General features: G+C 41.1%; 1 protein-coding gene and 2 long non-coding RNA genes across 15 annotated transcripts; 1 reads left to right on the top strand and 2 right to left on the bottom strand.

Annotated features, from left to right (window-relative positions):
• The first annotated feature begins 429 nt into the window (after positions 1-429).
• On the top strand, positions 430-16635 carry LOC138060965 (uncharacterized). Of its 2 annotated transcripts, XR_011134478.1 has the most exons (4): positions 430-1396; positions 2320-2438; positions 13715-13773; positions 15925-16635. It is a non-coding gene; the product is annotated as an uncharacterized lncRNA (long non-coding RNA). The 2 variants fall into 2 exon arrangements; XR_011134477.1 differs by lacking the exons at positions 13715-13773; positions 15925-16635 and adding an exon at positions 4890-11454.
• Positions 16636-16704: 69 nt separating this feature from the next.
• On the bottom strand, positions 16705-24738 carry LOC138060966 (uncharacterized). Its single transcript, XR_011134479.1, has 3 exons — positions 23831-24738; positions 21536-21835; positions 16705-16865 (listed from the first exon to the last, which is right to left on the bottom strand). It is a non-coding gene; the product is annotated as an uncharacterized lncRNA (long non-coding RNA).
• Positions 24739-37314: 12576 nt separating this feature from the next.
• Positions 37315-161789, bottom strand: WNK2 (WNK lysine deficient protein kinase 2). 12 transcript variants are annotated; one of them, XR_011144021.1, is made up of 31 exons: positions 161622-161789; positions 160363-161162; positions 115925-116097; positions 114742-114962; positions 110710-110867; positions 99487-99575; positions 98361-98580; positions 94996-95284; positions 91297-91493; positions 88444-88596; positions 84410-84601; positions 82841-83380; positions 79978-80292; positions 76835-76884; positions 73944-74109; positions 73743-73859; positions 73419-73586; positions 73160-73205; positions 71886-72002; positions 69728-70821; positions 67884-67956; positions 65892-65947; positions 65132-65814; positions 63883-64097; positions 61477-61689; positions 60496-60594; positions 55302-55346; positions 53498-53751; positions 45349-45718; positions 44717-44771; positions 44110-44244 (listed from the first exon to the last, which is right to left on the bottom strand). XR_011144021.1 is itself a non-coding variant. In XM_068960261.1 (29 exons), the coding sequence occupies exons 2-29, from the start codon at positions 161074-161076 to the stop codon at positions 37445-37447; spliced, it is 6765 nt and encodes a 2254-aa protein (XP_068816362.1). In that variant the 5' UTR covers positions 161077-161162; positions 161622-161789; the 3' UTR covers positions 37331-37444. The 12 variants fall into 12 exon arrangements, 11 of the variants coding, with proteins under 11 accessions (XP_068816365.1, XP_068816366.1, XP_068816362.1 ...); XM_068960261.1 differs by lacking the exons at positions 44110-44244; positions 44717-44771; positions 45349-45718 and adding an exon at positions 37331-37552; XM_068960255.1 differs by lacking the exons at positions 44110-44244; positions 44717-44771 and having other exon boundaries at positions 45252-45718.
• Positions 161790-205385: the final 43596 nt, after the last annotated feature.

The following is a 205385-nucleotide window of genomic DNA, read 5'->3' as shown; positions in this document are numbered from 1 at the left end:
CCAGGCCTGCGCTCAGTGTCCTGACTGCCCTAGGACTAAACACCACGAATTAGCATAAGTTCTTGGTCTAGTTCTGAGAAAGAAAGAAAGAAAGGGAGGGGAAAAAAAAAAAAAGTCACGGGAAATGTAAGTATCACGCAGCTCTCAGTAAGGACGGCGTTCCCACTTGCCGGAAGAGCCGAGCCGAGCCAGGCCCGGGGCCCCGCGGTGGCCGCGCCGCGCCCGCGCGTGTCCGCCGCGGCGCACTCCCCGCCCGGCGCGGGCCGTGGGTGTCGCGCAGCCGCTGCCGGCTGCCCGCGTACGGCGGCCAGCGCCGTTGCCAGGCAACGCGGGGGCGCGGGCCCTGCCGCGAGCCGCGGGTGGGGGAGGGCCGCGGCCGGGCCCGGGGCCGGGGCCGCTCCGCCGTGACGGCGGGGGGCGGGGGGGGCACCGGGCAGCGCAGGAGCAATAACGTTATCTTTCCCTAAAACGAGGCAAACAAATAAACAAGCACGAGCGTTTGCACAGCTGGGGGAGCTCCCTCCGTGGCTGCTGTTAATAGGGGTGGTACACCGAAATGGGAGAAGGCGGCAGGGGCTAGGCGACGCTGGCTTCGGGAGCCGCGGAGCCGGCTTGCAGGAGAAGGGAGCCCGAAGTTTTATTTTTAAACCATTTTTAAATGGAATTGGCGTTGTCAGGATGAATCGTGACTGATTCCGGACGGCAGGTTGCATCCGAAGGCTGCCAACGGACTTCGTGCGGAGCCTCATCCTAGTTTGCAGCGAGCGGGACGCCACGCCGTAGGTGTCCCTCGGCTGACAGAGCCTCAGGGCCGCCGAGCTAGCCGAAAATAAAAATCCGGGCTTTGTCTAAGTGGTAACCTTGGAAAAAATTAAGGAAACGGCTTTGCGCTGGAGCAGGTGAGCAGCACGGAGGCCCGCTCTGCCCCCGCCCGTATCCGTGGCCAGGCCTCTTCCAGACGAGCCATCCTTCACGCGTCCCTTGGGCCGCGAGGCGACACGCCGCCCCGGCGGCCCTGGCACCGTGCCCTCCTTTCGGGCGCCATCTTCTCCTGCCTCCTCGCCGGAGGCGGCCCCGCGGGCCTGGCGCGACGCCCTTCTTGGCAGGGCACGGCCGCCCCGCCGCGCTTCGCCCCGAAGGCGACCGCCGCGGAAACGGCGGGGGGCACGAAAAGGCAGCGCTCGCCTAACCCCTGCCCGCTTCCGCGTGCGCCCCACGTGGGCGACGAATAGCCCGTAACCCAGCAAGGCAAATCGTTCAGCCGAGATCTCAGCCTAACGATGGTGAAGATTATTTAACATTTTCTTAGTTTGCGTGCTGCTTTCGTGCGCTGTTCACCTGCAGCTTAGCGCTGAACTTACCGCTGTGCGGTCAAGAGGCTCCCTAAATGCTAGTGGTAAGTACTTCTCCCAGAGCTTTGTCCAGGCGGTTCTGGGGTGCAGTTCTGTGACAAAATTGCCGTTGCTGAGAGCGTTTGCCAGCTTCAGTCCACAGGCTAGAAGCTCATCTAAACCTGAATCGGTTGCATATTCCAGCAATTACAAACTTATTTGAAACGAGACGTTACTCAACTCCAAAGTAATACTTATTTTTATCTAGTAACAGACATAATGAATGATTGTGTGGAATTCATTAAAATATAAGCATATTGGAATAATGCACCTACTAATTCAATATGTAGGTAACGGGATAATTTTTTATTACCCACATATAAGAAAAAACTTCAGAGCAAAATCCTGGCCCCAGTGAAGTCAACCAGAATTTTAGTAGTGACTTCAGGGGCACCTGGATTTTGCCCGGCATCTTTGAGAGACTCTTGTTTTATAGTGGAACACGTTATGTAATACGATTTGGAGCAATTTAATTAAAGAGAAATGTGTAACGCACTTTGCATTAAGTGGCTTAGCTTTGGGAACACAACACTAGAGTGAAGCCTGAATTAGAAACAAATAATGCAGGCTCGGCTGTAAGCTTTACGATAAAAATCGCTATGGAGAAACTCGTATAGATGTTCTGTGCTTTCTTTTTAATAAATATTTTCTGTAGACTTTTGACTGGATCATTTTTATCATCCAAACAAAATTAGAGGCCTTATTTGAAGTATTGCAAGCTGAGGCAAACTCCATTGACTTGACTTTATCATAGCTCTCAGATACACCAGGGTCAACAATTCTTACCTGTAATTTAATATTGAATAAGTATTTTTGCTGACTGCTGAGATCTAGTGGGAGGAGGAGTCCGGTAACATTAGAAATCTTTTCTACTTCTGCTTGTATTTGCAGTACCAGTTCATATACTTAGTGGTTTTTTATTTTTTAGGCAAGAGAAATATATAATATTCATGAGGCTAAGATTGTCATGTTTGGAGATCCTTGTAGTTACAAAAAAGTTACATGAGTCCTCTGAAAGAGACTGAACATCGCTGGCTTTTCAAACAGGTAAGCAGACATTATGAGGCTGATCATTTTGAAGCATGTGTGTTGGACTGCACTAACTTAAAAACGTTCACTTAACATAGCTTTCTGGTTATGGCATTCAGGTTACCATTATTCAGGATGGTACATGAAAAAAACATGTAGATAAGGCATCATTTGCCCAAACATGTCATCAGAAACTGACTTTGTAAAGGTATGTCTCAAGCTGGAGAATGAAAATACAGATACATGCTATGTTTCCATTTCAGAGCAATGGTTAGGGTATCACTATGATTCCGACCATCTTCATGCCTTCTTAATTCCACAACTGACAGGGGGAGACTAATCTAAATTCTCAGAAGCATCATCTCCACTGCACCGGATAACTCTCAGTTTAGCAAACAATTCTTAAAAATATGTTTGGTGGAGAACTGGACCCAACGGGCAATACTGGGGAAAAAAGTTTTCTTTGGCATGAATTAGAGCACTACGCAGTGCCAACCTGTTTTCTTAGGGAAGAGTTTCTAGACTAATCTAAAATATATCAGACTATTTCTCTCTATTATAAACTCATCCTGAAAATAGAGTTACTCAGCATTCTTTACAACATGTAGAAAAGTTTGGAGTTGAAAATAAAACTAAGTTCTTTCTTAGTACATGGACGTTCACTGGCTATCTTTTCTCTTTAGGAAAAAAAGCACATTGGGCCCATGTACACTCTTCACAAAAATCAGTCATCACAGAAAAGTTTTTTGATATTTGAGGATCAGTTTCCACAATGGTTGCCACGTACGGCGATGAGAACTGCAGCAGTTATAAAGAAGCTGGACATCTTTACTGCTTGCAGTACTACCATAACATGTCTGGCTCTATCACCAGAGAGCTGGCACATAAATGGAATGAAGAATTTCACAGAAATGCTTTGATGTTGCATATATGCTGAATTTGAAAGGAATAGGAGGGTTTACTTTTAAAAGGAACTTAATAAAAAGCATTATAAAGCTATGCAAAATAGTAGGTGGTAGAAAGAAAGGTCAGGAAATTCTTGTTGTTTTTCTTGCAGTGTAAGAAGCATTGCCCTCTCACAAAGGAAAGTATATTCTACTCAAAAACCAAAGAAAACCCATTCCCTGTTAGATTTCATAATGTGACATTGCTGCCAAGCCTGTCACCTGATCAACCATAGCCGAGTCAGAGATTGTTGGACAGCCTGCCCCAAATCAGTATCACTCACTGTGGTCTCTCACTGGAGTTACCAAGAGTAACATCCATAAGGTGTTGCAACGCTGGAAATCTGTGAGTCAAAGTGAAGGGTTTTTGCAGGAGCAAAAAAAGAAAGGTGCAGAGAGGCCTTTATCCTGGGAAAGTGTGCTGGAATGATACCTCTTCCCTTGGAGGAAGTAATGTTTACATGGGGAATTTACATGTATCAATGACTGCGGTAGAATATTTCTGAGGAAGCCCCTTGTTAATATTTTGGCAGCATACGAGTGTTTTTTCGCAATTGCAAATGTCACTCCATCTGCCACAAAACCATTGGTTCCAACATTCTGTCCTTTCTCCTGTTAAAGGGGCGTCACAGAAACATTATGTTTGCCGTTGGAATAGCAGGAGAGGAAAGCAATATGAATGTGTAGCCGTGTAGCATGCCCTGTTGTTTAAGAGCTCACCATGAGAAAACTGGCCAACTGAGGGGGTATATCTTCCTTCCTAGCGGCTAATGAACAAACTTTTAATTTAGCTGTGTTTAACATCATTTAGATGAGATTTTGATAATGCCACTGGCTAGAATCTGAGTCGCAACAGAAACGTTGGTTGGAAGGGACCCCTGGATCTAGTCCCAACCTTCCACTCAAAGCTGGACTGTCACCAACACTAGATCAGGTCAGCTGTGATTTTACCTAGCCAAATGTTGAATGTCCCTAAGGTTACCCTTCTCTGAGTTACCTCTATCCAGTACTATCCTCCTACTGAAGCAGTTCTTCCTAATGTCCAGTGTGACCTTCCCAAGCTACATATTTGTGGCCATTGCCCCTTGTTAAACCATCTGTCACTGCCAAAAAAAAGTTTGGCTCCATTTTCTTTGTAACTGACCTTCAAGTAGTTGTAATCTGCTATTAGATCATCCCTTAGCCTCCTCTTCTCCAGACTGAACAAGCCCCAGCTCTCTCAATCTCTCCTGATAAGATGTGCGCTCTGTGTCCCTGGCCATCTCGGTAGCCCTCTGCTACCTTCCTTTCCCATTTCTCAATGCAATCTTGAACTGTAGACCCCAAAACTGGACACAGTATTCCAAGCGTGGCCTCACTGACACTAAGAACACAGGGATAATAAGTTCCCCCAGTCTGCTGGCTATGCTTCTCCTAATGTAGGCCAGTATGCAGTTTGCCCTGTTTGCAATAAGCGCACCATTGGCTCACACTTAACCTGACATCCACTGCAACTTCCACATTCTTTCCAGTTTTTTCTTTTCAGGCTTACTCAGTCAGTCAACTCCCAGCCTATCCTGAAGCCTGAGGTTATTCTACTCAAGATGCGGAAATCTGCACTTCTTGTTAAACTTCATGAGATTTCTGTTGGCCAAATCCTAAGTTTCTGAAGATGCCTCCAAGAAAGTTACCGTCTGACATGTCAGCAACTCACCTGTAATTTAGTATCATCTTCAAATTTACTGTGGCTGCATTCTGTATCATCATCCACGTCACTGATAACGATACTGAACAATGCCAGCCCTGGTATTGACCCTGGGGTACGCTTCTTACCGTCCACCAAACAGATGCTGACATACTGATTACTATCTTTCAGCCTAGAGTCTGAGTGAGCTTTTTGACTGTGGCACATAAGAATTGAAGGAAGACCTAATTTTTTGTTTGGTAGGTTAATAGATAAACTATTCTTGAGACAGTTTCAGCAGATGGTGGCAGGCTGCATAATGTGCAGTAGCACCAAAGGTGAAACATTGTTTACATCCTGTACTATTCTGTAAATACATATCTCAAAATCACAGTACACAAGAAACAGTTCTTAAAAGGTAGACTGTCTACATTTCTCAATACCCAGTTAGTTATGCGCTGTCTAGCCTTTTAGAGTGTACAATAGTTCTTTTGCAATTTAAAAAAAAAGTTTGTCTTTTATTCCATGTTGGAGCACAAGACATCTCACCGTTCCTGGGAGAGGAGGAGGAAGAGTCCTCCATTCCAGAACAGCCAAAGGCGTTCTGAGGCACGCTAGAAATCTACATTCCCATCCCTCCCCCAGATCAGAGCCTGATCTTCTAAACCTCAGATGCATGTCCCAACCACTGCATTACTGGCTTACCTGAGGTACGTGGATGGCACTCTCTGTCTCTTCTCGCTCCCAAAAATGTTCACCAAAAGATTAGCATCAGGACAGATCCATCCCCACAAAGCACTTTGTTTTTGGCAAAATGTCACATTTCCATAAAGATACCTTGCTGATTATTTTTTGATGGCGAAATCTGAATTTTAACAGGGGAAAAACATACTTGAGTCCTTAAACCCTAAAGAGGCATCCAACAGAAAATACAAAACTCTATTCTAAAATGACTATTTCAACAACGACTTGTAATTTGTGCAGTTTCATCTACTTGATAATACCCAGCTTAGTGTTAGATCTAAAAAAAGACTGAAATGAGAAAATCATTCCTTTGATATGCATTAAATTATTCAGTCAGTAAATTAGTGAATCTTATTCCGAGTGTTATTAGCTATTAGCATGTTACACTTCTTGATGTTGCTCATGAAGAATGCATATGAAAATGAGGAAAAGATTTCCCCTTTGAAGTTGCTGCCACTTCAGTTGTTGACATTTCTTTTAATTGGTGGCTGTCCTCCTGAATGCAATATTCTACTGTCTGTTTTTATGAGAGAGTCTCAGCTTTTAATTTGTTATCTCATTGATTGGATTTTTTTTTTTTGAATGGGTAACTCTCAAAATAATTAGCCTTTCAATGGAACTATCTTCTTCTAAAGTAGTCATTAATGAGTACCTCCTCCATGCAGTATATTTAAGCCTTTTTGCATTAGAATTTTAAGCTCCAGGCTGGTAGAACTGGGGCCTGGTACCACTGAAGACAGCAGGAATCTTGTTGCAGATTTCAGGAAGAGCAAGATCAGACCCTAGGAATGAAGAAAGATCATTTGCATTCAGTTTGTGTTAGAAGGATGTTTATTATCTAGGAAAACTCCCCAGCATTTCTTTGGGCTTCTGAGTCAAAATGAGGAGAAAGCAAAAATGCATGAATGAGAACACCATAATTGCATCTGAACGAGGATACCACCTTTAAAGAAGCTATCAGCTTCAGCAGCTGGGCTAACGTGCCTCAATGATACTACCAGTTTTACAGTACTGGAAATATACGACTCCCTTTTATTTGAAGTCAAGTTACACACACAAAATTTCCTTTAAAAATAACAGTCATTCTGCATATGAAGTCATTTTCCCACTAAAGAGCTGAGGAACTTTAAAAAGGACATACTTTGTCTCAGAAATTATTGCCTGTATTACACTTAAAATAAAAGAACACGCTGGATAATAAAATACTATGATATTATTCATTGCTGCGATGATCTAATCCCTTTCTATTTCCTATATGGCATCTATAGGCCAATTCTTATCCCTTTCCTTACTCTTGTCTTTAACCTTAGTATCTACCTTGAGCATTGCCCACTATTCTCTTCCCCCTGAAATACCGTCTTACTTTTGCTTGTAAGACCCTCTCCTTTCTATTTGCTCTTTCAAAGGAGACTGGACTGTCATCCTCATTCTTTCTCTGCCTCTGTGTAACCTCTGTTCCTTCTGTTAAGCAACCTCTGCCACAAACGTGAATTTGACTATCATTCCCAAGCAGACTTGTCTTCTACCTAAGCTAAAACCTCGGTCCACGTCTCTGGCATTTCTTCATGAAGGTCTAGACACCTGTTCAAGGTCAGTATCCTAAAGCAGAGGTTTTAGCGTTTCTTCCAAATTTGTTCCATCAGTTTATTTCTCGGTTTCTACAAAAAGTATTGTTCAGATTGCTGATTTCTCATTTCCGTACACTATTTCATCTTCAGGTTACTCTGTGGTCATCTCATACACACTGTATTAAACTTGCCAGCTATTTCTTCATAATGGAAATGGCATTTAAGATATTTCCTTTTCTATCCCAACTAAAAGTTAAAACTTTGATCTAGGCTCTCATTATCTTGCACCTCACATATGGAACATTCCTTTTCCCCTGGTCTTGACAGACGCCGCACTCTCAAGCCCTAATCCGCTTAGAATGCTGGCCTAAAATAATGTTATCGTCTCATTCATCACTTGGCGTCCTTATTAGTCTGTTTGGCCTTCTTTTGACTTTTGCTTCTCTGTCATTTCAAACAAGTTACTGGTCTTTGCTTTCAATACCTTTCTTGGGCAATCTCCTCAAACTGTCCCAGTCACTATGAGATTACGGATTATTGCCTCTGGTTGGTAATAATTCCAAAATTTCCTCTATGCTTGAGAACTCACTTCATCCACAAAGCTCTCGCAGAACCTTCTTCAAAATGCTATCAGAAGATGCTTGTTGTACTGTCTTGCACACAAAAATACTCTGGCAGTGGCTGAGGGTACTACCTGTCAGTGTGACCAATACTGTCTCATTTTTTCCGTTTTCTCTGACTTGTCTGCACTCATCTGTTACCTTGCCCCATACTGTAAACTCTTTAGACTAGGACTGCCTTTTTAGTCTGCATGTATGCAGTGCCAATTACCGTTGGATTTTAGTCATAGCTAGATTTTTATAATAGTAGCTAGCCTTTTGTTTCTACTGGTACTAAATCTGAAACATATATATCCTAAAATTTGCAATTCTTTGCGATAAATTTTTAGGAGAAATGTTCCAACAGCTACAACAGAAAAAAACAGTCAGAAAAAGATATCACCACTTTCAGGTTGAAAAGCTATGTGAAAGTAATGAAATAGAAAAAAAAAATCAAGGTGATCAAATACTCGTTGCAAAAGTTGATAACAACAGCTGATCAAACCATTATAGAGTCATAACTTAAAGGGAAGCTTCACCTTGGAGAAGAGCAATGTTTATAGAAAGGCAATTTTTTTCAAATACTGTTAATATACCTATTAAAACTTATAAGGTATTGTCTAAAATACTGCAGTGCAGCTCACAGAAGAGATAGCATGTCATATGAGGTGGATTATAAACTGATATATTCCTGACATAATAAAATATAAGGTATTTCAAGCATCCATTTCCAGGTGGGACGCTGTCTTCACTGAAATCAGTGATGTCAGTTTTGCTAGTGATGTCAGCGGAATGAGGTTTTCCTTTCGTTTCAGCCTGCGCAAGATTAAATCTTAAGTCAGATAAGAGCATTCATCTATTGCACACAAATACCACTGAATTTCAATACAGCGTTTTCTTAGGAGAATTACTAAATTGAATTTGTAAAGCCATTTATTAATGGAAATGATTTGTTTAAATTTATGTAGATTTCCTTAACGGTAGATGTTTCATGTTACTTTGTATTTTGACCTGCTCTCTACACCAATACAAAACAGGCACTTAATCTATGGGCCTTTGGGCGTAAGATGTGGTCTGTTTCCCTTCCCCATTCCAATGGAAATTCAACAAAAGCAACCGTTTAACTGTGTGAGTGCCGTTATTATACAGCTTAGGAACTCTGCAAGCAGCTAGATGCTGCAAGTGCTATAATAATTTATCTTTGAAATAGTTAGTAACAATGCATAATTAACGAGTAAGCTGTAAGAACATGCAATTGCTATGTATTTACATGGTGTTTGCCGTGCAAGTTGTGGTATAATTACAGAGATTATACCTGCTCTGTAGAATAAGAGTACATGGTGTACGGCATACTTCATTTTGTGTTATTTCACATCACTTGGTCCAGTGAAGCAGAGCACAGCGCAATGGAGTTTAACAAAGTATTTCAATGTTGTAGGTGGAAGTGAGGCACAGGTATGAAACTGCACGTGAATCTGCACACGGCGCTGTTATTTAAATGATCTCTGTGGCTTCTGGCTATTCAAGGTGGCAACATTGCTCTTTGGGCTGAAGTTATTTATATTTTGGAGTGCTGCTCTTTCAGTAATATAAACGAAGTTGAACATGCAGATTCAAAAAAGAAAAGACAGGTTGGTACTTTTTTTAGAGCAGTAATTTTTCCTCTCTTGTTTAAGAAAGGAAATAGAAAAAAAATCTCTTATCCTTTTGTACTCATGATATATTCACTTTGCTCTGTTCTTATTTGCCTATGTCCTTTGACTTTTACTTGACTTTTTGACTGTAATAACTATAGGTTAAAAAAAATGAAAAGAATTAATTTTAAAAAACTGTATGCTACCACACCACAATTTTTTTCCCCTAAAATTCATAAGTATCAGAGTACCAAATGTGGTATTGCATAACTTAGGCACTGTAAAAAAAAATTTCAGCTGATGGTGAAAAGTATAAGGAAATATTCTGCACATTTAAGTTAATGACATTTTATATGATTAAGCATAAACTGTAAGTAAAGCTAAATTACAAGATTCTATTATGTTGAGATTCACTTCTAGGAGAAAGAGGAATATTGTATATATCCTTTTGTACAAGCATTTCTATGTCATTTTTCTAAAATGGTGGCACAACCTTTAAGCTTATACTTGTAGTGTTACCCCTTCTGATGAGAAAATACAGAGCTTTTTAGAAAGGGGGTGCAATACTGCTCTGGACGTTTAAGTAACTTCATAGAAAATTTGATTTATTTGCTATTGCTGAAGATGTAAAATTTAACTTTAGCATACAGGGAAACAGTCGGAGAGCTGCCTGATTTACTCAGTGTGGAGGAAAAAGTAGGTAGTTCTCAGCGTAAGTTATTATTGTTCAGCTTCACAATAATTTTCTTGTCTTGAGGGACTTGATTTATGAGAAAAGCGTTAAAGCGTTTGAGCAGCCTCAAAAGGCCAGCACTGTGACATGACAAGGCATGAATTGTGTTGTATTAATTTCCACTTGCTATGTTGCCTGTGCACTGTTACATCACAAAAAATGAGATGCAAATGAAGCCAGTATAATTATCTTGTTGGACTGTCTCCTTGCGATCGTACGCGCTGCGTTACAGCCAGCGCAGCGCGCTCCCGGTACCTGTCAGCCGTTCACATGACCTGGTTGTGCTCATGGCATGAAAATGGATGTGGCTGCACGCTGGAGCTGCTGTGAATTGTGCTGCCCTGCTGTCCCAGCAGCGGGAATTACTGTTGTCGAATAATGAAATTCACAACCCAGCTATGAACGCGTGGTGTTTGTGAGGGCTAAGTACTGCCTGTTAACTCTTACTGGACTACTTACCACAGACCTTTTATAGATTGAGAGCCATTTTCCATCTGGTTGTTCAATTATGTGCACATCATAGCTGGAAAAGAGAAACATGACTTGACATTTGAAGTGGAGCTGATATGCGGACTTTTGAATTTCTGGCTATGCATACTTCTCGTGCACCACTTCATGTTTTTACAAAAGATTAGGCGCTCAGGTTGGTAGACATGCCTAAATTTGTTGTTTGAAACTTGGGTTCAGGGAATATTTATGATTAGCATCAACAGCTTATTCATGTGGCGGATTACATGGGCTATGAATCCCAACAGTTGTTTATAAACACCAAGACTTAAGATTTCAGTCCATCTCAGATGATACTGTTCAGGAACATTAGTAAAAAGCACTGAGTCCGTTCTGAACTGGCTAATTTAAAAATAATTTCAGAAGAAGTTGTTTTGAAAGTAAAATGTAACTTCCTTTTAACAAATTCATATTTGAAAAAATGGTAATCGGCTTATGACTTGCATTCTTCAGTATTTCAATGTGAAATTTGTTTATTTTTCAAAATGTTTGTATTTTTGTAAGGTGGATCCTTTGTAAGGGACAAGAAAAAAGACTCATATGCATGTTCTAGTCATGACAGCAGAAATTATTATCCATAAGTTTCATGACTTTTTAATTCACATTTCTCCTAATTAAAGTCATAAAGTGTCTGTATGCCAGTGGCAGCAATTATTTACATTAACTAAAACATCAGCAAAATATTTTCTCTGCGTACCAACAAGGGCAAATATTTTATGAATATTTTTAAAGCAAACATGTAAGGTAAACTGAACGTTCTAGATTTGAAATTCTCACTCTAGATTATGATTGCACTCGGTATTTGAGTTGACTTTTAACCATATTTTAATATAGCATATTCATTCTAGTACCCTCTCTTTAAGAGGACATGTGGTAAAGTTCCCAACTCCCTCTGAATATTCCAATCACTCTTTTAAACTTTGAAAGGATGATATATCAGAATCTAAAAAGACAGGCATTTTCCTCAGTCTGTTCAGTTTAGAATGGGAAGCTTTCCACTGACTTCAATAGGGCCTGGATCAAACTGTTAAGCTAGTATTTTGATGCAGTCTTATTTTTTATTAAGATGTGGCAATGACCAAGACAATCTGGGAATTATTTATGGGAATTAAATAATTTTTTAATGGTGAAATTATGTGTAATTTCATTCATAATTTTGAACAAAACCACTTTATGTGCCTTGGAAGCCTCATCTCCCACAAGGGATGTTTTATGAGCCAGAAAATGTAATGAATTGGGATGAGACAAGAGCTCTGGCTAGGAACAGATTCAAGTTGTGAAGTGTGTAAATAACATTCTCTTTAGGGTTGGAACAACTAGTTAGTATGAAAATTACAGATGCATGTGAACTGTTAATATCTTAGTGGCTATACATTCCTAAGGCTTAAATAATTTCCAGTAATGTGTGCTATCCATGAGTTTTCCTGGAAGGAATTTTAATAGTGGGATTGTTCTCTGAAAGAATACTCAAATGGAAACTGGGTCTTTGGATATTCTATTCATACAACTAAGAAACAGATACCATGTGATGCAAATTCATATAGAACTAGCAGTACTGGAACAAAACTCTTAAGTCTCACAACAAATTGCTCACAAATGATTTACAGAGTGAACTATTTGCAGAATAATTACAGTAAATGTTTTCAAAAAAAAAAATCAAGAAAACCAATCCGCTCATGGACAAATAATGAAAAAAAGAAGAGGAAAAAATTTCTCAAACAAATATGAAACTGCAAATTATTCACTCAGATTAGTTGGCAACAACCAGTTTTTACGGTAGTAGAAGCTTGTAGAGTAGGAGGTAACTGTATGAAGAATGGTTGATTCAGTATCTTGTCTTGCAATTCTGGAAGGGATTCAACACCTAATTTAAGAGCTATTTTCTTTCTTTTGCCCAGTAAAGAAAACAAAATTATAGCCTAATGACCGTGAGCTTTTTTTGGGCAGATAGATTCTATTTTGTGTCCATATACTCCTGCAGTCACTGACAAAGGCTAGTTCATAATAAATAAGAGTTATTTGTTGTGGAAGACCTCTCTTGTCAGAGAAAAAAAAACTGCCTGAGGAAGGGAATTGCCATCACAATCCTCTTTGCATCTTCCTTTTAAAGAGTAAAGGATTTTCCCTTCCAGAAAAGACACATAATTGGTCTTAAACTTGCTATTCTTCTCAGCCTTTGAGTTGTGGAGATATATTCAAACTGCTTCTTCACTAGCCCATCTTTCAGTCCCTTCACTAAAAGAGGGACGGCTCATAGTAATAAAATTAACAGCAATTTACTTTCCTCTTGGAAGAACACAAAATACACTTTGAGACTTTCTCTCTTAAGACCACCTTTTGTCTCTTCTTCCCAAACCCCAAAAGGAAGCCACCTTATTCTGGTCAAAAGACCCCATGATGCCAGCAGAGTTATTTTCTGCTTGGGAGGGTGACTACAGCATGGTCTGTTCATGCCTATGGCGTGCTGGATGTGAATTCAGTATTCAGGTCTCTTTGACTCCTTACACCTGTATGCTTGATTCAAGTTTTAATTCCTGAACTGGACAGGCACGTGCTATCATTCAAAAGGGTAGCAGCTCCAAGGGATCTACTTTATCGCTACTGCTTTACTGCACAAGAACCTTAAAACGCTAATGCTGTAAATAAGCATTACAGCACAATCTTTGGATGAATGATATCCAACATTACTTAAAATTTTAGTCATAATAAAAGATTTTGCAAGCTACTTTGACCTAATGAAGGAATAGTTTTCATTTTAAATAGTGATGTGTTAATTCCCGTAAACGCTGATTGCTGTGAATCTATTGTGTGCTTTTGGCTTAAGAAACTGAGCCAAGTTAGCTCATTATGACCTAGCACTAACCATTGACTATGAATTAACTCACGATTACTATGTTTTCAGAGAGAATGTTACCAGGACTGATGCATTTCCACATCCACTGAAGGGAACATGAGAAAAAGGTACATGTCTCTAAGGAGACTGTTACAGGCAACCATTTCAAGAAAGGAAGGGCATGCAGCAAGAGAAGATGTTTAGGAGCTGTTTCATTAGTCCATTGGAATGCAGGATTAGGATATCTGCATCCAGTTGAGCTGTGCTGAAACCGCCTTTAGCTCGTGTCCTTTATGCCTTTTCTCCCTTTTTGCAAATTTCAGTTACTTCAAGACTGCTTTAAATTGTTTTGGCTGATAATGCCAGTGCCAGAGAGGCACAGCTGCAGTGCTGGTTCTGCTCGGCTAATCGCTGCTGCTTTAGGAGCACTTTCTTCGTGACCTGCCTGGTCTTGGGGTAGGAGTTTGGGCACGCTGTAGCTCATCACCTGCAAAGTACCTGTTGTCAGAATAGAGCTAATGCCTTTCAAAATGCTTTAGTAACTAATCTACTGTGAGGTTTATGGATCATGGAACAAGTTAACCATAAAGAGCTTTCATTCTGACAATAATCTGAATGTAGTCAGATTTCTCAGCCTGCCTCACTTTACATTTTACTAACTGCATATACATATATATATATATAATATATATATATGTATGTATGTATGTATATATGTAGATCGTTTGATCCATGTAAAAAACCATCACTGTCCTTTGCATTTACCCTTCCCCAGAATTCCCCCAAGCCATATGCAGAAAAGATTGATTTAGAACCGGTAACAAAATACACAGCTGCTGCAGGCCCCAATCCTGCAAGCCTTTTTGCTGTTGTTTTATGTGATACATATGATTAGCTCTGCTGTGTTTCTGCCTAGCAGTCTGTGACTAAAAATATGCTGTGAGTGTATATAGTATGTTACAACACTGACACAGAGTAAATAAGACCATAGTCTTCATAATCACTGTTTTCCAAAGAACTATTTCTCCCAGCAGACAAGCTATTTTAGGCTGCAAATGGAAATCAGAAAATGACATCTTCTCTCCCTGCTAGTTCTTCTCCTGGGAATCCTAGTGCTCTCCTCGGTGCTTCTCCTTCGGGTGGTGATGGTAGCGTATTGATTATACCAGTCTCTTCAAGGGCTGGTCACTGCAGCCTATTCTGAAATACACCAGTGAGCGTGGAAAATAATCATCTCCACTACTGTCAACATATTATTTGCTGATGTAAAATTGAGTGTTAGATATAGATCTGGATATTCTGATTTACTCCATGATTCAGGTGATAGTTCACTCAAAATTCAGATTTTCAAAGTTAGAAAATGTTTTTCTTGGCTGGCTGCACCTTCTGCTCTAATATTGGTAATATACTGGCTGTTTTTAGATTCTCTCTTAATTTTGAAGATCACCTTTTTCTTCCTATTTGATGATTTAAGTCTGGTCACAGAAGAAGATGTCTTGATTTGCAGTGTCATCATTATGATGGATGACTGGCCTTGTCTCCATTATATAGCACAGACACTACCAGCTAGATCATATGGATCAAATGAAAGATCTCTGCACAGTGTTTAAATCTGAAATCTAATTGTCATTCTTAGACTTCATGTATCATGTATTTTTGGCTGGAAAAAGCTTTGTGTTATTAGGAATTTAAAAGATTAGTTTTTGCTACAGTAATATGCAAATCTAAGAATCTGATAACAAATCGTACTCTTTAGCATTAGCTGCATCTTTTCTGATGCCACAAATGGTGTTTAGAAGGATTTTCTGTGCCAGGAAATACCTTCGTTGTTTCATGGCACGGATACTGCTGTGATTCTAGGTCTGTATCCCCCACAGAGGATCGAGTACTCCTCGCAAGCCCCTTTGACCTGCTGAGTAGCTGTATTTATTTCAATCAATTGTAGTACTACTGTGAAGTGCTCTCTTTCTGTGTGTGTAAATAAGAAACTTCTAACCTTGGAAAAACATTAATCACACTATTTACTTCACTGAGGAGGGAGGGATGGGCTTTTGGGGGAGTAAATAGAATGCCTCAGGCAACAAGGGTCAGCTCTGGCACCGAGAGCAGATGGAAACATTTCAGAGAATATAGGAAAAGACCAGATGGCTTTAAATAAATAAATAGAAAAACTACTTTGTGTAGTATCCAGATATCCCATGTGATAATCCAGACATCACAAACTGTTGTCAAAATTGCTGTTGTTCTCATACTGTTCCACATCGGTTTGTCATTTACAGCAATCATGCGCTTGACTTGAAGCAGTCCGATGCTGTCCAGTGGCTGGGTAGTTTGACCTCAATAATATCATAAAGATTGCAAAAAAGTTTGGAATTTGAAAACCGTTATCCAAGAGAAATTCTCAAAGCACAATGAAAGATGTTAACTGACTGAACAATCTGCTCTTTGATCTACTCTAACTGAATAGGTCTTGTCCCTCTCTTCATCTCCTTATACAGTACAGACTTCAATTGCCCTTTTTAATGCCGCTTCTTCAGTACTTTTAGTGGCAGCCTCTCTTCCTCTCACACAGTTTATTAATGAGTTTTCTTCATCCTCATCTCTTTCTAGTCCTCTTTCTCTTCCGAAACATCACAACATCCAAGTACTACTTGTCCACCTCCTTACTCTGTTATCAACTCCAATTGGTAAGTCTGGACTTTCGTCCTTAGTCCTAGTCACTTATCTGAAATTTTTTTGCCTGTCCTTCGCTCCTTTAATTACAGTTTTCTATGTATTCTCCCCAGTCCCAAGACTCCCTTTTACTTCTTAAACCACTACTTCTCCTCAAAATTAGAGAGGCAACAGGCAGAAGATTATATAGCTTATTAAAAACATAGCACATAACCACAATATGGTTAACCATCACTGGAACTACTCTTAATTTTGTAGCCTTTTCTCCGAGGAGATCCCTTGGCCTTTTTTGCACAGTAAGCCACTTGGAACATTGGAGTTTTTTACTTCCATTTGTTTAGCACCTAGCAACATAGAGGACATTATCAGAAAAAGAAATACCTTTTATGGTTCCAAGGATGTTTAAGGCCCTGTACTCAAGGCACTGCTCTTCCATTTTTCAGGTCCTTATATCCTGTGCTGCAGACTTTCCATCTTTGCCTTCCTCATTTGTAGCCCTTCAGCGTCCAAATCCTTGATTTTCCCTGTGCCATTCAATAGCAGGAATCTAGACAGGATAGATTTGACTATTACGATGTATTTGCTACTTGATTACTGCTGCTCAGTCACATCCCACAGTCTGATTATCTTGCTGATGAGATATTAAGCAAACAGGTGTACCCAGTAGCCTCAATGGGAATGCTTTAACTTCATACTCAAAAGGTTAGTTATCCTGGGAATTTAAAACACACAATACTCAGATAATGTACATAGGCTTTTTTTTCTGTAAAAGGGGTCATGTAAGTCCTGAAAGGAAGAGCATGAAAGCCAAAGCACATGATTTTGTAGGCAGGTCAAATTGCTTTTAAAGTAACGTGATCTCTTTACTTCTAACTCTGAAAGATCAGTCAGAAGAAAGAGGAGGAGTGGGGAATAATATCACTGCTCTTGCCAATTTTGATATAAATCCTATTGAAATAAAAGGGGTTTAGAAGAGATATTCACAAAATGAAATAGAAAGGAGTCCATTTCCTAGGAAAAAAAACAACTTAAGTGATACAAAGGGCTTATTTTTACTGATGAAAATTATGTAAGAAAAAGAAAAAGCAGAATTTGAGAAAAACATGTCTATGAGAAACTACCAAATTCAAGAATGTATAGAAAATAGAGATTATGAGGCGTTTCAATTACATTTTAGAATATTCATGAAATTTATCATTTGCACACTAATGCCAAACATCAAAGAGCATCTCCGATGGTAAAGTGAAATCAACAGGCTGAGCTTCTGCAAAATCAAGCAACTGCTTTTTGTGGAATTTTTATGGACAATATTATAAGACCAAAATAATAAAATATTTCATTAAAGGATTTCCAAAAGGTTTTTAAGTGGAAATGGTGCAGTTTGTAACAGGTTCGCAGAACGCATTCACCTTCAAGTTTACTGTTTTCTGAGCCAATAAAGAAACACTCTCAAACAGACATTTTTTTCCCCCAATGAGCAGAAACTGATTTGCAACTGGAAGATGAAATTAAGTAGTTTGATATATTGCCCTAGATTCCTCCAAGTATTTCAAGATTTTCTAACCACCTACCTCTTATCTGGTTAGTACATTTCATTTTTACTTAGATTATATAGACATGAGTAAAGAAATCATGTTCCATGCTGTGAGCCTTACAGGTAACTGATGCTCAGCTAGGCACATCTTAAAGAAAACTGACTTTTTGGAGGACACATGCAGAGCAAAAATTAAAAACTGACCCTTGAGCACCCTAAAACTGTGGCATCCAAAAACCACTAATGTTTTTGGAAACTGTTAGGCTGATGTTTATTACTTTTGTTCTGTTTGTTCTTGTGGTATTACTCACTGCAATATGATATAAGCACATGGACTTTGAGTACCATGCAGCTATTAGCCGTCAGCATCCTGACGTACAATAAAGTCTGCTATTCTAATAACCACTGGAACTTTTCAAAATGATGCCTAAATAGAGGCAATTTTATGCCCATACCTGTACTTACAGCATTCTTCAAATGTTTTATATTTGTTTAAGTTCCTAAGTGCCCTTGACTCTGTCATTAAGGGGAATGTATATCAGAATATATATTAGAAATGCATCTTTTCTCAGAATAGAAATAAAGATCAGTAGGCAGAAATAATACCACTTAAACAAGGCTCAAGTAGTATGGATAAGTGTGGGCTAACTCATCTGTTGGTCTTCTGCTGTAGTTGTTCTGGTTGAACAAGAGTTGCTGTATTTTTGTTAATTATGCTTACTACACTTGACCCTATACAATGGGGACCCAGCGTGCTGGGCACAGTACAGGCAAAAAGGAATAGGCAATCCTTGTCCTGAAGGTCTTCAACTCTAAATAATGTATATTCATCTCCTGTTATCTCTGCTTTCAGCTATAGCTTATTTTCCATCACTGACCTACAGAGTAGTAAAAGAGCTCTGAAGAAAGCTGTATCTTTGGTTTAAGTAATTAACGTTGACCTGAGTATCTTCAGAGCACCACTAATCTCAGCCTTCCCAGCAGTTTGTAAAAAAACAAACAAACAAGCAAAAAAAAATTAGTCTAACTCACAGTCAGTTTTATGACCAAGCTTCTCTACCACATTCACCTCCTACCACCTGGGAGCAGATTTGCAGCTGATCTCGCATGGCAGGTACGCATGGAAGACAATGGCAAGATACCAGTTTATTACAGCTGAGAATTTGATGCCCAGCTATTTTGGGACTGAGTGAAACTTGTCCTCCATAATTACTTTATAATCAGAAAACAGGGCTTTCTAGAGCAGCTTGATATAATACAAAATCAAGCTTTAAATAGTCTTGGCTTATGCTACATAACAGCAAGAAAGGTAGGAGACCTAGAGAGCGCAGAATGTTCACTTGACAGAGCCCACAAAATACTGCGCCTGTGGTAGAACGGAGAGAAATAGCTTAACCAGCACTGAAGTTGCTAGCAGTGGACTAAGTAGCTCAGTAAAGCAAATGGGAGAGTTGGACAGTTTATGATGTGTCAGCTTTTCTGTAATGCCACATGGACTTTCATTTATTAGGAAACCTGTCTTAAAGAATGAAAAATCAACCTGTGATTCTGTCTTCTGTGCTGCAGAAAGAAGGATAATATATTTGGATTTTCAAGGGATTTTCCATTTGTCCATGCACTATGTCCAATGTTTTCAATCAATCAGAAATATGAGGTGCACTCTAGCCTCCCTCAACAGACATGAAGCTATGCTTCTCAAGCCAGGGAGTAAAACACTAGACTGCATTCACATAATGCCACCTAGGAATGAAGTGCATGTCCTAACAACTTCTTCATCTACACTTTAGGGAATGAAAATTTTACAAACCTGTTTTCCACTGAAAGAGCACTGAACATTGGGATGGCCTGTCTTTAGAAGGTCTGTACATACTGTGGGGTACTGCTATGTATTTGTATAATATAAAAACATAAGGTTGGCAAGGAAGCTGGGGTTATATAGCTGAGACCCCGACAATTGCATGCCACTGTGCTAGATGTCTTGGTCAAAACGGTACAAAGAATATCTGCTTACATGAGACAGGTATGACAACACCATAACCTATAGGAAAAGACCAAGCTCACACCCTTAACAGACATCAGGAAGAGAGTTAGAAGATGTTATCAGCAGCCTACGTTCCCAGAAGAGCAAGTTATTCGTTAAGTGCAAATTACTGATAAACTCAGGGAGTGAACCACATCCCGTACTGCACGGGAGTGCAAAGACAACAGTCTCAATGGCTCTTCCTCTGACCGAGGCAAGAACTTCCTTCTGAACCTAAACTAGTGAGTAATCTTTGAGAATATAAATGGGGGACACCAGTCAGACCCCTAAGATTTTAAGGCTACTTATTCAGCAAATCTCACTTGTACCCTGTTTCTGGCTGTGGCTGATCTTCATTGGTTCAGATGATAGGGAAAAAAATAACAACCCAAGCTCCCAGAAGTGAGGTAATATGTCAATGGAATTTGTTTTCTTATCCTCACAGATGATCAGCAGAAACCCTAGGATTAATACAGTATAGATCTAGAGAAAAAAAAAACCAGCAATCCCTCCCTTTTCAGCCTCCTTTGACTACATCAGCACACCAAATACTCTAGGATTCACATCAAAATGGGATTTTCGATCTTCAGGAATTCTATTTAGTTACACAACCCTTTCCACAAGCTTATCAGACTACATCTCTGTTCAGAGGGTCATTCCAGAATTTTGCTTCTTATGCCACTATTCACTGTCTTCTAATTTCCAGTCTACATTTTTTAATGACTGAATTATATCCGCTTGATCTCAGGCTAATATTAACCTTGAACTTACACAATTCTTCCTGCTTGATATTTACCCCTAAGGGTATTTATAAATAAAGTCATCTTCTCTCATTCTTAATTTGGTGAAGTTAAAAAAGATAAACTGATGTTTATTAGTAATGAAAGTTCTTTCTGCATGGGCCCCTTCATCTTGTAGATTAGCCCAAAACAGGCCCCTACTTTACAAAAATACAACATTCTCAGTTACGTTTAAAAGATGATTTTTGTTTTTTGTTTTTAGTTAAAACTATCAAGTCCCAGGCATTATTTAATCGAAATAATGCTATTTATTGCACTTTTCATCTAGGATCTTGCTCTGCAGGCCACTGTGCTGTGCTCATTCCTGACAGCTACACTTGTAATGCCTCGCAAGCCAGGCAAATCTTTTCAGTTACCTTCAGATGGGTTTACAGCAAAACACAAGCAAACCAGCTCGTAAACTGCTGTAATTCTTTCTATTGCCAGGCTCGCTTGGCCTGCTGAGCACAAGGACCACAGTAACGATGTTCACCAGGAGATTAATTAAGCTGAGGGGAAGGTGCCACGTTCACGTGTTCTGACATCTGGCAACCCTGTTGTGCTTGGCGTTTTGGCTTTTTTAGAGTGTTAACTTCTCCCCCTTAAAAATAAACACTGAAAAATCTCTTTCACGCTTCCGAAACCTCTTTCCAATTCTTTTTCCTCCACTAAAATCATTCTAGCTTTGCACAGATCAGCTGGCAGCCTCAAAAATATGTAAAACTGATGGGAAAGGTTCAGGGAGTTCCAGCACTGCGGTAAAGCAGCATTGACAGCAGCATATAGACTTTCCATTTTTCTGAAAGAATCTTGTTTATAAAGCAAATCTGAATGTTAGAGTGAATATTTTGTAATAATTCTCCTTTGCTGATGGTGACACTTACTTGTCACCACCCATACAAAGTTGTCTCTGCTCGTCCTGCTACTTATAAAAACTTATCCTGGCAGAATTCAACTGTCAAAGAGAAGAGCGATGCATCCTCCTCCTTTTGATCCTAGAAACTGCAACATGGACAGTCTCTCGTTAACCCTCCTGCCTGCGTGCGGCAGTCCTTGCCCCACCACGGAGCTCTTCTGGGGTTGCAGGCTCTTCGGCAAAGGCGCCGTCTGCCTTTGCACGGCGCCGCCGCAGCGATGCCCCTTCGCAGCTGGTCCTCAGCCACCGGAGTAAATCTCATCTGGAACTAAAAAAAAGTTGGTTAACAGCACGAACGAAGGAGGGACAGTCCTGCACCGCAGCAGCCACTGCAGAAACCAGACAAGGATTCTTCACTGCGCTGCCGTTTTCTCCCTATCCCGCTCTCCTGCTTCAGCCATGCCCAAGGAGGACAGTGCTCAGCCTCTGCCACCGAAGAAGGACAGTGCTCACCGTCTACCGCCCAAGGAGGACAGTGCTCAGCCTCTACCACCCAAGGAGGACAGTGCTCAGCCTCTGCCACCCAAGGAGGACAGTGCTCACCGCCCACCGCCCAAGGAGGACAGTGCTCAGCCTCTGCCGCCCAAGGAGGACAGTGCTCAGCCTCTGCCGCCCAAGGAGGACAGTGCTCAGCCTCTGCCGCCCAAGGAGGACAGTGCTCAGCCTCTGCCGCCCAAGGAGGACGGTGCTCAGCCTCTGCCGCCCAAGGAGGACGGTGCTCAGCCTCTGCCGCCCAAGGAGGACGGTGCTCAGCCTCTGCCGCCCAAGGAGGACGGTGCTCAGCCTCTGCCGCCCAAGGAGGACGGTGCTCAGCCTCTGCCGCCCAAGGAGGACGGTGCTCAGCCTCTGCCGCCCAAGGAGGACGGTGCTCAGCCTCTACCGCCAAAGGAGGACAGTGCTCAGCCTCTACTGTCAAAGGAGGACAGTGCTCAGCCTCTACTGTCAAAGGAGGACAGTGCTCAGCCTCTACCGCCAAGGGAGGACAGTGCTCAGCCTCTACCGCCAAGGGAGGACAGTGCTCAGCCTCTACTGCCAAAGGAGGACAGTGCTCACCGTCTACCGCCCAAGGAGGACAGTGCTCAGCCTCTACCGCCCAAGGAGGACAGTGCTCAGCCTCTACCGGGGATAAAGACCTTACGCCACCCACTGCAGCACCAGAAATTGCAGCTTATGAAAAAAGTGGCGATCATCACTGTGGGTAAAGCGCAGCCCAGACTGACTGCTGGAAGCACGAAGCCCACAGGAGCACCCTGAAGGGATTCGGGACGCCCCCCGCTTCGCCCTGCGAGGGGCAGGGCGGCAGTGGGGACAGGGCATCCGCACAGAGCTGTAACGAGCTCTACGCCGCCCTGGGCCGCGAAGCTGTCGTCGCTGGAAGAGGGAAAACCCGCGGTGGGATGAGAGGCAGCATGGCAGATGAGACGCCGCAGATCCTAACACTTGTTCTCAGTGCGGTTTTTCCCTCTTACGTTCGCCCCTGACGTGCAGGGAGGCTCTATAACTGGTCTGAAACAGAGCAACAGCAAAGCCACTTAGCTCAGAAACTGATGTACAGTCAAGTTTAAATCCGAAGTCATTTCACATCCAAGTGCAATACTCTCTGTGCTTTCTCGTTCTGCTGACAGGCAAACATCGAATGTTAGTTCTTTGCTGCGTAGTCGAGTATTCAGAGACACCCAGCCAAGGAAATGGCTCTCCTATGTAGCTGTTTTTAATGATTACTTTGTATTCCTAAATGTTTTGCCCTGACAAATGAGTTATGTTGAGCAGGACAGAGTCTCTCATTGTGGCCGTTGCGCTGCATAGGCCTTCGCTGTGCTTTATGGGCCAGACGCTGGCAGCGCAAGCCCTAACAGACCCTATATAACGGCACAGAGCAACAATGCTGCTACTATCAGTGTGGTGTCCAAGAGGGCTCCTTTTGGTATTCACAGTCCTCCCCATTCAAAATACAAAATCATGTTTTCCCTGTGTAAATACACTAAATATCATGTCAGTTATGGAACAATTAGAATTTTGGAAACTAAGTGTTTCAGGGCAGGAAGAAAGCACAGTCAAAATACCGAGGTGCCTAGCCGCACAAATGAAGTGTCATGTGAGTGCAGAAACGGTTATATTTTCCAAACAGGATTACATACATCTCCTGAAGAGAAGCAGCTTAGCTGAACAGCCCAGATCCATGCACTTAAAATCCCAGGTGATTCATTCCTCCCTCTGCTCCCCTTCTCCCCGCGGTCACAAATATCCCTAGACAGCGCTGTACCGTGACGCTGGCCGAGGTGGACCTGGAGACATCTGGAAATGCCGAAGCTTGAGCTGATGTATGAAGTCCCAGAAGAAGAACCGCACATGCGCTGGGGTTATGTTTGTGTCCTCCATTGTCTTTACTTCCCACAAGTATTCTGGCAAATAAGTTTAACAGTAAAAATATTTGCTAGGAAAGCAACCAAAGCAATTATTCCCGAATGGTTCAGAGCAGCAAGTAGTGACTCCAGGAGCCCCATTCTGGGAGCTAACACGCTTCCCTCAGAAAGAAGAAACGTAGCAATGTCCCTTCCGTTTTTCTATTCCTAGCTAATCCTAGTTAATAAACTTTTCTAAAAAGCAAACCAAAACTGCTGTGAACATGTTCAGCAAATAATTTTAAAGACTACTAGAAAAAAAATGCTTCTGTACCAAAATGCATTTGCTTTGATATATTTGACTTAGCTTTACTTTCCTTCTACTCAGGCATATTAGAGGCTTCACTCATGTTCGTGGTGTTATTTACAGTGCCTGGACAAAAAATTTCTATGTGCAGAACATCATCATCTGCAGAAAATATTTGTACAGAATACCTCCTTACCCAAACTTGTTACGCCCATAAAATGGTGATACAGTTCTTCCATTTTCAGTTGTTTTGCGTTTTGCAATACAATTTAATACACCGAACACTGAAAAGGTCTGGACCTGGTGTTTTTATGCTGACAATGAATCACAGGGTTAAAAATGTCCCTGAAAAGCTGAAGGTTGCATTTTTAAAGTTAAGGTCCATATTTCATAGAATTATTTTTCTTCTAAACATGCAAAGTTGCAAAGTTGAATGTAAACAGACTCCACCAAAAGAAATATGTACTCAAACTTAAGGAAAACCAAATATTGAACTCTTTTCAGGAATGGCGAAGCTAAATATCCAAAAACTCTTGACATATCTTCAAAGTAAATTCCTTTTATATGTTACAGAATTGCTTTGTAGATCATCATGCAGAAACTGGTAGCAATGAAAAATTTTCCTAGCCATCAAGTAAAGAAAAGAAAAAGAATCCCTTTGCTCTCTGTAAGACGTCTATAACAGCTTATTCGAGTACAGGAAACTTAGTTAAAATGCTTGATGCTTATTGAGAACTGACTTTACATAGATGAAGTTACGTTGGATCATTTCACTGTCTGGTTTTGAAAATTAATTTATTTAAAAGGCAGCACTGAACATTTTACTACCTAGAGATAAAATATTTTATATTTTAATTACTATCAACAAACAACAGTCAATTTGGTGGTCAGAGGTTATGAACTGCCTTTTTAGAAAACATCGCCCAGCAAATAGCATGTAAATGTGAAAGTAAGCAGTCACACACACTTGACTGATTTACTGTTATGGTTATGGCCTGGTTCCTGTCAAAAGAGAGGAAATTAATCTCTCTGCTAACAAAAAAGGAAAAGGCGGCATTTTGCAGAACGAGACGGCATGTTCAGGAAATAAGAGGAGCTGCGGGAACAAGGCACTGAAATACGGTGTTGCTAAATTAAACAACAAAAAAGTTACAGTGGAAACTAATGTTATTTTTCCTAACGTTAACCTAAGTAAGCCTCCTCTGAACTGCACTTAGTTAAAAGCTGTCAAATTAAGAGCTGTCAAGTCACAGCGGTTTAGCAGGGCTTGCAGCAGATGAGAGCTGCCTTCCAGCCTCCGCGGTGCTGGAGCCTGCCGGATAAGAAAGCAGCTCCAGGACGGCAGCCTCACGACCCCGCGCGACGGGCAACCACTTTCGCCACGTGCAGCGCCGCAGGCCAGAATGGAACCTGCGTGGACAGAAAGTGCTACCTGCTACGGCAGGATGATCCAGCAGTAAACAGTTAATATTTATGTGGTTACCATGTTTTAACGCAGGTGAACGTGTATTCCCATTAACTCGGCTTTGGCTGTTAGCCGTGGCGTTCACAGTGTCCCAGCTTCCCAGGCAGGTTGCTCCACGAGGCTGAGAGCCTCCAGCGCCGGCTGAGGGCTGCGGCAGCCCATGTAAATGAGTTGCCCCGGGGAGGCAGGATTTGGAAAAGGAGGGCACAGCCCTTCCCGGGCATCCCGTTGCTCCAGCGGCTGATGTCAGCATCGATTAGCGCTCGGCATGGCCAGGCGTTCCCGCGCGGCCCCATCGCGTATTCTGGTCACTGCCCTCGCAGCAACAAAGACATCTCCTGTCGCACTCCCAGCAGGACAGTCCCACGCTGCTCGCTAAGCCTTGTGTCCTGGAGCACCCGGCGCAGGGCACGTTCAAGTTGCTGACATTAAATACGACACCGCATTTTCAGCCGTAGTTCCAGTGACCTTATTTTCACTCCAGCATTACAGAAGAACCTGCTAAATGCACTTACCTGAGCCAGAGAGGACAACGCGGAAGAGGGGGAAAAAGGGATTTTTTTAACTTTGGTTTGGTTTTAATTCACGGTTTTAATTCACAGATTGCAAGCATCAGTACTGCATGGCCTGCAGCTGTAGGAAACACTGAATGTGACTGCAAGTCATTGCGTTTAAACACAGAGAGGAAAGCTAAAAACCCACCCAGAGACATTAGGCTGCAGTAGCGGCAGCCCAGACGTGCCGGCCACGGCACGCTGCCCGTGAGGACGAAGGGGAGCACAGAGAGAAGGAGGCCAGGGCAACGTCCCCAGCACCGCGCGGCGAGCTCCAGAGGAGCTCTGCCTCTCACACGGCGAGCAGGGAGCGCTGAGGAAGTTATTTTTCCTTTCTATTTCAGAAGACCACACCACTTCCTGTGTTAACAGAGAAGGAGCCCTCAGTTGTCAGGGCAAATGGTTTCCCTTTAAGCACAGCCAAGATTCCCCATTTATTTGGCAGAAAATCAAATAACACTTTCTCCTCAGCAGTTTCTTAATGAAAGTGGCTCTGGGCCTCAGCACCCACAGACTAACCGGCCTCTGCCTCCCGTTTCGCCTCACCGGCTGTTTCAGGAGCGGGTTATTCTGCAGGTATGTCATGAGCAGAAGTTTTAGTGAAACCAGCTGATGAATTACAAACATCGCCATAGATCCACTATCTCTCCTGAGCTAATTCTCCTTAGAGGGACCCTGGTTTTTTTTAATATGGTGAAGAAAGTTAGAAAAAAGTTCTAAATGAGTGGTGAACAAGGTAACAACGCAAAATACTGAAAGCCAATTTTAAGTATTAGCTAGAGAGCATAAAACTTGCTTTTGAATCACCATGGTCCTGGGAGTACCACCACCTATGATCCTCTGGTCGCATATCCAAGAGAAAGGAGAAAAGAGAGAAGGACAACCAGTAGGTGAGAGAGATTGCTCTGTGAGGCCAGTTTCCTGTGAGAACCAGTAAGTTTTAGTCTTATGTGAATAAAGGAAGAAATGAAATGGGAATACAAGTTAACGTGCTTCTAAGAGAAGATAGGAGAGGGCCTCCTCCCAGGGCGAGGGAGCATGCACAGGAATGGAAAGACAGACACTTCACAAGTGACAAAACTGCAGGCTCTGGGGTTTGTTTGATCTAATTCTTTAAATTACATTACATTAAATTATGTTTAATTCTTATATGGACTCATTGTCAAAAAGCATCACTCTGTCAGGGACACAGCAGGATTCAGAGAGGATTAGATATTCATAGACATATTTAGACCCAGCATGTCATATAGCAGCACATCCAGGCAATGCCCTCAGCAGAGCTCTCCGAAGCACGGCAGGAACTGGAGCTCCTACCCAGCTCAGCCTGTCTTTAGACGCTTTTTTTTAGAGTGGTGCATTAAACACACAGACACATTAGCTCCACAAACATACCGGATTCAAGCCCAACTCCGACACTGCAAATATATATCCTTTATTTATATGCGCTACTGAGGTATTTAGGTTTATTTTCGAAGGTGCACACATGAAGCAAAAGCCTGATTCTCATCCTCAGAAGTGGTGTAGGAGCCACACGATTCAGGAGCTGAATCCCAGTTCTCCTTCCAAAACAGACACATAAGCCAGCTAGGACAAGAGCAGGTAGTGGTAGAAGGCTTTTCCTCTGTGCCACACTAAGGGTCAATCCAGCTGGGTCACTGACACGATTAAATTTGGCTCCTGGCCTCTACTGAGCCTACATGCAACTTGTCTAAGAGCCCAGTATGCCCAGTGCTCGAAGATGGGTCTCCAGCAGATCCCTTTGTCCCCACTTTTCAACACGACGGGCAGGTCCCAACGAGCTCTGTGTCCACCACCCTCTCAAGAGCAGCCAAAAAAAGCAGAAGCCTCTTTAGCTGCCCTACCCAATCCAAAATAGCACTAACAAGTGGGAGCAGGAGGATATCTGACACCGCAGGACAAGTAGCAAGCCTCAAGGCCCTTCCAGCATTCCCCTCTACAGCAGAAATAGATGAGCCCCTCAGGTCACTGCTTGTCCTGGTACATCTCTGGAGCAGTGGCATGGCAGAAGACCAACCATGGAGGTGATACAGTCACTGGTGATACCAGCTGAGAGGGGAGGCCAGGCTCCCTGACTTCTGTGATATCCAAAACAAACGGCTCTATGTGGGGAGAGAGGAAAAAAATTCAAGCTCCCCTTGTGCTTCTATATGAGCGGATCCACAACTGCATCCTTAGCACAGCTTAACCGAGGGGCAGAAAGCGTCTCCTGTGCGTTCCCACCCCTTTGTCTGGGGCTGTTTGCAAGAGCAGGACGAAGGCTGGGAGGAAAAGAGAGGGACTGACCCCGCAGAGCACCGTGCACCTCTGGTCTGGCTTCCCGAGGAACTGCACCACCATGGGAAGACACCAAGGCGAACACTAATACACAGCTGATTTTAGGGGGAAATAGCTTTTACTTGGCTTCAGTTTCTCCTTAGATTCCACGTTGTCCATAACACACAAGAATGATTGCCAAGGGCACAGAAGCAGCTGATCAGCAAACAGGACACCCATTCAGGAAACTAAACCTTCTAAACCAAAGGCAAATGCCAGAGCTACTGTTCCCGTCTCATGCAAAAACTACTGGGTTCCTCTCGGTGCTCTCAGGGCTTGCAAATAGATCCCACGCTTATACTGAGTTTTTAATAAAAAATGAGCTTGCGTGTCATTGCAAAACTGACCTTCTCAGAGTTGAGGAGAACATTTTGTTCACTGGTTGCAGCTGGTATCACTGTCTATTTGAGTCTTCATCCCTCCTGCACTCTCAGACTTCTGTGCCTGCTGAAGGAGCGAGAAGCTTTGGATAAATCACTCTCCTTATACCATTTTGCCACGACTGGTACAGAGCAAGGCATGAACTCAGAAACTAAACATTTTAATTGGGTTTCTGCCATGAGTAAAGCAGCGATAAGGAATGCAACTTGGTTGAAACACACTGGCTTGCAGCTTGATTTTAGCTGTTCAGAAGAGATTTTCCAGAGACCTATTCAATTTTGAGATGACGTTTCTGGGCAGTTAAATGATTAGTGAACTTAGCCCAGTTTTAAGATGCTAAGCTCATCCAAGGAGAGGAAGCATAGGCAAGTTTTGATATTGAAAGTGACTGCAAAAATAGAGTCTATGTAGAATCAAGTATTATAAAAACAAGGCCCAGAAAGCAGGCTGCTGCTTTCAGTTTACTTAATTAGTTTATGCACTGAAACTATGAATAAAAGGGCCGTGCAATTGCTTTGGCTTTAGTAGTAACCCTGCAACCATGACAACGGTAAAGCATTACTGAATCACCATGACAAAGAACTGGAGACAACTGCTGCTGCTGCTGCTACATAAAAGCTAACTTGGGCCAATCAAAAATTATGCACACACAAAACAATATATACTGCAGTCCTTGTTTTACTTTAATACTCAGTTTTCAGCCCTGTATAAAAATAAATATTTTTACGCAGGCCTGTTGGGCAGCTTACTCATGTCCATGTCATTTCACAGTGATCGTTACTGATTGTTAACTGCTTGGTAAGAATAACATCTTGGGAAGATGTGATGTTGTCCAGTTATTTTTATCTCCTTAAAAAAAAAAAAAGACTTGAAAACCCGCAGAGCAGAGCTGCTTCCTCTGTGAGCAACACGCTGGGGGACGCCGAGGTTCCTTGCAGCACTTGCAGCCCGCGCCCATGCCTGTTTGTGCCCCGCAGTACCTGCAGATCCCAGTTTCAGGACCTCTGCGCACAAAACCAGCTTGTGCGTTAAGAGGCTGGAGGGCTGGCGTTGCCCTGGCAATTCCCTCGCAAGAGCGGCGCGCTCCAGGGTGACGGCCGGCTGCTTTTCCCCGCGGCCAGGGGCTGGCAGCGCTGCCCTCCGCCTCGCCAGGCGCCTAGCATCCACGCTGAGGATTTTGCTCTAGGTCCGACTAAAAAGACAACCCAAAAACCGGCAAGTTTACTCCCAGCGCTTCCCCCCAGTTTCCACAGTGGGACGGGAACCAGGCTGCAGCCAGGCGAAGGGGTTTAACCTCACGGCATGCAGGCCACCCCGGCTCACGGCGCACCGGCCGCACCGCTTTCTTCCCCCGGCTGCTCCCTGCCTCCGCCGAGCAGCCCCGCGTTTTGCTGAGACCCGACTCCTCCGGGCCGGGGGCAGCCGGGGGGGCGCCGGGGAGCGAGTCCCACCCAGCAAAGCGAACGTGTCCCCCGGGCGGCTGCCGCGGGCAGCGCTCCCCCTCCGGCCCCGAAGGCACGGAGGGCAGCCATGCTCCAGCTGCACATACGTGCAACAGCGGGATGGAGAACGGGTGCTTTTCTTTTTGCTCTGTAAAATAAAATCTCAGTCTAAGCTTTCCTGTGCCCGGCGCGAGGGCTTGGCCCCGCTCGGCAGCGCTGCGCCGGCAGCGGGAAGCTGCACAAGTTCGGGGCTCGGCCTCGCTGCCAAAACCCTGCCGAAACCCCGCACGAGAGAGCGACGTCCCGCCTGGCGCGGCGCGGGTTCGGGGAAGCGAGCCGTCTCCGGCGCCGCCTCCGAGGCGCGAGGCCCGGCCGCCTGCCCGCCAGAAAGGAGGCGGCGAGCCTGCGAAGGCGCCTGAGCGCCCGCGTCCGAGGAGGTGGCGAAGAAGCGCCTCGGAGCTTAGCCAAACCGGGGCGGAGAGCGAAGCCTGCGTCTGCAAGGGTCTGCTCCTCCAGGGCTAAAAACCGCACCAGCCCAAAGGACCCGCTTTCACCCGTGCTTTAAAACGCTGCAGGTCCGAGGAGGCGGAGTTTCTCCTGCGTTTCTGCTTCTCCCTCGCACCTTTTTCACGCTTGCAAGCGCAGTCAAAGGAAGACTTATTACCCCTGAGGTGTTTCTAATTCAGCTGGGCTGGAGGTGGGAAATCTGTTAAATAGCGTCAATTCAAACAAATAGAGTATTTTGCTTTGATTTTCCAGCAACCACATTTTCCATTGAAGAACCATCCAGGCAGGTAACTTTTGAACACTTTTACTTGTCTATTTTTATAATAATAGCTGTAATAAAATAGTAAAGAATACAGGATGGAAAGAGCCTGAATAAAAGCCTCTGAGTGCTTAACCGCAAGATGTGCGTCTCTTGACTCATCTTCACTGGTCAGTGAAGGAAATATTTTTCCTTCTATATGACTAATTGCCATCTTTCTTGCATATCATATCTCAGGATGAATATTCAATAGAGGGGGAAAAAAATAAAAGGAAATAAGCCCCTAGAGTCCTACTGCAAGAGCAAGTGCAACGTTACCTCCAGTCTTTAGGAGCTGTTCGCTGCTTCACATTGACAAGAGCAAAACCACAGAGCTGCTCTTAACCGCGGCGCGGACATGTCAGGAGAAGGAGGCCTCCCCCCTCTGCCTCCCGCCGGCCCCTTGCCCGCTCCCCGCAGCACCGGGGAGCTATATCATCCTGCCACCAATAGGCAGGCACAGCAAAGCTGATGTTTATTGACTCCAGTTTTTGTTTTCTGAACCAATACACATTTCAAGCAAAAAGGACAAAAAATTCAGGTTATGTTCTCAAACAGACCCTAAATCTAATGTTTAGGGCTGCAAAGTCCTGCCAGGTCTCCATACGCACCTATTTTCAAAAGCACCCACGACAGTGACCACTGTAAGGAGCTGATCGACATGTTCAACTGTCTTGGTAGTCCAGACTCTCATATGCAAATATTTGAGAATTATTTTGCTATGTTTGACATTTTTAACTGACTTCCAATTTCCATGACTATGCTAACAAGTGGTGTTAAACGTCTAACAGCCTTAAATATTTTCATATGCCCCCAGCATCAAATCAGCATCTCCCCAAATGTATTCCTCCCTTTCTTTCCAGAAATTCTCCTGCTGAGAGTGCTGAAGCACCAAGACACCAAAAACAGAAAATAAACCACTTAAAATTGCCCTCAAGTCTCACAGAAACTGTACAAATCCAGAGGGGATTTGAAGCCTTTTTGACTTTTTTTCCTAAATCAGTAGCAGTTAAATAACTACTAAAATACTTTGCTGCCTCAAGCGCCTGTTGCAGGAAGCTAAGCTGCATTTTTAATGTCTGCAATGACTTTCTTTTATTGCCACAAAAACATTTGCTTTTATCAAATTAAAATGAGTTTTTCCAAATACAGGACTGCTCCGTCTAAAACACCAAGTGGGTTCACTCATCGTTTCGGTAGTAAAAAGAACTACTCAGGTCAGAGAGAAAAGCAGAACTGTTCCATAGTGTTTAAACACACCTGAATCCTGTGTATTATAGTCCTTGCCCAATGGAGCCCTGTGCACCCCCGTTTTTCTTTGCTCTTCTTTGCCCTTCCCTTGGAGACCTGCCACCGCTGACCGCCAACGTGGACGTCTTGGCTGCCCTGACCACGAGGGCCAGGAGGAGCTGGCGCACGTAGCCCGGGGTGGAGGAATCAATTTAAGAAACTTAAGCCCTTTTCCTAACTACACTTATCAGCCCGTTTCAGGAAGGCATCCAATGCTTTCTTGGGGCTCGCTTCGCTGGAGCTCAGGCACCGCTGTGCCCTGGCCGCGCAGCTGGCAGCGGAGCGCGGCGACGGGGCGGCGTTATCGCGCCCCTCCATCCACAGCCTCCTCACCTGCTGCTCCAGGCAACGCGCCGCAGACCGACCGCCTCGGCCCCTGCAAGTCCCTCAGAATCCGGATCTCGCGTAGACCTGAAGTCTGGTGTTGCTTTCCCCCGTGCCGCGTTGGTGCCAGGGCTGGGCTCCGTTTGCAGGGTACAAACAGGGACATGCTACAGCCTGAGTAGCTCTATCCCCAAACGTTGCAACTGAAATATCAAGAAACATCTGAGTACTTACTCTGTGTTTTAGGAGCAGATTTCACAGAATAATTTGTCGGACAAACCTCATCTTTCTCCTGGATTCCTTTGTTACGGCAAACAAAATACCCGGGTATTATTCAAACATACCTGTTTTGTTAGGTTTGGAAAGCCTCAGCTCTCGAGCCACTCAGCCACCAGCGCTGGGGTACCAGTGAGCTTGGGAGCCATCCTCTCGGCTCAGCTGACAGCTAAAAGTGCACCACATTCGCTGTGCTTTAAAATACGCTTGAGCAGCAGTGTGGCTGCCTATTCGTACACAGGCAAAGGCTTTACGAAGTAGCTATTCCTCTGGCATTTCTAAAAGCTAGAGGGAGCAGCCAATAATTCTAGCCCCTTTTTCCTGAAGGACTAACTAATTTACAGGTCATAGAAAATCTTGAAGCTAAGAGCTGTATCTGAAGAGAGCCCCAAGGACCGTTTGAATATGTAAAGATGCCCATACACGTAACCCAGAATGATCTTTATTGAAAATTGCCCCGAGACTGGAGTGGTTTCACAGCTGGGTCTTGGGGATGTATTAGCTGGAAGAAACAGGGAGAACAACCTTGTGAAGTTGGTCTAAAATACAGCTAAATACAAATGGTTTTTTATTTTAGTTTTGCACAGTTCTGTCTGGGCTTAATAACTATGCTGTCAATAGTTAGATTACAACAAACTATTCCTTTATTTTTTCCGTAAACACTGTTTCATGTTCAAAGTCACTTCAGCAAACACCAAGGAGTACCGTTCTCGCGGGCATGGTTATGCTTAAATTGAATGCACTGGATTGCTTTCATAGCACCCAGCATCCAAGCTTAAAGACTTTTTTTTTAGAGGTGTTTTTTCAGGGAGCGGCACACACCAGTATGAACTGTAGTGACTCACAGCTAGCGTGGAAGAATATCTTCTGCATTAGTCAGACCTCCTGACATGCAGCGAGATGGCAGAGGACCCTCCAGGGCTTCCCAGCAAGTCGAGTTGTGACAGCCCATGCAAAAGCAGCAGTACCAAGTCTGAGCTCCAAAGCAGCATTTTCAGAGACACTGTCCAGGAAAACCACAGCAGCTTCAATAGACAGTTAATAACGTTAGCATGGACAATATGTATCAGGTATTCAGAGGCATTGTCTGGTCCCAGGAGATGGTGACACCGGCTGCAGCTCTGAGCAGACAAATGGGGTTGGAGACATCACCAGTCTTTGAAATATTCATGGGTGCCATGAACTCAGCACAGATCTGCTTTAGGTGTCCCATCTGCTGGGTGCTGCTATTCCAGTGAGGGAGCAGGTAAGAGGAAAGACACAGACAGTTAATCTAGCTCATCGACTTCAGTAAAGAAATCAGTTTGCACGTCAAAGGAGGCTGCAATCTGCCCCCAACATCCCTTGCTAGCCAAGTTGGGAGCAATGGGTCAAACCTGGCAGGCTGGAGGGCAGAAGAGACCCCAGAGCCTGCCGGCTCACAGCTGGCCCTGCACCGGCTGTCTACGCCACGTCCAAGCACCATCCTGCAGTTCCCAACAGCTGCTGCCCAGCAGCAGGTTGCTCAGCACAGGTACACGCTGGAACAAGCACTTCCAGCCTCTGCGGGAGAAACCACGCCGGTGCCGTCACACAAGCAGGGACTGAGCATTGCGTTTTGGAGCCGAGTTAAAACTCAGGTCATCTTAGCATTTCTCCTTTTCACGTTTATGTGTTACCTTAAACCTTGGTCATACTCATCTGCACAGGTTCTGATTAGACTTGAACTTTAGTAAGCATTACTCACAGGAAAAGTATGAAAATGCACATTTTGCACATTACTGAAATGCGCATGGGGAAAACACCGAGCTATGGGAAAGTAGCAACTGCTGGCAGCAGCCAAACAAAAACCACATGCTCAGTCAAGGCCCAGCTACTGGCACCTGGGAGAGCGCTGCATTATCAAATGCCTGGTTGGTACTACACAGGTCACAGAGCTGTTGAAAGATGATGGGTCTTGGATGACACCCTCTGCCAAACCCCGCTGTTGAGGTGGAACGTTGCATCGCCTGAGGGTCACTTGCAGCTCTGAAGGCATCTGCTGAAGTTCAACATTGCAGTGTGCTCAGCAGGAAATATTTATGATCAAACTCTAAATCAGAGCATTAACTTTGTGTCTAATAGATAGAACAACGTTTGTTTTTGCTCTGAGAGGAACAGAGAAACTCGAGATACCAGGTACAGAGAAATTCCACCAGAGCTCAACTCTTCTTCCTTAGAGAACCTCATTCCGTGGTCCAGACTTGAGGAGCTCAGCCACCCTCAGCACCTCTTAGGGCTTTCACTTCAAACCATAATGCTAGCAGAAAACCATGTGAGCTACACCCCAAAACTGAGCAGCCTTTTGCAGAAGAGATTAACTAAAGTCAGGAGGACTTGGCAGAGCAGGGAACAACAACCATCCAGGGTTAGCCAGAGTTTCTAGTCCTGATGTTTAAGCCTGATAATATATTTAATCTGAATATTAATGGATTGTTTTCAAAATGCTCATCTGGAGATGGAGGCCCATCAGCTTTTAGGAGCCTTAACCAGGGCCACGAAGGAGCCTAAGGGTTTACATAGGGAACAGAGACGTCAGAAAAACTGTAACAGTGGCCCCAAAAGCTGCCAGATCAAGAGGAAGACCTGGACGTTGGGAGCTCCACCATGGGATTTCCCTGGAGAAAGGAGCCTTTTAAACTTTCAGGGAACAAAAATACCAGGTGACTGCACTGTGCTTTGTTGCTATGATCACCAGAGCAGTGATTCATCGCTGGTGAAGCGCAGCAGGGACACAACATCGGTCCCCCATACAGAGCGGAGCAGGCTGGTGACTCCCACAGAGACGTGCGGCAACTGCGGGAGAGGGGGAGGTGCCAGACACCAAAATAGAAAACGAAAGGTGTCACGCACAGTTGGACCCCCTCTCTGCCATCCATAGGAAAGGGACATTAATCTGGCCCTTCCTACAAGCAGGAAAGCCAAAAGCAAGCAAGAATTTAGCAGCAGCTTCAACCCCTTCAGGAGTGCCTGCTTTCGTGCGGGAGGTTATTCCCACCTCCCCACATGCGGGCAGGGCAGGGGGCACAACAGACCGGCAGCAAGTTAACCCGTGCGTCCATTTTGGCCCCGGTGTTTCACCTCTGAGTCCACTAAATGTTTTGAAGGCTCTTTAGTTCAGAGATGCCAGCAACACATGGAAACCGATCTGCATTCCCATCCTAGCTCATGAGGCAAAATAACCTAACAAGTTAAGAGCTTAGGTGGTAATGAAATAGTGAACAATGGCATCAAAATAAGATTTATTATGTAAAGCTGAGATCTGGAAGAGACAGACATAGCAGATAACAGTGAAACAAAATGCCAGGCTCCAGATGCGAGAAAGGAAAAAGACAACGATACTGAAAGGCTTATGGGGAAATATAAATTCCTATTTCTCTGGTATCAAAAACAGAGAGTGAAAAGGTCAGAACATCATAGTCTGAAAGTGCCTAAGGGGGAAGCAAATGAGGTCTTTGGGTGCATAGCAGCAGAAGGCTGGAAGAGTTTAGGGCCAAAATATAACAGCAAGACCAGCACTCTTTCCTAGTCCTTAGGAAAAGTGCTAAAAACCCCCATCTTTCTAAAAAAAAAAAAAAAAAAAGTTGAGTATAACTTTATAATGAATGATTACTCACGAAATTATTGCTACAAACTACTTCGTACGTGACCTCAACCCAGGAGACAGCTGAAACCTATCTTCAGTGAATCAAGAAAAAAAAAAAATCTTCCACTACATAATTTTAACTTGTTGAAGGCACTTTAAAGTCTTTTAAAAATTGCTCCAATTACTGACTCGTCTGTAGAAGAATTTTAGTCTTACATTTAAAATTAGAAGTGACTTGAGAACTGTATTTAATTCTGGCAAGAAAATGTGTCCAGTCTATAAGAAAAAGAAAGAGGAAAAAAAGGAAGTGACAAGAACAAACTTGCTCTCCAGTGAACTCTCTGCAGGTTTTTTTTAACTTGATTTAACCAGATCTAAAATAGAGTATTATCTTTACAAAAGAACTATTCTGACTGAGAAATTTAAATGGAATTAGAATTTATCTTCTACTAGAATCTGAATACCTGTGCCTAGCTTATCTTTTCGATAACTACTTAAATTACAATTAACTGTGTGAAACAAACCGTATTTGAAAGAACGCCTCCTAGTCCCTCTGCTCGAGAAGCTGCTCGCAGGAACCTGGCTCACAACAGAAGGGAACAATCTGGAACAAAATCCTTTTTCCCCCAAAATATTTTTCCTTTATTTTTGCATAACATTTTTGTATTTCCAACTATAAATAAAAAGGATTAGAAAGTTACAAAATTGTGTAGAATGGACCAGCACGGCACAGAATGTCTCACACACGATAAATCATTTCCCATCTTGCTCTTCCTCCTCCCCGGCTGCGGCGGGACCTGGCGCTCGGCACGGCAGCTGCGGTGGCCACGAGTCAGTCGCCGGCGTTCGCGTTTTCAGAATCTATAAAACAAAACGGCCACGTGAGATGGCAGACCCGGCGCGCGCGGAAAACCCTCCCACGAGGAGGCAGCGGCTGGTGCCGGCATCTCGGATACCTCATGAAAGCAAAAGCAGGAATCCTCGATAAACAACATTGGGGTGTCACACTGAAAACCTAGCAGCATTGACGTTTTACAAGCTCTTTCTCGAGGGCCTGCTGCCCCCGGGGAAGCGCTGCTCTGCTGGAGGCAGCTGCGGATGCCGGTGGCCATCTCCGAGCTGGCCTCGCTTCTCCCGAGGGAGATGCCCGTGCCAGAAGGAAGCCCAGCGCGAGTGCGTGGAGCACAGCACGAGGCTGAAGCAGCCACAGCGCCGGGGCTGTCGTGGGTCCACGTGTCCTGCGCGAGCCACAGGTCAGGCGTGCCGGCAGCTTAGCGACATGCACTTAAGTCCTTTAGGCCCCATCACAGCAACATGCATGCTCACTGTTGGGTCTGCAAGCATGTATGGCTTATACCATGGACAGTTTGCTGGATTTTTTTGGAAAAAACACAACGAACCCTTTCGAAGGTCAGCTCTTGGGAGTGGGGGACACAAAGGGCATCCAGAAAAAGCGCGTTGTGCAAAGGGACACTGTTTGCTACAGCTCTTGGTGGGTTTCCATGTTTTATGCTTTGTTTTTATTAAATGTAGTTCCAATTTCTTCCCTCCTGTCTTTCCTGCTCTGTCTGTTCGTAGGAATAAGTGCTTTCAACAGAAGCAAAACATGTTTTCACTGTATATCTCCCATGAGCTTCTGAGCAATGTCACTTCTGCAAAGACTTGAATCCACCCCAGCTCTCAACAGCCGCTCACTACTACCTACCACCACTTGGCACAGAAACTCATCCCGGAAAACAAAACAAAGCAAAATTAGTGACCTCCAGGTAACAGGAGAAAAGCTTGAGAGAGCAATGGGACTGGCTCCTGGTTACACAACAGCTTAGCCACAAAGTCAAAGGCAGAGTGCGCTTTTCCGGTGGCCGGCCCCTTGCAGGTACTCGCCCACATGCCAAGGGCAACCTCGTGTTTGGACTGCAGTCTGAACTTTTGACCAAAAACTGGAAGGGCCTCATCAACAGCACTGCAGAGATCACTGAACTCAACTATGTTAAAGTCTCCTCTGTGTTGGGCAGCACAACCATGGAAAAAATTGCAGTTATTGCACAAAATATCTTGTAGCTGCTGACTAGAGAAGGAAATAAACACTGGAAGAGGTATCAGAGGTAGTTTGTCTAATCAGATTAGATAAACAAACCTGAATGCTGAAAAATAAGTTTCTATCTTTTTTTCAGAGTAATTCCAAACAAAAACCACAAGTCAATACTTTTTGGGGTATTTATGTCAGGCCCAAAGAACATCTGTTTGAGAAGGACTGGCAGCCAGTTATTTCTTTTAAAATTCCTAAGCTTTTGAAAGATGTCAAAGCTCCTGAATATCTAAGCAAAAATTATGATAGGTCCAAAAAATCCCCAGCACAGTGGCTCAAGGGGCTCTTGCCACATCCCCTCCAGTTACTCAGAGCTCCTGGAGCGCGAAACCTGCCTTAGTCGCACTCGGTGGTAACGGAAGACAAAGTATGGAGATCTGCTCTTTTCCAAAGGAAAAAAAAATCCTAACTTCCTTCTGCCTTATATGACAACTTGTTAACGTGCGACTTCAACAACATGCTAAATATATGCTGTGAATCCATCCAGCGGCACTACGTTGAAAGAAATTCATCTAAGTTTTTCCTGCTCATCAGACTTTGAAAAAACAAAAAACTCCTCACAGGAACTTCACTGTTATAACAGATTTAATCAATCTACAAGGTCTTATTCTATGCATAGTGCTTGCATACTTAGCAAGGGAAACCCAAAACTTAATGAGACTTTGCCTGTAAGAGTGCATACTTAAATTATGCAGCCTCTAGACTTCTTGGGAGGAGGTTATTTCAAGGGAGAAGTTTTATAATCCAAGTATATTTAGATCCAAGTGTATCTAGCAGCAACCTTGATAGTACACTTCAGCTACCACTTTGAGAAAATGCAGAGGGGACCACATAATTAAAAAAAGTCACTGTCTGCTTGTATAAGCCTGTCTTCCAGATGAATCAGTTACAAGCAATCTATTTACTAACACAGCTAAAATCGGCACCACAGCCCATGCAAATCCCTCTGAGCAACAGATTCTTTCATAATGCAGAATTTGTAACCCAACAGCTCCTAAAAATCCATTTCATTAGGTTGCACTTCTGCAACTGATCTGCGTGAACAACAGAGAGAGCGTGATGAGGGCTCAGAAGCTCGCCTGCCTGCCCCCTCTGAAGGGCACGGCTCAGGAAGCGGACTTACCTGAAAAAAGAAATATCAGTCCAATCAAAAGTCACTGACACGTAGAAGTCACAACACAATCCATGACTGATTAGCTTGGGGAATATAGACGGGGAAATAACTGTATTTTCCATGTTCATTCACAAGAAACAACACAAGCATCAGCACACCAGATGCCTTGCACAAATACTCAACTGAGGCTCAGATCGGCACTGGCCTAGCTGTGTAATTGTAGCTAGAGCCTAACACCACAAAAAACAAAACGTTACTCAAAGATTCAATAAATAATAAGTAACTATGGCAAAAAATGCATGTGATTGAATTTATTGAACAGCAAAAATATAATGTCATAGCAAGTTATTCATCTGTCTACGATAACGAAGAGTGCCAGAGCCTCCCGTTGGCATACCCTGCAGGGATCTCGCCCCTACGCCGCAAACACGCTCCACTCCAGCACGACCACCCTTTCCCACAAACCTTGTCAAAAATCAGGGGCTGAGGAGGGCAGACGAGGAGACTGCAAAAAACCTTACTAGGTCATTATCAGAAGTAGTCTTGAACTATTTCATTTGCAGCTTCGGCCTCCAAGCCAACTCCTTCAACAAGATCTGTCTGAACTGACCGGAGGGGGTAGCTAGTTGGCAGCAAGCCAGAAAACTGCAGGTTTTTGCCATCTTAGTTAACATTTGAGATATCAGTCTTGCTTAACATGACCTGAAATCTTTGTTTACTGTGGAGGTGGGGGGAAAGCAATACTTAGGTCAAATAATTTCGAAAAGGAGACTACTTATTATGACTCTCCAAAGCCTACTTCCAATCAGTGCAGAAGGTTGAATGTTTTTCCTGCTCAGACAATACCCATAAGAACACGCGCGCTAACGGAGCGATACAAACACACTAAATTCTAAGCGCAGGGCTCGTTCTGAAAAATTGTGAATGTTTTCTGAATTGAAAATAAGAGCGCTGGGACCACAAAAACTACTTTAAGAGAAAGAGCAACTATTGAAAAAGCCAAATTAAACTAATGACTAACTCAAATGTATTAGTGATTTCCCTCCACAAATAACAAATGGCAAAACCTGAAATTTGATTAAGAACTTCGTTTGGGAAACACTGGCATTCACCATTAGAGACATATTTCCAACACAAATATTTTTGTAGGAGTGAGGAGACTGCCATATTTGGCCAGATGAGTGGCCAATTTAATCCCTCATCTTGTCTTTGATACCAGCTAATATCAAACATTACAGAAAAAAAATGCAAGAAGCTACACAGCAGACAGTGAAGGAATAGGAGAAAATGGAGCACTTTAAAGTTACATAAAAAGTAACAGTTAAATAATAGTATCTACTCTTTAAAGTTATAGGAAGAGGACCAGAGTTAATTATACAAAGAAACTGCAAGGGATAGTTTTTGCATCATTTGTTTAAAGTGAACTTGGTGTAAGGGAGGTTGGATTGAGATTTGCAGGAGAGCGTTAAGTATTTAAAGTTATCCCCCTGCGATGTCCTGCGCCGTTCCCTGCCACTTGCCAGCCCTGCAGCGCACGAGCAGGCTGCCGGGCAGCGGCTCGCGCGCCGAGCAAGCCCCGTCACCCACAGAGCAAGCCAGGGACGCTGCAGAAAAATGGGATTGGATTATGCGTTTATATATTCTGTCATGATATATAGCAATTGGAAAGCCAAATTAAGGGCAGATGGGCAAACTTAATTTGGCATTTCCTAAGTACTGGATGCATGACTTGGCAGCTTAAAATATTCTTTCAATATTTGTTTTAATTTTCTATAAATGTTTAAAGTTAAAAAACTGGGGACCTCCCAACTCCCCGGCCCTCCAGCCCCATCGAAACCTCAAATTTAATCATAAGGATCCATCCCGGCTCCACACGGGTCCTTATGGAGCTGCTCTGGGAACATCAAAATGAGAAAGCTAAAGGACGTGGCTGTAGGCTTGCCGTTAAGGAAAGGGGAAATGTTATCCAGGGTGCTTCATACCTGCTTGCTAGACTTCAGAGGAACATTCAGAGTCAGGAGCAAAATCAGTTCGGTTCTGGGATCTGCAGGGGAATGGTTTCTTGTGTACAGACCCGTGTGGCTGTGGCCCCACCTGCAGTGCTGCAGCACAGAGCCTGCTTACGCCTCTCACCCTTTGTCTGAGCTACGTAGAAAGGTCTGGGCCTGAGCTGTTTAAATCTGGCAAAATTTATAGGCCACGGAAACCGGTGTCACACACTGCAACGTGCCAGGCAATCTCACTGCTAGAGCAAGTACTGGTACCTGCGATACGTATGCTTTTCTCTCTGAAGACTCTATATAAAACACATGCATGCAGCTAAATAAAATATCTTAGTTTCACTCACCAGTCCTGTTTAAGTGGACTTAATAGATATACAGAATGATTTTTAAGAAACAAAAATTGCCTCTAAGCATGAGGAGGATGTTCATGACAAACAGGACTTTGGAGCAAGATTTTTTTACTGTTAAAAGATGTGGGCAGAGCAATATGGCCAGCACCTTTGGTCAAACTCTGCTCAGAAAGTCCCATTTGTTTCATCTCGTGTCGTTGGCTTAATTGCTAAGAGTCAAAGCAGCCTTCAGCATGATCAAGGATAAGAAAATACAGCTTAAAGTTAATAGACGGAAGACTTGCAGCCAAGATGGCTATCAGGGAATTAAAATGATGAATACTGCAATGAAGACATCAGCCTCTGAGCCTTTCTTTGGCCCCAACTCTAGCTAAAGATACAACAGTGAGGAACATAGAGACTAGAAACGTGAAAGCTTCCTTTTAGGAGAGTAAATGAGTACGTATGTGCCTCAGAATCAAGACCGGCTTCGGAGGGCCCTGGTCCCGAACACCGGGCGCACCTGCGTACACCAGCACGTACCGGCCGCGAACCGCGCCGGGGCGCTGCAGCAGGCTGCCTTTGAGCGGAAAGAAGAGACTGAGGATTTCTAGGGAACTGCAGCACAGATACTGAAGTGTAAAACGCGTGCAGCACATACAGCAGCACCGCACAGGCGGGATGTACAGACACAGGGAAGCATCAAACCTCCTCCCACACTCCCTTTCCTTTCTTAACTTCTGCTGCAAGCTATCATAACTGAAGGAGACTTCCAAGGGTGCGCAGGTAGCACAAGGTTACGTCAGGGCTGATTTTCATGTCTTCCCTTCGTCACGTTTAACTTTTGTCAGGACCAAGTTAAAAGGGTTTCCACAGTACCTTCCAGCGCGGGAGACGCACCGTCCAAGCGCCTCCTTCCCCACCTACCTAGCACCCTAACTCTAGCATCCTAGCTCGTACCAGCAGCAGTACTAAGGACACCGCCTGGGTCTGGGTAAAACAGCCCCTTTAACGTCCCAGCCCGGCCTGCTTCGTAGCAGCGTAACAGCAGCCGCCCCGCAGAAGGCCGGAGGCTTCGAGCAGCCCAGCCGGCGAGGCCGGCGGCACACGGCCGCCGCAGCACCGTTCTGCAGCTGCAAGAGGTGGGACAGCGGCATTACAGGCAGAAACCGGGAAGCAGTGAGGGCATCGCGTCCACTCCTTAAACACAAGGCAAGGGCCAAGAGTCTGGAAAACAAATGACGAGTTACCCGGAACAGCTACAAATTGACACATTTCTAAGTTTTAGAAAAACACTGGGTTTTTCACACAGTTTTCAAGCACAAAATGTTTATTTTTCTTCTTTCCAATCTATACAGTTTCTTGGGGTTTTTAGTGCCACTGACTCTGTCAGTATACAAGGGATGGACTATACAACAGGCGATAGCAACATAAACTGTACGATTCAGTGCAAGCTGAAGGAAAACTGGTGTGAGAACATATTTTCCATGGTTGCTCATGAAGCATACAGACATGAATCTAAAAAACCCAAACAAATTAAAGATACATGTTACAGAGAACAGAAATCTCTTACTACAGTAAGTATTTTGCCCAGGCAGAAGACTCTGCATAATTGTCTATAAAATTCAATTCTAACTGAATTGATGGAATAATATAGTCAAACGTTACAAACAAAATAATTTAGACAGAGAGGATGCTCGAAGTACAATAGAACTACACAATTCACAGCTTGGCAGCACAAGACATCTCTGCCCTTCAGCAGACAGTATCAAATGTCATTGCAGTAGAGATACAGAGCAACGTGCCTTCAAATTTGTCTGCGTGTTTTGTCACCGGTGCCTGTAACGATCTCCCTAAGCGCTTTCTATGAAAATGAAACTTACCATCAGCAAACCAGTTTTAGTGGTTATCTTGTGCCTTTAGACTGCGAGGTGCAGATGCAGACTCTACGCACAGTAAAATGGGCAAAAAGCAACTTTCAAACAGGAGAGAGGAGTCCATGACACCTACAGAGCAAACTTAATTAAAAAAAAAAATTCAAACAAGAGGTGGTCAGACTCCAAAACGCAAGTATTCACTGGTCATATATGAAAAAGTAAAACAACAGCTTCACATTTTTATTCCGTTTCAGTGTGAATACTGCTAGCACTTCAGTGACAAAACACCACTCTTAACTGAGATTGCTGAGCTGAAGACAGAAGACATGCAAGTACTGTACTTACATGGTTCTTACAGTAACCCGGAGATACTTTCTCCTATAATCAAGATTTCAGTTAGACTTTTCACTTATGAAACATGCATGGATTTGTAATTTAACTAAGATATAAAAGCCCAGTAAAGGACAGAAAATGTAATCAAATTTGCTGCAGATCTAGAAGAAAACTGTATTTGCCCACCAGCTAGCTCCCTCTTACAGAAATAAGTTGCCACCTGCAACAGCTTTAGCAAGGACTGCATAACAGAATGAATTGCACTGCCCAAAGCTATTACCTGTTCGTATGCGCAGCTTACTTGGATCGCTCTGTAAAGGTGCACTTCACTGCTCCTTGTACAAACACAAATAAATTTAGGTCATTGTCTCAAACCTCACCTCACTATTTAAAAACCCGCAGAAATGACAATTCAATCTATGCATTAAAATAACAGCATTTACAGTGGAACAAAACCAATGAAGAATTTCAGCTGTAAACCTTCAATATCTTTGCAAATAAAAAGGAAAATTTAACTCACAAGCAGATTGTAAATAAAATACACCTTCCAAATTTTTTTACATCTCTTTCCAGCTGGAACTGAAAAGCTTAAATTCAAGGCACTGTACTCCTGCAGGGGTTAGTACACTTTTCTAATCATCAATTCAAGTACATTAACTTTAAGGAGTGCAAGTGTAAAACACCAGAACACAACATAATAAAGTGTCTTTAGCAATGAAAGATAAGCAAATATTGCCATAACAAATGAACTATCTTTTGTGGGAACGTTTCACAGTGGTTACTGGACGCAGCGCGTGGCTGCGCGCGCTCGGAGGCCTGGCCGGGCGCCCGCAGCGGACCTGCGCTGCTTCCCACGCGCGCGGCAGCTACGCAGCCAAACGCGCCGCCTTACAGTTTCAAAATCATCGTTACCTATCGCAAGGCAACTGAGCTACGTCATCCTCAGGTTAGGGCCAGGCGGACCAGCAGCGGGCTGCTGCAGCGGCGCTGGGTGCGTCTGCGAGCAACCTTCCCCGAGAGCCGAGAAGGAGGCAACGCTCTGACCTCCTACAATCCTGGGTTGCGCCGTCACGCCCGACCACGGCACGCCGTAAAGCGGTGCAGGGAAAACTCCTCCGTACGGACAGAGAGGCATCACATAAGGTGTTACTGTGCCAGAAAGAGCAGTACCTGGCATAGGCACTGGCACGGGTGGCGAAACTCCCGCAGTTAACACAGCGGACATAGGACAAGACACTGGAGCAATGCACTGATTCCCCAATCCTGTTCTTACTGAATTAACCTACAAAAAGAGAAATAAAAAAGCATAGCTATTAAGCTTCGATTTTCCTGACTGATGAATGCAGTGTCATGCTGTTGAGCTCGGAGGGCATTTGCAGGATCAGTCATTTTTCAACCGAGCTGCGGCGGGGACGGGGTCCCACGTCAGCCGCGCTCCCTCCAGCGGCCAGGGCTCGGCATGAGCAACGCTGCGCGAGACGCCCGCGCAACGCTGGCACCGAACTGCTCTGCCCCCGCGCTCGCAAGCAGCTCTGCGCACTGCTGGTGAGCTGCAGAGCGTTTGCAACAGTCCCGCAGCCTGAGGACGCATCACTGAACACATGAGACCTTAGCACTGTAAAGAAAGCCACAAAACCCTTTTGAATCTTGCGTCCAAAGCATGCAGGTATCCCTCATTACTGCTGGATCTTGTACTTAAAAGATAAATGAAGCCAAATGCAGACTTAAACCAAATCGCATACTGTACTGTACTTCTTGCTACCCTATGCACAGAAAAAGGGACAACTTTTAAAATGAGCAGGTTCACTGTCTCCAACTCTAATCTGAAACCTGAAGCTTTTGATAAGCATCAAGCTACGAAAAATATCCCCTTTAGTGCAATGAATTTGAAGCCATTAATGTATAAGCATCCACCCAAATTAACAGCAGAAGCCAAAAAACAAACAGAGGAACGGAGAACCTATTCATAAGACAATTATTTCTTTAAGCTGTTATTACACCCATATTCTCTCATCCTCGAAATGATGTTTTTCACCAACCTAGACAACTGTAAGTGGTTAACATGGATCCCCTGCCAACGTACCTCACTGAAATACGTCACTTCCTATACAAGCGATAGATTATAGCAGCAGTTAAAATTGTAAGGTGACATTTTAGCAAGTAGTTCTGTAGAAAAATTATAATTGAGAAAAAAGTTCATTGTCAATTATTTTAAAGTGCTGAGGAACTGACGTCACCTGTATTTTTCTACCTCTTTGTTCTTAACTCAGGCACTCCATAAAGAAGCAGCTGTATTCAAAGCTATCTATGTGCAGCCAGGAATAAAATTACATCATGCCCCAAAACCAAACATCACAGACATAATACAACTTATTAAAGCTGTGAAAAGTGCACACTAGTGTTTCAAGGTTGCTTCTCCTACCTTTGCTGCATGCTTCAAGTGAACAAATAAACATACACTTTAAGAGGCAACACGATTCCTAGCTCTTGCATTCCCCCCATGTATAGAAGTTTCTCAGTCAAGCCACTTTTTTAACCATGAACTTTTGACCAGCTACAATGGACCACTGACAGAGGCTGAAACATCCTATTCCTTCCTGCATGTAAACACAGAATGAAATGTCAAAATCAACGTGCACTGCCATGGTCCTCAAAATCGGGCATAAGTAGCTACGGATTTCATAGGTTCGGAAAGCCATCAAGTCACTTTGTTCATAAAATTCAAAGCAAAACACACAGACATTCATGCAGCGATGAATAACGTGCACACCTAGAGTAGGGTCAAAGTGAAGGCTGTCATCAAAGGTGGCCTGGCCCTCGCCAGAGCTGCCTGGCACTGCAAGCCGGGGCACTCGGGGGAGATGCAGCAAAGCTCCTCCTCAGCTGCACAGGCACTCACGCGAGTCTGCCAGGGTGTCGAGCTCGCCAGGAAGCTGTGACCCTGCTCGCTCTCCCAGCACTCATGGCCCGTCCAGTTCGGTGGCAGCAGGACCCCCAAGTCCGCTTTAGCACCCTGCTTGGCCGGATGCCCTCTCCCCTTAACTCTTATGCTGTCACTTCTGCAGGTTTATTCTAAGGCACGAGCTGATGATTGCAGCACCTTCGTCAATTATACTATGGTGTGTCTTGGTCATGGAAAGCCTTCAATTACCACAGTGCTGCCTGGATTTTGGTATTCTACCCATGGCTTGAAGGTAGGTACGACTTGCATATTTTATACTAAGTTATCCTGGGAATTGAAAGCAAGTGGTGCAACATCAGACTCCTGAACCCAGCTCAAGCAATCAAGGCTTACAGATGAGTAAAACTCCAAAAGATTTATAACAATAGCTTTCAGTCTTATAGGACATACACATACAGATACACACACACACACATTTTATTTTTTATTTATATAAATATATGTATATACACACACACATATATATCTCCTCCAATTCTCCTGCAAGAGGGTAAAGCAGAAGCCTTGTTTTTCCTTCCTAATTTCCTTTCTAATTTAACCAAGGTGATGCAACACTATCAACAAGGAACGAGACCGATATCTGACTTTGCTAACTATGGATGACGTTACTTCATTTTTAATATTTCGATATTAATTTACTTCTGCTTGTTCTGCTCCTTGTCTAAACCTTTACACAGCCAGCTCACACGACCTTAAGCAGGCTGAAGAAATAGTCACGGATTCAAACTTAATGAATTTACCAAACGCACTGCAAAATTCACGCTTGTCTTCACTACGCAAGCAAGTCTGTCTGCTGGAGACGTCTACTAGGGACTTCTTCAGGAGCCGACGTTCTAAAACACACCAGTATTGCAAGGGAGAGAAGTGGAAAAAAAATTTCCCCTTTCCCTCTCCACCTCAGTTAGCCTTTCCTAGAGAAAGGCAACACTCGCCTCACCTAACCCGCTCGCGCTGTCTGTAAGGGAAAACCCTGGAGATGGAGCCAGCACAGACTACACGTACAGGGAACGCGCCCGCCCGCCTGACCGAAACGTAACCAAACCGACACACAATAACCAGGAAAACACCGCTATGAGCGCCGCTACCGGCTTAGGGAGAGCCGAGCACAAGCTGCGGTGCCGGCGGGAGATGGCCCCGGCCCCCCATGCCGAGCCCCCCCGACACCCGGGAGATCCCAGCCCGCGGCATTGAGTAACTCCCTGAGGACAGGGGCCACATCTTGCCCCTGCTTCCCCCAGGGCCGCACTTCTACTGCCAGGCTTCTTCCTGCTGCCGTTACTCCTCCTCCCCCCGAAACCTCATACGCAGACATTTAGATAAGCATAATACACGCACAAACAGGAACATGCACAAACATGCAGAAATGAACCCAAACCAGACTGGACAGAAGCTATGGCTGTTCAGAAACAAGTTATCTGCTCTTTGGACTCCGTTTTTAATTCTCTGCCTGTCACCTTGCTCTGCCACGCTAGCTCTAACGTGCCACTTCAGTATTACTCACAGCCCCAGCACTGTGCAAGTATATAGCTAACAGTTATATATTATTTATATAGGTTATAAATATTTATTTATGGTTTTTATTAGAACGGAACAAACTGTGCAATTCTGCTGTGACAGCTGACGGTAACTATTATAATCAGCTCCAAAAATTCAGGATTTAGATAATTTTTCATTTGGCTACATATTGATGGCTATGTATTCCTGTTCCACCTTTGCCTAGTACAACTATCACTGCAAGAGAACTGGGTTAGTGCTGGCTTCCAACAGGAGCCGGGCAAGGATGCTAAAGCATCCCTCATCTTCCCCATCGCTCATTTTCAGTTTACTAAAACCACAAAGTTATTAGGCGCTACTGAAGAGCTGTATACATACTCTTCCAGATTCCTGGAGAGCTATCCTGATATTCGGAGTGAGAAGGCGATACTGAATACCTTCAAGCATAGGCTCGCCATATTTGCTTTATTCTTCCAATCCAATGGAAATGGAGGGCACAGTAAAGGGTGTTAATAGTTCTTCTGCTCCACTTCCCTGTCCGTAGCTAGTCCTAGACCAGCTGCTTCCCAGGTGGCCAGCTCATTAAAACCAAGATGGATCAAATGCAAATAGAGGTGTAGCTATTACTAACAGTGTCAAAGCCACAACACAGACCTGCATGTTTCACAGAAACTGTCCTATTATGGACTCAGAACATGTCTGTAGCTTTTTGGGTTTTTTGGTAGTAGTTTTTCTTTAAAAACCATGGAGCAATATAACAATATGAAGGAGAGAAAGTGTCTTGTTGGTACACGCTTTATTTCCAAACATCTCAAAATAATACCTGCAGCCACAGAACTGCCAGTACACTTGCACACAAAGCAGCTCACATTCCTAGACGTATGCCTTTACCGGTGGCACCCATCATTACCTGTAAGAAAGGGTTATTTTATCATATTTTCAGTAATTTCTCTCATGCTTATCCATGCTATTTTCAGGAAGTTTGGCTTCAATTCTTCCTAATATCTCCCTTTACATTTCAAACTACTGATGCTCAGAACCAATTCATACTTCCAAGTTTAAATAGAATCGTTGAGAAGGAACTTTTCAGTGCTCCGTTAATGTCAACTGGAAACCTAAAGGTGCCTCCAAACCCCCAAACGTGTATCAATCAATTTGCAGCCAAACTGACACGCAATGTAATTTCTTTTTTCCTGAAGGAATTCTCACTTCCACAAAAACAAAGTAGTTTAAAAACTCTTCCTCTGTATTCCAGTTACATTTATTGCTTCCTAGATTCTGGGTTATAAAGAGGAAGAAAATAAAATCACTACAACTTTTTAGGCGGCTTATTAAGCACATCACCAAGTTCTCTTCTGAGCTGATTTCCACCTCAGAGTAGCTGTCCCCCTCCTCTCCAAAAGTTACTGAGAATACATATTGCATTCATACAGCAAACAATTTACTGACGGTGGTAGAAGTATCTCAGAAAAAAATGCAAGCTCAGAAAAGTTAGTTCTCTATATTCTAGAATGAAAGAGAAGACTTAAAATGGGTCACGTAACTACCCTGAATATTGATAGCAGTGCCTGAACAGTAAGAGAAAATAAAAAAATCAGTTCTAAAAAAACATAATTAGACCGCAAAACTCTCCCCTACCAATAAGGATTTGTTGAAATTTTACATTGGCTAGGAGGCAGGGGAGGGAGAAGAAAAAAAAAAAAAAGAGAAAAAAAGCGCAAGAGAAGAAAGAATGTATGAGCATGAACCCAGAGTAGAAAACAGCCGCTTGGTTTGCTGCCTCCTGTCTTGTAGCTTGGCTAACCGCAGAGCTAGCCTCTCCCCGCAGGAGGACATTCGTCGCCGACGGGACCTCTACGTCATATACAAGAATCCTGTGCAGTGACAGCTCTATGGGGCCTTCTCTGTGGTCAAAAGAGTATTGTGGGATGATTCCCATAAACTCTTTCCCCATTCAGTAGCACTCTTTGAGCATCTTCCCTTCTAATAACCTACAGAGGCAGCCTAGGAAGCAATGGTATGAATATTGCCTCCTGCCCCTTATTTTTGATTATCCACAGGGGATCAGCACTAGCATCTCCTAAAACAAAGGCAGTTTGAAAACACGAGACAACCTGTCCTACCAATTTCCTGTTAGTTTGTTCCAACGTTTAATCATTTGCACAGTTACAAAAATAAAAAAAGGTAGGAGAGGAACCCATCATACTTCCAATTTGTCTGGCCTCTATTTCAAATATAAAACATTTTTACAACTTTCTTTGATGGGCTGAGATTCTGCTTAGTGCTCCTTATTCCTTTCTTGCAAAGGTATTTTTATATTTATATCAAAAAGATTAAAAGATGGACTGAACAAGAACAGCCAAAGCTTTATGTGCTCCCTACTGGAAAGCTATTTTTTCCACCCTTTAGGTGATTTCCATTTTTTTTTTTAATTTTTTTTTTTAAATCTTTCTTTCAATACCTTTTTAAAATCTGGACTCAACACTGATTTAGTGCAAGTATAACATCCTCCCATATAAACTCATTCCTCCAAGACCTGGTGTTATTGGGCCACTTCTCTGCCTGTCCAGACCGAGTCTCCTCTCACACAACTCCCTCGCTCGCAGCGGCGGCTCTGAAACCATCTGCAGCAAACACCGCACCAGCTTCGCGGCCAAACATCCCCACATGAAGAGGCCTAGGAGGACTCACTGTCGACCGTTACTCCACTCCTGCAGCCCACACGCCCCCACGAGAAGTTTTTGCACCAACCCATCAACGGCAAACTGGCACAGCCCTGGCACTGGGGAGTCTTTGTCTGACGGTGCAACTTGGCCAAGCACCACATAGTGGCATCAGCTGAAGAGCAGGGAACCCCAATCCTTTCAAGCTCTTTGAAAATAATCTCTATGATGTTTCAGTCAGCTTTGTTAATTCCTTGGAACAACAGTCGTATTTTAGGAAAAAAACAAAGCCTCTCAAAATCATTATATTAACACAAGGGCATTCCTGTTCCTCTCAGAGGGATATTCTGCCTTCTCCATTGGCCTTGAAAAAGCACACAATAGAGAAACCATGACAAGAGGAAGTAAAACTTATCCCTGAAGTGATGCTACGAGCTGATTTAGACAAGCAAAATGACCACACTTTTTTGCAGAGTGGTAAGTAGGCACTACATCCCCACCAAACACTTCCAACTACTGCAGGAGTCTCAGGGAGGAGAAATCCAGCTGCAAAAAGCACACAAGAAAAGGGTAAGAACTGACTTAAAAGGAACAAAATTTGTGCCCTCACTATCACTTTCTCCAGCGCCTCCAGAAATCTTCCCAATCTGCATTTACTAGCACCTTCTTTGACTTATTCTGTGAGAACTACTAGGGTCTTAAGTAGATGTCTCTATTTCTGTAGAACATGTTTATACCAATTGGACCATCGTTATGTAAAAGGACTATTTACTCCCAGTTTTTGTTAATTTATGGCTACCTAAGAGTTGACATAAAATCACTTAATTGAATTGCAAATGCTTTTCCCTGCAAAGTCAGCAATCCTACTAACACAGAAACCAGCAGGTACCAGGGCAGACACATTAGCATAATACCTGCTTCAGTAGGTCTCACCTCATGATCAACTGCAGAGCTATCACTTAGCTTTCTTCCCTTCTACATGCTAAAAAGGGCAATATTTTTTTAATCCAGGTCCCGTTATCTCTATTTTTAAGGGATTACCAAACAGGTCCTTACTAATTTTATCTTCACTAGTTCTTTGCTTTTAAAATTCAACTTATTTTCCTCTACTTTGGCTCAATTTTCATTCTTCGCAAAAATGAATCCAGTAAAAATGATCAGTCAAGGAACGTGACTCCATCTGTGAGGAAGAGGTCTGGGAAGCGGCAGGGCAGGAGAGAATTGTAAAACCGGGATTTGGGACATATCTTTACTCATTTTTCTGCCTGCCTCCATATCATTACTTGGCCAAAAAGATAATCTCAAATGCAGACACAAATGCACGTCACAACGTTTTTTTCTACCATTGAAAATAAAAGGGGATAAACGGGGGCATTTCTAATTTCCACTTTGTATCAGTTCATTTTCACAGCATTTCTGAAGCGGGTGTTTTCATGAGGCAGATAGTCTTAAAGGTGCACGGGATTAGTACTGCACAGCCCAGTATAACAAGCAAGAGTAAGAGAAACATCCAGCTGTCCCCTAAGCTGCTTTGAAGCCTATGCTAGAACAACAGCTTGCTGCCACCAAGCCACCAGCCCTGCCATTGCTCTGCCTGAGGAAGACTAAACATCAGAAAGAAGAAAATTTTAGCAATAATAAAACCTTAAAAGTCAAACAATGTATGGTTACTAGTATGTGTCTCGCTGCATATTACTGTTAATGAGCACTTTGCAATTTAAAAATATATATATTTTACATATATATATTTCAGTCTATATATCTGTCAAGATAAATTCCAAAAGACAAATTTTTTTGGTTTAGTACTTAATGAAAAGAGATGGATAGAAATATGAAGCATCTATCTGAAGCAATTTTAATTTATGTCCTCCTCCAAATCTGAGTTCTGCAATGGCTTTCAGATACATAGCAAAATGTATGTTCTTCAAGGAGTGCCACTTACTCCACATGTCTCATTCTGGGTTTGCATGGGATTAGCCTTTGGCTCCATGTCTTGCCTTTTTTGGTTCTGCTTCAGTTGGTTTAAAGAAGGTTTTGTCTGTGCAGCTCCAACAGTTTTGCTTGTCCACTGATCAACCAGCTTGTGAAGGTCATCGGTGAAGGTGCCTTTCTTGTTGTTACTGTTGTTGGCCTGGGCATGCTGAGTGGATTGCGGGAGGGGCTCCGGGCACGGCACAAGACTGTTTGTAGAGGATCCTGAAAAATCACACACACACAGAAAGCTGACGATAGCATCCCTGCTTCACCATTTTGCTGCGTGAATATTTTTTCACGCCCTGCAATTCAAATGGTGGCTTTTCTGACTTTTACTCCTCCCACTTCTTTCTACAGAACACCTTTGCTTAAAGAAATGGTCCAAGTCCAACGTATTCGTATTTTCCGTCATTATATCACCTGAGCCGCTAGCTGTCATGCCCACAACCTCTCTCTAGGTGAAATTAACGGCTAAGAGGGAAGGAAAGACCGTACTCCCACTGACACCCTCGGCATCAGACTTGCAAAGTCTCTTCACAGAAGACTGCCTCAAGAGAGTGTGAGGCAGTACATGTTATTTGCTTAGAATTTCACTTGATCAAGTCACATGCATTTTAAAAACAAACGTTAGCATTTGTTTTACTTGCATGAGTTTATTGTCCTCCTGGAAAAACTGAAGGGTCACATCGGTTACAAGTATGGTTGGCCTATTATGCCGCAAAGGCTACAGAAACTTACAGTCTCGCTCTATGCGTTAAGAGCGTTTACTCTGCCTTCTTCACATTACTGAGAAAAAATCAGGCCCATGAATGTACAGAAGAAAGAGGAGAGAGGAGGACATGAGTGGGTGTGCTAGTTTCTGACACAAAGATACAGAACTTCTGGTATAGATAAGCAGAGAGAAAGGGTATTGACAGAGATTTAGTTTTATAGGCCCACATATTTTTAGAACAACTAGAAAAATACCTGTCCTATTCATGCATTGGGACCTACAAGTCTGACACAGCAAGATTAGCAATGAGCAGCAACTGGAGGTGCATGAATTTGACCTCAGCAGAAAGTACAAAGCAATTTACTTTTAACAAACAACACGTTTGATATATCTAAATATTTTAAATAAAGACCATTTCTCCAAGCAAAAAGTTCATAGAACTGTAGTCAAATTATTTGTATAAGCAAACAACACCAACATTCAAGTCTTTTTTCTGTTAATCGGTTTCCAGCCAAGAAACTCAAGTAAATTAATTAGTCCTACAGTTATACAAAAACCTTTAAATGATCATGCATTCAATCTGCAATGTGACTGCTAGTGAATCCTGCTCATTTCCTTTTCCTTTTTAGGGGGGAAAGGGTCCTATAAGAAGATAGGTATTTTGACAAAAAAGCTCTTCAATTAGTGTTTAATGTTTCATGCATCTCAACTGGAACAAGGCTGTTTTAAGTTATGAATTCCTTCAGCAACAAAATTGCAGTCATGTAAAGCTGTGTATTTAACACCAGACATAACACTTAATCCAGTTTTCTCACCGCATGCGTGCACAGTTCACACACAAAGAATACCACAACTGTCTTGCAGCATGCGTGGTTCCCAAAACATCACAGCACATGCATTATTATGAAGGAATCTTAATTTGTACAGTCTAATTTCATATCTGTGCAAGTGCACCAGCTCTAAGTATTAAACAACTAGCTTTGAGTAAAAATAAAAAACAACCCCCCAGAAACATCCCATGCCATGAGGAAATACTGAGAAACAAAAAAGGGATAGTTACTACTACTGTGATCTTTGCCTAGACATAGTCGTTTCAAGGTGGACCCTACAAGGTAAAACAATACAAGACACACAGAGTTAGGTAAGACTAAGCATGACAAATCTGATGGACAAGCTTCTGTACTTTTAAGCAATCAAAAGGTAGTTATTATGCAAGAAAGGACAGACAAAGTCAGCAGTTCAGGTGAGAAAAGGAAGTCTAAATAACTGGACAGCTCAAACCTTTATTAATGTGCAGCCATTCAGAAGCTTTAAAAAGTACAATAGCATGCCAAAAGCAAGGTCCCATGACTTGAAGGTGCTTTTTAAATTTTTTTTAAATTGCCTTGGCTTCCTAATAGGAGATTTTGATTCCTACTCTATTTATGCAGGAAATGATGTCAATTCAGTTTGTGATAGGAGGCCAAAAATGCTTTCAGGAACAAGTAAAGCTAGTCTGGCTGCAAAGACAAACTGTAAAACAACCTCAAAAGTCCTGTTTTACAAGTCCAAAAAGATACATTGTTCTGCAGGTCTGAGGCCAATTTTTTTCAAATATTTTGTTAGTAGGATCTGTGTCTAGATGTGAGACTCTGAAGTTAAATTAATAGTAACCGTGAACGAGTTTCCCCTATATCTTGTTCAAGTGCAGAAGGATAATCCAGCAGAGCAGCTGAGTTTTCATTTAACCAAACTATGTTTTTTCATTATCTTGTTACATCTTTCATCATTCATTTATGTATTCAGTTGGACAGACAGTATCTACAGTGCCAGCAGTGTACAGAGAGCCCTATTTGACTGTCAGATCTTGCCAGACATGAGCAGCATTTGCTATTTGAGTGCCAAATTTCCTGAAAGGTATTTTGGACTTGAGTAAGAAGAATATCATTATGGTATGAGAGGAGATGAATATCTGGTATGGGGCATGGCAAGTTTATTGTGAAGAAGTGCTTGAACACATGAGCAAAATCAGAGGGCTGGGCAAAAAATAAAATACAAAATATATGTGCTGTTCCTGTATGGTAAACTGGTGTTAATATACTATGCAACTGCGCCAGAAACGCAGCTTGAAACTCAGATTTCAGGCCCATGTTGACAGAGGCTCTGAATGAGTCTTCAAAGCAGAAAGGAGACATCACTCAGAGACTGGAGAAGAGAAAACAGAGGAAAGAGGGGAAGAGAAGGAGAAAAAATGTTTGTGTTTTGATATGGGTGGCATGAGGAGGAAGAGAAAGATTGCTTTGAAAAATTTTCTTATTATTTCATAAATATTTTAACGAAGTTGTCTATTCTGTGAAAATCAAAAGGACACGACTACAGTAATGTCTTATGCAAGTACGACTAAAAGTTCAGTCTCAACTCAAAGCCTACATGACAAATACAAGTCACATTCACAAGTGAACAATTTGTGTTGCCTTTTTAAACTAGTTTTCTTGCTTCTTTTCCCCTCAGACATACCTTACTTTGCCTGTTTCTTAAAGAAAGCTAGCAACTCCCGTTATAAATACATCAGGGTAGTAATACTAGAATGCTTTTTTCTTAATTGCCCTGCAGCAGTCTGCATACACCACTAGGTAGTTTTGGCACCACACGCATGCAAATGAAAAGCAACTGCCTACAAAAAATAAAAGCAGGCAGCCGACTGCTGTACATCCTCAAATGCATATAGAAAACCTTAATCACCAACCCCTCCCCTTCCTGAAAACCAAGTCAAAAACTTATATGCACCTTGGATGCCAAATCCTAGCTAGGGCCCCAGATAACAGCAATGCCGGTCACCTTCACAAAGCAGCCACACGAAGGGAACCTACTTTAATACAATTATTACGGAGGGGTCAGTCGCCAGCAAGAGCGCTGTTTTTTCTAAACTGCATCACTCCAGCACTTTGCTTGGGAAATGAGAAACATTATCTATGTGGTGATATTGCCTCAAGCAGAGGCGGACAATCATCAGCCGAGTATTTGGTTTGTTGTTGTTGTTTTTTTAAATTCAAATCCAATTTAAAAGTGCACTTTACCATAAAGGTAAACCGAATCACTACGTTACCTATATTGCTTCTAAATAAAGGTGTTTAATAGCTGAAAGGCTAAAGAGATGGACCATAGGCAATTAAGATTTGAAATCTAAGCTTGTAACAGTTCAGCAGAGTGTTTCCCCTCCGATTCCATGTTTCACGTCTGAGAAATTATGTAGCTATTGCATCCTACAGGACAAATCCACTGTCCCGTATTTGCACCCTCACAGCTGCCAAAAAGCTTGAAAGCTAAAATAAAACTGAAATTGCAACAAATTTAGACCATTTCCATAATCACATATTCACATACAATAAATTAACTACTTCAGAACAGACAGAAATGGCCTGACATCGGATTACAAGTCTAAGCCAAATGGAGCTTCTGAAAATTTCACTTGTAACTGGTGTAAAACCTTCCCTAAGGCACCCTTGCAGTTTAGCCGGTTGAAGGAGCTCAGGCTAAAATGATGCCGGAGCCCATCAAAACCTTTTTATTCCATGAAAAATGCAAAGGCAAAATCAGCCGTGGACCTGGGGGTTGTCAAAAACCAGTTCCGGGAGACCACTGCGAAGCATTCAGCTCGATGGGTATCGTAAACCAGGAAAGATACAGGGAAATCTCTGTTTAAAGCATCTGATTTATTTATTTATTTGCTTTTTTTAAAAAAAAGGAAGGCTGCTAATTTGTCTGCTAAGACCTACATGCCTCACTGCGATTTCCAGCCTCCCCAAAGCGCTGTTTGTCCTTAACCAACCGCGTGGATTCGGAGCATTTCTGACAACGGAGCTCAGCTTTTCCCACAGCTCCGCAAAGGAAACCGTGACTCCTGCGATAGACTCGGGACCCGAACTGGCAAGAGCCATCGGAGAGCTGCCTGCGCGGGAAAGGCCGGTCCCGTGCCCGGCGCCCAGCCTCCAGCGCCGCCTGGCCCCGCAACACCCCTCTTGCAACGGGCACGACGACGCCTGTAGCGCCGGAGCAACCTGCGCCCCACCGCTGCTCCTGGCCCCGGCGGACATCCCCGAGGAGCGAGCCCGCCGGCCTTCCCGTCCTCGCCGCGGCTAGCACCGCCGCTCTGCGCGCCCCAGCCGCTCGGCACGCGCCGGCTCCGCTTACGGACCGCGGCGGCGATGCCGGCGGCCCCGGGCACGGCCAGGCAGCCTCTCCGACCTACTGGGAACGCGAGTTAAAACAACCTGCAAGCCCCATCAGAGCCTCCCTAGCAGTTCAGCCGTGGAAGAGTCTAGCGGCTGGAGCGACGGGCGCCGCTTTGAGCGACGTGCCGCGATTTGGGACGGCGGCCTCAGGATGAGGGGCCTGCCGTCCTGTCCCTGCCCTCGGGTGACCCGGCGACGGGGGACTGCAGATCTCATCCCCAAACACTTTGCTCAAGAGCACACGGCCTGAGAACGGACATCAGTCAGTCGTGCCGAGTTATTTAGGCACTGGCAAACATTATGTTCTGAAGTATTTACTTCTTCCCTTGCTTTCATTCACAATATCCGTGCACCCAAACATCTTTCTTTATTTAATACTTATCTATTTAAACTCCCATCTCCCTGTCTTTTTACATCCTACCGAATAGTAATTTTGTGAAAGATGAATGAAATCACTTCTGGGAATTATATGTGCAGAAGAAGCAACTACTGTGTCCACTATAACATCAAATGGAAAAATTTGTGCACTGAGAATTCCTCTCAGGTTCTTAGAAAAACACCTGAATGCAAAATTGTCTCAGGACTTCAGTGGCTGTTAAAAACTTGAAAACTTGCATGATAATAAGTTCAGTATGCTGAGCAGTAAAAACAAAACAAAAAAAAAAAACCTCAAGATTTCATGAATCTGGGTGTCTTGACTTTTAGGGACCTCAAAACAAAAATCAACTTTTTAAAAACATTGTTTATTTATAAAATAGAAGGAATATATTTGAGTGGTCTTGTGCCTTTGATCTGTACCACTTGGATAATGATGAGCAATGTATAACTCCAATGGGAGATCTGATATTAATGCAAATGAACATTTAATTAACCAAACATTTCCTCAAGAACATTAGCCTCACTAACATTATATGTAAGTGGCCTATAGTACCTGTTCAGCACAACATATCTTTATTGTACAAGCAAAATCTGTTTGCCTAAAAAGCAGCATATAGGATTAGAAAAAAAAGGTCTACATGTTTCAATTAAATAGCCTTATATAGTTTGGTTGAATTGCCAATTACTTCAAAAATCATAGAAATAAGGTACAAATAGCAGGTGCACAATTATTTAAAATAAAAAATACTGGACCCTAGCAATCCATTTCAAAGTATCATACAAAAATCTGATATCACTTTTTACTTCTTTATGCTTTGATGAACTGCTAATTGACTTCATCTCTGAGGTCACATAAGGTCATAAGAAAATAAACTGAGTGTAGTACTTCAGCCAGATCAATTTACATTACAAAGTTGAGGGCACTCTCCTTTGGAGTAACCAGATCTTCCCACTACTCACAAGTGCATTAAAAAGAGCTCACTTAAACTAATTAAAATAAATGAATGGGGAAAAGCCCACCTAGAAAACAGATTTTGAAAGAACTAGCTGGAGCACTATCGTCTCAGCATTTCCACATGCAAAGAGTAGGAAAAAAATTAAAGAAAATAGAGTGGATATAAACAGTACTGTATAGTGGGTTAATACAGCCCTTGTATGGAAGTTATACCCTTCAGTGACCTTCTAGTACTGTATCAGCTTGCTACATGCATGTCTTCATAGTCCAAACATGTGTGAAAGAGACCATTCGTCTACAGAAGGATGGATTTCTTTTTGTTGTCGCTGGAACCGGGACAGCAGACATGTATATTTGCCACATTGCAAATAAAAAAATTACTTCAACATAAATCACATAAAGTACAAAAGCTTTGATAAGTCTAGGGTAAAATTTACCATAAGGCTATATAATAAATGATGAGATCTTCCACACATGCTTTTGATGCCCAGCATGAGCCAAAAGCAGTGCAAAAAAAGCTTTCATATGAAAAATTAATATAAGGCGTGTTCATGATGATTACTTAAAAGAAAGAAATATAAAAAGAAAGAAAAGATGGTTCAGAAAAAGGGGCATCCTGCCAAACATATTAGAGATATAAAAGATGAACTTGGAAAAAGGTGGTAAAAGAAAGATGGACTGTGATAAAATACAAAAGAACAAATACAAACAGATGGACAAAGACACAGGTCCACTGAGGAATCTGGTACGAGGTTTGCTACTAGATTTATAGGTCACTCTCTCAGACGTTTGGTGGAAAACCGTCCAGCCTGCAAATGAATATAAAGGGAAGAAAACAAAGACACTTATAAAGTACAGGTAGCTGTGATCAGATGTCCTATACCATCAGTCAAATCAGCTTTGTTAGTTAAACATCCAAATCTCCATTTTAACTTTGCCAAAGAGGAGTAAGTTAATTGACCATAGACAAAGGATGCAATAACAGCAGAAGAGGACAGATAGGTATTTTGCAGATTAGTTTGGCAGGATGTGCAATGAAAGGAAGGTATTTTAATCATCATTATAACTTCCAATACGTGTGGCAACAAGATCAGTCAAAGCCTGTGGAGGTGTGCACTGCACAGAAGTATCAAAAGTCAGGCCTAGGGCACGCAGCCCATCTATCGCTCTACAGGCATTTACCTGGGATACCAAGGTCATGCATGACCTTAACCCCTTAGATAATGCAAACATAACTTGGTCCTCAGCAATTTTCCATACCCAAGATGGACTGATACTTTAAAATGAGGAACGCTGAGTCTACCGATATCAAGGGGCTAAGAAAAAAAACAAAAGGAACTAAAGGAAACAATCTCCTGTCCTTCTACACTTCCCCCCCCTCAAATCAAGAAGGCAGACTCCAGAAAAGATGTCAGTCACTGCTGGTAAAAGTAAAGCGTATTTCCTTCCTAAAAACTAGTATGCCTTCGTAAGTGTTGACTCTTAACATTTTGTAAGATACTTTATTTTGTTTTTCTGACAGTACTGCAATGATATTTTTAAAGATAAGCCAATCCTTTGGGTTGCCAAAGGTTCATATTTTTATATCGCTAGAAGTGAAAACCACTCCTGAAAGTTTAAGCATAAGGGAAGCAAACTAATTTTAGCATGTGCTGGAAGACATGCTGAACAGTTGGTATGAAAAAAATCACCTTGGGCAGAGCTCGTATTCACATCGCCTCCTTCGGGGCCTACGCCGGAGCAGATGTCAGAAGACAAAGAGGCTTTGACAGAGCACGGCTGCTGTGTCTGAACCGACTTTCCAAACGTGGCTGAAGAAGAAGTTACTGCTGTTGTTTCAGGAGATCCAGACTGAGTTTTAGTAGCTTCTTTGTGAGGAGAGTCTTTAGAGTCTGACAGATTATCTGAAAGAAAAAAAACAAAAAACATGCGTGCAATGGCTAATACTAGGAAGCTATTGAAGAAAAACAATGCCTAAAAACAATCACTAATTTTCCACGAAGAGGAACAGCAGTTGAATCGTAGACTTTAAGGGTAACCTACATCAGAAAATAATGTACACGTATCATTGATCCAGATTCTCCAAGAAGCTTATGGAGTAAATTTAATATTTTATAGTTTATTTTCTGCTTTTTTTTCAGAAAGACTGAGTTGGAAGCTCAGAAAGAACACTGTTTAAAAAGACTGAGATTTGCAGAAGTGCCTTACTAGGAGAATGAAGGTACAGAACGGCTGAGCAGAATAAGTAGGGTTGCACTCAGACATGAAATGTGAATGGAAATAAATAAAAAGTTGCTGCAAAGACTAGAAGAAATTTTTTATCTGTACCTATCTATATAGTTATATATAGATATATAAGTATCTATATAAAAATATCTATATGTCTCAAACTAAGAGGTTTCAACACCAAAATAAATTTGGAATTTATTTGGGATATGGATTATCAGCAAAAATTAACTAACAATGAGAATGACAATTAGTGTACATGAATAATCATATCAGAGACTCTCTGTCCTTAACCCCTGAGAAAGGGCCTAGAAAAGCCAGAACTAGAAAAATCTAAGCAGTCAAGGATGAGCAAGACTCAGGCATGAATACAGACTTAACGCAATAGCGCGATAGCACAAACTTTACACAATGCCTCAACAAATTCAGAAATAATACAGAGGAAACATATGAAGGAAAGCATGCCCCAATGAAGCATTCTGACCAAGCAGATTTCTGGTCTCTAACTGAAGGCGATGATGGAAATAAAGCAGAGAGGCAGGTCACTTTATGCAGGGACAAGCTTGATCTGTTCAGGAAGGAAGGAAGCACACAGGTATGAGCTAAGGCAGATGCATGAGCGGAGACAGTGATGCGAGTGTTGTGAGTTGACAGAAGGGAAAAGGCTAGAAACAACCTGAGAACCAACTGGAAAATAGATGGACATCGCATTAGAGACATTCAGAGCATTTCATCACAAGGAAAGGAGGTAAAACTGGTGCAAGACAGCCAAGCCACAGCTAAAAACATATGAAACGGAAGTAAAATCTGCTGTCTTATTCACTTTTAAGAGAGAATGACATCACCCAAAATAAAATCACACTCAGTGAATTAATTTGTATGGTATCACTTATTAGGTTAGTTATACATTCAAAACTTACTATTCCAGTGCCATTCTGAGTTTTCATTTAATTGACTGAATATTGCTTCAGTTTCTACATGAAAGAACCTTGAGATTCAAGGTGTACCACAAAATATCTTGCCTCTCAATATCTTTGTTTTCCTATTTTAATTGAAATCTGTAAAAGCAAAACCTCTTAAACCTCTCTGTCTATAATTAAGACTAGCGTAATGAAATTTTAAGTGGCTCTATAATACAGTGGCTTTGAAAACAAGACCTACCAGATTTGAAATACAAGGTTAATGTTAGAAATGTTTCTAAATAACAGAATGAACTACGGTGAAGAAAAATAGTCATATCTATTCTACATTCTGCTGAAGAACTAGGCACTAGGGTTTATCAGGGTTTCCCATGTGAATTTTATCTTCATATTTTCCAAACAGATAATGACTCAAGACTGTCGTGCTGTTTGAGTGTATTTGAAAAATCTCAAAAGTACTTCTGATAGTCAAAGTATCCATCACTGCTTTGGAACTGCTTTCACTCCCATCCTCTGGGGGAGGACACAGAGCAAATCCAATCCAATCTTATTTATAGGCCTTCTTTTAAGAATAATAAACAACAATAACAAGATACAGCACATGATCAATGTGGAATTGCAGTACCTACGAAGAGATACAAACATCAATAAATTGCATTTGGAAGAAGAATGAGAAATTGTAAGCAGGCTGTATTCCAAATTAAAGTGGGATGCTGTTTTCCTGCCAAGCATTATAACTGATGCAGAGAAGATATGGATCAGCACTAGGCAGCTGTAATAGGACAGTGTCATAGGAAGCCCACTTCAGAAATGGTCCACAATATGCGAACTTGAGTCACAGGAATAAAAACAATAAAGATTCAGTACCTTTCCCGCAGTCCTTGCAGTTACACAGCAGACCCATAACAGATATAAGCAACAGGGGGAGGGAAAGCAACCTAATGTACCTACTTGTGCTTGATGTTCCACTCCTGAGCTGCTGAACCAGAGGGTTTAATAGTTTTCCACCTTTCAATTTATTTTTGCTGGTTCTTCGGCGACGGCCACTTGGTGGGGCGGAGTGCAGAAAGCCCATGTTGGGAGGAAGGGGTTTCCCTAACCGAAGGTACAGCGCCTCTATCTCATTCTTCTGCTGAGTCTGAAGTTCGGCAATTTCTTTCATATGCCTAAATTAAAAAAAAAAAAAAAAACAGAAACAAAAACACAAAAAACCCTCTGCTAGCAGTGTATTTGATAAAGCACCATATCTTGACGGTATAGTTAGTTATAAAAAGAAACAATACATTATTTGGCTATACAGTAAGTCACTGCTCACCCAAGAGCATGCACAATTTATAACAATCAGTTTGGAGGAGTTCAACACGAGGAAAACCAAAAGAGCTTCCACAGAATGACACTAGAACATGGATCATCACCTTATCTATAATGCAGAGTGAACAGTGCCATAAAGTCGGTTTAAAATCAGACCTACAATAGTGCAAAGAGATGCATCTTCTGTTTTCAGTAAAATCATTATCCAAAGTTTGACATTTTGGCAAGACTGCAGTCTAATGCTAGTTTCTGCTCATCACATGAGAGGAAAGAACGAACTATTCAAATCTGTAAAAACCTAGCTCTTGGGACCAGCAGCAGATCAGGCTCCTGTCAGGCTCACTCAGCCTACCTCTGAGGCTGGGCAGAGGAGTTAATATTTAAGCACCCTGAGAGCTGGTGTGAGGTGAAGTGAGGGTTTTAATCTAGCATCTGCAGGTCTGACAGTCTAAAGCACTCCTGCAGATAAGGACAAGAAAGGACACTAGTACAGCTGTCTACGCACGTGTAAACACCCAGATTATTTTTATGCAGACTTAAATAGCATCCAGATTGGAACCTAATACTATATATGAACATATAACAAGAGTTAAGGCTTGCTACCAAGTTAACATACTTTTCAGTAAGGAAACTGAATATGAGAGTGCAACTGACTTGGTTGTCAAAAAAAGTTATTTTTGATTCTACTTATAAAAGGAATCAAGGAACAAAACGATGCATAAAATAACGCAGTGTGACCGTTAGGGGAAAGTCCTAGTGATGCTTAATTTTCCCAGCACCTGTTTACTCAGTATTGCTATTAAAACATGCATTCCACTAGCATATGCAGAGATGCTGCCTAGGTATCTTAACACAAGCTATCCTAACACTGTCCACCAATCCAACATACTTTTCTCTCAGGTTCTGCAATTCTTTCTTCATATCTGCATCTTCAAATTCTGAATCATTGTCACTGCTCATGTATGACGACTGCGAGTGGAAAGATGTTATGTTGATGGTAGGAATTTTTGTTCCCTGACCATTAAGTGAATCAAGGCCTTGTGAATTAGGTTTTCCAGATCTCTGCAGAAAAGCAGCTGCTTTTTTAATTAAGTCAGTGGCTGCACTACTGCTTGGTGGGGATGGCTGAGCAGCAACAGGCTGCCTGCGGAAAGACTCATCAGCAGAATCACTTGAACCCTGGTCACAGAGGACATCGACAGAAGAGGCTGTCTGCACGCGTCGGACAGCTGTCTTCAGGTCAGGGCTGGAAGGTAGCTCATCCAAATAGACGTCTGGGGGTGCGGAGAACCTTAAGCAGTGTGGCGATGCTAAAGTTAATTCATCTTGTGTGCTGATTACTGAAAACCTGCCAATAGTTTTGGCTGGTGTACTGCTGTCATGAGTTTCAGCCTGTTTTCCATAGGAACCGGAGTCTAGAGAGTCATCCCTTTGAAGGTTATTTATCACCCCATCTGCTGTAGATATCTGCATTAAATTATCTGTGTGTGCAGACGAAGTTGTGGTCTTTGCCTTCTCATTCATTTTAGAAGTTTCCATCTGTTTAGCTATGCTTGATGATGTAGGTGCAACCTGAAGAAAACAATGGAGATTAATTTTGAGCGTAACTATACCAATCAAATATAAAACTGTTTGTAGTTTCTACTTACCTGAAGGAGACCTTTCACTGTAGCAGCAGGAGCTGAAGTGATGCTTGCAGCTGAACCTGTTTTATAAGTTGGGGGGGGGGGGGGGAAAAAGCGTGTGGATGCTTTAGCATAATAAAAGCCAATGTTACCAATATGGTAAACTGTAGTGCAATAAAGTGCAGCACTGAAGATTGATTTAAATATCAAGTCCCTGTAATATAGGATCTAGAAAACTGGACTTTTAAAATGCAGTAGGCAATAGTGATAACAACACAAAATATCCACAGGAAGGTAGTCCGTTCAGCCTATTAATTCTGTTGATTTGGGCAATTCAGATAATAGTAGGAACGTGGAATTTCATTAGCAGATAGGAAAATTTTAGGGAGAAAAATGGAAGGAGAATGATTTCTGCATGGTACATTGGGCTCACATTAGTAAGTTATTCTTGATATCTGGGGAAAAAAAATTGCACTAAGATACTCATGCACATAAAATGCTGCAGTTGACCACAAATGGACCATTGCTTCGTGCCTTTCATTTGACAAATACCTACACCAACAGTTTAAAGTACCTGGAACGAAGCTAAACACCACACTGCTAAAAGTGGAAATTATAACCTGAAAAGATGATCACTTGGACTACAAAAGCACAGGAGAAGCAAAACATTGCTGGCAGTGTTCAAGATGTTATTTAACAACCTGGACACTGTTTTTGAAGTCAAACCAATAAATGCAAGCTTTTCGGAAAGCTGTTTTCTTATGGCACATTACACAGTGAACATAAGGCAAAAATCTGTTACTTCATAGTTCTGAAATGGTGAGATATGTTAACTGCTTTATGGTATCTAAGCTACATTAATTTTAATACACAGTGCTACGTTTTACTTGCATATTTTCTTCTTTTAGTGAGACAAACAAATGTGAAAAACCCAGGCAGAGTTTTCTTCTCATATTGGCTTAAAAGCAGTGGACTCCAACGGCACAAAGGGCTTTTTGACAATTTACCTCATTTAAGGCCCCTTACTTATCCTGCAAAAACTATATTTCTGTGCAGCTTGAAGGAGGCAGAGAATTAGTTTCAGCTCTGTAAGGCCAGTCAGATTCTGCAAGCTGCCCTGATTGCCAGGAAGTCAGGTTGAGACCTGCGGGAAAAGCAGGTTTTCCCAAAAGAAAGCAGGACATCATGTGCCCTTGACAAGGGGCAGACAAAATTTCCTTGTTCAGCCTTGGACAACCAGCAAAGACAAAATTCCGCTTTGTGAGTGAGCCCACTGCATGCTCCTGGCAACTCTGCTTTTGGGACAGAACAGTTTGATGTATACATGCTCAAGAACAATCTGCGTTATCACGGAAACCTGGTATCCAGCTGCCGTGACAGTCTTAAAGAAATGATAACCTCCCACATGACAGCAGCAGCAGAGAGTTGCAGGTTCCTCAACTCTTAAAACTTTGATGACTTACATGACAGGTGGGGGATTAATTACCCATCCTAAACAGTTTCTTGTGATGGCTCCAACTACGCTACTGTGGAAAGTGCCACTGTATCCAGGAGCACCATGAGGAAAGTACTGTTCACTAGTTCTCCTTGGGACTCTCTTGAAAATCCTGCAGGCTTGCAGTGGAGGGGCTACCCTTGATCACATCACTTTTGTCAACTCCTTTCTATGAAATCCGGGAAATCCAAGTGTTTTTCTGCTCAGGCTTTTTAATGGCATTGAAATTTACTCTTCAAAGTGCAGCAGTCCATGTGACTACCCTGTACCTAAGGCCATGGAAACACACTTATTACTTATTCATGGTTTAAAATAAATCTGCCTGTGAGGTAGTCTATTTCTGGTAAGCTTGACCAAAACGAGATATTTAATGTTTGTTATATTACAACAGGTTCAGCAACGCACTGTGCTGAGCACTGTTCTGCAGTTAACCAGAAGGATGAGCAGAAAGAGGGCACAGGAGAAGAGGTGCATGCGCTAGTAGACATATCATTACAGTTAATCACTAAAACTAGTGTTACCTTTTCTGCTTGTTGACCCACCTCTTGCTTCTGAGGAATCAACACCGGTGCCAGCGACCCCAGATTTTTCGAACTTTCAGTAAAAGGAAACAAGAAAATGAATTTCAGTCTCACATGCACAAAGCAGGAAGCCAATGCATTCTCTCCTTCTCTTTCTGCAATCACACTATGTGGGATATGAAACCCTTTTACAGTGTTTGTGGAGTTTGCTTCTTAGCTTTTCCTTCAGCTCCTCCATTTTTTTCTCCCTTGGAGCGCCAAGAGGGGCAGTGTCACAGAGGGGACGACTGCAGCCTAAGCTATCGAAAACCAGGTCCTAAATTACATATTCCACTTTTGATTTTTGTTTTGTTTTGCTTTTCCAGCCAGACTGTACACGCTAATGCTCATTTCTTCAGAAATTCTGTGCGTCTTTCTTCTTCTTGGCACAAATTTTAACAGGACAAATTCAAACTGCTGCAAAAACATAACACCTTTCATAGAGAAGGAATTTTAACTGTTCTAGAAGGTCATTTATCATTATAAGCAACATGCTCTAATCATTTACTTAAGTGCTGCCACCTCTCCAGTGAAATACAGCATCTTTCAAGTAGTTTATACAGCTGACACTACATGCAACACCCTCATCCTTGGCAGTGCTGATGTAACTATCTTTAGAAATGCTACTTTTCAAGTAAGATATACACTGGTCTTCTGGCAGAAAGTGCTGCAAAATTTCATAAAGTCAGCATTTTCTCTAAAAGACTGCAACACAGGTTGGCAGTATCTTGAGTCAATAATGACCTAAACCACCTGCTCCAGGAAAAAAACTCAGCTTTCCTTAGACGCTTCCCAGTGAAGTCTTACTCTGTTAAGTTCACGGGAAGACAAAAGAAATCATTCCTAGAAGCAGAACAAGCTTCTACCTATAGAGCGTCTCATTTTAGCTGCAGCACTTGAACAGAGCAAAGGCTCTCAATGTGTTTATTGTATTCAGACTGACTTGGAACTAGGTATTATGACCTGTGCCATTCATTTATATAGAAAATTCCTATGGAAGCACAGAAATCTCATGTTCTTTACTACTATAGCTCACTTCCAAAGTGAGAATACAGGCCATGTTTGGAGCCTAAAATATTCCAACAACCTTCTACATATTCTAAAATTAGTGATAAATGCACAATAGGCAAATTAGACACCATCACTAATAATGTGATAATCAGTACTAAGCACGACTATTTATAGGTTATAATCTGTCTGTAATGGAGTTCTGTATAACTACTGTATTCCACTTCACCTATAAAATGTGGCACGTTTTTACAGCTTGACTGCTGCTATTTGAATTTGCTGCAGCGCGAGGAAGGGGTGAACTGTGATATCCCAATCTAGCCAGCTACACACAGGAACAAGCAACAGAAGATACAATGTCAGAACCAGCTGCCCAGCCCAACGCTACCTTCTTCATCAAAACTTGGAATGAATACACCCCCTGAAGCCTTCTACATTATTCACCTATTAAAGAATTTTCACATCTCTGCCTTCTCTATAAACAGAAGAGAAGGAGAAAGAATTAAAATATTATACCACTTTTAAACTCAAAGGCAAAATTTAGCTTTCATTCATAAGTATTTATGCAAAATGAGTTAGGATGCATCTGGCAAGGTAAGAATTAGGAAAACTTTCATGCTGCAAAGCAGTCAACAGACACAAGGTAATATACCAGGCAGCAGCAAAGTAGACTGTCTAGGGATGCAAGTAATCTATACATCTCCTATCACAGCCTCTCTGATTCTCAACTCTGCTCTGGTGCTGTCCAGACCGGCTGCACCTAGCGGTGTAAGGGGCAGAGTCATTGCAAGACTAACCAGAATAGGACAAGGTGAGATCTCTGATGGCATAAGTGACACAAATTGGCTCTCAGTGGCTTTTGCTTCCTGGCAGGTATCTGCATCTTTATGGGCTTGCTCTCTTAAACCCAACACCAGCGCAGGAATTTGATCTTCAGTAAGAGGTGGCAAGTTAAATTCATTGTCCCCCTGTTCTAATGGGACAAAACTGTCTGGAGTCCCTGCTGATGCAGAAGAAGTTGGAACATATTCCTGGTAAAGTAAATTGCGTAATTTCTCATCGAGGCTTTTTATCGTGTTGTCAACAAAGTCCACCCTGGGCGGTCCTTCTCCATCCGACTCCACGGTGCAGGGCAGCTGCTGCGGCAGCAGGCCGATGCCCACGCTAGCGCTGGTGACTGGCTGGCTCTGAGACAGCAGCACGTGCTGCTGAGATGCCACCACGGACGCCTGAGTGGGACTTTGCAGCTGAGACCCTGCCAGGTTGAAGGAGTCAGCTGCAAGAGCTGTGGGGAACACATGGTTCATGAAGGAGGGCTGCACTGCCCCAGGCTGGCCGGCCTCCGGCAAGTGGGGGACTTGCGCCGCAGGTTGCCGCTCCAGAACGACATTGTCCGGGAGTGCGGGGAGTGGGCAGAGCTCTGCTGCCTTCGCAGGAACCGGGGGGGCCGGTTTGGGTGGTCCGACACTGCAGCATGCTATCTCCACATCGGGCACGCACAGGCCCTCGTCCGCCTGCGGCTGCGCGTGCTGTGGGGGCTGAGCGGGGAGCGGGGCATCGGGAGGCTCCTCCAGCAGAGCCACGCGGAGGACCGAAGCACCGGGCTGAGCAGGCACTGCTGCTTTGAGCGGGGAATACTCCAGCTGACCTCCGGTAGCAGCCACCTGCTCTAGGATATTGGGAGCAGGTGCTGGTAGTGCCAGAGCAGGAAAATCTGCCTGGCTCTGTAAGGCGGCTGAGGATGCTGCAGCAGGAACCTGCGCCAGGGACGGAGCAGCTCCAACAGGGCTGTCACATACACTCGCTTGGAGAGGAAGCTGCTGACAAGGTAAGACACCAGGCGTATCTGTCATCGCAGGCTTCACTGGTTGATCTTCTGACTGCTCCAGGTCTAGAAGGCATATGAGCATCAGCTTAACTTTTTGCAAGCCAGAGTGAAGCACAGTGAAACACAGTGCAAAACTTCCTGCCTCGTTTTAACCACAGTGAGACCTACATCTAGCCTTAACTGATAAGGGTTTCCTCTCAGAGGATCATCAATATATAGCTAAGATAGAACTATGCAAAAATATTTAATAAGCAATGTCCTTTCAATGAAAACAGCAGTGACTACATCTTGAGCTGCCTGATAGTGTAGGGTACAGTTTTAAAATACAGGGACTTCCCTGTAACTCAAATAAACATTCCTAATTTTGTTCAATATCATACACTCACTTAAACTTCCTGACTCAAATTTGACACGAAAGATATCTGTACTCATTTTGAGTAGTGACTGTTATATAATGAAGTGGAATTTTACTTATAAATTACTCTGTTTCAACACTTCAGCAAAAACAGCAAGGCCTGGATTCTTCAAATCACGTGAAGTCCGTGGCATGTTTTCACTTGCAAAATAAATACTATAAGGTCTAGGCTTCATAAAGCATATTGTTTTTTAGGAGAAGGAGAAGGTACTTTTCCAGATCTCAGGAGCTTTTCCTCATCATTTTCAAGTCAGTGGCTGTTAAGTGCAGCCTTAAGCCAAGGTAGACACACGTAGGACTTCTTCCTGCCCTTTCCTGCCTTCCCCAGCCCATCACAGCTTTGTAAGGCAATGATGGTAGTGAAGAGGATTTTTTTCCTTTTCACTAGCTTATTAAGCAATCACCTGAGAACTACAAAAGAATTTTTAGATAAGAAAAGTTATTGCATTTACTGCAGCAGTATGTTTTGCCATATAGCACAGAACTGGTAGATTGCAGCCCTCTAAAATAACACTGAAGTGCCACTATATGCAAGTTTTCCTGTCATTATTAGGTAACTTATTGAATATTGCTACCCCAAGATAGGCAGAGGAAGAGAATGAAGGCTAACTGAACAGTCACAATGAAATCATGGGAGAATTGAAGAGAGATGACAGAGCAACTTCTGAGAAGAAGATATTTTCTGAAAAATGTAAAGTTTAAAGTTAAATACCTGGGCCTTCAGAGTGCTGTGTACTCTGAGGAACTGGTGGAGAAAATTCTGGTGCATCAGTAGTAGGATTTTCCACAACAGGACATATAATAAACCACCTTTTTCCAGTATGCAAAACTAGAGATGAAAATAAAACGTTAACACAATAGTTTATATTCATTCCAGATCACCTGGCAAAACATAGTCTTAATTCCTACATTCAGAAAGAAAAATCAGAACTTCCACAGTATTAACAGAAATTAAAACATTGGCTCCTATTTGAGTGTCACCCCAGAGAAGCTGCCTTCTGGAAGGGGGATAGTGATGCATTCTGGGTCTGCCACACATTTTGAGTAAGTTTCTGGAAAATTTATTTTCAAGTGCTTAAACTTTTAGAAGGATAATAGTTACATATATGAAAATTCTATTGTGGGTACTGTAAGCAGTTTTCTCACAATGGAAAAATTCTTTAATTTTGTAAAGTTTATCCTGCTTAACTTTCCTATGTCGGAAGTGTTCTAGCTACTATTTCCTTCCAAGTCCTATCTCAAAGCCTGACATATGCAATTGGCAAAACAGAGCTATATACACTTTGCAACTTCCATTAGTATAAATATCAATGGTATGTTAAAAATGGTGCGCTGAGAAAATTATATGACTTTTATAGGCAAACCCCCCCAGGTCTTTTGAGCTGATAATGGAGTTCATGCAGGATCATGCAGTTTCTGCACCTGTCAAAGAAGTTTTGAATTTTCCTTCTTCCCCTATAAACATGGAGAAAAATACAGCACTATGCTCAGTAACATGAGTTTTCAAACAATGCTTTCTCCAGCAGAAGTTTAATTTTTTCCAGCAGCATACTAACAGAAAGAATAAGCCCCTATTCCATTCCCTTCCACTTATCTGTAAAACTAGTGGACACACTTGGGTTCAGAAAGCCAAAACTCGTTCTGAAAATTCAATGAGATTACCAACAGAAACACAATCTTTCAGCTCCTTTTTGCAAACGCAGTTATTGTTGTGAAAAGAGCATGCTTGCTTACACCTTTTTGGCTTTTCCACCTTCTATTATCAGCTTGTGTGATTCAGGAGGTCCCTACACATCCCCAGACGATAGTTTTATCTAAGTTAGGCCTGCACTCCTGAAGGTTGCTAACAGCAACAGAGACTGCGGTTACACCTATAATTTCCAGATGTGTTTCCAGTCACTGGTAATTGGTGGATGCCTTCCTCCATATAGCAAACTTCTGCCTTAGGAGCTCAAAATTAAGTTTGTATTCAAAAGGCATTTTTACCATTTTGTTGATACACAGGCGTCTTCACTTGAGACTGCCGCTTCTCCTATTAAAAGACAAAAACAAGACAGAAGAACTAGCTGTCTTGGTATCAATGCAAAAGTAGCGTCATTCCAAGGAACAGTCTTATCGTAAGCCTCAAATGAGGAAAAGCATTACTTTTCTGGCTAAAAAACTTTTTATAACACAGGACATAAAGCTAACCTGCAGTAACTATATATTACGAAAAAGGATTCAAACTCTGTTTCACATTTCTTACCTCATTCATTTCCAGTCTATCGGTATCTTGTTGGGGACTTATCCCCTGATCTGAACTTCGTTCTCCTTCTGTATCTTCGCTGAGCATATCTTCTGCTTTATCAATAATATCTTTCATTTGTTCAATAAATGTCTCTTTTTCACTCTGCAATATGAATTCATTCTCTACCTATAAGAATACATAAAGAGCAAAACAATAATGTTCTGGTTAATGCCTAGTTCCACAGTTACCTGAAAGCTTGCAACAAGCGTGCATTGAGGACGAGTTGGCCGAAGCGATTCGTTACATTAATAGACTTCGGGGAGCTGCATCACCAAGTCTTACCATGTAAGTAGCAATTTCCTCTGGTGCATCACCATCCAAATCAAACTTAAAAGTAACCATTTTGTGATTATGTGTTTCAAGCTGACACTCCACCATCTTATCCCCTGTGTTACAGACCTGCAGGCAAAGATTAACAATGGTTATTTCTGGTACCACCAAGCTACCTCGGATGTCACCCTCAGTCAAAGAGGCTGTACTTGCATTTAATATGGTCAGTTTTGGTCTGCTGGACTTTTCCTGGCGTGAACGAGCACGTGTAGATTTCTTATGTTTCTTTGAAGGCTTTCCTTCTTGTTTTCCACTTCCTATCACTCCTTCAAAGCTGTCACTCATCTCTTTACCTGAAGCAACATCTGGACTCATGTAGCTTTGTAAGGAAAAGGGAAAAAAACAAAAAACAAAAAACCCCCCCACCACACAGCACAGAGTTATACAAAGATAAGATACAGAAAAACAGAGACTGCAAAAAAATTGCATGCCTGTACTTCTGGCCTAAATTTGAGCAGCTCCAGAAAGATGCTTAGTAAGTGAATGGAACTACTCCAAGTCAGGCACGTACTTTGGCTATCACATCTAATCAGAAAAGACCTATTAAAGTTTCTGTCAACAGCAGTGAAAGTCCCACCACTTAATACATCGCTTCATTCCCTAATCCCGTTTCCTCAGGGATCCTTAGAGTCCCTCTCTGAACTGCAAGGATCCCTTCCGGTTTTTCTAAGCTTCAGTTTTACCAATTCCTGTCTGTTCACACTCACAGCAGAAAGTTTAAACGTGGTCAGTTTATCTTAGTCGGAGAGGTAGGAAAAGAGCGAGGAGTCGGTACAGCCCCGAATAAGTTGCCATGGCTGCCATCTCTGCGGTTCTCAAGAATCCGAAAGAAGGTATTATGCCACAATATCGCCGATGACCAATGTCCCCAGCTAGTAACAGCATATTATTTTTAGCAACCAAAACACTAACTGCTAACCTTATTGCAATATGACATGTACAGAAAACAAGCTTGTAAGTCATTTGTGAAGCTGCAGGAAACATTCAGAGATTCACAGAAAACATGGCAGGAAGAAACCCTGTAAGGTCGTCTAGTCCATTTATTACCCCAAGGCATGATCAGCTCTGTCTAAACCACTCCTGACAGACATTTGTTTAAACTGATCTTAAAAAACTCCCATGAGATTTCATAACCGCCCTGGACAACGTATTCCAGTGTTTATCTACCTGTACAGGCATAAATTTTTTTCCAAGTGTGACCTACAGATCCCTTACTTGAATTCAAGGCCTTTACTTCTTGTTCTAACTGCACTAATCATAAAGAACAGCTCATTTCTACCCACTCTGTAGCTGTTTTGTACGTGCAGCTGTTATGGTAGCAGAGCGAGCATAGTTTGTGCATAGAACATATTCTAGCTCATTTCTTCGCTGCAGCTGCCAGCCATTTTACTTAAATGCCTTAACCCTCCGCTCCGTGAAAGTGCAATCCAACTCAAATGCAAACGGTTATATGCGCACCCAGAAAGCGGAGGCCTCCCTTTACGACTATGGGACATGCTCTGACACGGACTCTTCGTGTTGCCACAGTCATGACAGTGAGCTTCTCAAGCACGCTTCTGGAATAGGGATGTACGAATTCAATAGATCATTGAACGTCTGACATGCCTTTTGACAGCAGAGTAGATAGCAGTCTTCTCACTGGGTGAGAGTGAACTCATTCTAACTTACACTTATAGCCAGAGCTAACCTATAGCCAAGAAAAATTAGGTTTCACTTTCCAAGAAAAAAGCATAGAGGTTCATTGAAAGTCCAAATTGAAAACAATTTTCCTCTACCTTTCCTCGGAGTCATAGTATTTTTCCTTCACTAGGATTCTACTTTTTCTCCAGCAGCATTTAAAAGCAGGGAATCCTTAGGAAAAAAGGTTTAATTTTAAGGTTGCGGGGTTATATTCACTTGTGCCTGACTGACTTTTTTGGTGGGGCAGAAGGAAAATCAGTAAGAGCTAGAAGCCTTCAAGTGCATAAACTTAGTTCGTCTTGTCTATTCAGGAAAATAGGAAAGGGTCACTAAAGTCTTAGCACCAGGCACAGAATCCTGTAGCTTTACAGTCAGGAAAGATGAATGTGGTGCAAGTGCCTGCAGCAGGCAAAGCACTCGGGTGCTTCTGGATGCACACTTTCATGTCTACTTTAACCATACGTGAGTGCTGACAAGGCTGGCTCACTGCTGCCACGAGGTGGGAGTTGTGGGGTGGGGGGCGCAGCGTGTCTGGGGAGGAGAGTCCTGCCCCACGAACAGGTGCCTCTGCCCCTGTTCATCTCACGTGCCTGTCAAGCAGCCAAAGCAGTGAGCCTTCCTGCCCAGGGCTCTTCCTCACCTCTTCATCCCATCCTTGCTCGGTTCCCTTCTACTTTTCAGTATGGAAGTTGGCAGATCAGGGCTGGCAAAAACTGAAACTTGCTTATATTTCTGATGAGTCTTGAGCTGGCTCTGAGTGTTACCATTTGTCATTACTTCCGTAACAGGCGTTATTTGGGCACAGAGCTGGCTTTGGCCACATGTCCTAACTCTTGTTACAATGATATCTTTAAAGGCGTTCAGTGCACCACTCTCATCCATACACACCGTGCCCCATAGCACACCTGGGGATAGATCATTACAGAAGAAACTGGTACAGACCTCACCGTTAGAGACAGAATAAACTATATACCCAACTGTACTAGCGTAGGATGTCTTTCTACAGATTCAACATCATCAAAATCTGGAACTGTACCACTTCAGTTATTTTAACAAAAAGAAAAATCACATGCTGAAATGAAAGTAAGCCAGTCGTCATACATACACGAGGGTTAGGATACAGCACCCAAACTAAAGAATTAACAGAGCTGAGGATAGAGGTGAGCTGAAACAGACACACTTTGTACATAATAGTTATTTTCTCCCTAGACTTGCACCCTCTGTCTCCCTCCTTTTCATCAGCTCCTGCTCTTCTCCTCTCACCAAAGCCAAAGACCAGGCTTCTGGCTTAGCGTTGTAAAGAGAAAGAGAAGAACAGCCTTCAGAAAGGAAAATTTTTTGTGCCAAAGAGATTATAATGATACCTTTCACAGCTCTGTGACAGCGTCTGAAGTTTGTCCTGTATTGCCTGCTCCTAAAATATAAGGAAAAGTCATGTAGGTAAACACATTATATATGCATTTGAAAAACACTTTTAAGCAAGCTTTTTGTTACCGAGGCTCCAGTAATCCTAAACCGTTCCACTTAGCCAATTTTCAGAACATGAAAATATCCCATTTTACCCTCCCCAACATCACTTCTGTCCACAGCATGAGCATCTATGCGTAACCACTCTTAAGACAGAGCTCCCTGACCTGTCAGTTCTCTTCTGCTGTCCCTAAAGTAGAAGAGGTGGTGAAAGAAAACGAACAGGTCTTCACCATGATGGAACAACATATTGCATGGCAAAACCACACATTGGCACCTACCTGATCTTTTTTCTTTTTCTGAATGCATGTAGAGTATAATCTAATTTGCTTTATCATTTTGCATCATTTCCTGAAATATGGTAAGTATTTTCGGTGTGTTTGGGTTATTGAGAAAATCTCTTGCGAAGTTACAAATAAAAGATGTCTCTATTAACAAATACAGCCCTCATACCATCTTCTTTCTCTTGCTTTCTACACAGTAGAAATTTTCCACAAAAGCTTCCTTCTTCACTGACTGCAATGCTAGGACAGACATCAATGTACTAACTTTCTCATTGTGTAGACCTGTTCTCACAGAATTTGAGATGATGCTACTGGCCCTACTATAACCATCCTACCACATATGTAGGTAACATACACAGACAGAAGCATACCTGTATACGTATATATACACACAAACACAAACCTATTCATAAATACACTCACACACATATATATACACACACACAAACATGTATATAAATCCTACCATAGACTCATAGTTAGAAACAAGCCCCTTGACTATTATCACTACACATTAATACCAGAACAATTTGCAGACTGGAGTAAAAAGCTTAGAGATTAACAAGTCAACACCACTTAGTGTTTATAACACCGTACATATGCCATGCTGAACTTGACTGCGATTTCAACAGAACTGCAAAATTAATGAACACTGAGAACACAGACATAATGTATCTAGATTTTAGTAATGCACTTGATCAAGTGTCTTACAAAATCTCATTTGCCTAATCAGTTCAAATTGATTTGCATATGAGCATTGCCACAAGTTCAAAGAAAATACAGAGATGAAAACGGTATGGCAGAGTGGCAATGAAATGCAATGTTTTGAAAATGTACAGACATGAAACTCTTCTTACACCCAAGAAAACCTCAGCAATATATGTCATAAAATCAACACAGGGGAGCACTTGGATCAGTTTGACCTTTATATGGAGAGTCACAGTTTAACAGTTACGCTTTTTGCGCAAAAAACAGCTGTAATGAATTTTAAGTGTTGACTGTTACAGCTACAGGATTCCTGTGTCTCTCGTAACAGCGGGGCAGCAGAGGACACCACCTGCGCTCCCCAGGGGTTTGGCTCTCACTAGAGATTTTGCAGGTGTGAGTAGAGGAAAGAGAGGCTTCAAAAACATTCGGCCACCTTGCTCAAAATCATCAGGCTTTTTCCACTAAACACCTTTTCTACATTACTCTGGAAAAAGAGGATCAAAGAATGATTTTGGATTGTTTTCATAAATTGAATGAGAGAAAGGAGTTAACCTACAGATGAAATAGGAGAATGACGTTAACACAGCTGTTAAATGTTTCTAGACACTTGATAAAATGACAAGGACAGACATGTGCCTCAGAGAGCACTGATTTCTTGGGTAACATATGACAGCTTATATCCTCCATATCACACTGCACTAGAGCAATGAAGTTTATTCATATTTCTAGAAACTCCTAATGGGCTGGGCTCTCCATCACAGGCTGCAGGTTTGGCACCAGCATCGATTCTGACCCTGGAGCTTGTGCACACAAAAAAGGCAGGTCAAAGGAGAAATACCTTGAGTAAGGGATACGTTTGATGCAGCGAGGTTTTACCCAGGGATGCTGTAAGTGAAGCACCACAGGCTACTTCTACTGTTTCTGCTACCTATATCTAGCCTATAGGACAGAAATTCACCAGGCTGAAGGAAATATCCTAAATCCCAGCGTGACAAGAACTAGGCTGCCACTTGGTAGGAGGACAGGCAAAACGGGGACGCAGAATCTAGTCTGGTGCCAGTACTGTTACTTACCATCTCTGCAAGAGGAGTTAAGCTGTACGTCTAATGAGATTCACAGGTTCTACTGTGTAGGAAAGGGATGCTACAAGTGCGTGAAAATACGGGCAAAAAGAGATTTAGTTTGAAAAGACGGAACCTGTTATTTTGGGAGGAAAGGTACTTCAGAGCAAAGAGGCTCAAGAGGAAGCAAGAAATCTGACAGCAGCGTTGCCGAGGGACATTTCCATACAGAAGTGGAGAGGAAATCAGACTTATTCACTAAAATCTGGTACAAATGCCAAAACCTTTGTTTTGCTTTGTTTATGAGTATCTAGGAAAGAAGTGAAGAGAAGGAAACATTCTGTAACATCTCTCAAGACTGATGTTTAGATAATTATGAGAGTGGAAAGAAAAGTCAAAATGGCAAACAGGAGGAGCCAACTATTTTATAAAGAAATGCAGTAAAAGGCATCTTGCTTATATGACCACTATGAATTGGTAATGGCTACAAATATTTGAAGAAACAAAAATCCCAGGGCTAGTACAGGGATACAATGCCAAATGAAATGGGAATAAGGCTTAAGCTGAAGAGCATGAAGAGCTTTTACATATGAAATACTTTGTAAGGCAAATGATGGTTGTGCAATTGCTCGAGACATTTAAAACAAGACTGGACAAAACGTGGATGAAGCTCCATAGAAAATTCTTTACTGACCCACGGCACTTAAAGAATGTAATTTCTATTTCTTCTCTTATCTGTGCTCAAGTATGGACAAAGATGTGTTTAGTAGCTGACTTGTCCTGCTGCCTCATTACTTCAAAGGGACATTTCTCAAGTGGTCAAGGTACAACTTATAGTTTCTAGTTTCATCGGAAATAGCCAATTATTTGCTGACCCAGAGTTATTAGCATCTAGGACAAGCTGCTCTATACCATGAGCATGGATAATCTACCTTGTGAAATAAGCCTGTGACCATAAGAAGGTTACTTAGGAGGAAATGGCTCTACCTCTTGAGATGACTCTGTAATTGCCTGGGCTGCTGAGCAGGGCACTGGGAGCTGCTGACCCAGAGGCTGGGACAGGTCTGACTGAAGCTGCAGAAGACCAGAAGGCTGAGGAGGCAGACAGTGATCTATGGGCACGGGTGGACTAGCTGTAGCAAGGCTGCCATGAACCTGTGAAATACTTTCTGGTGCGACGCAGGGAGGCAGTAGCTCAGGCTGCAACTGCAAAGGTGGTGACATTACTATCGAAGGCTGCACAGGCAGTACAGGCACCTGGGCTCCAGTTTCCAAAGCATACTGAGTGTGTCCAGTAATCTGCTGTAACACAATAGACACCTATTAAAACAAATCTCTGCTTAGAATGCTTGTGATTTATATTGATGACAAGGCACTAAAGTCACTGTAGTTCACAGAAAACCAATTATCATTGTGTAGGGAAAATATATTTGTGTGGTCTCTGCTTGAAAAGGAAGCTACTCAGAGTTTAAATTTGCTTTAAAACAACCAAATAAAAGACAAAGTAGTCTTTCTGCACAGTTTTGAAAACGTGTGCATTGCTGAAGTGTTATTTAATTGGGAGAAACAAAACCAAATTTTGCCTAGAAATTAAAATCTTAGATTATGAACTCATTGTCTTGAATACTTTGCTCTATTTTCAATGAGCATATACCAGTGTGCATGCAGAGAAAAGTATACTCTCTACCTGTAATCTAAATTAGGATTTTTTTTACTGTAATATATATAATGTAGAACCATTAGCTAGTATAGACTACGTGACTGAGTCTTTTTTTTTTTTAACTGAATATATACAAGCATCTTACAGAACACACTGTTTTCCATTTAGTTAAAGCACTTAAGATACAACTGTCCTCTTGAAATACTACACACTAAGGCCCGTAATCCTACAAACACTTCCTCAAGCGATTTTAAACAGGTGAAGTTCCGTTTATCTCCGTGGATTTCTTTAACATATTGAAACAACTTGCATGCTTAAGCACTTTGTGGGAACTGGACTGATACGACTGGATTCCAGCTACCTTAGAGACTATGTTGTTACTGCCTAACAGCTGAGTTGCACATTTAAGGACAGAACATTCTCCTTTTAGCCACATTAAGTACTTTTCTGAGGGCACTTAACTTGTGGGAAAGGGAAAAAGGGAAGAAAGGAAAATATGGAAGAAAATAGGCTTTTAGTACTAGTTTAAACTCTGCATAATTTTTACTTGTCTTTCAAAGTATTTATCAGCACCTAGAGATTTAGAATATATGGGAAATATAAAAAAAAGGACTCATGAGAGTGGGGCCATAAAATTTCACTACTGCATGCTCTGTGCACATTCTGGATGTGAGCCTAAATTATTACTCCAGGATTTAATGTGGATGCAGCGCGGCTTGCAACATGTAACATAGTTACAAGGCTGCCTAAGTGGGCTGCTTATAATAACCATTATAGTGTATGTTGCAGAAGAGCAGTGAAATAATTTCTTTCATCTTGCATAACTAAAATAATTCACAAAATAATATTTAAATGTATAATTTACCTGAGCAAGACTCAACACGCAGGTGCAAGATATCAACTGTAAAAATAACGCTGTACTATAATTCCTTTATCTACAGGAATACTTCTCAATTAAAAGTATTTCAAAAGACAGAAAACACATTTCTGAATATTCTTTCACACTTCTCCATTTTGTTTGTATTAGCCATCTTTCATCCTAAAAATATTATGGGAGTCTTCCATAAATATTTGTTAAATAACGGCTGTGTCACCACCATTTGAGAATACCAGTTCTTCAGTTCTGGCATTTGCCATGCATGCTACACGTAACGGACCCGATTCGATTCCCTCTGAAGCCACTGGGAACACTATGACTAATTAGCCCAATGGTAACTGTATCAGGCTCCAACTTGGCTCTGTTTTTGCAAACAACATTTCTGTACCAAATATACAGCTGAAGTCACAAATTTAAATACGATGTACCACGTTAAAGATACCATGATATGGCAGGTTGAAATGGGATGTTATGAATTTCAATCCACAGGTTATAGCAAAGCAATGTAGTAAAATACAAATTCAGCTCTCTCTCCTGTTTGGCTCAGACTTCACTTCACAGTGTTGTCATATCTCAAATGTGGCAATAGAAGTATTTACAGACTGCATTAACAAGTCCTGAATCATTTATCTTGTAAACAGTGCTAATATTAGAAGCTTCATTTTATGCTTCATTTCTTTTAAGGGGGAGAAAAGATCTGCATCTAGTGTTTATTCTTGTCTGATAGATATCTTCCAAGCAGCTTTCTGGAGTCATTATCGAAGGGTGATTTCCCTTTGCTTTTCAAAGCACGTTGTTTTTAAGCAGTTCTATATCAATACAACTGTATCATTTCACTCACTCCTGCCAGTCATCCATATTTTGCCATCTGCATTTAACAATCTATGCATCAGGAACGTACTGTAACACAAATACCTGTATCAGCATGAACTAACTGTTTTGGCCAAGCCTCTTTTCCTGCCACTGGAAGATGAGAGCTCACCCTTCCTGCAGGGCCATCCTCTTGCGCTTGAGACAGGAGAAGGCAGAGGAAATTCAAGAAGCATGCTTTATTTGCTCACTTTTCAAAGTCCATTAGATCATCGCGCACATCCACGACGTTCCCTTGACAGGGGATTAAGGCATCTGCTTTACCTGAGCTCAGCCCTAGCAACCACCTCCAAAACTGAGGTCGAGAAGTTACAGGACAATCTCAAGAGCCAGAAACACAACTCCCAGTTGCGTGTCCACCACGGAAAGAGCCCCAGGAACACCTGCGTGCAACAACCACCCTACCATCTAGCATCAATACAGCCGAACGTCAAGTGGATTACCTGGTTACCAGCCCCAGGCGCAGACAAGGCCTGTTCAGAAGGATGAATTAGGCTCGGCTGGAGTGACTGAGGAGGTGGAGGCTGCTGCTGCTGGGAAACTGCTTGCGTGCTCTGCGTGTGGTGGGGAGAGGGAGCTTCGCTCTGCACGATCTGCTGGAAGGTGGCTGGGTACATCTGCTGCTGAGAGAGCTGGGACACTGCGTGGTGTGCTGGCAAAGCCGACACTCCCGGCGGAGCCACAGCAAGTAACGGTATTGTAGCAGCCGACATATTTGGCACTATTGTTTGGCAGGGCAAGACCAAAGAAGCCACAGTTGTATGAGGAAGATTCACTGCCTGCATGGGGAGGGCAGGGGAATTTGGTGCCAGAGGCAGAGCGGGGTTCATGGGGAGGCTTGGTAAAATCACAGCTGGAGTAAAATATGGAGAAGGAGCAGGTATAGGGGGCACATTTGCAGCAGGTATATCAGAGAGGTTTGGAGGAAGGTTGTCAAGTCCTGCCAGAGGAGTAATTGCAGGAATGACAGGAAACTGAGGAATCTGAAAAAAATATAATATCACATAAATTGCAAGTGCTTTCATTGATGGTACAAAGTAGTTTCAATTGCCATACAAGTATGTAAAAATCACCTGTGTAATGATGATAATTATGTCTGTTTGTTCATTTCCTGAGGTTTATAAACAGTAATACAAATTGATTTATGCTGAAAACATCAGTAAAAAGAGAAAGAATTTCATTTTGGGGGACATTTTTATACCTTAGGACCTTAGAACTCTTTCTAGCACTACTTAAGAGCCATCAAGCAACATACTAACAAAAAAGTTGCTTTCCTTTTGACGGAAAAGAATAAGAATCCTATATGAGAATATAAAGTAAAAGGTAAAATTCTTTCATTAAAAATTCAATATGTCGATTTAAACCCCCTGTCATTAAACAGGCTGGCTGCAACCCAGGCAGCACAAGAGATTCCATAAAGTTGTTTTTAAAAGCAAAACCGCCCCATAAGACAGCAGACTATAACTACGCTGCTATCACAGAAGCAGCTTGTTTCTTCCCTTTTGCAAAAGCTGCTTCACATCGTGAAGACTGTCACCAGGAAACTAACAGCATCATCAAACGGGTTCAGACCACAGAAAGGTCCGTCCCTGCTACTGAAAATAGAAACAGGGCTGAGAGCTAGGAAGCGGGATGGGTGGGTAGCAGGGAAGGTGGTGAAGTTAAGAGCTCAAGAACATAAAAAAAATGGGCAACTGCTCATGCTCTTAAGCCTGGGATGGGGAAGAGAGTATGGGGAAGGTGCAAAAAAATGCAGTTACTGCAATTTTGTAGCTGCCATTACAGGATTATCTAGGCATAACACAGGATTATTCACAAAGGATACTTTTGATTCACTGAACAAAAACAAATTCAAGAAAAATACAGTTAATATGAAAAAGCTATATTCTTAGGGACTAATTAAATTGATGTGCATTTAACACAGCCACACAAAAACTGCAAATCATACTAATTATTAGCTGGAAAGCTTTACATAACTGTATGTATTTCTACACAGTTGTCAAAGGTATTACCTGGGAGGGGGCAACTGGTGGAAGCTGTGGTACAGTTGAGATCTGAAGCGGTTTTAATGGCGTACTGCTAGCTGCCACCTGAGAAGTTTGGGGCTGATACTGGGGCAAGAGGTGGGTTGCAGGCGGGACTGGGCAAACGGGCTGGCTGGCAAGCACCTGCTGCAGAGAGGCTTGCTGTGATATGGGTTGCTGCTGGAAAGAACAAAAGAACAGAAAAAGGTTAAGGCATGTCTACTACAGAAGGGTCAGCTCACCTGGGCATAGCATCCTTTTAACTTTCAGCTGAAGTCAGCACACAACTGTCGCTTGGATCAGAACTGGTTTAGAAGAGAGAAGGGTGCTCCTAATTTAAACACTACAAGAGTCTATGCTTAAAGCTCATTTAAACGTAAGATACATTACCTGAAAAGACAAATGCTAACTGTCTTGGAGAAGTTATTCATAATAATTCATCAGACTCTTCAAATCCCAGAGATTGTTCTAGCTGGCCCTGTAAAATCCCTATACTATTGACTTCAAAGATTCCTCCTATGCAGATTATACCCAGGCTAATCTTGGCATTCAAAAGCTGACTACATAATATAGTAGGTGTTGAAATATACAACACTTTCATTACATAGTTTTTATCTAATCTGGAAACAAAATACAACAATTATATTAAAAGTTCTAGCTGGATCCCAGTCATATCTGAGATGCTATAGGTACAATGTGGCAGCTGAAAAGGCAGTTTCACCATTACAAGGGAAACGGTGCTCTGCTGGCCTGCCAGGTTCTGTTCAATAGAAACGAAATAACAGGAAAAAAACGGCAAAAAAGCTGACAATAATCAGTAAAAGAAAGTTTCACATTTTCTGTGCTACTGATACATCCTTCTTTGGTTCCTTTAATTAATGCTAAAAGCAGTTTTAAAAAAATATCAGTTTCAGAGGTGTGGCATTGGGACACCAAGCTAGCTCTGGATTGACCTACTTGGGATCACAGGATTTATTAGTTAGCTCAGGCTCTGTAGCACATAACATCTAATACCTTGCCTGAGGTTCCAAAGGTGTTTTTTGATTTTGGGTTTTTTTTTTTTCCTTCATCTTTTCCACTTCACAAGTATCATAATGTTTTGCTCTGCACTTTCTCAGGAGCAGAATTCTTCAACTGGAATTTTTAGGTATTAATACAATAAAACTGTAGAAGGTGAGTCAAGGAAGCAAGACATGCCATCCGCTCTTAAAGAGCTAAAACTCAACAGTGATTAGTAACAGCTTCTAACAGAAGAATCCGTGAATAAAGAAGTATTTGGCTACCAGCATCTAGTGTCTAGGGCTGAACACAGTGGACTGCACAAGCAGTACAAGGCATGCCGGACAGGGCACTGGGCACGGACCTGAGCAGCATCAGCTCAGCTCCTGCAGGATTTATTAGTCCTGGCAGGGTGATCATCTTGCCACGTTGAAGAGGAGACACTAAGCTGCCTCTGTACTGCGAAACAGCACGCAGCCCCGGCCCCCGCGGGAGCAGAGCGGCCAGGCTCGCGCGGGCCTGTGCTCCAGCCGCCCTCGCCGGCGCACCAAGCCAGCTCGGGACCTCAGCGCCTGCGCCACACTTAATCTGCGGCTCAGACAGGCTGTCAGCAGATAACTGGGAATTGAGCAGGTCGACACAGGCTGATCAGCCGGCCCGCAGCTCAGAGGACGTTGCATTAAAAGTACAAAGATTGCATTCATGGAGCTAAAGCAGTTCCCTAAAACTCCCATTTTCAACTCAACTTACATTTTACAAAATGTTTGTGAACTGGATGACATATAAGGAGGGGAAAACACTCAGATAAGTTATGCTAATGTAGCTGTATTATAACCTTGACATTATAAACAGTCACCAGATAGATGCCCAAATTTAGGGGGAGATGGGGGCAAAAAACTGAGGCGATGCAGTACTTGATCCCTAGTGTCTGAGCCACCAATGCGTAATCATAAAAGATTGTTGCATTTCATCATTTTACAGACAATTTCTCATCCTGATTTAACATCTTTTTGTTTACATCCCCTACCATTTGTAGGCAAAAGACTGAGGTTTTTCACTTCTTTTGGTATCACACCTAGAAATCCTGGGGACACAAGCTCCCCTGGGTCCAGAGACACGTTTGTCTCTAAGGCACACAGGCGCTCCAGAAAACTCCACACAGAACTATTACCATTTTATCTATTTATGTTATTTATGTCTACAATATTATTAAAAAAATTGTCTTCTAGCTTGCTGCCAATTAAAATCCTAATTTTGTAACGATCATAAATATATACTTAATGCTAGACAAGCTACCTAGTGTTTTACTGAATTTTCCCTCAGAGAATATGTTCTGAGATACTGCAAAAGTACAGTGACCATTTATATAACTTTTCATCCAACTCAAAGTAGCTCTTCTTAAAGGGTATCAAACAGGGACAAAAAAAATTTTAAAGTTCCTAAAATTTGTAAATGCCAGTTGTAAAAAGCTAAACTACCACTAAAATACATCTCCCACCAGTACTGTGTGATCGACTCAGGTGTTTTTACATTGAAAACTATAGTATAACAAAAACTGCAAGCTGGATGCATTTTCTTCACACTCCACTATGTTTTTGAACTATCTAGAGAAATTTAAGAATAAAAGTATGAAAAGTCTAGTTTTGATCTGGGATTGCATCCTGGGGGCAGATTTATCCTTGGGGCGATTCCATTTAAATGAAAGAAGTTGCCCCAGGCATGAATTTTGTTATAGAGCTTACATCACATAATACATCCTAAAACAATGCCCAAAGGAAGTTGCAAACGTATGTACGGGTATGCAGACAGAAAGGGAACTACATGCTTTGATTCATCAGAAAACAAAGACAGACTAATTATTAATCCCAGTTACTACCAGGGATGGAATTATTTCAAGAAATAGCCATGCTATGAGGAAAGGGTGTGGAAAAAAATTGTGAAAGTTAGGGAAAGATCCTTTTCCAAAACAGTTTTTACACTTGGGGGAAAAAAAAACCAGTAGATTTTGAATTGTCAGCACAAAGCTGTGAAAGCTCCAGAGGCCTCTATTGATGTCTCTGCAACGGCAGCAGTCCTATATTTGTCTAAAAATATGTAACATTTTTGACTGAGAGAATATGATGTGACATATCTTTGCCCATTAGAGGAAAAAAAAGGGATGCAAGACAAGACTTCAGAAGCACATCTTTTCAAGAAGACCAAATTACATGGTTTCTATGAAAATGCTTTCAGAAGAATAACGCATGTTAAAAAACATTTGAGTGTTTCATCTATGAGATAAATTGGGATAACTAAAAAGGTATGGAGAGGTATGTATGTGCTAGTCACAAAGCATACAAACATTCCCCAGCCTTGTCTACAGTTTCTACAGAAAGAAGCCAAGCTTTTGGTAAAATCACAGAAATAAGCCACAAATTAATACACTACATGGGTCTGCAGCTATGTTTCTTACAGGCCAACATCACCTTCATGCAAGGAAGCAATGTAGCCTTCACAGCTGACCCTGTTTGAAAGAGGTGTTTTGTAAATAGCTTTAAAGAACAAACTTTTGGAGGGAATATGATAATCCAAAACACACACAGAATTTTTATTTGGAAACAGTTCAGATAGAGTCAGAAAAGCCAAAATAACCCCAGTGAAAAATAAAGTAGATTAAATGTGATAGAAACTCAAGAGGGAACATGTTTCAGCTCCTCTCTCTGGACAGACCTGGCAGCGAGTGGTCGAGAGCATGGTGCTGCAGGCACCTGCTCCTTCCCCGGCACTCGCACGTGGCAGCCCCATGCCTCCCTGGGGACACACTGCTCCACCCTCCAAGACCTGCTGCTGCATGCTGGGACCCCCTCCCTCCCTTCCGGCTGCTGCTCTTGTCCCCTAAACCCTTGCCCCAACCCATCCGACTCTCTAAAATGAAAGTTCAATAGTTTCAAACGCATCGAACTGGTCACAAGCACTGGCTTGAGCAGGGCACCGGCAAGGAAGGGGATGGGGGAAGTGCATTTCTGCAGCAGCCAGCTCCTCACCTGCTGGCTGGCGAGCACCGGTGGCGACTGCCCCATCGGCAGGGACGCCACCGTGGTCGGCTGCACCACCGGGAACGTCATTGCTGGCTCTTGGTACTGCTGGGGCCTCTGGGACACGGCAGCAGGTGGAGCCTGGACCACCGGCAGGCCAGGCTGCAAGGAGGGAAACACACAGTTTCAGAGACAAGAGCAACCCTCACGTTGAGAAGAGTCTCTACAATTGTTGCTCATGAATATGCTTCCCATCAGTCTATTCAATATTTAGTTCAAAGCGGAGGAAAAAGACATAATGAAAAGTTATCTGCATGGAATAGAAAGTTAATTATAAGCTAAAAATGTGCAAAAAGGTCAGCATTTTAATGGCAAGTAAGATAACCAGACTGCATTGTGTTTCTTTCTGGAAGCAAGCCCACAAACCAGCAAAACCACAGAAAGCACATACTTTTATAGAATATATTAACAACAACAAGTTATTAATTGAGTAAAACAGAACTTTTATCTTCAAAAGTTTTTTTTTTAATAACTTCATAAAGATTCTTCATCTTCAAAAGAAATAGGTAATTTACTTGAATTGGAGGCCATGAAAATGAATATAGAAATGAGAAACAAAAACAGAGTAGAAGTGAAAACAAAACAAAATAAAAACATTCAAAGGAAATTCAGATAAGGCTTGTAACAAGAGAGGGTCTCTAAAACTTCAGCTCAAAGTAGATAAATAGATTAAAAATAAACAGCATGCCAGCCTGAGCTACATAAGCCTAAAACAAAAAATGACTACAGCTCCAGTTACGTGCTGGTGTGTAACCCTGGTAAATGATTTCCCAGATAAATATGTTGATATTTATTTTTTCCTGTAAAACAGGTAGTTTTGGATGAGATTTTTCTTTGCTATGTTTGTTGGGATTTTCAAACCTTGGAACTGTTTACCTTTGATTCACAGAAAGAAAAAAATATTGAAAATCCATCAGAAAACAAAAAGCTATGAGGAATCTCTTGCTTATGAAGAAAAAGTCATCTTTCCAAACCCCCAATAAAGAAAGAAGAATGAATTTAAGCTTAATTACTGAGAATCTGTCAATGGAAAGAGCGAGTCTGCTCTCAGGCAATGTGTTGCACAACTCAATCTAATACGAATTTCCTACCAAAAATGTGCTTTTTGAGTTCTATATGTAGAATTCCGTTAGTGCTTCATGTGGACAAGAAAAGAGGAAGGACGCATCCTAGCAGAAGTATGCACACAGGAAAGGATAAATCTCAGCAGGGGAGGGAGCTGGCTACAGATGCCAAGGATGAATTTTTTCCTTCAGGTAAACGGAGCCACAGTTCAATGCATTCACAAAATACAGTTTAATTTATTGCAGGCCTTTTGTGAAGATGTAAGGGAAAACCAGGGAAAATGAAGCACTTCCAGAGTACCTAGGGTAAATCTGGATCACACAATGAAACAACCATTCGTCCTGGATTTGATTTTTCTTCTTTTAAGTCAAATAGGATGAAACAAAAAAATTAACCTACCACACCATTACTGTCATTTTTACTAGACAGGTTGCTTCCACCACTCTGGGAAGCTGCAGTCAGTTTGTTCTTCTCTCTCAGTGGTGTTTTGCCAGGGCCAATTTTACCGGAGGGCTGGAACGGTCCGGGCACGTTGGCTTCTCCACAATCAAAGGATTTGAAATGCAGGATTTTTTCTGCAGCTCTTGCAGATCTCATGGGAAGAGAACTGGTCTTTTGGCTAACTATGTTCTGTAAAGATTCCCGTAACAAAGGCAGGTCTAAACTCCTTCCGCATGGCCTGCTTGTTTGGGGAAGAGGCTGAGACGCTGAGTTTTTTGGAAGTTGATTAGATGCAGAATGAGCATATTTAACAGGCATTGAAACCTTCAACATTTTTTGATCTTCTCCAGAGTGAAATAAATGAACTAAACATGTCTGATGACACCATCTGAGGAACATTAACTCAGTAGGGTTTGCAGAGGTCCCCAATGCCACGAGATGCAATGCGCCTGCTTCCCCTTCAGCGGTCTGTGGCACCATGCCTTCCTCTCCGGGCCCTCCTGGAAGGGACGGACGACGTGGAGCCAGAGCCGCTCCTGAGTCACTGTGGCGACGGCAGGCACAGCGGGCACTGCCCGTCATGTGTAAACTGCGCGGGGTAAACCAGGAGCACTGTGCTGCTCCCATTTCTGAAGGATGCACCAGGCTTATATCGTGCCCCTCACTAGAATCGCCTGAAGATCTGCGTGTGTTTGCCTGTGCTTGCCCTTGCACCAGCAGTTGCGTTAATTGGCTTTGGTCAAAGTTGCAACAACACGTGAACGGGAGCAAGCGTGAATGTATGACTGGGCTACCAGTGCTCGATTCTGGAGCCTCAATAACGGAAGTACTTTGTCGTCTCTGTGCAATATCAAATTCAAACCAAGGGCCAGAAAGGCGGTGAATGGAAGTTTGGCCTTTATCATGACTGGAAGAAATATCTGCCCCAAGAGGCTCTCGAACAAATGAAGGAACAACAATGTGTGGCTACATTGACAATAAACAACAACAAAAAAGAGTAGTTCTCAAATATGTGCATGAGTTAAACATTTTGTAATTATTAGTTTTAAACTAAAAGTATGATAGCTGCCAGTGAAGCATTTCTTAAGAATAGCAACTATAACTAGAAACGTATGATCCGTTAAACGCACATTTTAGATCAACTAGAAATACATATACTAAGCAAGTCATTGGTAGAAACAGAGGAAGGAAAACAGGAAGCAAGCCCCAGAATCCGCACCTACTAAAAATAGCATATAAAGGAGATATTAAATATGATGTAGGACACAAAATGGTTTCAAAAAGTTTTAAACTTACTCCTGAGGGCTGCTGGTAGTGCCCCAGCTGCTGAAGGCTATGGGGCAAGGCCTGGCTCTCACTTAAAGGTGGACTATAAACCCGTTGAATAGCAGGAGGTATTGAATCAGGCAGAGAGGAGTAGATGACACTTTGCTGGCTGCTTTGGGAGTCTGAATAAACAGTGGACCCCTGACCACTGTCAAATGTGCTGTCAGCTGAAAGAACAATATTTTTTATTAAGAGCTCAACAACTCAAAACATTCAAGCAATGATTTTACACCAAGGTCAACACCGGTTTATGTAATTGGCATTTTTACTACCCTAGCCATTCCTATTATATAAATAAATTATACAACACAAATGTTATTTTCTACAAAAGGCACATACTGCTCTTCCTAAGCCAAAACCAAGAGTAGTTCCCAAGGGTTTATATGCAGAATGATATTTTAGGCACATCAATATTTCCTTTAAAGGACATAAGGTTGACATTAGGAATTGAAGACATTTTATGGATTTTGCAGGATGAAAGGATAGCAAATCTCACTTGTAATGTTCAGAGCAGAGCATGAGGTCTCCTAGAGTTAGCTCTTCTGGAAATGCATTCATTTTAACATTGATTAGTGGTGCTGCAAATTTCTACTTAAAGTTCCAAAATTCCTCACAGTATATGCTTTGCTAGTTCATCAGATTCTAATCATCTCAAGTGTACAGCATTATGTCAGATGAAGAGTAATTAACAAAATAGTTCCACTGGTTTATTCAAAGGCATACAGTGGAGAAACCACAGAAAAATATGTTATGGATTTTTTGACTGTCTTAAGTCCATTGCTGTGATACACAAGCTACAAGAACAATATTTAAACATGCCTGCAAACAAAGGCCCTGTATTAGAAAGTTGCAGGTTTAGGACAGCGTCTGCTGTAAGCAGACTATGCAGCAGCACAAAAATAGGTCCTGTAGGAATTACAACTGAAATGCACTCTCATTTTGTTATTTGTAAGCCGGAAGTTTAAAGCTACCTGAACTTAACAGCAAAATAACAGAATGAAAAAAACTGCTTTACATAAGCAGCTACCTCAGTCCAGGATTTTTGGTGATTTAGGAGTGCAATTGAGAGCTCTGTCAGCATTTATCACGCAGAGTGTTAGCCCAACTAATCTGCAGAGCTGCACAGCTACGGGCAAGCATGCCATTTCTTATTGAATGGAAATAAATATTATAATTGTTTAATTGAAGATCATAGGTTTATAAAGGTCTTTTCAAGGCTTTTGAAGCCTGTGAAGTTCAGGCACGCTGTTCTTGTACATAAGCTGTTGCTTTTTCGTTTCAGATGGTCAAGATCGTAGCTACAAAGTACATGAAAGCTTGTAAGAGAGACTTAAAACTCATGACTCAACTGTAATACAGTAAGATAGTTAGGAAAAAATGGCTTTAAGTACAGATGAACTTAAACTATATTTGTTCTTCTGACTTTCCAGCTTCTCTATTTTTCCATCTCCTAAATAAGATTTTATTTATTTGGGTTTAAAATAACAAATATATTTTTAATAGCACCAGCGATGAAACTTCAGTGTATTCATAAACTAATCTCTCAGCTATGTTTTGCAAAACTAAACTCACTTCTATATTTATTCAGTTGATTTATATAAAGGGCCACCATGGCCTTAATAAGAAGGTACGGATTTCTGTAGCATACGCACTTCTATTTTATTACAAATAATTATTGAAGACCTCAAAGGAAAAAAAGAGTATGAGTTAAGAGCACTACAGCGAAAGAGGTGAGTCAACCTTAAAACTTTATAGAACATCATGCATTACACAGGTAATAAACTATTAGTTTATATTTCTACATTTGATCTCAGAATATTATATTAATTGATAGAGAAGTAATTTATAGAGGCCTTATGCTCAAAAGCTCTAAGCAAATGTTGAAAGATATGAGATAGCGAATTGTCAAATAATAGCAAGTATAGATTACAGCTGAAGAGTAGGAAGGAAATTGGGACTTTTATATTTAGTATAATATAAAATTCAGCCAACTCATTAGCAACAGAATCGTGGGAAGCAAAAGTAGTCTTCTTCCCTGGAAGCAAAAAGAGTCATAATCACAGGGTTTCTCAAGGAAATAGAAGGTATGAACTAAGTACACGATCTAAAAAAAAAAAAAATCCTGTAGTATTCTGACACTTACGCAAATATGGCCATTTCTTATATCTTGTAAAGCTGTACTTCCTGCTAGAGGTGTGCTTGGTTATTTTAGTATTTAAAGTGGCGCTCTGTACAGCAATTTATACAACACCTGAACTAAAACTGTAGTTGTCTCTGTGCTAAAGATAATGTCTATTTAATTTAAATATGCTTACGTAAAAGTCCTGAGCAGTAAAAGGGAAACACTATGATAATATTTTATTATCAAAATATGTGCATCATGTTTTGTCAGAAAAAACTGACTAGAAAACAGCTCTCACTAAATTTCAAATTTTCCAAGCTAAGAAATATCTGCCAGCATTACCTTGAAGATGTTTAGACTTTGCCTTACACCAACCCAAGCATAAACAGATTAAAATTTCAATAGCACAGTGGAGCTCGACTTGCTAACAAAGGTTGATTTGAGGGGACAGAGATAGAGTTAAGTTATTTTAGATTAAGAAAAATACTACTTCCTCCTGCTCTCCCGTTTGCTGGAGACAGTCCTGATTCTCAGAAATAAAATCAGGAACAGCTCTGCAAGCAAAGCTAGGTAGGGTCTTATTCAGAGATGGACCAAAGTCAGTGCTGGGACTGTAAATCAACTTGTCTTGAAACAGCCCAGTGATCACTCCTGAATCAACAATTACTCCACTGTAAAGAGTTGACAGATCATAGGCACGTAGCTATCAGGGCCTGAGGAAAGGAGAGCGAACACCTGCTCCCACCCCAATGACGCAGGTTAAGCGACTTCCCTGCTTTGAGTCCACCAGCCAAGGCTGAGAAAGAGAGCGCACAGGAAGGGGGAGAGCACAGGTACCGGGTCCCAGGAACCCCAAATATAAATAAAGGGACAACCCACAAACTCTGACATTCCCAACACATGGCCAAACCAGGTTATTATTTCCCAGAAAACAGGGAAATCTTGAAGTATATTATGCAACATTCAGAGATTGCTCTCTTCTGCTGTAGATCTTTGCACAACTTCACAAAAACAAGCTGTCAAGGGTAGCTCACAAAATGCAGGAAACTCCAACACCTGGGTTTCAGCAAAGACTGCTCTTGGCTAAACATCTCCACATTGCCAACACCTTTTCAGAAGGTGAACGATAAGAAAAAATCTGTCACTGTGATCAGTTTGGAGCCAGTTCTGAAATCACATCTTACGAAGAAGCTTAGTGGTGATCCCACTGCCTGGCACATAGAAGTGAAATGTAACGACTGTCTTTTTAAATAAGTACTTTTGTGGCCAGAAGTAGGTCTCCTTTTTGTTCTACTTATAGACTATGTTTATGGTTTTTGTATTTATTCATTTTATACTTCAGTAATGTTACTATTTTGAAAGGAGGAGCTTTCCCTATATAATGTGAATTTATTTCTCTCAAAACTATTCTACAACCTTCTGAGACACTTGTGGCCTTTCAGTTATTGTGCAAAGACATGAATAGTCTCTTGCTGCTGAACTCAGGTTATTACTGATTTTTAAACTAGGACATTCATCACTGCACACTAAACAAACACGGGACTTACATGCAACAGATGTGACGCTGGTGGGCAGGTTTTGCTGAAAAGGGTGCTGGTCCGCTTCGGGCTCCTCTGATTCCGACAGGATTTGGTGACCGGTGTGAGAAAGGTAGGCGACTTGAACCTGTTGTGCCTGTGGTGCCTTCAGTTTCTCCAAACATTCAGAATCTCGACGTTCCTCTGACTGCATCCTAGGCCAAATTCTCTCTCTTCTCCATAGTATTAACGCTACTCTGTCACGTATTGACTTTGCAACTATCTTGAGATCATTTTCATGAAAAAATCCAGAGTCAATCTACAGAGGAGGCACAAACTTAGCAAGATCACATGTGCATGGATGTGCATGCATGGATGTGCATGCACATGTGCGTACACACATATTACTTGAATCATCTATTACTCAAATCTTGTCTTAACAGAGAAAATATCAGTTTGAAGTAACATGAATTACATACTTGTTCCTCACAAGTACAGGAATTCAAGACAGGGCTTGATGGAGTTTGTGGGGGGAAAAAAAAAATCTGTCACTAATACATTTGAAAAAAATAGTAATTATTAAGACCTGAATATATTTTCGGTCAATTTATTGACTAGTTAACATCCCATAAGAAGAGAGTAAATTTAATTGCAAATGGGTTCCATTTCTTTTTACAAAGACTAATGAAATAGTGGAAAAAAGGAAAGAAGCATCTTTGGATAACGGTCTTCGAGCAATACAACTGGAGTAAACCACGCTACCCTTCGTCAGACTTTATTGCCTTACCCTTTCCAGTATCCACAGCTCCCCAAATTGTGGTGCTTGTTTATCACAGTAAGTCATGAATTTTGTCTCAGACTAAATTCTCTTAAAAAGTAAAGTCAACGAGTTATAGATGGGCTTTTAAAAAGAAAGTCTATCACTGAGCCAAATGCAGACATACAGACTGTTCACATTTGGCTGAAAAGGGGGCCAAGTTTTCTCAGAATTCAACCACACAGCAGACAAAATGGGAGTTTGTCTTTGTGCTCCTTGTTTGCATGAGTCTCCTAGTCATGCCCTTACAATGAGGGCTCCTTGGACATCAGTAACAACCTCCCACGGATTTGCCTACTCTCCCTACGTTACTACTCTCCCTACGTTACTACTCTCCCTACGTTACTACTCTCCCTACGTTACTACTCTCCCTACGTTACTACTCTCCCTACGTTACTACTCTCCCTACGTTACTACTCTCCCTACGTTACTACTCTCCCTACGTTACTACTCTCCCTACGTTACTACTCTCCCTACGTTACTACTCTCCCTACGTTACTACTCTCCCTACAAGTGGGTTTTACAGATTCAGAAGCACTTATCTTCAATGCAGGAAATCCAGAAGTTCTTTGCTCTTGCCCAAATACAAGATAGTTTTAGAGCTTTTTTTTGTGTTGTTGTAAAAGCAAATAGAAAGGCACAAAGCAGCTGAAAATGCAGCTACAGATGGATGCCAGTATTTTCCACTGCCTATGCCCCCAGACCATGCTGACAATCTGGCAAGGGCTAACAGCAGAAGTGAGCGCCTGGCACAATGGAGCTCACAGGGTCAGAGGACTTTGCATGGCAGTCACCAACATGGCAAGGAGCTGCTGCTTTGCAAAACAAAGTTCAGCTTGGAGGGAAGGCACTGAAAACCTGTCATATTAACAAGTTTTTAAACATTCTCATTCCTACATCTCTGTTTAGAGAACGGTAAATTTTTAATGAGGACATGCTATCTTACAATACAGCTGGTTGTGAAACAACTTCAGCTTGCTAATCCACCAGAACATTTCAAGTCCTTTTCTTTTTGACAACATGCATCACGTGGACACGTTTGAACACCTGACTACTGAAAACCTATTAATAACGAAAAATAATTCCCTCTGTCCAAAATATGTCTTGCATTATTCTCTTCCACAGCTCCTAACACAACATAAATTTATAAAGCGCATGGCTTTGGCTTCATAATTCATAATGGCTAGAAAAAGTCATTTAGGGATAAATGTCCCCTTTCTTCCCCCTAAAGGCCTCAGATTTGAAAGAATTTCATGTCAGTCAATTAGATAACTGTTAATCCAATAGTCAAACACAAGTTTTACAATTATTTGGGTAAGGTCAAAGTATCACAGTACTTTGGGTGCAATCCTTTTGCGTATACTTTTTATGAAAATTCTTTCCCATTAAAAACAAAACTTCATAAGTACAGGCCAAGAAAACTGCAGAACTTCAAAACTCCAAATACTTTCATAAACATTGAACTATAAATGTAAAATATAACAGAAGGTTATACAACAATATATTACTGAAAAAATGTTGGATCTACTGCAAAGTAGTGACAAGACGACAGAGAAGCCTGAATTTCTCCCATTAGTTTTTGGGGTACATATTGATGAGTCCAAGCATAGAGAAGCAGCTTTACCAAAATGTCCCTTTCCTAAGCCGGACAGGAGTGGTGATGACAGCATCATTAAATAGGACCCCTTGTGATTTAGGATACACAACAATAGGGACATTTCTGCAAGCACAAGAAAATTCAGGTCCTGGACTGAGAGTTTACTGGTTCTTTGTTTCTGTGACATTAGAAAACCTCAACAATTACAGTAAAGAAAATCTTTAAAATATGAGATCAAAGACTCTCTAGCGAAACTGGAAGACAAAATTGTTTTGCTAATAAACCCCTCAAGTTATGAAGATACAGAAATTCACCAGGTTAAATATATCTGTTAAAAAAAATCCAAAAGCTTATTCCTAAATATTTGCAGTGCGCTTAAATTTAGCTTCCTACGTGTGTTTAGTGATTCAGTGACTGATCAAACTTTCTTCATCTGCATTCTTCCTAATTTTCCATGAGTAACACTAATAGAAAAATGGAAAAAAGTGTTTTGAGGAATTCAGTGCAGAATATTCCTGATTGAACTTCTGAACTCTTCTAATTCATTTGAAATTGCTCTATGAAATTAAACAGATTCCAAACAAATTTAAAGACATTCAACAGCTAACAGAAACTGGCAACAGATTTTTCAAAGTGTAGTACTAGAAGAGACATCCATGGTCCCTAAGTGACTTGCTGTTTTGAAATGTCATGTCCTGTATCTGTTTCAATATTTGATAACCACTTTTTACAATTATTAGTTCTTCCCCATTTACCTTTCAACTTTTGATAAACCACTTTTTCAGCTATTAGGTTGTCTCCATTTACCCCGTTCTTCTCGCATCCATGCTAAATCATGCAACCTGCTTAAATTAGACACAGGGAATCTTTTAAAGGGAAAGTACTTTACCAGACTTGCTCCTGCTGTCCTTTGAGATTTATGCACTAATTATATCTATGTATGTATATATTTTTTTTTTTGCCAGGAGGAGTTTATTTTACCATTTCTTGTGCAACATCATCAGGAGTTTCCTTCTCCAGATCAAAAGTAAACTCAATGGCTCCATTATCTTTGGGTTTTCCTTTCAGTTTCTTAGGATCTTCTACCCAGAGTCTTAAGGCAATAGAGGATTTCCTACCATGGTCTTCTTCTGCAAGTTCCACTCTTACCCCAGTATCTTCAGCAAAAAAGGCATGGCTTAATAAATCTTTTATTTCATATCTGCAATGGATATAAAGAATATTCAAATACTGCAAGCTTCAAGCACTTTCAAATAAGTTTGTGACAAGAAATTCCTATTAAAGGCAAAAATATTTACAGTATGTCTGGTGTTCATCCATACAAAATTTGCGATTGTAGTGAAAAGTAGTAGTATTGCTAGCGTTACTGCTGAAAACCAGACGTTTCCTATTTCACAAAGTTTCAGCAATATTCATACACCTTAAGCATGTACAGAAGCAAAGATTAATGCTTTGTTCAACTTTTCTTGAGTATCTGAGTTTAGTGAGTACTAAAAAGAAGGTTCCCGTTAGGTAGTCTGTTGAGGGCCCTAAGAACCTTCTTTATGAAAGGTAGGAACTACTAAACACAAGGCACACTAATCTAGAAGAGACTGGTGTAAGATGATTAGGTTTTAAAGCCAAAGCTAGAAACAAGACACAATTTGTCTTCATATACGGAGGCTAGTTATCAATGGAATCTGCTATGAAGGCATAGAGTGAATCCTCTGCCGCATGAAACATTTACGTGAAAAAAAAAAATCTAATTTAGAGTCAGTTCCATCACAAGTTGTGCTCCAAGCAGGACTTCACAAGTGAGATCTTTCAGACTGGTATGCTACAACCTGCTCTCAGGTCCACAGCAATGCTTTCTGACTTCATTCTTTGAAGTTGAGAGACACACAACAATTACGCTTACTCTATTATCCTGACATTTTATGGCAAGAAAGTAAGCAATCATTTATATTTGTATTTCCAGGTGGTGGACGAAGTTACTACCTATTATGTAGGTGAAGTGTGTTTTCTCCTGAACAGGGAAGACTCAGAGGCTGGAATAGAAATCCACAAAGAGATTCAATATCTGTGTATAAAAACTGTTTAATAGAAAATGTGATTGTTTGAAACAAACCTTTCTTCTTTATTTTTGCAAATGCACTCCCCAATTATCTCCTTAATTTCAGGATCAGTAACTTTCTCAAAGCTTGCTGGCTTTATACCCTAAAAGGGTAGAGAAAAATAATTCAGTTTGAGAGCAAATTACATTATATCTCTTAGTTAAAGATAATGTTAGTACATTTTACAGAGAATTCAACCCTTGGAATAATCAATACTTCAAAGTTGTTAGTCTTAACTTAAAACTGAATTGAGGTTTTAGGGCTATTACATTTCTAAGTACCTTTGTACTTTGAAATAAGTGCATTAGTTTGTACATGCAACTCAGCAATACACCATGCAAATCTCCCTTTTCTTTACTGCTAACATTTTCAAGTCTTACTTTCATACCCTGTGGACTCTGAAGTCAATATTCAAGAAACAGACACATCTAAATTCTCAAAAGGAGAATTTTTCTTCGGAAGTATTCTTTTTTAATTTTTGCATTTCTTGCATTAGCTCTCAAAGTATTAAATAAAGAAAATAATCATATTTTTCTTCTAATAGCCAGTTTCAGGAATGAGTCAAAAATACCTTGGAAGACCGGACCAATGCAATATTCTATATTTCTGCTCCCCATAAATATTTTGCTTTTCTATGTCCCCCAACACTGCCCAAAAAACCCAAAACAAAGCAAAAGAGAAGGAGAATATGCCTACCAGCCCTACATTCCACTTACATTTCCCCACTATATTGTTCGAATCTTAACAGGAACACGTGACAAAGCAGGTGTCACCTATAAACTGAAACAAATTAAGCTACATTCTCAAAAGTCAACATTTTTTCTGGGAATACTGTTCACTCCCAGGTTTGAATAGCTAACCTAAGAGCACAGCCTTTCCAGAAGAAACCCATCTGTTCAATGCAGAAGAAAAGTTACAGAAACAGAATCCGCTTCCCCACACAGGGAGCTCTGGCTCTACGCAGATATAACAGAAATCATTTGTATTTCTTCAAGCTTAGGTGGGGTAGTTTCAAGAAGAGAGAGGGGATGTAAAACAAATCCACGCATACATCCTATGGCAGTTACAGGTCATCTCTCTCTACTGGCTAATATTTCAGGTCCAAGTTCTTAACTCAGCACAGTCAAGGTATACAGCCCCTTAATTACACAAACGTATGTCCTGCCAGCATGAGAAGTAGTATGCAAGTTCTCAGGCTAAGGAATAGTTTATATATGTCATCTTTCAGTATATATAATCAAAAAAAAAATTTTGTTAGAAAAATAACCCCAGGAAAGTCTGAAGAGTGTACAAACGATGTGCAGCTGTGCATTTTCAATGCCTAGATTGACAAATTTTTCTGATGTGAAGTTGGGGAGAGGAAAGAAGGGATGTTCACTGAGAAAATAGGCCGCCCTACCATGATCCTTGTCAAATGGGGTAGGAGGAACAAATACACACTCAACATCGCTAACACTTAACTTATCCCATGTAGTTCAGTAACTCTTTTCCTGTAAGTACTTTTCAAGTGTATATTCAGCTGTAGAAGACAAAAGCTTCAACACAAAAAGTTATCCTTTTCTTTTTGAGGTTCAGCTTAAATTAAAACCATGTTAATTCATTCCTAAAAGTACATATATCTTTACCTACTAAAACAAGGTGTATATGAGTAAAAATTTGACAAAAAGGATTCTGAAATAGATTCTGCAGTTAAACCCTGTCACTTAAGGACGTAAGTGAAGTCAATAAAGGAAATCAGGTTTGCTTTTTTGCTCATCTAGAAAACAAAATCTAATTAAGCACAAAATTGAATGGGATTTGGATTTAACTCCATTCAGATCCTTTTAAAGTTTCACCCTGAAAGAATAATAATAATGGCCTCCTTATCTGCTACTATATGGTCTGCAGTCCTGAAGGGTGGACTTTCAGCTCACCTGATGCTACACTGCTTTGGATAAGAAGTAAAATATTGCAGAAAATGTCTCTAAGTCTTCAAGCACTTCACTGACTTTGGTCTTGAATAAATTTTATAGGCAAACTTCAGTAAGGGTTTGCATCTCTAAGAACTTCTGAATATTCCAAGATCAGATTATACTTCTATCTTTTTATTAAAATTCTATTGCCACTTAGATCCTGTATTTAGACTTTAAACTTGGCTCCCTCCCTGCTTCATCTCATGTTAACCACTTCACTTTTGCCTTACAACTAAAAAGAGTAAAATATGTAATTCATAAACATTTGGGGGGAGGGAGAAAAAACACAGAACAGTCATATAAAGTCGGTTTTCCAGTTTTGTCTAGGCAGAAGGCTACCAAGATTAAAGAAAAACACTGCAGAGGGAACAAAACAGAATAATACACACATGCAACGAGCTGACTGTTGGCAAAAAGAATTCTTTGATTAAGGAAAACTAAATTTTAATTTATTAGAAAAATGTGTCAAAATGAGAGGGAATATCTGGTCTACCACAGCCCATCCTAATTAAAAACTAGGAAAAAAAACCCAAAAAAACACACCACAGTATATCTTTTCAAGACTGCTCCTTAAACAAACTCTGATACCTTTCATTTAGAAATGAAAGAAAACAAAAAAGTACCAAAAGATATTTTTAGTATTAATCCTCTACCTATTAAAATCCTTAAATAAAGCCATCATCAGCTCTTATTTCAAAGGCTAAGTTTCTAGCTGCCCTCATGATGACAACCTTGAAAAAAATAAGTCAACATAAAATAACTACGAATTCACCAACCTTGAACTGCTTCTCTTCCCTCATGTCACAGGGTCCTCCTACTCTCACCTCAGAAGGATGGCCTTTGAGGATTCAATGCCACAATAAGCTTACTGAATTTTGGAAAGACCCAAAACTGCTTTGCTGCCAAAGAGCTGCTCTGCCCATGCTGCTGTGATGGGGAACTGTGTCCCCCTTGCAAGCCAGCTGCCTATAGCCGATGCCTCCCTTCAGAAGGGCCACAGGTTCCCACCAGAGGACCATCTGGGGAACAAGACTGCTTACTGTAATGAACTCAGCACTGCTCACCAGAAACTGGGCATGCTGTGTCAGTGCTTAGCTTGACTACAATATAATAAAAATCAAGAGGAGGAGCATTAGTGAGGAAGAAACAGAAGAATGAAGAGATGTATATTAAAAGGTACCAACTAAACACAGAAAGGAAATAGTCAGCATGCTGACAAGGGAGCCACCACAAGGCTGAACAGCTGATAAAGAGTTGATAAGGTTTCCAATATTTTAGCAGAGGTCTCATGTTCCTGTTCTTTTAAAGTTGCACAATTTTTTTTGACAAATGCTTGATAATGCCTCATCAGTATGTCATAAGCGACTGAAAAATCAGACAACAATTTAAAATAATAAAATATAATTTATAACAAAATATACTTAATTTTCTTGATTTTGAAGGTCTGCTCATGATTTTTGAGCACCGATTTCTTTACTTTAGGGTTAGCAATATTAGAATAGGTTAGTACTCTCCAAATGAAGTGTTAGGAATACTGGAACAATAAAAAAAACTATTTTAAATGCAGTGCTCAGTTTGAAACCAGCTAGCATTAAATTGCATCATTTCTGAATAGCCTTCATCTTAAAAAGATCTATGAGGGTTATGCTTTCAGGATATGCATTGTCATCTCTCATTAGTGCTTCATGTGGGTTTAGCATTGCAACTCTCTTTCCATAATTTTAGGAAAAGTAATCACTGCTTCAGTAACCAACACTAAATATTTGGGGTGTTCAGATAGGCTAAGAGGCTATCTTGTTCTTAGTAGTTTAAAGAAATTTTTGTTAATTCACAATGGAACATAATAAGACAAATCTCTATACATTTCCAGGCACTCTAGTTTGCTATAGGAAACCATGAATTTCCAACTTAATGACACCTATCAGGAAGAACAGTTAATAAAGGACTCTGCTATATCTGCTATAGCTCAATGTTTACCGAAAAATACCCCACAAATGTGCATAAGTTTCAATTTTAACTGAAAAAAAAATGAATGCATCAAACACAGCAGTAAAGGCTACTTTCACCACGTTACCTGAAGAGCTTTCTGCTATCGGGCAACATTGCCTAAGGTGCATATTGAGGCACTCAAGGGAACATACCAATTGCTTTTTATATTTGCAGATTGTTTCATAGGTATTTTGACACAAGCTAAACCTATGAGAGACACAAATAGTACATAACATATCACAGTATCTCTCAATTTTAATTTTCTTTTCCAGAATTCATAGATTCATCATTTAGGTGGCTTGACTTGAGTGCTTAAATGACTGTAACAGAGCAGGTCAGGACACACTGGGCATCTAGGTTTGCTTTGAAAGGTTTCATCCGATACTTCCCTGAAGACTGACCCTGATTTTTGACCGTACATATTGCTTCCATAATGGTGACTCCTACAAACGCCATGGCTGTTTCAACATCCTTTGAAGAAGTGCTGACTCTTCTCAAAACATCTATTGTATTAATCTACCAAACTCCTAAATTACAAATACATGACTAAAAGAAACAAGGACAAAACACGCACAATGAACTACATTTTACTCAGAGCCCCGACGCTACGCTGTGCTTTTGCTCCTTAGTTTTCATTAACATCTCCAAGGCCAGCTCATTATCCTGCTGCATCTCCTCCTCAGAGCACTGTGCCATGGCAATTCCAGACCTCCCCATGATGGAGGGGGCTTATCTGAAACACACGTTTCTAGCTGAAATCAAAGGCTCCATCTCATTCATCTATACAAAAGTCATCTCTCTTCTCTGAGCATCCCTAAGGAAACATTGCACCAAAAGTCAAAGCATACTGGCTAAGGGATCCTTGTCATCCACAGCAGTAGGAAAACTGTACAGCCATCTCATAAACAAAAGTTAGTCGACACAGGGTGGACAAGGATATTTTCATACAAATTCTTTAAATGCTAAAACCTAAGTCTAAGAGCAAGACAAGAGAGAGGAGAGCAAATAACCTTCCTTTCAAGAATCTTTCTCCAACAAAAGGGATTATTTACTTTGAATTCCCCCTGCAAAAACAGAACTCATCAGTAGAATGAGAAGCATTCAAATAGTCTCCACAGCTTCTTTCCAAAGTGATTAGATTTGAAAGACGACTACACCGCACTCCACTATAAGACAGCTGAGTCCACAGTCAGGCACCTATAGGACATTAAAGTTTTAATCTCCACATTAGGGAGAAATGTGGGAAATTAGGGAAAAAATGTAAAGCTTGTTTTCAGAGCTCTAAGAATAGCTGCTTGTCATTTTTACATCAGCAGAGCACACTTTTGAAACAATAACACATAATGCTTTAAGAAATGCACAGCTTACGCCACATAAGTCAATGTTAACTCTGACTCAACTTTTCTGCAGGCTTTTCTTCAGTCTGGAAGGCTACCCTTCCAGCTACAGCCTGCTCAGAACTGAAATTCCACCTTCTACCTGAGCGTGGTCCCTAGAATCAGAAAGTTCCTAGAAAAGCGGGGGAAAAAAAAATCCTCTTTTTCCTAGACTGAAATTCCATCCCATTAAACTGTTTCTGAAGTCAGCAAAGTGAAGGTAAAGCTCTCCATTCTGTCAGTACTTTATTCCAGGACATCTGGCAGTAAGACCATTGTATGCAATTATAAACTCATCTGTTTCGCTGCAAAATGGTGCATAGACCTAACGCTAATCTATGAAGATTATCTGCAGATCTAAGAAGGTATCTGAAATGCACAGAAAGTCAGTGTAATGCGATTCACAATATTACTTGTTGTTGCAGTGCTACAGCTATGGACTGTATTCAGTCTGTATAAACAACATATATTTTACAAATGTAGAGAAAATATTCAACACATTCATAAAACTAAAATGCAAAATGAAACACTATAAATGTGGTTTGTTTCAAAATTATAGGTTTGTTCTGCTAAACCCAATGAGGTTTATGTATCCACTGAATCCCTAGGGTATAGAGTTGGTCTGTTATGAATTCTCCAATGCACCAGTAAGAAAACATTGGACTGGAGCTGCATGGGAAGGTCAGACTGATTTTTCATCACTAAATACACCTATTGTCTACATCAAAACTACTTGGCAAAATGATTAAACACACACAAAAAAATCTGACTAAGAAAAACCATCAAGTTATGCATGAAAAATGAGATTATAGCATCAGAACAAAGGTCACCGTAAATGTGCTGACCAGGAAATCACTTTCAAGTTAGCTGCAATAAATGTAGCTTTGACCTGTTGCTTAAAAAATATGCCTTTTCTATATTTGTTATATATTTTTTATTTTTATCATGCATGATTAAACTCAGCCAAAGAGTCCAGTGGTTTTATGATCTTTATTCCTTCCTTTGAATTGCAGCGTGTGCTGTTGCAATAGGCCCCAAAGAACCTAAGAGCTTCACTTTCTCATTACAGACTCAATCACATACACGTTTCAGTTCCTTGAACTGCTCTTTAGAGTGTGACAAAAAACATAAAAAGTCATTAGAAGGGGCCTAGAAGAAAGAGACAAATGAAAGTGTGTCAATGTATGCTCCAGAAAGCTACATTTGGATGCTAAGGCTGAAAGGGCAGAGAGAAAGGGTACAAGCATGTCTAATCTGTCAGAGAAATGAGCCAGTCTGTACGTTTGGGAAACAGCTCAGGAAATGATTGTCATATTAGCCTGGACTATTATGTACATATAGTTACACATACATAAAAATAACAGTGGAAAATTGAAGCAGCAATGAAATTAAGCCATGAGAACATGCTCAGACAGAATAAAAGGTCATCGCAGTAACTAAGTGTAATAAACTTAAGCTATAAGTTTAATAAACTATAGACATGCATAATGCAGAATATCTTAAAATAAAATAATGGTGTTTCAGACAAGCAACGTATCAATTCTGCATACCAGTATCTGTTACCAATGCATGTGACTTTAAGAGATATGACTTTAGAGGTATCTTACATCCTATTAGCAGTCAAGAGCTTGAAACAGTGTCAGAATAGGGAGTAAAAACAGTTGAAAAATATTACAATGGCAACATGAAATAATATACTGTGACCACAGGGGATGTACATCCCAGTGTAACATAAAGTTGGATTAGAGGCAGCCTAAAGAATAAGGTAGTTACTCTACCTTCACTAGCAAGCAATTACTTTCTTAATTCAACACCAGCAAGCGATGCCAGCCTCTTCAGCGCTATTAGCACCTCCAGTGGTTGCTGCCATGATATTGGGCTAATGGCAGGAAGAACAGGTAATTTTATTCTATATTTAAAAAATAATAGCATAGGGCAACTAGACACAGAGATAAGATTTTTAAGTTATGCACACCCTGAATTTAAAATACTAAGAATAGTGCCTACATTGCTGGTTCAACATTTTTTCTTCCAGAAAACAACCTTTCATCAAAAATTAAGTAAAACTCTTTCTCACTGAGAAGGTGATGTATGGTACAGCTTTCAGGAGGGCTGCAATATTGATCCCATCTATTTGAGAAGGTCAGGGCCAACTTCTACTCTAGTGAGCCTCCCAAACCTCACCTGTCCCTGGGAATAAAACTTAGTATAATTCAGCCTCTTAGCTTAAGTCTATGCTTTATTTCCATACTATATTTCAGCACAGTGAAAACAAACCCAAGAGCTGCTGCATGACAACTGCAACCCTAACTCTTCATGAAAAGTGATTTTAAGCTACAGCTTTTTCCTCTTTAATTTGTCACCACCTCAGGTAACTGGTCAGACCCAAGCACCTCTGTGATAGCTCAGGATGAGGACTAGGGAGCAGGGTCCCTGCTCCCTAAATTCCTCCACTTAAACTGCAGTAGCAGCTTCCCTCAGAAACAGCAGTGCTCCTGCTGGTGCACTCACGCGGATCCCAGCGGCGTCCTTGGCTGTCGCCAGCTCTTCTGTGGACACGGCTTCTCGACAGAAGTGGTCCAGCCTGAGAGAGAGAGATTCACCCCGGGAACAAGGACCTTCTCCAGGGCTGCCCTGGCTCCTCTGGCACCCTAATCAGAGAGGACCACCCCCTGCTCCTCCTCCGCCTCTGACAGTTCAGCAGTTCATGGCCAGCCACAGGGCTTCTCCCCTCTCCACCGTGAGTTAGTTAACCCCTTCCTTGTAATGACAGTAATGCCAGTTTTTCCATCTAAGGAATCCTGGTGCCTTTGCTTCCCCCTGCTACTGCCATGAGTTTGCTGGAGCAAGCAGTTCATATGCCCTCTGCATCTGTACCTACCAGACAGGTACCGAAGTTCTGTGCCAAAGATACCCTCCCTTGGTAGCAATAAGCAATCTTTTAATAGTTTTGTCCACCTTCACAAGAATCGTTATTTTCAGGTTCTCTAAAGTTGTTAGTACAAGACCACTTTTTAAAAGTTGTAATAAATTACCATATAACCCTTGGCTTTGTAAACGTTACTGCCACAGGATACGAGTTGGCCCAGTTTTTCAGTGTTTAAAAAATGACTACTAATTGAAATGTAAAATCTAATTAGAGATCCTCTGATTAGTTGTTACTTTTTGCCATCTTGGATACTGTTTTGATGAATGAGGCTTAGGAGTCTTACGAATTACCAACGCTCCATATGGCTAAGGGTTGCACACGTTCTAAATTGTTGCAAGTACGTGGACCAATGGAACACATAACATAGCATTTAGGACTCCAAATATATTCACACAGACTCACAGGGCACCTTAACTGTAGCTAACCATGATGGCAGCTCCCCAAACAAATTAGACTTACTGTTCACACATATTTCTACCCAATGCAGCAGCTAAAACACATCAGCTCTGCTTATAACTAAGCTCCTAGATTACCAGACCAAAAGGGTACTCAGTATCACGTTCAGGACACAAGACCCCAGCGGCTAGCACTAGAATAGTCTTCTAGTGTCACCATTTGAAGCTCTAAAGTGTAGAGAGGTCTCTTCTAAGCTACCTACAAAGACAGTTTTTAGAGCAGATACTAAGTACTATGTACCTAAAAGAAGTCAATTAGTGACTGTGCAGACAGAAGGAAATTTTTCCCTGCAGGGGAGAAGCGAAGGGAATAACAGTGTGACAACAACAAGGAATGACAACATGATACAAGAAGTTACCCTTAAAGGATGCAGGCAAAGAATGGAGTATAAGTTTTCAGCAAGCCCATGGTGCAGAGCAGAATGGCTTGCAGTCAATAAGTTAGACGACCTGTTTCGGTACATGCTGCCTTCCCTTTGGTGACATTCAGAGCTGCCACAGCTACTCGAGCATCAGGCAGCAGTGAAGTTCGCTGCACTGCTGAGCAGCTTCATACACCTTTTTTTATTTCTGAACAGTTGTGGGTTGAAAGCAGCACTGTAAGAAGAGTTAAGCCACCTAAAACCAGGATCACAGTCTACTGGGAAATCTGGGAAAAGATTCAGCTTTGTCAAGCTACAAATGTCAGCTTGCAACAATTTACACAGAAAAGATGCACAGAAATAAAGATACACAGAGATAAAGCTGCATCCCTGTCCGGATGTGTTCTCTTGTGTTCAGCAAGTCATTGCATATCACATAAGGCCAGCAGGAAATCCTCCTGCTTCTTGTGATATGGACTTCAGCTTTTAAACAAAGACTTCTGAATCACTTGCATCCTCCCTCCCCATCAGGCTTGCATCATCACACCTGGCTATCACAGCAATCTACAACTGGAGCACCAAATTCTTGGCATCCTGGCCTTCAGTGATGGGAAAAGACAGAAATTAGACAAAATAAAATACACCTATAAAAATCAAAAATGCACGTAAAACCTCCACCTGGCACATGCAAGTGTTTGGGTGTCTGAGGAAGGCATCTCTGCATCCTGGGTGAGAGATCACGTGCAATAAATCAGAAAATATACTTTAGACCTTGAAGAGTGTGTTGGCTGACTATAATATTTACAGGACTGTATTTGTACTAACATCATTCACTAAACCTGTTTGAGGTGGCAAGTGGTCTCAAGCACATTTCAAAAATGACCATTTAAGTTTCATCTGGGAGGATTTTCATCTGATCAGAAGCAGTGAGAAAAGGGCAATGCTAACTGTAATTTTGGGATCTTGCTTTTGGAGACTGAGAGATGGATTTGCTCAATACATCCACTATGTAGACCTAACTACTCTTTCTACCTTACAGGTCAATGAAACAAAAGCAACCTTATCTGTAGTTAATTTTTGCAAATTCTAGCATAGCTTTCTTCCGATGACTACCTTCCTCGTTTCCCAAGCATTCAGATTATCTTTTGGTGATGGTGAGGCAGGAGGGTCAAGCCACACAGCTCACTACCTCCCTTCGTAGCAAGATCAGGAGATGGAAAGAATTGCCCAGTGAAATTTTTGACAAAGAAATCTATTTAAGATAATCTATCCTGAAAAAAAAAAAAAAAAAGGTATTCCTGCTCTATGTGGAGCATAAACCAAAACATGACCACAGCTGCCAAAGTACTTGGCAAGTTCTGTTTCTCTGCCGTCAGTGATTCTTCCACTGATTTACAATCTGATAGCATCTCACCGACTCAGGAGTTGTTTTTTTCAGGAGTTCCCACAGCAGCTCATGTAGATAAATTCTTTCATCATCTGGGGGAGGGTATTTTTGGTGCTTTGGGCAGAGAGGTGGGGAGGGGGGAAGGTGCGTATTTTATTTAGATTGCTTTTTCCTCCAGTCTAACCTCACTCCTAAAAATGCAGCAGTTGTATTTCCGTGGTTTCTGTCTGGGGATTAACAGAGTTCCTAAAGGCAGATATAAAACTCTTCTGGCTCACTCCAGAATTAAACAGTGGTATCTTTTCTCCCTTCTATCTTCAGATAATTTGCTACACACACAAACTGTGCTGGAAATCCAAATCAAACATCATATAAAGGAGTATTTAGGCTACAACCTAAAAGTTAGTCTTTTTAGCTTTGTGGGAAACTTGGTTAATTCTGAATAGTTCCCATTCAGAAGGCAAGACTAGAATGGAGACTTTTCCTGCTCATTCTTTCCCACTTTCACATCCTTTTTGCTGATGGAGATAAAAATCGGCAAAAGATTACTAAAAATATTCTATGCAGCTGCAGTAGAGTCAAACAAAATCCAACTGTGGAACTGTAAACTTCCCAAATAAACCTGCAACAGTTTTCCACAACCCGGAGCTAAGACTCCATTTCTACACTACATTAGGTTTCTGCCACACATGACAGTCCCGATGTGACAGTGAAATATTTTTTTAGACCTTCAGGTTACAAAATCCCAAATTAAAGATGCAACTAAAAATTACAAAAGTTTACTTACACAGGTTACTTTCCGGTAAATTTGAGCAGCATTCTGGCATTCTGAATAAGGGTATTCTGAGGTAGCCATTTCCAACATGCACATCCCAAAAGCATACACATCCACGGATTCATCATAGTGTTCCTCATACATTTCTGGGGCCATAAACTCTGGAGTACCTACACATGCACACACAAAAAGAACATAAATTCTTCATAACTTTTAAATGACTTGAATTGTATTTTTTCACGTATAAAAATGTGCCTATTACAGCAGCATAAGGGTGCATGCAAGATTAATTCAAAACAGGAAAGTAATTAGAATAAGGCTTAAGCATCCTCCACAGAAGAAACCCAAGGTCAGCATATACATTTGCACACCCATCTCTTGCTGATAATAATAGAAGAGAGGAAAAAACATATATTTGAGTTTCAAAAGTGAACAGGAGAATTCTGAAATGAGATGCGGCATGGTGCTTGAAAATATGCTGGAAATCTCAAAATCATTCCTTACTGGGGACAGAGAGAGGGATGTGTATAGGTCTGTGATGCTGAAAAGGACAGAAGAAACAAGAGGCTTTCATCTTCATTTTGTTGAAGTTAATTTGCATTTTTTTCCTCCAGAGAGATAAGCAGCAACTACCCAGCAGATAGACAGTGTTTTGACAGCAAGTGGTATCACAAATTCATCTACAAAGTCACGCACAGAAGAACGCCAGCACTAAACAAGATTCTGTCGCTGGTTTAGTGGGACAAATCAATGAGCAGACTTACAGAATAAGGTCCTACTCAACAGGGAGTAGAGTGCCAGAAATCTGATACAACTGGATAAACATGAATTGAAGCATTGCATTTACTGCTTCATTATGGCAAGCAGCAGCTTTATAACAAGGGGCTACTTACAACACCTGCAAACGTTCCCTTTTATACAGGGCAGCAGGAACACGCAGAAGTTTTATGGCATCAATAGCTGCAAAAAAACTCGTCTACACGGCACACAGACTGGGAAGTTTAGCCACAAGAATTGCTCAGCCTTTGCCAGAGAAATCCAAATTCTGCATCCAAATGCCCCTCTCCAGAACTTTCTGTCCGTTTGGCACATATGTTAACAGCGTGCGATTTTTTTGTTATGCCATTTCTAGTATCAGCAAGACCTTGACTCCAGTTAAAACAATATATACCAACAAAAATAGTTTTTGTCCTTACATATATTTGATGTAAGCTTTACTATGACAGCATAAGCTATGCCTCTTAAAAGTAGGGTTTGTCAGCAAAACTCTGCTTTTACACATTTTCTAATGTAGCATTGGCCTAACTCACATAATAAACCTCTGTTAAAACATTCCTGTAACATTTGCCAAACTTTGGGTCTCTCTCTCCTCTTGTTTATGTTCCTTCCACCTTGAAGGCATTCCCCTTCAGCCTTTATAAGCCAGCTGAATCCATGTTATGAAAGCTTAACTTCTCTTAGTAACTTCTCTGAGTTTAATAACTGATCTTAGGCTTTTTCTTCCAGCTGCTACAAAGCCTATGGCTGCTAACAGGAAAGGGTTAACAGCTGTCAGACCCAGACCTGCTGCATTGTTTCCAAGAGAACCAGGCTCAGACACAGAAGTCAATCTCATGAATTATGGAGCTTTTAAAGCAAGTTTGTTACAAATCTGAAAAAGTGATAGTGATTGTCTAAGAAGCAAATGATACTCTTGACACTGTTCCAAAATGCCATGAAAATGACATTGGCCACCCATCCCTGGGGGTGGGAAGGAACACATCCTTATAAGTATTCTTAACAAAACAGACCACATAGATGTAAAGCTGCTTAGTAGCTATTCAGCTCCTCTTTGCTGAACTAGCCTTGCACTGGTTTGGTTCCCAGAACAGACACTTTGCAAGGTCAAATAAGCATCCGTGCTTGTACAAACACAACAAGGGAAAAATTGGGTCGCAGCCACACTGACTTCACTCAGTTAAAACTGATACAGAATTACAGCTACTAATATTCCTTTAAGGCTACTACAGCTATGGAGAAGGTCTGCTGCAGGTGGAGATAAGGTGGTAATACAGACAGGAGGTAGCAGAGAGCTCCAGGGCTGGCAACACACAGCCCTCAAAAGCCTGGCTGGCTCACGGAGCTGCTGGAGGAGAAGCCAGGTCCAGCGGCTGGCCCTGCAGGATCCCACTTCCCACCCCGCCCTGTCCTGAGCTTAACAGGGGCAGAAAGCCCACGGCGCTCCCTTCCCATTTCTGCTGTCTCACTTCTCAAGCAGCAGAGACCTTAGCTTCTCACTTGTGGGCAGCAAAATGCAGTTTTTCCTCACGGCCATAAAGGCAGGTGCTGGCCCAGCGTCATTAGCAGAAACACTGGTATCGCCCTGTGTCTCCAACCCCCTAATTCTTTCCTTGGAGCAGTACTCAAAAAACAGTACATAAAAAAAAAAGTTCAGTTAGATTGTCAAAATGAATACAGATAACTTGCCAGCAACCTCCAGCACTTTTCATTACTGAATTTCTTTTAGACATGATATGAGCATGGTTTGACAGCACTGTGCTAACAACTAATTTTACAGAAAATCATATTGTTGTTACAGATATTATTCCCAGTCTGTGGACAACTGTTACACTGCAAAAAGGAAAAAGCGCAGACCCTCCACAGAACAAAACAATTATCAGCAGGTAAAACCAAGACACTTAACGATATAAAACAATATGACTTCATTGAAATCAGCAAGGTTAAGCAGACACAGCCCAAAATTTCAATCATAATTTGACTTCAAGGATATCAGGCTCCTCATGTATAAAGGCTACTACTTTTGTATTTGTTTACTAATTTTTTATACAATTCATGAGAATTTGAGATGCTAAAATAATTACTTAAACAACTGCTTTTTGAAAGACATTATGTTTTATAATTAGGCAATACTGGTTATCACTGTGAGTTTGCTAAGTTAAGCTATTATAGCCCTGAAAATTGTTCTTGTTATCTAATTTCCTTTTACGAAGTAAGTTGAAGTATGATTATGTCCATAACAGTTTCCCTCACTTTCGGCATCCTGTTTCAGGAATTCTTAACTTCTTCGAAGCAACACGTACCTTCCAAGGGAGATTTGCTAAGGAAGTATGGGGAGAAAAAAATACAAAACGTTGAGAATTCAGGCGAAGGATATCACACTTGCTTTTCTCACAGAGCAAGCATTAAAAGTTAACATTTGCAAGGCAATGTCATCCTTCAGTAATCATTCAAAAAATGTCCTCCAATTCAATTAAAATCAAGTTCAAACACGTTTAAATACTATTCTGGCTGAGGGAACACTTCTCATGTGGGTACCACCTAAGATCTGTTATTCCACATTCTGGTGGAGGTGACTTTTTTGGTTTTTTAGCTACTTATTTTTAATAAGTTGCAGACAATGTTTGGGTAAGACTCTGCCAGGACGAGATGGAGGCCTGAGCTGCTGCAGAAGCAAGCTATCCTGCTGATGGCCCAGGGAATGGGGACAGCCAGAGAGCCAGGCTCTGCAGGGCACTACCGGCAAAACAGGCTGCCCTTTCCCTTAGCAAAAGTCCCTGTCCCTACCCCAGCATCACTGCAAACAGAAAATTGCCTCTTCTCTGGGGCTTTCCAGACCCTCTCCTGGCATCACCTGCACAGTGAGAGAGCCGAGCCTCACTGTTGTCCCCCATTCTCTCTTTTCCTCTCCTTTCCCAGCAGCCGCTGAGCCTGCGCTCACAGGATGATACAAGTTGCTGAGAACTGTTGCCGGCTCTTTTGAAGGAGAGAGGAGGAGAATCTGAGTACGAAGTAGTATTTTAGTAAGAAAGCACTTTTCTATTCTGATACAAAAGGAAGGCGAAGAGTAGGTCATAGTAACATTTCTGGATAGGCGTTATAGATTGAGATTTTTTACAAAAGTATAAAGGCAACTGTCACAAAACCTTTTTAATCTCTGCAACCAACCTGCAAGTGAAAATAACATTAATGTGAAGCATGAAAGAAAGGCAAATTGAAAAGACAGCCACCATACTAGAAGGAAGCCAAGGAGAACAGAATGATTACCTATTACACTTTTGGCAAATGAAGCTCTCTTGAGGGTTGCCAGACCCAAGTCTCCTATTTTCACAGATCCAGTTGGTCCAGTAATAAAAATATTGTCACATTTTAAGTCTCTGTGAATTATTGGTGGAGTTCTCGTGTGCAGGAAAAGAAGACCCTTCAGGATCTGCCGGCACCAACTACGCAAGACTTTTGGTTTCATCACTTTAAATCTCTTCAGATACCTACAGTACAAAAAATACGCAGATATGGATATAAAGAAAACAAAAGTGGTATTAAAGATGCTAGAGGCTGCAACTTCATTTTGGATATGAGCCCCTCCTTGGATGCCATAATAGCCACTCAGAAACATCAAGAAATAAACCTTTCTAAAGAAGGAATTAGAACATTCATTTTTAGAGAGGAAGATAAAAAGCATTTTGTGCAAGTACAACCAAATATTTGCCAGTCTAATAGCAAAGTTACTCACTTTATGCAGATAAAACAGTCTGAATACTCTTCATATATGCAGATCAGAACAATACCAAAGTTTAATTTTACCAAAAGATTTTGACCTCTGCACCATGCACCTGCGTTTTTTCCCCTTTATCTAAAATAAGGATGGGGAGGGTACACATCGGAAAAAAATGTAAAACCTGCTAACGTACTTTCAGCACAGCACACTGGATATATGCAGTGATGAATATTGCTCCCATTGGGGCTGAAAATCTGTTCCAGAATTCATGCCAACTGTTTTATTTCAACCTTAACAAGATTGTCAGTACCAAAGCTATTAATTAAAATTGTTTAGTAGATAACCAAGAGCACTTTCTGCTTCAAAAAGAGAGTCTCCCATTCAAGTGCTATCCTATCTGAATTTTGTAGCAAAACATGCAAACACTAGCACAAAAGTGATCATAAAAATACATCCTGACAAATTAGCCCTTCACATGCAGAAGATGAAACAAACCAGAGAACTGCTTCCAGTTACATAACTGCAACAGAAGATCGGGGAAGAGAGATGGAGGCCAAAATTCTTCCTGTCAAATCAATGAAGTTCAAACACAGGGACAAATGACAGACACCAGAGAACAGTTCCATTTTTTTTCTTTTATCTTGAGATGCCTTTTTCAGAATGTGAAAGTAGGATTTTTCTAAAAATTTCCATAGCTATTCTTAGACTCCTCACCAGGAGCACAGTACTTACGTCTTTAGTGTTCCAGAGGTCATCAATTCAGTAACCAGCACGATACATCTTTTTCCTTTTACACAGGATTCCCAGAAGTCATAAAATCTTACAATATTTGGATGCTGTAGACCTTTCAACATTTCTGCTTCCTCTTTAAATCTCTGTCTCTCTACTTTTGTTAATTTTCTGTCCTATAATGCAAAATAAGACATTATTAGTATGGGAGTGACAAAAATAAAATAAAGCCACTGCAAGTTTACTGCTATGCTTTTCAGAATTCTACATTTATGACTGTATCATGAACAACTATAAAATCTTTTATAAGTGATGAGCAGTATGTATGAACTAGGGCACTAGCCTCGAGCCCGGCGTCAAAAAGACAATGACTTGTCTCGAATCCAAAACCATCCATGCTACACTACATGACAGTGTTACTATTCCAGGCAACAGCACTGTATCAGTATGTTGACGTTATCAACATACGGTTATTTACTTCTTGTTTTGGTTTTGTGAGGATCATTATAGGCAAGAATAACAAACACAGGGCCTCATTTCCAGGTATGCAAAGTAGTCAGAGCTAAGCTACTGCTTCCTTTTACGACTGTGAATGCTCAATGTTTAAATGACAGCATATGTGAATTATACAGTAGCAAATACAAGGTGAGTTCCCCTGAGTAACCACACTGGGCTGCACAGCCTCTTCCATTTCAGTAGAGAAAAATTATACAATACCATCTCAAAAATGAACACATCAATTTTTCTGTTCATCCACAGTTCTGCTTAATTTTATGGACTTTTACTTAAAACTGATGAAGGATTTAAAATCACCCTTCAGCCTTTCCTGTAGGCTGTAAAGCATGGGAATATTTATTCTTTTAGATTAGAAATATGAGGAACGTCACATTCCACTGGCCAGGTTTTCCTAGAGAAACTTAGGAATGTTTACTGTAAACTCCAGGCTGTAAATGAAAGAATAAGTATTTAAGACCTAAGAAAGGCTTATTTTCCTCAAGAGCTCCTTGTGCCAGCAACGAGCATATGCAGACTCCAAAAACATAAATCAACCAAGTCCCCCCATGTCATTTTTTGTAATTCCACCTCAGCTGCGACCTCCTTCGCTCTCCCAAGATCACGGTTTGCAGGAACTCCTGCCAACATCCCAGCTAGATACGCAGCAGAGTTTACCCCCACCAAAACCCCACCGGGGAACGAAAGACCCTCCTGCAGACTCGCACACAGGTAGGCTTCACCTGGAGAAGACGAAAGAAAGTTTCTTTGTGCTACTTTTCCTTAGCGCAGCAGCGAGCTCAGCCCCCGCCCCGAGCCTGGCTGAGTGGGACATGATGTCCTTGCTGGCCAAGCGGCCACAGAGTTTAGCAGAATCCTCCTCAGCTACCTGCAGCTAATTAACTCCTAAACCCCTACAAGAAAAAGGCAACAAAAAGCTAAGTCTCTCACATTATCATCTTTAGACTATATAAAAGAACAAAATGGCACATGCTAAAGCACTAGGAGTTTCACTGATGACTGCACCATCACAGTCCAGTTTATCTCCTGTGGACAGCTATTTGGGCTGGGCGCACTTCAATCCACCATCCTAGAAATGAAGCTCTTTAGTTCTTTAAAAGGCACAACCGTGTAGCTGTTCTTACTTACAGAAATGAAGGCTCACAAATCACTAAACTAATTAGCTCATTTTTTAACCTCACACATTCTCTTCTTCTCAGCTAACTTAGGTATGTTTATAACAGCATCTACTTAGCGAACTAAATTGGCACTCAGCTTATTTTTAACCGAGATTCAGAGGGAAAAAGCCACTGCCATTTTGAAACAGTCTGTCCTCATCTGTATTTGCAAAGAACTCAATATAGTAATGAGAATTCACACAGCTGGAAACAAGTCAGCTTGACACAGAGATTTTCCAAGGGGAAGATCTGGGTTGAAGCAATTATATGTTTTAGCTCTTCTTGGAAGACAGAAAAGCCTGCTTCTTCAGCAGTGCGAGGGGGGAGCATTCCCATTTTACATGGCTGCAGCTCATGGCTGTGTTTCCCCGAGCAACAGGAGCAGTCTCCCGGCTGGGAGCAGCCGGGGGCTCAAGGGAGGACACCCACGCCGCGGGAAGGCACCCTTCACCCCGCAGGCAATGGGCAGCGCTGCTCTGTGCTGCAGGAACAAGCTGGTATTTCTGTTGCTCTGTATTAACTGCATTTTTCCTAAAAGAAAAAAAGAAAAAGAAAAGGCTATCTAATGAGCCAGCACTGAAAAGCCTGACAATTGCTTTCAAATCCATCAATTCTTCCCCTACTGCTGAGTCTCCTCTTAATTTAAACCCAGTAGAATAAATCAGATGCACTGCTATCAAGGAGGAAAAGGAGTATTTCCTTGTGTGAGACAGGAAGAGCATAGCGTGGGTTAGCAGAGAAAGGAAGAGAAAGTAACACAGACTTTTTTTTTTGATTTTTAATTTAAAAAAGTACCTCTTGATTCTCCTTTCCAGATTTTTGAGCATTGTGAGAAATTTTCCACTGCTAATTTGTGGGTAGCTTTTAAAATATCACCCAGACATTGCAGATGATCACATTTGGTATCACAGGCTGCATATTACAAGCACCAGACCACTCGGATCGATGACTGAATTCAGAATACTGAGATGGCAATCTGAACAACAGCAACAAAATGATTGCAAAGACACATATATCTTTTATATAAAATATGGATTCTTTCCCTGTAATCATAATCTCAAAAGGATAACCAAGCATCTTTCTCAGGAGAAAGCCTGCACCCATTACTAGTGCCCAGAAGGAGAGGCCAGGGCAGGGGCTCGGGCAGAGCAGCCGCCCTCGCGTGCTTCCCATCCTCTCAGGGCACTTCCCACGCAGAGGAACCCTAAAGCTTCACATCAACCTTTTATAAGTTCCCCAAGGCTGAACCAGACATGAGAGCTGTTGGCCAAAGCACAAGCACTTTCTGAAGGGGCTTAACAGTTGAGCTCTTTTCTACTCTGTGGCAGCAAAAATGCCCTTGCTGTCATTTTAACAGCGTGACTCATTCAATATTTATTCCAAACCCTTCACAGACACTTATTCCCTACCATATAATACACACCAGGCAAAAAAGCTTTGTGCTATAGGTAAGGATCTAAACTTCAAACAACTACCTTAGCACAATAAAATTTTAAGATAAAGGAACCAGATTCTTTGAAGAGGTGATGTCAAAGAAAATTAATCCATTTAAACTGAGTTTAAGGTGTCACTTTGCATAACCTAATGAAATTTATGAAAGCCTGGCGGTGAAGCGAGTTCCCTGATTCAGGCAGCGAGTCACCGGCCACCACGCTGTCTGCAATGGAAGACATTGCCAGCATCATGCTGCCAAAGGAGGCGGCTTAGGGATGCAGCATTAAACGCTTTACTCTGCTGTAGCACGAGGAAGGTGATGGCAGTGTCACGGCAAGGTGACAAACAAGCTCACTGTTGTCCCACTGCATTAATATCACTCCTTCTATTCCGAGATTCCCCAAGATACAAGACTTGAAATGAAAATTAGAAATTATTTTCAATGTGATCTGAGCGATACCAATATTAGTCTGCAGTTATCAGCACGCTTCATCTCCTTATAAGGCAGCCGCACTGCTTGGCTCTTTCCCACTTCACTGGGACACAGTCTTGGCTCTGGGGGCTGCATTTTCACTCCACTTAAAATAAATGAAAGCTTCTCAAACCTACTAAATAGGACCAAGGTTTCTAAAATAAACTTCATCCTTGAAAAGTTCAGAGCAATCACACTGAGCTGGTTCAACTTTTCTGACTGAATTTAACTGAATTTAAACAGAATCAAGCAAGAAGTGAGACAGCTGCTCAGTCCATGTTACTGCTAGGAAGAAATCTATAAATTTATCTTGTTTCTCCATCTTAATAAGCTATAAAGAATGCCCTGGAGAGAAGATTTCTCCCCACCTCTGCCAGAAGAAGTGGTCTGCTCAAAAGGATCCAGCACAGAATTTGTGTGTAGCAAAGTCAGGACCAAAGCAGTGCTGAGAACAGATATAACAACCATGAGCTTTCCCACGCTCAAGGCCTGGATACACCGGTTTTGCAAACATATACGTGATGCAAACTCGTAAGTCCGTTATTTTATTATAATGACTTAACTAGAATCATACCGTGCTTTATAAAACAGGAAAGCAGATTTACTGTTTTAAACAGATAGGGGATTGCATCCACTTCCACACAGTGTTTAAGGCAGAATGGTTTGAGCGCTCTTCCCGAACACAGCCGCACGGGTCCACGGTCAGCTGCCCTAGCTAAATTCTGTGCTCAGAATTTACCAGTTTATTATTACAGCTACGCTGGGGCTGCTGCGGTTCAGTATTTACAGAGTGCCTGTGCAGGAATAAGCCACAACAGCGAGCGCTAGCAGTACATCTCAGGCAGAGCATCACTGCTTACACAGACACTGCCCAGCCACCTGTGCAGCCTGGGTGGCTTGTAGCTCCACAGTTTAACCTTTTGTGTAAATAAACACTAAATGGTTTGGAATTACCCGATGTATCCTTTACCATGATAGGCAGTCTCTAACAGTCAAATAACAAACAAGCAGTAAAAGGAGGTTATAAATTGAAAACTTGTTTCTCCTCTTTGACTTCCTTAACGTTCTGCCTGTTGCATAGCAGATCATAACTGCATGGTCAGTTTTAAGCATCAAACCACTGAAAGCTATTTACTTCTTCTGAGGAGAAAGAATTCCCGATTAGTATTTTATATCATTGCTCTTAGTAAATTAAACACTGATTCAGAGAGAGTTAAAAGGGACTGAATAAAATGAAATATGCAGCAGGAATTGACGTTGCATAACCTCCTATTTGTAAAACATATTTCTTAAAATTAGTCATCAGTCTAAGACATATAGCCTCTCCATTTCACCCTGTTTTTCCCAGGTAGAGTTATATAAGCCTTCTCTTTGGTGATATAAAATTTACCCCTTCACTAAGTTCTTTGGTGTTGAACAATAGCAAAGGCTGGAATCTGGAGCAAAGCACATATTAATAAAATGAAGGGAAGGCTTACAAAATACATTTCTGGAATTACACCCAAATTAACAGCAGGAGCATGTTCTGTTAGTCATCTACAAGCATCATTTCCTCCAGGTTGTAACATATGGGCTCTGACTAAGTCTTTGTAAGTTATACAAGCAAGAGACTGGTTTTCACCTGGGTCTTTAGAAGATTTCTAAGAGATTAACCATTGAACTTCAAGTTTCCTCTCTGCTTACTTATCAGTAGCTGAAAGGTTTGGGAACGATCTCCATGCCATCATCACCCCATGTGGCAAAGATTTTACCAGACTAGAAAGCTGTGTTGCTTCTGCAGTTTCACTGGTTTTCTAAGTTCTTCTGTCGAAAGTCTTGAATCTGAGCAATATTAAAAAATAATAATAAACTACTTTAACCACTTTAAAAGTGGCACTGGCTTAAGAATAAACTTACTCTTGTTCCTGGGTGAGCCTTAGCCGCAGTGCTGCTGTTTAAACAATTGACTCTAAAATTCTCCTCTCTCAGTCTGAAAAATTGTCAGTGTTTTGAAAGATCCATCCTCAGCCTTGAAAGGTTCAGGCTGCCCATTCAGGGTGTTACAACCTTGCTCCCGACATTTGAAAGCCCTCTGCCTGGTCTTGCCCACACATTACTCTACCCCCTCCCAGACTCCCCATTGGCAAATGGAAGCGGTATCATGCTGCAGCAGAGCTTTCTGTAGGGTGTTTATATCAGGAGGGTCAGGTGAAAACCCCTCTTTGGGATGACAGCACGAATGTTAAGCAGGCACTATCTCAATGGGCCATTTTAACCTACTGAGTTAGGCCTCAAGAAACCCTGGAAATAAAAATTTGCTTAAGAAAAAGCAATACAAGACAGAAAGAGAAACTAACGCCCCAACAGGAGAGGGGGGAAGGCAGCAGGGACAGCATATCTCCTTCCCTGGCACATGACCACTTGGGCACATCTTACCCAGACTTTTTGGCTTAAGGACTTCCACCTGTGCATCAAGCTGGCCTACAAATATTAGTTTTAGAAATGCTAAAACTCACATAGTTGTACTTACTGCTGGTTATTTCATTTTGCCTAAGAGGACAAAGTCCTCATTTTGGAATAGATTTAGGTCTGTCCGGCGAACACAGAAGCAAGCAGGAGCATTACGTCCACACACAAAGCAAGTGCTCACCTCTGTCACACAGGAGCTGCAGCAGGGGCTGATTTCAACTTTTACCCCTCTTAGCAATAAAGAGCAGAGATTAGAACTCAAGTATCTGAATCACCAGAATCAACATCTGTGTGTGTGTGGTTTTTTTTAAACATTAGTGTGCCAAATCTGTACATTTGCTCATGCACTGCAAATACTGCTCTAATCAGAGATCATCTTGAGCTGTGAAAGCAGCAATGGGACCCATCGGCAGCTTTCTCATAAATAGTTGAATATTGTTTTATTGCAGACTTACGAAGGGAAGAAGTGCAGTTCTGGTCTGCCCTACAGTCATAAGTTTGTGAGTGAGATGCAGAGCTTGGTCAGAGCAGACTGCATTCTCCCAAGACATACTGCAGTGTAAGCGAGGAACTTGCTTTGCTCCTACTGTGAGCTCAAGGCACATTAGCTGGTACCTGTATACGACCGGTAAGTCATTATGTGCTGTGTTGATGGTACCGCCTTTTCAGGTGAACACATCATAATTTTGGAAAAGTTTTTGAAGTAACTAGCAAAATAATAGAGTCTGCACTCATGTACGGTAGCCGCTCGGATTGTGTAAAGTCATGGAGGGTGGTCACGGTTCACACTCTAATTCAGGACCGAAGATACTATTCAGATTAAGGCTTGCTTTGAGGAATATTATGTGGTTTGTAAAAAGCGTTAAGTTGTTTCTTCCAGAATTCCCTTGTGTTCGGACAGAGAACTCCACATTACCTACGTGGCTGGAGCAGAGCCATGTGTTTCTTGAAGGAATTTTTTTGCCTGTCAATATTTTACATTTCTAGAAATTGATTCTCCAAATTTTTCTAAGGAATACAATTGCAAAAATCTTCACTAATGTTACAAGAGATTTGCCAGGAGAAAGCTTTCCAACAGCTAAACTTTTTTTTTTTTTTTTTTTTTAAAGTTAATCCTCATCTTCAACACTATGCTAAATAATCATTGAGAAATATTGGTAGAAATATATGATTCTTATTGATTACTGAACAAAATATAATATACATTATTATAAAATCTGATCTTAGTCATCTCCCTAACAAATTGCAAATTCTCCTATAAGCAACGACTACTGATGTCAACAGGAATAATAATTTACCTGGTTTATACTTGATATATTTATTTTGATACTGTTATTCAGAAACATTTACAAATTCAAAGGCCTTAGAAATAAAGTTGGACAATAGCAAAAATAAAAGCAATTTTGCGTTCAAAATGAAAACTTCCCTTACTGCTATCACTTACTTAGTACTATCACTTTTTGCATTTCACATTAAGGCTTGTCCACTATCATCCACTATCAGAGAAATCTAAGATATCTCCTAAGGGTGTAACTGGGAGCAAAAGCAGGCTCAGACATGCAGCAGCTTGGACTGTGAAGGGCTTGAGATATTACTGAAGTAGCTGCACTCACGTGCCAGGTTCATGCCTTTATTATTTCAGGACTGACTTGACCTACGTTGCAAATTTTTAATAGCATCCAGGACCTTTTATTTCCACACACCATATTCTCAATTATAAGCTCCTGTCGTTAAAAGTTATCCTGAAGCAGAAGATCCCCTTTCTGTGAACAAGCAACAGATATGCCATTACACAACTTGAAAATCAGGAAAAATAATTACAGCTTCATTACACATCAGCTTTCAGCCAACATTTTTTCATCACTAAGTCACTCTCCACGAAGTTACAACCCACTCTTTGTTAGCTATATTAGCGAAGAACATTGAGGTTCCCAGAGGCAACTCACTTTCCAAATGCATAAAAAGCAATCCTTGTCCCCAAGACACTCACAGTTCAGTGAGCAGGACCCCATTCTACAGAAAAGGCAGAGAGGGATTAACTTATTTGCCTGAGTTATTACTAAAAATCTACAGAAAATCAGGCACTGAATCAAAATCTTTTCATCTAAATCTCGCACTGGAGAAAAGGCTGAGCTTCCTTTCTTGCTGCATACAGGAACAGCTTGCTACTTTTTAACTCACTTAAGGCACCTGTCCTATGGTGGAGCAACAATGAAATTCACATTTTCTACTGGACTTAAGATACTAAAAAACTTTCCTGGCAAGGTGCAGGAAGAAAGCCAACCAACATCTGCATCACAGAGGTCTATGCAAGAGTCACGACAATACGTAAGAAACCCAACACCTTTTGCAGAGACCATGTTTTATTGATCAAAATCCCTGAACATTACTATACCTTGACAACCTATGGTATTAAAAAAAAAAAAACAAACACACACACACATATCAAACAATTGAATTGATTGCAGGCACAACCCCATTGACTCTTGATTGCCAGTGCTTCGCAGGTTCCACATAAGCTTGTGGATTTAGATGAAATATCAGAAATTGTTCAGAAGGACTTTTTCAAAGAGAATCATGAAACATGTGAAAAAAGTTGGACAAACCCTATGACATCAGACCACCAAAGCACAGCATCCCCTTCTCAATGAACAGAGAAAAAAACTTAAAAAGCTTTAGTTGGACATGCCACAAGACTCCAGTACTTCATTATTTTCTGGAATTCACTTCTGAACTAGGGGTCATTAAAGTTTATGCAACAGTACGTGCTGTTTCTAAAGAGCATTTTGCTTCACTTGCTTCATGTCATCCATGAACACAGTATTTGGTCATGCAAAATGTCTCATACTATGAGACATAACATCTCAAACAGATGAAGCTAAATTCCCATGTTCCTAGCAAGAGTAGGCTGAGTACGGACATAACCATTCCTACTTATATTATCATTTCTAAGAGTCTTTGAAAAGTGCCGTTTGCAGAGCGGAAGACCCAGAAACAGCATACAAATACCCTAAAATACATTGGCTGTTAACTTCATAATTATAACAACTGTGGTTATGAAGGACCTTACTTCAGTGCTGGACTCACTTATGTTAAATAAACCTCAGTAGAGGAGATGGGTCTAGCAGCACCCTGGAAGCAAAAGGATTGCCTGTGGCTCACCCCTTGTGGCCCAGACAGCTGTGGCAGGCACAGGAAGAGATATGTGAGTGCTGCTGTTGCTCCAAAATAGCCTTCCAATAGCTGAAAACGTGCAAAATGGAAGAGAGGAGGCGCTGCTGCCCTCAGAAGACTGCCGTTTTCCAGGCACAGTGAGAAAGGAGAAGAGGGATTTTAAGGGCATGAAACTCCTGCAGTTTCTCCTTTCTATGTGCAGCTGTCTATGCCTTACTAATCTCCATCGCTGGCTAGGTAGAAGTTCTTTCTCTCCTAAAAAAGATCACGCACCATCCCATGTGCTCCAGAGAGGTCTCGCCTGAGGAGTGCTGCTTTTCTGAGCCTTCTGAGATGCAGTGAAAATGCTGCTATTTACCCCATGTTACCATTCAGCATATAAATGTGAGGTTCACTTGGTCATCAGGCTTGCCAATGGAAATCAGCCCAGCACAAAGAATTAGCAAAGTAAGGAAAGTTTCATTTAGATTTGCCCCCAAAATTTTATTTGACTGCTTCTCAAGTAGCACACAATCCTATCTTTCAACCAGGCAAATTTCATTTTCCTTTCAATTTCACCCTATTATTTCTACCATTTCCCATCCCGCTATAACCCATCACATTCATACTTAACTTTGGAAAACACAGCTGATAAAGAGAGATGTTGTTAACAGTGAATTTATTATAATCCGCAAATAACCTTAAATAAATAACAGGATACTACTCTATAGTCACAAATATTCAGAAAAAATAAAACTTTCCTCAGTAACCCAAATGCTGCTCCATAATATGCATCTTTCAGTATCTTAGGTGTTTTGAATAGCTAAATTAAGTTTTGTCAACTAATTGGTTCCAAATGTAAACCTGGTAAGACAACAGAAATGCCTGCACAGGTTTATAGTTACATTAAAATACTTTGTAGGTGATTAAGATTCTCTTTGCAGCATTAGCAAAGCTAAGGACTAGCCAAAACAGATTCTTTTCTACCCAGTGATATTTGCAAACTGGAAGAACATAAGTGATATATAGAACGAATATTATATATTTTTACCTCTACCGAGTTTTTATCATTCATGAAATATTTTAATTCAGTAAAAGTAGTTTAAAACAAACTATTACCTTCAGAACTTATATTTAGCCAGAAATGCAGTAATAGGAAACATCATACTTTTAATGGAGTATCTTTAAAGTTAGAACCTATATTTTTTACTTCCAAAATTAAGCCTACCAACTGTGCTGTGTTCATAAGCCAATCACAGGTTTAGTCAAGAGTTATCAGTCTTAGAAGATACCCACTGAACAGGCCTTCAATCTGAGTCTCTAATTACAGACTAAGTACATTTATTTCAGGAAACTAAGTCAGAAGCTTTCAAAGTAATAAAAGTGGAAACCTCACCACCATGCGCGACAGCTCAACTAGAAAACATTTAACAAGCCCGACTGCAGCAGGCTCTAGAAACAAACCTTTCTGGAGTTCTTCAAAGCATCACTCTTACGTAGGGCTGAGTGCACCTTTAATTCTATCATTCTTTTCACAAGAAACGCCTCATGTCACATAAACACGGAGTTAAAAGCCATTTCTCACTTGTTCTTGTCTATCCAATGCAGCACAACACCTGAAGACTTTAAAACACATCGGCAAAGCTGAGCTGAATCCAGAACAGGAGGCTGCATCGCTCTGGCTGCAGCTGCGCGGAAGCGCCCAGCACTTTCCCGGAGGCCACGCGAGCCCTTCAGAGCCTGCCACACTAACTCGCAGACCTTGGAAATTAAACAATGAAGCCACAGGGTCAGAGACATACCTCTGCTTTGCCATGGGAAATTCAGGAAAAGTTGAATTATAAGTTAATACTATTAGCCTGTCAAAAAGCCCAAAAGCAAACTGGCTGAAATAGCAGCATATACAGCAGTAGGAACACCTAAAGACTAAGTACTTCCAAGCAGAAGGCCAAAGAAAAAATAAAAGGTGTAAGGGGCCAGATGCCCTGCCTCTCATTTTGCAACTCACACCATTTCTTTCCACAGAACTGGAGAAAGTAGGGAACCTCTCAGTCCACATTTGTGCCCAGCCTATGTACGCATCAGCCTAGGCCTCTCCTCCCTAGGGATGGGAAATGCTTCGTGCCATGAGCTAGAGCCAGGTGGCATCAAGTACCAAGGGGACAGAGACCTGCACCACAACGTAGTGTTTGGGCAGACCTCTCTTGCTGGTGCCCTGGGAGACCTATATTAAGCAGGCATAATGCCATTTAGCCTTTCGTTTCTTCCATTATATGGAAAAAAGAATGCAACTGATATTGCAGTTCGTGTCTCTATAGTCACCCCTAATGAATGCACTCTTTATTTACTTGAACATACATTATTTTGTTCCCAGGAAACACTTGTCTGAGTCCACAGAAAGAAAAGGAAGAAATAGAACAGAAAAGGAAGAAATATTTAAGGCTGCACAGGCAGTTTCAAGTTTAGCAATTCATAAACTTTTCACATATTTATTTTCATAAACCAAGTAAGACTGAACGAGTGCGTATGCGTGTATGCACATACATGCTGACTCTAGTTATATTCTGGGAAAGGAATATAAAACGACAAGACAAAAGAAAAGCGACAGCTCTTTGCATACCACTTAAACTCTGACTGTGGCTCAATGGACCCCAGAGAAAAACTTTATTCTTCACTCACATTGGGGCTGGCTGAGCCACCCACAGCTAGTCACTTCACTCCTCGGTGCCTAGGTCTGTCACCTGTATCATACAAATAACTGATAAGGAGTTCTTGTGTAAACCCCAGAGATCTAGGGGAAAATAACACTAAACAAGTCGTGAACTCTTCTTTCTCCTATCTTGCTTTTATTTTTCACTGATGACTTTTTCAGGAATGCTTTTTGGGGGCTTTGTTAGGGGAGAATATAGGAAGGTAGTCCTTTAATGTGCCTTGCTCTCTCTGTTGCTCTCTCATCTTGCTCTACAGCAGATGGCTGTACTATTGCAAATATTCAACTTAAATTCTTGCACCTAGAAAGTCAAGAGTCTAATAGGTCTTGGAGCTACCCCAAGAACGTTGCACTCTTGTTCCAGCCCAGCTCTGCAGCCCAACACACCCCTGGATGGCCTGCAGTAGCTTGGATAGCCTGGACACCAACTGCTTGCTGCTGCTGTTGCAAACATAAGATTCAAAAGAAAATATACACGGAAAGCACATAATGCAAGGATATTAAAAAAAAAAAAGGGCCAGTAGGCCATCTTTTCTTCTATAACAACTCATGTAGAGAGTGGAAGCAAGCATTTCCTGTAGTGTGCCTGCAAAGCTCTTGGACAGCAGGGATAGAGATCCTTTCACCACTACAAAGGCACTTTGCAGGTCGGGGTATTCCTCCTCCTGAACACTCCCACAAAAATTTATCTGGAGTTTGGAAACATCTTATCTGGGGAACATTTTTAAGTGCTGAAAAGAACTGTCACTTTTCCTACATTCATAACACCACTTGACAATCTGTTAAAAAACACTCAAAGGCAAATTCTGTACGTCTGGCCAGGATATATTAATCAAAATCCCCCATAATGGTTACCAATTAAGCTGAAAGCATCAGATCTGTAACAAAATATTTCTTTTCTTTTTTTGTAAACCCTTCTGCAAAGCTGAAAATTCTACAGCCTTGCCCCGAGAAATAATACTGGCTTGTCAGCCAAAACATGCAAACAGCTGAAAAATTTAACTTCATGTCTCTTCAACAGCTAAATATGAGAGGCTAACATCAACATGGGTTTATGGAAACTGATCTTGGCTACTTTCCATTGAGATTATATGTTTGGGCTGATAAAGATAATAGTGTTGACATAATAAACTCAGATTTCTGTACTGCATGTGCCTCACATTAAGGAAGATAAAGAATGATACAGAAAATGATAAAGAATGATACAGAAAAATTCCACTTGCATAAATTGATTAAAAATTGAGTAACCAATCTGTCACAAAATGTAAACTGTACATAGAAAAATACACGCCCTTAATTATTTTCAAGAGGTTCTACAGGGCTTTGGCTTTGTTCCTATGAACTGATTTGTGTTTTTATAAACAACCTGGATAAAAGCACAACAAAATTACTAATAAATTTTACACTTTGAAAAGAATTAGAAGCATATTGAAACATGAAGATAACAAGTCACAAACAGAGATCCAGAAGCTTGTGTAAGCTGGGTGCAAGCAGTCTAAAAACGCTTCACTGATACCAGGTTGTATAACTCAGGCCAGAGACCGAACGCTATACGCAGGCGAGGAGAGACAGCCTTGCAAAGCAGCAATTGTAAAAGAGATGCAGGGAGGTCAGCACAGACGAACACAGCCTGCAGTGCTGCAGTAATGAGAGGCTTAAATGGGAGCGTCAAGCACGCTGAGTCTCCTATATTTTCCTTTTGCAGGTAGCATCTCCCTTCTTAGAGCACACTTTTCAACTCGCCCCTTAACACGGGCCCAGTTCAGAGACGGACCACAAGAATTGCTGAAGAATTAGAAACTGGCCCATACTGGGTATGACTCAAAGGAGTTCAATCTGCACAATTTACCTGAGAGAGGGTAAGGGATTATTTACTCAAAATCTGTAAACACACTTACAAGAAAAACAAAGTTCATAATGGGAAAACTCTTCTATCAAACACTCAACAGTTGGTGCAAGTTGCAGTTGGGCAGATTCCAATCAGAAATAAAGTATACTTTTTTCTTAAAGCATAGAGAACTTCTCACTGTGAGGTTGACAGCAGAGACTCCATTACTGCAGCCTTTAACCTCAAGGTTGGATATTTTCCTGAACAATTTGCTTCGTTTCAGTCAGAAGAACATGGCCTTGAATCAGAGATTCACCCAAGGAGCTCATAGGAACAGAGGTACAGAGATCTGCTTAGATGACTGCAGTGGTTCTTTCTGCCTTGAAGTCTGTGAAACTGCTATAGGCAACGTGCCCTTGGCTAAGGTCTCGGAATACTAATCTGAATGCTATCCAACGCAAACAAGATAATTCAAACTTTGACTAGACAGGACCTCCGAAAACATGAAATCGGCAGCACCAAATCTAAGTGAATTTAGCCGCACCACGTGACAGGTGTTACTGTATTCAATCACAACAAGGGTTCAAAAACTGGGTAAGAGAAAAGTACCCATTCCTTCCACCACATCTTGCATTAGCCAATGTACAAGATGTTGCTCACGGGTCAGTGGGTTCGCACCACCTGATCGCACCTGTTCAATGAGCTAGTACCTCTAGTCTACCAAAGTATGGATTTCAGAAAGTGAGGCAAGGAATGTTTCATATACAGTATTTAACAAACAGCATCAAACTCTCAGAGACTCTATAAGCAGCAGTATCAATCAAAAAAAACTATGAGGACAAAAATATTATATATAATTTCATAAAAGATATCAAGAATAGCCTACTTCAGAGATTTCCAAAGGGAAAATTAGGATTAAAAATGTAATGTCCAGTTGTTTGGGCTTCAAACTAAGATTTTATCAACAGTGTGAGACGATACCATAGACGCAGAGACAGTATTTGTCAAAAAAGGCTTGCTAAGTACATTTATTCATGTGTATTTCCTACATTTATAAAATCTAATACTAAATGAATTTAGGAAATCAAAAATATGCAAGTTATTATTCTATATTCATTCTCCAAGACAAGAAGAAAAAGGTTTTAACTACCATAACAGGTAAGATGCTTGATCGTATTCAATGCCAGTGCTTATTTAAATTGTTTTTTTTAAATAAAAAGTGATACCTTAGGCCCCAAGTGAATTTATAATAGTTGTCAACCAAGCAAGTATTGGTGCATCCCAGAGCATGTTTCTTTGACTTATACCAAAAGACAGCAGTACTAGCTCCTTTAAAGATTAGATTGTTTTGAAGACATCAGAAAGCTGCATTCCAAGAAATCTAAGTGTTGGCACTAGTTTTCGTAAATCAAAGTTGGAGAGAGAGGAAAAAAAAAAAAGTTAACTGCAGGACTTTTATTGTGCCCTCACTAATAGCACACAGACTTCATCTGGCTTGATGACTGAATATCATGATATATGACAGGCTATTTACTTTATACTTTTCAGATAGTAGAATAACTTCTCCTAAATTAAAATACACACAAAACTCCCTTGTCCATCCCAGCAAGCCCCCACCCACCTGGATTCTAACCTTAATTTAAATTATAGTTAGAAAAACATACAGAAACCTTCCTCTCTCTATTCTCTTCTCTCCCTCAAAAAGCTCTGCAAACAGAAAAAGTGCAAAAACATATTTTACTCTAAGAAGTCCCTTATAAACAGACAGCATTAATCTTGGCTATTCTGTACTTTGTATAATGATAGATACCTATGCAAAGCAAATCAAAAAACTTTTCAATTTGGTTAGTGCTTTATTTCAGTACACTAATCTTTACAAAGTACTACAAGACTGAAGGACTCACCCACAGCAGACCAAGAGGAGTGTTTTCCTTCTTCTATTAGTTTCAGTAAAAACAAAACAAAACAAGACTAAAATCTCTTTGAATGAAAGAATAAAAAGAGAATATTGCATATCAATGCCATATTAATTTGAATGACTACACCTGGTTTGATTGTTTTTTTCAAGACAAATTGCATAGCCTGCAAAACTTAGAAGGTCCACTTGGTTCAGTGCACATTAAACAAAGTAATTCTGTATTTTACAGACAAATTATATTAATGCTATACATTTTCATGAAGGACTTATAAAGAATAAATGATTTTACACTTTCTCCCAAAGCTAGATCATTGCTCACTAAAAGTTAACCTCCTGCATAACACAAAAGAGAGCATAGTCAAAAACTTAACTAGAAGTTAAGACAAATTGCTAGGTAACTCTCCCTGGCTTTCACTTGATTTAAAAACTCTTTAAACTTTCCAAAATTAAGATATTTCATCTCTCCTTGGAGATTTGCCTATTAATAAAGGTCAATCAATATGCCCTTTCAAGACTGCAAATGCTGGTCTCTCTGAAGTCCCTATGGCTTGCACAGCATGAAAGCTTTTTCCTAGTATGAAACAACAGCTTAATTACTAATGATGGAGAACCAGCAATTCAAGCAAAACATTTGTAATCACCAGAAGTAATGGATGCTCACTGTAAGAATGTAAATCCTGTAAACGTTTACCACAGTCCCCAGGATAAGCAACAGGTGAGTGCATAGAAGGGCTTCATCAGTCAACACGTTATTGTTCAATCACGGGGAAAATGTTACTTATACAGAAGAATGGAAGCACAGATGTCTGCAGAGCAGACTATGAAAAAGAAATGAAGACAGAAGAACACTGTACCTAATCATGTACCGGAGGACATTAGTAGTAGCTGCCCTCCCCCGGGACAGAAGTGAAGGATGTATTCTTGCAGGAAAATATTCAAAACTTATTGAAATTAAAAGCAAAGCAGAGGTTTTTAAATGATCCTATTTACTTTTGATTTTTTTTCAATAAATTCATTGTTTCAGTATGGCACCAATTCCGTAACACTGACCTAGTTTGCCCTTTCTCCACCCCTTAAGCCTTAATCTGGTTGGCACTAGGCAGCCTCAGGGTCCACTAATGCAGTGCTATACCTCATCATCTCAGACCATGAAGCTACCACGATCATACAGAAGAGCAGGTCAAGAACGGTTACAGACGCAATAAAATGAGGCTTCATGTAAGGATTGTAAAATCATCAAGAATTATTTTTAGAAGTTTACTGAGGAATTCAAAGAAACTAGTTAATCCTCTGCAAAACAGCACTAACAGTAGATTTCAGAGTCTTTGAATACATATTCATGATTCTCAATTGTAATATTTTCATCATTTACATGTGTTAAAATCCAGCTTTATGTTTTAATTACATTGTTGCTGTTTATTTCTTTACGTATTTTCTATAGGGATTTTGTCAAAACCTGGATTAACACAAGAGACAGTAAGGCAACATGGTATAGGATAAATGAACCTGAGTCTAATTTAACTAATTGGTAGGGCAATCACAAATTTCTTGTCACCACTCTTGCCAAGTAACAGCCATTTCCACTGCAGCACAGCTCTGTTGTCAGCAGCCCGTATAGTTATCATTCAGGGACTACCCTATTGCAAGTTTTTTTTCACATGGAGCTGGTCCAAAAGGACATGGAAAAGGTGCAGGATGTGCCAAACAGCAAAAAGCACACTTGCTCTTTAAGCTTCCAAGCTTAATCAACTTTGGGCTGCGTGTTAAGGTCCTCCTCTCTCAATTATGTGAAGGAGAGGGATCACCTACTGCAGGCGGGCCAGAAAGGGACAGCTCTGCCCTAGGAGGGACTCCCAGCACAACTTCCCCAGGACAAGGTGACCTGGAGTAGTCCTGCCCCCTCTCTGCTCGCAGGAAGCAAGAGGAAGATCTTCCCAAACTTCCCAACACAGCCTCTGCTTCGCAATGAACCTTTACTGTGTTATTCCCCTCGCTGCTCTTCTGTCACTGACAGCACAGCGCCAAAGAGTGAGAATTCCCATCGCCACCAATGTTGAGCTAACTGCCAGCTTGCACATCTCTCTCCCTCTGACTAGAAGCAAGTGATCTGGCTCACGTGTCCCCATATCACCAGAATACGGTCACCAGGCACTGCTCTTCCACTACCCTATAGCGAACAGATGTGAAAATAATGTTCAAAGTAAAGACGACAGGAAGAGGATGGAGGATTGTGGAAGAAACAGTGTTCTCCGTTTCTGAAAATGACAGCTCAACTCTAATAGGTTAACACTCACTTACAATTACCTCTATCTATCACTCTACCTGGAGCCTGAAGCTATAGTTTTACCTAAATTTAGAGCTCTGAAAATTGAGTTAGATATTAAGACTTATGCCAGCTTCAACTAATCCATCTCACTTAAACCAATGACCTCCCTTGGACACTGCTGTCTTTTTCAAACCAGTCAACCTAGAATAATAACTGCATAATAAATTCAGGCAAGGTACCGTGATAAATAGCACAAATAAGGCATGAAAATGTCTTAAAAGCTTACATAAGAGGGCAGGGCTGTCTTTAAAACCCATCAACGTATTAAAAAAAATCAAAGGCCAAGCACTCATTCGCAGTTGACTATACACAAGTCAAACAAAGTATATGCTGCAGTTTTAGTCCCTGCAACTTAAGTCAGACACATCAGTTTGTCCATTTATTTTCAGCTCATGCTGATAATGCTAAGGTAAGAGCTACAAAGAAGGTTCAGAAAGAGACATCAGTCATGAAAAAAAATTTACTAAAAATCACTGTGCAACTGAAATTGGGCTTTACTCTCACTGAAAGTTTTAAGCCATTTTTGAGCCTTCATACTAGTTTCTAAATGAACGCTTCATTATAAATACCATGCAGTGCACTAGTGTTCATTTCTCAGTTGCACAAGGACCACGAGGTGTTTTATAGATGCTAACCACGCCAGACATCACAATTTTTCAGGCTGAGGCAGATGCAGTGAGAAATCACAGTAAGTCTGACCTGAACTAACTTAAGCTGTATTTTTGTGCATGATTCCCATACTATATACATACATGCATTCATGCAGTTGGCCACAGTCCACCCAGTAGACCTGGCGTGTCCAGAATGTGCTAGATTTATTGTGCAAGTGCAGACCGGCGACTACATGAACACTTCAGAATTGGTCTGAGCATGAACAGTAGCTGCTTGCCTCAGATCTCTGGACATCATGCAGTAGAGTCCTTTTTCCAAAAAGACAAAACTTACAAATGCAAAAAGGGGACATATCCTGGGAAACTCAGACACTTGACAGCTCTTCTCTTCTGCAGGAAAAAGTGCAGGAGCTCCATTTCCCTGCTTCTGGTGGTAACCATAAGTCAAAGCTCTCAATCTTGTAAATTATTACCCTCTTAGCACGCCAAGCAGCACCAGATTGGACATGCACTTATTTGGCTTGTTTAACACCATCTGCCTTTATGCATGAAAGAACTGTTTGAGTCATGTAGACGCTGAACTACTCCCCAGAAGAGCGCTAGTGGAAGTGATTCATGCATTTATTAAGTAATACCATACATGTTCTGCTATCAGAAGCATAAGAACCCATCTTTGGTTGAGGAGACACTGTCAAGGTCCATTGGACTAATTTTATCTCATCTTGACACAGGAGCATATGGAAAATCATGCCATGGGGATTGGTGGTAATCTCCTAAACAGATGTTCTTGCCATAGGAAACATTTAGAAGGAAAGCAGGTGTGACTTATGAGACTGTCCACACGCATACACTTCTTCCATAACAGAAGCACCCTTTCCATTCAGTTCTCTCACCACATCAATGCTTTCAAAGAGAGAAAAAATAAATATATAACTTTGACAGAAAGACAGTAAGGGAGAATGGCAAATGAACACTCATTTTGCCTCCTTTAAGAAACAATTGCGTGTGTTAAGATAAGGCCTAATAAAAACAGTCACAGTGTTTCAATAAAGGGTTATTATTTCACAAAAAATGCTTCAACATACCAATACTTCAGTAACCAATTTATAACTCATTTACCCCTATAACATATCAGATTAGTTTCTCTTTTCCTATTACTACTGTCTCTCTTGACCAATTTTAAGTAAATAACCAATGATTTCTTCTAGTCTTTTTATTTGGTTGCTTCACTAAATATGTAACCAGTCAGTAACAGGAGACCTACTCTTAAAGGTGAGATTTCATGGAAAACCAGATATTAACTTCAGTGTTGTAGCTTGAGCCAAAACCTGTATTTTAACTGTCAAAAGAAATGAAGCTCCAAGTGTTGCATCTTTCTCAAATGCTATTGAAAACCATCATGTCTGTTCCGACAGTATACATACCAGCCATAAATTTTCAGATTACACTGACCAGAATCTAGTAAGAAGCTTGATGTTTACTGTTTTCAGTAGGACTGTGCCTTTAGAAGCATGGACCTTGGCAAGCGTACCCAAACACAACATTTCAAGAAAATATTAAGAGAAGGCTCATATGTAGGCTTGCCATATGATGTGCAGTTAACACTTCAAGTCTTAGAAGCACAAACTGAAAAATTCTCAGAACTTTTTCCCTGCTATTTAAAAACAAGAACACCTACACAAGACACAGGCTATTTTAAACAAAATCAGAAGGACAGCAGGTCATCGCTTCCATAGCCATAAAAAGTGAGGTTGGGCAAACTAAGGATGACAAAATTAGTTCATGCACATCCTTATCACTTTGGGCTGAAAGGCAAGCCCCAGGTGAATGACAAGTCAGGAGCAGCCACTCATGAGCAGCTGGGTGCTGCCTGCTCCTCCTGCGGGTTTGGACTCTTCTGCTCTGTGTTCAGGCGCTCACAGGCTTCATGATCTCATCTGCTGAAGAGCCCAGAACGCCATTTTTCTTAAAAGCAGTTTATATGTTCTGTGCTAGATACGCAACCAGATTACATCAATTTATCTTTGTTCTGAAGTTCAAGATTCCATTGGTGTTGGACATGTTGGGTCCAACTCCCTCTGAGCCTCTAGCTACTGCTGAAAACCCTGAAAGAAATTTATAACACAGCTATGTAAATTCATGAGCTGAGGGGCTTCCCAGCTCATGAACAAAATGAGAGCCTTTCTTTGTCTTTTAAATGGGAAGCACTATTTGAAAAATGAAAAGATATACTGTTACAGGTATGTTCAAAAAAATGTTGATTCGTGCAGTTGCAAACCTGGCCTAACAACCCGAGGATACAGCAGACCTTTAAGACAACAAGGACAAACAGCAATACAGCAGCAATATGAGCAGTTACAAAAAGAGGATTTCCAAATGAAATTTTTTTTTCATGTTTCTATCTCTGTATTTTCCATTTTATACTAGCATGTTCAGCTTCTGGGTGAGACCTGAAGGCTTTTGAGACAGGGCTTCTGAGCTTTTGGGAAAAGTCAAGCAACAGCTCAGACTCTTAGTAGGAAGGGGGATTTGCATGTCGTCTTTTGGAAACACCACACATTCAAACTTCCTAGGTCAATGAGCCTTTTTTAATGGAAGGGCACATCATATTATCTTGTTCATAAACTCAGCAAGCTCCATCTTAAAAGGTTTCTCACCATGCCAGTCTAAAGCAAAGCTATACCAAAATGCTGCTACTCCTCTTAGTTCAGTTTATATATGGCCAGTTTAGATACCCTTCTGGTATCTAAATGTCATTCTTTAGCTTTCACAGCTCTATTCTTTCTACTATGTTTTCCATCCTTTGTCTTTCTAGGGAGTTATCGCATTCCCTCTTGGTTTTCAGTTTACCAGGCTAAACAAGCTAAGGTCTAGCCCCTTTTTTCAGGGAGGTCCTCCATTTACTTGTTCAGTCTTGTATCCTTATACAACAAATATTCTTCCTTCCTGAGGACAATGACCACAACTCTGATTGCACAATCTCTGCAATCCGGGCAGGTCACCGCTTCTCATATGTGCTTGGTTCCTCCATATGTGAAAGGGGGAGGATTTTCACTTGGCTGGGCTATAATTTGAAGTTGCACAATAACCATTGCACTGTGTGAAACCAGTTCACATTAATTAAATCAGTGCAAATATAATTTGTCACAAGCTCAATTTAAAGATGACTTATGGGAGTTCAGTTTAGGTTAGCAGCTTACCAAGCTAAACAAATTCATACAGACCATCTGCTTATTGAATAAATAGTGCTCACAGAGTTTGAAGAATAGGTATCATTGAAGAATAGTATCTCATCTCAGTTATTTCCTCCTCAGACTAGACAAACCTAGTTCTTTCCATGGCTCTTTACAATCACGTATGCTGGATCTAGGGTCATTGTTGTAACCCTGCTCTGGATTCTAACTAATCAGTCCACATCTTTCTTGAAGTAAGATGCCTGAAGCAGTTTCCACCAAATAGCATGCAGTTAGTTGTCCAATGAAGCCAGGAGTTTTGTATATTAAGACAGGAAAATTGAGGAATAAAAGTTTAAATCAGAGTTTCTGGTATGCAATCCCACTACTGATGCCTACCCCCTCTCTTGCAAGGGGTAGACACTCAATAAATCAAAGAGGTGTTTCACAGATTCTTAAAGCTAAATCTGAAAAAAAATTGAAAATAGATAGCATTTAAACGGTCAGCAGCCAGCTGAGATCAATATGACTATATAAACTTTAAGCTAATTCAGTCCTCTTGCAGAATCTGGAACACAATACGGCTCTAATCTTTTTTCTGAAAAAACTTTAAGGTATTTCAACGTACTTGCTCTGCCTAAGAACTGAGTGACAAGGCACTCCAAACAAAGGAGAATCCAAAAAAGCCTCTGGACATTGCAGTACTTGGAGTATTAATCCTTAAACAGAAAAATGGTTATTCAGAAAGGTTTGAAGAGGCCCATACATCTCAATTAGATGGTCTCCTACAGCAATACACCAAAAGGGACGGTGCTGCTCATTCTCATCAGGGCATCTTCCTTTCCCAGTTATTGTGTTCACTAATTTATCATCGGAACATCATCTAATTCCCCCTTCTCCCTCTCAGCACCACCACTTTGTACATAATGCACCTGCTTTCAGCTCCACACAGCGAGCAACAAAGCGACCTTGCATTTCTCACAATGGTAAGAAAGGGGACAAGTTAGACATAGAAAAAGTGCTTCTTAGATTAACACAACAAAATGACAGCAGAACAGATGCTAACTCACACAAGAAAGGCAAAGAAGAGGGCTCATATCTCTTTCATGATTCAATCTCAACTCACAAGTGAGAAGAAAGAGTAATTTGGGTCTAATGTTACCCCGAGGGAAGAGATCCTCCAAACCCCGTCTCATGATGAAGAATCAAGCCAGCTCGAGCTCAAGTGAAAGAGCAAGGACAGGGATTCAAACAGCCCCAGGAGAGGCGTCCCCCGCTCTGCCCTTCCTGCAGCATCACCTTCCAGCACCTGGGCTCAGCAGAGGACTCAGGGCCTTCCCCTCCACAACAGCCCACCCTCACTTTACCCCATTCCTCCCCCTCCTCTGCACCCTTCTGAATCCCTGAGTCACTCTTCTTGCAAGCTTACACACGTACAATTTATCTTCTTTCGGAAAAGATTGAGTGCCTTCTGAATTTCCTGCTGCACTGAAACTACGTTATCCCCTCCCTCCCTCTGAAAAACGAAACTAAAAACAGACTACTGCAACCTGTTTCCTTTTTCATAGATCTCTGACAGTGGTCAAATTCAACCTGACACCAGCTGGGTGTATATCAGGTTAAAGGCTGCTGTATATCCCATAAAGATAACATGCACATAGGCAAACCAGTAGGGGAGAAATTTCTTTGTTTGTTTGAGCCATACAGAGATGTTGTCATCTGCATGGCTCACTCATCAAAAGCTGTTAACTCTTTCCATAATAGCATTGTCCCTCAGCTGTGCCTGAAGAGTAGCAGATATCATGCACACCATTCCGGTAGCACACAAACAAAAAGTCTGGAACAATCACATTCCCCTTGCCAGGTACGATGAAGAAACATTAGAGTTTCATGTTTGGCTTGGCTTTCCTTACAAGTCACATTTTAGTTATCCTGCTATTCAGTAGCAGACGCAAAGTACCAGACAGGAGCCACTGTTGTCCTTTCTATCCAGATTATGTAAGTGTACCTCTGTATGTGGACAAATTTCTCCATTATCAGCTTTAAATCACATCTTCCAAAAGTGATTCACAGCAATTTTCAGATGAAGGAACATTAGGGACTTGCTTCTGTGAATCATCATCTTGCCTTAATAACAACATGTGATCTTGTTTCCAAAGTCTGCATTCACCAATATGAATTATCCCACCCACCAAGAGAAAGGACTTCAGAAGAAACAACCCACGTAGGGTGGGAAAAAAGTGTCAGCTTTTAATGACAGCCTAAACGGTGAAAGGATCAAGTAGTCAATGGCATCGACTGGCTTCCTGGTAGTCCCAGATACCATTGAGCTGTTTGTTATTGATATTATCTACTCTGTGGCAGAACCAGATGGAAGAAGCAGGACCACTTCTCCTCGCCAGGCTTTGTTAACTGCCTTCACACTCAAAAGATTAAAACCATGTATTTGTGGTTCTATTTTTGAAGTTTGTTTCTGATTCACATTAACATAGCACAAACTATTACAACTCTGTTTCTGCCCTGTTTTCAACTTCAGTTCCCTGTTATCTCCACCCTTATTCTTTTTTCTCCCAAACACATCACAGCAGCATTATGAAATCCAGCAAGATATCACAATACCAATACTGTTTGGTATTTGGTATTGGTACGTATAGAAATAAGCCTGCGTAAGATCCTACTCAACTATTCTCAAGATCATTTTTGTATGTTCAAATTGGGATTTCATGCACTACCATCAGAAAACTTTGCTTCTCGAGCCATGGAAACTAGTATACCACATGCCAGAAATTCCATCCTTTTTCAACTCAATGTTGTTTTGAGATTATTCCAGTTATTAGGTTATTGGACATTCCACCAAATAGGAAGAATATTACTTCTAATTTATATATAATTAGATGTAAATCCATAGCATCTGTGTGTGTATAAGATGCACACAATAAATACACACTTTATTGTCATAACCAGAAAAGCATGCTTAATGTTCGGAACATGTCACCATTTGGGTACTAAAAGTAGAGACTAGTCACATTAGAACATTTTTAATCTAGCTATGAAAATAGCCTTTTATAAAATGTTTTACTGTTTTAAGTTTTCTGATGAGAGCAGATGAGGCTAGGCTGATAACTGCTTCTAGTGTGGTCTGCAAAGCCCCCCTACAGCCAGCAATCTATGGGAATAAGAGCCCCCCTTTCTCCTGCAACAAGCCAGGGAACCAGATGCTTGTCTGTTGTCATAACACTTTGAGCTCTCAACTGAAGTGTACAAGTAACCAAGAAAGTAAAGCAAAGGGAGATGAAAATTCTCAAAATACTAGTGTAGTAAGAAGGGAATAATGCACACATTTCCATATATGTTCACATATATATGTTCATAACATCTTTCAATATATAGTATAGATTTTTTATTTTACTACAAAAGGGAGAGGGAGAAGAAGAAAACATGAGTGCCCAATGCGGACTAATAAACTTCACACAGGCAGGCCTCACTGCCTTCTAACACTCCCTACTTGTGCTCGCTCGCAGAAGCAAAGGCTGCAGGCACCCAGAGCGCCTGGGCTGCACTTTCGGCACCTGATGGCTGTGCGCACAGGATGGAGGCCTCGCGGCTGTACTCACAGAGCCCACGAGACTCCTCGTTTCCAGATAGCCCAAGTTCACGTATTTGCCTGTGCCAACAAGCAGCCCAGGCTTTGGTGCGACGGGGCCCTCATGGCAACCAGCAGCGACCAGTAGCCCAGTCCTGCGGGTTCATACAGCTCCCACTTCTCATGTCACAGCTTGCTTCCCATAACTCAAATATCTGCATATGCGTTTCTAAAGCTGGTTTCATAACTGATAATCTAACTGATCCTTGCCTTCTTGCACAGCTTTGCATTTCACGTCTCTGCAGGTCCTCTGCTTTGAGGGCAGAGGTCAGTCCTGCAGAGCGAACCCACCTCACCCTGTCCGTGAGCCCCCAGCCTGCAGCCTTGGGGTGCTGGCAGCAGAGGACCCTCTCCCCAGAGGCCTATGCGGACACGCGCCCTCCAGGCACAGTTGTGAGGCTACCTTCAGAGGTACCAGGCCAGCAAAATGAGCCAACACCACTACCCGGATGGTTGTTGATGGAGTGGCCTGACGAGGTCTCTGCAGGACAAACAGATGGCCCTCCTGCCAGAGACCACGCAGAAACGGGTGCTGTGCAGCAATGCAGCAGATAGAGGCCACTCAAACAGACACGTTCTCAGCCTTAGCTGCCAAAGCTGCATTTTTGAAGACAAAAATCATATCTGAATAAGTTTCTACTACACGGATCTCTTCAGCTGCAGCAACTGAGAAATAGTTCTTCTTTTATCAAATAGAGTCTATTTAATTTTTATTTCACATTTTTAACCTCAAATAGAATATTTTTCATTAGCTGGAGAACACTATACAGCACAGCCAAGAAGCATTACGTGCCTTGCCTTCTCTATAATAACATTTGGATTTGAGACATAATTTATTTATTATGGGTAAAGTTAAGAAAAGACCTACACAATTAAACTTGCAGGCTCTTGGGAGAGAGATTCTGACACTTCCTAACCTAAAAAAAAGATAAGAAAAACACAGATGTAGAGAACACATGTGATCTCCAAAATACAGACATGCACCTAAATCCAGAACAAAAAAACTTTCTTTTAATCTCTGTCAAGTTATTCAGAACTAACTAGATGGAAACAGGGCTTGGAAGAAATCATGGGAAGATGCCTTTTCAGAATTCAAATATAAGTATTTTTTGTGACTCTAGTAAACTGTGCTTTGCAACAGATGCTCATTCTGAGGAAAATCTAGCTGGAAATAAACACACGAAGTACAGCTAGCTAACCTGGGTAAACTAGGACAGTCTCTCATCATGTACTTGAAACCTAAAGAGATCCTATTTCAGTTATTATTTAAAGCTCAAATACAGCTATATAGAAATTGTTTCCATAGTTTAGATTCAACCATCATTCACTGCATTATCAGCAAGCCTGGAAATACAGCAGCCACAGACAATTTCTTCTTCAACAGCAACACTAAGAATTTGCACCAGAAAAAGAAAAGCACATAGCAGTACAGGACGTCTGAGACGTCACTGAGAGGAATAAACAAAAGACCAAATCAGTTGTTTTACTCCTAAAAGTTGTTGAATTGCAGCTATTATCATCTGAAGGTTGAAACATCTAACTTGTCATTCACTAGCAAAAGAAAAAAAAAACCCACACATTTAAAATCCACTGCAGGGCTATATGTATTAGTTCAGGTTTGAAAAGATGGAACTAATAATTTTCTTCTTATTATAGCTTTCATATGTTGGCTGCTGTTCCAAAGAAAGATGGATTAAATACCACTTCTGTTTGGTTGGCCTCCAAATTAAAAGCTCTGTGATGACCTCTCATCCCTAATAGGGTTTTTCTTAGTCTATTAACTACATTAGGTAAGGTCTTGGTCCTCCAGAACAATACCCTGAAGAAAAATGGTTTCAAATTTAATAGATAAAAAATGGGATAGGATGTACACACAGAAGAATTAAGAGGTCTGGCCTGCAAATTAACTATTTAACTATATCAGTGCTGTAGGTTCCTGCACTACCGTATCGATGCGTCTCAGCACTAATTCTCCAGAGCAACTACAAAAATCTGAACGTCACAGATTTCCAACCTGCAAATCACAGAGAAGAGCCCTTGACACTGTAACAGACCTAAAGACATCCTTCAGTCCAGAGCTTTACTGTGCCAGGCACATTCCCAGCATGGCAATTGCTGCCAGCAGGAGCTTTCAGCACAAACAGATAAAACAGTAAGTGGATAAAAAGAAACAAACAGGAAGGCCAGGTAACATAATATTAAGAAGTTTCACATGGAGATAAGATTTTGCAACTTATTAAATACATGCAACTGAAATTTTCCAGAACTCTTGCAGGCTCAGCCCTTAATAGGATTTAGTGCTTCCTACTTTTAACTAAATAGGAATGCCACGTGAAAAGGCTAGCCATAATCTGGGGTTTTTGAAAGGAGCCAGGAAGCCCAGTAGTAGGAAATAAATTGCCCTCAACTACCGAGCTTCCAAAAAATAAGAAAAAGGAGGGAAAAAATCCCTAGGGCAATTTCTTAATTGTCTTTAAATTCACATAGCCATTTCTAGAACAGGAGAAGTTCAAATGAAGGAGTCTGGGAATTTGCTTGCCAAATGTAAACTGAGACAAGGTTAGCTAAATAAATTGTTCTCATTAAATCCTTCCTCCCAAGAAGTTCCTGTGGAAAGCAGGCAAATTCCCACTCTAATACTACACATGTAAAAAGTGCATTAATAAGACAGCATTTCAGGAGTTAGTTCTCAGCATACATTACAAACTGCAAGCCACCTGCTGCCCTGAGACACAACATGCGTTTTCCACGGGAAAAGAGCACGTCCCAACATGTGCCAGGTGAGCTGTTTCAACTCCCTCACCCAACTAGTGTATTATATCTAGAAATTTTCTCTTCGTCACACTCAGCTCTTTCAGTTGTCCTAGTTAAAAAAATATAATATTTTAACAATGGGTTTATTACTTACTATTTGTAATCCTGCTAGTTTCATTTCTGCACACAGCTTATTTATGGTAAATTTCTGACGAAATGAACCTTCAGAATACTACAAAGGGAGGTTTGAAAGGCAGCCTCCCCGAGAATGAATTACTACCAGCAGCTTATACTGAGTCTTTTCCTTCAACAAAAGTTTGGTTTTAGTCAAGCTTTAGATGAGAAAGTTTTCAAAGACCACTTCCTCTAAATTAATACTCTAGTAACAAATATTATTTGATTTACTGCAAATATTATTTTTTCAAAAAAAGATTAAGAATATAAAAGTTGCAGCTCAGAAAGGTTCCAAGTAGTTAAATTCCTAGATATGTAAAAAAGTTGCTAAAAGTTATTCAGCAAAAGACTTCTTGCAGGAGGACGTATAAGCTGGAGTAGCCTTGCCAGCAGACTCACCTGATTGTCAAAGTCAATGGGTAGAATATCAATAAAAAATAAAGAATATAGATGCAGATTATCATCCTAACCCTTATAAAAACACCACAGCATTTTTAAGATCAAAGAAAAGCTTCTCAGTTACAAAGTGATTTACTTAAGATACTTTAAGGCATGGTTTTCATAAGTGTGAATTTAAAATAATAAAAGAAATAGAAATGCTAAAGAATAATATTCTGACTCCGTTGAAGCAAAAGTTTTAGTGCAGACTTCCTTAAAGCCACTGGATTGGATTTCTCCAAGATTGGATTCCTCTACTTTCTAGCATCCTATGGTGCAATAGCTCATGACCAGCACAATCTTAAACACAGTATTCCAAAACTGTGAATAAACAGTTACATTTTTTCAAAGAGTATAGCTTTGTTATTTTTATGCAAAACTATATCTAAACACAAGTTTATTACTCACCTTAGCCATTTCAGGTACTTTTAAAAGAAAGTACTTGAGAATTAAACTAAATAAAGTTTGTTGTGTGTTTCTTTTTTTTTTTTTTTTTTTTTTAAAATTGTGCAGCCTTTGCCTACCAGAAGTGCATTCAGATTCTGCACTGCTACATGAGCACCCTATAGTCAGCTTCTTTTTAAAGGTTGCAGGCTTTTAAAATTGCTTTTAACAAAGAAGAATACTTGTTGTGAGATGATCTATTTAATAGTTGCTCAAAACAGGAGGACATGAAGCATTTTGTTTTCTTGTCTTTGTCTCACCTGTGTAACTGTTTTAATCTCCCTGTTATAATTATCATCATCGGTTTGTTTGGTTTTTTTAATTAACTCTGACATACACAGCTGCAACATGCAAAGACCAAGTAAATAAATAGCAGAAACTGTTGCTATGACTATTAAAAGTCAACAGCAGCTCAACAGGCGACAGAAAAGCAATCTAAACCAAAGCACAGCCATCACTTCCTGAACGCTCCACTCCATTTGGAGGATTAGCACTAGATATATCACTGCGCTACATGTCAGTCATTTAACAAAACTTAATGCTAAAAAAATGAAATCAGATAAGTGGCATAATATTCCTTAAAACATTCTTAATATTCATAAAGAAACATGGAATTACTAGATTTTTCTCTGAAAAGTAAGATAAGCATTTCAGCATGTTTTTCACTGGCACATCTAGGATGTATAAGTAGGATATGTAGGATAAGTCTATCATCTGACCCCCCCCCCCCCCCCACCCTCCAGCTGTGTGTTTGTCAAAGTTACTCTTGCATTCTGCTTTACTTTGCGCAGGTTACAAGTCTCTGTTGCCACACACTTACATACTGCTGCTGTATATTGTACATAGTTGCTTTCCTTATCTCTCAGATAAAGAAGATAAATTATTCCTTCACTCACTTATGTCTTTCAACATAGCAAGAGGAATAATATTCCAAAGACCTGCCATCATCACACCACCAGCAATTATTTCAAAACTAGGTGAATTGGTATAATGATTCTGGGCAGACCTAAAAACAAATGCTGCTGACCTGCAAATGTCACTGCATTTCAAAATACATAGCAACCTTAAAACACACAGCTTGCGTATAATGCTTATTTTAACAAATGCATAACTCTTGATCAGGGATTTTATAACTTTGATACTCCTATGACTCTTGCTTATACAAGGTATTTAAAAGTATTTTGCAGCTTTTTACTTCCCCTCCCCATTTTTTAAACAGAGCCCATTAAAATGGGTGTGCAGGCTTCTTTAGTAATTATCCATCTTACCGTCTTAGAGGTCTAAGAGTAATTAACATTTCAGTAAGTTTAAGATCTTCTAGTTAAACCAGCCCTTCTGTTTTTCAGTTCATGCAGTTAAACTTTTTCTGCTTTCTCATAGATTATATTTAATTCTGAACTTTAAATGTATATCCTCTGAGAAAAAATACATACAAGACTGTACTAAGTGATGGATAAATTCAATATATGTTGTTCAGAATTATGCAACAATGATAGACAGTGGGTTTTTTCTGTTTTTGGTTTTGTTTTTTTCCCCGCCGTCAAACTTAATTCATCCATGCTGGGTAGTTGTTTTAAAAACAGGTTTCTGCTTGAAGCATTCTACTTCCTCCATATGGATTATGGAACAATACAACAAACATTATACAAACATACTTGTCACAACAGTATATAAGTAATCCACATCTCCGTAGAATTTCACGGGTACTTTAGTGCATGCTGAGGCCTTTGGCTACTGCCAGGCTGTGAGTGCAACACAGAGCAGCCAGTCACCTCTCCACACTGACGCGGCAGCAGCTGGTTTAGGCAGAGGGAGCCGGTGCTGCCCGATCTGCCTCCACAAGGCTGCTCCAGACGAGGAAAACAGCAGCCTTGCAGCAGGCACCCCTCACCACGGACCGCAGCTTTCACTACAGCACTTGTCCCCTGTTGCCAAGAGGTTGGCATCTTTCACAGACTAAACTTACGAAGAGCAAAAGGAAAGGATCAAGAGAAAACTCATCACTTCCTGATTTCTAGCAGTTGTCAAAACAAATAAACAAAAATTCAAAGGTTGTGTTTTTAAGCCTTTGTTTTCTCAGGAAATAAGACAGCAACAGCGCGGCGTGCATGAGCGCATGCGAGTATGTGTGCACACATCCATCTCCCCTACTCTCCGCAATATGTTTGGGCCTTCTAGCTTGCAAAGCAGGCTAGTGACTCATGTGAACAAAATGCCTTCCAAGTTTCATGAAGATTGATAGGGGGGGAAAAAAAAAAAAAAAAAAAAGACATTCTCCTGTTGCCCCTACTAAAGAAAAAAATTGCAGAAAGAGCACAATCCTACTAGCCATAAAATCCACTTAAAAGCACATTCATGAATATCTGAACTGTGAAAGAAACTTCACAGGGAGTTCACATCTTATTAGATACCAAAGATTCAACTACATGATGACTTTATTAGTTACACTGCTCACAGAAATACATATATAATGAAATATGTGATATATATCTTTGAAGTACAAAAGTCAGTTCATTAGAAACTGTTCAGTTCTAACGCACAAAGATTATAGCTTTTTGGAAATGTTTTAATGGCTTTTTTCCCTTCCTCTAATAGATAACTTAAATTATGTTTCAGCTCCTAAAATCAGAGAGAGTTGTACTATGTGCTTTCTACCTTCCAACCTTAAGAAAAGTTAAGTATGACTGAATAAACAAATATTTAACTTTTTTGTTGCTTCTAGGACTAAAAGAGGTAATGCAACTAGGATAGTGGATACTTAAGCATAAAGTGATATATAAATTAATTTCATCAATTTTTTTAAAAAAGTATTTTCAGCATGCATGCTGCCAAGTCATTAATTGCAACCTCAGAATTAGGGTAACTAAACTTCAAGAGGGGAGTTGAAAAGATTATAGATATTCATCACTCTTAATCATCAGAAGCTAACAGTTGTTGCACAGCAAAATGTTATAAAAAGTCTTCATCTCATCTCACCAGATTCTACCTTCTTTTCCTTTGTTTCTCTATAAATTCTGATTTTATTCTCAGACTATCACATCATAGATCTTACAAACGGTAGTTTGAGTCCATCAGCTGAAATCTTGCAACACATAAAACAGCTCTGGAGGTTGCATCAAGGATAGCTAGCCAGGGAGCCAAGTCTCAGCTGAAGAGCATTCTTACCATACAAAAGCATCCTCAGTTATCATAGCTGTTCCTGAATTACAGGCTCACTGCTGGACAAAGAAGCTGCCAACAACACACATGGGACAACCGTAAGATTGTTAGTTATGTGAAACAGTATCTTCTGAGATTAATCATAGAAGATCATTTGATGAATTTATGAAAATAAAAGAATGGGAAGTGAAAAAAGAGCAAGTGACAAATATATACAGTGGTACAGAAGGTGCTGAAGATCAGCACTCTGCCATTGCAAAACTTTGGGGGAAGAGGTAGAATGAAAAGGAAGAAGAGGACACGAAACTTTTTAAAAGCCCACTGGAAAGTTTTTATGAGGCAGCATCCACTTTTAATGAAGCCTCCCTAATACCACAAAGGAATGCAGGACCTGAATGATGACTCATCCTATAATCCCTTCCCTAATTTGTAACAAAACCATATCAGCATCAGTCACACCTCTCACACTGATTCTTTGGGATCCATTTTCAGGTCTCAGGTTAGTAAGCTGTATTTTCTGTTACGCCCTGTTCATGCAAACCTGATTTCCCCAACCTCCAGTTATCCAGTTTTAGTAACTCCCCGTTACCATCTTCAAGCTGAAAGTTTTCCTTCCAACAAAGAATGTCTTGTGCTGAAGTGCAGTCCATAAATTGAGCTGTTGTTCAGCAAGATCACAAAAATAAAGGGAGAAAAGCATGGCTAGAAAAATGTTAGTGGTAAATGCTGGTAAACATCCACAGTCCCAATTTTTGCAACACACAAGTGTCTATGTTTTGTACACAGACTCCATTGTGTCTCAAGTGTCTCACTTCATACGTAAGAGTCTGCAGCCTAGAAAAAAAGATATTTAGGGAAAAAGTGTTCTTTGAAACCTGCAACTGAGTGATAACAGAACTGTTCCCCTCATCCCCTAAACCACCTGAGAGATGAGTCTTAAAAAGTATACACACAGTTTAATCAATGAAGCCTCATATTTAATACATTCATGTTACTTAGAGACAAATTGTCCATTTCTAATAATTTATAGCTCCAGTGGTTAAAAACATGTAATGCTGGCTTCATTTAAGTAAACATATACATCTGAGATCACACACAAAAATCATTTCAAGTATTAACTATGTCTCGTAGTATGAGATTATCATAATTATTTCTGAAATCAGCAAGCACAGCTGCTTTTCTCCTTCAGTATAACGTATCTTTCATATTAACAGTCTATGCGTCTTTCTCTGTAGTATAGTTCTTGACAGGAGAATTGGCTTCTTTAGAATACTAGAGAAAAGGGGGAAAAATTCAAGTAGTCAAGCAGTGGAAGCAAATCCCACAAAACATCTAGCATTTATCCCAGATACTTAAAGATAGGTTGAATCTAATTTGCCCTCTAACCACAGACATTTTGCTGCAAGGTTATCTCCTCCAATTTTCCTGTATTTTGCAAAGAAGGAATCCAGTGACATCCGCTTTCTTTTTAAGTGACAACTAGAAGAGGTATTGCCTGTCTACCCTCCCTCTGAAGGAAAGGCCAAGAACACTAAGAGAAACAGGGCAGCCCACTGCACCCAGCAGGCTGGCACGGTGGGTCCACCACCAGCCCAGACAGTGCATCTGAAGAGGAATGAGAGTAACCAGCTGCTGGATTCAGGCTCCTCCATCAGCACACTGCTTCTTCCAGGTGCTGCTCTGAGCTCATCCGGCCCGCACCGCTCTGCAGGCAACATGCCCAATAGGAGGTGAAGCCTTTACAGGAACTGGCCCTAGATGCCAAAGTTCACCATACACTGCCCGACATTGGCCTGAGGCCAACCTCTCCAGGCAGTCCCCCAACGACTGAAATGAAGATAGTGGGGCGAGTTTGCTATTTAAAGACAAAACGATTGTGGTGACTTGACACTAAAGTGGCTCAGAAGCTCTCAGCCGCTTAGAAGAATTTATAGCTCAAACTTGCTTCAGATAACTTTAGTCCAGTTCAAGGCCCTGCTACACATCTAAGGACCAGCAGATTACAGTTAGAAGCTTTCCTCTTGCTTTCTTTGAAAATGCCCACTTGTCTTCTGGAACAGCACTACAAGAATTTTGAATTAATAAGACCTTTACAGTAGAAGTAGCTCCAGAAGAGCCAATTATGTTCTCCCCTCATTCACCCCCATTTGCCTGTACCAAAAGATCCTAGAGTTCACAGGCTTTAGTTAGGCTGAACTGCCAGAAAAGCTTTTAAAACTCATTAAGATCAGTGAGAAATGTTACACTAGTTATTACAACCTGTACAACAAAATCAGCAACCTGGAGGGAAGTGCAGGCTGATAATATATCCCCCCCAGAGGCACGCACAGAAAAAACATGCAAAAAGGAAAAACATAACACAAACAGACAAGGTCACCATGGGCTATAAGCAATCATTCCAGTGCATTCCTACCAACTCATTTTACCTAGAATCCTGTGCCTTAATACAAGTGGTCATATATTTTCTTCATTTTTACTACTAATTTTATATATGCACAATCAACATCAAGTACAGCCAAAACCAACCCATATTAGTCACGATGACTATGTTTGCCAAAGGACAAGATTAATATTCTTGCCCTCCATTAGTAATTGAAGGCAATATAAGCTTCTTATTGTAATTGAGAGAAAAGCAAGTCTATTTTATTAGTGCAACACTTGCTTTATTATCCACAACAATATTCAAAACAAAAGAAACATTGATAGGAAACAGAAACAAAACAAGTGCAAATGCACAGAAACATGGCAATTTTTCTTAATTAATCAGCAAACCTAGAACAATTTGGACAAAAATTTGGAATCTATTTTACAAGACCTAGATATTATCCAATGTTTCCAGCAAAGAGCAGCACAATTCTGCTGCAATGAAATATATCCGCTGGTATTTTTGTGATCTCCCCACCCCCCCTTTCCATACTGTTCTCTTTTAATAGACCAAATTGATTCTGCTCAGTCAGCCAGCAGAGCTGTTAGCTCCAGCAAGTACAACAGGGCTCTCCAAACGCTGCTTTGACTGAAAAATTCCAGAGACCACCAGGAAAAGCAATGTTAAAAGTTGTTCCATGTATACAAATCTGGAATAAAGACCATAATTTTAATCCTTGAAGCACATGCTAGGGAAAAAGAAATGCATCCATTTCGGAAGCAGACTTAGGCAATGTCTATTTTATATTTCTATTGCAAAACAAAGATTCACTTTTCAACATATGAAGTGACCAATTGCCATTTCCTCTTCTTAATAAAACTTCATCTTAACAGTCTACAGCTGGACTTTCACAATCTGAGATATAAGTAACTACATTACAGTTTTCCAATTTAAAAGCATTGCAAAAAACAAAAAAGATTAGCATGTAACAGACAGAAATGTCCATTTTATTTTGGGCTATTTAATAATTTTCTCAGAAGGATCCAAGAATCAAATGTGTTTAGGTTTACTTAACTAAAAATTACACTAAAATTTAAATCAACTTTGGTAAGGTGCTATAAAGATTCATATTAGGATCAAGCACTTTTTGAAGTGTGTTTAATTTTACTTTAAAAAGTCTGGAACGTAGATTGGATTGAATTTACAGAAAATGGCCAAAGGAAGAAAAAGAAAAAAAAAACCACTCTCAAATGTTATTTGAGCCTGTGTTCTCCTCTCTCTTTCACTCAGAGTTCATGAATAAGTGTTTTGTCTCTCCCTGTAGCAAACAACTGAAGAACAGATGGTACCAGACTTAAGTTACTCTTTCTTTGGTAGTTTAATCAACACATATATTCCATTAATATAGCATCCCATTTTATCCATTATTCCTACTGCGTATATATGCAACCATATTAAACATTACATCGTATTAACACAATACAGTAAAATTATTTTGCAGTAAATCAGTCACAACATACACAATCAGATTTTTATCTAATACAGATTAAAATGCACGTGCACTTGTACGGAAAATTCTGAAGATAGAGGGAACAAATTCCATTGGCTCCAAAAATTTGCTTTTTTGGAATAATGCTGCAGCTATGATGGGGTTAGGTGGCATAAAGGCATATTTAATAGAGGTAATATAAGTTGGTTTAAGAACAGTATAGTCAGGTTTGGGAGGAGGGGGAACCAAAAGCCCAGGCATGTAAGTCCATTCGAGCCTGAAATAGAGTTATCTTCCAAAAATAAAAATCCAGATGAGGACAACTACCACTACTTGAGTTTATTCACTTTTTCTTTCAGAGATTGAGTAGAGTGGATATCACCTCACACAACTGTGCACATTGGCTGCCTGTTTGGAATAAGCCAAGTCACTGCTGACAAGCAAAACAATCTAAGAAACATTTGACAAATTCCTTGCCAGGTGATTTAGACCTCAATACCAGTCCATCAATCCCTAGGAAGGACAGTTGAGGTGTTTCCTTACAAAAAGGCTCCCAAGATTTACAAATGGGATAAACATGCCATCCTGGGCTCTTCCAAACTAAGGAGTGCACCCACTTCCTTCCAACACGTTTCCTAACGATGACAGGTGTTTAGTGACTTTTCATGATCACCTCTGCTGCCTCCATGACACAGAAGAACAGGCAGAAGGACTCATGATCTCATGCTTGCACCACATTCTCAGTTTTTTACATGGGCATAAACAGCTGCAAGAAGAAAGTCAGAAGAACAGCTCAGAAGCAATGCAGCATCTAATCCAGCTTCAAGTGGACAAAATTCCCAAGTAAGCAAGATATTTTGGATAACCGTAATGTCAAAAGGAGGTATGGAACTGATTCCTCTGGAGGGCAGTGAGGTTTTTATTTAGGGATACGGAAAGCTGCCTATGGTTTCAAGATTGGTCCCTTTATGCCACAAGGGAACCATCTAATACATAAAACAGGCTCTCTACTTTGTGGTTTATGTGGAAACTGGATTTGGAGTAATATACACATACCCACTGGGAAGAGAGAGTTACGGGGAGTGGGAGTGCACACACCTTCTTTATATACGGAACTCACACGCTTCTACCAATTGATCAGAGCCTTTTTCTCATCTCATCCACTCCACAGAAGTAAAACAGAACTGAGGCACAGCGGAGCTAAGACTTCTCTACACAACCCATCCCATCTCCCTGCCCCCCCCCCCATACAGAAAATGGACCTGAAAAATTATCTCCATCATCCTGCAATTTCAACATCAGGTTCAGACTCCCATCTGCACTGCAAAAGAGGCTCCAGATGTTTGCTGCTTAAGACAAAACAAAAAGTTTTGTAGGAGTTTTGGAGAATATCACTATAAAATTCACTGCTGGCAGAAAAACTAAAGCAATTTTCTCAATTCCAGACCAGGCAGAAGGACAACAGGAAAGAAGTTAATTGGTTCCTCATTTCAGAGCTATGCAGAAACAGCAAGGTACCAGAGGAAGGTTGTTTCTAGCTGTGTAACTTACTAACTCCATGGCACCAAATGTTCCCTTCCTTGCCAGATTAGGTTTTTAGGCACAGTGAAACCAGCTCTCATCAAGACAGCATTCAGGTTTTCTGCCAGGCAAGTATCACTTCATGGAAGTCATGCATTTCCAGATTTAACTTTAATTTCACATGTTGTGCAAACCTGATCAAGTGGAAAACCAGTTCTGATTCTGCCTGATGATTTCAGATACTCTCCAAAAATTGTCTGCATAGGTCACTTCTATTTCAGAGCAATGAAGGTGTATGACACTTGGCTTTCCTGCTGGAAGAGACATCTCACATGACAGGCATTTGGCTGGCCTTTTCTTATTCCCATAGGCTGTCCAGGTATCACACATCAGCATTTGCCTTATGTTTATGCTTTCTGGCCAGTCAAAACTACCACAGCACCCACTCATGCCGGCAAGTATCCTACTGCTGGCAAACCGCTATGAAGTGGCTAGCCATTTCCCCTGTTCAGACAGTTGTACGAAGCTCTTCTCAACATACAAACCCAAATCTGCCACTACAGCTCAGCTTCCGAAGCACAGGAGGCTTATAAATACCTCAAGATCCTCTGCTTTCATCTACCCACCCAAGAATCCCTCTTCCTAACCTCTTGCAGCATCTCCAGTATCTCAGGTTATGCAAAAATCCTAGTAACTCCACTAGCCAACAGCTGAATGACTATTGCCACCCTTATTTGAGCACGTCATCACCAGAGCTACCAAACTTTCTTCAGATCCCTGTTACACCCTGATCACAAAACAAGGCAGCAATCACAGGTCATAAACGTAAGCATGCTATATACATATTTAATGAGTCAGATTGCTTATCAAGCGCAAGCATTTTCATTACTAAGATGTCAACTTCTAATATCAACATTTATTCCTGTCAGCTGTGGACAGGAGATGACCAAAAGGACCCAAAATATACTTTACACAAAGTTCTAGTTTTGTTTTGTTTTTTAAAATCATTTCTTCCTATTGCAACAAAACCACACGTATAGAATGAACAGCTTAACTAGAATTAAAAAAGAGCATACAACCAGCCTTTAGGCAAAACCTGTTCAAGAGAAAAAAAGGAGTCTTGTCTGATTCAAACAAAGAATCTGAAGTCTGGCCCAGCTCTATATCATTGACTGAATTTGAGAAGCAACCTATTAATAGTACACTACCATATTCCTATCCAGCTTCTTCATGTCATTGAGACAGCTATACTAACAGATATTATACCAGTAATACAGATATGTTTTCATATTGACGCTGTAAAAGCAGAGCTAAACCAATTGTTAAAGTTTAAACAGCAATCACTATTTCAAGAATTAACTTGAAATAGGCAAAATTGGACTGAGAGTTAATTTAATATAAGCACATTAGATTCAGTCTTTCAGATACAGTTTCCCTCCTCACTTCTCCCCAAGCAGATTTTCTATATTTTTCTGGTAATTTACAGTATGAAGTTTGTGCAGCTGAAAAATTAACTAGATGGATAGTAAAATAATCTATTCTTTCAACATCAGAGGAATATCATCAGCCAACAAGGACACTTTGAAAGCCAAACTGATGTATCAACCAGTGGGAAAAAAAAGAATCTTTCAGTTTTCCAGAACCTCTGGATTCTTAGCATGGGACTGCAAAACATTTTCCTTCCAGATAATTTAACTCTAATGCAAGAAGTTACTTAACAGCTAGAGTATTGAAAGTGAACTTGCTTTAACATTGCCCGTTTTGTGGATTCCCACTTTTAATAATGCAAACATATATCTGCTCATCGAAAAACATCTAAGCCATTGATCCTCCGTGGTACTTTAAACAACTATCATGGATATTGCAAGTTAAACCATGTTCTCCAACTTGCACTGAAATAATTTAAGAAAAAGTTTACATGGGCATCATAGCATTCCCTCCTACATAAGGTAACACATTTGGAAATAAACTGCATTCTTTTCCTTCCTTCCTTCATAATCAGCAAGGAAAGAGATGAGTTTTTCAGTTCTCAAACTAGAAGTTTTGCCTCAAGGAAATGTATGACCCTTAGAAACAAAAATTAGTGCATTCACATGGGTCTAGCATTAACAGTTTAAAATATCCTTTATCCATCTTACATTTAAACAAAGACTAATTTCATCTTGCACATCTAGAATACTCACACCATACTACTAAAAACCAGTTAGCTATCAGCTGATCTGGATGAGCTTATTTAAGGAGTAAAAACTAAGAGAAACAAAAAAACTCTTTGTTAATCTCCAAGGGCATTAACTTGTCCTTTGAGTTCTTTAACTCATAATAATACTGAATATGAATCAAACTGAAAGAGTTTTTAGAACTTAATTTGCACCTTTTAGAGTTGAGTGCTCCAAAAATTTGGAACTCCTAAACATCGTAGTGACTCAAGACACACAATGTACTTTTCTCCCCTTTTTAAACTGCATGAATGAAAGACTGGCAAAAGCATGAAAAGGAAAAGGTGTTACAAGTGTACAAAGCATAACGCTTTTCTCCTGGAAATACTTAAGTTTTTCGCTACACAAATATATTACAGGAAGCTTGGCAGAAGCATCACAGGTGTGAGGGGGAAGGCAAGAAATTGTCACCCTACAATGGCATGTCTAGTTATGTCTGTTTTACCATCACAGCCCTTTATAGCACCCTGTGTTTAGTAGCAATATGGCAACTGCAATCAGAGCTCTTGCAGTTCCCTTGATTTCCAATTTCAGAGATGATAACAGGCAGGAATTTACCCCCGCCCCTTTCCTCACTCTTATATAGCTCCCCAAGCATCGCTATAAAGTCCAATACCTTAACTAAGCTCTGTACCTGGTGAGCATCCAAGACTCAACGTGCACTCTCACGTGGCTCCTGGAGGCCAAGTGTCCTGAAGGTTTCTTGCAGTGGCCTCTAAGGACCAGACAGCATGTTTAGGGTGACCAGCGCAAAAGGAATGGCTTCCCTTGCCGTGTGCACCAGCAGGCACTCCTCACCTTTCCGTTATGGGCACAGTGATGAAAGGAAGACACCGTCTATCCTTTCCATGTTTGCAAAAAAGGAAACTAAATTGAAATGCAACAGAACAGAAGCCGCAGCACTCAGTCAAAGTGAGAAGTACAACGAGGCCTTTGCATTCCAGATAGTACCACACTAGATTTTTCTGCAGTTTTCCTACATGCTGTTGAAGGGAAACAGGATAGGGATTTTGAAACCATTCATCTAACTAAAAAGAATACCTGCCTTACCAGCATTAGAACAGCAACAGACTGTATTCCTTATTCATAACCTAACATTTTAGTTAGGAGCACAACACCGAAATACTGTTTCTCTGAAGCCTCACACAGCAATAGTATGTCACCAATTACAGTTGATTATAGGTGTTGAAAACCTTGGAACGCAAACTCTGCCAAACTGCAAAGGCATACTAATCCTCTTCCAATACTCAGTTTCAGGAAGGAACAATAACTTATTTTCTAGTTAGAAAAGAATTAAAGCTTTCATGTCTTCTCAGACAAGTCTAAAACCTAGATTCCAGTTCAGTTATCATTTAGATCCTACCCTAATCCTAGCTGTTCTGAATCCTAAATCCACCTCTTCAATGAAATAAAACTACTCAACAAGAATGGCTTGCAAGGTCTTTGTATGGATGGACATACACACACACAAAGAAAAAAAAAAGACAAAGATACACAGGCCACACAACAACTGGGCTGAAAAAACTGCTGAGCAAGGACAGAGGATTAATGGCTGTGTAGATCCTCAATACTGTTAGCTCCTAACTCGCAGGCCCTAAAAGGAACAAGTAAAACTGTATCTCTAAAAGAAAGACAAACTATGACTAGTTATAATTTTTCTGAAAAAAGGCCCTCTGTTTTTGTTGATGTGAAACTGTAAAGGAAGTCATTTTATGACTTCAACAGCATGGGGATCAGGGCTTCCACCTAGTCTTTTGCTACGTATATCTGAACTTAAAATTTATACAGAGATATGACCTCATTTGCATCTTTCTAACTGGCACAGCATATATAGAATTTTTCGAAATGCTAGGAATAAAGGTTTACTTCACTCCACCCTTTGATTTCCATGTTTCTGTAATTAAAAAAAAAAAAAAAACCCTAACTGGATTAACAAAGTACTATAGAAGTCAAAAAGTAGAAAACAACATACAACTATTTACATACTCTATTGGTTCCCTGCTTCTTGCAAACCAATCCTAAAAGCATAGGCCTCGTATGATGATTACAAACTTGTGTCATTCAGTTAGTTTGTAATCCAGACCAAGTACAGGCTTTCAAAATTTAAATACAATCTCATGTTACCTGGCCTCTGGCATTACCTTCGAATCTGTACAGCTAATAGACATCAATGTTTAAAGAGAAATAGCAGCCTCCAGACATTTCTACGGATTCTTACCAATTTTTCTAAGCTGCTGAGTAATAAATAAACCCTTTCTCTAAAAGTAGAGGCCTAAAACAAATTCTATATTAAATGAAAAATGTTTAGTAGTAAGATCAGATTTAAACTGAAGCACACACAATTTAATAATGCAATCTAATAAGAATTATCAAATTATTACAGATAAGTCCTTGGACTACACTGTTAAGGTTTTAAACTTTTAAAGGCTCTCTTCCCATACAGTTGGTGCAAGAATTTCCAAACAAGCATAAGGAGGAATAAGAAAAACAATAATCAATTAAACTCCACACTGCAAATTTCCCCATCTAATCTCTTCCTGAGTTTTAAATGACCAAAACACTGGAATTTCAATAAAATTTGTTCTGCAATATATTTAGCAGCCTTCCATAGTTAAAGCTATTCTATTACAGCAAATACATTTAAAATATCTGTTTCTATTCCCCTTCTAGAGCATACTGAGAAAATTTGGCAGCAAAAATGAATTCCTAATCTAAGCGGCTGCTCTGTTGTGACAGAATTTGCATGCACTGGTCAGAATAGACAGTTAAACAATATTGGCCTTTTTCTATATATAAACATTCCCTCAGAGACAATCTGAATTATTTCCTTAAACGAATTTCAAGCAACAGTAAAAGCCTTACACATTCAGGATTCAATCTCAGGCATAAGCCAAACAAAGACAGGGCCTGCCTGGCATGCTCTGCTCCCAGCACCACCGAGCTTGCTGAATTCTCCTTTAAGTCTCCTTGGCAATCCTGCCGCTTCTCGCCCCTTTCCCTACCACCACTGCCCCCACTCTCACAGGGTCCCCTTTGGGTCCCCTCTAGCCCACTGCTTTGTGCTGGAGGAAGGGTTAAACCTCTCGTGCGCTAACACTTCATATCTGTGGCTTTGCAGCCTTTTTAACTTGCCTGACTTCTATGGCTGTGTATTTTGTCTCTGTGTCTAATAAAAGCCAGTGAAATGATTATGAAGACTGAGAAGCGTTCTCTGTATTTCTTATTAAGGAAGCAGAGTTGCGGTGACTTATGAGTATACTGTACAATGAAGTCACTAGGGAATAAAGATGTGACCATACATTCATCACTGCCTATCCCATGAAGCTGGGAGTAATTTACAACTGTTTGTGCCAACATTTAAAAAAAAAAAAAAAGCTTTTTTAAAAATACGTTATTTTCTTGCTATTCTTAACTACTCCTGCAGTCAATAAATCTCAGTCTTCCAGTGCAAGTTTAGGAATGCAGGATTAGTACTAATTTAGTTTCCACAAAAATGATGCAGTACACTAAGACTAAGTAATACCTAAGATTTTCTTTCAAATGCTTATTCAAATGGCTGTTAACAACACTGATGATGTAAGAAACACATACTAAAAGCTTCCCCCCAAAAACCATGCTCTACTGCCATTTTCACAGAAATGAGAATATATACATTGTTAAAAGAAGGTGACAGCTAAAGCAGCATAAGACAGAATTAGATATCTAAACTTTTCTCTATTCAGATATTATGGGATGAATTCACTCTAGATCCAGATCTTAAAACAGACCCAGAACTTAAAACAGGTCTTTCATTCCAAGTCTTGCTTTTAAAAGGTATTTGGATACACAAGGCTTGGATCTAACTTAAGTGTTAATTCACAATATCTAAAAAAGGAAAGCACTCTAGTACTTTCTAAGTTTTAATTAACCAGAAGCTTGCAATAGTCACATTTTCAGAACAGGGAGGAGGGCAAGTAAAGGGGAAAGAGACAGACATTACCTCTTCAGCCATTATAAGTGTAATGTGCTTATATTTGGAGAAAAAGGAAAAACGCATTTGCGGAAACAAAGTTAAGATTTTTATTAATTTATTTTTAAATACTGACCTGCTGCTCTACTCCTGATAAATGAAGCTACTCCTATCTAAAGTGTCAGTATGAATTGGCCCTGGCAGGGCAGGTGGGAGAGGAGCTCTGTTTGGCTCTTTTCGGCATGCTCTGTGCATTCAGAGGGATCAGCTCATGACCTTTTTATGCAACATGACAGGTCCTATGTTAACATAGGAGTTTCAGTAGTCAGAGATCAGTGCTGAGAGGGTTAAGCCAGGGAGGAGTGTACATAAGGTGGTAGATTCAGAGCCAATGAAAATATTGTGCTATAGTTAGACACTGGATACTAAGCAATGGTGACTATAAAGGTTGCTCAAAGCTGAGCTCCTGTAGATGACACCAGCATGTTGCCCTTAGCTTCTAAGCTTACAAAGCAGAAAAAACACAGGAGGATCAGCTCAGCTTACCTGAAGTTCACACCAAGCAACTTCCACCCACGTCTCTGTGTCCAGACCCTTATAGACCGTTTTGAAGGATCCCCTCCCCAGTTCGATATCAAACTTTAGGAACCTGCCGTCCAGAGAGGTGGCAACTGCTTTCATATCCGCCTCCTCCTCGGGCTCCTCTTTCTTGGACTTGCCCTGATCTTTGGAAGCATCTGTCATCTCTTTCCTCTCCACATCTCTGCCAGTTTCCTTCTGCTCTTCAGCCCCTGCTGTGCCGCCAGGGGCTGGCCCAGTCTTCAGCTCCCCAGCAGGCTCAGCATCCGAGCATGCCTTCTCTGCTGCCCCACGCCCTACCTTGGCCCTCTCCGCAATTATCCTCCTGGTTTTAGAGAGCAGAATAATTTTCCTCTGATGCTCTGACTCAGGAAGGTCGAAAGCAGGTTCCTCCTGGTCCGAGTCCACCACGCTCCTCCGGAGGAACCGCTGATGGACCATTTTGGGGTCCTTGGCGCAAGGCACACGGAGCGGCAGGGTAGGAGCTCTCTCAGTTCCCGGCAATGCAGCAGCGTCCGCGTCCGCCCCACTCCTCCTGCCACCGACGGGCCCATCAATATTCATGCTCGTCTCCGCAGCCGGGGGAGCGCTGGGCTCAGCAGTAGCTGGAAATCCGCCACGGCCGCCGCCTCCTCCGCCTCCCCGCCGAGGTGTCGATCTGGCATCGCCCCCAGTTTCCATTAGATCTGAGGTCTCAGCGCCTGCCGCCGCCCCGGGCCGGAGAAGTCACCGTGGTCCACGCCCGCGGCGAGCCGCGCCACCGCCACCTGCGAGGGGCAAGGCAGAGCGCAGCGCCCTGACGCACCGGCGGCCGCGGCGCTGCCCGCCGCCGCCCCGCCGCCCCCAGCCCCAGCGGCCCCGGCCCTGCCCGCCGCCCCCAGCCCCAGCGGCCCCGGCCCGGCTCGCCCCGCAGCCGCCCCCGCTGCGGCCGGAACGCTCTCTCGCGAAAGGCCATATTGGCACTTCAAAACGGGAGGGCTGCAGCCGAGCGGCGGCCAGCCGGCGTCTCTCCGGGGCCGAGCCGCGGCCTCCCAGCGCCCCCGCGACGGGCCAGGCCCCCAGCCGGCCCGGGAGAAAGGCGCGGCCCCCGCCCCGGCGGCGCGGCCAGCCGGAGCCGCGGGCAGCCCCGCGGCGCGCCCCGGGCGGCGGCGGGCGCAGGTGCGCGGCGGGGCCGCCTCACCTGCGGCGGGGGCGGGCAGGGCCGGCGCACAAAGGCGCTTACTTACGTGCGGAGCGGGGGGCTGCCGCCCTCCGCGCCATGGAAGGGGATGCGAAGGGCGCCGGGGAGAAGGGGCGGGTGCCTCTGCCCTGCTGTGTGTGTGCGCGCCGGGGGAGAGGGCTGCCGAGCCGAGCCGCGCCGGCTCCTCAGCCGCGGAGCTCCGCGGCCCGCCCCTGCGCGCTGCAGCACGCCCCTGCCCGCAGTGCCGGCCTCCCCGCTGCGCTGCGCTCCGCTCCCGGCGGCTCAGGGCGCGGGCTGCGCCCCTGCCCGCGGCCAGCCCTGCGGCAGCCCCCGCGGCGCCCCCATGGGCGGCCCCGCCCGCCCCGCGGCGCGGCGCTTTTGTCAATGGGGCGCGCTCCGCCGCCAGCGCCCCATTTAAGGCACCAGCGCTCGCCAGCCGCCAATGAGGCGGCGGAGGGCGGGGCCGCGCCCCCCCCACCGCCTCCGGGCGCCCGAGACAATGGGAGGGTCCCGGGCCCCGCCGCACCCCGCGGCCGGGGGCAGCGGGCAGCCCCCAGCGCCCAGCGCCCAGCGCCGCGGCAGGTGCGGCCCGCTCCGGCCGCCCCGACAGCGCCTCCTCGGGCAGGCTGGGGCGGGGGACCGGTCCCCGCCGCCCCCTGGGGCTGCCTTTGCTCTGTAGGGGCCAGCCCGCAGCACCGAGAGGACCGCTGCACCAAGCGGCCAATTATATTTCTATGTAATTAAAAGGAAGGTTTACTTAGAAGAACCCAAAAACTTCCTACTCGCTTGTCATTTTCCAAAATCCTTCAACTGTAAAACACGAATTAGGAATAACTTAGTCATAGCATTTGATAATACAATAGAGCACCTTTCACCTCAGAACTGTTGATTTGAACACACCATCTGCCACACGGAACCAGATGTATTTACTTTATTTTTTCATTGCTAGCAGGCTGGCAGCCTCCATGAATCATTCTGTGAAAAACGACCTCACAGTGCAGTATGATTGACGCTTGGTATTACACTAGACTCAGGGAAACCTGGATGGATCTGAAGATCAAGCTCTGCTTCCCCTTAGGTTAGGTTTGAGATGCAGAAGCTTTGCTTTCTAAAGGCTCTACCTAGCACTAACTATGACGTTTCTGTTCTGCAAGCACATGAAAGGACTCTGGTCTCCACCACTGTCAGGCTTGCTTTCTTAAGTGTTACATTCACACACACATACATAAATTCAACATGTTTTGATAACTAAAATGTAACTAAATAAAAAAAATGAGAAGGTTTACCAAAAATTGTTCCCTGAGATTTCTGGATGCAACCAAGTTGACTGCCAGGCAACCATTTTTAATTCATTCATTTTTAATTAAGGATTATAAAAATACTTTTAAAATAAGAAAACAGGTACTTGCTTTATATAGAAGCTCTGATGTTTTCATTAAAAAAAAAAAACACAATTGATGCCTTTAGCAACTCAGTGTTACAGATACATTCAGTCTTTCAATGGTTTGGTTCTCAAAGTGTTCAAATACAATAGTAGTAGCACCTGCAATTGTTGCATAAAATACAGGTTTGCATGATGTATAAAGTTACTGAATTAGCTATAGTCAATTCTGTACGTTAAACTCTTCTTACTCTGTGGAGAGTGGTTTAATGGACAGAAAGTATTCTGAAGTTACCAAGAGAAAAAAGCAGGGAAGGTGAAGAGGTCTGAAGCCTTCTCCTGGTTACTATGTATTCCTGACCAAGAACTCCCTTCCCAACTAGACATGTTCCCACCTCCATGTAGAAGAAACAACATTCAGGCTAATGAGAGAACTGAAAGTAGCAGCCAACATTTCACTCAGCAGGTAGATATAAGAAAATGGGGAATAGTCTAGAGACAACCAAATGCCAAGACCAAAACTCCAAACAAACTACAATCAAAAAAAATATGGGAAAAATGTGAGGATTTGATTCAGCTGCTTGCCTTTCACAGTAAGGCTTTTTTGGAGGAAGGCAAAGATCTAGACATTCAAATGACGATTGCAACAGAAACTGAGAGAAAAGGGAAAGGATATCGTTATCCTTTGCCCACTTCAGCATTGGAAGTTTGAGATTACTCTATAATCCTGGGGAAAAAGTTCAAAGAACCCTATGACTAGGGAAGATTGGGAATTATTCCTTCATTATAGTACTAGATCTTCTAGACTGGGAAGGATTCTCCCTAGCCCTCCAAACAGGCTGTTTCCTCAGTGTAGAAACAGTATTTACCAAACAAACAGAAAAAAACTGTTATCCACAAAGAAAAAAGCCTCTGTTCCTTTCAACCTGTAGGAAACAGACTAAGGAAGATTATCACAGAGCAGAGCTTCAGAAGGAGTAGGACCTGGACTGAGAACACAAATGCTGTGGAGCTGCTTTGGAATCAGTAACATGGAAACTCCTTACCAGCCCTCAGTGCTCACCAAGTGAATGAAGAACTGTCCTCACCAATAGCCGAGTTACCTCCGGTATTGGTTGGGTTGTCCAATTTCAAGAGTGTCGCATGTGTCCAGTGCTCTTCCTGTGTCCATCTTACTGAAATATTAACACAATTTGCGTGTCACAAACTTAATAGTGATCTACAATTCAATGCTGTAAAGTTGTTTACACGGGCTTTTTTTTTAATATTACTTCAACAAAAAGCAAAAGCTTCTTCACACTCCCACTGTTTGACATTTTCTGTGCTGCTTTAAATTTGTTCAATGTATTCAACTGAGTAAGCTTAGATAGCAACATGTGCTTCTGTGCAGCATTAAATCTATAAGGGGAGCAGTGCAACACTTTGGCTTTATCATGCATATAGGGCAACATTTTAGAGCTTAAGTGAATCTGGAACTGATCCATAGTCTAATCTGGTTCTCTACTACCACTAACAATAGCCATTCCCAGCAAAATGATGCTCCCTAGCAGACAGAGAAACATTATTTAGCCCTCAGGAACTGCCTGTTGAGGCCTTCCAGGTTGTTAATGGCCAGAATCGATATGGTAGCTGGCAACACTGTTCGGTGCTCAGTTGAACACTCACCCATGTTGTCTGTTCAGCAGTCTCACAAAAGAGCTGCCATTCAAATGCAAATCCCTGTTTGGGGAGTAGAGCTAGACATCCACACAGGATGGACTCTTTACGGAAACCTAAAGAGAAAGATTGACACACTATTTGTACCTGTAATTTAGCCAGACATCCCTTAGCTGATCTGAACAGAGTCCTACAAGCTAAGTTTCCATAACTTTTTCTGTTCCTGCCTTAATCTAATCAAAATGGAAATAAGCTATTGATTCTCCAGCTATCCTGATTTCAGCTGTGTGCAAGCCAGTAGACAGACAGATAGATAAGGGTAAACTTTATTGTCAAAGGGCACAGAAAAAGATAAACAGTTACAGTTTTCCTGATTGTTAAACCAACATCAGAGCAGCCTTGAAATAGCTGCACCATTGATAGCAAGCTTTTATGCAGGTGGTGTTGTAAATTGTAGCACTTTTCAACAAAAAGGTAGTCAACATAACACCTCAGACATGCCAACCTTAATCAAGCCTTTGAGTTCAAGAGCTGTTCTTGGTACGTATGAAAGTCGAAATGCTCACCACCGTGGATGAAATTCTCCATGTAAACACATTTGCCCCTACCAGCCCAAACCATGGACTGACATTTCCCTTGACAAGCAGATTACACTATTTTGTCCATGAGTCTCCTCTAACCATTTCATTGACTGATGTAAGGAACAACGAGCCACTAACTAACATAGAACAGGACATCTGGTGAAAGTTAACGGCTAGTGTTATTTTAAAAGGAGGGGAATTACCTTTTCTGCTAATAACAGCCATTATTTTCTTTCCATATTTGTTAGTTTTGAGCAAGAAAAGTTAAGTCCAATTAACAGCTTGACTTTCAAGTTCTCTGATACTGAGAAATTCATTATTTGTTTAGAATAAATGTTTGTAGTGAACCATGGAAACATTCATATTGGCCTCCAGTTTTCTATTACTCTATTTTTTTAATATAATTTATAACTTGATTAAAAACGGGTAAAACACCGATTGAGAGCTACCTTCAGTTGCACTGAGGGTGTGCTTTTACTACCACACATATGGCATCAACCCTAATACAGTGCTATATAGAAATTGTGTTTTCTTTAAAAAAAAAATTAAAAACCCGGTTTCAACAATATCTTCTTCATTAGGTCATTTGTGTTCTGTTCTAGCTATTTGTTTATAGATAAAATAGCTCAAGTTATCAAGTTAATACAAACTTATAGTGCAAATGCCTAAAAAAAACCCTCCAGTTTGTGTGGCACAGTCATGGACGCTGCTGGCCAACCTCCTCCAGCACTTGGAGCAGGCCAAGCAGTAATGAAGGAGGGAAAATGTGCATGGCCCAGGCTAGAAGTGGATAAACTCCCTTTATCTTTGTTTGTCCTCAGGTACAACAGAGGTCACAAGTACAATATATAATTACAATATATATGACAACTTTAAACTCAAAAACCCTTCTGTATTTTTAATTCTTACAAATTTTAATAGTAGATGATACATCCCATAACAATATGATGCCATAACACTGTCAGATTCATAAAAATAAACAAAATGAAATCAGGACTACAGAGAAAACCTACAAAATGTAGCCAAAATGAAGCAGTATAGAAATAACTCTGTATAGTGCCGAAACTAGTGCTTTGTGGCATTCATCTCAGTAATAGGCCAGGCAATGGTAATTTAAGTATCAGGTTTTTTAACTATTTTATTCTTCATATGATAAAAGAGAGGGAGTGCCTCACATCATCACAAATTACTGCAAATAACATCTTACTTTTTTCACTGGCAGTATCTTCATTGCTTCATGGAGTTACTCAGATGTATCCCTGCTCCTGTCCAAGAAACCGCTTTCCTCCAGGAAGCTGTATTCAGGCCTCCCTAAGGGGCAGCTGAGTCAGCAAAATAAAACAATGTACATGGTCATATTTTGCATATCTGCATGATTTACATAGAGCAGCATCTCAGCATACTTTATTCATGAAGATGGGGTTTATTTTTTAAATAGGCAGACTATCACATTTCCTACCCCAAATCTGACCAACGATTAATAGTCCTTTCCGAATTCCAGCATAATTCTAAAGTTTGTATTTAATTATTTATCTGCTTTTGTTTCCCAGGACATAATGGCTTTGAGCCTGCAATAAACTCAAATGAACTACCCAATTAATTTCCAAATGCCTCTGTGGCCACGAGTGTCGCAAGGGTCCAAATAGCACCTTGGCATTTTTTAAACCTCTCTCCCTCTTGCTCCTTTTTCTATTATGAATCCTGCAGTACCAGTATGACAAAAATAAAATAGATAGAGCAAAATAAGGATTCAAATCAATGAGTCAAATGTGGCACTTCCTAAAACACTTAGGATCATCCAAAATGTTAATATTTCAGAACAGAATCACAGAATCCCAAAATCACAGAACTGTTGAGGCTAGAAGAGACCTTTAGAGATCATCCAGTCCAACCCTCCGCTCATGCAGGGTCACCTAGAGCAGGTTGCACAGGATTGTGTCCAGATGGCTTTTGAGTATCTCCAGGGATGGAGACTCCACAACCACTCTGGGCAACCTGCTCCAGTGTTCAGTCACCCTCACAGTAAAAAAAGCTTTTCCTTATGTTCAGATGGAATTTCCTGCGTTTCACGTTGTGGCCGTTGCCTCTTGTCCTGTCGCTGGGCATCACTGGGAAGAGTCTGGCCCCGTCCTCTTTATAGCCTCCCTTCAGATACATGTTGATAAGATCCCCCCTGAGCCTTCTCTTCTCAAGGCTGAACAGTCCCAGCTCTCTTAGCCTCTCCTCATATGAGAGATGCTCAGTCCCTTAATCACCTCTGTGGCCCTTTGCTGGCCTCAGTCCAGCAGGTCTCACATCTTTCTCGTACTGGGTAGCCCAGCACTGGACCCAGCACTCCAGATGTGGCCTTACCAGAGCTGAGCAGAGGGGAAGGATCATCTCCCTTGACCTGCTGGCAAAATGTTCATATTTATGTTCAGCAAATCAATAGCCTTTACTTCGAACTTTTTTGTTCTGCATGAAGCTGTATTTTATCAAACAGTGAGTCTGTTTCCATTGTGTTGGAAAATAGGCTGGTATTATAAGATACAGTAGCAATACCATTATTGCTCATAACATAAAGGATAAGGCATAAGTTCTTCTACATTTAATAAGAACAACAGGTGCTGATCTCATCTCTGCACAATGCTCCTTGTTAGCCCTTTGATCCTCTCTTTTTTCCCCATGAATTGAAGAAGTGATGAGAGCATATAACCTTACCACACAAAAAACATTCCTTCAGGTAATAATCATTCAAGTGAATAGATTCATTTTACAAATGAGAACAAGAATCAGCTGTCTGATATTAGGAATGCATCTATTCATCTGACTAGTTACAGTGGCTGTAAACATAACACCATGATCATCAGTCAAAATTCTGGAGTACTTCTATCATGATATTAACTTTTACTAAAAACAAAATACGCAAAGGTTAGCAACATAAGTAAGTAGTGTAGAGACTGTGGCACACACGAATAGAAACAAAACAGCTGAAAAGTCAATGTCTGTGCTCCAAACAGCCTGCATCCTCCACCCTCTTCGTTAGAAGTCTCGTATTTAGCACATTGGCATTTCACTTTTATGCCAAGGAATTACAATAGGTAGAATACAGGATTAACTGGCTAAGAGGTATCACCATGCAAACGCATGGGGGCATCAAGCTAGTTTAAGGATTCACAAGAAGGACAAAGAATTTTCCACACTCCCAAGGTGATGAAGGTACCTGACTTTTGGCCTTTTGGTACTGACTGCACTGCTGCAATGCTACAAAATCATTATAAAGTACACAGTGGATAAAAGAGGACCATCACTGCAAGCAAGGAATGGACAAGGAGCAGGAACTGTACAAGAAAGGTAGCCATATGCACTGTAAGTGCTATCACAGCAGTCATACATAATAGCTTAGTATAATCATGCTCTTCTCTCTACTAACTCCCCTGCAAATGTCTGAAAAAGTCAGTCTAAGCTGCCTCCTTCTCCCAGGCAGAATTACTTGCACTGCTTTTTTCTTGTAATAAATACTAATGAACAAACACTGCGCACTAGCCAACAGCACATACGTGCTAGAGAGAATTGCAGTCAGCTCTGAATCGCTTTCAGCATTCCTCATAGAAGTTCACTGTTACTCTCACCCTCTGTAAAATGCCACACCAGAACAGGACTGATACACTGTCAGTGTTCAGTATTTGATAAATATATATGGTACATGGCTACGGTAAAAACTTCATTCACATCTATCAGTACAACACAACAAAAAAGAATTTGGAAAATACCTCCATGAAAAAAAAAAAAAACCCACACAGTCCCTAAGCCCTTCTGGCCTCCAATTCCTAAAAGGAAGTCAGAAAAAATGTTGATTTTCCTACGCAGACTACACAGGAGGACCCCTAAGACCACAGAAAAGAGCTTCCAGGATTGAATCCTCTCTCCTTTGTTTCTTTCTTTCTCTGCTTCTTTTTGCAGCAAGAAAGAGATTGCATTTCAAACCTTTATTTCTCAAGGCTGTACTGAGTAGACTGTAAGTGTCTTGCATTAGGAAGAATCATCAAGAACAATTATTACAAGATACCTACAAAAATAAATGCAGCAGCTCTCACTTTGGGTACCAAACTCCAAGGGCTGAAGTTTAGGTTCAGACTTCAAATTTCAGTATCCCCAGACCATCAAATAGTATTCATCTGATAATATTAATTATTTGTTTGTTCATTTAGAATAAAGAAAGTGTTAGGTAAGCATTAAAAATCAGAGCTTGATGAGTTTTGTATAGTAACTAGTTTATATTGCACAGCAAATATTTCAGACAATAATAGAGTCAAATTGGCATAGTATCTCTGATTTCAAGATAGGCTCTGACCATAAGTGAGCTGAGCACATAATTAGCCTAGGTCTCAATTCTGTTTTTATTGAACTGACTTGCTATTGACTTAAATGAAAGCAAGATCAGCTTGTGATAGAATCATTTTCCCTATTCAACTGTCAGTCTGCTCACTGTTCACATGCTCGTCGAAGCAAAGCACACACTTAAACAAACGTGAGGTCTTTTACACACAGACGCATGCATGCATTTCCCTTACACAAAATTCTGTTAAAGAAGATGAAATGTAAAAGGTAATTTCCTAACACTAGTTTAAATGTGAAAAATAAACCATATATGACACAGCTCTACCCTTCTCTCATCCTGCATCTCATAAATACCAAGATCCTAATGTAATATTTTAGCTTTTTATTTAAAAAACTAAACATCATATATTTTATTGTTTCCAAGAAGAGGAGGGATGACCATCAATCTCATTAGTAGCTAGGAATCAATATTGTGTTCATCAGAACTTCAGGTAAACTTTAGTTTTTACAGCCTTAGTGGAAATTTTGTCAGCTCTCATGGCATACTGACAATTTATTATAAAATCCAATAATAAGTTTGCAAAACAATGTATGTGATAGCCTAAATCACTAAGCTCCACCAAGTGGCATAACAGAGAATGTATTACTATAAAGCTAGACGTCTGTGCTTTAGAATGGTATCAAAGGTGACTGTGAGCTCTGCTTAGCCTGCAATAATTAGGTATTCAGCTACTTTCGTTTTTTAACTCATAGATGGAAGATGAATATGGCATTGAGGGAAAGACATCTTGCAATATAACTACAATTTAAATAATATTCAGCTCTTGATTCTGCAAATACAAGTTTACTCATCCATCACACTGATTATGAGGTTAATTGTGCAAATGTCACATTCCTGTGCATAACTATTTGCAGAATCCGTGCCTCTGTGCACCTCAGGGACACCAACATCTGTTGTTACATATTTATATTCTCGTACTGCCTGAATAGCATCGGGCATGAAATGAGTGGTGTTACCAGCACAGAAAACAAAGATGGCTGCTGCCCCAAAAGGTTTTCAACTGTTAAATCAATCCACGTTCCTTTACCAGAATACTAGGAAAAGTAAATTGCATGCACCATATGCTAACAAAGGTAACTAAACACCACAATCACTAACTCTCTCTCTTCAGTCTTGATCCTCAAGGGAGGACTACATAACACTTTCAAAAGCCCTTCTCTGTCCCACGAGTTCAAATCGCCTTTTCCTCTCCAATTCACTAGACAGGTCTTAATTTATAATTAGATTGAGCCCAAAAGCTTGCCCGTAGCAAGCTGTATCACCTGATCTGATAAAGACTCCCATCTCCCCTAAAAAAATTCTTCACTGCCCAGAATACTTTTTTCCCCTCATGAAGATACAAAGGCTGTTACTTTTAGGTTCATTTAAAACCATGTTGAATATCAATGCTAACACAGTATTTTCCCCTCTTAATGAATTCATTTGAAATTGCAATATTTCCCTTGAGCAGCATTTCCTGCTTTCTGGAGGTACCAGACAGAAAGGAAGAGCACTCTTCCCATTACCACACATGAAGAGACTGAGGCTGAACATACCATGGAAAAGCTTCCAACATACTAGGACATATCACATATTAATAATAGAAGTCCATTACAACTACTTATAATACTGTTATTAGTAGTGTTTTTTTTTTTTTTAAGTAGACCATTATTTGTTAAATTCTGAATTTAGCATGGCAAACAAGCCAGATACATCTTCAGTGTGATCAGGGCACAGAGAGAGAGAGCATACTGAGAGAATAAAAGTGGTAACTTTGATTCATTGTGCAATTCCCCCAGCAGCTGAAGCAGCATGACTGAGAGCACAGCCACAGCAAGAGGGAGGTGCTGCCTCTGCAACCAACGGGCATCTCAGGACACCAGCCCATAGGGAGGGAAGGAAGGATAAACTGAAAAAACACCAAAGGAAAGAAAAGCAAACAAAAAGCAGGGTAACGCACACAAGAAAAATAGGTAATGCTTTCTCGAAGCATTAGAGGTACGCACTACTAGAACCAGATTTGGATGTCTCATCCTACCAGAGAATTCCCTAGCTCCACTCTTTTCAAAAAGTTTCTCTGCCCAGGAAGCAGGTCTGTAACATTAGCAAAAATGTTAGAAACTCAATGGATTTGATGTTTGGGGATTTTTAAAAGAATTTATATAAGCTATAGAGACTTCTATACAGAATTCTTATAAAGTGAAGAAACAATAAGTGCCACAGAGCCTGTGGACGAGAATGCAGTAACGTTAAGGAATTTCATTAACTGTTGTGCTCTCCAGATGGTAGGCTGTGGAAGCTTGCCGTAAGGCCAAATTTATCTTCGCGGCTGGACTAACTAAACCACTTTCCAAACATGTTTCAATTCTCACTCCATCTTATGAAATAAAAGATGGTCATCTTTGTTTATCAGTCTTTTGTTAGCCAGACCAGAATGACTAAAGCCTAGTTAAACCCTATAAGCTGTCTAAAAATTATACCAAATTTTAGTCTTTACCCAGGACAATTCAAGTTATTTTTCTTCTTCTTGACTACTACTTGTCTAAGTAATGTCAGCATTGACATTAAAAGAACTTCCCTAGCACAGAAAAAAAGCTATTACTGTGTTTCCAAGTTTTAAAGATGAATGCCTTTTAAGATAAAAGTATCCTAGCAACATGTGTTCTTAGCCCTGACTGTATTCCAAAAATGGTGATGCTTTCAGAACTGTATCTATTCCTGTGTTTAAACTAGTCCTTATGCTACGTTGTTATCCTTACCTTCACAACCCATAGTATCACAGAACAGTAGTCTTCTTTTCCTAGGTTCAACTTCTCACTATCCCACTTTGGTCTTACACATGAAGATATCTTCCTACCCTTGGTTAATAATATGGTTTTCCTTTCTTTCTCCATAACTCAGTAGAAGAGTCTCCTCGTTTCTCATTGATGTGGGGATTATCAGTCTCCTGAACTGTACAGTCTAAATAATAAGCTCCAGAACTAAACTCTCCAAATGATGGAGTGATTTTATCTGCATGTGTAAAGCTATGCACAGCTTAAGAACACTCCCACACCAAAGCCATAACCGGTGCTGTGGTCTGCAGCCCCCCATTTTCCAATGTTCTTTATGGCCAGCAGCAAACAGACAAGCAAGAGTACCTTTCGCAAGAGGAACTACGTTTTGCTCCCAGAGGACTAAAGCAGCAAAAGTTTTATCAAATCAGATTTTTTAAAGGGTTGGGAAAGCACTAAAGAAAATGAAGATGAGACTGACAGAATTTCCTGGAGTACAATTTCCTCATGATAGTGAAACAACAGAGAAATTTCTCATGGCCAACAGTGACCCAGAAAGCAAAAAGATATCAACTACGCATTGGGTTTTCACTCTTTATCCACCCCATGCCAGAGTAAACATATGCAACACAATCTTTTTTTTTTTTTTTTTTTTTTTTTACTGTTTGACACCACATCTTCACATATTATCTTTTAGCTCTTTTGAAAGGGAAGCCTAATAGAAAAAGTTATGCCAGGTCATTGAGTCTTGAGGAGTGTCTTCTGATTCTTGGGTGCACCAGCCTCATCCTCTCCCACTGAGGCTTGACATAAGTAAGCAACAAATGGTTCTTTCACTTCCAAAAAACAACATCAACCTGGGCCATCACGCTCTGTATCCCAGCCTAATCCCCCTTTCAGGAGGTAGGTTTTCTAAGGGCACTGGTAGATCTTCTGGAATTAGTTACTGCTTGGGACGTCATCCCGTCACCCGCAACAATTTCTTTGAGGAATCATGCCCAAAGGCCTGGACTGTGAAGTGACGAAAGACTAATGTCTCCCTGACAATCTGAAAAAAAAAATAAAAAGAAAAGCAGTATGTACTGACCCTCCACCATGATGGGGGATATTAGTAGAAAGAGATCTATATAGGGATCAAGTGGAAAAAATAATCAGTTCTAGGCTGCAGCCGACCTGCTGTTACATAGCCTTACAAGCAAGGAAACGTGCCTCACTTCTCAACATGGCTCACCCTAACAACTGGACAGTGGACTTCTGGAGCTTAAAACGGAAGTTCAGCCTTAATTTGTTTCCAAGTTCCCAAGAACTCTTGAGGGCATGAGGCATTAAGAAAAACTCTAGAATTTTTAAAGGCCAAATAATAGAGATCCCAAAGGGGAACAAACTTGTTCTAAGTACTTGGGGTACATTAACGCATGGTGTCAGAGGAATATGAGGGCAGTGTGATTTGGGACAGCTCCTTGCCAAACTAGTCCTTTCCAGCAGTTGGTCATAAGGAAAGAAATATTAGAAAATCATACAATTCCCTCATTGCTTGATTTTAATTCCATTTACCAGCTGTAAGAAGCCTCTATCTATAATACTTAGCCAGGAGACAGACTGCTACAAGCACTCTGCAGAATGCATACAGCAGTGCAGAGCAGCATACTGGAGCCATATCCGAGCTCCTTTAGGATCCCTTTCTCACTTATTTGCTTTAAAATGTGCCAGTGAAGTGAAACAGCAAGTCACACAAAAGCAAGGCTTACGCAGCTGACCTAGTACATTGTCAGTATTTTTGCAATACAGTGTGTGCTTTAATATAACCCTCAGCAGAATGTCACAGGAGTGAATTATAGATGCTTGAAAGAACATTACTCTCAGCTTCCTAACTCCTTGTGTTCAGAAATTCATCTGTAATGTCACAGCATACCTCTCCGTTTCTCCATTTCAGTAAAAGAGTTGCACCAGCCCATTCCATTTAATGAATATGCCCAGGGTTAACTAGGCCAGACATATGCGTTAAGATGTTTGCTTCAGAGTCCATCAGCTGCTGTAGAGAATGCAAAACTGCAAGTTAATCACTCAGGCTCTCAGGAGGCTAGCAGGCTTTGGAGTTGTCCGAATGAAGGTACCCGACAGACAGAAAACCTTCCTTCCTTAGGTTTGTCTGCTAACCAAGCGGTCCTAACATTTCAGAACCCACAGAAACAGAGGGAATATACTCTATGGGCTGCGCAAATAATGTATTAACTTGCTTTCGTTAGCTACCACTGCTATTAACTTCATTCATATATTAAGATATGTCATTGTGGAGGAGTCAAAATTGCCTAGAAAAAATCCAGCACACACACTATGGAAAGATATATGAATGCACTCAAACTATTTTGAGAATTCAGGCATGCTAAATGACACAGGAGATTCATCCCATTGGTTAACAGAGCCAATGCTTAGAACATGTTTGAAGCCAAAATAACTTTGAGAAAAGGTCCTCCTTTGAATTCAGGGCTATTGGAAGAATGAGAGGCTGTGCATTTCCCTTTAGTCCCTGAAATCAACACAGATACACAACCGTTTGGGACCTTGGGGTTTTCAGAACACAGATTCCTTAATACTGAATGTTACCAATCCTGAAACATTCTCACAAGTGGCAGATTTGGACTTGGTAAATAGCAGACATCATTACTAGGATTCCGTCATTGAATGTCAGAGGCGTCTTGTCCTCTCTCTTCCTTTCCCAGAGGACTGGGCTGCAAAAGGAATTCTAGAGATTCTGTATTTTTCTTGATTCCCTTCATTCTGAGATTCAAGGGATATTTTTGCCTCTTGCTATGCAAGGAAAATAATCAGATAACTTTTGCTGTGATATGTGCAGTACACACAAATAAGCCTCAAGCTATATGTTTTCATTTCGATTACAGAGCATACGTTTCACACTGTCCTCGCTCCTTATCAGCCTCCACATCCTAGGTACTTACAGACATCTGCCTCTCCTCATATGTCAGTGGCTTTAGCCCTAACCAGACTTCTGAACTACTATTTTTCACAAATCCTTGTCTATCATATATTTCACTTCTCATCACACTTCTCTTTCCAGTTATCATCAAAAGCAACCCCAAAATGACTGCTAAATGCATTTATTTTTGCCTTGAAACTAACAGCTAATCATAGAGGTATGTAGTCTGAGCATTTTGTCTTTGTCCAGGGTAACTTACTGCACTTGCTTCCACTTCCACTATGCAGTTAGGGTTCTCAGTAACTTTTCTCATTGTTGCTTGGAATGCTCAATTTGGGCAGAGCAAATCTAAAAGACATTGTTCTAAGTTAAAAATATCTGCAACAAGATGCTTCCAGTTTTGTGCAGGTTATTCAACAGCTTTGCCAGAAAGCCAAAGGATGTAGCAGAAATGCCTGGAACCAGTTACTTCCAACTATCTCCATAAACTCCATATAAATACAAAAATGCTGTTGCAAAAACCGTGTTTGCAGTGATTTTGCTTTCCCTTTGTGGGTTACAGGTACTAAGGAATGGAGGGCAAGCATATGTTGGCAAGATATTGTCTCCACCATGGTTAACTGGTTAGATACATCTCACCATGGACATGTTTGTAAAACCTATTTGCCTCCTCTCTGTTTGACTTTTTGCAGTTCAGTGATACTGGACATGTTGAATCATGATTTTCACAGAATCCAACAGAAGGTAAAGGACTTTCTTCTTCCAAGAGAAAAAAGCGCCATTTTCATGCTGGACTCAAGTGCTTTGATATTGAGATGACAGGTACTTTATCTAGATTCTATTTCCACAGACAATTTTCACGCAGCAAGAAGCCTTTAGGCTTTAGATTAGATCAGGCAACAATATGATTAGAAATACAGAAGGATATAAACCATGCCATTTCTGATTACAGATTTACCATTATAAGCTTAGAGGTCTTATTTCGGCATTATTTTCCATATTGCTTATAAATAACTCAGTAAAAAGCATATCTCTGTTCTTTCTTTTCTTAGTGCTATTTCACATCCAGCAGTAATTTGCTTCATTACACACAACACATCAATAAATTTAAGCCTCGTGAGGCCATATTTTTAATCCCAAGTGATGATTTTACACAGTCACTCCTGTATGCTACCAAACGATCTTTACCAGGATGCAAACTGTGCATGTGAGCAAAGCTAACTTTCTAGCCAAATACATGTTTTACAAAGTACTGCAATACTTCAGTATGCAAGTGCACATACGGAAGAATTAAAGGCCTGGTTGAAGTTGGCTAAAACCTTTCCCTTGCAGTAGAATATGGAGAGAAAAAGCCATTCTAGGCCAAAGATTAGTCTCTCAAATTTATCTTTATAGTTATACTTCCATGGATGGACAATGAAGAATATTTTATTAAGCCCAGGTCACCGCCTTTCAAATATGTTCCCTCATTTAAGGAACGTATTACTTTGATCAGTTACTTATTATTGCTATTGTAATACAACCCAGTTGCCTAATTAAAATTGGGACTGAAACGCAGATAGTGTTGAACAAACATAGGATGATTGTAGCCCAAGAAAACTTGGAGCCTAAATATGGCATGGCTAGCTCATGGGACAAGGTCATTTTCTCTTTTCAGTTGAAGCACCTTTTCTCCAGTATTTGGTTACTCTGCGTATTTTCTTCAAATATTAACCATAAGTGTTAGCTTCTGTCTTCTGTCACATGCAAAGCAAACAAATAAGAGAGACTCTGCAGCCCAAGGAGTGCTGCCCTGTACATGTTATCAAAGGTATTATAATGCAACAACTAGAAAAAATTAAATATTTTTCTATTCTAAGCTTGCATTCCTTCTCTGCTTCCATAAGTGTGCAATTATATATCTGTGTTATTTCATTCAGAGAGACCTAAGGGAATTTCTTCATAACTCTTAACTTCATAAATTCGGACTTGCCTGTTGTCATGCATACTGCTAATGGTCTACGCCAAATCCACCACCTGGATCTCAGCTGTGTTTTGCATAATACAATATTACCAATAACATATCTTCCAAATTCTCCTAACGTTTGGTTCTCCTAAAATAAACTATTCAAAATAGGACAGAACTTTGAGCTCCACAAGCCAGCCGACAGGAGCTGCGCGAGGTGTCTCCTGTAATCTTTAAGTATCACAGAGTCCTTGTAGCTGTTTGTAAGGGACTATTTCTGCCCAGAAACAGGAAGTTGTCCTTAGCAGCCTGTGGGCTGCAGACAACTTGCAGTCATCATAATGCTTTCATGAACCAGCCACTAAGGCTGAGAGAGGCCTAAAGATCTCTGTATTCCTTCCTACTACGTCCTGTACCAAATACTGTTCTGACCATGATACAAAATTGTACTGAAAGTTCAAGAGTATCTTTCTGAGCTCAGTTTCACTGACCAGGGACATAAACTTAATTTTAACTCCCTGATCCTGGTTTCGCAGAGATTTTTGTTCTTACGTTCATGTCTTAAGCCTTCATTTCTTGCTATTTATACTCTGTGTTGCTCTAAAAAACTGTGATGAACTTGAGAAAAAGCCAGTAGCACAAGCATTTATAATTACCCATTTTCTTTACAATTATATTAGGTCTTGCTACAATTTCTGGTGGACAGCTCTTTAATGCTGTTTCTGCTCTCTCTGTAAAACAATGAGACAATGGCAAAACACTCAGCAGCTTCAGTGGGAATAGGGCAGAGGAGTACCATTGCAACAAGACTGTTGTCATTACTAAGCTCCATGAATGTACCGCACTATAGCAGTTGAGAAACCATTTTGCTCATTTCAGCAGTTTGCATTTTCATTAATAGTCAGTGTGGTTATTCCTTGCCCTATGGGGCTGTGAAACTGTAAATAGCAAAAAGAATAAGAAGAGACAGTCAGTTAAATGACAGAATATTAAAAAGGTCATAAGTAGTACACAATGCCAATATAATTGAATGCATATATTAGAGAGTGGAATTCCAATAATAGCCTCCCAGGTCCAAGATAATATCAACATGAAAAAATAGCACAGAATGTTTAGTACCGGTGAATTTTAGAAATTAGAGCAGTTTAAAATACAGTTTTTTCCAAGACCCTATATTCTTTTCCTGATGTAAGCTAAACTCTGTAAACATGATCATCCTTTCAGTGGCGGTCTTAAAGATGTTCCATTATATGAGAATGAAGTAGAATTAGGAAAAGCCTGTGCTGCTCGCTCTAACTTTCCACACCAATTTCCCATGTAATGTGCTTTCCTTTAAAGCCTAACATACAAGTTCTGAGAAACTCAGTAAAAAATATGCACCCCCCTCAAATATGAAAATATACAAAGGACAAATCTCCACACTAGTATAGAATCAATACATGTTAATCATGGGTGCAATCCCAGGGAAAGAGAGGTAGAGGGAGGGATATAATTGCATATTAGAGGGTAGATCAATAGCTTGCGAGTCCATCATCCTGGGACAAACCAAGCTGCTGCATCACTGATCATCTCAAATGATGTGCAGAGCATTAGCTGCCCCGGAACACAAGAACATCTGCCATAAGACTAACTCACTGATTCCTTCCATTGCCTTCCTGAAAAGGATGCCAGGTCTTCAAAGACTTCAACATTTGTGCTACTTCCATAACTGTAATGAGACATTGTTATACTTCTAGGACTTCCATCTAAAACTATATTTAACCTTTCACGGCTACTGCCAGATTATCATTAGATAGGGAGAAATCTGTGTTGCTACTGGAGACTGAAGTGAGAAAGCGATAATGCTTTCTAACAGTACCATCTAACAACATACTGTAAACACAGTCCTCAGCTATAACATTGACATCACCTGAAAATCCCCTTTTTAACTGGGCAAAGCACAAATGTATGACAGAACTGGACAGGGAAAATATGTAGTGAGCAGCTCTCACCATTAAATGCCCCAGGAGCAGGTTTTCAAGGTTCAGGAATTTGTTAGCATATGACTGGAAATTAAAGAGAAATTGGTGTCTTTCAGCACACACAAAAAAGGTTAATCTAAAATTTTCATTACATTGAAGTGCAATAATTGCATATAGGGTACTAATTTCTACAGAGTGAATGTGCAGTCCTGTGCCAGACTGGGAGCAAAAGACAGTTCAGCACTTCACTGTACTGGACACCCAGGCGCAGGGTCATGGTCTATGTTCCACCTAAGGCGCTGATCCGACTTTTCATACTGGGGGGGTCACTTATTGGCCATCCAATTACATCAGTTAGTAACATCTAGTGAGATGTAGAATACATAGCATAAATCATCAAAAGCACTAATTTCTAAAGGAGATGTAAGTTAAAGCCTAGTATTTATCTGAACGGAGGAAAATACTATGGGAAACAATTGTGGGTTTGAATGAGGATTCTTAATTTTCCTCTGACCTTCCACTCTTCCTTAACAGGCACTTTAGGAGACATTATAGCTTGACATTTATAGCAAGCAGAATAATTAATGCTTCTGCTATTGCTATTTGTGAATGGTTTTTCATCATCTTACTTGCACTTCATAAATGATCTGATTCATTTTCAAATGGTACTTAATATTAATTATAACATTATTATTATTAAAATACAGCTGTAAACAAGGGCATAATGCAACAAAACTAAAGACTTTATGATAATTTAGAAAAGTAGTTAAAACATGGAGCTTTCAGGCCACACATCAGTACAGTGTGTCAGAGAGGCACTACACACAATTTTTGGCAGCTTTTGATAATAGGGCACAGAGCCGTCTTTAGTACATTTCATTACAAGTTTGAACAAGCTTAAAAAATAAAGTATTTTGTACAAGATTCCCCCAGCCTTGTTGTATAGATGAATTTAACTTACATCAAAGTTTTTTCAGAGAGACATGCAGATAATATTTGATAAGAATTTAAATGAGAAACATTTGTAAAATCTTTTTTTTTTATTTCAAAGTAAAATCCTCATTCTTCCCTTTTTTGCATGAACTAGCTACAGTTGGATCTTTCCTGCTGATTTCCCTGTTTTTACAGCAGGATTAACTACTTTGTGCCAAATTCTGTGACCAGGTATAGATCCATCTGGATTAATTACTAAGTAACAGAACCAAAGATTATTTGTATCAAAGATATAAACAATTAGTTATTTCTGTTTTTATAACTTGCATAGCATTTTTTGTATGTATGACAAATAACTATTTTTCATACTGTATACACACATGCCTCATGAAGATAGATTCCTATATTTTTCAGAGGACAAACACTAAGGTAAAAACTGTATACTTAAATTCAGTTGAGAGCACTAGGATAAGTTTTATCCTTCGTTTATATCCACTTTTCTTGCACTTGAATACTAATAATCCAAAGATCAGAGACCTACCCCCTGTCAGTGTCATACGTCTTGTCAGTATACGTTCCCCATCTGCCTGACAGACGCATGTTTCCTTCAAACTCACCAAACTGCTCATTGCTGTAACAATGTGTAGGCATATACATCCATACAAGACCTTTTCAGATCTACAGACACACATAACATCTGAAGTGCTATTTACAAAAAAAAAAAAAAAGAAGAAAAAAAACACCATCAATGGAACAAATAAGAATAAAAAAAAAATCCCGTGAGCTGAGACAAAAAAGTTCACCCTTCAGCACGAGTGCTGCTCAGCCTTGTAGATGGCAAAGACTTACCAGCATGTTTCAGGCAACAAAGCAGACAATATCAAGGACTCTGTCACAGCAAGAAAATCACCACAGCTTGCAAATTCATCTTCCCAATACACCACATACATTATTCACTAAATGACAATGGGAAGGAAGTGCTCTTCCTTCCTCCCCTCAACTCTCCCACACAGGTATCAGCAGCCTGAAACAAGTGCTGAGCTTGCTGAGTTACTCTGGTAATCACTTCGCTGGCTAGGAAGCTGTGATATACGTTACATTACAGGAAGATACCTCTTCCTGATGTCCTCTTTGAGGGCTGCTACCAGTACAAAGGAGGCAAAGCCTACAGGGAAATATTCCTGGAAGTTTTCTTTCATATAAGGAATCATCAGAAGAGCTGCACTGTTATGCTAGTCCTCAACCACTTCTTTCAGTTCACAGCTTTATCAGCCTTTTGCAAAGACAGGAGGCAGCAGGTGCTGAGGCATCCCAGGCAGCTGACCAGAAACCTGCCAGGAAGCAGGAATTAGCCTGAGAGCATCTAAGACAGCAGGATCGTATCCCAGGGCTGTGTTGCCTCCACAAGGCAGCCAGGGGACTGAGGAGTAAACGGTCCCTGCTGAGAGAAGGATGAAATCCTCATATTACAGACAGTTGTGGGCAGGTCGTTGGCACCCTCGTGGAGCCAGGCTGCTGCCAGCAGTTGGAGGGCTGAGAGGGGGCTTGCCAGGCAACTTTCCCCCTGCATGGCTCTATGAAGGCAGCTGAGATTATTGCTGTCATATTGCTACTACTATTTTACGCATTACCAATTTGCCAAATTGGGGTGTGTGTACGAGCTCACCAGAGGAGCATCATGCACAAACAAGCGGTAGCACTTTCATAGTTACTATGGAATAAAGGCCTCAGGTTCTGACCTGCTAAAGCGGTATGGACAGTTAACAAATATCATTCCCAAATGCTGTAGCACTGAGCTGTGGGGATTCCCAGAGCTAGCACAGCAACAAAGGGAAACATGCTGGGAACGCCAAGGAGAGTGCCAGTGCCGGTACAAACAAAACCATTATACAGTGTCTCTCTAACACAGGTGAGAGAAGGCCATAGAGAAAGTACTCCTAAGGTGCAACACAGATGTCTGAAAGGAACTAATTTCACTTTAAAAAACATCCCTATAAATGCTTTACCAGCATTTTTGCAAGTAGTTTCACAATATCAACCTAATTTTTATCACACATTAATATGACACAAACTTTGCAAAGCTACCTGTTCAGGGTGATGACATATAAAAGACACTGTCTTCAAAGAAAAGAAAGTAATACAATAGCAAAGGCTAAGAACTTTTGCAAGCATGTGGCTATATTCAACACCTCTTGCAACAGCTTACAATAGCTCTTTTTGCTTCTCTTGTGTCATAACAGGTTTCTTCACTCCCAGCCTGGAAGGAAAGAGTATATTCTTACTTGAATTATGCCCCTCTAGCAAAATGAATTATAAATAGATGTAGAGCAAGTGTTGCTGAAGTGACTTTAAGCCTGTCTACCACATTTCGTTTCATAATCATGAACATACTGCTTTCCAAGATTTAGCCCTCCTCTTTTCCATTCTTCTGACTCAAAAATAAGCCTGTGTTAGATCCTTTCATAACCACCATATGGTGCATAGAGAACCTTTCATATATTTGCAGTTCCTTCGGGGCCTGCTCTAGAACTAAGAAATAAATTTATAAGGATGCTTGCTCTATGACAATCATACACACCATCTTAAACAACTTTTAGAGGTAGTTTTTTTGCTAGTGCTGATAACATTTATCCAGAAAATAGGCAGCATCCCAAGACAGGTGGCTCGTCGATGCAGCTGTCCATTGCCTATCAGATTTGATTCAAAATGTCTATTCTTGCAGAAGAGGTGCATAGAAGTGCAAGATTTTGCTTCATTTCTCTAAGCATATCTCTTACATCGTCTCTTATTCATATTCTTCCTGCCTATCATTTTTCTGTCTCATTTCTTACCTACTTCTCTCAGTGTTTTTTATTTCTAAAATCATTTTACAAACATAACTGAATGTGGTGCTCCAGGTGAGCATGCAAGGTTGATTTCAAATATCACATGATAACATTTACAGCTTTATCTAGACCTTTGACTATGTTCTAACATTTTTATAGGATAGCCAGCATCATACGCTGATCAATTTCTTTTATTTTCATCCTGGCAGTGTTTATATGTGCTTAAAATTATCTTTTCCATTATGGATTATTTTTATCAACCCTGAATTATATCTACTTTGTATCTAGGTTAGCTAGGTTTATCTGAAATCTTTAGGTTTGCTGTGGTCTTTCTAAATCTGCAAGTATGACACTTATATTTTAAAATAAACTTATATTTAAAAATTGTAAGATGTGAAACATTAACACATTTTTTTTATCCTCCCTATTTTAATGGCTTCTGTAATATCTTTTGTTCCAGACATGAGGATAATTAGCAACCAGTCTTTTAAAAGAATTCAGAATTTTGGAGTGTACTATTGTTGATTGAATTAATATTCCCATTCTTCTAAAGGTATTTTAAGCCTGCTAGAGGTGAGTGAATTGATGTGAAAAAATTAACAACTAAACTTTCCCACAAAAAAGAGCAAAAATATACTCTGAACTTCAAGAAGTTAGTTAATTTTTTTCCCATTCTTTCTGGAACTTCCTTGTTCTATTTAGTTTTGACCCACAACAGAAGCAGAAATACATAACAGTAATAGCTCGAGCTACCTTCTTTAAACCGTTTAAATGTTAAATTGTGCAGGTCATTTTGTTTTGGGAAGATTTCTGCCTAACATCACCTCAGGAGTTTGAGGAGTTCCCTCTGAATGGCAGCACAGCCTTCTGGTGTGTCAGTCACTCCTCCCAGTTTAATATCATCAGCAAACTTGCTGAGGGTGCACTCTGTCCCTTCCTCCAGGTCATTGATGAATATATTGAACAAGACTGGACCCAGGACTGACCCCTGGGGGACACCACTAGCTACAGGCCTCCAACCTGACTCTGCGCCATTCACCACAACCCTCTGAGCTCGGCCATCCAGCCAGTTCTCAATCCACCTCACCGTCCACTCGTCTAGCCCACACTTCCTGAGTTTACCTACGAGGATGTGATGGGAGACAGTGTCCAAAGCCTTGCTGAAGTCCAGGTAGACAACATCCACTGCTCTGCTCTCATCTACCCACCCAGTCATTCCATCCTAGAAGGCTACCAGATTATTCAAGCATGATTCCCTTTGGTGAATCCATGCTGACTACTCCGGATCACCTTCTTGTCCTCCACATGCTTAGTGAGGACCTCCAGGAGGAGCTGTTCCATCACCTTTCCAGGGATGGAGGTGAGGCTGGCAGGCCTGTAGTTTCCTGGCTCCTCCTTCTTGCCCTTTTTGAAGACTGGGGTGACATTGGCTTTCTTCCAGTCCTCAGGCCCCTCTCCTGTTCTCCAGGACCTTTCAAAGATGATGGACACTAACCTAGCAATGACGTCTGCGAGCTTCCTCAGCACTGGTGAGTGCATCCCATCGGGGCCCATGGATTTGTGGATTACAAGTTTGCACAGATGATCTCTAACCTGATCTTCCTTGACCAAGGGAAAGTCTTCCTTTCTCCAGACTTTCTCTCTTGTCTCCAAGGTCTGAAATTCCTGAGGACTGGCCTTAGCAGTAAAGACTGAAGCAAAGAAGGCATTCAGCAACTCTGCCTTCTCTATATCCTTTGTTACCAGGGCACCCACACCGTTCAGCAGCAGGCCCACATTCTCCCTAGTCTTCCTTTTGCTATTAATGTATTTGAAGAAGCCCTTCTTGTTGTCCTTGACATCCCTTGCCAGATTTAATTCCAACTGGGCCTTAGCCTTCCTTGTCACATCCCTGCACGCTCTGACAACGTCCCTGTATTCCTCCCAAGTGGCCTGTCCCCTTTTCCACATTCTGTACACTTTCTTCTTCTGTTGGAGTTTTACCAGCAGTTCCTTGCTCATCCATGCAGGTTTCCTGCCCACTTTGCTGGACTTCTTCCTCATAGGGATACACCCATCTTGAGCCTAGAGGAAGTGATACCTGAATATTAACCTGCTCTCCTGGACCCTGCTTCCTTCTATGGTCCTACCCCATGAGATTCCTCCAAGTAGGTCCCTGAAGAGGCCAAAGTCAGCTCTCCTGAAGTCCAGCGTTGCGATCTTACTCATTGCCCTGCTTTGTCCTCATAGGATCCTGACCTCCACCATCGCATGGTCACTGCAGGAAAGGCTGCCCCCAACCTTCACATCTCCAACCAGATCTTCTTTGTTTGTTAGTACAAGGTCTAACAGCACACCTTTCCTTGTTGGCTTCTCTACCACCTGGGTCAAGAAGTTATCATCAGTGCTCTGCAGGAACCTCCTCGACTGTTTGTGTCTAGCTGTGCTGTCTTCCCAGCAGATGTCAGGGTGGTTGAAGTTTCCCGTGAGAACCAGGGCCTGTGATCGTGAGGCTGCTTCCAGCTGTCGGTAGAAGGCCTCATCGACAACTTCCTCCTGATCAGGTGGCCTGTAGTAAACCCCCACAACCGTGTCACCCATGTTAGCCTGCCCTTTAATCCTTACCCATAGGCTCTCAACTTGCTCTTCACCCACCCCTAGGCAGAGCTCCATACATTCTAGTTGCTCCCTCACATAAAGAGCAACTCCACCACCTCGCCTTCTTGGCCTGTCTTTCCTAAAAAGCACATAGCCATCCGTGACAGCATTCCAGTCATGTGAGCTATCCCACCATGTCTCCGTAACTGCAATGAGATCATGGCCCTGCAACCGCACACAGATCTCTAATTCTTCCTGCTTATTCCCCATGCTGCGTGCATTGGTGTACAGGCATTTCAGAGAGTCAAACAAGCACACAGGCTTCTCAGGAGTGGTGCAAGAGGATCCTCCATAGCCATGTCCCATGCTGTCTGCCCTGGCTGCATACATTCACTGGAGGCATCCCAGCTTGAGCAGTGTTTTGCTGACTACCCTGTCTCTATAATGCTCCCCTTCCCCCATCTTTCCTAGTTAAAGCCCTCCTTACCAGGCTGGCCAAACTGTTGGCAAAGACACGCGTGCCCTGCTTAGTGAGGTGGATCCCATCTCTCTCCATCAGCTGGTGATCTTCAAACAAGGTCCCATGGTCATAGAAACCAAAACCCTGCTGCCAACACCAGCAATGCAGGCAGTTGTTAACTTGGAAAACTCATTTTTCTCCAGATGATCTTTAGTAAGATGGTTGTACCCTTACTGCCAACTTATGTTTTGGAGACTGGCTCTCCTTTTATGCTAAATCTCTGACCTCTGAGGGGCCACGCACAGAACACACAAGCTGGAGCTCCACGGTAGAGCATTACTTTGTATTAGCATCAATTACATCATTTTGCTGCTGACAGATTCTTGCTTCCCAAACAAAAAGAGCAGCAAAAATGAAGATAGTTTTGATAGCTGTGCTTGTTTGGGCTGTGATTAACAGAGCAAAAAGAAGAAGAAAAGCTTGTCTTTCCCTGAAGCACCGTAACTTAACAGAGTTCATCCAAGTCAGTCACAATGTATTTAGACAAGCTCCTACAGTAACAACATAAGGTCAGCTACCTCAGAGCTTATATTTCCCAAGCAAAATAGTGTCCCATCAACTTTAGCTGGATAGGTCTATATTAAGAATCCAAAAGGTCTTAAACTGGATTTGGGAAAATTTTTACAAATCATTTTATTTTTAATGCAAACTCAAAGAAAGTTTATAGAGGCATGTGACAGATTTGAAGAATTGCACCAAGTTTTTCTAAACAAGTTAGAATCCAGATTCATTTTCCTGATCTGGATCAACTCTTTTGAATTTTTTAAGTCACAGATTCATATGCAATTTAAATAGGTTTAGGAGCATCAACCTGAAATCTAGGTGGACACCTCTGTGCTTTCTCAGTATGTTCTGCAAACTAAAGCCTTTTAACTGACCTGTTCAGCTGGGCCTCATGAGCATGGTTTCATGAGAACGGCACACAGTCTTTTCTTCCCTGATGCTCCTTGCAGGAATTGCAGCACACTTCTTGTCAGCTCTGCAGCTGTCCACTGGGGACTGAGCCAGGCTTGAGTTTTGTATTTTCTGAAATAAAAATGGAAAAAATGACTTTGGGGGAAAAAACTTTAGACCTAGTTGGAGACACGATGCTTAGCAACATACAGACATTTACATTTGTATCACTTGCAAAGTAAGAAAAAAATAACAACCATATTGGAGTAGTAGGAATAAAAGAGCACTATAAGAGAGGTCGGTTATTCCAAATTAATGCTCTGAGGCAGGCTTGTCTAAGCATATAATACTCCTGGCAAGCTACATGTTGTTCCAGCCTGTACTTAAATGACCTCCAGTGGCGGATAATCCACATTTCACAATGCAAGCCAATGGCCAGGGCCTTAGTGGAGGATGAACCTCTCACACCAGCAATGGTCCTTTCTGTTACATTCTGGCAAATGCGTAAAATAAGTTGTTCTATTTCATAAATCAGGCCAATTTCTTTGCTTGGTTAGTTTCTGTCAGTCGAGCTTTGAAGATAACCAATAATTTCAGTTCTAGGACCGCATTATGAGCTATTCTCTGATGAAGGCATAATCAAAGACAGCACTATAATGGGTTTTTCAACTGTTTCCCTTAGTCATAGGCTTAAAATAAAAAATAAAAAAATAAAAAGAGGCAGAAGAAATAGTACAAGCATTAGACAAATGTAATAGAAATGCTCAGACAGTGTGAAATCCGAGCGAGAATGTAATTACAGACCATGTTTCACTGAAAGTGTGAATCACTGAAGAAGACTGAAAAAATGCTTTAAACTTATACTTTTTTAGCTGCTCAGCTAGTTATAAAAAAAAAATACAATAACAGTTTTGGGGCTGATCTCATCAAATACCTCTGCTTCCTAAATGCAGAAATACAAATAAAAGACCTCAAGTAGTGTAACAGAGTCTGCCAGTTTAAACCAGCTGTGAACCTGCTGCTGCATCAGCAGAGCATACAGAATTCTAACAAACTCAACCTACAAACCCAAAGGATGCAAGAGGGATGCATATATTGGACATATGGCTTAAATTTAAATGGTGCATGAAACACATCAAGCTGGGCTGACTGTGAACAGCCTTGTATCCCAGCAACACTTGGTGTGTTGTTAATCTCAGAAAGCATTCAGCACAGGTAGTTTCAATAAAAGCAGATTTTAAAAGGCCATTTTTAACCATAGTAAAGTTGTCTACACCTATATGAAATCATTTGAGGCTCAGTACATCACAGCACATCATATGTTCAGCTATGGTAAGTAGCTTTAGCCTGAGACACCAGTTATGTATGGCAAAGATTACAAAGAATAATATTTCTGACATGCATAAAAAAGTAGAAGTATAGAAAACCAGCACAATTTAGATTTTTTGCCATGCACCTAACAAAGGAAAAGAATGAGCAAAAAATGATAGTGTGTATTGGGAAGGTGGAGGTTAAGGTGGCAAGCCTTTTGGCTAAAGTAAACAGACATTTGAAAACTCTACCTGTATGAACACTTTTACACAACTAACTTATACACCCTTAGCGAGAGGGTCAAATCCAGATACTGCACTTCTATCTTGGGTTGTGTTTTACTGTGTCACAGCTCATGAAACCACAGGCAACATAAAACACTACAAACCTAAAAACACTTCACTCATGTCAAGGAGCAAGAAGTTGTTCTTGTGAAAGACACTGCTCATAATAAACAGCAAGGCAGTATGCCTTACACCTACTTCATGCAACAGTGGCTTCTGAACACTGCACATTCAAAAATGAAGCAATTAAAAGATTAGAAATGTTTATACACACCTAGCTCATTTCAGTTGTATGAAGGGTTTCCTAGAAGGCAGTACTGCTAATATCTGCATTGGACAGCAGAAATTGTTTTTCCTTGCTTGCCCTTGCTTCTTTGGGAGCTTTGGCCACAATTTCTTCTCTCTTCCTTTTCCTTACAAAGTGCAGAAGAGATAATACATTCTGTGTCTTACTCCAGCCCTCAGGGCTGACCTACCCTGCACATTCATTTCATATTCTGAAGCAAAGAACTGGCTTAACTCAATTGCTGCCAAACTGCTCGCATCTCTGCTGAGGGGCTGGCATTGTTGCTGGGGGTTATTTTTGTATGTAAAGCTATCTGATGCGGTCTGTTGACAATTTACTTCATCATTTGAAAGTTATTCCAAAAGACTCATAGTTAGTCCACTATACCAGAAAAGGTTCTTGGAACTGTGTCTTTTTTCTATCAGCTACACTGCAAATTTAGTCTTTCTTATGTATAACATATCTGATGAGGCACAGAAGAGATGCTATAATGCCAAATTAGAACAATTCTCTTTATTTCCAAACTGCAGGAATAGAAGAGGGAATTCACATAATTTGCTATGGTTCCTTTGGATTTAGTGGAATTATGAGAGTCTTCTCCAGCAAAGAATCTGCTTTGCTATTCAGAACTAGAGACTCATGCAGATTGGAAGGGACCTCAGGGGGTCTCCAGTCCAATCGCCTACTCAAAGCAAGGTCAATGCTGAGTTCAGATGAGGTTCCTCAGGGCACTATCTAGACAGGTCTTGAAAACCTCAATGAAGAGAGAGATTACACAACCCCAGTAGGTCCCTGTCCCAGTGTATAATTATCCTCAAAGTGAAAAATATTTTCCTTATATATAATTGGAATGTCCCATTTCAATTTATGACCGTGGTCTTTCATTTTTCCACGATGCCACTCAGTAAAGTGGTTCCTGATAACATCCTCATAGGTGTTGGATGGCTTCTAATTACATCCCCCCCAAAGACTTCTCTTCTCCAGGCTGAACAAGCTTAATTCCCTTGGCCTCTCCTCATAGTTCATCTGCTCCAGCTCCCTGACCATCTCTGTTGGCTTGCACTAGACTCACTCAAGTTTATCAGTCTCTGAGGGGCCCAAAACTGGATGCAAAATCCCATGTGTGGTCTAATGAGTGCCAAGTAAAGGAAAGAAATCACTTCCCTTAACCTACCAACTATGGTCCTGTTAACAGAGGTGAGTGCACTGTTACCCTTCATCACTGCCAGGCTACACTGCTGATTTACAGTTAACCTACTGACTGCCAGGATCCCCAGGTCCTTTTCAGCAGAGCTGCTCGCCAGTCAGTCCCCAGCCTACACTGTTACAGGGGGTTAGTCCCTCCCAGGTGCAGGACTTTGTATTTGTCCCTGCTGGAGTCATGAGGTTCCTGCTGGCCCTTCCCTCTGACCTGCCTAGGTTCCTCTGAAAAGTAGCCCTGCCATTAGGCATATCAACTGGACTCTCTAGTTTGGGGTCATCTGCAATCTAGAGGAAAGTATATTTCATGTCCTCCTCCAGGTCATTGCTAATGATATGAAACAGGATAGGCCCCAGCACAGACCTGTGAGGAACTCCACTTGTTACCTGTCCCCAGGTAGAGTACAAACCATTAACCACTGCTCTTTGAGCTTGACAATCTAGCCAGGCTTTCACTCACCTCATAGTTTGGGTTGTAGCTAAACCGTAATGAGACTAATATACATGTAGACCGTAACTCCTTAAGTTTTAACTTGGATGCAAGGGTGCTGTGGGAGGCCATGTCAAAAGCCTTGCTAAAGTCAAGGCAGGTGACATCTCATTCACAGATCTAGTCATTTCATCATAGAAGGTAATCAAGCATAACTTGTCCTTGGTAAACAGGCCCAATTACCTTCTTCTCCTTCACGTGCCCAGAAATGGCTTCCCAGAAAACTTGCTCCATGATTTTCCTAAGCTGAAGTGAGGCTGACTAGCTTGTAGTCCCTGGATTGTGCTTCTTGCCCTTTTTGAGGATAGGTACAAGATTTATATTTCTCAACTCATCAGAGGAGCCCCCTCCCCAATCACCAAAGCCTTTCACACAAAAGTCATACAATTACATTAGCCAGCTATCTTAGCACCCTTGGATGCAGTCTGTCTAGTCCAAGGACTCATAAGGGGTGTAGAAGAAAATTTTCCGTCCTGTCTTTGTTTATTGAGTAATGTTTGAAAATTTACCTCAGGGGCCAGTCACATGACAGGTATAAAACAACTACACTTTCTTAGCATCATCTTTCCTGAGTTAGAGCTGCTTAATGCAGCAGATTACTGCTTACATACTGACAAGCTCATTTATCATCAAAAATATTAAGATGTCACGCAAACATATCACATAAATATGACTCCATCAAGCATCAAATGTTTTCTTCAGTAGTTCAAAATTCATGTAAGATACAACACAGAAACAGGAGGTGCAAAACAAGCTATATGCGAGAGAAATGGCTATGGACAACACCTGTATAATTACATCAAAGATAAGGGATTACATATGCGCATTTGCACATAAACACACACACAGGCACACAGGAGCAGCCTTAGCTGTAAGCAAAGGTAGTTAGTTACCTAAGGCACCATATTGCCAAGAGGCAAAACAGTTCCTCTAAGTGGCTGTCTGGTAACATGGCCTGTGCCTAAGGGTAACCTGCTGGATGGTCTGGTAACATGGCCTGTGCCTAAAGGTAACCTGCTGGATGAAGGAAACAGATGTGGAGGGGAGTCAGCTGCAGAGGCAGAGTAGTAAAAAGAACTTCCTCCTCACCACAGCCTGAGACTCTAATTGAGTCTTTAATCACCCTGAAGGAAGGTTTGCAAGGCAGGAGAAAGAAGTAGCAACCCCAGCATATCAGGTCCCCAAGCCAAACCTGCTTGCATGGCATGGACTCACTCATAGGCCCATTTCTCAAGCTTTCCCTTGGCCCCAGTTTTGCCTAGCAGCTGAGATGAGTTTTAAGCTAGCTCTGCATGAGCACAGATGACTACTTTTTTTGATAAATAACTGATAATATTAACATTACTTCAGAGAACTTCATTTTGTTGCAGAATAATCTATTCCCTCCTTGGTTACATGCCAGAACTGGCTGAGACATCATAAAGGTAAATAACATAAATGCCGAGGCCATCTTTATGGAATTGCCTAGAGATGCTTGAATTAATATGGCTCATCCTTAGTCACGCTACTACATTGAGTTAATTTTGTCCTCAATTAATTACTTTTTTTCATGTAAAGAAATTTAAACTGATTTCATAATTATTGCTATTAAATGTCTACTTAAATGAAACTCCTCCCTTCCTGCCTATTTACATGGGTTATCAAGATGCACTGAAGCAAGTAGTGGGCCAACTATTTTCAGGGATATGAAACATTGCCTGGTGTCTTTAGAAGATTCAGCATGTACTGCCATGTCATCTAAATTTCAGATCCTCAGGTCTATAAAACAGGGAAGGATTTGCCACAAAGGCTACTGAAGATTTACCATCTTCTTACTACCTTGTTGTACAATTCTGCTAGGATGTACTGCAAACTCACATAACTCAAAATCTTAAAAAAGGTATGCCTATTTAAGCGTCAAATGATGTTCTATTTTTCCCTTGGCCTGAGAGTTAAAATCCATGGTGTGAAATTCTGGCTCCAGTAAGGTCAACAGGTAACACCAGCTTTTGGATTTCAATATATCTCTCTCTTGCTGAGAAAAGTAAAACAAAAAAAACCTGATGACATCCAATCACTTAACAGGTCTGTATTCCAGATGGATTTCCATGGCCACCCACACACATATATATGTTGTGTGTATATATACACACGTATAGGGTACATGCATAGATATACATACTGATTACTCTCTCAACAGCTAAAGTCTTTCAGCTATCAACAATAACTCAGAAATAGCAGTCAAATTGCTTAAATTAAGTCACTCAAGTTTAAGCAGGAGCTAATTTTCAAGATTTTTATTATTATTATTATTATGCATTCACTTCAATAAGTGTTGCAGAAGTCTTATGACATGCTTAGAAAGATATCATCATGGTGACAAAACAATTTCAAGATGATTTTGTGGAAACTGGTGTTTTTCTTTGTCCCTCAAGTACCATTACTCTATAGTGATAACGTTTTTACACTGCAATGTAATTGCAACTCTACAGTGTTACTATTATTGCATTTTGATAGCATATATTTATGTAAGACAATGAATACATTCAAGATTAAAAGCCATGGCACAGTAATCCTATTCAGGGCAGTTTTGTCCATAAAACTTGAGAGAACTGGAAATCTGATTTTACATAGGTTAATTTCAGTGGGAAAAATTTTAATGTAAAGCTATAGAACAGTGCAACAGTTAAAACACAACAGTCGGTGAGACAAATTGGAGATTTCTTTTAATATTAATATCTAATGTCAGCTCTACAAATTAAGCATGTAAATGCTGCTAGTGAAATGCAACTGCTTTCTTAAAATCAAATCTACAGATTCCTCTTTGGAACGTTATTAAATCACTCATTTGTGCTTTTGCCTAGCAACAAGCCTTCTGGTGCTGGATACTCTCAGGAGTGAAACCCTTATTACAAAGAAGAATCACATCTTTTCATCTTTTGTTGGAATTTTTTTGGAGGGGGGTCCAGGGTAGTCCTATTTCAGATTTTCTCTGTGCTTGTTCTGTACGTAGTGATGGGTAAGGCAGGTAGGCTATGGAGCTCTGTGCAGCTGATGTTAAACAAAAGGCGTTAAACTGTATTTTTAGCTTAGACTGTAATACTATGACCAGCACAGGTAAGTAATCAGCTACTTCCGGTTATGTTCAGTGATCTCACTTGCATTTGTTCAGCCACTATAAGTGTTTGCCACATGAAACCTACAGTAGAAGACATTTTTAGAAGTTTTCGATCATTGTACAGTTGTACTCACAACTCGTCTAACATATGATGTGACTATGTTTTCTGGCAAAAGCCGTCTTTTAAATGATGACCAATGCAACTTATGGCTTTAATTTATTTATAGGAGAGAACAAAAGCTTTGTGCTTTGAGAGCAAGTATACAACCCTTGCTCTCAAATTGCCAAAGGCTATCATTAAATTTTAATCGATAACCTGAATCTGCCCCAAGAGATATTTCCTCATCTCTTCCAAGGACTTGCCGAGTCATGTTCCCTGGACCTAGCTTGCACTCACCCAGAGCTGAAAACTGCTCATAGGTACATTAGAATTTTTTCCAAGCTTAATTCAAACCCCAGTTCTAGAATGATGAATAACTTACTCAACCTTTATTTAATTCAAAGGTCCTAAATTTTTATATGATGGAATAGAATACCTGAGGAGTACAGTGTTCGTTCCCCATGTGTAGGACTCCCAGAAATCATTAATCCAGCATGGTCTTGCACTGATGCCACCCACCACTCCAGGCTGAACACAGAACTTTCCTAACCAGTTTCCGCCCAGTCATGGATCGTGGAGCCTTCAGTGGAGCCACAGATGGGACTTGGGAAAGCTCTGTGAGGGGGAAACCTTTATCCACCTAGCCGAAGTCCCAGCAGGGACAGAGCTGCCTACCTACCATCACTTTTGCAGCTGGGGTTGGACCTGTGGAGCCTTTCCCCCATCAAAAGCAGAAGGGAAGAACTTCAAGATGAGAGGACATGCTAAGGCCATTGATCCCATAGATGTTTGCTTTACTGCAGACTTACATTCTGCACAAATGCCAGCACTTTCTGAGCTTCCCATGTGACCTTTAGGATGTCTCTTAGGACTACACATTTACAAATTCAAACACTATCTCCAAGAACCATTCCTAATCAGACCCTGTTAGACAAAAGCACAAAGAGAGTTAACAGAGCTGGCCATTATGGTCATTATCTATCAAGTAGTAAGTTAATAGCTTATCATTAACTATCAAGTATCATGCTCATTATCTAAACGGGATAGTATCCATCTCCATACGGATCCAGGCATAGACTAGAATCACTGTTTCAGAACCAAAGATGCAGTACTCCTTCTATGCCCAACATCCACACCATGCCACTCTTCCATTGTACATTCCTATTTCAGGCTCTAAATGAGTAATGAAAATTTAATTGGACCAACACTAGCATAGGAAATTATGACAAAGTTTACATGATACATACTGCAAACAAATAGGGAAGATCACACAGAGCTATAATATTACCTTAGGTTGTGCTTATGTACTTCCATTTTTCATCTGAATATTAAAATTAGCTTATATTAAAACCGGCAGAGAGAATATGATATACATATTGACTGCAGCATTTGAGGTCTTCCCACAGTAAGCATCTTTTTCAGTAAAATGAATCCTTTTTCATATAATTGTTCATATAAAAATATCATCATTAACGGTGTTATGAAAAAGATTGTTGCTTGCCACAGTGTTATAAAATCATTTATCTGGGATGCAGATGGTCCAAACCTAACCAAGCTTTCATGCAGGGGTCTAGCACAGTCACTATACACCATGTAAGCATAGATCTGCCACTTTCATTTGAACCCACAGCTCTTTAATCTTAAAACAGCAGGTACTTTGTAAGGAATGAAGAATTCTGCCCTCCATGGCAAGCTAGCATATGTGCTCAAAAAGCTGTGATGGAAACACTTGCATAGAGCCTACAAAAAGGAATTAATCACTAAGCGCACCTAAAGGAACTGCTGAATATGCTCCAGAGGGTTGAAGAGTAGTTAAAACACTTTAGTAGACAGAAGATCATAGGAAGACAGAGCAGGTGAAATAGTGAGAGGCAGGGGGAGAGAGATGCAGACAGTAAGAGGGATACTCTACTTAATTACCATTATCCTACAGAAAAATGGTAATCCTGCAATACAGACTTTAAATACATTTTATTTCCAATCAGGTTGTGAAGGTGGATGGGATGTATGACACAGGCAGTGTATTTTTCTTCTGGAAGCAGTCTGGTTCTCCCTCTTGCTAGTTTATTTTTATTCCTACAAAGGACTACCAGCTAAGAAGGGAAACCCACAGTTACCGGTGCTATATAAACTAAAACAGCGAGACCCAGAAAAGCTAAGTTAGGCAAGGGAGTTAAAGTGTGACACAAAGGAAATGAAACAGGCAAACAGAGCAACCTAGGCAGCAGGTATCAAATGTTACTTTAGAGCTACTTTTTTTCAGAAACACTTATCTTTGTTTTATACCTTTTTCTGTAGTATTGCTTCCTGTTGAAAGAACTCAGTAAAGCTCAGTGGAGGATTTGCTTCAACTTCAGCAGGATTTGGATCAGCTCACAAGAACACAGGTGCTCTTACCCCATGACATAAAAGATGCACAGTATATAGGCAATATAAGCAAGGCGTTCACCCATATATCCACTACTTGCAATCCTTCTCCATGAGTTATTTCACTTCAAAAAAAAAAAATCAAAAGTCTCTTTAAAGTCATATTGGAATGATTACTCCGCTTCAGTGGGATTGCATTAGCAAGTCCGGGAGTATTGTTTGTCAGCCAGAACATACAGCTATTTTCTGTATTAAAGTATTATCCAGCTGGGGTATAAATATTGAATTGGGGAGAGAGTTTATATCTCTCTCCTTGGTACATCTCAATATATATATTAGTGGGATAATACACAGTTTTGTGCCTGGTTGCTTCCTAAATCGCTGGCACCATGAAATTACAGCAAAGTGGGAAACTTACCAAAGTTAGGTATGTCTGCGCTTGCTCGTAAGGTTTTCCTTTGGCTGTTGGTCCTTTCAGTCAGTTGGTTTTCATGTCATCTTTATTTATTCTGATTTTTACTTGGACTTAATGGCCCTAGATACCCTTAAGCTTCTAAAGCAAATAATACTCTATCTCTAAACCTGAATATACACATGGAAAGATAGAATACTTTTTAATCCTGCTCTCCTTTTTTTGAATTCAGTTACTGGCTCCGGTGCTGCATAACAGGGAAACCTGTTTAAAAGCCCACGCTTGTGACTAGATTCATAGGCTAAACTCAAACTCTGGGAGACTAAACCAAAGTATCCTCAAATGTACTGTCTACAGTTCCAATCTGCCTTTATTAAGAAGCCTTTTCTATCCTTAGAGTAATTGCTGAAGGCAGGTTTCACCATACTCTTTATTTCTGGCTTCTTTCTTATCCTACAAACACTGAGAGTAAGCTTTCTTGTTTCAATGCAGACATGGACTCAACAGGGGCAGTAATGTTAGGATATCAGATGGCCCCTGCATATAAGCAGCTCATTGTACTTGTTATCCCCAGTCCATCCGAAGTGATGGCATGAAAGGTCCTGCGGTTGGGAAAGCCTTAGGTGTTCTGCGGTACCCCATGTTCTTGCTGCGGAGCGGGAGGCCTGCAGAAGCTGGCCCTGCTCTGCACTAGGGCAGTGCCCAGGCAGGCAGATGCTGGCTCAGGGACAGCAGTGTCCCCCAATGCCCTCCTCAGGTTGCCCATAAGGCTGCCCATACCCGGGACCTCAGCACTGGCTCCCTGCCTCAGGAGCCCTACCAGCACCCTACCAGAAGCAATTTTATGACTTACTTTATTCCTACATACATAATCAAGGCTTAACTCACAGCAGAATTCTGCTTCTTCCTCCAATTAATTAACATTTTCAGGAGACACCTCTGTTAAAAGTTTTATGAAAAATGTAAGTTAAACCAATCCATCACCACTGTCAGCCACTTTCATATCCCTCCAAAGAATCAAAACTGGATAAGGAACTGCAACGTACACTTGGTTAAGGTGTGCTATTTTGGCTCTGTTAGGTTGTATTTTCTCGAGTCTTGGGTAACTGTTCCTAATTATACTTTCAATTAATTTCCTAAATAGAGAACAATACTGTCTATAGTGGGGGACGCCTCTTAAAAACAAATCAAATCAATTTCTTGGGGTCACTAATACAACATGGTGATATATTCATGTTTTTTTCCGTCCTGAACAGCATATTAGACAAACTCACTCAGGTCAGTGAACAAAAACTGCCCTTTCCTTTTTGCTTATCAGGTGCCAGAATCATTAAAAAAAATTTAAGTGGACAAAAAATATTGCAGGATAGATAGACAGATTGACAGACAAGCTCTGTATGTACTTAACTGGATTAAATTTCCTTTAATGAAATGGAGCATTTTCAATAACGGTAATAAAATCCTAGAAGCTGGTTTCCAATAATACTTCACTTACAATAATGATAATCTCTACTTCGCATTGTTTTTCTTTATAACTTAGATAAATACCATCTCATGGTGAAATGTTGACAGTGTTCAAGTGATTAAAACTGTGAACTCATCTTCAAACTTGTCCTAAAGTTATTAGAGAATGCTTAGTTCCTAGAAAGCCACTTTAAAAGTGCATTGGTCCCACCTCTCTCACTGAAAATGGAAGTAAATACGTTATTAAATTTCCTAATGACCTTGTTGTTCTTTCATCTCTTCACATGCAAGCACACACATCTCTCTTATTTTATTTTAGTATGTATAATAAAAGTCATTAAGACCCTGCAAAGTCTCCACCAAAGTAAAAAAATTTACTTGCATATAAGTCTATCACTAGTCAGAAAAAGTTAAGAATCCTTAAAAATTAAATGCTTTTCTGAATCAGGGCATAAACATCCATCTTGTGTCTGAATTACATGGACTTTGATACTGCAAATGGATCTGACGCAAAGATCTCAATGCTAATCTTACCAGAGTTTGAATTCTGGTCTTTTTAATGCAATAAGGCAAGAATTATTTGAAATGTATGTATAAGCAGAATTTAGGCATCCCTCAGACTGCAGTAAATTTGAATCCTTAGTTTTATACAATAATTTGAGCTGATTGATTTGGAAAACAGCACCAGTCTTTTCATTCTCATGCTAGGTTTGCTAGGTTTTAAAATTATTCATTTTTAGGTAGGTGACAGACCAGCTGTAATTAAGAACTTTAAAGCAGTTTTATTTCTCACATTACATATTTATGCCAGCAGCAGCTGTTTGATAAACTACATACACAGAGAAATAAATACTGCTTCACCTCCCATACAGCCAGCACCATTGCTGAAGTGCTTGCTGAGCAAACTTGCAACATTACTTACCAAGAAAGTGAATAACCGTAACTGCTGACAACAATTTAAGTAATTAGACCATACCATAAACTAGGGCTTAAACCATTGTGAATAGCATGGTATAGCCAGGCTATGGAGTCCAAATTATAGATTTTTCTCCTCATCCTCCTGATTCATCTTTATAGGCCACAGATTCAAAACAGTGCAGCATTTCTGAGCTAGGCTGAGACTATATGCTTTCTCTTCCCCAAAATGTATAACCTGGTTATCTGTGTCTGCATCTACAAACTCCTACATGGCCGAGCTTTTTTTTTTTTTTTTTTTAAAAAAAACCTTTTGAAAGGGCAAATATCTTTTTGGTGCTTCGAGTCTCTAGTAGCAATACCTTTAAAAAGGTGACCCATGAGCACTCATGCCCAGTGTGTTGGCATAAGCATCCATTATTCTTATATGCTACCATTAGAGTTTATTTTCTGGAAAAAAAAACAAGTCCCTAGAAACGCAGCATGCAGCAACATCCAAACCACAGTTGCTTGGCCCCAGCATTACAATGTTTCCTGTCTTTCAGTCATTGATTACCTCTCGTTCGTGTCAAACTCTGCAGAAAAGCAATCCCAGAGAGAAAGATAAATTCCTATCTCACCTCTTCTGCCTATGTAGGAAGTCAGAAAAAAGATCTGGCGGTACTCAAGTAAGAAAAAAATCCTCGAAAGGGACTAACGACTCCCTATTTCACTGTGACCCTTTTACAATCCATCACACCAGCTGTTAGATTTAGGGTGTCACGGTTGGACCTCCTGACAACCAGCTGCACTGCAGATAGGATTCGCATATGGTCCGACAACAGAGACAGTTCTAGGGCACAGAGTTAAATCCTGCCTGCAGCCATGCCTTGAAAACAGCATTCCTGGAAACCAGGGAAGCTAGCAGTGAATGCAAGTACAGGACTGCCAGTGAGGGAATCTGGATTCTCTTTCAAATTTTGAGGTAGCCTTTGTTTAGAGCCACTTGGCTGTCCCTTCGGAACCAGACCCAACACAGAACTTACCTATTGAAACACTTCATCCTGAAGTACCTCATCCCAAAGCAGGTAGGGGGGGATTCTATGTTTGGTGCCTACCTCATCTATCAAAATGGGATCCAAAGCAGCCAACATGCTGAGCTTCCTTTTGAGGCCCACTTTCACCATAACGCCCAACTTGCAAATTGTTTGAGCTAGCAACTTGTCCTGCCTCTGCCCCCAGATGGTGTAAGAAGCTAACTAATTTAAATCAGGATTTATAGCCTAGACACCAGGGTGACTCCTTTCTTTCATGTAGCTGGGTAAAAGTCTTTATTCCAAAATAAAGAAACAATGGTGCTACTATCTCACACTTCAGTACTTGAGTTGTTACAGTACATAGCTATGTTCAATTCCCTTTCCTGACAGGAGACCTGTGCTCCCAAGACTAACAGTGGGCTTCAGGCTATTCGCATTGGGATGCTCAGCATCTCTCTTATTCAAGCCATGCTACCGATCCTGGAAGAATTTGCTGCATCAGGGAAAATGTGATCTGGGATTGGCTTTGCCTGTGCTACCCAAGGCACTCACAGAACAGCTCCATGTTGGGCCGAGACCCTGGATCTCCCACTTCTGGGCATAATTCCACATGGTCTGAGGATGCATATGCTCTGAAGATACATGGTGAACAGAGATCCCCAGAGCCCTCAGAGAGAAGAATTACTAGTCTCTAGATTTCAGCCAGGCTTTAGCATTAAGCTGCTCAGTGAGAACAGTTATTGGCTTTCGGCAAAAGCACAACTATTGATTTTAATCTCCAATTATATGTGGGTTTTAAAAATCACATTTTGGGATCTAAATCACATCTATCTATGCCCCACTTAAGACATCATTTATCAGTTCGAGTTCATTCCCTCCATAGCTCAATATCTCAGTTTGTAATACTGGATTCATGCTTAATCTTTTCGTATTAGTAATGTGAACATTAAACAGAGATGTTTGCAACACACTTCAGCAGAAGGCAGAAATTGACACAGTACAGAAAGTCTGCGAGTCCCAGATGACTCAAGCTTAAAAGGAAAATGTAAAATATGCATCTTACTGGGATAGTAACGCTAGAGATGAAGTCACATTCCCTACATTCTTCGAAAAACTTACAGTAAAAGCAGGTATGAATAAGTTACAACAAATTCCATGTAAACACAACTATGTTTTTATATCTGTGGGCTATGTAACTGACATCATCGTGCTCTTGACAGCTTTTTCTCTATTTGATGACCCACCAGTGTCTTATGATTTAATTTCCTGATTATTATATCCTAAGTCAAAGAAGATTATTCATAACTAGTGCAACCATCAAGATTTAATAAGAATGTAAAGGTCACTCAGCAAACACTACAAGAAAAGCCAACAGTAGGAAATAATTGTAAGCATGAGCATCTCGTGAAGTAAAAACACAGTGACACCGTGCTGGCAAGCTGTATTGGAAGATTTTTGATATACTGACACAAATAGTCAGTCAGTAAAAGAAACAAAAAGCCAGATGGCGCTGCTTTCTTGAGGCAACAGGTCTCTAAAAAACACATGGCTTACATGTGTATAAATTTTTGAAGATAGGAACATATTTCTCATTCCAAAAGAAGAAACCTTTCACAATGTATTTCTGATAGTCTGCCAGGAAAATACCAACATAAATCTCTGTATCTATAGACAGCCAATAATAGCCGGCATAACTGCTGAGGGGAATGAGAGACTCATAAGATCACAAATGGAATGAAAGCACCTGCAACTTTGGCTGAAGCCACTCAGCACTTTCAGGTCTAAGTCTATTAAAAAGATCCTTACGTATCCAATATGAATCAGATGTAAATTGGTATATTAGAGCATTATCACGACAAAGAAACAGTACTCTTAAAAAAAGCCAATAAACATGAGCCAGCAGTGTGCCCTGGCAGCAAAGACAGACAGCAGTATCCCAGGCTGTGTTAATAGGATTGTGGGGAGTGATTATCCCCCTGTAATGAGCACTCATGAGACCACCTCTAGAACATTGCATCTGGTTTTGGGGTCCCAATACAAAAAAGACATGATAAACTGAAGCTATTCCAGGCAGTACAACCAAGATGATTGGGGCCTGCAGCACTTGCCCTGTGAGAGAGTAGCTGAGGGAATTGGGCTTGTTCAGCCTGGAGAAGGCTTTCAGGAGGACCTATTAGCAGCCTTCCAATACCTGTGAGGAGCCCACTAGAAGACAGAGCCAGGCTCTTCACAGTGGTGCATCATGGGAGGATAAGAGACAACAGGCATAAGTTGAAACTAGGGAGATTCAGACTAGATAGAAGCAATAACTTTTTCACTATGAGGACAGTCAAGCAATGACTCTGACCTCATAGCTGATCCTACTTTGAGGAGAAGACTAGATAACCTCCTGAGGACCCTTATAAGCTGAACTAACCTATGAACCTAGGAACACGTGACTTCCAAAAACTTTGGGAAAACTCAGCTTAGCTAGGCATTTGCACTTGACAATGAAAATAGCATCATTATTTGAAACTAAAGATACGCAGTCTTCCTTGTTCCATATTTTAGTTACGCTAGTAGCTTGTTTTGCAATATTTATGTGCACATGTGAACATACATAAACTTATCCCATTGCACGCAGAGGAACATGAACTCCATCATGGGACAGGCCAAGTAAAAACAAACAGGTTCTGTCCCTACAGCTTAAGCAGCCCTGAACACAGCCATGGTCCTACTACAGTCTAAGAGCCTTAGCTACTTTTGCTGACTGCTGTAATGCTGTGATATTTAGCAAAAATCATTTAATTTTTTAGAAGACAGTAAAATTAATAAAATATCAAAGGAAATGGGATCAGTTGGATGTTAGCAATGTAGAGGAGTCTACTTTTCTGTTCTTCCTTTATTTCCTTCCTCTCTTCTGTTGCAGGGTAGGTGCTTCAGGGCCTCAGGGATTATTAGACCTCACCACTGCTATAGCAACCATGGATCTGCTCTATCTTGTGGGGAAGTTTTCCTTTCCCTCTCCTTCCTCCCCCCTCTCCCTGTACATCGTGTGAACTGGAAACTACTCCTACAAGCATGAGTCTATGATACAAAAGAACCCTTTGAATAGCTCTTAAAAAAAAACCAACAACAACAACAACAAAACCCTACATTTCAATAGAATGCATTGTTCTATGAATTACATTTTGGACTAATTCCATATACAGAAATCTTTTCATTTAACTAATTACTCCTTTCATTGATTCATACTTTGTCAACAGTGTTTCTAGGGCCTGATTCTTCTCTCATTGATCACAGTGTTGACAAGTGACGTAAGGAAGTACAATTCAGATTGACACCTGTACCAAGTAGGAGAGATGAGCAGGACCCAGCATTTTAAACAGGTGCATTCTTTAGTCATGCTCACAGATAACCCCTGCCAACCTCTCTTTTAGAGCACTGCAGCACCTCTGCTGACAATATCTAGAAAATACTTCAGGTCTGCTTTTTCTTTAAGCTTACTGTTCTGTAATATTTTACTTATGAAACAATATGTGATCTTGGACCTATCGCTGAGCATATGTTTGATGAAAAAAGTTAAAATCAGCCTTTCAAAAACAAATGTACTTCCTAGAATTTTCACATAGGTGTTTTAAAGTCATTCTCCACCTATGTTAACATTAAAAAAAAGCTATAAAAAGAAGTTTCATGATCATAAGAAGATTCTGTTGGCTGGAATAAAAAAATGACAACTTTGTTCTGCTATTTAGATGCAGCTGATTCCTGATCTCACATTCCTTACCTAGAAGTAGATTCAGTATCTCTAAAGTCAATTAGCTATATACCCTTCTAAAAACACAGCAAGACCTTCTAAAAACACAGCATGACCTATATGTTATTTGCATATTTGGCAGCATGGAGTTACACAGCTATACATGTATGCAAACGTGCTTTTCTTACCTAGGTACTTTACCAGTTTAAGAGAAACATTAATGTACATCACAACGCATTCCACAAACAGTTTAAAGGCAGTGTTCAAACCCACCAGAACTCTTAGACTAGCATAATACTGCCAAACTTGCAACTTTGTATCTCTGTCTCTTTTCAGCAATACAGTTTTTCACAACTTTTGCCCAAACAGAATGTGTTCTCTAATCATAGAAAAGTGTATATATACATATGCTGTGATTAGAAAAAGATGAAATCATTTTAGTGAGACTTTAAAAAAAGAGAAAATAATATACAGCAACAGACAAGCTAAGGCATTTCAGCTGGAAAAGGTAAATATTATGAAGTCCTTAAGACAGAGGATAAAAATAGGAGCTTGATCTCCTCCTCTTTAGTCTCTTACATCCAGACAGTTGATACTTATTTCCTATTTAAATAAAAGGCTAAAACTGGTTTCTCAGATAGTGTTGTGTGGTAACACTTCTTAAAGGGTCAATACTGTCATCTTACAGGAAATGCAAATGTAGCAATGTAAATACACAATAAAGCACTCTTTATAGGGTGGAGTTAGTAGAAAACTTAAGTCAATATTTCCAGACCACCTTAGGAAGTGTGCACTGGATTTAGAGTACAGCAGAACCACCTGACAATCTGGTTGACCGTAATCATCTAAAAAATAAGAATGGATCAACAGACTCTCCAGGGAGGAATGTCAATAATTTTCATAAAGTGCAGTTTTGTGCATGATGGGCCAGGCTAGGGACCATGCAGTTATCTGTGTACACATAGTTTGTAATTAGCACTCCAACATGCAGCGTTAACCCCACACAGATTTCTTTGGTTTCCAGCCGATGCATGACCATGCCACTGCTCTGGGCCTCACACTGAAATGGCACCCAGCCCCTTGTGGACGCCTTCCAGGGCAATGCACTTCACCCACCACTGCCCTGCTGAGGTCGACCAGCCCCTCTTTACTCTAAAGCCAGTGCTTTTAGGCACAGTCCAGCCAACAGCTGCAGGACAGTCACTCTAGCTGCTGAGACAAACTTCTGCACAAAGCAGTATACAACAGTTAAGAGGTTTATTTGAGTGTACAGCTAGTTTTATATGTACTGTGAACACAATGCACTGTAGAGAAATGTGTGTTTGAAGGACAGCAAGCCCAGGGGAAGTGAGCACTACAGTAGAGCAGTTGTTTATGTAAGGACAGCTTCCTAGGATAGCACTTACCCTTTACTGAGAAAATCACACTTTTAAATGAATAAAAAATGAATCAAAGAGTATTGTAAAGCTGAATAGCCTGAGTCAGATCCCTATCATGAACTCCAGGCATTCACACTGTACTGCTAAAGCATTTCGGTAGCTGTTCCTGCACATTTCTAGGGAGGAGCTTACTCATTTCCTCCTGGCACGAGCCCAATGCTGCTTGAAACCGTCTTTTAAACAGTCTATTTCAAGTACGTGTGTGCCAAGGAAGCCAGCACAAGCAAGCCTTTACTTATCCTTGGGTAAAAGGATATTCTGAATAATTAGTTCCACAGATTGTAAATCCAAAATGGACAACCATGATCACCGAAACTGATCTTCTGAATAATACAGGACAGAGATTTCTCT

Source organism: Struthio camelus, chromosome 14 (assembly GCF_040807025.1).
Source record: "Struthio camelus isolate bStrCam1 chromosome 14, bStrCam1.hap1, whole genome shotgun sequence".
NCBI classification, from domain to species: domain Eukaryota; kingdom Metazoa; phylum Chordata; class Aves; order Struthioniformes; family Struthionidae; genus Struthio; species Struthio camelus.
The sequence above is the reverse complement of the archived record's forward strand: the minus strand, read 5'-3'. Positions and strand labels throughout refer to the sequence as shown.

What these genes read in the sequence shown, in the direction of transcription:
- WNK2 (XM_068960255.1), bottom strand. Translation starts at nt 161,076, where the DNA reads ATGGAAACTGGGGGCGATGCCAGATCGACACCTCGGCGGGGAGGCGGA. An exon ending in ATTTGCCAAAAGTGTAATAG is followed by an intron (nt 110,868 to 114,741) that starts GTAATCATTCTG and finishes GTGCATGTGTAG; the next exon opens with GTACTCCAGAGTTTATGGCC. An exon ending in CAGCGTCACATCTGTTGCAT is followed by an intron (nt 91,494 to 94,995) that starts GTAAGTCCCGTG and finishes TTGTTCTTTCAG; the next exon opens with CTGACAGCACATTTGACAGT.